This window comes from Megalobrama amblycephala, linkage group LG17 (assembly GCF_018812025.1).
Source record: "Megalobrama amblycephala isolate DHTTF-2021 linkage group LG17, ASM1881202v1, whole genome shotgun sequence".
Taxonomy (NCBI): Eukaryota; Metazoa; Chordata; class Actinopteri; order Cypriniformes; family Xenocyprididae; genus Megalobrama; species Megalobrama amblycephala.
The window spans coordinates 7,782,885-7,994,005 of NC_063060.1; the positions used below are offsets into that span (position 1 = coordinate 7,782,885).

Genomic DNA, 211,121 nt, shown 5'->3' on the forward strand with positions numbered 1-211,121 from the left:
TGCATACACATAAACTTTTAGTCCAAAAGTGCGCACATTTGGAGAAATGCACATTTACCTCATATTTCATTAGATATAAGCTGGCCAGGGTTTCATAATTACCGAGGACAGAAAATGTAGTTTGCCAGGGGGGTACGGGGGTATGCTCCCCCGAGAATTTCCCTGGTGTAGCCTACATATATGAATGTTTAAGATCACTGGTGTCAAAAGTATTCACATTCAATACTCAAGTAGAAGTATAGATACTAGGGTTTAAAAATACTTCTGTAGAAGTTGAAGTATCAACTCAAGCTTTTTACTCAAGTAAAAGTGTAAAAGTACTGGTTTCAAAACTACTTAAAGTATAAAAGTAAAAGTAATGTAAGGAAAAAAATGCCATTAAGGACAAAAGCTTAGGCCGCGCCACAGGGGTCTATTGTGCACTGCACCTCCTCAAAATGTCATCAATAACATTTATTGGAATGTAAATGTACATCCAAGCTTAACTGCAGGAATCTGTGAGGGCAACGGAAAGAAAAATGCGGGTAGTTTTGGTGTACCCAGGGCAGGCTTAGTAACAATCAGGGCTTGACATTAACACCCGCCAACCCGCCAAATGCGGGTAGATTTCAGCTGTTTCAGTTCACACCGCACCGACAAACACCAACAAACTCGTCTGTGGGAGTTTGTTGGATAGGTGTGATAACCCTGTTGGCGTTGGTTGGAGTCTGTTTTTACCAGACTGAACATGTTTAATCTGCATTTGTTTGGTCGTCTGAGCATCCAACAAACGGCAACAATCATGGCCGCCATATTGAAGGGTCGTTCCAAACCGAAGTGTTCAAAACTGGCCACTTTAAAGGGCCCTTCGGAATGAAGGATTTCGAAGGGTACAACTGATGGACACTTCGGGCCCCCATGATCCTTTGCACAGGGAAGTTGTTTGTTATCACAGAATGGGTACAGGAGGCTCGGAGTTCGATTTTACCTATAAATGAATGTATAGTATTTTTCTATAGGCTACTACTGTAATATTTATACGAGTTAGATTTAGTACATTATTATGGTCAAAACAACACTGTACTTCAACAAAAATACTTTACAGCTTTATCAGTCCATTCAAATACATAGACACAATATACATTATGGTGCGATAAACCAAAAATAAATAAATATATAGGCCTAAACTAACGTTAAACAAAGGGCGCAGCTTGCGCTATCCATCCCCCTTGACTGTCTCGTTAAGATGACGCAGAAGTGCGTTCTAAAAAAGGAGTATTTTTGACCCCTACACCCTTCATCCCTTCGAAGCTCTCCCTCCGGAGGGTAAACCCTTTGAAGGGATTAGGGCACAGGGATGAGCCCTTCCGAATGGAACGCAGGGCCTGGCGTAATCTAACCTGGCCACGAACCGTTGCCATGACGATGAGACAAGTCCCTGGCAAAGGCAACTGTTTGATCGCGCCCGCGCCTCACGCACACACAACAAAGCACTGGAAACGTGACATCGCAGCTTGTTCGTTATAAAAAATAAAATACAGTTAAAAAAAAAAACATATAAAATGTACAATAGTTCGTAGTGCAATCCGTGCCATTCAGCAAAGGCACTGCTCCACTTCACCGAAAGAGAGAGGTATAACACCATGAGAGCAACGCAGGTTTACCTTCAGTTTCGTTTTAAATTAATTCGTTTAGGCATGTTTAGCTACATGGTTGTATATGACTATGGGTCATATAAATAAAAAGGGTCGCGCTAAAAAAAAGAAAAAAAAAAAAAAGATTAAAAACCGGTGTATACGCTAATTTATTCAAACGTCTCTCTACCGAACTACCTAGCATAATTTGCAGAGGACGAAAAGAAAACAGCCGTTTGATAGCCTAAATGAGCCAGTAGTAGAGAAATAATAACTTTTAATAAATAATCTTTTTTGAGTAACGACCCCCAACACTGTCGTCCTTGCTGGAGTGTGACGTGATTTGTGATTTGACGTGATTTGTGTCATGTGCAGGTGTGATGGATCGCGTACAAACCAATAGGGTGTCAGAATGGTATAGCCTATGTTTATTCTCATCCAACCACAATCAAATTCACTCTATCCGGATGGTGCGACTTATCTGGGGTGCGTTTCCCAAAGCGAACTATGGTCGCAAGTTCCGTCGTTACCAATAGAGTTCAATGGGACTAACGACCATGGTTCACTAACGATGCTTTCGGGAAACTCACCCCTGGATAGTTGTTTTTTTGTTTTTTTCAAGCCGGAATGAAAACAAGCTGAAATGAAATAGGAGTAACGAGGCTATTTTTAAAATGTAAGGAGTAGAAAGTACAGATAATTGCGTGAAAATGTAAGGAGTAGAAGTAAAAAGTCGTCTGAAAAAATTATTACTCCAGTAAAGTATAGATATCCGAAATTTCTACTTACGTAAGGTAACGAAGTATTTGTACTTCGTTACTTGACACCTCTGTTTAAGATGTTTTAAGGCCAACAAATTGGATAACAATAAAACCATGTCAACAAATACATGCATGCACAGTTTTGAGGCAGCTTTAATCGCATGTTTGGTAATTTCATGACTTAACTTACAACAGAACAACGACGGTCATTGCTCGTAGTTTTGTTTGCGCTTTATTTAAGCTATAATAAAGTTATGAAGCGCGCGCCGGCGCATTTGCACATGCAATTCTTTAGTGCGCACCACCCTCGAGCACAGTAACGGCTGATTGGACAGTCGTGTTATTTTTTATGAGTTTTACCGAAATAGCCGGACAACATCACATCATATTTAACGGCTCTGATCTGACCGCAGTTCACTGTTGTTCAACTGAAGCTCCCTCGTCGTCACCTTTTCCGCGCTCGTTTGACTTGCGCCTGGCGCTGAGGCGAAGCCGGATATTTTATTTATTCCCACTGGGATAAAGGGGATAAAAATAATTCAGCAGAGGCTGGGATACATAGACCAGAAGGGGGAAAATCCTAGGCCTTTACACATTCTTCGCGCGATGGATTGTTGTTGTCGATTGATTTATTCTTTTTTGTCCTAAACTACAACGAGTAAGATCAAACCCGGCCCAGCAACCGATTCTAAAGATTCGATTGGGTCAGTCATTGCGCGTGATTGCCTACACAATGCTTAAATAATCGTCCTACCCTAAAACATACTCTGTGTCACGACTGGATCCATTTATTTATTCTGAACTTTATTTCTTTAAAGGTGATGTGATTGTGTTGACAAATGAAATCGGCTACGTGGCCGCGGTTTGTGTTAAAAAAGAGGAGTCGATTCCCCTTAATGGAATCGATTCCAACCTTTGGAATCGACTCTCGATTCCCAACGCCTCGGAATCGAGGAATCGATTCTTTTTGGAATCGATTCCCAGCCCTACTTCCAGCAGAGTGAGCAGGCGGACACGGAGTAAAAGGTAAGCCCTACAAGTCTGCTTTTATTCATCGTTTTTGCCCATGTGACACTAAATATCACTTGTGATGAGTAATGTTAGTGCAGTGTTTTTTTCTAAATGTATTTCATAAATAAATTACGTTTGGTTAATGTGCGCACGAGCGCTGTCCCCGTGAGGCGGTCTGAGGTAGCGTTAATGTTAAAATTATCTGAGACGCAGTTTTATATTTTTATTTTAGTTATTTTAAGTGTAACGTTCACTGTTTAATGCTATAAACGGCAGAATAATCACTTATATTCGTTAAACGGCAACTGTAGTAAAGTGTTTTTTAATTTTAGACCCTGCCTGGCCTCCTTGAAGCTCATATGAACCATATTGAAAATTCAATAAAATCTGTATAAAACGGTTAATCAGACACGGTTAATTACTTCACGATTTGATTACTTAAATTCTTTGTAATGACAGCCAGTGAAGCAGCCAAATCAATGATTTAGAGTTGTTTATAACAAAATATTCTCGTTTGTCGCCACTTACTGGTTTAACGTGAACGTTATGTGTGAGTCTATTCATTCTAATAAATCTAACATACTTTTTATTTTCAGCCAGCTGGAGGAGAGACGGCCTGTGCAGCAACAACAAGACAACAATGATTATAAGCAGGGGTGGGTATTAAATTAGTTTCTGACTTGTTCAGTACCAATAGATATAAGGTCCTGGACTAATAGTGCTGCTATCGGTATGTATGTAACGTTCAGTCATTAATTACCCTTTATATGCAACCACATATCATTCAGATAATCTCCAGGTTGACTGAACGGGTCCAGGATCAAGAGATCATTCATCATGCAGACCATGTTCCAGGAGAAGCAGCGTATACTGGGTGAACAACTATGCCTCATTTTTCCAATATCACTTAGGTAAGACTAAATGGATTTAAAGTGATTTCAATCATGGTCATTTGTTTCAGGTCTGCTTGATCATTTTGTTGTCCTGGATGTGAGAACATGGTCAAAAGGTGTGTCAATCAGCATCCAGCCATAAAAGCAGCCTTCTCGTTATAGGGTTAGTTCTCCCAAAAATGAAAATTCTGTCATTTATTACTTACCTTCATGTCGTTCCACACCCGTAAGACCTTTGTTAATCTTCAGAACACAATTTAAGATATTTTAGTTGAAATCCGATGGCTCAGTGAGGCCTCCATAGGGAGCAATGGACATTTCCTCTCTCAAGATCCATTAATGTACTAAAAACATATTTAAATCGGTTCATGTGAGTACAGTGGTTCAATATTAATATTATAAAGTGACAAGAATATTTTTGGAGCGCCAAAAAAACTAAATAACGACTTATTTAGTGATGGCCGATTTCAAAACAATGCTTCAGGAAGCATCGGAGCACAGATGAATCAGTGTGTCGAATCTGCTGTACGGAGCACCAAAGTCACGTGATGTCAGCCGTTGGCAGTTTGACACGCGATCTGAATCATGATTCAACACGCTGATTCATTTATGCTCCGATGCTTCATGAAGCAGTGTTTTGAAATTGGCCATCACTAAATAAATCGTTATTTTGTTTTTTTTTGGCGCTCCAAAAATATTCTTGTCGCTTTATAATATTAATATTGAACCACTGTACTCACATGAACTGATTTAAATATGTTTTTAGTACCTTTATGGATCTTGAGAGAGGAAGTGTCCATTGCTCCCTATGGAGGCCTCACTGAGCCATCGGATTTCAACTAAAATATCTTAAATTGTGTTCTGAAGATTAACAAAGGTCTTACGGGTGTGAAACGGCATGAGGGTAAGTAATAAATGACAGAATTTTCATTTTTGGGTGAACTAACCCTTTAAAAGGCTCAGGAGGACAAACAGGTAATTCACAGGGTTGAATTTCACAATTCAATTACTCACAGAGACAAGGAGATGTTAATAATTCTGAATTTGAGGGGTCAGCAATTTTACTATTTAATACATTTACACTTTTTATTTAATTCAGAATGAAATCATTGTGATTGATGAATCTGAATATAGGTGATGTGTACATTTATTTAGAAATTGGATTTGATATTTTAAAATGCACTGTCTGTCCAAAATTACAGACTTTCCCGCTGTTGGTGCATATTAACCATCATCCTGTCATTGTTTCTTTTCTATTTCAAAAAGCAGACTTTATATTTATCATTCCAGGTCCTGATTAGGAGACGCAGAGAACATGAAGCTATGTGCCGTGCTGCTTATATTTATCAAGCAGTAAAAATGCTCAAAACTAAACAGAAGCATTTTGAAATTTTATGACAACTGTCATTTATTACACTGCATTCATTCAACAACAATGGTTACACATGCTTTACACTTTCAAATTTCAGTTTTTAATCTGATCAAGTGTTTACATGTCCTATCGAACAGATTAGAAAAGGTTTAAACCACCCCTTACAATCAGAATGAAATTTTAAAATCTGATTTGGCAAATTTATTCTGAATGACATGGTTGCATGTGACTTAAAGGGATAGTTCACCCAAAAATGAAAATTCTGTCATCATTTACTCACCCTCAGCTTGTTCCAAAGCTGTATACATTTCTTTTGTTAAAAACCACCATTGACTTCCATAGTTTTTTTTTTTTTTTTTCTACTATGGAAGTCAATGTTGGCCCAAAGCAGCCTGGTAACAAACTTTCTTTAAAATATTTTATATAGCTTTGGAACAAGCTGAGGGTGAGTAAATGATGATAGAATTTTCATTTTTTGGTGAACTATCCCTTTAATTCGACTGTGCAACTAGTCCGATTACAAATTAATTATTAGGGTCCATATAAATGCAGCTATTGTATAGTCCCAAATGATACACAATCACATCACATAGGCTGCTTGGCAACCCTATAACTTTTTTAAATCTGAAGCTATAGCAGCAACATTAGCTGTGTTTACATGGGCTCTAATAATCAGACTTTAATCAGACTAGTAGCACAGATGGAATAAAAAGTCACATGTAACCACATTAGTTGAAATGAATTGGCCGGGTCCAATTGACATTTCATTCGGATTGAAAGGGCATGATTAAAGCTTTTTTAAAATCTGTTCGATTAAAACTGTTCGAATCAATTCGACTATCAAATACAATCCAAAATCTCCTTCCTCTCATCATCTCATCCGCAAGCTTGTTTTGGGTGTTGAAAGGGGCATTTTTACTGTTTGATAAATATAAACAGCATGGCATAAAGCTTAATGTGCTCATCGTCTCCTAATTAGGACCCATAATAGATAAATGTTAAGTCTGTTTTTTAAAAAAAAGAAAAGCTGTTTAGTGCAGTCGTGCAATGTACCAACTGCTTTGACATTATTATCGGGTTAACTAACTTGTATGCAAGGGCTCACAAACTACTGAGTGTTCGAACTTACAAAGTGTACGCCTGCCTAAAGGGTTAGTTCACACAAAAATTAAAAATAAAAATTACTCACCCTTATGTCATTCCGAACATGCAAGAATGTGTTGTTCATCTTCGAAACATAAGTGAAGATATTTTAATGAAATCTGAGAGTTATCTCCCTCAATTTACAGACCATGCAACTAACACTTTGATACTTCAAAAAGTTCATAAAGAGATTGTAAAAGTGATCCATATGAATGGAGCAGTTTAGTCCAAATTTGAACATGAACTTCAAAGAGACTTGTTCGCTTAATGCAATATACAGTTTGAGTTTAGACTTTTATTCACATATAAACATTAATTAGCGAACATAAATGGAAGCTCAACTGTACTTGTTTGTATATGCACTTGTGAATTAAATTTGTTCATTATATAAAGTGATCGAGTTTATTCAGAAAATTTGGACCAAACCTCTCAATATTCATTAGATTAGATTTACGATCTGTATGAACTTTTGTTTAAACATCAAAGTGGCAGTTGTGTAGACTGTCAATGGAGGGACAGAAAGCTTTCAGATTTCATTAAATTATCTTTATTTGTGTTTTGAAGATGAACGAAAGTCTTAACAGGTTTGGAACGACATGAATTCATGTCATGATAAAAACAAATAATGTTGTAACTCACAATATATACATGATATTTTAATGATTTCAAAATACTATCAAAAATTTAAAAAAAACTTCATAATCGCAATTCATTTAGGCTACATGAAATATGCCCTTACTGTATTTTTTCTTAAAATATTTTTTTCTTGCTTTCGTGTACAGAAAGATGTATTTTTGAGGAGGCTGCAACAACGACTAAAGCCAGGGACACACTTAACGACTGTAAGGCCGATTATAAATAAACTAATAAACTGATCTTGCCCAAACACGTCGAGTCAGAGCCAGTTGCATTCAGTCTGTTCATAATCTGTATTTAAATCCACTTCAGTCGAAGGAAACAGTTTTTAAGTGTGTTGATTTCAGTCTTAGAATGTTTCTTCTAGTCGTTCAGTGTGTCCCCAGCTTGAAGTAATCGTTAAAATGTAAGTTCTTTGAGAATTTGTGCACTGTTTATTATCTAAATGTAATAATGTACACTGCCAATCAAAGATATTGAGATTTGGAAGATGTTGCAAAATTTAATTTATTCCTTTGATGGAAAATTTTCGGCATCACTTTTCTAGTCTTCAGTGCCACTTGAACTTTGATCATTCTAATATGCTGAATTGATGCTCGGACATTTCTTTTGAAATGTGCTGCTTCATATTTTTGTGTTCTTGAGCATCAAATCAGCATATTAGAATGATTTCTGAAGGATCATGTGACACTGAAGACTGGAGTTAATGATGCTGAAAATTCAACTTTGATCACAGGAATAACTTACTTTTAAAAATAGATTAAAATAGAAAACAGTTAATAGTAAAACTATTTTAGAATATTATTATTTTACTGTATTTTTTCATCAAATGCTGCCTTGGTAAGTAGAAGAGACTGCTTTCAAAAGTAAAAATGCAACTTCTAACAATGTAATTCAACCTTTCAGCTGCCAGAGGAGGATGATGATGGCAGTGGTGACCGAGGTGACAGTGCAGCTCAGGATGAAGAAGAGGAGGAACATGTAAGTTAAACATGCTTTCCTCATACCTTTCTAACAAACAATAAACCTGACTACAATAACTACTATAATATATATATTTTTTTACTTCCAGTTTGTAAAAATCCAAAGTGAATATATAGAGACCATCCTCCTATCCTTGCCTCAGAAGAACCTGAGAAAGACCCTCTTCCTCTTCTCTCACAGCTCTCCATCATCTACCTCTACAACACTGTTGGCAAGAGTGTTATACACAGCTGAGGACACGGTAATGAGAGATCTCAAATTCTTCCTGAGAAAGTCCACATGTTCATTTTCTTGAACAAAAACTGTACATGTATTTTTGGGTGGGCCAAACTATTATTTGAAGAAATGCTAAAAATCTCTATATTGTTCTTTATACATATCTTAGTCTTTATGAATGTCATTTCCTGGATTATTTTTAGCTTTTGAGAAGCTCAAGGACTGTATATCTTTGGTAATTGTGATATTGTCTGGCAGTAAAGCACTATTAAAGCACATTACCTCAGTATCTTTGTAGCAGCTGCTTCATACAGGACACTTAGGAAATGGTTTAATATATATTTTTTGCAAATAAAGTAATAAAATATCGGCTGAATCTTTTTCATATCTTTGTCATTTTTGTGCCAAATTATGAATAGTAGTAATCATAAGAGTATCTATAAATATAATTGATAAAATCATTATTTAACTATACCCATCTAATGATAAAACACTGTCAATTAAAAGAATAAAACATATTAATCACTGGTTACATTTATTTATTGATTGTATTGTTTGATCTATGAATGTGTTCAATTTATGAATTCATGTGTTAACACTTTACATGGTTAAAACATGGTTACATGGTAATATTCAAATGTATTGGCTTAGTAATTGTACAAAGTAACAATGCTGATGATTTCATGGATGCAGTGTGTTTCAAGCCATTTTCTATCAGAATTTAATGAGGGTTTCTGTTGGTTTCCACTACATATTTTGATCTGCAAATGTATTAACCAAAGCAATACAATTCCCTATAACAATTAGAATTTATAAGGTTTTATAGCAGAGAATGAAGTGTTTAGTTCTGCATTGATTTCAAGGTCATGGACGGTGCACATTTCCATTCCCCGGAGTAAAGGTGAGAAGCAGATTTTAAGATAAAGGTCGAGGTTGTATTTTGGTCTTTAGGACGTACCTGTCACGTTCCAGCGACGTACCGCTATAACGTCGCCACAACGAATATGGGAATCACAAAGTTACGTCGCTGGAACGTTATTCGGGACGTCGTTGCAACTAATATGAGCCGATCCAGTTACGTTTTTACAACCTGCCAGTTTGGTCATTGAGACGTTACTGTCACGTTCCAGCGACGTACCGCCATAACGTCGCCACGACGAATATGGGAATCACAAAGTTACGTCCCTAGAACGTTATTTGGAACGTCGCTGCGACTAATATGAGCCGATCCAGTTACGTTTTTACAACGTGCCAGTTTGGTCGTTGAGACGTACTCCTCACGTTACAGAGACGTACCACTATAACGTCGCCACGACGAATATGGGAATCACAAAGTTACGTCCCTAGAACGTTATTTGGTACGTCGCTACAACGAATATGGTCCGGTCCAGTTACGTCGTCACAACGTAACTGTGTTAGCTGGGTTGCCGTCTCTTCTCTATCGTCATCGTGTTATACCCGCCAATAGCGAGCAAGGTGGATAAGCCTGTCATTGGTTCCCGCAAAAGTGTAACAGCGCAGCAGAAATGAATGCACGGGTTTCCAGACTGACTTGCCGAGTGAAATCAAATCGCCGGCAGATCAGGCTGGGTTTACCCAGACTAATCCCTGTGTGGAACAATCTAGGTTTTAATCAGCTATGACAAAATCACCCAAATTTATGGAGACTGCGCAAAAAAAAAGTTCATACCAGTATCTTACTCCTCTCTACTGCAGCTGATACAGCCACATGGTTTTTGTGCTCATCCATCATACACACCGGGTGTGTCTCATACATCCTGAAAAGTGAAGCTGCGGGCTCTTTGATTGCCCCCTGGTGGCTGGATGCAGTACAGGTTATAAACCCCGCCCGCTCAATGCAGACGAATGAGACTTCAGTGAAAACTTAAAAATAAATTCTGCTTCAAATAAAACTTTCTGAAAGATGGTTTTGGTCATTTAAGGTAATTGTTATCACGCTGATATATATTCAATTGTTCGTTTTTGTGATGATTTAGATTTTAGCTAGCAATTTGATGCTATAAAAACGGGGCGTGTCGTCATGATTCGAAGTTGATTGACAGCTTGTCTGAGGACTGTCGGAGCTTCGAGGGGATATTGAAGATGTATTAACTGTTAATTTTCGATTCCTTTGTTATTTAACACCAACAAAATGAGTTGTTCAGCAGTAAACTGTACTCAGACATCCCAACCTGCAAAAAGTAATTTCAGGGAGGTATCATCCAGCACTGATTAAAACAACAACAACAACCCAGCAAATGGGTTCATATATAAAACCCAGCAAGCTGTGTAAAAATAACCCAGCATGTGTTCTGTGCAATATTTACCCAGCGCTGGGTTGCCAAATAACTCAAATTAGGTAGTTTTTAACCCAGCATTTTTAGAGTGCACCAGAGTGCACATTACATTCATCTTTTTAACAAACTGGCTGTGCTTTACAGTGAGACTCAGGAGGTTCAGCTAATAGCCTATGTGCTGTTTTTGTCTGTTCATTTTCTGTTGCGTTGCAGTTTTGTTACCACAATTTAAGGCATGTGTAAATAAAAAAATAAAATAGCATTGTATTTATTATTTATTTATTTTGCATTGTCAAAATTCAATTAACAAAAGAAGTGGATAAACTATTAATGTAAAACAATATGATGTCAAACTGGATGATACAGCAACAAATTTTTTAGGACTTGACAATAAAAATGACCTTATCAGATGACAAAATATATTTCAGCAGTCTAGAGGTTCAAAGTTCAAACTGACCATTTCAATGTTTTATCTTCAGTAATCTATTTATGTAGTTTGCAGAAATTCTAGTACTAAATGGGTCATCTTGAGTTAATTTAGTAATGTATTTTTTTAATTATTTCAGTTCATTTCACAAATCAATTTATTATAGCATCACAGTACATGAGGTTCAGTTCTCTGATGTGTGGACAGCACTGAAGACAGTACAGCAGCACCCAGCAGTCTGTGCTCCTCAGGGAAATGTTAGACAGATCCATGAAGCTGTGAGTTTCCAGAACTTTCCTGACAAACCTCTCATCCTGCAGCTCATACAGACAGTGGAGAGCAAATAACTCAGATCCATACTTCCGTGTCAATGCTGGAATCCTTTTTATCAGCTTTTTCTTCAATTCTCTTTTCTTCAGTTTTATGTTGTGAGGAACAGTCCACTTGATCTTTTCAAAGAGTGAGCTGCTCACCTTCTCGTTAAAGAGACCACAAAGAAACATCATGACTGAATGGGTGGGATTTGATAGTCTACCTCTGAAAATTGGAGATGACCTGTAAATTATAGCTTCTGATTCCATCAAGTTAAACAGCTCACTGATTTTGCACCAGGAATCTTCTTCATCCAGCAAAATATAATAAAGAGCTGTGAAGAACTCCTGAAAGCTGATATGGATAAATTTGAAAAATGTATGTTTTTCTTTTCCTTTAAGATCATCTTTATACAAGAACAGAGCATTATCAGGATCTAAGCCAGCCTCAGCCATACTCTTTTCATCAAAAAAGACTTGCTGATTTTGTATTCCTCTTTCTGCCAGCTGACCCAGATTCCTCAGCATCTTGAGGACAGACTGACTCTGGTCATGATGCTCCAGTAGAGTGGACACAAAGTGCACATATATGGAGGTGGTTGTCTTTAGTTCTGCCATCACATGATCATCATCTGTAAAGTATTTCTTCAGACAAAAACCGACCATCCAACACAGCAAAGGCACAGAGCAGGTAGTCAGGAGGCTTTCATTTTTCTTCACACTCTCATATGTTTTCCAGAAGAGTAGCTCATCCTGAAAGAACTTGTGGAAGTACTCCTGCACCCCTCTCTCAGAGAAGCCCACAATCTCAGTGAAACGTTGAGGCCTTTTAAACAGATTGCTTAATTCAGCAGCAGCTGTATATCTAGTGGTGACAATCACTGATGACTCCAATAGCAAGAAATCCCTCAGTAGGAAATTAAGAATGTCCATAGTTGGGGGTTTCTGGTATGGATCAGTAGGCGATGATTTTTGAAAGTGTGGATTAAATGAGAACTCATCCATCCCATCAATGAGGAAGAGGACTTTCTCTGGTGTTAACTGTAGTGATTGTGAGATCTGATCTGATGTTAAACTGGAACTCCAACTCAAGAGATCAATCAAGCTCATCTCCTCAGAAATACACTTGAGCTCATCAAATTTCAGAAGAAAAACAGCATTAAAGTTTTCAGAGTAAAGTTCTCCAGAAGCCCAGTCCAACTTAATCTTCTTTAATATGAGGGATTTACCACTTCCAGAATCACCACTGAGAATCACAGTTTTCGGTGTGTTTCCATCACTGTCAGGACTGAACAGCTGGTCTATTCTGATGTTGTGATTCTTGTCATTTGATAACAGCTGACATGATGTTGTTGTTCCAGAAGCGTGAGCAGACCTCACATATTCATGACAGTATTTCTCAGCCTGCTCTTTGCTCCTCTGAATGATCACTGGTTCAATGTAGTGGGTGGCCAGTTGCACACGTTCATTAGATGGAACTTCATATTCTGACACAAACTTATATTTGTCAGTGACTGAAGGCTTGTACTCTCGTATCATGGGTATACGCACTACAGAAAACAGAAAACAAAAACTAGTTTCTTGTTCTTCCCTTCAAAGCTAAAATTACAAACAAGGACCTCCTGTAATCATGAAATGCATTAGGAGTTACACCAACACATGCTGAAATATTATCCCTTTAATACAAATATTAAAACCTAAGGATCTATTGGCATAGTCAGGGTTAAAAACATATGAACCTGTTTAAAATTGGATATTTATAGGTCATAGAGGACATGCATGTAAAATCCATGACTTTGGAAGCTGTTGTTGTGCAGCATCCCTGTCTGTTGTATGACATGTTGCAAATCCCTTTTTTACACCCCTGTTAATAAGCAAAATGCTCAATTAGTACAAAAGCACTAAAATAGGAACTTTTGACACTACAGTGGCATAACTAAATGAGATGCTGTAAATAACACTTTTATCATTTGTTAATCGTGGTATAGTTATAAGCATTAATAAAGGCTATGATGAACTGTACATCCCATAATCTCATTTCTGTTTTCATACAGTATTGCATTTTGCAAGATTCCTTTTGTAACAGTAAGTACCATTATGCACCAAAAATTTTATAGTAAGTAAAATTATCTTTTGCCATTTATTACCTAAATCACAATTCCCGTCCAAGTCGTCTGCGATTGTTGTCAGTTCAAGAATTATCATATCTACAATGCTGTTCGGGTCTTCAGGGACTGAGTCTGCAGAGAGTGACTGGAAACATGAAAAAAAATACTTCAGAGCTTTCTTTCTTTTCTAAATAAAGGTTTTTCAGAGATTAAAAGCATAGGGCTTGGGATGGTTCGTAAAAAGCACATTTATTATGTGTCTTTATACAGTGAGATTATCATTATTTAATATGAGCACAATACTCAGTTTCATCTGACAACATTCCTGACAACACTGAAAAGCTCTTTGGAGTCTTCTGAAACATATTCCTCTAGTGGCTCAAATTAATAATCAATTAACCATTAGAATAAGTTCTTTCACTGACTGACTGGCTGAAGTTTAGTCTGCAGCTCTTTTAGTAAAAGGTTTTATAACTCACCTTGCCAGAAACAGGGCTCATAACATAGTTACTCAACATCGTTTCTCTGATCTTCAAGGACATGTCTGTGTATTTTCTCTGTGTGGAACAATTTAAAATCACAGTGTTTTAAGTGGTGCACCAGTTTCTTTCTTTCTTTCTTTCTTTCTTTCTTTCTTTCTTTCTTTCTTTCTTTCTTTCTCTCTTTTTAATTATCAAAAGTTATTTGTAAACAATGGAATTCGAATAGGCCATGTACACACCGCATCTAAAAACATTTGTAATTACTCCAATTCTGTACACAAACCACATTAACATTAAATCTATGTAATACAGTACAGACTGAAATGAACTAAACTGAATTGAAATTAATGGTTAATCACATAATAAAACATAAAAAGTAAAAATAATATTTGGAATTTTCATCCAAAAGGAGGAAGCAATGCTAATATTATTTAATAATAGATTCACATAACATGCTTTTGGTCTGAAATATGCTTTTTACTTTGTGTCAATTAAAGAAATAAAGTATCAGTTTTTGTTCAGTGTTTGATGTCTATTATGCACATACAAAACACTTTTCATGTTGTTCTGATCATTTTTAAAATGACAGTAAATCATCAAATATTATGAGAAATCAACAATCAACATGTTTAGGTGTTAGCATTAGCAACCACATCTGCTTACCAGATTCTCACTCCTCTCTGCTGCAGCTGTTACAGTCTCATGATTTTTGTGCTCGTCCATCATACACAGATGACATATACACTGCTGGTCAGACCGACAAAAATATTCCAGTGGCTTATCATGTTGAGAGCAGATCATCTCCTGCGGGCGTCCAGTGGCCTCTGTTATTTCGTGTCTCTCATCTTGAAAAAAACTGTCATGTTCTTTGAGGTGATTTTGACAAAAAGAGATCTGACACACCAGACAAGACTTGATGGCTTTGTTTTGGTCTCCAGTACAGACATCACACTCCACATCTCCAGATTCAGTGTAACGGTGAACAGGCTGAGCAGCTTGTAGTTTTGTCTCCTTGAGTTTCTCCAGCACTTCAGCCAGCATGGTGTTTTTACCTAAAACAGGTCTTGGAGTGAAGGTCTGTTTGCATTGAGGGCAGCTGTAGACTCTCTTCTGATCACCCTGATCCCAGCAGCCTGTAATACAGCTCATACAGTAACTGTGTCCACAGGGAATGATCACTGGATCCTTCAGTAGATTTAGACAGATTGGACAGATGAACGGATCCTCAGGCACTGAAATACTGGCTTCTGCCATTTTTCTGTGAACACAAATGCACACAGCAAAACAAACAACTGTGTAACAGTCAACCATTCAAGCTAACACTGCTTTATTGTTAATTAAAGTAAAAATCCCAGTAAGACACTCACTGCTGGATGTTCAGTAATGGATCTCAAGAAATACCAGCTTCTGCCATTTCACATTTTACACAAAGAGACATAAAACAGCTCAACAACACTTGAGTTTCTCTCTCTACTGAGAAGTTGAAAATGTTTCCTGGTTCTCCGACGTGTGCAAAATGGGTGTGTCCAGTGACATGTTTAACTGGTTAATGCTGTATGTACTGGCCATCTGTAGCACAGGGAGTCTTCCTGATGGAGCGCTGTACATGAATATATATATATAAAAAATGAATGATAGTAAATGTGCATATAGCCCATGCCTCAGAGTTATGTTTGGTTTGTCTGTTTTAGTTTTGTTTGTTTTTGTCCCGGGCTGCCTGCTTTTTTGATTTCCTTGTCTGTTTATCTGGTTTTTCATTGAATGATTAAGTTGAAAGCCTGTTGCTCGTTTCTTTTATTGGTATGGTTTTGCATATTTTGAACAAACATTTGAATTCACTAAGATCAGTATTTTCTGTTGGGCTCTTGAATCTTGATGATTTAGTTTGTTTTTCTCTGGATGCTTTAATAGTATGTCAGAGGAAGCTGAGACAGAATAACTTCAGGTGATGTTGCCTGTTAATTCATGTCATTGTGGAGTGGTTCACTGTCTATATCTGAAGTCTCACTGATCATAAGTGTGCTACATGCCAGCACACAAAACTCATTCATGGCTCCCAGCATGCATTGAAGCATGAATAACTTATGCAGCTGAATTCTTTTAATAATTAGATTTGAATATTTTTTGATTGTCACCATTGTTGAGGTTTGCATAATGAGTGTTTGATGTCTAAGTGTGTCGCAACATTTAGTAGGTTGTAGGTTTTTCATCACACAGATCTCCTTAGTGCTGCAAGTGCTCTGTCTATCACAACAGCTGAAATTTTTACATAAAACTACAGAAAAGCAGTCATTTAATAGTCATTAAAACAAATACACCAGTCTGCTTTTTCAACTTTATCAAGCAATGCACAAATGTTCACTGAAAACACTTGCAAAAGTCAAGATTCAAGAGCAAAACTAAAGCAAACACCGATCAACATCATGGTGACATAACAAAACTTATTTTAACCAAACATCAACATTTAAACCTTTGTTTATCTCAGTAAGAACTTTTGTATGTTTAAAAGAAATAAATTCAACTGGTTAGCAATATTTGAAGCTGGTAAAGCTGTTTGTGGAGTTGTTTAATCGTCTTCTGCTGAAGGATTTAATGTTGTACTTCATATTAAGTTATCACCATTAACCGTGTTTCCATTGTCTGGCCTAAAACGGGCGTGCTAGTGCGTGCCAGGGCCAGTGACATTTCCACTGACACTTCCGGGGCTTGATCAGACCTCGTTGGGGCTTCCTCAGGGCCAATGGCCAGGGGTTTTTGGCCTGCCGAATACCTTGGTCCAAAGTGGGCCAACTTGAACTTGAGGAGGGGTTACGAACAAAGGCAGAGTTTATCTGAGTATGGAGATGGCAGCGCCACGGATGATTTTTGGGCTCTGTGCTACAGGTCCTAGGCAAAAAAGCCCTGACTCGGACTGGCCTGACAGTGGAAAAGTGGCTATTACCTGGGTTATGCGTCAAACGGCATCCAACGATGTCCTTAGCATTCAATGGACTCTCTTTTCTCATTTGGAAGACCTTGACTTTGCTGATGATCTGGTGTTAATATCAGCCACACACACTCACATTTAGGAAAAGTCAGATAGACTGAGCAGATATGCTAAACAGACCAGCTTACACATAAACGCAGGCCATGCATATCAATGCTCCTGTCTCTGATCCAGTTACAATTGAGGGAGAGCCAATCGAGGATGTGAATGATTTCACGTATCTTAGCAGCATTATTAGCACTGATAATGGAGCCCAAAAAGACATCAAGGCCCAAATAAATAAAGCAAGAGGAGCTTTTAGCAGGCTCAGAACCATCTGGAAGTCTAAACAGCTAAGCCTCAGAACAAAGATCAAGCTTTACAACAGCAATGTTAAATCAGCTCTAAATGTTGGAGAATAGTGAAAGTAGAGATGAGCAAGGTAGAGACCTTCCATAAGAGTTGCATAACTGCAACGTCTAATGGCCCAATACCATCTATAATGTCAACCTATACAAAAAGATAAAATCCAAGAACATATCTCAGGAGATCAAGATAAGATGGCTTGGACATGTACTAAGGATGTCTCAGGAAAGGATACCCAAAGTGGCTTTGTATTGGACACCTCCATTTTTGTTGTTTCTCTTTCCTTCAGTGATTCTACTTGTTAACAGCAGGTGTTTGAATGTACCCAAATACCCAGTATTTTAGAACAAACCATAATGTTTGCAAATATAAAAGTACTGCTTTGCAAGCTCTGTAAAAGATCATTTGATCAAGTTTTTTATTCATTATCTTTTTGTTAATATAAATATATTTATAATAATAAAAAAATAAAAATATGGAAGAAAAATAAAAGGTTTAATATCTATAGATGATTACATACTGTAAAAAAAATATTTTTGAAGCTGTAAATTAAAAAAGATTATTGGAGTACGTTTTACAAGCAAATACCTTACAGTCTTTCTTCTTCTCAATTTCATGTTAATTCAATGTGTTTCTTTTCATTTCTTTGTAATTCCTACACAATTTTTCTTCAATATATAAAATGTTGGGCTTTTGGCATTAAAACAGCATAAAATGTGTATGGCTTAAAAATGTTCACCTAAAAATTAAAACCAGGATGTTTTCTTCCATGGAACACAAAAGTAAAAAAAAAAAAAAAAAAAAAAAAAAAGGTCCCTTTTATACATTTGTAAAATGTATAAAAGTGTATGCTGTAGGACAAAGTCAACATGTTCTGATAAATTTCTCCTTTGGTTTCATGAAAGAAAAAAATAATATGGTTTTTCATTGGCATGAGAGTGAGTAAATTACAATTGTAATTTGTAAAATGTTCCTCTGCATTTATAAGATTGTTTTATGTTCAGGTGGCTTCATCTTCCCTCTTTTCTCCAGGTCATGTTTGTTTCCGTGTCTTGGTTGCAGGGGTCTTCTTCTTGCACTTTCATATCAAAAATACACTTGATTGTCATGCATTAATGTAAATTTCTGCACCACAATCTGTTGAGCATAAAAAGTGTGCTCACAAAGGTGGTTACTGTTTGATTTCAGAGCACAAGTGTTTGACATATATTTTAATACAGTAGATAACATGCAATTGACACTCACTGTTCAAATCATTTTAGCTGGCTGTCCTTCTGCTCGTCCACCTCATTTTTTTTTTTTAGTTGTCACACCACCTTTTACCATCAACCACAGGACAGGTTATATTAGACCACCTATACAGATAGGTTTGAGTTTATAATCTCAAAATAATGTAGATTCTCTTACCCAGGTCTTTGAAGAGGAATTTTTCATGATGTTTCAGCGCATAATAAAAGTCATTTTTCACTCTGTCTCCTCCAGAATGCAGTGCTTCAAACAGCTTTCTCATTTTGCCCTGGTTGGTTCCTTCTGCTCTGATCTCTAAATATGTTTCATCATGTATCATGTCTTTATTTTTTAACTCATCTGCTATTGCCATCACAACCTTAACCCTTTGAATAAGCGCTGCCCGGTTCCTATCCACAAACTGGGCCTCTGAAAAACAAATTATTAAATTAATCACAGTTTTACACAGTACTCAAACAAGCCAAAACATTTCAGATCAGAGTGACCAAATAGAGCCACCAGCAGAATGAAGTAGCTTGTGTTTAGTGACACATGAACATTCTAGAAAATTGCAGGAACAAGCAGCATCTGAGACTGGTGCCTACATCAGCCACGTCTCCAAACTTTACTTTCCACTGTCAATGAAAAATAATTTTCTGTCTAACCTAAATTGTTATGATCACTTACATTATATTTTTTGTTTGTTTTGTGTTGTTTTTAATTTAAACATCTTTAAAAACAAAACATTTATGTCAATTTACATACAAACTTAGTTGATCCCAATAGCTAAGGCACATTTGCTGAAAACATTTCTCCAAAACTATAAGGAAGCATGGATGACAGACAGACAGACAGATAGACAGACAGATAGATAGATAGATAGAGAGAGAGAGAGAGAGAGAGAGATGCAACCTTCGGATGGCTTCTGCTTCTCTTCTTCATGTTTGTTGTTGTTTATTTGTGAGGTTAACCTGTCAAACGAACACAGATAATCTATTAAGATTTTCAATGCTTTATTTTTGTCACATAAAAGTTGGGTTTCATTAAAAACAACAACAAGAACAACAACAGTGATTTAAGGTAAAGCATGATATAATTGGTCCAAGTTGCTGACCTGCTTGGCGATATAGACCTTAATACCTATTTTAGTGAAGCTGATGCTTAATAATATGATAATCATCTAGGACAGAGATATTTAAATTAGTTCTTATATCAGTTATATCTTACATTCTAGAACTAAACGGCAGCATTGCTGGCATCTTTTCCAAGATGAATGACATGATTTCATGATATGTAGCATAGCTTGGATAGCTGTCTAAATTAATTTGACTTTTGCAGTCACACCACTTGAATGCACTGTGTAACTCATATTATCCTGACTGCTTAAATTAGTATGTGTGATTTCAGAATATAGTTCCTCATGAATTATTTTATCTGCAATGCTCTTCACATTTTTAACCCTTTGAATGAGAGCTGATCTGTGTTCCTCATAATACTGAGCTTTATTAATCTCAGAATTCAGTTGTGGCTCAATTTGGACTTGCCTTTGAATTAACCTGTCGAATTTGGCTTTCCATATTGTGGAAATCCAAACGGATGTCTTGTCCTTCACTCTGACAAGATTCAAAGGTACATCACCATACTGACGTTGCATGATCTCGAAGAAGTTTGGATCAACATCTGTTCTAAATGAAATCCCCTCTTCAGGAAGCACAGAAGCACCAGGAACCTCAAGAATGTGCGCCGTTTTCATCTGAAATGGTCCGTTAGGTCTGGGATGAGAGATCCGATGATCAGATTTTTCATTCTGCTCAACATATTCTTTTGAACAAGTGTCATTCATTGGAAAAAAGTAGATATGAAGAATGAGAGGATCTTTACAGTGCATGTAGATAAGAAGGTCACAGTGTTCTTCCCACTGTGTGAACAGGCTTATAATTAGAGTTATAAGAGAGAAGGATGGTTGGAGTATTTTAGCATGATAACGGGTCAACTCTACAGATTGTAAAGATATTCCTTCATCTCTTTTGTTCAGGAGCTTCACAGTATCTGTGAGAGAGGGGTCAGACTCTGCTAAACAGGCGTAATGAGGCAGATGAGCCTCCTCCAGTTTCCCTGAGATCACGGTCACATCAATCACTGGACCAATTCGCTCACACTGAAGCCGCTCCAGCTCTGCACTGAGGAAACGTCCATCTACTGCACAGTACTGGAGAGTGACGTCACCAGAACAGACCCATCGCATTCTGGTCCTGCTGCACTCGAATCGACCCGCCTGAGTGCTGATCCTGAACTTTGACCCTCCTTCATCTGTACAGACTGACGGCTCCACCTGAACCCACTGATCACTATCAACAATGTGAACACAAGACTGACAGTGAAGATCCAGACCAGACTGTTCATAGTCAGAGATGTTCAGCCTAGAGAACAGAGATGATAATGATAAATGAGATGATGAATGTATAAATAAGAAAAATATAAAAACTTTTTTTGTAAAATTAAAATGATCTCACTCTTCCAGCTCCTCCAAAACCTTTGGTTTGAAGTGAATCTCCACTTTCTTATTACAGCTCTGACTCCAGTCCTCTTCTGTGCACTGGTCAGTGGGTTTACAGCACTTCCTCCTTAATAAACATGGAGGAAACCAGAATAAATAAAATTATGCAAAATATATCACCATTATGCTGGAGATTCTTTTTTAAGAGACCATGATATTGTTAGATGTGAACCACATTGGTGATTGTATTTCAAATTAAGCAATTGGGGACCGTAAAATGGAGAGTGGAATCTCATCCTTAACCTATAACAAGGAAAATTCACATTTATTTTACAAAAAAAACTTGATTAGCTTGATACCCTTTTAATGAAATAACAGATCAGAAATTATCAGATATCTGAAGATTCTTAACTTCTATCCTCATTAAGTAATTTATCATTTGTTTTGTGGTTTTAATCTAGTTAAAATGCATCTAGGCATTAGACTAAAAAAAAGCACATTGGGCACACATACCCTTCAATGGTCACAGTGCAGTGTGGATCCATCAGTGATTTTTGCAGTAACTCAAGTCCCTCTTTCAGCAGCAATCCAGTGACACTGACACTACAATATTAATGTTACATAAACATCAATAAGCAAAAAATCATAATAATGGGCTATTAATTTTTTGTACTGCTTTCATAGCAAAACTTTCAATTCTTTAACAAAATGACACATTCTGAAGAAAATAGCTGTCAGCGCTTCTTGAATATGGTGCAAAAGTTCCATAAAACCATCATAAAAATTGGTCCATATTTTGGCCTCTATATTGCAAATCATCTGAAGATATACAATAGCTTTGTGTGCGAGGAACAGACCAAAACTAAAGGTTGACGTGACTGCAGGGGTTCAACCTTAATGTTATGAAGCGATGAGAATACTTTTTGTGCGCAAAAACAAAAAATTAATGACTTTATTAAACAATTTCTTCTCTACCCTGTCAGTATTGGCTGGCTCCTGCATCAGGAGGATGTTGTTGAATAAAATCGTTATTTTTGTTTTGTTTTTGCACACAAAAAGTATTCTTGTCGCTTCATAACAGTAAGGTTGAACCACTGTAGTCACATCAACTTGTTTAATGATGTCTTTAGTACCTTTCTGGACCTTGAAAGTGGTGGTTAAATTGCTGTCAATGGAGGAGTCACATACCTCTTGGATTTCATCAAAAATATCTTAATTTGTGTTCTGAAGATGAACGAAAGTCTTGCAGGTGTGGAACGACATGAGGGTGAGTAATTAATGACAGAATTTTCATTTTTGGGTGAAATAACCCATTAAGCATCCAATAACTGTGTGGGACCACTGTGCCTGGTATCAGAGGACATGACAGAAATCACTTTCATGAACTAAAGCAAATGCTCTTACCTGAGCTCCTGTAGACTGGTGCAGGTCTGGACGAGGGAAATGATCCCAGAAGCCCAGCTCTCATTCAGACTGAACACCTTCAGATCCAACTTCTTCAAACCCACTGAGTGAAATGAAGACAGCAGCAAACTGATATGATCCTCAAGAGCTGAAGAGCTGCAAAAATTGCATGTGACCATTACATGTATGAATAACATTAAAGCTACTGATGAGATCATCAGCGTAATCGTAAAATTCTCATCTTACTCTTGTGCTAATTTTCCTGCATTGCTGATTCTCTGTAAGAAGAGTGTCCAGTCAGTGCTGGATATCTCTGAGTGTAAACATGTAAGACTGATGTTTAAGACTGCTGGAAATGATGCATGGACCCTTTTCACACTTCCGGGGTTCTCAGAAGCAGAAGTCATCATGGTTGGGTAAAGTTCTATAGCAGTAAAAGGGAGATGACAGCAAATATAATTGTTGTATTTGCATTTGCTCTAAAAGAAAAATCTAGGATAATGTTTCCACAACTTTACAACAGAGGGAAAAATTTTGACCCTCCCTCAGCAGTTGTAAACACCCTCACAGCAGTGTTATGGTAATAAGTTTTTTGTCATTTACTGCCAAGTAATATAACACAAAGTATTATATTATAAATGTGTATTTTTTTAAATTAAAATATTACTATTAAAAACTTTACTAGATTTGCGTTTTCGATAACTGTGAAAATAAGTCATCTCAGTCTGTGAAAAGGTTCTGTTCTTCTCTGAGGAGCTCAAAGTCAACCTGAAACAAAGAAAAACACAGATGAACATTTATTTAATGTTATTTAAGCACCACACTTACTATGAATTATATCTGTTTTCTACAACATACATTTTTCTATATAGGAATATATACTTATGCTATGAATTATTCTTGATAAGAAAGATTATAGTTTATGTGCAATATTTTCTTACAAGATTTCTCCAGGAGTGACTGACAGGTCAAGCGTCCATCTGGGACTCTCAGCGCTGTATTCATCCTCTTGAACTCTACCAAGTCATAGAACCAGATAACATTTCAACAATTCACTTAAATTCAATAATTTATTAGTTTTCTAAATATTTCAAATGGCTTTATTGGAATTAGGATGTTTGTTAAAATTACTTTAGTTTTTTCAAGAGTTTTGAATCAATCTGGATCAAATCTCCAACTTCTGGAAGGTTTTTCACTGACAACCTTGAAACAAAAACAAAAACAAAATTAATTTAGAAATTAAATCTTTTACTGAGTAATATATGATATAAATATGATAAATGGGTCAATGTCAAATAAGCATGTCCAAGATAAAGAAGAGGAGAAATCTATTTAAAATCTGGTTTAAACATTTTGTGCATAGAAATTTCATCTTTCTATTCGTTATGTTTTCACATGGTTTCAAAAATGTTGGCAAATTTTCTGATTTAATGACTCTAAAAATGTCAAGGAAAGGCAAAACATATTCTTGCAACTTGAGTACAATTGAGTGTGCATTTCGATACTGTATATCTACGTTTTTTTATTACTAATGTATGTTGTAATGTATAAATATTTTTACATTTCAGTGCTTTCTTTGCAAATGTTACAATTGTCATATTCATATTAAATTTAATATTTTCAATTCATAAATATGACATTTTAAAACAACTACAATCTAAACTAAGGGATGTCATCAGAGGCAAAATATCTGTCTCATATTTTAAGAAACCCACAGTTTTGTAGGTCTTGTATTATTATTATTATGTCTTGTCACTGACATAAAAGTAATTTAAGTAATAATATTCTGCATTTGTATTTTAGGAAGTTTCAATCAATAATTACATTTCAATCAACAAGTGTTTCTCCATGCATCACACTGACCTCAGGGTCTCACACATACAGAGTGCTGGCTGAAGAATCTTGAGTTTATCAGCTGTTAAATCACAGTACATGAGGTTCAGTTCTCTGATGTGTGGACAGCACTGAAGACAGTACAGCAGCACACAACAGTCTGTGCTCCTCAGGGAAATGTTAGACAGATCCATGGATACCCAATCTGCCAAAGTTCTCCTCATGAACACCTCATCATGGAGCTCATACAGACAGTGAAGAGCAAACAGTTCACATCCGTGCTGTTTTTTCATTGTCAAGATAATATCCTGTAAGTCTTTCTTCAGTTTGATTTTGTGAGGAACAGTCCACTTGATCTTTTCAAAGAGTGAGCTGTTCACCTTCTCATTTAAGAGGCCAAAGAGAAACATCATGACTGAAGGGATGGAATTTGATCTTCTTTCTGGAGATGGTACATCGATTATACCCTTATATTTCAGCTTGTTCAACAGTTCACTGACTTTTCCCCAGGACTCTTTTTCATCCAGTAAAACATAATAAAGACCTGTAAAAAACTCCTGAAAGGTTGGATGCATAAACCTGAACACTGGCTCCTGTCTGTTTATCTCTTTATCTTTACCCAAGAACAGACTAGTAGCGGGATCTAAGCCAGTGGCAGTCACACTCTTCTCTTCAAAAATACCTTCTCGCTTCTTCATCCCTTCCTCTGCCAGCTGACCCAGACTCCTCAGCATGGTGAGGACAGACTGACTCTGATCATGATGCTCCAGTAGAGTGGACACAAAGTGCACATATATGGAGGTGGTTGTCTTTAGTTCTGCCATCACATGCTCCCCACCTGTAAAGTGCTTCTTCAGACAAAAACAGATCATCCAACACAGCAAAGGCACAGAGCAGGTAGTCATGACGCCTTCATTTGTCTTCACACTCTCATATGTTTTATTAAAGAGTTGCTCATCCTGAAAGAACTTGTGGAAGTACTCCTGCACCCCTCTCTCAGAGAAGCCCACAATATCAGTGTAACGCTGAGGTCCCTCAATGAGATTCATCACAGTATCATCAGCTATAGATCTCATAGTTACAAGCATGAATGATTCTGGCAGCAAAACACCCCACAACAGACTCTTAAGAGTGTCCATAGGTGACGTTTTCTTGGATGGATTAGTGTGTAAAGCAACGAAATGAATGGGTGGATGAAATACATACTCATCCAATCCATCAATGAGGAAGAGGACTTTCTCTGGTGTTAACTGTAGTATCTGTGAGATGTGATCTGGTGTTAAACTGCAACTCCAGCTCAAGAGATCAATCAAGCTCATCTCCTCAGAAATACACTTCAGCTCTTCACACTTCAACAGAAAAACTACAGCAAAGTTTTCAGAGTAAAGTTCTCCAGAAGCCCAGTCCAACATGATCTTCTGTAACATGAAGGATTTACCTCTTCCAGAATCACCACTGAGAATCACAGTTTTCGGTGTGTTTCCATCACTGTCGGGACTGAACAGCTGGTCTATTCTGATGCTGTGATTCTTGTCATTTGATAACAGTTTATATGATGTATTTATTCCAGAAGCGTGAGCAGACTTCACATGTTCACGATAGTACTTCTCAATCTGCTCTTTGGTCTTCTGAATGATCACTGGTTCAGTGTAACGGGCAGCCAGTTCCACGCGTTCTTCAGATGGATGGTGATACTCTGTCACAAACTTAAATCTGTCAATGACTGAAGTCTTATACTGAAGAATCATGCCACTCCAATCTAAAAAAATAAAAAGTTGATTTTAATGGTTTAAAAAACACAACCACAGAACAGTACGTTCCAATAGTGTTTCAAAAGATTTCTGTTTCAAATAAATAATGTTTCTTGAACTTTCTATTCATCAAAACCCTTTCACACTTTCCATACTTTATTAAGGTCCCTTAATTGTACCGATGATTTAGTCCCTCGGGGTCAGATTGACCCCAAACTTTTACAGAGCGATTGCATAAGGAAATATACATTTTTTATATGATAAACTTTATATCATTTTTTTTTATTTACTTCTCATCTATACATTTATGCTGTTTTTGTGGATATATATATATATATATATATATATATTTTTTTTTTACCAATTTACTGCACAATTACTTAACCATGTCATAAATTGGCTCATGAAAATTTGATCTTTAATGAAAAAATCACTTTAATGATGAACTTAATTAAATCTAAATTGTATTTGGACATTGCTCTATGTGTTAGGGATAGAATACTACCATCTAGAGGTTTGTGGAAAAACTTTAGGAATTATAGTTAAAGAAAGAAAGTGCAATGACCACATATATCCAATAGAGGTCAATACTCAATAGGGACTCAATAGGGACTGTGGGTGTTTGTGTTTATGTGTGTGTATTTGTGTGAGATAGAATGTTTGTTCGACTTTGTATTTATGGTCAAGGACCAGACCTTTATTTACATGTATTTACATTTTTCATATTTAGGCCAGTTTTGTTGATTTTATTTGCCAATTTCTAAAAAATGCTCTCTGTTGCAGTCACACACACACACATGTGTGTGTTTGTATGTGTGTGTGTGTGTGTGTGTGTGTGTGTGTGTGTGTATGTGTGTGTGTGTGTATGAGTTAGAAAGTTCGTTTGACTTTATGTTTTACATGTAAAACACAAACCTTTATTTACCTTTATTTACATGTAAAATTTTTCAGATTTAAGCCAGTTTTTTTATTTTATTTGCCAATTTCTACAGAAATGCCCTCTGTTGCAGTCACACACGTGTGTGTGTGTGTGTCTGTGTGTGTTTATGTTTATGTGTGTGTATGTGTGTGTGTATGAGATAGAATGTTCGTTTCACTTTGTGTTTATGGTCAAGGACCAGACCTTTATTTACATGTAAAATTTTTCAGATTTAGGCCAGTTTTGTTGCCATTTATTTATTATTATTATATTTATTATTTGCCAGTTTCTATAAAAATGCTCTCTGTTGCAGTCACACACGTGTGTGTGTGTGTGTGTGTACTTTGTGTTTATGGTCTAGGACCAGACCTTTATGCAAATGTAGAACATTTCAGATTTATTCTGGATGTATTTTTTTTTATGTTTTTGACAAATAAAATGAAAAAAGTAGCTTTTTTCATTTTCCCATTCATTTTCAATGTGGGGTCAATCTGACCCTGAGGGTGATTTTTTTTTTTTTTTTTTTTTACACACCTTTAGAACAACCAAATCAAGCCCAGATTTTTTTGTGCACGTTTAGATTTAGATTATTTAGGAAAATTCACAGAGTTTCATGCCCTTGAGATGAAGGGAACACTTTTTAAAAACGGAAACTGTCAGCGGGGTCAGACTGACCCCAAGCACCCATCAAGGGTTAAAGGCCAGGGATAATGGTCACTGAAAATGGAGCTTTGCCATTACATAAAATATATATATTATATGTATACAGTATATACACCAATCAGGCATATTATATTGAATACAAATATATTGTATTCACATTTTTTACAAATGGCTTATCATAAAGCTTGCAAAATACCATTATGATATAGAAATGTCGGATATAATATAGAATTGAAACAAGAGGAAATAAGTTTGTTGGGAAGCATTGCAGAATTTAATTATGAGAGCCAACATCTGTCATGATCCTTGTCTGTGTTCCCTGTATCTCCTCTGTTTGTGCACCTCATGTTCCCCTGCTGCTCCCCTTGTTTGTTACCATGGACACTCATTGGACCACGCCCCCTTGTTAACTCGTTATCTTGATAAGCTTGTTTGTGTCTGTGTATATAGTATATACTATATAGTCCCTGTGTTTCACTCATTTGGTGTGAAGTTTTGTTTAGTGTTACTACTGTAATCCTGAGTGTTTTTTTGTTCCTCGTTTTTCCTGATTCCCTGCCTGTTTATTGGATTACTCTTTTGCCTTGCCCTCTTGTATCTGTTTGCTGGTGTTTGACGTCTGCCTGTACGACTACGCTCATCCTAATAAATCCAGTCACCGAGCCCGCTCCAGACTCTGAGCCCGCTTCAGTCACCAAGCCTGCGCCAGACTCAGCTCCAGTTGCAGAGCCCGCTCCACTCCACGAGCCCGCTCCATTCCACTATCCCACTTCATAATCCATTCCACTATCCCGCTTCAGAATCCACTCCAGGCCAAAGTGCAGACCCTCCCAAAGGAATTTCCGAGAATCTCTCTGAGGCATCCGAGCCGCCATGGCACCTAGAGTCCCTGGACCCGCACTGAAGACCTCCTTCCCAGCCTGCGCCACCCTGGCCGCTTGCTCCGCCCTGGCACCCTGCTAAGCTTCTGTTGGCAGGCCCTCTTCCACTCCATGGACCTGGCCCTCCACTCCGCCCCATTTTTCACCTCCACCCTGCCTCTCTGGATTTGGAGCATCTGGAAGCCACTCCTTAGGAGGGGGGCTATGTCATGATCCTTGTCTGTGTTCCCTGTGTCTCCTCTGTTTGTGCACCTCATGTTCCCCTGCTGCTCCCCTTGTTTGTTACCATGGACACTCATTGGACCACACCCCTTAATATAATATATAATATATAGTGTTTCACTCTATCGGTGCAAAGTTTTGTCTAGTGTTACTACTGCAATCCTGAGCGTTTCCTTGTTTCATGTTCCCTTGTTTTCTTGATTCCCTGCCTGTTTATTGGATTACTCTTGCCTTGCCCGCTTGTATCTGTTTGCTGGTGTTTGACCTCTGCCTGTACGACTACGTTCATCCTAATAAATCCTGCATTCAGATCCTCAGCCTTCGTGTCCCTGTGCAGTTCATGACATCTCTGTAGCCAGAATAAATAATGAAGATGAGAATGTTTAACTCATCTCTTGATATCAAATCTGGATGAAGTACCTTTTGGTAGGACACCTGAGCTATTGGTATTTGTGTTGTAAACATTTAAAAAATTAAAGAATGTTCTAACTTTATTGAAATCTAAAAATAAAAGTACCCCATCATCATCCTCCATTTCTTGTTTATACTCCAGCAAGTCCAGAACCAGTCGAATATTAATAAGTAAAGATCAGCCTAATGAAATCAGTTTGTGTCTCCCCAATAATTTTGAATAAATCAAGTTTCAAGTGATTATTATATATGTGGGTTAGTCATTTTATAGTCATTGTTTAGTAAAGTTATAGGTGGTAAGTTGTCCAGTCATTCCTGGTTTGGGAATAAGCATGATGAGGCCTTGTCTCATTGAACTAGGCAAAACCAGTTTTTAGTCATTTCCTGAAAACCTGCATTAAGAAATTCCCTTAATAAATCCCAAAAATTATGATAGAAGTTGGATGTAATACCATCTGGGCCAGGTGATTTATCTAATGACAGACACAACAGCAGAATCAAGCTCTTCAATTGTTAATTCTGCATTACATATAATTTCGAATTGTTCATCTATATGAGGGACATTTTTTTTTCAAAGAGGGAATAATATTGAAGAGAAGGATGAATATAAATCCTAAAAAAAGTTGGTGATTTCTTCAGCTATTAATTGTGTATTAGAACACCCCAAAGATTAAAGTTTTAACAGAGTTCCTTTTGCCATCCACTTAGCTCTTGATCTAATAAATGCCCCTTAATCTTGATCTATTATCCTCTGTTTAACTTAATTTGATAGAATATTCATTTATTTCTTTAATAACAGAGGTCTCTTCTAAAATATAAGATTTATCAAGCTGTTTACTATAAAAAAAATAAAAAATAGATATTTGGAGAAGTTTGTATTTAAAGAATTCCTATTTACTTGTCCAGGAAACCAAGCTGTCATAATCACCTGATGGAGTGCCCTTGACTACCACCAGAGGGCACGCTACCCTGGACATTAATCACTCTTAGGACTCCAATTCCCATAACCCTTTGTTGTCTATTATGTTGTTAGTGTCTGTCTATTTATACACAGTTTGGTTCTGTCTGTGTTATCAAGTTTTTGCTGATTGTTACCCTGCGCATATGAGCATTCTGGCTTCTTGTTTTTCTGTTTGGATTTTTGTCTTGTTTGGACTGATTTGTATGGATTTTGACCCTTGCTTGGCTGTAACTACGAGTTTGGATTTCCCTTAAATAAACTGCACTTGGATCTTTACATGCAAGTCTCAAAGCACCGTGACAAAAAACTGACCACGCTAGGTCGAGCAGTATGGTTATCCGGATCCATGGGCATAGGTTTGGTCTCAGCTTTGGTGGAATTCTTTTGTTGTAAGATACCAGTGATTTAATGGTGATTTCCTTTTTTATTAAAATACACACGTAACACAGTATGCATTCAACACATCATGTTTATATTTCAGAGCCATTTTTAAATATGAAGGAGACATGGTTTTGTGGATTAATGTGTTGAAATTTATGTTAATCTATGTGTTAGTTTGTCTGTATGAGACTAGCAGTAAGCTAGATCAACATTAGAATAAAATACAGATCATATTCTAACATTTTATCATTGTTGAACTATATAATATTGATTAGTATAACAAAAATAAAAAATAGTGCATTAGAATAAACTGGGAAGGGTCATAACACTTGCATATTGTTGTCCTAGATTTACTGCTTCTATTGTTCTCAATTGTAAGTCGCTTTGAATAAAAGTGTCTGCTAAATGAATAAATGTAATTGTAAATCTGTTGTGGTTTGATGCTGTCTTTCCTGCATACAAAATGGTTAATTAATTTTGTAGTCTATCCTATGGCTAGCAAGTTTAACCCTCCTACCAGGTAGTGTTATTGGATATTATCAATTAAATAATGATTCATTATATTTGAATAACCAACAGTGTTAACTTTTGCCTTTTTAACATTGCCAACACGTTTTTCCAGCACATGTGTCTAGCAATGTCAGTTCTTCATTAAACTGTGGGTGGTTTCCCTTTTATTTCTCTGCATGTAGGATAGGCTACACTCACAAATACATTACATAAACAGAATGTAGGAAATGAAAAATGTCTCAGATCCACCGTTTATGTTGACTGCAAGATTCAGTTAAGTTAAGGTACAGGCTAATTGACATTCAGTTACTTGCTAACGTAGCATTCTATCATCCTGGGTAACACATACTATCACCAGTTAATACTATTTTCCACAGAATCTGCATTTGAAAGCCTGGTCAGTCACTACTGCTAGTTTATTGTGTGGCTAGCTAGTTATTTTGCCTACTTACACTCTGACTCTGCTTTATGAAAAAGCTTCTTATGTCCCCTTTCTTCTTCTTGGGTGGGATCTACAAAGTACAAAAAGGGGCAAAAAAATGGAATATTAAAATGTTTTTACTCTGGCCTTTGTATGTGGCAGAGAGACAGCCCTGGTAACTTACCGTCGGCTTCCTCAACATGCGCGTGCACACACACACACACACCACCCGCTCGCTCGCTCGCTGCTAGTGCAAGCACAAAAGTAGTCCCGGCCCGCGCGTGTAGCCTGTCAGATACCCCGCCGCCAATCAAAATACGGCGTTTCTTGTACTGTCGTCGTCCTGGCTGTTAGAATCGATCCAAATAGCAGTGCAAAAATCCAAATAGCAGTTCAAAGGAGCTTGCTAAATATTGGTGGGGACAAATTTGTCATCTCAAAATATTGATAGGGACTAGTACCTAGCGTCCCCCCCTAAACCTACGCCCATGTCCGGATCGTTCCCCCAGCTTCTAAGCTTGAATGGAGGGCACGTCTTAAACTTGACGGCCCTACGCCAGCAGAGCATGGAGGTGGGTGAATTAGCTCAATCTTTTTGCAGTGGGGTTGAAGCGGAAGGACTCCAGGCTACAGCCTGTGAGTCCACTCCAGAACTCTCAGCCGAGATGGCTGCCACGCCTGAGCTTTCGGCCACAGCCATTTGGTGTGTGTGGGCTGCGCACACGTCAGCTCCAGCCCATAAGCCCACTCCAGTCCATGAGTTTACTCCAGAGTTTGCCTCTGTGCCTTGTGATCTATGAACTCCCTGTCTGCCTTGATACGACCATGGAAGTCATCTCTGAGTGCTCTGTCTGCCCTGATATGACCACAGAGCTGGTTCCTGAGTTTCCTGTTTGCCTCGACACGACCATAGAGGTCATTCCTGAACTGTCTGTCTGCCTTAATACAGCCAGAGAGATCATTCTAAACAGTGCCTTAGAGGGGGTTCCTGAGCTCCCTGACTGTCCCGTTATAGCCCTAGTGGCCAGCACTAACTTTTCTGTGCCTTTGACTGCCACCAGAGGGCAGTCTACTCTGGACATTAAAGGATTAGTTCACTTTTAAATAAACTTTTCCTGATAATTTACTCACCCCCATGTCATCCAATATGTCCATGTCTTTCTTTCTTCAGTCGAAAAGAAATTAAAGTTTTTGATGAAAACATTCCAGGATTTTTCTCCATATAGTAGACTTGAATGGGCACCAAACAGTTGAAGGTCAAAATTAGTTTCACTGCAGCTTCAAATTGTTCAACACGATCCCAGATGAGAAATAAGGGTCTTATCTAGAGAAACCATCGCTCATTGTTTAAACTAAGTTTAAAGTCAAAGTTTAAACTAATTGTTATATACTATTGAACTAGCATATTGCATATAAAAATTAGTTCAAACTTTGACCTGTGGAGGGCAGCATTACTCTTAGCAGTGTCTACACTGCTAGAATTCAAATAGAGAAGAAGAAGAAGAGAGCTAGTTCAAGGTGAGCATTTAAGGTTAAAACTTATATAATTTTCCATTTTTTTCAGAAAATGAGCAATGGTTTCACTAGATAAGACCCTTATTTCTCATCTGGGATCATGTTGAACAATTTGAAGCTGCAGTGAAACTAATTTTGAAGAAATTAAATATCCTGGAAACCTAAGAAAAATCCTGGAATGTTTTCATCAAAAACTTTAATTTCTTTTCGACTGAAGAAAGAAAGACATGAACATTTTGGATGACATGGGGGTGAGTAAATTATCAAGAAAAGTTTATTTAAAAGTGAACTAATCCTTTAATCACTCTTAGGACTCCAATTCCCATAGCCCTTTGTTCTGGACTCAACAGCTGTGTGCAATGACAAGATGATTCTATTATGATGTTAGTGTCTTTATATTTATACGCAGTTTGGTTGTCTGTGTTAACAAGTTTTTGCTGAATGTTACCCTGCAAATCTGAGCAATTTGACTTCTTGTTTCTCTGTTTGTTTGTTTGTTTTTTGTCTTGTTTCTTGTTTGTATGGATTTTGACCCTTGCCTGGCTGTAATTGGGAGTTTGGATTTCCCTTAAATAAACTGCACTTGGATATTTACTTGCAAGTCTCGGAGCACCGTGACAGCTATTATCATTAACAATTTTTGAAACAATATCTTTAACCAATTTTACAATCTTCATTTCCAAAAAGGTTAGACTTAAACATTTTATTTTTTTTTTATGATTCATCAAACACGATTGAACTGGTCTGTAAGGGGAGCTGATACTAGTATCAGTTGATACTAGATATAGTTTGATAAAGCAAAAAATGAGAAATTAACCAGAAGTCAATTCAGGACTTGCTAGAGACGTCAGGTTTAAACCAAGATAACTGTCTTAGATAGGGTGTTGACTCACGCCAGGGATCTAATTAACCTTTATTACACTTTCGTAATAATAAGTGAAGTTCACAACGTAATTTCAGGAGGAGTGAACCCATCTAATCTTTCAATTAGTGAAATTCAAACATAATTTCAAGAGGAGGGAACCCTAATCTTTCAATTAATGACCAGAGCATATAAGCAGCTACTCACCCTGCTCTGGCATCAGTTGTTTCGATATCCCTCCACCTCCCCAACTCCACCACATAACTTAGGCATCTCATCTCATCTATCATACTTCTCTTCCAGGCACTAGTAGTCCCTGGGGGGTATATCCAAGCTCGAGTTGAAGCTGCTTCCTCGAGCCCCTCCACAGCGGACAGTAAGCCAAATACGCTTAACCTTATTAGCTTAAAGATTTCATGAGGAAACAAACTCGTGAATGAATTATAATAATGGACATTATATTTACTTGGTGACCTATCTAACCACTCATCATACACCATATTAAAGTCACCCCCCAATATAACAAGATCAGTAGCATATTTTGTTTCTTCAAAAATTTCTTGAATGCAAAATAACCAATGTCTATCCAATGTTTCCCAGGAAAATTGTGCAACTATGGCATCATGGCATAACTCACTAAGTTAAAATTGGTTCACCCCACTGTTTAGACCAAAAAGTACAATCACTGTCTCTGTATCTCTGCATGGTGAACTGAACAATCATTTGACAGTGTCTTCCACTCTCCTTTATCCCAATCCGGTGAACTGAGTCAAAGACATCTTCCAGTTTCTGTGCCAGATGTGGGCTATGGTACCCAGAAGTTCACCCACCTCTATCCATGCATCCTCGTCAGCATGTTCTTTCATCCCTTTAATACAAAGATTCAATCTCTGCTTATAATGCTCAAGCTCTGACAATTTCAACCTTAACTCCTTATTAGACTTAATGAGAACTGCTAATTGCTTTTCAAAGATGATATTTTTGCTTCTATTCCATAATCTCTGCAGCATTAAACTCCACTGATTTGGAGATGGTCACAATCATAATGCTGTTTTGATTAATTGAAAATTAACATCTGCAGTGTCCCAACATACGTGCGTTGACGAACGCAGAAGTGCAGAGGAGAGAAGAGGAGCTTGAGTTTGTTGCCCAGCCCTATTTGTTTGAACCGCAAGAGGTGTCTACTCTCACCTAAGCTTACGCTACTCCTAAATCCTATTCCGGAATGGCAGAAGAGCAGCCGTTAACGGATGCCAGTGATTGTAATTTATAAAGTTATAAATATGGATATTTTTCTAACAAAAATGCATGACTTCACTTCAGAAGTCCTTTATTAACCCCCTTGAGTAATTTTGATTACTGTTATGATGGATGGATGGATGAGCTTTATCGGCTTTAAAATCTAGGGTACCATTCACTCCTATTATAAAGCTTGGAAGATCCAGGATATTTTTTTATATAACTCTGATGGTGTTTGGCTGAAAGAAGATAGTCATATACACCTAGGATGGCTTGTGGGCAAGTAAATTATGGAAGAATTTTCATTTTGGGGTAAACTAACCCTTTACAATAGCATAACAAAATGATAAAATCGCTGTTATGTCTGGCTGCCAAGGTGTCACTACACTGTAAAAAATGACTGTGATTTTAACAGTAAAAGACTGTAAAAATGCTGCGGTGAAAAACTGTCAATTGGTTTACAGAAAGTTCCCGTACTATATACGGTGAATAACTGTAATAGATCTAACGGTACATTTAATGTAATTTTACGGTAAAATACCGTTAAATTTACAGTTTTTGGAAGTGAAAAATAACAATTCATTGTAAAAATTTACAGTGAAAAACCGTAAATTGACATTCCCACAATTCCCTGCGTGACACTTCACATTTGATATATTTTCGTTGAAATAACTTCTTAGTATTTCTCATTTTTTCCTAATCAGTTATGTACATTAGGGTTTTATGTTACACCTAATGTTGTTAAATTAATGTTTATTGCATTTTTAAAATGTCATGTGTGTTACCATGATGGTGTTTAGTGTGTGTGTGAATGACACTGTGTGCACCTTCTATATGTTAGTGCTGTCCTCCTTAGCTTGTGATGAATTTTGATTCATCATGTGACTCTCATCACCACTGTGTTTGGTGATTGTCAGTGTATTATAAAGGTACAAAACAGATATTAGTACTTCATTAGGTTGGTAAATTAACATTAATATCAGTTAATGAAATATGTTATTTTACCGTAAATTTAACAGATTTTTTTTTTACGTTGCTACCGTATTTTTTACGGTAAAATTCTGGTAACCACAGCTGCCGGTTTTTTACCGTAAATTTTACTGGGATTTTTTTTACAGTGTAGAGTTTATAGGCCCCTATTAAAGGGGGGCCTTTTCTGACCCTTACATTCCCAACCTACCCCTCCATCCCCCTTTAGTACTGGGGAATGAGGATCAAGGAGTATGTGTTTCTTTCCTGACATCCTTTAGTGACACATGATCATTCTAGTAAATTTGAGTAATTGTTGTCTTCAAGCAACCATAAAACATAAAAGGATGACCACTTCTATTACATGTTTTTACACAACAAAATTACTTTCACAAAATGTTAAAGAAATAATGTTTACTAATTTTAATTGATTAAGGTAAACAAATACCCAAATATTTTTTTTAGCATTAATTATATACACATGTATCATCTGTACCTTTTTTTGACTTGTGCTTCTTTCCTTCATGGTTGTACTTGCTTCTTTCTGTGGACAACCTGCCAAGCCCACAAATTTGGTTAAAGTTTAATATATTTGCAGCTTTACCACAATTTGGTGCATGTGTTAAAAAAAAAAAAAAAACAGAAATAGCACTGTGTTATTTTTTGTAATGTCAAAATTCAGATAACAAAGTGCCTAAACCAGGGGTTTTCAAACCTGTCCAGGAGGACCCCCAGCCCTGCACATTCCCCCTTTTTTGACACATTCTCATTACTTTTTTGGACACTCTCCCTTATTTGTTATTTGTTGTCCTTATCAGGTGTGTTAGATGAGGAAGACGTACAAAATGTCTGGGGGTCCTCCAGGACAGGTTTGATAACCCCTGGCCTAAACCATAAATGTACCCAAGTCATGTCAAACTGGACGATACAAAATTAATTTATGACATGAGAATACAGAAATAAAGCCTGGACAGAATGTTTTATATATTCTCCTTATTAAATGATTTTATCTGACAACACATATTTTGCAGCAGTTTTATAAGATTAAGTGGTTACTGTTTGAGTGTTTTCTTTACCTTATAAGTCCCCCTGTAGTCAGCAATTTTATCCCTTAAAACTCATGTTTGATCACCAAAATTACATATTTAAATTACGTTAAATTAAATTACGTTTTTTTTTTTCCTGTGAACAAAAGGTAACACTTTACTTGAAGAGGTGTGCATAAGACTGACATGACACCTTCATAATCGTGACATGACACAGGTCATGAATATGAAGGAGGTTTTATGCATGTTTATGACAGCTGTCATTAAATGTCATTCGCTCAATTATGTCATTTTTAATGCAAAGATGACATTGTTTGAGATGTCTTTGTTATGACAACTTGACATTAAACCAATGCATCATAACCTGTCAGTGTCTTTGTCATGACAACTTGACATTGCCAAGACATCATAACCTGTCATAAACATGACAGCATATTAATTATCAAACTTAAAAAACTACTTAGCTTTATGGGTTAACATTACATTACATTATTTTGATAACACTTCAGTATAGAGAACACATATATAAACGATTAACTATGACTTTTCCCTCAATAAACTCCTAATTTACTGCTTCTAAATATAGTTTTTAAGTTCAGGTATTGGGTAGGATTAAGAATTTAGAATAAGGTCATGCAGAATAAGGCATTAATATGTGCTTAATAATTACTAATAAATAGTCAATATTCTAGTAATATGCATGCTAATGGTAATAAGTTAAAAGACCCTAAAATAAAGTGTTACCATTATTTTATAACAGTGTCATCTTTTTTAAGAAATTTGAAATTGTCTATTATCTGACCTTCTGTTGGAGGAAACTTAAAAAACAAACATGAAATGAAAAATATTCATGACGTTGTTATAGAATTATTTGTCAGAGTATTGTCACTTAATGACATTTTAATGACAAGTTCAATTTGTACCACTGTAGTTGAGGTCAAGATAAATATTCATGACACTATTATAATGGCCTGATGACAGCCAATGTCAAAACCAACCACATGACAGTTTAATGTAATGTTAACCCCTAAAGCTAAATGATGTCAAGTTGTCATGACAAAGACAGTGACAGGTTATGATGTATTGGTTTATTTCAAGTTGTCATAACTCGGACATCTCAAACAATGTCATCTTTGCATTAAAAATGACATAATTGAGCAAATGACATTTAATGACAGCTGTCATAAACATGCATAAAACCTCCTTCATATTCATGACCTGTGTCATGTCATGATTATGAAGGTGTCATGTTAGTCTTATGCACACCCCTTCAAGTAAAGTGTTATCGAACAAAAAATCGTAATGCCTTACAATAGCTTGAATGTAACTCTACACCCTTGCCTCAATATATACGGATATATGAATATGTTAACTCCACTCCATTCACTCGCACGAGCTTTGATGAGATCCACTCGGTCAACTTACTGAGGTAATTGCTGGACAATGATATCACTTTTTAAAACATCGGACACATAATGGTAATTAATATGATTAGCATTTTGCTATGTTTGCAATGTTAGCTTTGACTATGTTATCAAACAGCTAATGTGTTGCAAATGTTACACAAAAAAATGTTCACATTCATGAGACAGCTGCCTTCGAACAGTCAGTATCCTTAGAAACACTTTGAACAACTCAGAACATCAGTGGAGAAAGGAATGTAGTTCATCATAACATCGTAATATGCATAATACACCCGCCATAATGCTAAATCTACCCGATTTTTCAAATCAACAGAAAAATATACCGGAATAACCTTCTTTTGAGACGCCCTTGCGCGATCAGTTATGCTAAAGCCCGCTGGCACATTGACATGATTGGTTACAAGGTAGTTTGTGACGTCAGAAACACCAGCGTCAGAAACCAGTTTACTGCAGTTTTGTAGAGAAAATACTCAGCAATGGTGTTGACTTATGAATTTGCATATGGTTAAAAAACACCAAACAGACATATAAACAACATTAAAAACTTGATTTTCATCACAGGGGGACTTTAAATTATGAATTTAGTTTTCAAAAATACTGCCTATATTTTTCAATTACAGTTTTTTACAATCGCTAGGACCCATTGCTCAATCACTTTTTTTTTTTAAATTCTTCACACAGTAGGCACAACAGAAATTGTGGATCATTTATCACTGCTTTGGCACAAAATGCATTCAATGAATACATCTTTCAAATTACATTCTTTTCTCACTTGGCCAAAACTGTTTAATTGCAGGACATTTTGCACATGCTTAAATACTGTTTTCAAAACTTTTAAACTTAAGTTCAAAACAATAAAATAATATAAAACGTCTCAGGTTACGTATGTAACCATAGTTCCCTGAGAACAGGGAACGAGACTCTGCATTTGATCACGCTATGGGGAGAGAACGTCACTCGTGACAGGTGTTCGAAATGCCAAGAATCACAACACTCCAATCCTATTGGCCGGCGACAGCCTATGACATCATTACGGTGTGAACCGTGACGTATAAAGGGAGCGCCTGAGGAAGCAGTCAACACCTACTCGTCTTTGAGAGACTGTTCAGTAGGCAGCCCGAAGCATGGCAGGGCAACGCAGAGTCTCGTTCTCTGTTCTCAGGGAACTATGGTTACATAGGAAACTCAACTCTGCGTTTGATCACGCTATGGGGAATGATATATCCAGCCACCAAGGAGGCCATACTAATCTAGCAAAAGCCAAACATAGTCTGGGCCAGCCCTGTCTGATACACAGAATCTCCAAAGCGCATTCTTCAATGAAGAGAGCAGATAAGAGCAACTGCGAAAGAGCAGTAAGGGACTCAAACCCACGCGCAGAGATGGGCATCCTGGAGAGTGGAACTCAGCTGAGCGTTATAAACCCTCGTATTGAGGGGATTATAATCCACTCGTCCTAGGATCTACTCAGCGTCTGATAAAAGCACTGAGGAGGCTGTGCGCTAGAAAAACCCTGGTACAGGGGAGCACAAACCAGCCTAGGGCTATTCTGAAAGGGAGACTTCATAGAAGATAGAAATCTACAACCAATGACCAGCTTAAGCCGAGTTCAGACTGCACGATTTTAGCCCCGATTTTGGCTCGCCGACAGGTTTTGAGAAATAGCCGACAAATGCCCGAAATCACAGGCAAATCGGTGCTCGTTCACGCGAGTGACAATCACACAGTGTGAATGAGCAAAGACGTGATCTGAGAGAATCGTGAGATATTTGGCATGCTAAATATCTGGACCTGTCGGCGATTCAAAATCCTGCAGTGTGAAAAGTGTTCTGACTGAAAACTACATCGGCAATGACCGACAGCCAATGAGAGAGCGAGATACAGAGCAGCGGGGAGTTCGGGGAGGAGTTATAGACCACAATATCAGCAAGCATGGCTTCGTTTCAGATAAACATTACAATTTTATCATACAGAAGCAAAGCACAAACATTTGCTTGACCATCACAGCAGCACATTGAAAAGTTATGTATTTTGCCCCAACTGTCGTTGCAGAACACACAATCCTTGTTCTTCGCGTCTCCCCAAACATTTCCTTCTCCATATTCTTCTTTTCTTTATGTTGTTTTCGCTGCAAATCAGCGCACAGGCAATTTGTATTTCAAGCTTCTTGCAGGCTACTATTTTTAATAATAATCCCACCGTGTGTCTCAATCAGCTCCCTAGATCAGCAGTCAGGGCACTGATCAGGGTATCAGCCACATTCGCTTTCATTATATACTGATTCACGACCTAGGGAGCTAGGGAGCTGATTGAGACACAGGGCCAGTCTCACGTGAGAACTCTGGTCTTGCGCGCGTTGTTTCCTTGTCACATCTCGCGTGTGTTTGGTTGTGAAACGTAGTTTGCGTGCCAGACAGAGTTGTCGGCGATTCTTCCTATTGTAAAGTCATGCAGTGTGAAACCTTCTGTCGCCGATCCATCGTGCAGTATGAACATAGCAGCGACTGAATGCTGGCCAAGATAGTCATGCAGTGTGAAAAGAACAGTGACCCGACTACTTTGAAAATCGTGCAGTCTGAACTCGGCATTAGGGAGCTAAGCACAATTACGCAGTCAACCCAAAGGGAAGTACAAAGCTCAACCTAACAGACAGACCATACTGTAGGCACCAGAGGTCGCGTTAACCGAAAATTATCCATCATTGACGGAATTTTTTTAACATTGACGGAAAAATCTGAAGGCCGTCCGTCATGGTGACAGATTACACTCAGGGTGATCTACTGTAAATTGTAACTGTAATTCACACCCCTGTTCAGTTGGTGGCGAGTGCGCTCCAATGTAGCAGCAGAGCACTGGATCCAGAACAAAAATGAAACTGGCACAAAACTTTTGCTATGCGTTTGATAACGCACAGGCAAGTACCCAGAAGCTACAACGATATATGACGCCACATTAAAGAGCGCCAAAACGGTATTTATTGCTTGAATTTTTTAATGAAATGGACAGAATTTTAAATCTGAGACTTTGTTCCATATCAAAAGCAACTCAAAGCTTTCAGCCTATTGTGATTTATTGGATGGGAGGCACACTAGCTACTGTTTATTCGTCAACTGAAAAAGGCATATAGCCTGGGATTTACGAATCGATATTGGTCTTCTGAATGTGACCAAAACCGCGAGGAGACATTTTAATTGTTTATTAATAAAGTAATGTTTTCTGAATCAGTGTTGACGACAAAGATGAAGTTGACATTGACTCTCCTCATCTCCTCAAGGACGCGCTTAGAGAGAGAATGCACATTTCATTCGGTTTATTCTACATAAACAGAGTAGCCTTTTTCTTTTCGTTTTGAATTATTTAGTTTTCGTTAAAGTAGATATTTCATGCTTTCTATAGAGATATTTCTCATGTCTCTGAGGCAAGCAGCTGAGTTTCGGTTCATTCATGTAAGACGCGTTCCAGTTCACGCGCCAGTGATCGCGTCGGCGCCTCCATGTCATGATTATATTTTCTACTATATTTACTTCTTATTTATTACATCCAGGCAATTGGTTGATGAAACATTGATTACAATTAAAATACAATTTTTACAAAACGAAATTCACTTTAAAGAAAGGCTTTCTACAAAATAAAACTTTATGAAGTGGTCAAAATCATGTCTGACCCACTCCATGACTCCCGACATACTGCGCATCTTATGATGCATCTTACTCATGCTGTTACCGGTGCTGGTATATCAAACACATGACGAGGAAGAGTAACGTATAATAAGTCTTTACTAGATAATCCACAGGAAGAAACACAGAATCCAGAGTCGAGCATACACCAAACACATCCAAGTACAAACGAGACCCGACCAACTACTGAACACAGACAGGAACTTAAATACACTGACAGGGTTGCCAACTTTGGGACTTTGGCTGGAGTGAGACTTTGTAAAAAGTTTGCGCATGCGCGGAGAAAATGTTTGGTAACCCTAATTTTAAAAATCAATGTCAGTCCATGTTTACTTAGTATCATTGGGGTGAAATAATTTATTTTATTTTTTGTCAGTTTTGTTACCTGACAGGGGCGGAGCCAGACATTGTAAACATTAGGGGCTTAGCCCAAATCTATATTTGTCCAAAGACATTTCAGTTTTCTATTAATAGCTTTACTGACATGAAAGGAGCTTTTGTTGTCGTATTCTTGTTCAGAAAATGTACATTATTTGACACTGTAATTTGTAAAACTTTGTTGGATGTACCTCCGCTAGGGGGGTCCAATCCCCCCCCGGAAGAAAATTTTGTACATTTTAAGGTTAAATGCATCAATCTGGTGCACTCTGGAAACTCAAAATTAAGAGCTTCAACCCATGTACAGTGTGCAAATTGAACAAAGAAACAGCACTGACTTGTACCTGGACATTAAAAAGGGTTCAAACATTTTTTTTTTTTTTTACAATACTTTTGTACTCATTTCTTTTTAAAAGATATATCCTTGAGCTTTTATTTTGATCACCAGATCACCAGCTGATCGCGTGCGCAAATGCGCTCACTTCTCTTTAAAACACGCAGCACAGACAGACTGTATATATACTTAATCACTGTCTTTTGCTGTTTTATAAAGGCACAAAGCCATATCACAGTTTCGATTTTAGTTCATTGGCAAATGTAGTATGTTTTAAATTTTCAGTTCATTATGAAACGGTGGCGGCAGCAGAGGGTCAATAATGGAAAACACTGAATGAATGCATAACTTAGCTGATGTGCTAAAGTTGTCATATCAGTTGTTATATAACAAAACGTATATAACGTACTCGGTTACTTACGTAACCTCGGTTCCCTGAGAGATAAGAGAACGAGTATTGCGTTGCAAACGCTATGAGAAAACTCCTTTTCTCGAGAAAATAACAGCCATGGTGTGGAAAGCAGAAGCAGCCTGGCCAGCGGCAGAGTGTGCACGATCCGGCAGTGCTGAAGACGTTCTGCGCGGCTTTGATGGGTGCGCGGCCACAAATGGGCGGCGACCGCTTCTTCCAGTGGCAGGAGCTTCACATATCCTTTTTCCTCAGCGCCGTCAACAAATAGAGCGTTAACTGTAACGTTACGTACACACCGCCGCCGACTTGAGCTGCAAAGAAGCTCTGACCGCTTTGTCAAAGACGCTTGTCAGAAAGTACGGGAAAGTTTGACGCTTTGGCCGCTCTGTATATTGAGTGCGCGCGCGCGGCCGGGGTTTTCTTTTTCTCTCTCTCTCGCTCGCTCTCTCTCGCTCTCTCGGCGGGTGTTAATTTCGGACTCTACATGAGACTATTTTTATTGAACAATTTAGCTAGCCCACATCATAACGCACGTCAGACAACATCTGCAACTATAGTTGAAGTCTGTAACTTAGTCTCGGCACAAAGACTGATTAGGCAAGGCTACGTCTGTAGTGACAAGGCTCACCATTTTATTATTTGCTTACCTTGATTGTCTTCCAAACTTTCACACGTGCCGACTCCGACTCCGAACCTATGCTCCGAACTCTCTCTGAACTTCTCACACGCAACTGACGTATCTCAACACTGAGAGGAGGCGCAGAGGGACTGATGGGAGGCATCAATGAAGGGATGACAGGAACAGCTGGGGACTGGGGCAAAAACTGTGGAGCAAAGGAAGGTCCAAAACAAAAAACAGAGTCCAAGGTGTGCTGGAGAGGTAGTGGATGAGGGAGGTTGGGAGGGAATACAGGGCTGGACGGAACCAGCGGGGGGACGGACAGTTCAGGGCTGGATGGGACCAGCGGGGAGACAGACAGTTCAGGGCTGGACGGAACCAGCGGGGAGACAGGAACATAGACAGACTCAGGAGATAACAGAGGGGAAAACAAGACAACCTCTTCAACATCAAAAAAAATTCTCTCCAGTGCGGTGGCCGAACACTCACTCTCAGTGGTGGGGGGTTGGGCGGGGCTCGCTTCCATCCCGTCGAACTCCACTAAGACTCCCTCAGCGATGATTGAGGCAGCCGACTCACACACCTGGTCAGGCACGCGTTGCTCAGGCTCCATGGCGATGTTCAGCTCGGTTGCTCTTGTGTGCGCTGGCGTGTACGTCGCGGCGGAGTGGTTCTCATTGCCTGCGGTGGGCTCGGGCTGTTGATCCTTGCAGTCGGGATGTTGTTGGCTGGGCACTGGGTAGCTGGTGGGGCTGGTGTTGTCGTCGATGATGTTAACTGTGAGCAGCGAATCACAGGACACCAGCACCCACTCGACGTATTCCATGAAGCTCCCTCGAGGCCCCTCCCCGGACAGCAGCGCTTTGGTGGCGGTGTTGAGGCCGGCATACAAGAAGTTGCAAAGGCTGCTGTCCGGGTAATGTGTAGATGGTGCTAGGAGCAAAAAATCCTTCAAATGTGCCTCGAGGGAGCGGTCCTTCTGCTCAAGGCAGAGCAACAGAAATGCAGGTGAGTACATGGTGACGGGAATACAAAAAAAGTGAAACACGAAAAAACACTGACACGGAAATAACAAAACACTGACGACAAAATAACGCCGCAACTGTATTGGTCGGGTCTTCTGTTACCGGTGCTGGTATATCAAACACACGACGAGGAAGAGTAACGTATAATAAGTCTTTACTAGATAATCCACAGGGAGAAACACAGAATCCAGAGTCGAGCATACACCAAACACATCCAAGTACAAACGAGACCCGACCAACTACTGAACACAGACAGGAACTTAAATACACTGACACAAACAAGCTAAACAGGTTAACAAGGGGGCGCGGTCCAATGAGTGTCCATGGTGACTGAAAGTGGCGGGAAACAGAACAAAGGAACACGTGACAATGCAAACAAACAAACTAAAAGTCCATGTGACCGTAACACATGCTCTTCACTTTTCATAATCAAATAGATGAATGAATTTAAAATATAACATAGGACTATTTAAACATAAATATGAAACCACGTTTTCTTTAATAGCTACCAACACGTAGCCTATAGTACAGTACAGAGAAATTTCACGTGTGAATTACCCGTCATTTTAATTTCATATTTGAATTATAATAAAACATTTAATTGCTTTTATTTTTGTTCAAATGTGAGCAAAAATAAAAACAATTAAATGTGTTATTATAATTAAAAGATGAAAATTAAAATGACGGGTAATAATAGATTATGACGGATTTTTTACGACCCTGTCCGTCAAAACGCCGGACAAAGTTACAGTCTAACGCAACCTCTGGTAGGCACATAGTCATGGAGGCCGACCAGAAAGGGCCTACAACATAACTAAAGTTCTTACAAATGAACTAATTTTACAACAAGAACCCAATTTATATGGTGGTATTCAGGATGGCCCATAAGGCCATTCGACTGAAAACATAGCATGCTGAGTGCATGACCAACCAAGTAATTAGGTAGCTGTGAGTGCCCACGACACAGCCCGTCCAACTCAATCCAACGAGCAGTGTACTCGGTAAAAGCACCTTTCTACTCTTTAAGCAAGAGGAGTACAGCGTACGCCATCACGCGCTAAAGAAGGCCCCATGGGCCTATAACCTCAGCAGACACGTGGCATCAGCTCGTGGCAGTGTTATCAAGGTTCAGGCTAAACAGACCGACTACAAAGGAGGTCATCAGTCAGCCCGAGCCCTGGCCAGCCAGCGACACAAATCCCTTTTTACCATTTTCAGTAAAATTGTCAGAGAAACTACTCAAAAATGTACATGCCAGCAAAGGAGGCCCTTAAGACCCACACGCGGCGTCAGCTAGTGGCCACCAAAGTTCTAGGAGCAAAATAGAACCGAGTAACAAACAAGGTAGCTACTTAGCTCAACTAGAGCTAAAGGAAACCAGGCTCAAGGAAGCAAATGCATAAAACCAGACAAACAGTTGGTTTTAACACAAAAACTCACCTTGAGAGGCAAGCCATTCAGAAAATGTACTCAGTAAAGCACCTTTTAATCTCTAAGCGAGAGGAGTACAAAGCCAAACTCCAGCGTGATACATAGGCCTGCGAAGGCCAACAACCTGAACACACGCGGCGTCAGCTAGTGGCAATCATGACCCATCCATGGTGATGAGTCACATAGAAACCCACACAAAGCTGTGCCAACATGCAGACTGAAAGGAGGCCCTGGTGGGGCCTTCGACTTCCATGAACACATGGCATCAGCCAGTGGTAGCTTCATGACTAAGACCAGCCAGCAGGCCAAGTACTCGAGAAAACCCTTAGGTAAGAGAAGTACACACTGCGTCGCAGAACTCTGCGAGAGGCCTGACCTAGGTCCTACTCATACAGAGGTGGGCGTAGCCGATGGCGGCGTGAATCATAAGACAAGACTCAACCATGGAATGAGTCTAGATATAATCAACCCAGCTGGGCCAACACGGAGGCTACAAAGGCTACTACTTTAGCATTATGTGGCACCAGCCAGTGGTCATAAAAGGGCCAGCTCAAAAAAGGGCCAGCACTAAACCCTAAAGTTTACTGAGGGTAAATAGCTTACACAATCTGAGCTTAGGTGTACACATTCCAACAGGCAATGTACCCAGTACACATAATATGCTATCATGGTCTAAGGAAGGCCTGCAAGGCCTGCTACCTCAAACAACATGAGCATAAGCCTGAGGCAGTGCTAAGTGAGCACCAACCCAGCTAGGCCAACATAGAAAACTGAAAGGAGGCCTGGCAGGGCCTACTATTTTCAGCACCATGTGGATCCAGCCAGTGGTCTCCTAAAATACGTGAGCAAACTCGTGATCGTAAACCAACAGCGCCGAAAAACAAGCTGTATTAAGAAAGAGGCTACAATAAAGAGCCAACAATCTAACAGCAAATGCAAAACAGCTGCTGTGGTCATGATTGACTGGGAGCTAACAGAGATCATACTATTCTAACCAGAATAAGACTCTCTACACTCAGCCTGAGTGTGCAATCCAACAGGTGATGCACTCAGTGAAACACAAACCCTAATCGGGGAGTACAACAAAACACCACGTTCATAGATAGAGGTTAATCACAGCCTGCTATCAATGAAACAGGCACTAACCTGTGGCAGCACTAGAGTAAGCTCACATATAATGAAAGAATGTAGGGCTAAAGCTTAGAACCCAAAGCAAACGCAAATGCTTTGTAATACATGCCATCCAAACAGGATAAATGCTTTCACAAAACAGATCTGAGATCTTTATTGAACCCTTGAGGCCGAAAGCTAAAAACATTTAGCACCGTATGCTCAAACTTGAATATAATTCAAGGGGCTCATGTTAAGACATTATAAGCATGACAAAAGTTCTAAAAAGTGGGGCCTAGCAGCACTGCATAACTTATCTCCTCAAAGATAAGGGCCTACCACCTGGGAAAAACAGCACCAGAAAGGCTAATAACAGCCTATAACCTTAGCTGTTAACCTCAGCCATAGCACCTACATTTTCACATCGAAGGGGAAATGGGTATACGGCCAACAACTCCCTCAGGAGGAGGCCAGAACTAGGAACTATACAATCTCACAGGGATAGTAATAATAAGGGTGATGTATTTTGCAAACAAACACCTAAGCCTAGCTCTAGCCTAGCCACTAGCTAATGCCTACTGTGGCCAAGCAAAGCTTGGGCTTCATTTTGAATCCTTCAAATATGAGGAGAAGATGAAGCACTGCAAGCAAACAGTGTCAGGCAGCCGATAAGCCGTCCTGCACACAAATAACTGAAGCAATGAGTGCTAACTTAAACCAAACTAAAGTATTAGCTGAGAAGCTACTCTAACATAGGAGGCTACAAAATAGCAGCCATAAAGCGGCCTACAGTTATTTTGCCCAAAAGAACCCCTTCTAACTTTACTGACTATGTGCTCAGGAAAAACAAGGTCTACACTTTTTATAAACATAAAAAAATAGACCCAGTTTACCTTGCTGCGGCTCATAGAACGAAGATTTTCCCTCCTTATTTTAATGCATGAAGAAGGATGAAATCAAAAGTTCTTTTAAACCTAAAAGCACTTTCACTATCAAGCCAGAAGGCGGCCTTTAGAAAAAAAATATTATCAAAAGGCCAGCCGACAGCCTAACTGTAAAAGAAACACCTGAGCAAGTAGAAAGATCTCAAACTCAGCAGGCGGAGGAAGAAGGGGCGAGGGCAAAAAGCAATATTGCCCCCGCAACGAGAGGGAATCGATCACAGATGCTATTGGTGTACGTGATCAATCACCTCCTCAAACCTGCTTCTTCCTCCTCGAGTCCAGCCGTCTCTGCGCCTGCTCTGAAAAGAGGAGGTGCCTGAGCGGCCATACTGGACCTCTGGCCCTGTCTCAGAGCCTCAGCTCAAGATGGGCCAGCCTCCTGATAAACTACATGCTCAGTAAAACTATACAGGAAAACAAGGTTTTATTTTAAAAACATAAAAATAGACCCATCTCATATTCCTGAGGCTAAAAGACCGAAGATCCCAATACTCTTTTTTACATGAAAAAGGATAGAATCTAGGGTTCTTTTAATCCTAAAAGATCCTCTCATTATCAAACCGAAAAAGCGGGCCAACAAAAATAATTTGAGCATGGGAGGTGAAAGAAGAAGAGGAAAGGGTAGATATAAATCGCCCTTTAAATAGCTGGGGAATCGATTACAAACGCAACAGTGTTTACAATCGATCACCCATTACTCTCATTTCTTCCTCCTCCCGTCTGTCTGGCTCAGATCCAAATCTGAACGGCTAGGGGGTTTTCCATGCCCTCCCGATCTCAAACACGTGGATCAGGAGACAATGGAAAGTCTATGGGAGCTGCAACATTCATGGACAGAAAGGAACCGTTCGTCGAGCCGTCCGCACGCGGCCCCTTTCTTAACGCACTCTCACGGCAGCTGCAGCCCGCCGAAAAGCGCGTCCCAAAAACACAGCAGCTCCACATACCCAGCAGCCAGAGGAGCGCTCGCTATCGGACGTGGTGAGGTCAAACACGGACGTCACCGTCATCCAGCCACTCATCCTCGCTAGCCCCGGGGAAGCCAAGAGAGAATACAATTCTCTTAAACTTCCCAACAAGCTCACCTGCGAGCCCTATGATTGCAGCCGCCGTTTTGCCTCAGCACACACGGGGCTAGAATCACCAGGCACAGATGCAGACACCTCCTCCCTCGGGAAGAGTGTCAAACGAGAACGGAGCGTCCCGATAGGGGAGACGCTCACAGTGAACAATAGACAAACACACACAGATAATGCCCTCAAGCACATTCTATGCGTTCGCTCCTCTCCAGACAGAAAAACGCCAGAAACGTGAAAATCAAGTGTCAAACCCCTGGGACACAGATGAATACATTCTCCTGAACGTTTGCAGACATAAATAGAGTAATTCCCTACCGGTGTTATGAAACAATGGCATGAACAAGACAGTCCCGAAAAGACAAGAAGATGTTGACTGCTTCCTCAGGCGCTCCCTTTATATGTCACGGTTCACGCCGTAATGACGTCATAGGCTGTCACCGGCCAATAGGATTGGAGTGTTGGATTCTGAGACATGTATGAAGTGTTTTAGTAGATTTAGTGCATTTTGAATGTGAAACTAACTGCTGTGCCAAGAAGAAAGGAGAACTGTGTGAAGAGTTTTGAAAAAGTGATCCAAGTATTGAGAAAGTTCAGTTCATATATCGATTTATATTCTAGCATTAAACAGTAGCTTTTGCCATCTTTTTATGAATTACATGATAAAACATAGTGTGTCCTGGCTTTGTAATTTCAGGAATAAAGTTCTTCATGAATTATTATTTATTATAATATCTAAAGTGCTCTTCACATTTTTAACCCTTTGAATAAAAGCTAGTGTTTATTAAAAAAAATCAGCATTAACCTACCTGACCATTAAATCTCTCATTTCTTCTTTTTTCTGATTTATTTTGTCTTTCCAAATTATTGTTTTCCACATAAACATTTCATCCTGCTGTCTGATGAGAATCATCTGTATATCCCCATCTACATTTTGCTTGATCTTGAAGAGTTTTGGGTGAATATTACTTAAAAATGAAATCCCTTCTTCAGGAAGTACACTGGCACCGGATACTTTTAGAATGTGTAGTGTTTCCATTTTAATTTTCATGTTAGACCTGGAATGTTCAATCTCAAGGACATGAGGATTATTTGCGGTTTCTTCCTGCTTAATTTTTTCCTTTGAAAAAGTATCAAACAGTGGGAAAAAGTACACATGGAGAATGACAGGATCTTCATTTATTATGAAGATAAGAAGGTCTAAATGCTGTTCAACAGGAACGTCTTTATCTTTAATCACTGTGGAAGGCCAAAAGGATGGTTGGAGCATTCTGGCATGAAAACGAGTCAGCTCCACTGATTCCAAAGTTATTCCCTCATTTTCAACACTGAGGATCTTCACAACATCTTTGAGAGAGGGGTCAGACTCTGCTAAACAGTCATAATGAGGCAGATGGGCCTCCTCCAGTTTCCCTGAGATCATGGTCACATCAATCACTGGACTAATTCGCTCACACTGAAGCCTCTCCAGCTCTGCGCTGAGGAAACGTTCATCCACCTCACGGTACTGGAGAGTGACGTCACCAGCACAGACCCATCGCATTCTGGTCCTGCTGCACTCGAATCGACCCGCCTGAGTGCTGATCCTGAATTTTGACCCTCTTTCATCTGTAAAGACTGACGGCTCCACCTGAACCCACTGATCACTATCAACAATGTGAACACAAGACTGACACACTGGGAGCGGGTAAAGATTCAGTGCAGACGGTTCAAAGACATTCAGCCTAGAGAACAGAGATGTTAATGATAAGTGAGATGATAAATGTATAAAAGAGAAACATACTAAATGATAAGATGATCTCACTCTTTCAGCTCTTCCAAAACTTTTGGTTTGAAGTGAATCTTCACTTTCTCATTGCAGCTCTGACTCCAGTCCTGTTCTGTGCACTGGTCAGTGAGTTTACTGCACTTCCACCTTGATCAACATGGAGGAAACCAGAATAAATAAAGACACCAAATATGCTAAATATATCACCTCTCCACTTGAAGCATTTGTAGGTTTTGTCCATACGGTCACTCAGAAGACATAATGAAATGAAAAGTAAACTATGTTTGTTTTAGTATTCATAACGGTGACAGTATTTCAAAACCACCTCTATACATTCAGAATATTAAATATCTGGTATGTGGAACCTAACGTTTAAAGGGATTGTTCACCCAGTAATGAAAATTCTGTCATCATTTCCAAACCTGTAAGAATTTCTTTCTTCTGCTGAAAGAAGATATTTAGAAGAATATGAGTAACCAAACAGTTGAAGGGCCCCCATTGGCTTCCATAGTAGAAAAAACAAAACAAAAAAACACTCGTCTTACAGAGAATCAATAAGCCAGTTTGGAACAACTTAAGGGTGAGTAAATGATGACAGAATTTTCATTATTGGGTGAACTATGCCTTTAAACGTTAGGTTCCACATACCAGATATTTAATATTATGAATGTATAGAGGTGGTTTTGAAAATAAAAATAAAAATAAAAATAAAGACTCACTTTACTAGATAAATATGAACTTGAACAGATCAGAAATTCTATTTTCACTGGGCCTAATGAAAATTTTGTAGATTTATGCTCCATAATTTATTAGCACATTGTATAAATTAGTTTTATGGTTTTAATTTAGTTAAAATAAACAGTTTGAAGAGGGTCTTTTTATCTTTAGATAAGTATGTCAAATGCACAGCTATTGAGCGCACAGTACAAACCCTTCAATGATCACAATGCAGTGTGGATCCGTCAGTGATTTCTTTAGTGACATGAGCCCCTCCTCCAACAGCAATCCAGCACAGACACTGCAATATTGTTCATACACAAAAACGTCTTCACAATAACATACTTTCAAAAAGTGTTTTGTATAGTTCAGTCAACCTGCAGATGTAGAACTGCAGCTTATTGTTTTAAAGAGTTAGTTCACCCTTGGTTGACTGCAGATTCAAGCTTCCCCTTTGTGTGAGGAACAGAACGAAACTAAAGGATGTATTTGTTTCACCCCAATTATTGGTCCTTTCTGTTACACAAACTATATGTGTGCTCATGTTTTTTTGCAGCTTTATGTGTAGGTGATGCAGATTGATATTTCCTATCAAATGCAATTAAAGTGTTCACCATGCTCTCCCAGCTAATTAAGTGCCAGGACCTATATTTCAAATTAAGAATACCAAAGAGGTCTGCACTCTAAAAAAAACTTTAATTGAGATGCACAGGAGATAAGATGACACATGTTTCGGCTCTTCGCCTTCATCAGTGTAACAATTTCATTCACTCTCAATAGTAATATGGAAAATGCACTACAAATCCACAGGTGCTCACAATCATGATTAAAGCAATCAGACAATCAGTACACAGGTTTCAGTTTAAGTCCATAACAGGTCACAATTAAAGACAATACCAAGAGTAAATCACACATCTGACAAAAAACACAACAAGACACCAGGGGCCTGTACCATGAAGCCAGATTAGCTGGCTAGCCAGGTAAGTTTCAGATTAGTTTGCTCCAATCCTGGGTTTTAGGTACCATGAAAATGACTTGGCTTTTAGCGGTGTTCATCGCCATGGTAACTGACGCTCCACGGCTAACCTGCTCCGGGGCAGGTTATGTTCTGGATTAGAGATCTCAAACTGAAATTGGACCAATCAGATGTGAGAAAAGTGACACTGACACATCCAGCGCAGTAAAGTCACGCCCCCAGTTTCACTTTCTCCAAATTAAAGGTCACTATATAGTAAAAACAAATATTTAAAGATAAAATTGTCTGTCTTTAATGATAATTAGAATTATTTTATGATTTATATAATTAGAATATGATCTATATTATTATTAATCCATTTCACACAAGCAATTTTAGTTATTATTAAGCATTTAGTTTAAATGACTATTAATATATATAGATCATATAAGCTGTAGAATCAATAGATAACTCTTTAAAAATGACAACGTGACCTTACATGTATGAGTCTCTATTGCTATATATTAACAAGCAACTATAACTTCACAAGTTTCACTGATAGAGCAAGATAATTTCGTTTATCTGTCCTCTTTCATGGACAAGTATTTTTTTTTAGTGTAAATGCGTCTAAATTCTTAATTTTCTTTAATCTCTTAACCTTCAGCAAGAGTTTTGAATCACGCTGGCTCTCTCGCGAGAAGTGAATCAGAGTTTCTCTCTGTTGCAAGGCCTGTGATTGGCTGTTCACCACTGATGTCACTCATTCATGTGCACGCGCTCCACAAACTCAGGATCAAAGCCTGAGTTGACAGAGAAAGTTGATGATCAGCATCATGGTACCAACAAAGCTGGATTGGAGTGGTTTGGTTTTGTCAACTCGAAACTAATCCTATAACCCTGAGTTTGTTCAACTACCATCATGGTACAGGCCCCAGAATAGCTCAATAAATAAATAAATAAATAAATAAATAATTGGGAACACTAACACATCAGGCAACATAGCCATTCATAAACATTGTACCCAATGGGGAAAAAAAACAACAACAAAAAAAGAAAGATCATAACCTTCATTTAAACCTACAGGAGACATGGTTTTAAATTAAACATCCAAAAAGCTTCTCTTCTTAAGAGTTTATTATCAATGTCGCCACCACGACAGGAATTCTTTACTATCTCAATACCTATGCAAGTGAGTTGTTCAATACGGTGATTAAATTCAATGAAACGTCTGGCAATCGGAGAGGTTAAATCGTGTCTGCGAATAGCTGATTTATGTTCACTGACTCGATCCTGATGTTTTTCCAACATACCCTAATGGAAATGAACACAGGAGTAGGTAAATCACATTCTTACTTGAACATGTTATACATGATTTTATATGGAAAAGCATGTTTAACTTTTGCATTTCAGAATTGAAGTACACGATGTACAATTACGGCATGGAAAACACCCTTGTATGTATGCTTTTTTGTCATCATATATGACATCTGATCTAACTAACATGCAGTGTTGGGGTAGTTACTCAAAAAATGTAATTAGTTACTAGTTACTAGTTACTTCTGTAAATTGTAATGAGATTACTTTACTAGTTACTGCATTTGAAAAGTAACTTCATTACTTATTACTTTACTTTACTTTTTCTTAATTTACCATGTAGATACATGGACAAACATCATACCCCTATCATCACTTAACCTTTCTGCATAGAGTTTATTGTATAAATATTGAACCATATGAAAGAACAATAACCCAGTCTGCACAAAGAAATATGCCTCACCGTAAAATCCAGAAACAACAGGATAAAGAAGGCTATGTTGGGGTCATTTTAAAATGGTGTCAACACACAAGTTTCAAAACACAGGCTTTGAATCGGTAATTCAAAAGTGAAAGTATAATGCTCACGGCCACATGGGCATTCATAACGGCACCGCGCCAGTGGACACGCACGGTTATGAACGCCCGTGAATGCATTTTAATGATGGGTTCATTAATGATGAGTTTATTATTCTTCTTAATAAAAAACCCAACAACAAAACAATACAATCAATGACAAACTCGCTTAAATAGGCGCTCAGTCAAAGGTGAGGCGAAATGGGCAAAGTGAGGTGCGACTCTCGTTCAGCCCACTTTGAATTGAGCAGACGCGTTCAGTTCTGTAAAACTGAATGGTTACATGCAAAATAAAGAAATAAAATATTAAGTTTTGATGCCAAATTTACATTTTTTTTTATTTGATTATTATTTAGTCTATTTGTTTGATTTGTAATTATTTAATTATAATTTCATTAATTGCTTGTCATCAACTTGCAATTCCCTCGCGAACCCCCGTTTGGGAAACCCTGTTTTTTTAGAACATTATTTTACATTCATTCCTTGGCGACGCGTCATGCAGCCAAGCTACAGGTATCGCATTTATTTAGTTTTTCCTTTTTTATTTAAAATATTCACAAACTTGTTAACTAGGCTATACCATGAATTATATGATATTTTCCGATTGTCATATATGAGGAAGTGAATGTGTTTTGTTTAAACACCTTTATAATGATCATGTTAGTTGATAAAACAGAGGATCTGTCGGATTTACATTACATAAATTCATCAATTTTTAATAAGAGAGTAAACTTTAAAGGATTATCGCAGCTTCCATATAAGTGTATGGAATCAGCATTTAACAAACTATAAATGTCTTTTTTATGTATAGCCTAGTCCTCATTCAAACGTCTGAAACCACAAATAAACATGTGGTTGAAAAGTTAGTTGTGAAATATGAAAAGCTCAGAGCGCGTCAATCTCTGGCTCAGCGCCAGCAGCGGGAAAACAGGTTTGAATTTAGCATATTGAACGTTCTCATCACACCGGTGTTATTGTACACGTTAAAAAAAGTTAAAATCGATCGAGTGAAAGGGGACAAATTTAAACTGAGGGGGCAATATGCCCCCTTTTGCCCCCTCGTGGCGCCGGGCCTGCCGAAACCCCCTGTCTCCGTCTCCATCTCCATTTCCCGCTCCAGTAGCTACGTCAAATCGATCTCTATGGCAACGGCACACATACAGGCACACACATGCACGCACCACTTAAACAGACAGAACTTTACACACAGGCAAACACGGCTTGGGTAACGCAGGAAAGCGCGTTCCTATAGTCTAGTAAAGTAGTGTAGTTACCAATATTATTAGTGTAATGCGTTACTTTACTTGGTTACCCAAAAAAGTAATATCGTTACTGTAATCCGTTACTTTGTAACTCGTTACCCCCAACACTGCTAACATGTTTGACAAGTTTTGATGTCTCTTGTAAGTGAACATTGGAGGACGTTTAAAAACATCTTGTAATGACAGATCTGAAGCCAAAATGAACCAATATTTGTTAACAATGGATTTTATCTGGTAACTTTGTTTAGTATAAGTAAGAATATAATTTACTGAAAACGGCTTTTTTGTTTTCTTTGGTCGTTATTTGACTTCTTCTCGCTGATTTAAACCAAGTGCAATGGGTATCCTCTTGAACTAAAGTGATTGTAGATTGTACATCAAATTCTTCCTGTGAAGCGCAAATGCGTCTTAATCTATAAAGTTGGCTTAAAGGTAAACCTTTTTTCAACGGTAATGACTATTGGTGGAAAGTAAAGTATTCTTATCTGTTGGTTTTCAAAATACAGTGGTGGAGACAGTATTGTTGATTTTGGATATCAAAACATCTAAAAAATGAATAGAAAACAAATCTTTTTCCAAATCTTATCTCCTGTGCATCAAATGCAATGAAATTTAGATGTTATTAAGTTTGACTTAAGCATCCAATGTACCTGGCATCCATGACTTGGATATGACAGAATGCTTTCATGAACTAAAGCAAATGCTCTTACCTGAGCTCCTGTAGACTGGTGTATGTCTGAATGAAGGAAATGATCCCAGAAGCCCAGCTCTCATTCAGACTGAACACCTTCAGATCCAACTTCTTCAAAGCCACAGAGTGAAATGAAGACAGCAGCAAACTGACATGATCCTCAAGAGCTGAAGAGCTGCAAAAATATATTTGACCACAACATGTATGAGTAACAGTAAAGCTACCGATGAATTAAATAATCATGGCAGAAAGAATATTTTTCTTACTCTTCTGCTAATGTTCCTGTCTTATTGATTCTCTGTAAGAAGAGTGTCCAGTCAGTGCTGGCTATCTCTGAGTGTGAACATGTAAGACTGATGTTAACAATTGATGGAAGTGATGGATTCTTCTCTGAGGAGCTCAAAGACAACCTGAAACAAACAGAGACAAAGGAACATTTGATAACAACAGCATACACTCACTATAAAGGATATCTGCTGTGTTCTGAAACATAATTATTCTTTACAAGATTATATAATTCCTTTATAAATTATTCTTCAAAAGAAAGATTAGATTGTTTGTGCAATAGTTTCTTACAAGACATTTCCACGAGCGACTGTCATGTCAAGTGACCATCTGGGACTCTCAGCGCTGTTCTCATCCTCCTGAACTCTATGTCAGAAGAACAGATAACTATTTAAACAACTAATACCTTTTTATGTTCAAATGGCTGGTTTGATATTTCATATTGCTGTATTTGAAGAAGGATGTTGTCTTTTAAAATTACTTCAGCTCTCTCAAGATTTTTGATTCACCAAGAATCTGAAACAAATCTCCAACTTCTGACAGGTGCTCCATTGACAACCTAAACATGATATATGGGTGAATAACAGATATGAGTGTCCAGGATAAAGAGGAGCAACATATAGTTTAAAATGCATATGCACAAAAATTGTATCTTTCCATATTTTTTATTATTTTTAAAGTAAGACACATCAAATATCACAAAATATTAATAAATATGATTTTTTTAAACAATTGCAATCCAAACTAACCATGCCATTTCATACAATATCATCTTTCTAATATTGTAAGACATATTAATGTTGACACACAAACATGATGGTTAGTAGGAGTTCCTGTCTGCATGTTACTGAATGACTTTCATGTTGGTTGCAGCACCTGACTTTGTGAACGTTTGGTGAACATTTTTCAAATAATATTATTTTTCTTCTTCTTCTTCTTCTTATTATTATTATTATTATCATCATCATGTGTATATTTGTCACATCACTGGCCTATATACAACAGAAACACTCACAAGTATAAGTAATTTAAGTAAAAATATTTAGCAAAAGTAGAGTGTCAATGACGAATTAAGATTCAATCAAAGATTCAAAAGTGTTTCTCCATGCATCACACTGACCTCAGAGTCTCACACATACAGAGTGCTGGCTGAAGAATCTTGAGTTTATCGGCTGTTAAATCACAGTACATGAGGTTCAGTTCTCTGATGTGTGGACAGCACTGAAGACAGTACAGCAGCACACAACAGTCTGTGCTCCTCAGGGAAATGTTAGACAGATCCATGAATACCCAATCTGCCAAAGCTCTTCTCATGAACACCTCATCATGGAGCTCATACAGACAGTGAAGAGCAAACAGTTCACATCCGTGCTGTTTTTTCATTAAAAAGATACTATCCTGTAGGTCTTTCTTCAGTTTGATTTTGTGAGGAACAGTCCACTTGATCTTTTTAAAGAGTGAGCTGCTCACCTTCTCATTTAAAAGACCACAGAGAAACATCATGACTGAAGGGATGGGATTTGGTCTTCTTGATGGAGATGGTATGTTGATTATACCCTTACATTTCAGCTTGTTCAACAGGTCACTGACTTTTCCCAAGGACTTTTTTTCATCCAGTAAAACATAATAAAGACCTGTGAAAAACTCCTGAAAGGTCGGATGCATAAACTTGAACACTGGCTCCTGTCTGTTTTTTCTTTTCAAACTATCTTTACACAAGAACAGACTAGTAGCAGGATCTAAGCCAGTCGCAGTCACAGTCTTCTCTACAAAAATTCCTTCTTGCTTCTCCATCCCTTCCTCTGCCCGCTGACCCAGACTCCTCAGCATGGTGAGGACAGACTGACTCTGATCATGATGCTCCAGTAGAGTGGACACAAAGTGCACATATATGGAGGTGGTTGTCTTTAGTTCTGCCATCACATGCTTCCCACCTGTAAAGTCTTTCTTTAGACAAAAACAGATCATCCAACAAAGCAAAGGCACAGAGCAGGTAGTCATGAGGCCTTCATTTATCTTTCACACTCTCATATGTTTTCTTGAAGAGTAGCTCATCCTGAAAAAACTTGTGGAAGTACTCCTGCACCCCTCTCTCAGAGAAGCCCATGATCTCAGTGAAACGCTGAGGTCCTTTGAGGAGATTCATCACTGGATCAGCAGCTATAGATCTTGTAGTTACAAGCATGAATGATTCTGGCAGCAGAACACCCCTCAACACATTCTTAAGAGTGTCCATAGGTGACGTTTTCTTGGATGGATTAGTGTGTGAAGGAACGAAGTGAATAGGTGGATGAGATACATACTCATCCAATCCATCAATGAGGAAGAGGACTCTCTCTGGTGTTAACTGTAGTATCTGTGAGATCTGATATGGTGTTAAACCGCTACTCCAGCTCAAGAGGTCAATTAAGTTCATCTCCTTAAAAATACACTTCAACTCTTCACACTTCAACAGAAAAACTACAGCAAAGTTTTCAGAGTAAAGTTCTCCAGAAGCCCAGTCCAACATGATCTTCTGTAATGTGAAGGATTTACCTCTTCCAGAATCACCACTGAGAATCACAGTTTTCGGTGTGTTTCCATCACTGTCGGGACTGAACAGCTGGTCTATTCTGATGCTGTGATTCTTGTCATTTGATAACAATTGAGATGATGTTTTTGTTCCAGAAGTGTAAGCAGACTTCACATGTTCACGATAGTACTTCTCATTCTGCTCTTTGCTCCTCTGAATAATCACTGTTTCAGTGTAATGGGCGGCTAGTTCCACACGTTCATCAGAAGGAAGCTTATACTCAGGAACAAACCCACATTTATCAATAACTGAAGACTTGTATTGAAGAATCATGTCACTGCAATCTACAGAAAAATACAAATTATTGACTTTAATGGTTAAAAAAAAACATGCTCACAAAAGACTCAGTATTAAGTTCCACTCTCCATTGTCAATAGTGTAGTGATGTACTGTATAAAGCACAGCTCACACATAAGTCATTTCAAAACAAACATCTTTCCGTTCTTCAGTGTGGGGAATTCACGTGACCAACTTGAAAATGAGAGAAATCTGTGTGGGGAATATTTCTGTAATATATTCTGTTTTTAAAGTTGATATTGTGGCTTTATACAGTGGTGTGAAAAAGTGCTTGCCCCCTTCCTGATTTTTTTTATTTTTTTTATTGTTTGTCACACTTTAATGTTTCAGATCATCAAACTAATTTAAATATGAATCAAAGATAATACAAGTAAACACAACATGCAGTTTTTAAATGAAGATTTTTTATTATGAAGGGAAAACAAAATCCAAACCCACATGGCGAAAAAGTGCTTGTTAAAACATAACTTAACTGTGGTTTATCACACCCGAGTTCAGTTTCTCTAGCCACAACCAGGCCTGATTACTGCCACACCTGTTCGTAATCAAGAAATGACTTAAATAGGACCTTCCTGACAAAATGAAGTAGACCAAAAGATCCTCAAAAGCTACACATCATGTTGAGATCCAAAGAAATTCAGTAACAAATGAGTGTAACGGTGGCTGCCCAGATTAAATTCAAAGTATTAAAATTCATTAAATTGTTCGGGTGCCAGACAAGTCAAAACTTGTCAAGAAAAAAAAAAAAACAATTTCAGTTTCCCGGTAACAGCTCATAAACCACCGATACACCAAATGAATGCCATTCAATATCTGCAGTAATCACCGAATATGAGCTTAAATGACAGTCACAGAATGAAGGCTTTCAGGTCAAAAGAATGTTATTTAAGGAAACATGAAAATAACAAAACTGTTACACAATTCACTTATCAACAGCATTTGTGTATATATTTATATATTTTTTTCAGTGACAAACAACCAAAATACCAAAAACAACAAAACTAAATGAAAACACTGAAACTGAACAGTACCAGAGAAATAGCTGCTTAAGTTCAAACTTTCATTTGATTTCACAACTTAAAGAAACTTTGATTCACAATACATAAATGACGTTCGTCTGTTTTTTATAACCAGTTTTCATAGAAATTATTACATTTCAAACAAACAAACAAAAAAATATAGAAGAGGAAAAAAAGATACAAGATAGGGGAAAGAAAACAAACAAGCGATTATCTCTCTTGGTGTATGCATGTGTGAGTGTGTGTGTGTATGTGTTGCATTGCATGCTGCATAGCGGCCACACTACTGGATGTTCACACCCGTGGAAAAGGTTTGGAGATTTGGCGTGGGGTTAAAAGATGAAGTCAAGGCGAATACCTGTGGCAGGCGAGTCAGAAGTTGCACCCAAGTTACGTTGCACCCAGCAGACGAACCATGCAGAGCTCAAACATTCCGCCGTCACTCTGCGATTGCGCCTGGTTGCCAAGGAACAGGTTTGGAGTGGGGTTAGAAGATGATGGAGTCACTCAATGCAAATACCTGTGGCAGGCGAGTCAAACTGGAGGTAGCTGGAGATATGTTGCACCAGGCAGGTGAACCGTGCAGAGCTCAATTCCCCTCGTCACTTTGGGATTGCACCTGGTCAGCGCACAGAAAATCCAGCAACAACTAACAGCAGCAGGCCTTCAGGTAGCATGTGTCCCACTTCAGGTAGCATGTGTCTATCCTGCACGTTTCGTATCCTTTTCCTTCTTTTCTTTTTTTCTTCCGTTTCCCCCTCTCTTTTATACCACTTCCTCTTTACTTCCTGATTGTTAATTTCCGCCCATTTGGAAAAGTAATTTGTACACATTTTTACTTTTCTTTTCACAACACCATATGAGAAAGAAAGTAATTGAGATCTATCAGTCTGGAAAAGGTTAAAAAAGGCATTTCTAAAGCTTTGGGTCTCCAGCTAACCACAGTGAGAGCGATTATTCACAAATGGCGAAAACATGGAACAGTGGACAACCTTCCCGGGAGTGGCCGGCCAACCAAAATTACCCCAAGAGCATAGCGACGACTCATCCAAGAGGTCACAAAAGACCCCACAACAACATCCAAAGAACTGCAGGCCTCACTTGCCTCAGTTAAGGTCAGTGTTCATGACTCCACCATAAGAAAGAGACTGGGCAAAAATGGCCTGCATGGCAGAGTTCCAAGACGAAAACTGCAGCTGAGCAAAAAGAACATAAAGACTTGTCTCAGTTTTGCCAGAAATCATCTTGATGATCCCCAAGACTTTTGGGAAAATACTCTGTGGATTGACGAGACAAATGCTGAACCTTTTGGAAGGTGTGTGTCCCATTACGTCCGGCGTAAAAGTAACACAGCATTTAAGAAAAATAACATCATACCAACAGTAAAATATGGTGGTGGTAATGTGATGGTCTGGGGCTGTTTTGCTGCTTCAGGACCTGGAAGACTTGCTGTGATAAATGGAACCATGAATTCTGCTGTCTACCAAAAAATCCTGAAGGACAATGTCTGGCCATCTGTTCGTGACCTCAAGCTGAAGCGAACTTGGGTTCTGCAGCAGGACAATGATCCAAAACACACCAGCAAATCCACCTCTGAATGGCTGAAGAAAAACAAAATGAAGACTTTGGAGTGGCCTAGTCAAAGTCCTGACCTCAATCCTATTGAGATGCTGTGGCATCATTGTTCATGCTCGAAAACCCTCCAATGTGGCTGAATTACAACAATTCTGCAAAGATGAGTGGGTCAAAATTCCTCCACAGTGCTGTAACAGACTCATTGCAAGTTATCGCAAACACTTGATTGCAATTGTTGCTGCTAAGGGTGGCCGAACCAGTTATTAGGTTTAGGGGCAAGCACTTTTTCACACAGGGCCATGTGGGTTTGGATTTTGTTTTCCCTTCATAATAAAAACCTTCATTTAAAAACTGCATTTTGTGTTTACTTGTGTTATATTTGATTAATATTTAAATTAATCACTTTTTCACACCACTGTATGTGATTACATACTTGCACATGGCATTGTATTATTATCATTTTACCAAAATCAAGCTCAAATTGAGTTACTAAGTTTTTGACAGCGAATGTCGTGTTTTTTCTGACATTAGAATGGCTGCATCGGACATGTGCAGTAGTGCGTCACGTTACGTTTTCATCAACTTATACAGGTTATAAAATTTATTGTTTGTAGCTATGTGGGTGCTCAGTTTTTCTGTCATTTGGCCACAATATGTTATAAAAAGATGAAGTGCTTCACACATGATATTTAAAACAGTATTGTCTATGAATCGACGACAGTGCCAGACTAGATACTCTTCCCTGCTTTTCAAATACGTTACATGCATTAGCCTTAGTTTCTTAAGTAAAGAAAACACTGTACCTTTTCAAATAACCAGTTCTTTATTTACCTGTACATTGCATACCGAACAGTATATAATTTTTTTTTATCTCTAAAACACCACTATGTCCAACTGCCCTCCACATCCGGTTAGTGAGGTCTGAACGTGCTCTGACAATGGAAGCGATGTCACGCACTCACTGAAGCAAAGCGTAAGACATTACTTCTGTCATCAGAATGTGTTTTCTGACCTTATGTGGAGTGTAGTTGGACATAGTGGTGTTTTAGAGGTAAAAAATTATATAAATACTGTTTGGTTTCTTGCACAAACCGATCGTTTCGTGTCTTAGGACATCAATGTGTCGTCACGAGCCGCAGGGTTTAACCCTTTCGCACGTAAGTTTCAAATATTCTGGCTGACCCCCCAGCGTGAGTTTTTTAAGGCGACCGTTATTTAGAACGTAACACTTTATGGTTTCCATGGTGACGCGTCATTGCTTGTTACGTGACACACCGCAGCACTGTATGAATGATGATCTGCTTTCATTTAATTTTTCCTTTTTTATTCAAAATATTCACAAATTTGTTAACTATAGCATGAAATATCTAATATTCCGATTGTCAAATATGTGCAAGTGGATGTGTTTTGCTGTTTAAACAGCTTTATAACGATCGCGTTAGTTGAGCCATATGAGCGATGGGCGCCGTCATGTTAGTTTGCACCGCGCAGAGAATCGGATCTGTTGGATTTACAACCCGTGAATTTATCCACTTCTCCCGAAATACGTGAAAGTAAGTGTACCGGTGAACTGGGGAAGAACAGAGTAAGCTTTTAAGTTACTTTCACAATGTGTATCTGATATGAATTAAACGTGTTGTCAAGTTATAATGGAAAGGGTTGTTATTTCCGCTTCTATAGACATCATTGTGTATTTTACAAACTCTCATGTGTATTTAAATGTCTGAAACCTGAAATGAACATTATTTGGTTGAAAACACTGCATATATGTGATATATGAAAAGTGCTGCGCGCGTCCGTCTCTGGTTTAGCGCCAAAGCGCGCACGCACATTTGAATTTGGCAGTTGATCACGTAATGCACTGAATGTTCTAATCACACCGGTGTGATCGTACGCTCCTGGGGCCAGCCAAGACTGATCACACCGGTGTGATCGTACGTGTTAAAGGGTTAATTTGGATTTGTCTGTGCATGTTTTTTTACTCTTACAGATAAAGTTCCCACTGACGTGCAATATGTACGACTGACAGATTGCAGCGGTTGGAGTTAAAAATCATCATTCGTGTTCTACTGAAGAAACAAAGTCGCCCCCCACCCCACTTTTCATTACAGAAATGTACAAGCTGCAGTGTGACCACCACCCACCGATGCCGTTTTGTATGAAAGCAAGAAAGTAATAACCCATGGATTACCCATATTACAAAAAAGTTTGTTTAATTTGACAGCAAAAGGCAAAGCAGAGTGAATAGCTAAACATTTTGGCAAGTTCAAAAATAAAGCCACAAAGATCTACTCAAACCAAGGCAACTTATAAACCTCTTGCACTACAGGCTTGCATAAGTATACAAAGTTACTATTGTTAATGATGACAGCAGGGTAAACTCACTTTCAGGATCAGGAGGCTTGTGTTTCCTGCTGTAAAGACCTGTTAGAATCAACCACACGACAGATCATAAATTATACGGTCCACACCTGTAGTACTGCGCTTACAAACATCTTCGTAAATACCCAATGTTTGTTTAATTGTACAAAACAGAGATTTAGATTTGTTTCAAACTATTTGAGTTTGGCAAGTAGGCTATCAGATCGCATATCTTCTCTCACTTACCAAAGCTGGTCATCTTGTCTGTGTACAACAGACTTTGATCCGCGAATTAAGATAAGCCGTCCAGCCAAGTGCTTGCTTTTAACTATTAAAAGTCTACCGTGTCAAACACAAGATCGCAAAATTCAATCGGTTTCGAACAAATTTCATGTAAAGAAGGTTGCAGGGTTAAAAGGGAGAGAGAGAGAGAGAGAGAGAGGGAGGATTTCCGCCTTTGAAAACGACAGCAGTTTTCAAACGACACCTGATTGTGCTGTGTCATGTTTGAAGTGATTCGCTATTGAAGATCTGTTTAGCGTGCTCAGTCTCAGTCTAAAAAACTCGTCAATTTCAAAAAGATGTTTTATATATTCAATCAAATCGAAGGAGGCGGGATTTACTGTAGCCTACATATAAACCGAGCAGCACGGCAGTTTTGAACTGGCATAAAGTTGGTTTGACTTTAGACGTTTGATATTCGCAAATTTAGGGACCGTCTCTAAAGTTACATCCGAAATTGGTATACATGATTCTAACTTCAATAACATTTGAAGGGAATAATTTACAGTCATAAAACCAACTGTAAAGTGTTCATCTACATGTCAGCTCTGATGCACATCTTTTATATTTTTGATATTTATTAAAATAAACTGTCAAATCATGTGTAAAAATGGCTTTTTTCATTACTGTATATACGCTCATACATAAATATGCCATAATTTAAAGCTCAATAACATTTGAAGGAAATCATTTACAGTCATAAAACCAACTGTAAAGTGTTCATCTACATGTCAGCTATGATGCACATCTTTTATATTTTTGATATTTATTAAAATAAACTGTCAAATCATGTGTAAAAATGGCTTTTTCATTACTGTATATACGCTCATACATAAATATGCCATAATTTAAAGCTCAATAACATTTGAAGGGAATAATTTACAGTCATAAAACCAACTGTAAAGTGTTCATCTACATGTCAGCTATGATGCACACCTTTTATATTTGTCATATTTATTAAAATTAATTGTCAAGTCATGTGTAAAAATGGCTTTTTTCATTACTGTATATACGCTCATACATAAATTTACAGCTCAATAACATTAAAGTGATTTGACAGTTTATTTTAATAAATATTAAAAAATTAAAAGGTGTGCATCATAGCTGACATGTAGATGAACACTTTACAGTTGGTTTTATGACTGTAAATCATTCCCTTCAAATGTTATTGAGCTTTAAATTATGGCATATTTATGTATGAGCGTACAGTAGTGAAAAATAGCCATTTTTACACATGATTTGACAGTTTATTTTAATAAATATCAAAAATATAAAAAGGTGTGCATCAGAGCTGACATGTAGATGAACACTTTACAGTTGGTTTTATGACTGTAAATTATTCCCTTCAAATGTTATTGAAGTTAGAATCATGTATACCAATTTCGGACGTAACTTTAGAGACGGTCCCTAAATTTGCGAATATCAAACGTCTAACGTCAAACCAACTTTATGCCAGTCACTTACTGATGCTTGAAGAATGCGAGCCGAGGTAAGATAAGCAGCTGAACATGACGAGACAATAAAGCAATATTTGCCGACTGTTTATTATAATAATAATAAAAAATAATAGTCATAATAATAATAACAATAATAAACTGTTAAACTACGGACATTTATTTACAGGGATGCAAACTACTTCTTAACCTTTTTTTATTTTATATAAAACAAAAATAACTTTATTCAACAATTTCTCTTCCCTGTCAGACTGGTATGCCGTTGACGTCATGAACACGTCCGTGTTTACGTCCGAATGCCGGCTCCGTTTTGGCCGAGGCTTTAACGTGATCAGCATGACACATGCGTGTGATGCTGATGCAGAAGCGGCCAATAATGAGCCGCCATTCTGACATAGAACACAGAAGCGCTGCACTGTGTTCATGACGTCAACGGCATACCAGTCTGACAGGGAAGAGAAATTGTTGAATAAAGTTGTTATTTTTGTTTTGTTTTTGGACACAAAGTATTCTCGTCACTTCATAAAATTAAGGTTGAACCACTGTAGTCACGTGGACTATTTTAATGTCTTTACTACCTTTCTGGACCTCAAAAGGTGCAATGATGTTGCTGCCGATGTGTGGTTCAGTAACCCTTGGATTTTATCAAAAATATCTAAATTTTTGGTTCAGACAATGAATGAAGGTCATATGAGTTTGGAACAACATGAGGGTGAGTAATTAATGACAGAAATTTAATTTTTTGGTGAACTAACCCTTAAAACCATTGAAACTTAGTAGCAAAATTCTTTCTAACATTGTCATCATTTACTCACCCTTATGTCATTCCAAACCCATAAGATTTTGTTCATCTTAAGAACACAATTTATGGTATTTTTAATAAAACCTGAAACATTTCTGTCCCTCCATTAGGTAACTTCAACTTAAAGGTTTAAAAATGTCATAAAGGCAACTTAAAATAAATCCAAATGAATCAAGTGGTTTAATACAAGTCTTTTTAAGAGATAAGATGACTTTAAGCGACTTTAAGCGCCTCAGGTTTTTTTTTATATTTTTATTTCTGTTTTGAAGATTAACATAAGTCTTATGGGTTTGGAATGTTGGGAGTGTAAATAAGTAAATGACAATGTTAATTTTTTTAATTAACTAATCCTTTAATGTATACTCAACAACCACTTCACACATTCCTTCATGTGTCTGTCTCATTACAAGACTATATTGTTTAACATTATTGATGGTTATGTAATAAAAAATGTCATGTATGTGTTCTGTTGTTAGGACTTCGATGATGATCACTCATTCCTCCACCTTGACTTTGGGATCCTCCTTGTTGAGCATGAAGGTGCTGTGCTCCTATCTTCCCTTCATTTCAATCCAGCTTCAATAAAGATCATCATTGAGGGAGAAGTTGTGATGGAAGGCATTAAAGACTTGCCAAAAGCCATGTGCATTCTTTTTGGACTTGCATACGCACTGCATCTCAACTACCCCAAATCAATGAAGAACACATTCCAGTTCATCCAACAAGTTCTTCTCATGTTGGGCCACAGTGAACTAAAACCCAAGTTACAAACATTGAAAAATCAACTTACAATTTGATTTTCACAAAGGAATTGTGAGAATCTACCATCAGAAGCCATGGCTGTTTTTTTTGCACAATTTGAATCTTTGAACAGATTCTTGACCGGATTATCCAGTCACTGCAGTAAGTGCTCTAAAGTTTACCAGTGTTTTGTGCTAAAAGTGTACTGGATGTTTAAAATGGCATATTGTTCCTCTGATACAAGTTAAGCTGTCAATTCAAAAGTTGTTAACGGTGAGTGTGTGGTGCCTGAGTGTGCAGTATGTGAGTCAGCGTGGTCTTTTTCCTTCATTTTTAGTGTTAGTTTTAGAGGCTTGGCTCCAGTTTTAATGCTTATCCAGTTTAATGCCTATCTGCATATTTTTGAATACCGTGTGTTCGTCTTCCTTTTAAAACATTTACAATAACTACCATCAGGGCTAAGCTAGCATCAGAAACCATGCCTGTTTTTTGTTCTCAAGATGCACAATGTGAATCTTTGAACAGATTCTTGTTCGGATTGTCCAGTCCAGTATGTGCTCTAACATTTACCAGTGTTCTGCACTAAAAGTGTACTGTATGTTAAAACTGCATATTGTTGATCTATTGATACAAGTTAACAGTTGTCAACTCAAAAGTTGTCAACAGTGTGCAGGAATGTGTGCATGTGTTGTCTTTTCACTTTATTTTCATCCAGTTTAATGCTTGTCTGCATATTGTTGAATAATGTATGTTCCTCTGAACAATTTACAATTATTAACAAGCAAAAAGATTGGCAAGTTTGAGAAGTTGAGTACATTGCAGTGTTACCAGTTTTTTGTCAACAATAATAAAAAATAAAAAAACATTGAAATGTTGTTTAATTTCTTTCAATTAATACATAAAATTTCAATCTTAGTATAATTTAAATGATAAGATATTACTTAAATATAACATTTATTTCTACTTAAAATCATTTAACTTAATAGTTATTTTATAAAACGTATGCTCAAAAACATTAATAATGTGAACTAATGAATTTTAGTAAAGACTACTAATGTTAACTTGATTTGTCTACTGCATCGCTTAAGATTCTATGTTCATACAACTTAACCTGTTTAGTTTCTTCCTGTGTAAAAACTAAAATGGTTTAGTGCAATGGGTTTCCACGCATTTTTTCCAAATTTCTAGTAATGTCAACTAATCCGGGTTAAGAGTGTGTGTTTGTTTAGTTATGCGTTTGTCATGTCACACAGGTATATATGTACCAATAGCCAACAATACATTGTATGGGTCAAAACAATTTTTTCTTTAATGCCAAAAATCATTAGGATATTAAGTAAATATGTTCCATGAAGATATTTTGTAAATTTTCTACCGTAAATATATATAAAAAAATCTTTTTGTGAGTGGATATACATTAAGGACTTCATTTGGTCAACTTTAAGGCAATTTTCTCTATATATAAATATATATTTTTTATTTTGCACCTTCAGAATCCAGATTTTCAATTATTTGTATCTCGGCCAAATGTCCTATCCTAACAAACCATTACATCAATGGAAAGCTTTATATATATATATATATATATATATCACCTTTCAGATGATGTATAAATCTCAGTTTCAAAAAATTGACCCTTATGACTGGTTTTGTATTCCAGGGTCACACATAACAAATTGCCCACTGGCAACTATAGTTGCCGCTTGGACTTTTGACTAAGTATAAAAAAAAAAAAAAAACTATAGATCTCTTGTAAGATTTGTTTTGTTTGGATGATTCTAGAGACTCTCATGATATAAAATTATATAAAATTAAAATTTCTTATTAACATGAAAATTAATTTTCTTTGGGAGGGTTGACATGAAGTTGACATGAAGGAAGTGAATACCTTTTTTTTGTTCTTGAAGTCTTTTATTTGGTTGTTTGCTTGCATATCATTAACCATTAAATGTTTTTCTAGTATATGTGGAATTTATGTAATATTTCTTTGTGTTAAATTGTTAAAATGAGGGAACAGTTTGTTCATAATTTGACATTTCTGGTTACAAAATTACACAAGTGTTCTTAGAGATTTTTTTGTTTTTGTTTGTTTGTTTTAATCTTTGACCTTTCTGCCCTCAGCATGGAACTACAGACATGTTAGGAGACGAGGGTTTCTTTGACTTACTGAGTCGTTTCCAGAGCAACAGGATGGATGACTAGCGGTGTGTCATACAGGATGGGAGGAACCATCTCTCTGTCAATTTTAGCTCCTCCTCACCACCCACCACCCCTCCCACAACCATTAGGAAATGTTAAAAGTATGAGCAGGAAAAGTCAGCTGCAACTCCATGTCAGGAGCCGTTTCTCAGACTGTTGGCGAGTGCTCGGGGCAGGAGGTTGGACGAGCAGAGAGCAGGAACAGGAAACCTGCGCACCATATCCGAACACAGCAGCACTAGCAGCAGACAGATGATCCTCAGCCAGGTCATGGCCAGCACAGACGCCACCGAACCAGACGACCAGTTCTTTGACATGCTCGTCAAGTGTCAGGTGAGACAGTGTGTTTGTATTAACTAGAGATGGGTGTCTCATAGAAAAATAAATGAATAAGGGAAAAATTGCAGCTGTAGAAAAGGGAGTTCATTGGTTTAGTTAAGCCTTTCATCTCATTCTTTTTCCATCTCTCTCAGGGGTCCCGTCTGGACGATCAGCGGTGTACCCCTCCTCTGCCCTCCACCCGTGGCCCCACCGTCCCGGACAAAGTCTTCTTCAGCCTCATCATGCGTTTACAGGCCAAGAGGATGGACGAGCAGAGAGTCACGCTGCCCTCCTGCCGCTGATCAAACATGCACTCCCACTTCTGAACTTCATATGCAGAAATGAGCTCATTTTAAAGGGATAGTTCACCCAAAAATAAAAATTTGATGTTTATCTGCTTACCCCCAGGGTATCCAAGACGTAGGTGACTTTGTTTCTTTAGTAGAACACAAATGATGATTTTTAACTTCAACCATTGCAGTCTGTCAGTCATATAATGCATGCCAATGGTAACATAATCTAAGTGTAAAAAAAACATGCACAGATCTGTCAGTCTTATATATATTGCACGTCAGTGGGAACTTCAACTGTAAGAGTAAAAAAACATGCACAGACAAATCCAAATTAAACCCTGTGGCTCGTGACGACACATTGATGTCCTAAGACATGAAATTGGTTTGAAAACCGAAGAGTATTTATATCATTTTTTTACCTCTAATACACCACTATGTCTAACTGCCTTGAGCACGCGCACAGCATCCGGTGTGTGAGGTGTGTACGCACTCTGGCATAGTTTACGCAAGTGCCGGAATTGATCTCTCGCACATATACATCACTCATTATTTACACAGTGCACAAACATTGTAGGTACGACGGCTAATCAAAATGGTTATAGAGCTGTGACGGTCGGCATGACAACCGTACCACCGCGGCTGTGGAGTGTCACCGGCAGTAGTGTGACGTGTGTGTGTGTGTGTGTGTGTGTGTATATATATATATATATATATATATATATATAAAACCAACAACCTCCCCACCCCACCCCAAACCCCCAAGGAAACGTCCATCCACCTGATGGTACTGGAGAGTGACGTCACCAGAACAGACCCATCGCATTCTGGTCCTGCTGCACTCAAATCGACCCGCCTGAGTGCTGATCCTGAACTTTGACCCTCCTTCATCTGTACAGACTGACGGCTCCACCTGAACCCACTGATCACTATCAACAATGTGAACACAAGACTGACAGTGAAGATCCAGTCCAGACAGTTCAGAGTCAGAGATGTTCAGCCTAGAGAACAGAGAAGATAATGATAAATGAAATGACCAATGAAAGTTAAACATATACAAAGCTTTTTCAGAAAATAAAATGATCTCACTCTGTAAGGTCTACCAAATCATTTAAAGTGAGTCCCCACATTCTCATAGTTGTCACTTCAGTCCAGTTCTGTACAGAGGGCGGTGGGTATACTGCAAACCATGTTTTTGTTAGATTTGTACCAACATGGTGACTGTATTTCAAAATTGGCAATTGGTGACCCTAAAATAGGGACCCTAGAGACTGTGCATTGCAACTAATAAACAAACTGAAAAAAGTTCTGAACATATATAAACAACTTTAACTCTTCCATATATCTTCTTTGAATAATTATTGTCTCCCGGCAGAGATTTTTGTTCACGGATTGGTGAATCTGATCCAGAGGGGGAAACAAGAGACTGGAAACTCTACATGAAGAAAAAATACATTCACAAAGACAATCTGCTTAGAATACAAAATCAATAAGGGACAAATATGGACTCCAGGCAGGCCATTCAAGCACATCCACTCTACGGTGTAGTATCTAAGAAACCACTCTATTGTAGCACATGCAGAATGTGGCTTGACATTCTCTTGCTTTCATTTCATCTTGATGGCAGTATACGTCTCTGTACGATCCCAAAATATGTCTCCACATTAATGGTACCCTCACAGATACTCTGTTTTTACTGATGCACCCCCATACCATGACCAACATTTGCGCCTGTCGCTGATGAAAGTCTGGATGGTCCCCTTCGTCTTTGGGACTGAGAACTGTTTTTCCATTTTTCCCAAAAAACAAGCTGAATGATCATGGAATCATGGATTCATCGGACCACAGGACACATTTCCACTCTCTTTTGGACCTTCTGAAATGAGCTCAGGCCCAAAGAACTCAGGAGCATCTCTGCTTAGAATTGATGTAGCTTTGTTTTTGCCTAACAGAGATTCAAGATGCATTTCTTAATGCAGCAGCAAACTGTATAAAGTGATAACCATTTTCTAAAGTACTCCCGAGCCCATGTGGCTATATTTAACAGTGGCATGATGGTTTCTCATGCATTGTCATCTAAGAGCTCGAAAGTCACACAAATTCAAAGGAGGTCTCCTGCCTTGCCCTACTAAACTGGGATTTCTCTTGATTCCCTGAAACTTTTCACAAAGTTATGTATGCTAGATGGTGAAAGACCTAAATACTTTGCATCAAGATATGATTTTTGAATTGTTTGACAATTCTATCATGACATTTTTTCCTGCCGTTACCAGCAACCTTCGGGTTACAAGTCCAACTCTCTAGCCACAACTGCCCCAATTTTACACCCAATCACAATACCCTCACCTATTACCAATTCATCTGCTTATTGTGAACTTTTTCAAAACGGTTAATCTTGGGAATTCTATAATCTTTTTACTTTTATTTTGCCTCTGTTCCAACTTTTTTGGATTGTGTTGCAGCCATCAAAATTAAGATTTTTTTTATATTTACAAAATAAAATTAAGTTTGTAAATCTTTTTGTTGTACTGTTGTCATTAAAAAAAAAAATCAAGAGAATTAGGTCTCAGAAGGTTTGCTTTTTATGCATGTTGCTTTGCGTCAATAAAAGGATGCAAGTATAGTTTTTGTTTAATTTTTGGTGGTTGTTGTGCACATCTTAAAGGTGGAAAACATTTGTCTTGTTGTTTCACAGTGGATTTAAATGCACATAGTGGTAGCAGTTTTAGTTGCGAGTAGCCAGATTCTGTGCTATATAGCCTAACAGCATAGCAGCATACTACTCATATTAGGCTGAAATAGTAAGAGCACTAAGATAGCATGCTATTCTGAATTCAGCCATAGATTACACTTGCTTTACTTTCTGGAAATATTGTAGAAGATATTAGTTTTAATATGAAACAAGTTATCAAAAAAATAATGAGAAACAACATGGTTGTTCAGGTGCTAACACAACCATATCCACCTTCAGTTCATACCTCAATACTCTCTGCTGCAGCTGATACACTCTTGTTGTTTTTGTGCTCGTCCATCATATCCCCCTGGACCGGGATCATCTCCTGCAGTCGTCCAGTGACATTCATACCGTGTCTCTCATCTTGAAAGAAACAGTCATTTCTTTCTTTGAGTTTGAGTTCTTTGAGGTGATTTTGTAAGGGTTCAGACACACCAGACATGACTTGTCTGTGTCCTCAAAACAGACGCCACACTCCACAACTCCAGATGCAGCGTAACACTGAACAGGACGAGCAGTTTTTTGTTTTGTCTTCTTGAGGTCCTTCAACACTTTAGCCAGTATGTTTTATATATATCAGGTCTTGGGGTGAAGGACTTTCTTCGCTTTATACACAAAAACAGGTTTCGGTTTTTCCCTCTGCTGAGAAATTTAAATAGTTTCCCTGGTTCTGTATGTAAGAGACATGTGCACAAAAAAAGTGTCCAAGCCCTGAACGTTTGGACAGTTAGATTTAGCCGCTAACCCCTTCTGGAAGATGATGTACACCCTTTAGAACTTCCGCAATATAAGCCAGCTCAAAAACGTCCGGTGAGATGTCATTTGCTGGTGTGTTGAGCATCAGTACTGTAATACTTAGTTTATAATCAGAATATAGTCACTTAAATAGTCAGGCATAGCATTAATTTTTTGGGATATTCTATGTAGTGAAACTACATAGTGCATTACATGGTTTGAACAATACTGTTCCGCCCACGAGGGGGCGTTGTTGGGGAGTAGATGCAAGGCTAGTGAAGAGTCCACAGGTGTTTGTGTGCTATTTACTGACACTATAAACTAGAGAACACGACATGATGTCAGAGTAGGATACTCTAATATATGGAAGTAATTTAATGCCAAATGTTTTTGAAATAAAAAGCTTTTTGCACTAATTGAAAAAAAAATGCATTACATTAGCTGCACAGCAAATTCGGTGGTGTTAAAATCTCAGTGTAAGGTCTTATGGTGTTATAGTGTTCAAATAAAAGTGTACATTTACTGTAATAAACACCAGCTTGTGTGAATGGTGCCCCCAAGTGGTGCGATGTTTTGGTGTTGCGCTTCCAGACGCATGCCCAGTGTTAATTGTACATACGGGAACTTGAAGTAATTGAGACAACGCAGTCCGCATTTGACAATCTACCCTGTTTGGAAAAAATGGCGGCTCTTTCGGTGGAATCGTGCGATTGAAAGCAAAACACAAAGGTAAGATTTAGAATCTTCACTTTTAACATTTTGTTTTAATACAACTAACGTTACATATATTTAATTGATATGCAGAGTTAATTTTAACAAGTTCTGTTTCCGTGAAACGGAACGTAAACTAGCTTTAGTGAGTCACATTAATAGCCTGGCAGGCTGTATATTGTAATTAACGTTATATTTTTAGTGAAATCTGAAATTTCAAAACATCAGAACTGCGTTATTTATTGTATACATATGGCTTTATTTTTTGATCGGATTAATTGCATTTTATAGGAATTTTGGGCGCGAAGATCTACACTGGTTCGGTGCTTATTTTACATACGGGACATTTCAGTCGTCGTGTTGGTCATTTGAAACCGCGCTTGAAGCACAAGCACACAGTTCTGGTCTTTCCTCTATTCAGTACAAGATAAAACCACAGGTAAGACTTACAATTCTGATTATGTTTGTTTTAATCTAGTAAATGATGGACAATCTATTTTAGAAAGGAGTTTCATCAGTATAGTGCAGTGGTTCCCAAAGTCGGGGTCGCGACCCCCCGGTGGGTCGCGAGATAGTGAGGAAGGGGTCGCGAGATGATTTCCAGAAATCAAAAAAAAAAAAAATAATAATAATAATAAAATAAAAAATAATTAAACGATTAGAAATAGTATATTCTATCAATAATTGTCACAAAATACTAAAAATAGTAGTTAAATTAAAAACAAAAACCATGCAAATAAAAAAGCCATCAACCTTTCGATTTTCCTTTCGCTTGGCCGTGACTCCTGAGGTGATTATGACAGATTAATGACATAGTAGCAACAGCATCAGCTGCAGCAGGTCAGTTTACTGCAACATGTTAAACATTAAGACATGTGCACGTAATTCTTTAGGCTTTAAGCTTTGGATATTATTTTTGTCAAAATGAAACGTTGGTTAATATCGATCAAAAAAGAAAACGCAGGGAGGCAGCGGAGGAGAGCGGAGAAGCACGCGCTTCACATATGCCGCATTTGCAGTGCGCAACTGATCCATGGCTGTGTATCACAAACACAACATTTACTTATTTTTATTTCAAATCCAAAAGTTGTTACTGAATATGGCTTGTCAGCACAGCGATTCTCTTTGTATAGGCCTACACTATATTTCATAGATGTCACGTTTAAACGCACTATATTTAAACGTTTTATTCATTTCATTACTTTATATTTATCTGAAGTAATACTTTAGATTTATATATTGCTCACGCAAGTGGCAAAACATTTAAACGTAAGCTTTATGTTAAAATCAAAAACGTTAAAAAAAAAAAAAAAAAAAACTTAAAATAGACAAAAACAGGCGACTCTCGTCTTTTCTTTCCTTTTAAATCTTTTTACAATAAATCCCTCAGGTCATAAAGAACTGTTTTTCCACCTTCAGAGGCGAGTGCTATTGTTTATGTCTTCTTGTTCACCTAAATGCCTGGTAAGGTGTTATTTTCCTTGCTTTACCCGAGGCAGCCGTGTTTAAACTGTGTAACAGACTTCGAACTATATGAATCTATGATGAAATTACTAGTTTTTTCGCGTCAATACATGTTTATTTTAATGCGAACAGTGCGCTGTCGTTTTAATTCAGCGCTGTGCAGCACAGCAAAAATAGACTCGGCGCGTAAATGATCGCTGCACTGCTGCAGACGCACCGCTCCTGGAACGCACTGCCGGACCGCATCCGCGTGCAGTGTGAAATCCGTTAATATGGGCACAGAAAAAAATGCGCACTGCAGAGTATGTGTGAAACATGCGTTAGTGCGTGTTCGCCTTTGTGCACAACTCGTTAACCACCTCCGAGGATAGTGGGGGTCGCGAGTCACTGGCATCGTTATTTTGGGGGTCGTGGGCTGAAAAGTTTGGGAACCCCTGGTATAGTGTATTGTTGTCACCGCCATTTTAAAAACGTGAAATATTTCTAACGTGTTGCAAATTCTCCTCCCGAAAAATAATGTAGAACATTCGTTTATTGAATATATGTGGTGGGTGTGTAAAAGTATACTTGTTAAAAAGTTATTATAGAGGATACCCATTTCTGAAGCAGCGTAATTGAATGTTAAAGCTGTTTAAAACATTCTGCATTTTTCTACATTTTTAATTGTTAGTGAAAACAGATTATTTCATATGGTCGTAGGCTGTTTTTTAATCGAATAATTTCAATTTGTGTAGAAACTTTGGCGCAAAGATCTACGCTGGTTCGGTGCTTATTTTACATACGGGACATTTCCGTCATCATGTTGTTGGCCATTTGAAACACCGCGCTTGACACACAGTTATGGTCTTTTCTCAAATCAGTGCAAGATCAAGACACAGGTAAGACTTACAATCCTAATTATGTTTGTTTTGTTAAATAAAATTATGGTTTATACTGTTTCAAATTGAATATGTGAACTGTTGATTTTTACGAAGTTAAAATTTAAAAGACAATCAAATTTACGTTTTAAGTTTCCCCTAACTGTACTGAAATTGCACTGAAATGTGACTTAAAAACCATGTATTTTGTGTACCGTTACACCCCTAAGCATTAAGCACCACAGTAAGCATCATTTCTGCTTAAATTAATTTCTGATAAAAAGACAGTGCTCCACACATTTTTAATTTATATGCCTAGTTTAATATAGGAATGCTTTTTTAAATGTATCTTTTTGTTTTGAAGCAAAACATCAACAGTATGCTGTTTAAAGTGCAGTGCCAACATCACAGAAAGTACATAAAGCTTACTGGATCATCTTATGATTCTGTAATCAAGGATGGTAAGTGCTCCTGAATGGTGATATCTGGCTAATAATTGTAATATGGTTTGTATGCATTTCATTGTTAATAACAAATCTTTTAAGTCTTTCCCCACTTTGATGCTCAAGGATATTTTCTTTTAGGAATATATAATATGAAAGAACAATTGTAATGTAAAAGCAGAAACACTGCTTTTAAACAAAAAAAAAAAAACTTTTATTCTATATTCATTTCTTTTTGTCACCTCTTACACGTGGGTAGGTTAGGTTACTAAAAAGTAACTGCCCCAGATCAGATTCAGGAATTTTGTCAATTGCTGTACATTCTGTCAATTTCAAAATCACAGAAAAATCTGAATTTGATGGAAATGGTTAAGTTTTTTTTTTTTTTTTGTAGGGCAGCACGATATATCGCATGCGATTGTCACGCGCATTTCATCAGTAAAGCCGGTTCCCTGATTACTGCTAAATCGCCATCACCTGCTTTCAAATGGAGCGGCATTTAATAGACAGAGCCGTAGTTCACTGACAAGCTACGCAATATCACGTTCATTATCGAAGGCGATTCATCTGCGATATGAACGCGATATTGCGTGGCTTGTCAGTGATCTACGGCTCTGTCTATTAAATGCCGCTCCATTTGAAAGCAGGTGATGGCGATTTAGCAGTAATCAGGGAACCGGCTTTACTGACGAAATGCGCATGACAATCTCATGCGATATATCGTGCAGGCCTAATTTTTTGCATGATGGATGTTCTTTAATTTCCATTTTGTCTTTCCTGTCAAGCAGAAGTTTGACATCTCCACAGATCATAAGGTTTATTTAGCTGACGAGACTGGAACAGAAGTAGATGAAGATGTTTTTGCTGACATAATTGAGCAAAAGGCTGACACTCTGTAACGATTCGGGACTCATGGTAAGATCCAAATGCAGCATTTTATTAAAGTAAGCGTGGTCATACAGGCAGGGTCAATCAGGAGCAAACAGGTACAGCAGAGGGTTAGGCAGAATCGTAGTCAGGGCACAGGCAGTAGATCGAGGCAGGCGGATATCATTCACAGAACAGTATAACAGCAAGGGTCAGGACAGGCAGCAACGGGTCAATACACAGGAACAGGCAAGATCAAACACAGGCAGACAGGATACAAGGTACGCTCGGAATTGTCACTAGGAATCAAGACTTCGCGGTGAGGTGGTGTGTGTGTGTGAGTCCTTTATAGTCCTGGTAATGAGTATCAGCTGGGTGTGGTGATTAGTGTGGAGTGTGCATGGCATGGCTTGGACGGCCACGGCAGGTCAGGCGGCTCGGACAGCCACGGCAGGTCAGGTGGCTTGGCCAGCCACGGCAGGTCAGGCGTCTTGGGCAGCCACGGCAGGTCAGAGTCCATACATGGCCCTAGTGGCCTACAGTCCATGAATGGCCATAGTAGTTCAGGGGCCCTTAAAGGCCATGGTTGAGCAGGGTCCCCACCCACAAGCTCCCCACCCTCAGGTACACTGCCCCCCCCCAAAAAGTTCTTGGGGATTTCAGCGGGGCTCTTCGCAGGTTCGTGGGCAAGGAGTTCGGGTGGCGCCGGCAGGGCCAGGCGTGTGGGTGAAGCCGGCAGGGCAAGACGCCTGAGTGGTGCTGGCAGCGCAGGGAGCTTGGGTGGCGCTGGCAGGGCCAGGCGTGTGGGTGAAGCCGGCAGGGCGAGGAGCTCAGGTGGCGCCGGCAAGGCGAGGAGCCCAGGTGGCGCCGGCAGGGCGAGAAGCACAGGTGGCGCCGGCAGGGCAAGAAGCACAGGTGGCACCGGCAGAGCGAGGAGCTCAGTAGGCGCCAGCAGGGCAAGACGCTTAGGCGGTGCTGGTAGAGCATGACGCTTGGGCGGAGCAGGAGAGACCTCTGGAGTGGTCTCCAGGCCCACAGCGGCCTCTTGAAGGGCGTCTGCGTCTTGAGGAGAGGAGGACGTCTTCTTCTTCCTCCTCCTCCTCCTCCTCTGAGAGTGACTCTCAAGTTCACCAGCTGGAGCGGTCTCTGGAGCGGACTCAGTGGCTGGAACGCCCCCTACAACCTTCAGCACCGCAGGGGCGGCCATCTTGCCCGTGGGCACTGGCAAAGCAGCCATTTTGTCCATCGCGTCCAGAGCGCTTGAGTCCATAGCAACCGGTGAACTTGAGAGCGTTGAAACTGACGGACTTGAGAGCGTTGAAACTGACGGACTTCAGAACGTTGAAACTGACGGACTTGAGAGCGTTGAAACTGACGGACTTGAGAGCGTTGAAACTGACGGACTTGAGAGCGTTGAAACTGACGGACTTGAGAGCGTTGAAACTGACGGACTTGAGAGCGTTGAAACTGATGAACTTGAGAGCGTTGAAACTGATGAACTTGAAAGCGAAGCGGCCGCCGGGCTTGAGAGCGTAGCGGCCGGCGGGCTTGAGAGCGTAGCGGCCGACTGGTTTGAGAGCGAAGCGGCCGGCGAGGACTTGGGGATGCCAGCTGCTCGGACCGTAGTCAGTGGGGGATCAGCCATACTGGAACGCAACCCTCTCCGCTCCCGGACTGATCTAGAGACGTGACGTGACTCTGGGTGATCAGCAGCGACGTGACTTTGCTCTGAGCGATCAGCGGTGACGTGACGTTGCTCTGGGTGATCAGCGAAGGCGTGACGTTGCTCTGGGCGATCAGCGAAGGCGTGACGTTGCTCTGGGCGATCAGCGAAGGCGTGACGTTGCTCTGGGCGATCAGCGAAGGCGTGACGTTGCTCTGGGCGATCAGCGAAGGCGTGACGTTGCTCTGGGCGATCAGCGAAGGCGTGACGTTGCTCTGGGCGATCAGCGGAGACGTAGCGTTGCTCTGGGTGATCAGCGAAGACGTGACGTTGCTCTGGGCGATCAGCGAAGGCGTGACGTTGCTCTGGGCGATCAGTGGGGACATGAACTGTTGCTGTTGTGATGGTAGCCGCCATTTTGTGCGTGTTACCTGGCGCGGCGAAGTCTTCTGTAACGAAGGAACAGGCAAGATCAAACACAGGCAGACAGGATACAAGGTACGCTCGGAATTGTCACTAGGAATCAAGACTTCGCGGTGAGGTGGTGTGTGTGTGAGTCCTTTATAGTCCTGGTAATGAGTATCAGCTGGGTGTGGTGATTAGTGTGGAGTGTGCATGGCTGTATGTGGCAACAGGTGATTGGTGGAGTGAGTGCATGTGACTGACAGGGAGGATTATGGGAAATGGAGTCCGGAGTGAACAGGAACAGACTGTGATCGTGACACACTCTTTGGATGGTAGTTGATGCTGTGGCTGTAGCAGGTATGAAAAGATGTAATTATGTATATGTATATATATATGTGTGTATATTCTTTTGTTCTAATTTTCTACTTGACTTTAAGACTCTCCTGCATACACAAGCTATGCATCTTCAAATGAGACCGATACACCGTCACTTCATTCAGTTGCATCATCATCAGACACACAGCCATCAGACAGCGATGGTCCTTTCTTCCCACCTAAAATAGCTCGTTCTGATGACCATTTGCAAGAAGCTAAGGAGGTATGTGCTTTTGCTATATACGTGTCACTTGCCAATGAACTTGTGGGGTTGCAAGCTCGTCGCAATCCTACTAAAATGTCAATGTTGTTTTCTTAGATTGGCATGCCATATAATTATCACTTCTTTTCTTTTTCACTGTATACAACTTTAGGTGCTTCAAGACTTTGAGTTACTATTTGGAGTGGAGAATGCATCTAAACTTCTGGAGAAGTGGGACTCTACTCTGAAGCAAAAAGTCATTCAAGAATCCAAAAACCTCACCCATTCACTACTTTTGAGTTGTCTAATTCAGTCTGCAGAACACTGCAACACCAGTCAAGGAGGTACAGGCAGTTCATTATGAACTGCAAGGATAATCATTTTATCTGTATATAAAATAGCTTATGTATATTGGTATATGATTATATAGATTTGTTATGGTTTGCGTTTTCTTTTTTGAATTTAGACTTGGACAGTGATATGTTTTCCCTGTTATTGCTGGTCTATCTCCTGCCACCACCTTCTTGCGGAAATAAGAAGTTTGTCGAGATCAGTGTGCATGAAGCTTTGGATCATGTAGTAAGATTTTACAAGGTATGCTTACTCTTAATGTTATGTAGAACTGCATGTCATGCCAAGAATGTTTGTTAATGTGTAGTTTTTTTTTCTGTTTTCAGTCTTGTTACAGTTTTGAAGAAGTCCTTGGATCAACACAGCACAACCCTACATCTTGGCAGTTGGCACTTTGAAGAGTAGCATCCATGACTACTACATTTCTGTGGATGAGCGGCTCATTCCCTGCATGGCTAAGTCCTCTCTCTGTTTTGTTGAACATCTTCACTCATTTTAAGTCCAAGAGGGGCTTTGCAGGACAGTTTCCCCTTTGAATGTTGAAACCTTGTTTCTTTAAGCCTTTTGACCTTCAAACATCGTACACATTTCAGCAAAATGACCTTTTATATTGTTCCGTTACATGTTTTACTATAAAGCACTTTTTAGAGCTTTTCCCAGAGTGCTTCAGTGCTCAGGTCTTCGAATTTGTCTGTTCTTTGTAGTTTGTACTTTTATCATTTTAATACAACACACGTTTAAGTGTATATGTTGTCATTCAGTAATATGAAATTGCACAAATGACTGAAATTTATAGTTATACAAATTTAAATAGTTTTTTTTTTTTTTTTATGTATTTAATTGTTCTTTTAAAACTGCAAATTGACATTTTGACCTTAAAATATTGTACGAATTTCAGCAAAGTGACCTTTATATTGTTCCGTTACATGTTTTAAAGGGATAGTTCACCCAAAAAAGAAAATTTGATGTTTATCTTCTTGCCCCCAGCGCATCCAAGATGTAGGTGACTTTGTTTCTTCAGTAGAACACAGATGATGATTTTTAACTCCAACCACTGCCGTCTGTCAGTCAAATTATGCGATTGAATGGGAACACCAACAATAAGAGTCAAATAAACATGCACAGACAAATCCAAATTAAACCCTGCGGCTCGTGATGTCACATTGATGTCCTAAGACACGAAACGATCGGTTTGTGCGAGAAACCGAACAGTATTTATACCATTTTTTTACCTCTAAAACACCACTATGTCCAACTGCGTTCAGCATTCGCTTAGTGAGGTCTAATCGTGCTCTGACAACGGCAGTGATGTCTCGCGCATATACTTCAATGAGTGCTAGACATCACTGCCGTTGTCAGAGTGCGTTAAGTTGGACATAGTGGTGTTTTAGTGGGAAAATATGGTATAAATACTGTTCGGTTTCTCGCACAAACCGATCGTTTCGGTCTTAGGACATCAATGTGTCGTCACGAGCTGCAGGGTTTAATTTGGATTTGTCTGTGCATGTTTATTTGACTCTTATTGTTGGTGTTCCCATTCAATCGCATAATTTGACTGACAGACGGCAGTGGTTGGAGTTAAAAATCATCATTTGTGTTCTACTGAAGAAACAAAGTCATCTACATCTTGGATGCCCTGGGGTAAGCAGATAAACATCAAATTTTCATTTTTGGGTGAACTATCCCTTTAAAGCACTTTTTCCAGAATTTTTCCAGAGTGCTTCAGTGCTCAGGTCGAATTTGTCTATTCCTTGTAGATTGTACTTTTAATATTTTAATACAATGCAATACACGTATTTAAGTGTGTATATTGTCATTCAGTAATATGAAATTGCACAAATGACCGTAATTCATACATAAAAATCTAAGTGATTTATTCTTTTAATGCTGTTACACTGTTTTTATGCATGCTGTACTAATTGTGTTTGTAAACACAACATGAGTTGTATTTCTTTGTGGCCTGTTGAATCTGAGAAAATAAATCCCATTGGTTTGAAAGTTTTATTTTTTTGTTTGTTTGTTTTTTTGTTTTTTGTGATCTGTTTATATATATATATATATATATATATATATATATATATATATATATATATATATATATATATATATATATACAATGCAAAATGGTGAACATTTGGAAATTTAGAAATGTTCTTTAATTCGAGAGTGCTAAAAGCACAATTAATCTTTGTACACTTTCAGTGTAAAAAAAATAACCTTTTGAATTGGTGTATAATACACTCTTGCAGAGAGTAATACACAGTGTACACTAGAGTATATTGTACACTTTTGGTGTAAAACAATGTACACTGTCGAGGGGTATATATTCAACACTTTTGAAAGTGTTACTTAAACACCAGGCTGGTGGGACCTATATATACACCAGAGAAGTGTAAAATGTACACTTACGGAGTTAAATGAACACTGGGCAATTTGCTGTGTGTGTTTGCATTTAGATTAGGGCTGTCAATCGATTAAAAAATTTTAATCTAATTAATTACATACTCTGTCATTAATTAATCTAAATTAATTGCATACATAATTTTTGCTGTGAAAGTATTAAATATTTCAATTCATAATTAATCAATGCAGAGTTTTTCCCTGGTCAAAAATGGTCTTCGGTGGTGACAGACATGGTCATCCACACAAACAGTAAAAAGTGCCCTACCCACGAGATCTACGAGCCCGATACTGACAATAAAGTACCTGTCAGTCTCACTGTAATTCTTTCTTGCACTCTTTGCAAAAAAAAAAAAAAAAAAAAAAAAAAAAAAAAAAGATTTTATAGCTTTGTAAGAGAAGATGCTTTTTTGCTAAACCTGAAAAGTATTAAAAAGTAGCATTTAGAAGTTAAATTATATTATTAATTAATATTCTACCATATACAATTGAATGCACCTAGCTAACAACAACTTGCTTTGTTCTGGTTTCACCTCACTCCAGTCTAAACTAACTGATTTTATAGGTTTCTGGGAACCAAAAATTGTTAGCTGGGATATATACTACACATTGTCATTTAAACCTGAAAATACTGTGGATTATTAAGGCTAATTTTACTAACCACTCTTGCTAAATGGAGTAAGCACACTTATGTTCTCACTTCAGAGTTGTTTGAGTAAATGATTCATTATAGACCGTGTGGAAGAATCAGTTGTTGTCATGATTCATTAAAATGAATCTGTTCAAATGAGTCATTAGGTCGCGAATTGGACATTAGCGGACGTTGACGTGTTGCGTGCGAATCGCGACTGTTATTAGGATATCGCAAAAGATTTGTCAACACAGAAAACACTTCACCACTGGATAGGATTTTCTTTTTGTTTACTGAAAGTGTGATTTATGTCAGCTGCACGTGCAGGGCGCCTGAGAAGATGAGGTGACGTTCTTTTGAGCACTATTCACACCCAGCGGTTATTCAGGAAAAACATTCTCTGAATGCGCCTCGTGAAACATGGATTCGGTCTTAGGCTACGAACTTTTAGCATTGTGTCAGTTGATTTAGATTATTATGTGTGAGGTAGAGAGAGTGCAAAGACGGTGCTTACTTTGAAGACAGAGAGCTCGCGCGCACGAGAACGGCTCCAGGTTCAAATGTCAATAGAGTGCCCCAGGGATGACGCATTTTTGTAGGCAAAACCCGGAAGCGAGTTAGCATTTTAGGACTTCCGGTTCCAACGCCGTAAAGTCTATGGGTTTTTTGAGTGGGTTTTTGCTAAATCGCCTGAAATAAGGTCTGTGGTTAACAAAGCCTCTAAATACTTTCACGTTTTGATCTATGACACAAAACACACCAGTTATAACCCACTTGTGATTTTTTAAACTTTTACTGTGTCTTAAAATCGGCGGTTGCTAACAAATTGCTAAAAGGGACTACTTCCTTTGGCGGGGACTTTAGACGTCATCATGATAAACAGGACATTTGGACAGCATTTCTCATGAAAAAGTGGATAAGTATTCATACACAGAGCAGATCATAATCAGTGAGCATGTTTTTAAATAGAGTTGTTTTCTAAATAAAGTTTGAGGAAGCTTGGTGGTGACGACGTTGATCCGCGACCATGGTTTGCTGTAGTCCGTTTATAGCCTACTGTTAGCCTTTTATATCTGACGACTTTATTTAGGCTTCTATAAATGTTGTGTTAACTTGTAAAGATTATCTTGATAGACAAAACGTGTAAGTGTCATAACCCTTTGTTAAACACAGAGCTTATGTTCTGTGATTTTCCAAAAGTCTATGGGAAAAATGAATAGGCTTTCAGTCGAGGGAACCCGTGCGCCACTAACTTCCGGGTTGGCCTACAAAAACGCGTCATCCCTGGGGCACTCTATACGGAATAGATTAATCTGCGTTAATTTTTTTAACGCGTTATTTTTTCTCAGATTAATTAATCGAAATTAACGCGTTATTTTGACAGCCCTAATTTAGATGCATTGTATTTTTAAGGCTTGCATTTTTATGGGCTGAAATTCAACATGGTCGTATATTTAAGCTGTGAATATTTCAATTAAAAATATTTCACACACATTTTCATTATTAAAAATTCAATAATTTATTTTCACCTTTCAGATTTCACTTCCAAAATATTCATTCTGTTTAAAATACAACCTATAAAATTCAACTAGCAATTTTCTGTCCATTTTATTTCGCTTTTCAAATTCACTTCCACAAATTCAGTGGTTCAAATTCGGCAGAAAATTCAACATTTCACATCCGGGAGCTGCAGGAAAAGCAGTAGAGTACCGATGCATAATCTCCATCTGCTGTTAGTCGACCTCACCAGCAGGTGCCGCTAACGGCTGTTTACGAAGACTAGAGCAACAGCTATAAGTCATCATTCATTCATAAAAACGGATTTACAGAAATGGAGCAAGTGGTAAGTGAATGTGTGATGTTTATCACGGCCAGGATGAAGTATGTCATAGATATATACACTAGATGTCGCCTTGGCCGCCATCTTGGAACAGGGGAGCCTTCCTCTTTAATGCATCAGCGTCAATGTAGGCAAAGGTCTAACGGAAATAAAATCACCATAAATCGTCATGAATGCGATTTTCTAGGTTTTTTTGGGGGATTCGTTACAACGGTCAGACATGTATTTATCATTGAGTGCAGAGAAAATTTAAGGTTTTGATATTAAGATAATCTACTTTTTAAAAAATATAATGCATAGTGCTAGTAGGCCTAAGTTTATTAGTAGCATTCTTCCACTTGAGTAAACTTCAAATGAACTATCGCTACTTACATATAATTATTAAAGAATAAAATAGAAAAACAACATGAAAATCACCACTTGGGGAGATCTAGAACAAGAACCAGGTGGAGTTTGTAGAAAACAATTTGATTTCATATTTTTTATGAATTTTTAAAATCTGTCTGTATAGTGAGGTAGTCTATGACTTTGACATATAATTATTAAAGAATAAAACAGTAAAACAACATGATAGTCACCGCAGTTGTACTTAATTGGGAACATGTATAACAAGAATCAGGTTAAGTTTGCAGTAAACATTTTATTTATTTTTTATGAATTTTAAAAATATTTCTACCGACACTTTAACACCTACCACGCAACCTCATGTATACGCGCAATACATTTTAAGCATAGATGGCGTGACCGCATACAGGTCGCGGGGCAGGCGTGTTTATCCGTGGCAGGTCGCGGGGCAGGCGCATATAGCGGTGACAGGTCGAGTGGCAGCTGCCACTAGCGGTGACGGGTCGAGTGACAGGTCTCAGTGGCAGCTGCCCCTGCCACGCAAACTGTCAAAAACTAATGGGTAACTAGCATGGATTAGCTGCGGTCGTTAACCAAGGACTGAAACAAACCAACGTAACCAGAAATATAATTTCGTAACATTCAATATCATAAAACACATTCTCACTTGTGAAATGTAATCCCTTGCTGTCTGGTTTTTAGATTTCTTTTGTTTGAACATCCATACGCAGCACAAAAGTCCGGCATCGTCCATGAATTCAAAGTACAGGCGGAGATTGCAGCGTTACCTAGCTACTTCCTATGACCCTAAGACCCCTGTTCCAAGATGGCGGCGGTTTTGACGCATGCGTAGAACCCCAAGGCGACATCTAGTGTATATATCTATGGGGCTATATAAGCAGGCGTTTCACCATAGGATTTGAGGTCATTCGACTGAAGCGACGACACTGAAGCCGCAGCCTCGTGGCACGGCATGTATCGCAGTACTCGTTCCATATCTCAGGGAACCGAGGTTACGTTAGTAACCGAGTACGTTCCCTTTCGATACTTCACTCGTACTGCGTATGGGGAACGAATTCAACCGCGCCGTGCCACGGCAGGGAACGACTGGACTTGTCTTGGGAACCGATAGGGAACCAGCGGACAAGTGAGAAGGCCGAAGCCGCCGAACCCATGTTACACTTGCAACAAGGAGTTAACTCCTGGAATGGCATGAAGCGGAGCTCAGTAGAGGCCGCGGGATCATACCGACAGGACCCGAGCTTTGTAAGGTCGGGATATCCAAATTATAAAATCTTACAAAAGTGGACGAAAGACCAGCCAGCCGCCTCACAGATGTCTTTAATGGAAACTCCACTGGACCAGGCCCAAGAGGAAGACATTCCTCTAGTGGAGTGGGCTCTAACTCCTATGGGGCAGTTCTGGCCCATAGAGGAGTAACAAAGAGCAATAGCGTCGACTATCCAACGCGAAAGATGCTGCTTAGAGACTGCCATCCGCTTGGTGTGGCCTCCAAAGCAGACAAAGAGCTGATCAGATTGCCGGAAAGGCTGAGATCGCTCAGTGTAGGTCCTCAATGCCCTGACGGGGCAGAGTAATTCCAACTCTCATTCGTCCGATGAAGGAGGAAGCGCTGAGAGGGAAATGACCTGTGCTCTGAACGGAGTCGAGAGCACCTTAGGGACGTAGCCATGCCTATGGTTTTAGAACGACTTTGGAGTCGTTAGGCCCAAACTCGAAGCACGCAGGATTCACAGAGAGAGCCTGCAAGTCGCCAACACGCTTAACCGATGCTAGTGCAAGCAGCAGAGCGGTTTTGAGTGCCAGGGGCCTGAGGTCCAGCTGAACGCAGCGGCTCAAAGGGAGGCCCTTTGAGAGCCCTGAGGACCAGAGAGAGGTCCCAGGTAGGGACGGTGAGAGGGCGAGGAGGATTTAATTGCCTAGAACCTCTCAAGAAATGCACCATAAGGTTGTTTCGTCCCACTGACTGGCCAGCGATAGGAGCATGAAACGCTGCAATGGCTGCTTACGTAAACTTTGAGCGTTGAGGGGGCGCGACCCATATCCAAACGCTTCCTGGAGAAAAGACAGTATTGGTGATATGTCACACTCCACAGGGTCTATGTTGCGTGCAGAGCACCAGCCAACAAAGACAGACCATTTCGGGGTGTAAAGGCATCTTGTGGACGGCGCTCTTCGCATGAGAAATGGTATTTAGCACGTCCCCTGGGAGGTTAGCAGGCTCCCATCGAGGGACCAAAGGTGTAGAGCCCAAAGTTCTGGCTGAGGGTGCCAGATCGTCCTGTACGCCTGAGAGAGGAGGTCCCGTCTCAGGGGAATTGGCCACGTGGGCTTTCGTGGAAAGCCTGAACAGCTCCGAGGACCAAACTTGGCTCCTCCAGAGCGGGGCCACCAGGAGGACTCTGTGTTTGTCTTCCTCGACTCGCCTGATGACTTGAGGGATCAGAGCGATCGGGGGAAAAGCATACAGGAGAGCGCTGGGCCAGGCGTGGGCCAGCGCATCGTCCTCTTTCGAAAAATAAATTGGGCAGTGAGAGTTGTCTCTTCGAGGCGAAGAGGTCTACCTCTGCCTTCCCGAAGAACTCCCAAATTCTGAGAACTGTCTGTGGGTGGAGCATCCACTTGTCTGAGGGGACGTTGCTCCGAGATAGCATGTCTGCTCCCAAGTTCGTCCTCCCGGGTATATGAGTCGCCTTGAGCGACTGAAACCTCGGTAGTGCCAATTCCAGGAGACGTGTCACCAGAGCACATAAGTGGCTGGATGAAAGACCGCCCTGGTGATTTATGTAAGACACCACTGTCATGCTGTCCGACTGGACTAAGACGTGGCGTCCTGTCAGGTGTGCCTGGAATGCCTGAAGGGCTCGAATCACTGCCAGCATCTCGAGGCAGTTGATGTGCAGATGGCTCTCCTCGTGAGACCACGAGCCGAAGGCCGGCCTGCCCAGAGCACGGTCCTTCTGGACACCGCCTGTAGAGGTATTCCTTGACTGAACCAAGTGGGGTCGTCCAGGTTTTCAGAGCTGTCAAACAGGCTCGATTGACCCTGAGACGCAGGCGGCCGCACCGAAGGCTGAGCTGCAGAACCGGGAAGGCGGAAGCCATCAGCCCTAACATCCTCTGGAAAAACTTCAGAGGGAGACAGGCTTTGTTCCTGACTGAAGCTGCGAGCTGCTCTGGTGAGACTACAGCCGTCATACGGGCTGAGTCGAGAACTGCACCCAGGAACGTTATATGCTGGCTGGGGAGCAGTGAGCGCTTGGCAAAATTGACCCTGAGACCCAGGCACTCCAAGTGGCTGAGTATCACGGATCTGTGGTATTCTAGCTCAGCTCGAGATTGGGCTAGAATGAGCCAGTCGTCGAGATAATTGAGAACTCGGATTCCCATCTGTCTCAGAGGGGAAAGAGCCGCGTTCAATCACTTGGTAAAAGTGCGAGGAGCTAGGGACAGCCTGAACAGGAAGGACCGTGTACTGATAAGCCACTCCCTCGAATGCGAATCTCAAGAATCGCCTGTGGTGGGGGGCTATCTGGATGTGAAAGTATGCATCTTTCAGGTCCAGCAAACAGAACCAGTCCCCGGGGCAAATCTGCATGAGGATCTGTTTCAGCGTTAACATTTTGAACTTCCGTCTCATGAGGGAAAGTAGTACCTCAGAATTCTGAGGTCCAAGATCTTTTTTGGGGACAAGGAAGTAGCAGTTGTAAAAGCCTGACTCGCTCTCTGAGGGGGGCACTATTTCTATAGCCCCTTTCTCCAGCAGAGACATCACTTCTGATCAGAGGACATGAGCGTCGTCCGTGTTTATTGAAGTGGGAAGTACGCCGCCAAAGCGCAGGGGTCTGCCGAGCAAACTGGAGCGAGCAGCCTTGAGATATTATCCCCAGAACCCACTTTGACACTCCGGGGATGGCCTGCCAGGCCTCGGCCCGTAAAGCAAGGGATTGAATGGTGCCAGGCGGCGGACCGCCTAGAACAGGGTCCGTACGCCGGCGAGTGTGGGAGAGGAAAATTGCTCTTTCTTTGAGAATGTAAAATATTTATTGTGTTCGCCATAATAACAGCATTTTGAGTGGGCGCAACAGCAATGGACCCTGGTCGCAGAACACACAAACTGGTTCCCATGCCCGGAACTGAACGGGGCAGAGGGGAAAGAGAACGAGAGAGCTTTGGGGGCGGTCTGGCCTTGGCAGGACTTAACCCCTTCCTCTTTTCTCCCCTGGGATCAGGAAGACTTGGGAGGCCTCGGGTCCAGCTCTATCTTAGGCCGGGGGGCCTGCCGCTGCCTGTCCTGAGGAAGGAGGAGCGCCTAGTGGGTCGGGCTCGGCAGCGCTGTTCCTTCAGGGCTGGAGCTGCCTGGGTGGTAGAGGGAGCAGACTTGTTCTGCTGAGCCGGCGCAGTCCTGAGGCAGCTGGAAGCAGAGGTAGAGCTGGAGCGCTTTGGCAGGAAGTGTCGCATGGCCTGGGACGACTTCTGAGCTGCTGCGGTGAAACGCGGGGGAAAGCCCTCTAGGGGCCTGGCGACGTCCAATCTCATCCAATCTGCTACGCGTCGGCTCTTCAGGTGGGGCGGAGAGCTGGGAGAGGATGCCGGCATCCATCCCGTGAGCTGGTAATTGGGCATCCAACACCAGCCCATCCGGGAGAGACGCAGCTCGGCATCCATCCCGGGTCTCCAGCGATGGTAATTGGGCTCTCCTCAGCCGCCCATTCCTCCATCTCAGAAGCCACGAGACACAGAGTCATCGTCTCGCATCCTCGGAAACCGCAGAAAGAGACGAGGTTGCGCGGGAGGGACGCAGGTCTGGGGGACTTCGGGGGAAAGGGTGAGGCAAGCGGGAGCTGGGCTGGCTCATCCAACTCCAGGCGCTGGACTGCTCTACCCCGCGGTCTCTTCCTGGCTGGCTCGCGGGAGGAAGGAGATTATAGATGATAGATGCGCCGGATGGCGGCAGGAGACACGCTGGCAGGCGGCCGAAAGCGGGAAGCGGGCGGCTCAAGACGGTGCTCGAGGCAGCAGTCGATGAGGGCGCAAGCGCTTTCTAGTCCGGCGAGCTCAACAGTCCGCTGCGGGGGCCTCTTCAATGGCGGCGAGAGCGTCTTCCAGTCAGCTTCTTCCCAGGCGGCGAAGGCTTCAGCTGGAGATCAGCGAAGAGATGTGAAGTCGTGCTGAAGGAGAGAGAACTGAAATCCTATGGTAAAACGCCTGCTTATATAGCCCAAAACCCCACCCATTTCGGCGGGAATATTCGCGCGCTTTGTCGCCATAGGCCGCTCAGCTATGCCGCGCCGCCATTGGTTCAACAACTTGTCTATGAGTGAACCAATGACGGTGCAGTTACACTGCGTTATTGAGAAAGGCTTCAGTAACGGGGAAAAAGGAGACTTTCCCCATACGCAGTACAAGTGAAGTATCGAAAGGGAACAACGGAATTGCGCACTCAAGTTTATGGGTGCTGTAAATTTTACCTGCTACATGATGGCACTGTTTTCGACACTCTTGATGCTTTGAAACCTTTCCCGAAACATTTAGAGAAAAGCTTCAAAGATTTAAGAGGCTTAATTTCTCCATTCCCTACTCAATAGTTTTAGGCCTTTTTGCAAATGTTTCAGTCGAAATTTAGCTGTTTTAGAGAGCGTTTACTCATTTTGAGCCTGTTTTTAAACAATAACTTTCCTGTAACGTCATTTTTCATGTGTGTAAAAAACAACAAAAACCAAACTAGCCAACAGGTTTCTTTTTTCCCATATGCCCCACGCCCACCCATGGACGCACATACACACGTTTGACTTTACAACAGACAAACGCACACCTTTATTTATTCTCATTCTCTCTTGCTCTCTTATGAGTGTACGCAGATATGTTTTAATAATCAATTTAAAAATTAGCCCTATGTAAAAAATAAAAACGGCATTAATTAGCGCCCTCTCATGGTACGCACAGTGCATACAGCTGCAGGCGCCACTGTTACCATCAACCACAGGACAGGACAGGTTATATTAGACTACATACAGGTTTGAGTTTATAATCTCAAATTAATACCCACTGTAGATTCTCTTACCCAGGTCTTTGAAGAGGAATGGTTCATGATGTTCCAGCGCATAATAAAAGTAATTTTTCACTCTGTCTCCTCCAGAATGCAGTGCTTCAAAGAGCTCTCTCATTTTGCTCGGGTTGGTTTTTTCTGCTCTGATCTCTGAATATGTTTCATCATGTATCATGTCTTTATTTTTGAGCTCATCTGCTATTGCCATCACTGAAGAAACCCTTTGAATAAGCGCTGCCCGGTTCCTCTCCACAAACTGGGCCTCTGGACATAAAAGAAGGTATTAACCTCCAGCAATGTGTAGCTTAGGCTACGGTTGTTTTTAGCCAATCAGAGAAACAAGCCTATAGCCTATTTCAAAGTTTTCGTAACTCATTATTATAAAAAAAATAACAGATTAATTGTTTAATTGTACAAAATAGGGAATTAGATTTGTTTTGAAACTATTTGAATTTGATATCGGCTAAGTACAGATCGTGCCATGTCTTTCACTTACCAAAGCTGCTCATCTTGTTGAACAACAGACCTTGATCCGCGAATTAAAATATGCCGATTAGCCTCCCTATGGGTACTTAGGCTTTATAACTTTTGGATTTTTTTTTTTTTTTTTTTACTTTTTAAAACTGCTGTATCAAACACGCGTTCGCAAAATTCTATTTCAACTGAAGTTTCACATTTAAAAAAAAATAAAAATAAAAGAGGTGCAGGAGTCCCGGACGTGAAAAACGAAAGTATTTTTCAACATAAATGAACTTGGGCTGTGCGTAGGCCTATATACTATAAGACCATACAGCATCACGCTATTTGTACATATTAGTAGCCAACTTAGGCTACACTGTGTAGGCCTATACAGCCTAGCAATAAAATAAGAGATTGGATGGTCTTTTGGCGTTTGGTCTAGATTAGAATCATGCAATGTTTTTTTAAACTAGCCTAATCATTTACAGACATGTAGGCGGAGTTTCATTCACTTGTAAGCGTCAAGTGTCTGCATTTAGCTACAAAATATGACCTATAATATCCTAAATATTTCTCACCAGCACTTAAATTACATTTTCATTAAAATAGGCTATATTTTGGTCCTACAGGCTATAAAAAAATTATTTAGCTTTCTTTAGCCTGGTAGGCATACATACGCTTTTGATAGACTCAGACTCGTTTTTGTAACTTTTTGTAAAAAAAATAGCCCATCTCATTTGGAGTTCAGCGAGTGTTCATTTTAGACCTTGAGCGTGCACGATTAAAGCGTATTATATACAGTTTAATGCATAGATGCGGGAATCCTGCCCCTGAGGTGCCCCTGCCCTGTCACTCATCACTGATGTAGGCAGTGTTGCCAAGTTGCCAACTAATTGTCAGGGGAAGTTGCTAAAGGCAGGTCGATTTGTTGCTAAAAGTTGCTAAATGACGTTGTGATGTAATTTCGTGATGACGTCATTGTGTAATCATGACGCAAAAAATGCATTACTGCGTAGAATACACAATGAGATTAATCAAATCCGAGTGAAAAATATGATTTGAAATGTTAGTTTAGATTTGTTCGTAAAAAAAAATAGTATTAACATTTTATTTGTAAAAGTAATGTACAACATTCTTTATGTTCAGATAATTTTATCTTTAAATACAACATTGAATTATTGAAGTTATACATTTTTGAACAATTACATTTTGTGTATTTTCTCATCAAAACTACACATTCTGAGCAATTATAATTTTAAGCAGTGTATTGTTAGTGTGCTAGGGCACAGTGACTGTGTTAATGTGAGGGTTTAAATTAGGCATTACATTTTGTGTTTACAGGGTTACGGGTACAACTACCAGTACCTTTTCCATTTTTCGACATATTTTTTCTTACAGTGTAGGCTAGGCTACCTAACTGAACTACAATTCAATCATGACAACTCTCGGAGTGGATTAAATTCAACCAGCTTTTATTGGCATGGGGTATGAAGTATACATGGCTTGATTTTGGCGTACGAGATCTGCTACGCTGCTGCAGTTACTGCTGCTGCTGCTGTTGCTGCTGAGCAAATACAAATTGTTTAGCTTCATCAAATAAAACAACAAGGAAAAGGCTGCTGCAAGAATGGTAGAACCCCCGTAGCAGATCTCTACAGGTGGCGCTGGGGAGGAGGAGGGATAACAGCACTTCACATTGCGGAGCTTGTCGATTGCAGGCTAGGGTACGATATATATGGTTGTGTGGATATGGAATTACTTCTGATTGGCTGATGCCATGGCATAGAAAGAACCAATCAGCGCTCAGTTAGAGTTTCATGACTGAACTTTGTATTTATAGGAACAAATTAACATGCCATCATAAATGATCAATTATTATTGAACAATTGCAACTAGCAACTTAATTTACATATAATGTGTGTACTGTTAGGCCCCCACTCCATCTTTCTTCAGCTCTCTCCAGGATGATGTGCTGCTTGGCTGGCTAGCTATGGTTTCCTCTTTTTGTGTAATTTAGATATAAATATGTGCCTTTTTATTGTTTGAGGCACTTTACAAAAGTTGTTAAAAGTTGCCAAATAAATTGTAAAAATAGCTAAATTTGTTGCTAAGTGCTCTTTGAAAAAAAGTTGCTAGGGTTAGTCTGAGAAGTAGCTAAATCTAGCAACAAAATTGCTAAATTGGCAACAGACTGGGACACTTTTTGCCATTGAGATGAAGTGGGAAAAGTGTCTCAATCAACCTGAATTCACTCCAAGTAGCCTATATTGAACCCGTGTAAACGTTCACAGTTCAGTTGAATAATAAAGTAGGTGCTCTAAACGCTGCTGAACCTACTTTACAAAGCCTTCCGCTTAAGTAAGTGCGTGCAGTTTAACTTTAAAACAGGTGCGAGTGGGAGAATGGAAGAATTCTTTGAGAATTATCGACAGGTAGAAAAAATTTAATTTAAAATTCAAGTAAGATAAAGACGCTTATGTTAAACGTGTTTTAAAAAGTTTGGTTGAAAATAAACGTAGGCTATAGTTGTTATGAATAATTCACTGAAATTTAAATTATGAAACATAGAGGGCAGTGTCTTGCACTGCGATAAGGATGAAACTGTTGGCGCTTTCACGATAAAGTTCCAGGTTACTGTTTCACATTTTAATTATAACTGAATTTGATTATTTCGGTAAAGTAGGCTATGTTTTAATCCATAGTCGAAGCCAGAGGGCGCCCTCACGCAGAAAGTACAAGATAGACTCATAAAAGGTATTAGGGTGTTTAAATTCATTTTTTGACTGGTTTTATGTCAGGCGGTACAACCATAGACTCTGGGGTACAACCAAATTGTTGTATAGCTCCTGTAAGTTGTACCACCTGACATGGAAAGTGAACTAGCCTACACAAACTTGAAATTAGCAGTTTTTACCAGTATCTGAGAGAGATCTGCAAGCCTTTTTCATTCTCCTCTGGATGATGCATTGCCATGTTTACTGTTATTACCTTCTAATTTCATAATAAAAGAGCCATGTTTGCAGTTGTGAAATTTGAGAATAAAATTGCTGGACAAAAGGTTTCAAACTTAAAATGATGCCATAGTATTTCGTTTTTTTTTTTTTTTTTTTTTTTTTTAAACACCATTTAAAATAGTTTTCTTAGCCTTTTCATTTGTTTGGACAGTTGCACCACCTGTCATTTTGCGGGTTTAAGATAACAAAACATAAAATAATATATTATAAATACTAAAAATGAATTTTAACTAAATAGATTTTATAGAATAAAGTGATATATGTCATGAATTTATCAAATTATTTTAAAAGTAAATAATGCACTTGGACAGAAAAATATGCATGTAGATCATACACATTGGCCCTTGAACGTTAAACTTTGCATCTTTGTAAAGGGTGGCCCCATTGTGGCCCCTGCTTAAAAAAAAAAAATCCTATCCACCACTGTCTGTCTGTTATTTATTGAACTGCTGTATTAAATCAGTCACATTTGCAATTGTGCAGATGTTCGAAAAAATAGAACTCTTGTTTATTTTATAAATATAAATAACAGCAGGCTCCCTCATTAAATTATTTTTTAAAAAGATCTCATAATTTAGTGGAAAAATAACAGAAATTATTGTTCTTTGTAAAGAAATTATGAGAGTATGACAGTATTTGTAAACAGATGTTTCCAAAGTGCACATTACATTAATATTTTAATCAAACTGTCTGTGCTTTAGCCTATAATCAGACTCAAAAGGTTTTGTCTGTTCATTTTCTGTTGCGTTGTACCACAACGGACTTGTTGCCACAATTTGAGGCACGTTCAAAAAATAAAAATAAAAATAATAGAATAAAATAGCATTGTGTTTATTATTTATATATTTTGCAATGTCAAAATTCAGTTTACAAAAGAAGTGGATAAACTACTAATATAACTAAACAATATAATGTCAATCTAGATGATACAGCAACATTTATTTAGGACTCGGCTCAGCTATATAGAAATAAAATCTGTACAAAAAAAAAAAAAAAAAAAATCCATTTACCTTATTCAATGTCCTTATCAGATGACAAAATATATTTAAGCAGTCCAGAAGTTCAAACTGACCATTTCAATGTTTTCTTTATCTTCAATAATGAATTTATTTAGTTTTAACAAATACTTAAATAAATGAGTCATCTTGAGTTAATTTGGTAATGTTTTTTTTTTTCAATTAATATTTCAATTCAGTTCACAAATCAATTTATTATAGCATTAAACAGTGACAAGATTTTATCATTTAATTTCCTGGCTGTTCATTTATGCAGTTCCCCAACTCCAGCAATATATTCACCAAGACAATGATTAAGAATCTGAACGCATCAGTTCTTCAGAGAGGTAGGGCTCTTCTTCCTGAAGAATCAAGATGAATTGAGCTTTTGCAGTGACACCACTTGAATTCACTGTGTAACAGATCTTTCTCATACTATCCTGACTGCTTAAATTACAATGTGTGATTTCAGAATATAATTCCTCATGAATTATTCTCTGCTCACGCAGTTTATCTGCAATGCTCTTCACATTTTTAACCCTTTGAATTAGAGCCAATCTGTGTTTATCAAAAAATGTAGCTTTATCAATCTCAGAATTCAGTTGCGGCTCATCTTGTATTTTCTTTTGATTTAACTGTTCAAGTTCATCTTTCCATATTGTGGCAGTCCACACGGACTTCTTGTCCTCCTCTCTGATAAGATTCATTTGTACGTCACCATCCTGAAGCTGTTTGACCTTAAAGAAGTTTGGATCAACATCTGTTGTAAATGAAATCCCCTCTACAGGATGAACAGAAGCACCAGGAACCTCAAGAAGGTGTGGTGTTTTCATCCGAAATGGTCTGTTAGGTCTGGGATGGCTGATCAGATGGCTTGATTTTTCATTCTGCTCAACTTTCTCTTTTGAACAAGTGTCATTCACTGGAAAAAAGTAGATGTGAAGAATGAGAGGATCTTTACAGCGCATGTAGAGAAGAAGATTGCAGTGTGCTTCCCACTTCATGATCCAGCTTATAATTAGAGTTGTAAGAGAGAAGGATGGTTGGAGTATTTTAGCATGATAACGGGTCAACTCTACAGACTGTAAAGATATTCCTTCATCTCTTTTGCTGAGGAGCTTCACAGCATCTTTGAGAGTGGGGTGAGACTCTGCTAAACAGATGTAATGAGGCAGATGGGCCTCCTCCAGTTTCCCTGAGATCACGGTCACATCAATCACTGGACCAATTCGCTCACACTGAAGCCTCTCCAGCTCTGCACTGAGGAAATGTCCATTCACTGGACGGTACTGGAGAGTGACGTCACCAAAACAGACCCATCGCATTCTGGTCCTGCTGCACTCGAATCGACCCGCCTGAGTGCTGATCCTGAACTTTGACCCTCCTTCATCTGTACAGACTGACGGCTCCACCTGAACCCACTGATCTCTACCAACAATGTGAACACAAGTCTGACAGTGAAGATTCATCTCAGAAGGTTCAGCAGAGATGTTCAGCCTAAAGAACAGAGATGATAATGATAAAATGTGGAGAATTGTGGTAAACCTAATAGAGATATTAATTTACAATATAGGAACTATTGCTTAAACATGCATTGAGGAGAATATATCAATGCTTTTCTCCCCTCTTGATCACAACCCTTTTGCCTTATCTTTTTATTTCCTGTCAGTTGGTTTTGGTGTTTGTATTCCACTCATGTTTCACAATGCTTTGCTCAAGGTATAAGAAGGAAAGGTAACTGCTGATCTACCACTCGTGCACACTAGTGAGTAACTTCAGACTAGAAGAAAGGCTTTTACTCCTGCCTCTTCTGCACAGCAGTGATGGTTACAGCTAAGTTTTTCTACACAGTATGTTGTCCATTCTACTGTCTATATATTTAAACATGTAACTTAATAAATAACTTTGCCTGCAGACTTGGAGAATCTTTCCTTTTAACACTGATAAAGTTCAAAGCTGTATTTTTTTTAAAAGCTAAAGTGATTATTTAAGAATAATAACAACTTTAATGGAGTCAGAATAATTATACTGGAGTCAGATGACTGAATTATGCACATCATCCTTCAAAGGCTTTTTATTCCGATTATTGGTTCAAAATAGTGTAAACTTCCAGTCTTACAGTTTGATATCAAATGCAAACACAACTGTCCACTAAAGTGTGACTTAAGCATCTAACTTTTTAGGGCCACTGTACCTGGTATCACAACATGACAGAAATAAATTTCATAGATAACAGCAAATGCTCTTACCTGATCTCCTGTAGACTGGTGCAGGTCTGGATGAGGGAAATGATCCCAGAAGCCCAGCTCTCATTCAGACTGAACACCTTCAGATCCAACTTCTTCAAACCCACAGAGTGAAATGAAGACAGCAGCAAACTGACATGATCCTCAAGAGCTGAAGAGCTGCAAAAATATGTTCCACAACAAAATATTTCTACAAAAATATGACCACAACATGTTTTGTTGTTGTTGTTGTTTTATAACAGTAAAGCTACTGATGATATATGCCAAAATTAACATTTTCTTACTCTTCTGCTAGTTTTCCTGCTTTGCTGAGTGTCTGTAAGAAGAGTGTCCAGTCAGTGTTGGTTATCTCTGAGTGTGAACAAGTAAGACTGATGTTTAAGACTGCTGGAAATGATGGATTCTTCTCTGAGGAGCTCAAAGACAACCTGAAACAGACAGAGGAACATTTGATAACAGCAACATACACTCACTATGACGGATATCTTTTGTGTTCCATAACATAAATTATATAAGTATATATAATTATTCTTGATAAGAAAGATTATAATTTATGTGCAATATTTTCTTACAAGATTTCTCCAGAAGTCACTGACAGATCAAGCGTCCATCTGGGACTCTCAGTGCTGTATTCATCCTCTTGAACTCTACCAAGTCATAGGACCAGATAACTCTTCAAATTATTAAATTTAATAATTACAATTTAAAACATTTATTTATACATATGACTGTATTGGAATTATGTGTTTATTAAAATTACTTCAGTTCTTTCAAGATTTTTGATTCTCCAAGAATCTGGATCAAATCTCCAACTTCTGGAAGGTTTTTCACTGACAACCTTGAACCAAAAACAAAATTAATTTAGAATTTAAATGAATTTATGATATGATATATGATATTTAGGTCAATGTCAAATAAGATGTCCAAGATAAAGAAGAAATCTATTTAGTAGTAGATAGTTTAAAATACTTCTGCATAGAGATCTCATGTTGATTTCATATAATTTTTGAAAATTTCAGCAAATGTTCTTATTTAATGTAAAAAAAAAAAAAAAAGTCAATTAAAAAATCAAAACGGTGATATTTTGTTGCCACCATGTCACTGACCCATATACCACAAAAACACTTGCAAGTCACAATATAAGTAAAAATATTCTGCATTTGTATTTTAGGGAGTTTCACTAAATAATTACATTTCAATCTTCAAGAGTTTCTCCATGCATCACACTGACCTCAGAGTCTCACACATACAGAGTGCTGGCTGAAGAATCTTGAGTTTATCAGCTGTTAAATCACAGTACATGAGGTTCAGTTCTCTGATGTGTGGACAGCACTGAAGACAGTACAGCAGCACCCAACAGTCTGTGCTCCTCAGGGAAATGTTGGACAGATCCATGAAGCTGTGAGCTTCCAGAACTTTCCTTTCAAACCCCAGATTTTGGAGCTCATACAGACATTGGAGAACATATAGTTCACATCCATGCCATGTTGTCATTGTAAGAATTCTTTGCTTCAGTGTTTTCTTCAGTTTTCTTTTCCTCAGTTTTATGGTGTTAGAGACAGTTAATTTGATTTTTTTTAAAAGTGAGCTGATCACCTCCTCATTTAAGAGACCATAGAAGAACAGCAAAACTGATGGGATGGGATTTGATCTTCTTTCAAGAGATAGGCATTCAACTATAGCTGAGCCCATCAAGTTCAACAGCTCACTGACTTTCCACCAAGACACTTCTTCATCAAGCAGGACCCAAAGAGCAGCGAAAAACCACTGAAAGCTGAAGTGCATGAACTTGAAAACTGGTTCTGGTTTTTCTGTCCATTAACATAATCTTTATACAAGAACAGACACTTGGAGGCAACTAAGCCAGTCTCTGCCACATCCTTTTCATCAAAAAACACTTGCTGATTTTGTATTCCTCTTTGTGCCAGCTGACCCAGATTCCTCAGCGTGGTGAGGACATATTTACTCTGGCCATGATGCTCCAGTAGAGCGGACACAAAGTGCACATATATGGAGGTGGTTGTCTTTAGTTTTTTCACCATAACCTGACTATCAGTTGAGTATTTCTTCAGACAAAAACATACCATCCAACACAGCAAAGGCACAGAGCAGGTAGTCATGAGGCCTTCATTTGTCTTCACACTCTCATATGTTTTCTTAAAGAGTTGCTCATCCTGAAAGAACTTGTGGAAGTACTCCTGCACCCCTCTCTCAGAGAAACCCATGATCTCAGTGAAACGCCGAGGCCCCTCAATGAGATTCATGACTGTATCATCAGCTATAGATCTCATAGTTACAAGCATGAATGATTCTGGCAGCAGAACACCCCTCAACAGGTTCCTAAGAATGACCATAGATGATGCTCTCTTGGATGGATTACTGTGTGAAGGAACGAAATGAATGAGTGAACAAGACTCATACTCATCCATTCCATCAATGAGGAAGAGGACTTTCTCTGGTGTTAACTCTAGTATCTCTGAGATCTGATCTGATGTTAAACTGCTACTGCAGCTCAAGAGATCAATCAAGCTTTTCACATCAGAAACACACTTCAGCTCTTCACACTTCAACAGAAAAACTAGATCAAATATTTCAGAGTAAAGTTCTCCAGAAGCCCAGTCCAACATGATCTTCTGTAATGTGAAGGATTTACCTCTTCCAGAATCTCCACTGAGAATCACAGTTTTCGGTGTGTTTCCATCACTGTCAGGACTGAACAGCTGGTCTATTCTGATGCTGTGGTTCTTGTCATTTGATAACAGCTGAGATGATGTTTTTGCTCCAGAAGCTTGAGCAGACTTCATATATTCATGACAGTATTTCTCATTCTGCTCTTTGCTCCTCTGAATGATCACTGGTTCAGTGTAACGGTCAGCCAGTTCCACACGTTCATTAGATGGAGGGTTATATTCTGTCACAAAGTTGCATCTGTCAATAACTGTCTTCCTGTACTGAAGATTCATGCTGCTCCAATCTACATGAAAAAAAAATACAACAAGGAAAATAGGTGTGCTGAATGTTGTTACTGAAAACCCCTGTGGCGTATTAAGTAGAATGAGGAAGTTGTTGAGTGCATATCTTGCACAATCCCTTTCCATGCAACAATGCTAGACATGCTTTGTGAATAGAAAAATCTGATGCAACAACAACAGACCTAAAATGAAATGCTGTAACTGACACTTTCATGACTAGTTATTTGTGTAGTTATTTGTGAACTGTGCAGCCTTATTGTGTGTTTTAAAGGGTTAGTTCACCCAAAAATGAAAATTCTGTCATTTATTACTTACCCTCATGTCGTTCCACACATGTAAGACCTTCGTTAATCTTTGGAACACAAATTAGGATATTTTAGTTGAAATCCGATGGCTCCGTGAGGCCTCCATAGGGAGCAATGACATTTCCTCTCTCAAGATCCATTAATGTACTAAAAACATATTTAAATCAGTTCATGTGAGTACAGTGGTTCAATATTAATATTATAAAGCGACAAGAATATTTTTGGTGCGGCAAAAAAACAAAATAACAACTTATTTAGTAATGGCCGATTTCAAAACACTGCTTCAGGAAGCTTCGGAGCGTAATGAATCAGTGTATCGAATCATGATTCAGATCGCGGGTCAAACCCGCCAAACTGCTGAAATCACGTGACTTTGGCGCTCTGAACTGCAGATTCGACACGCTGATTCACAATGCTCCGATGTTTTCTGAAGCAGTGTTTTGAAATTGACCATCACTATATAAGTCATTATTTTGTTTTTTTTTGGCGCACCAAAAATATTCTCGTTGCTTTATAATATTAATATTGAACCACTGTACTCACATGAACCGATTTAAATATGTTTTTAGTGCCTTTATGGATCTTGAGAGAGGAAATGTCATTGCTCCGGATTTTCGGATTTCAACTAAAATATCTTAATTTGTGTTCCGAAGATTAACGAAGGTCTTACGGGTGTGGAACGGCATGAGGGCAAGTAATAAATGACAGAATTTTAATTTTTGGGTGAACTAACCCTTTAACATAGTATTGTACAATACAAGACTCCTTTCTAAATATATAAAAAAAAAACAATAACAACTTTACCCTTTCCATATATCTTCTCTATTTGCCATCTATCTAGTTTCTCTTTTGGCTGAGAGGAAGATGCTTGTGCATCAGAAGAGAGGGGATAATTGACAGTGGTGCTCGGTGAGTCTGGTCCAAAAGGGAAAATGAGAGGCCCAAAACACTACATGAAGAAAAAATACATTCACAAAGACAATCTGCTTCAGAGATACATTAATGCATACAATACAAACCATTTGGAATATCATACATTAAACATAAATTAACTATTATACTAAGTCCTTTCACTCAGTGAAAGGCAGCCTGTTTCCAGTGGGGTTCAAATGAACTAAAGTGGCCCAGCACTGGATTTCTCACTGACTGACTGGAGTAGTTCTTCAATGGTGCTTTCAGCTCTTTTCAAAACTCACCACGTCAGCTGAAGCTGCATAACAACGCATGACCCCCTTCTTTTTGTGCTGGATATCATGACGGAATTGTGTGGAACAATGTAGGTTATAATCAGCTATGACAAAGACATCCAAATTTATGGACAGTGAGCAAAAATAAATAAATAAATAAATAAATAAATAAATAAATAAATAAATAAATAAATAAATAATAATAATAATAATAATCAGCCATAGACTAAACTTCTAGAAATATTGTAGAAGATAATAGTTTTAATATGATAAAAGCGATCAAAAATGAATGAGAAACAACATGTTCAGGTGTTCAGATCATTATCCACATTCAGCACATACCAGTTTCTCACTCCTCTCTGCTGCAGCTGATACAGTCTCATGGTTTTTATGCTCATCCATTATACACAGATAACAGATATACTGCTGGTCAGTATGACAAAAATATTCCAGCGGTTTATCATGTTGAGAGCAGATCATCTCCTGCAGTCGTCCCGTGACATCTGTCATTCTGTGTCTTTGAAAGAAACGGTCATGTTCTTTGAGGTGATTTTGGCAAAAAGAGATCCGACACACCAGACAAAACTTGATGGCTTTGTTTTTATCCCAAGTACAGACGTCACACTCACACCAAACAGGGCGAGTAGCATGTAGTTTTGTCTTCTTGAGTTTCTCCAGCACTTCAGCCAGCATGGTGTTTTTACCTAAAACAGGTCTTGGAGTGAAGGTCTGTTTGCATTGAGGGCAGCTGTAAACTCCCTTCTGATCATCCTGATCCCAGCAGCCTGTAATACAGCTCATACAGTAACTGTGTCCACAGGGAAAGATCACTGGATCCTTCAGTAGATCCAGACAGACTGAACAGTTGAACTGATCCTCAAGCCATGACATACCGACGTCTGCCATTTTTCTGTGAACACAAATGCACACAGCAAAACAAACAACTGCCTAAACACTGTCAAAGTCAACCATTGCAGCTAAGCTTTATTCTTAAATACTTAGTAAATCCCGGTAAGGCACTCCCTGCAAAATGTGTTCAGTCTCTGGGTGTTTCCAGAAATGGTATTCTTAAGACGTGGGCAAAATGGGCGTGTCCAAAGACTGAAGGTTTGACTTCCGAAGATTGTCCCTACTAATAGATGCCATAACTACACAATTCTGCTATTGACAATTGATGATTTTGAATATGTGTGTGTGTGTGTGTGTGTGTGTGTGTGTTGACATAAAATAAATAAAATATGCTTAAAACCTTTCTCATGCTCCTTTTAATTACAGGCAGCGTGCGTGATCCTTTAAAGGGATAGTTCACCCAAATATGAAAATTTGTTGTTGATCTGCTTACCCCCAGGGCATCCAAGATGTAGGTGTCTTTGTTTCTTCAGTAGAACACAAATGATGATTTTTAACTCCAACTGTTGCCGTCTGTCAGTCGTATAATGCGTGTCAATAGTACAAAATCTATGAGAGTAAAAAAAAACATGCACAGATAAATCCAAATTAAACCCTGCGTGACAACACATTGATGTCCTAAGACACGAAACGATCGGTTTGTGTGAGAAACCGAACAGTATTTATATAATTTTTTACCTCTAATACACCACTATGTCCAACTGCCTTGAGCGCACATGAGGTGTGTATGTGCTCTGGCGTAGTTTAAACATGGTGCCTGTAGTACAACAGTTGTTACACAAATGGAAGTAAATCACTAAAAAACATGTTTTTATTACATCAAAACTTCATTTTATTTTGTTACTTTTCGTAAGGGCAGCTTTACAAATAAAACGGACACATATAAAGATCTTGTTCACATAGGCTACCTCAGTTGGATGTGGAAAAACCATTGGCACAGCTGATGGTTTCAGTCGTACGTGATCCTCTCCTGGGTATGTAAATTATCAGGGGAAAAATGATCGCTGCAGACCCTCAACAACTTTAGTACGTTAATGGGTGTGTTGATATCCAGCCGAAGAGCAATCAACCATAACTTCAGGCAAGCAGGCTCAGAAGTTGGAAATACGAAAGTCACCACTCCTGAATGAGTTCGCGCGAGAGAACGTAATCTTTTAGTTTTAAGTCAGTTTGAACAATCCGGATAAGCGCAAGTACCATTTTGATTAGCCGTCGCACCTACAATGTTTGTGCACTGTGTAAACAATGAGTGACATATACCCACAAAAAATCACTTCTGGCACTTTCGTAAACTACGCCAGAGCGCATACACACCTCACGCACCAGATGCCGAGAGCGCGCTCAAGGCAGATGGACATAGTGGTGTATAACGATCATTTCGTGTCTTAGGACATCAATGTGTCGTCATGAGCCGCAGAGTTTAATTTGGATTTGTCTGTGCATGTTTTTTTTGACTCTCATAGATTTTGTTACCATTGCCATGTATTATACGACTGACAGAAGGCAGTGGTTGGAGTTAAAAATCATCATTTGTGTTCTACTGAAGAAACAAAGTCACCTACATCTTGGATGCCCTGGGGGTAAGCAGATAAACATCAAATTTTCATTTTTGGGTGAACTATCCCTTTAAAACATACGTATAAAACAAAAAAATTTCCTAGATCGAGAGGTTGATGTACATTGTATCCCCCTCTTAATATAAACATTTTTACAATGTACATGAACTTCTGATCTTTTCAGCAATATAATAATGAAATATATAAAATATATAAATGCATTTCTCTCTGCACTTGTTGGTTTAAATTACATTCACCTATTTATTAAAGGGGTGGTTCACTGTTTAACATGTCTTAATGTTTCATTAAAAAAAAAAAAAAAAAAACACTATATTTTTCATATATTTTACGTTTATTCTAGACCAGTCTCTATTGTCATTTGAACCTGACATTATAATAAACACTAGACGCCCTATTGGCCTCTTTGGACTGTTGCTGTGATATGTCAATGAGTCATCTGATTTCATGGTTTATTTCACATGGTTTATAATGTACATAGTGTACAAAAAGTTCTAGTTACTTAAAATCTATAATAATTTTCACATTAAATGAAATAAAGTTTTCTTACTGTGTAAAAGACAATTTCTATCTTTAACCCAATTTTAGCTTTTCTTGAGCTTAGAATTGACCACCATTGATAAAATGAAACAAATCATCAAATACAAATCACACAGGCTGCTTTCTGTATTTTTATAACATTAAAATGATACAGATATTTACAGATAGATACTCCAAAACATACAACAACAAAGATAACTGATGGATCCATATTATATGATACAACTACAGTGCAATGATAAAGTGATAAAGATAAAGTGATAATAGTAAATAGTTTGTTATACACTATATATAAGAAATAGTTTATGTAGTATATAATATAATAATATAGTCAATAATAAAGTATATAATATTGTCAATAAACAAACAGTATACAGCCAATAAAATAGTAATGAACTACAATTATATAATAGTATAAGTACAATAATATAATATCATAATAATATATTGATAATAGCATATAGTATAATAATACTATAATAATAATAGCAATAGAATATGTAGTATCATTTACAGAATATAGACAATAATAACAGCATAACTATAATAGATTGATAATCTCAAGTGGTATAATATAATAGTATTGGTATTATAATAATAATAATAATAATAATAATAATAATAATAATAGCAAATACAATGTAATATCAATTGTAGAATAATATAGACAATAATAAAAATAGTTTGTGAAAGAATGTTTTAAAAACGTGCTGGGCTACTCCGCAGCAGTGCCAACCCGACCGGTCTAAAATAGTCAGAATATAAACACCTATTATAGGTGTACCGTAGTGATTCAGGATAAAACAAAAACACGGATTCATGATGTACTAGCTCGCAAAAAAGTTACATAGTGCCGCTTTAATCAGTGCACTTTTGCAATAAAAAAAAAATGCACTGATATGTAGCCTACCCTGTAAATATATTTAAAAAGGCTTTATATATTTGTACACTATTATTACAAAAAGTTGTGCAGTGTATGTTCTCACTAAATTGCTCCTAAACGTAAGATTGTTGTCTATCATAATAGTAAGTACCGTTCTAAAATACTTAAACTATAAATAATTTGTTATTGTTACCCTTTTATTCCCAAGACTTTACATATTGTTCCCCCATACTTACATGTACTTACTTTATAGGTACACTATAATTACCGGAAGTTACACTTTAAATACATTGTAATTATGCAGTACTTTCTGGGCTGTAATTTAAAGCGTTACCGATCTTTCTCATGCTTTCTTCTTTGGTTGAATTAGGATGTGTGATTTCAGAATATATTTCTTCATTAATTATTTGTTTCTGAAGCAGTTTGTCTGCAACTGCATTCACATTCTTAAAGGAATAGTTCACCCAAAAATGAAAATTTGATGTTTATCTGCTTACCCCCAGCGCATCCAAGATGTAGGTGTCTTTGTTTCTTCAGTAGAACACAATTTATGATTTTAACTGCAACCGCTGCCGTCTGTCAGTGGTATAATGCAAGTCAGCGGGAACTTGGAATATAAGAGTAAATAAAACAGGACAGACAAATCCAAATTAAACCCTGCGGCTCGTGACAACACATTGATGTCCTTAGACACGAAACGATCGGTTTGTGCGAGAAACCGAACAGTATTTATATCATTTTTTACCTCTAATACACCACTATGTCCAACTGCGTTCATCACTCGATTCGTGAGGTCTGATCGCGCTCTGACAACGGCAGTGATGTCTCGCGCATATACTTCAATATAAAAGTCGCACAATCCATGCAGACTCTTAGGAATATTATTGTCAGTCTCATATTAGCTATATGGAGTGCATAAAGGGACCTTTCTGCATTGTATTTATTCACTTTGTTCAGCCATGTCACTTACCCTGACTCAACAAAAACTTGAAACATTGAAAACACATTTTTAATTTAAAGAAGTTTACTTTGAGTAACATAGACAGAAGACATTTAGTAAAAATAAAGTTAAAGTTCAGTAAGATCAGCATGATAATTTCAAGCATAACAACATAGAATTCTATGCATTCGTAATTATGTAGTATCTGAGCTTTTAAAACATATGCTGAAGTTTTTGTAAAATGTTTTAATGAATCAGAAAACATAATTTTTTTTTCTCTGCTTTTTTTTGTATACCCTCATTTGCGTCCTGCTGGCTTCTTCACTTTCTTGGGTGCCGGGGGCTTCTTCACTTTGGGCACTGGGGGCTTCTTTATTTTGGGTACAGGGGGCTTATTTTTCTTGGGTGCAGGAGGCTTCTTCACTTTGGGTACAGGGGGCTTTTTTATTTTGGGTGCAGGGGGCTTCTTCTTTTTCTTGGGTGTCGGAGGCTTCTTCACTTTGGGTACAGGGGGCTTCTTCTCTTTCTTGAGTGCAGGGGGATTCTTTACTTTGGGTATAAGGGGCTTCTTCTCTTTCTTGGGAGCTGGGGAATTCTTCTCTTTGTTGGGTGCAGGGGGCTTGATGGGCTTCCATTCAGTTTTGGGTACAATGGAGTATCGGATATTTTCCATGTTATAAGAAGGTGGTCTCTCTAGCATCAGTAACATAAAGCACAAAGATGACATTTAAGTTGTGTCTGCACATAAATTACATCACAATTGTATGGTGTACAACCCAATTTCCAGAAAAGTTGTGACATTTTGTAATATATATTAAAGGATATAAAAGGAGCATCTCAGTCTTTGCAACAAAGATGGGTCATGGCTCACCACTTTGTGCCAAATTTCATGAGAGAATTGTCAAACAATTCAAAAGTTACATTTCTCAATGCAAGACTGCAACAATTTTAGGTTGTTCACTATCTAGCATACATAATATTGTGAATTGATTGAGGGAATCAAGAGAAATCTCAGTCTGTGTAAGGAAAGGCAGGAAACCTCTGTTGAATGTGTATGACCTTCTAGCCCTCAGATGGCACTGCAAGAGAAACCATGGTATATAGTCACATGGGCTCGGGAGTACTTTGGAAAACTGTTATCACTATACAGAAAATATTTTACAAAATAATACTTAAAAAAAAAACAGTGGGAATGTGTGCTGTGATCAGATAAGTCCAAGTTTCTACTTGTTTTTTGGAAAAAAAATGGAAAAACAGTTCTCAGTACCTAAGACGAAAGAGACCATCCAGACTTTATTCAGCAACAGCCAGGTGAAAAAGCAAATGTTGGTCATGGTATGGGTGTGCATCAGTACAAACAGCATATGTGTGAAGCAGAGGTTGCGTTAGTCATTTTGACGGACAGGGTCGTAAAAATTCCGTCATAATCTATTACTACCCGTCATTTTAATTTTCATATTTTAATTATAATAACACATTTAATTGCTTTTATTTTTGTTCACAAATAAAAGCAATTAAATGTGTTATTATAACATTTAAACAAAAATAAAAGCAATTAATTGTGTTATTATAATTAAAATATGAAAATTAAAATGACGGGTAATTCACACGTGAAATTTCTCTGTAACGTTACTGTTGTATAGGCTACGTGTTGGTAGCCATTAAAGAAAACGTAGTTTCATGTTTATGTTTAAATAGTCCTATGTTATATTTTAAATTCATCTATTTGATTATGAAAAGTTAACAGCATGAGTAAGATGCATCATGAGATGCGCAGTATATCCGGAGACATGGAGAGGGTCAGACATTGATTTTAAACACTTCATTAAGTTTTATTTTGTAGAAAGCCTTTCTTTAAAGTGAATTTCGTTTTGTAAAAATTGTATCTTAATTTTAATCAATGTTTCATTAACCAATTGCCTGGATGTAATAAATAAGAAGCAAATATAGCAGACAATATAATCATGACATGGAGGCGCGGGCGCGATCACTGGCGCGTGAACTGGAACGCGTCAGCTAAATGAACCGAAACTTAAAACCGAAAGCTTTAAATACCTACTTTAACGAAAACGAATTAATTCAAAACGAAAAGAAATGGGCTACTCTGATTATGTAGACTAAACCGAATGAAGTGCATTCTCTCTCTAGCGTATCCACGAGGAGATGATGAGAGTCAATATCAACTTCATCTTTGCAGCCGACATTGATTCAGAAGACATTACTTTATTAATAAACAATTAAAATGTCTACTTGCTGTTTTGCGATTATATCGATTCGTAAACCATATAGTCGATCTCTTGGTAGGCTATATGCTGTTTTCAGTTGTTGATTAAACAGTGCGCCTCCCATCCAATAAATCGCAATAGGCTTAATGCTTTGTGTTGCTTTTGATATGGAATAAAAGTCTCAGATTTCAAATTCTGTTCATTTCATTAAGAAATTCAAGCAATAAATACCGTTTTGGCGCTCTTTAATGTGGCGTGATAGAGAGTTGTAGCTTCTGGGTACTCGCCTGTGCGTTATCAGTATCAAACGCATAGCAAAAGATTCGTGCCAGTTTAATTTTTGTTCTGGATCCAGTGCTCTGCTGCGACATTGGAGCGCACTCGCCACCAACTGGACAGGGGTGTGAATTACAGTTACAATTTATAGTAGATCACCCTGAGTGTAATCTGTCACCGTGACGGACGGCCTTCAGATTTTTCCGTCATTGATAAAAAAATTCCGTCAATGACGGAAAATTTTCGGTTAACGCAACCTCTGGTGTGAAGGTACCATTGAGGTGGAGATGTATACTGGGATTGTACAGAGACATATACTGCCATCAAGATGACATCTTTCCTGGGAAGGAAGACAATGCCAGGCCTCATTTTGCATGTGCTACAACAGATTGGTGTTTAAGACACTATTCTACACCGTAGAATGGATGTGCTTGACTAGCCACCAGCAGCTGCAGATCTGTCTCTTATTGAAATGTATGGCCCGTCATGAAAAAGAGAATTAGACAATAATGACCATGTACTGTTCAGGTGAGATTAGGCAAAAATTCCACTTTCAAAACTGCAACAATTAGTATTCTCAGTTCCCAAATGATTAAAAATTGTAATTAAAAGGCAAGGTGATGTGACACAGTGGTAAACTTTTCATTTTGTGTTGCAGCCATCAAAATCTAAATTTGTTTACAAAATACAATTAAGTTGGTCAGTGAAAACATTGAAAATATTTTCTTTGAACTTTTGTCAGTTAAATAAAGTCTAAATAGAACTAACAAATCACAGATTCTTAATTTTATTGCATTTTACAAAATATCCCAACTTTTCTGGAAATAGGGTTGTAACATTACATATGAATGACATAATTAGTTTATTATTGTTTTGTCATTTATCAAGATTATAACAACAAAATTAAAGTACTAAACAAAATTAGTCTCAGCCTCAGACCCACAGACCTTCGGCTAAATGTGCATATGACACACAAAATTGGAAACACCTCAGGAGTTTCATTGGTTGGTTGAATTCTACAGGATTTCAGGTAGACGTGTGTGTTGCGTTCTTTAACGGTCCGCCTGGAAACAAAGCCGCCATGACCCCAAACCCCCTCATGGAAGAATTTAGCCCTTGAGTGTGCACTTACAATATAATGAACAACTAACCACTGGTTTGTCAAATGTAAAACTCTTAGACATATTTTAAAATGTCAATACCATGAACTTTACATCATGGTATAGACATTTTAAAATATGTCTAAGAGTTTTACATGCCCATTTGTTATTGTAGGGACATGAACTTTACATTTCATGCCCCTAAACATGACACTGAACAAAACAAACTGTAATGGTTGCTTTACATATCAGTCAGACGGGCTCTTGGGCGGTCCAAGCAAGAAAGCTGCCATGGAATCCAGACCTTCTACCGTCAGTCTGAAGGTCTGGCTACACGAGACTAAAACAAAATAAATTAGCAGAAAATGCAAAATCCCAATTTACCATTAACTATGTTGTACACAGTGGTGTATGCTGGTGCTGGTCTTTGTGCTGAGGTACTAGCATTGTTGAAATTAAGGTTGTCTTGTTCATTACTCCCAGTATTAACTCCTGTGGCAAAGAAGACACATGAACAGGTCTTGATGATGCCATCCTTGCACATGAAAAATACTTTTATGTACAGTTTATAAAAGAAAGCATTCATGTTACACATATGAATGTATTGTGAGCAAAATTATGAATACTGTTGGACTTGTTTAATGTGATAACTGTCAAGTATGAATAACAAAATGTTCACAAGCTTTTGTCATAATCATAAATGGAGTCTAAAATTGTTTGCCTTGCTTTCTAGCCTGACAAAAAAAAAATAATCAGATGTTTATATGGAATATCATGTACCATTTTTTCGCTTTTTGTTGTACTACATAAATCCAACATGGGATTTTTTATTTTCATGAGATGCATTTATCTGTCTAAAACACTAGCCCAGGACAGTTGTAATGTGCTACATAAGATTTTAGGCCTACAGACACATTTTGTACTGATTGCTTTCAAATATTTTAATGTATGCATATGCTTCAGCTTAGTATTTTTACATCATTTTCACAGTTGTGGCCAGAGGTGTAAAGTACTTGAGTAAATGTAATTAGTTACTGTACTTCAGTATCTTTTTGGCTACGTTTTGTAGTTGTACTGAGTATCAAAGATATTAGCAGCTTTTACTCTCTACTTGACTACATTTCTGAGCAAGTAAATGTACTTTTTACTCCACTACATTTGTGACGAGTAATGCAATTACAAATTACATTTTTCACGGCACCTAACTTTTTCTGCAGCAGTTTGTTTCTGCTATAAAGAAGCGATATCGCCATCTAAGGGCATTGACGGTACTATATCTTGTGCATTTTAACTTGACTCACCCAAAACTTGTCAACAAGGCTACTTTACGTGAATGTGAGTGCATTAGCAGGTAGTTTCTGATCGCAGATGTTTGATTTATTAGATGAGGAAATGACTGCAGCTGGTGATGAGGCTCAAACCAGCACATTTTGTAGACTTTGACTATTTAATTTTACTTAACATTGTTTTATTTATCCACTATATTGACAAGACCGTTTTGAAGGATCTTGGTTTACTTATAGCCTTTCTGTGCACTTGAGCTCAACTGAGACTTGAGAGTTTGTAGAAGTTTAAAAGGTTGTGTCGACCTTGATTTATTGCAATATTGAGGTGTTCAGTTTTATTTTGATTTTAGAAAATAAACTTGATTTCTCATCTTATAAATCAATTGTTTCTTATTTTCACTGGCAGTCTCTCAGGACTAGTGCATCTCTGAGCCTACATTCAGCATGAGTAAAATACTTAAGTACTGTTAAAATCAGATACTTTAAGACTTTTACTCAAGTCGTATTGGAATTGGTTATACTTGTAACTTGTAGTGGAGTCATTTTTGATGTAAGGTATCAGTACTTTTACTCAAGTATGGTTTTCAGGTACTCTTTGCACCTCTGGTTGTGGCAGATAGACATTGTCCCACTATCAGTACAGCATGGGATCGCAAATTATCATTATCATATGTAAATAAATTATGTTACCATGTTTCCCTGATTTGCTAACAAAAAATGTTTTTAAATGGCAAATCAATATTGGCACAGTTTAATAAGTTATTCACAAATAAAAAAGGAGGAAGAAAATGTCTACCAATAACTCACTTTTACATGGTACTGGGGATTCAGGATCAGCAAGCTTGCGTTTCCTGCAGACACCCCCTGTTAAAATGAACCACAGTACAGGTCAAAGATTACACATTTTACTGAATTATTGAGCTTATGAATCTCTTTCATAAATGACAACTGTTCTCTTACCCAGTTCTTTGAAGAGGGGTAGTTCGTGCTTTTCCAGCAATTCATAAAAGGCAATTTTGACCGTGTCGCCAGATTTCAATGATTCAAACAGCTTTCTCATTTTCCGCTGGTTGGTTACTTCTGCTCTGATCTCATCATATTTTTCTCCATGTAACATGTCCTTACTTTTTAACTCATCTGCTATTGGCATCACTGAAGTAACCCTTTCAATAAGCGCTGCTTCGTTCTTATCCACAAACTGGGCCTCTGGACATAAAATTAAATTCATAAAAGAAGGAATTAACCTATCAATTTGTATCTACGATTATTTGTAGCCAATACAGAGAAACAAGCCTATAGCCTATTTCAAAATTTCTCTGCTCTTTTATCATCCACAAACTTGGCCTCTGGTGAAAAATGAATACAATTTATTACACTACAACCTTTGCTGACATGAAAACATGCAGTTCTGTGATGTTGTTGTTTTTACATGTTTAATAAAAATTATAGTGTTAAAATAAATGATAAAATGTAAAACAATGTGTTACTGTAAACATATAGAATTCCAAACATACAATGGATAACCTATAAAATATGACTGAGATCACAAAAATACCAAAGACATGTACAGGACAGATTCCCACACACAGGCTCTTCTATTTAAATCTCTTTTTATGAAAATACTCTTTTGCAAACAGTCCACTTCTCAAACAAGCCAAACATTTGGAGCCACAAAACTGAACATCAGAGTGAAATAGCTTGTGTTTAGTGACACATAATTATTCTGGAAGCCTATATTGGAAGAACATGCAGCATCTGAGACTGGTGTCTATCAGCCATGTTGATGTGTCAAAATTTTCTTCCCTCTATTAATGAAAAATACCAAAATTGTTTTCTTCAGCAGTCCTAAAGCATTATTGACAAGCACTTCCATTAGCCAATAGTTTGTTTGTTTGTGTTGTCAAATTTCTTTAAAAAAAAAAAAAAAAAAAAAAAAAAAAAAACATTAATTTACATACAAATTTAGTTTATCTCAATAGATAGAGCTACCTTTGGATCGCTCCCGCTGCTCTCCTTCAAGGTTGTTCTCACTCATTTTGTGGATAACCCCAAAAACACGAACTCAGATGATAATCTAGGCTATTGTTTAAACCTGTTTTTTGTAAACCTGTCGATGCCGTTTAAAAGTTTCGTTTCACGTATAGGAAGTGGAGTTTAATCGAATAAAACGAAAGTGTTTTAAGGTAAAATACAATATGATTGGTCCAGGTGATCTGCGGAGAATGAGGACTCTTGCGGAACAAAAAAGGGCGTTATTTTGGGGCGAGAGGGAGTTTCTCGAGATCGCCTGCATATGAATGTAAGCAGATTTTTGTAAACTAGCAGTTGTTTAACGTTTCATTTGTGTGAATTTTCTGGCTGACTTACCCGTTGTAAACAGCTCCAATGAATCTACTCTCGCTCACAATCCACTCTATTAATAGATTACATTCGCTATTCTATTTGATAAATCTTTTTTGTCACTTGATTTGTTTTAGTTTTGTCATCAGGTTGTGGCTATAGTCAGTGTCTGTATGGTCAATAAAATGACCTTAAAGTAACATCTTCTTTACTTTCAATGACTTTCCAGATGTATTTAAATATAAAATCCTCTGTCATTCCCAACTTACCCAGAGGTCCCCAGCTTAAAAAATGGTCAATTGTAGGCTATACATTTTAAGTGGTCAAAACCCAAATGTGGGTCACTTTGCATACAGTTGATAGTTTTTTTTTCTTTTAAAGAGGAATATCTGAAGAACAAATAATGTTGAATGTAGAAATGGTGGTTGAGCCCTTTGATCCAGAAAGTGCCCTTTGCGTTCGCATCGCGGTGCCCCCGTGTTCTCTCCGGGACGCCGTAAGGCCATCTGTATTTTTTATTTTGTTCACTTCTGCAAAGGATTATAACCATTCACACACAGATACAGACATAGCTTGAGGTTAACCTTGCTCATAAGTATCTGCTGTAACATCAGACACCTTGTAACCTTCTAGAGATGAAATCAGAGTCCAGAATAATCAAATTTATTTTTCAGGTAAGAATGTTTAATGCCAATTAAGAAATAAAAAGAAAAGTTTAAACAAATTCACAAAGTTATCAATTTATCGAGGAGAACAGAATCCTTAACTGGAATGTAAAAACAGATGCACAATAATTATTTCATGTGTTGTGAAAGGAAATGAACAGTATAAAGGCAGCTCTAAATTACACAAAGGTGAGTAAATTGTGACATCATCACTGACGTATATTAATGGATGATTTTCAAAGTTTAATCTCAAATGTATTTACTTTGCAAGCACTTTGTAAAATCATTCCTTATTTCTTTTTTAAAATCATTTTTATTAATATAAAGACTTTATATATATATACCTAAAAAATTAAAGCTTGTATATGCCACTTTCTTCCATGTAAAAAAAGTCAAAGTTAACTTTAGCCTACATTTCAAATGTATAAAACAGCCTACAGATTCTGGTAAATTAAAAATATATGATTAACCTTTGTGTTTCATGAAAGAAAAAGAGTCAATTTTCATTGACAAGGTGGACAGTAGATGAGAATTAGAATTTTTGTTTGGGTGAACTGTTCCTTTAACTGCATTTTAACATTCTTTTATGTTCATGTGGCTGCATCTTCTCTCTTTTTCCATGTTAGGTCTGTAAAGTCTTGCACAGTGTTTAATGAGCATCAAGGACAGAATATCAGCAATCTGTAAAATAATAATAATAATAACAATTGCTTTGATCTCCAGCAAAATATTCTTAACAAAGGTTTTTTATTGTTTGATTTCAGAGCATAAGTGTTTGACATATAGGCCTATATTAATACAGTATAACATGTAATTGACACTTACTGTTCAGATCACTTTAGCGCATGCTCTCCTGCAGGTTCTGCTCACTGCTGTCCACCTCACATGTGTTTTCAGTTGTCACACGACCACCTGTTAACCACAGGACAGGTCATATACCTATACAGGTTTGAGTTTATAATCTCAAATTAATACCCACTGTAGATTCTCTTACCCAGGTCTTTGAAGAGGAATGGTTCATGATGTTTCAGCGCATAATAAAAGTCATTTTTCACTCTGTCTCCTCCAGAATGCAGTGCTTCAAACAGCTTTCTCATTTTGCCCTGGTTGGTTCCTTCTGCTTTGATCTCCGCATATTTTTCATCATGTATCATGTCTTTATTTTTTAGCTCATCTGCTATTGCCATCACTGAAGTAACCCTTTGAATAAGCGTTGCTTCGTTCTTAACAACAAAATTGGCCTCTGGACATGAAAGAAAAGAGGGAATTAACCTATAAGAATTTGTATCTTAGGCTACGGTTGTTTGTAGCCAATACAGAGAAACAAGCAGCCTACTTCAAAGTTTTCGTAACTCATTATTATAAAAAATAAACATGTTAATTGTTTAATTGTACAAAATATGGATTTAGATTTGTTTAAAACTATTTGAGTTTGGTAGGCTAAGTATCCGATCGCGCCGTGTCTTTCACTTACCAAATCTGCTCATCTTGTTGAACAACAGACCTTGATCCGCGAATTAAAATATGTCGATCAGCCTCCCTACTTAAGCTATAACTTTTTTTTTTTTTTTTTTTTTTTTACCTTTTAAAACTGCTGTATTGAACATGCGTTCGCAAAATTCTATTTCAACTGAACTAGTTTCACGTTAAAACAAAAGAGGTACAGGAGTCCCGGACGTGAAAAACGAAAGTACTTTTCAACATAAATAATTTGGGCTGGGCGTAGGCTAGCTCTAGACAACCCTATAGCCTACAGCATCACGCTATTTGTACATAGGCTATTATTAGTAGCCAACTTAGGCTACACTGTATACAGCCTAGCAATAAAATAAGAGATTGGATGATTTGCGTTTGGTCTAGATTAGAATCATACAATGAAATTAGCCTAATCATTTCCAGACACTTGTAAGCGTCAAGTGTCTGCATTTAGCTACAAAAAATAACCTACAATATCCTAAATATTTCTCACCAGCACTTAAATTACATTTTCATTAAAATAGGCTATATTTTGGTCCTACAGGCTATAAGAAATTATTTAGCTTTCTTTAGCCTGGTAAGCATACATACGCTTTTGATAGACTGAGAGTCAGACTCGTTTTTGTAACTTTTTGTAAAAAAAAAAAATAGCCCATCTCATTTGGAGTTCGGCGAGTGTTCATTTTGGACCTTGAGCGTACACGATTAAAGTATTAGGCTATATACAGTTTAATGCATAGATGCATGAATCCAGCCCCTGAAGTGCCCCTCTGCCCTGTCACTCATCGCTGATGTAGGCAGTGTTGCCAAGTTGCCAACTAATTGTAATGGGGAAGTTGCTAAAGGCAGGTCGATTTGTAGCTAAAAGTTGCTAAATGACGTTGTGATGTCATTTCGTAATGACGTCATTGTGTAACATGACGCAAAAAGTGCATTACTGCGTAGAATACACAATGAGATTAATCAAATCCGAGTGAAAAATATGATTTGAAATGTTAGTTTAGATTTGTTCATAAAAAATAATATTTTATTTGTGAAAGCAACATAAACAACATTCTTTATGATCAGATATAGTTTCAAGCAGTGTATTGCTAATGTGCTAAAAAAAATAGGTCACAGTGTACTGCAGGGGGGCAAAGTTTGGCATCGGGCCAAAAACATTTTCGCCACTAGATGGTGGGCCAGAACATAGTCAAAGGATAATTTAGGAAATTAATTGAAAAATGCAACTAGAATTGCCTATGAAGGACTGTCTTTTGTAACTGGTAAGCTGTTACTCTGTGTTAAATCAGGACAGTCATTAACAAAAAGCCACATTTGTGTGGCGGTGTCCAGGTTTTACACTGGATAAACTAATGTAACCTGGCAAGTATCCAAGTATCTTCATTAACCAACTTGCAACACAGACCGCCTTGCTAAAACACAAAAATGTGTAGCTCTCATGAATCCAAAATGACATTTCAAAATGTCTCACTTTCAAAATTTTATATGTTATCTATATTCTATTGTGAATAAAATATAAGTTTATGAGATTTGTAAATTATTGCATTCCTTTTTTATTCACAATTTGTACAGTGTACCAACTTTTTTGGAATCGGGTTTGTATACTATTATTTAATTGTACTATTCATTACTATTTTATTAGCTGTATATTGTTTGTTTATTGACAATATTATATACTTTAATATTGACTAAAAAGAGCCTCTCAGAGTGGCAGTGTCTCTCAGAAGTCAAGATGGGCAGAGGATCACCAATTCCCCCAATGCTGCGGCGAAAAATAGTGGAGCAATATCAGAGAAAAATTGCAAAGAGTTTGAAGTTATCATCTACAGTGCATAATATCATCCAAAGATTCAGAGAATCTGGAACAATCTCTGTGCATAAGGGTCAAGGCCGGAAAACCATACTGGATGCCCGTGATCTTCGGGCCCTTAGATGGCACTGCATCACATACAGGAATGCTACTGTAATGAGAGTCATATTGATGTCATTGACCAGAGTTAGGCTCGATGTCACCTCTTAGCTTGATCTCTTTGGGTTGGACAAAAGCACCAGGAACCTCAAGACTGTGTTACATCATCCGCAGTGGGGTTTCAGGTCTAGGACATTTGATTGGATGACTCGATTTTTCCTCCATCCTAATTTCTTTAAAAAGTGAATCTGATGGAAAATACACATGGAGAATGATGAGTTTTTTGTTTTTTTTTGTCATGAAGACCAGTAGATCACAGTGCACTTTCACTGGTATCCCTGGTATACCGTTTGAGAAAATTAAGGTTGGAGTACTTTGGCAAGAAAATGAGTCAACTCCACTGATTCAGAGGTTAATCCATAATCTTCAACACTAAAGACCTTCACAGTGTATTCACATAGTTCATCAAACACATTAGCATGTTTCAAACTTTGACAACCAGAAAGTGTTATAGACATTTTATCATTTTTTAAAAGTATCTATTTTTTCATATTTTAAAATTTAAACAATTTTGTGAAATGTTTTGATTGAAAAGTGTGCTTGTGCTATATACTTTAACATATATATTTAGGGTCACGGATGGCACAGAGACAAGAGGGTAAGATCCAATTGCAGCTTTAATGGGGCAATCCAAAAACGTAATCCAACAGGCAAGGGTCAAAATCCACAGAATCGGTCCACACAAAAACAAGAAAACAAACCAAACAAGAAAACAAGACTCCAAGAGTGCCTGTGACCATAGCTAAAGACTCGACAACAAATGACGAACACAACAGGGTATATTTTATATATATATATATCGTCCCCCTGGCGTCTAGGGGATATGGAGACGTAACACGAGAAAACTAATTAAAATGCTGTTAAAAGGAATGTACTCATTTATTAAGGAGATGTGATGTGTGCAATAAGGAAACAGGCAGAGAGAAAAACTGAATTTGTAGTTGCTTTTAGTAAGAAAAATAATTCAATATAAAACACCCAATAATACAATAAGCAGTGAACCAAACATGCATCCAAAAAACAAACGAATACCTATTTACAAATTATATACAAACAAAGAATAAACGATAACAAAGCGAGGGACAAGAGCGGTGCTAAAGTAAAGAAATCAATAAAACAAAACGAGATAACTAAACCCCAACAAATACTAAGCTAATCAAAAGAAAACAAGGAAAATAACATCTTCAGTGTAGGACACCGCTAACTACACTGTCTAGCAAACATAGGCTACGTTCACACTGCAGGCTGAAACGACCCAATTCCGATTTTTTTGCCCCTATGCGACCTGTATCTGATCTTTTCATGACAGTCTGAACGACACAGATCCGATCTTTTCAAATGTGACCCAGGCCACTTGGGTATGTGGTCCTGAATCCGATACGTATCCGATCTTTTGAAATGCGACCTCCGTCTGAACGGCCAGGCCACATGTATCCGACCCGTACGTCATTGATACGCTACAAACGTCATAATTGTGCGTTGAAGTAGGCCGGAACGAGAAGATAAACAACAACCATGGCGGACGATGCTGCTGAGACCAGTCAATGGAAGGGAAGCGAGGTCACAGATTTAATTAATATTTGGGGTGACAGCTCTATTCAGGCCAAACTCGAGGGCTCTTATCGGAACTGGGCGGTTTACGAAAACATTTCCAGCGAAATGGCCGAGCGTGGTTACAGACGATCCTGTTGATCAATGATCAATTGTGCTGGCTCCGTTGGGAAAATAACTTTAATATTGCAAAAAGAGCTCCGCTGTTGACTACACTGTTGTTGACATCCATGTTTAACGTTAGCTACTTCCGCAAACAACAAGTGACGTCGTTGACCGTTGCGTACTCTTCTGCGCATGCGGGTCACTTCTGGGTCACTTCACGTTCACACAGGAGATCACAAAAGGTCGCATTTAATTGAAAATGTGAACGGCCTTGCAAAAAAATCAAATTTTTTCAAAAAATCGGAATTGAGCATTAAGCCCTGCAGTGTGAACGTAGCCATAAATACATGAATTGGCACCTGCTCGTAACCTAGTGTGTTTAAACAACTTTACTCTACGTGCTGTGAGGTGTAAGTCACGTGACGTACTAACCTGGGGTGCGTTTCCCAAAGCGAACTATGGTCGTAAGTTCCGTCGTTACCAATAGAGTTCAATGGGACTTGCGACCATAGTTCACCAACGATGCTTTCGGGAAACGCACCCCTGGTCCCATCACTATGTATCGGAGAAGGACTTGAACAAACTCTGGTAAACCGAGAGTCGAGTCACACCATAAACTCAATGAGTAGATCATGAAGAGCAAAGTTTCAAAGGAAAACACAATCGACTCAAAATGCAACTAAGCAAAAGCAAAACAAGAACAGGCAAGAGCAAACGCAGGCGAGCAAACAAAAGGCAAGCGCTTCTCCCGCGCTCTGTTGCATCCGGGTCTTTATACGTGCCCACTAACGTCTGATTGGTTCTCGGGATGTCGCGTGGATCCGATGACTGGCAGCGACGTCATCCAATCACAGGATCTGTAACAGGTAAGAGTGAAAGAGAGGGAGAAAACAATACGGGACGTAACTATATTATATATATAGACACTGTAACGAGGTCAGATGTGGGAAGAAGGAGGCGGGAACCGGCGAACGTTCAACAAAAGTTTAATCTCCAAAATAAACAAACAAAACGAAAGTAATGCCGGCAGACCCTCGCGGACGTCTGCCGGCCACACAAACATAATAAAACATAACATAAAGTCCAGGCCTGGTCCTCTCTCGTCCTTCACTGTAGTCGCTCCTCCTTTTATGCTCCCGGAGCTCCTCCGTGAGGGACTCAAGGCCGGTGCGCCTCCCAGGTGAAGCTCATTAACACTCGCGCCACCGGCCTCGCGCCGTTCCCTCACGGCTCTCGCCCGCCCTGGTCGCCACATACCCCCATCGCCCCTCGCAGGCCGGGGGGTACTCCCGAGACTGCGCTCTACTCCCCCCCGGGGCCTGTCTCGGCGGCCGCAGCACCTGGGGGTAAGGACAGACGAGACGAGAGAAAGGAGACGGAAGCAAGGGGAGCGACAGGACGAGAGAGGGGAGAGAGGAAAAAGAAAGAGGGGAAAAAAAAATTCTGGGTCCGGTTCCCAGACACACTGCCGCTCGGTCCTCAGCCTGCCGAGAGGCTTTTCCTCGCGGTGCCACATGCGATGGCACTGGACGCTTGGTGGACGGCCCGATCCTCGACCGCCTCCTGGCGGCCGGCGATGGCTCCTCCGACTGAGGGCAGCCGGCAGCGAGTCCCCCGTCCCCTGCTCCTCCCCTTAATGGCGGACGGCAGCAGGCTCCGGCCCACGGCGAACGGCGGCGACTCCTCCGCTCCCTCCTGGACGGCAGCCACCCCACCTCGTCCCAGGAGCACGGCATCCGGGTCTCCGTCCCACCTTTCACTAGGCTCCAGCACCACCGCCTCGGGCAGCCTCTCGCGGTCTACACACACTCCCGCGCTGCCCGAACTCCGCAGCACCGCGATCCCCCTCAGCAGCGAGGGCTCTTCGACAGCATGTCCCTCCTTCCTCCCGGGTTTCGGCACCAATGTAACGAGGTCAGATGTGGGAAGAAGGAGGCGGGAACCGGCGAACGTTCAACAAAAGTTTAATCTCCAAAATAAACAAACAAAACGAAAGTAATGCCGGCAGACCCTCGCGGACGTCTGCCGGCCACACAAACATAATAAAACATAACATAAAGTCCAGGCCTGGTCCTCTCTCGTCCTTCACTGTAGTCGCTCCTCCTTTTATGCTCCCGGAGCTCCTCCGTGAGGGACTCAAGGCCGGTGCGCCTCCCAGGTGAAGCTCATTAACACTCGCGCCACCGGCCTCGCGCCGTTCCCTCACGGCTCTCGCCCGCCCTGGTCGCCACAGACACTAATAACATGAATGAAGACAGCTGGGTGCAATGAAGAGATAATGAGTCCGGGAAGTGGGTTATGGGAAATGTAGTCGGCAGTGGGGAGGCAATTGTCAGGGTTGGAGTGCCCTCTAGTGGCTAACTAGGGCACTCCAACTGGTGATCATGACAGTACCCCCTCTCTATGGAGCGGCTACCAGACGCTCCACCTGACAAAACATAAAACAAAAACTCTCAGGAGGGAGGTGGACTGGAGGAGGACCAGGGGGAGGAATGGTGGGCCAGGTCCAGAGTCCCCGACTGAAGGCCAGGGGGGAGCCGGAGGAACAGACCAGGTGGGTTGCAGCAGGTCTGGAGTCCGGGCTGAGTGCCAGGGCGGTGCTGGAGGAACTGACCAGGGGGGCTTCAGCAGGGCAGGCGGCCTGGGCGGCAGCGGCAGGGCAGACCAAGGGGGCTCGTTGACCGTATCAGGAAGGGCTGGCAGCGGGCTCGGGCTGGCAGACGGGTCCGTGGTCAAAAGACCTTAAGTGCATCTTCCAGGCATGCAGAACAGCCAAAACATAAAAAACGAAGACAGCCCTCTTGGCCATGCCAGGACTCACAGGGAGAGCATTAGGCTCTAATACCTCTGGGGTGGCCTCCGGGCCTACAGTGGGCTCTGGGAAGGCCTCTGGGCCTTGAGGGATGGAGGACGCCTTCTTCCTCCTCTTCCTCCGTTTACTTGGGTGAGGCGGTGGCTCTGTGCCTACCTCCTCTGTAGGCACTGCAGCAGGCTCACGGACTGGAACGGGCTCTGGAGCAGACTCCCGGACTGGAGCGGGCCCTGGAGAGGACTCACGGACTCTGGAGCGGGTTCACGGGCTGGAACGGGCTCTGGAGTGGACTGATGGGCTGGAGCAGATGCTGGAGGTATCCAAACCTGCCCATTCTTACGCAGATACAGGTAATGGGAGAAATTCCAGAAACGTAAACTCCTTACCAGCTCTATCTCCCACTGCGGCAGAGGGTCATCGAGACAATGATTAAAAATGTCTTTGAGGACCACATCAGGGTGATTAGGCCTCTCCGCCCGTGACCAGAACTTCTGGGTAAATGCCCGCACCCCCATTCCCCTCTGACGAAGCGTGGTCAGATCTCGAGGATGAGACCAACCCTCCCCAGCCCCAGCAGATGGCTGGATTCCTCTGCTGCTGGATCTAGACACGGTCGAGTCTTCTGTCACGGATGGCACAGAGAGTAATCCAACAGGCAAGGGTCAAAATCCACAGAATCGGTCCACACAAAAACAAGAAAACATAAACCAAACAAGACTCCAAGAATGCCTGTGACCATAGCTAAAGACTCGACAACAAATGACTAACACAACAGGGTGTAAGACAGACACTAATAACATGAGTGAAGACAGCTGGGTGCTGAAGAGATAATGAGTCCGGGAAGTGGGTTATAATTGTCCGGGTTGGAATGCCCTCTAGTGGCTAACTAGGGCACTCCAACTGGTGATCATGACATTTAGATACCAAGGTACATCACAAGTATTTCAGCACTAACAGTCTTTATCATGTCTGTGCTACAAATTTGCTCAATTTAAAAAGGTAAAAACCAGGAAAAGGTAAAAAATAAAACACTATATACCAATTCACAAAGTATGGACAATGACCCCTGTCTTCCTGATGACCTCAATGAATTTTTTTCTCGGTTTGAGGTTAAGAACATCAGAGCTGCACACATGCAGGAACAGTCTTCTGTTCAACAGGTACTGCAGTTGACAGTAGACAGCGTTAAGAGGGTCTTTACTAAGATCAACCCACAGAAGGCTGCTGGGCCTGACCAGATTCCAGGTTGTGTACTAAAAGGTGCTCAGAGCAATTAAAGGAGTTTTTTTTGTTATATATTTAACATCTCTTTCAGCCAGGCCAGTGTACCCACCTGTCTAAAAAGTGCCTTTATTATTCCACTGTAAGCTGTTGACGTGTGAAACACAATTTTGTTTCTATGCAACATATAGAAATGACAAATAAAGCATCAATCAATCAGTTATTAATGTGAAAGGAACCCTTCCCAGTGAAATGCAAAAACAAATGCATGTTAATTATTTCAACGTGTAGTTCATTCCCCGTGAAAGAAAACAAACAATATAAAGGCAGAATTTCAGAACAAACCACAAATATTAGCAAAATGTAAAAAAGTGCTACTTTGCAAGCACTGTAAGAAATTATTTGCAAGTGTATTATTCATCATCTTTTTCTTAATATAAATACATTTATAATAATAAAAAGATAAAAATATGGAACAAAAATAAAGGTTTAATATCTATGGATGATTACATACTGTAACACCTTACAGTCTTTCTGCTTCTCAATTCCATGTTAATTCAATGTGTTTCTTTTCATTTCTTTATTAGTGAAGTTTAGCAATTTTTGAGTAAAAGTAATTCCTACACAATTTTTTCTCAATGTATAAAATGTTGGACTTTTGGCATTAAAACAGCATAAAATGTGTATGGCTTAAAAATGTTCACCTAAAAATTAAAACCTGTAGGATGTTTTCTTCCATGGATCACAAAAGTAAAAAAGGTCACTTTTATACAAATGTGTAGAACAAAGTCTATCTGATAAATTTCTCCTTTTCATTGGCATGAGAGTGAGTACAATTGTAATTTTGAGGTAAAAGTTTCCTCTGCATTTGAAACATTGTTTTATGTTCAGGTGACTGCATCCTCTCTTTCTTTTTTCCAGGTCATGTCTGTTTCTTGGTTGCAGGGGTCTTCTTCCTGTACACTGTCATATCAAAAATACACTTGACTGAACAAATATTATTGTAAATTTTTGCACCAGAGTCTTGCATTTACTGTCTGTTGAGGATCAATGACAGAATATCATCAACCTATAAAAAATGAAACGTTTGCTCACAAAGGTGGTTATTGTTTGATTTCAGTGCTCCTCATCCACCTCATATTTGTTTTCACTTGTTACACCACCTATTACCATCAACAAAGGAAAGGTCATATTAGACCACCTATACAGATAGATTTGAGTTTATAATCTCAAATTAATACCCACTGTAGATTATCTTACCCAGGTCTTTGAAGAGGAATTGTTCATGATTTTTCAGTGCATAATAAAAGCCCTTTTTCACTCTGTCTCCTCCAGAATGCAGAGCTTCAAACAACTTTCTCATTTTGCCCTGGTTGGTTACTTCTGCTCTGATCTCTGAATATGTTTCATCATGTATCATGTCTTTATTTTTTAACTCATCTGCTATTGCCATCACAACCTTAACCCTTTGAATAAGCATTGCAGAGTTCCTATCCACAAACTGGGCCTCTGAAAAACAAATTATTAAATTAATCACAGTTTTACACAGTACTCAAACAAGCCAAAACAGTTCAGATTAGAGTGACTACCAGCAGCATTAGAGCCACCAGCAGAATGAAGTAAAATTGCAGGAACAAGCAGCATCTGAGACTGCCACATCTCTGTCTCCAAACTTTACTTCCCACTATCAATGAAAAATAACATTTCTTACTAACCTAAATTGTTATGATCACTTCCATTATATGTTTTCTTTGTTTGTTTTGTATTGTTTTTATTTTAAACATCTTAAAAACAAAACATTTATGTCAATTTACATACAAACTTAGGTGTTCCTAATAGCTAAGGCACATTTGCTGAAAACATTTCTCCAAAACTATAAGGAAGGATGAATGAATAGAGAGATAGACAGACAGATACAGATAGACAGACAGATAGATAGAGAGAGAGAGAAATGATTTGATCAAATCAATGTACACAGCCAGCCAATGTGCGGTTAAACTTGGAAACATAAGAACCAAATTTTTCCCCCAGGAGCGTAGTAGAGTGAGACAGGGCTGCAGTCTAAGCCCCACCCTTTTTAACATTTATATCAACCAATTGGCCACTATAATAGAAAACGCTCCCATTCAAGGTCTCACTCTACACGACACAGAAATAAAGTGTCTTCTCTGTGCAGATGACCTGGTGCTCCTGTCACCCACTAAAGAGGGGCTTCAGGACAGCCTGAATCTGCTGGAGGATTACAGTCAGTCAACCTCCAAAAACTAGAATCATGATGTTCCAGAAACGCTCCAGATTTTAGGGACCAACACACACATTCACACTATCAGACAGAACCACTGAAAGCGCAAAAACATACACTTACCTTGGCCTGAAAATAACTCCAACAGGTAACTTCACTTTGGCTGTGAATGAACTCAAAGAGAAATCTTAAAGGGCTTTCTATGCCATTAAAAGATCAATTGAAATTGACATCCCAATCCAAATTTGGCTCAAACTTTTGAAATCTATAATTGAGCCTATTGTTTTATATGGCAGTGAAGTGTGGGGTCCTTCTATTAAATTTGATTTCTTAACCCTTGTGCGGTCTTCGGGGGTCTTTTGAGACCCCAAACGACGTTTGCTCAAATTAAAAAAATGTTCTCTTTGTCCAAATGGCATGAGACTTTGTACGGTGGTTAACACTTTTAAGATCTACGAATAAAAAAAAAAAAATTGGAATGATATCTTGTTTTTATGTTAGTGTAAAAAAAAAAAGTTACGCTCGTGGCCTTCGGGGTCTCTGGAGACCCCAGGCAACAAAATGTAATTTTGTAACAATATAATATATATTTTTTTAAAAAACCAATGTAATTTTACTCTGTTTATTAATGTTTTTTCTCAACATTTGTGCAGTTTTTGGAGGATTTGTGATATCTTTTAAATTTATATAAATAAATAAATATTTTTTTAAATAGGTTTTTATGCATAAACAGCTTTTTATGTAAAATTCACTTTATAAAAGGCCCAGATTTCTAACTTTCATTCATGTGGATAACATGGATAATTTGACATGGTTTAATGTATGATTTTTGCCCATCTTTTGAAAAATGCAGTTTTAAAAGTAAAAAAACTATCACTTTTACCAGTAGATGGCTGCAGAGCTCCTCTATTTGCTATGTGCTATTTGAATGACTGAAAGACGTCTTTTCACAAGTTTTTTTCAGTTGGATTCGTATCTAAATGTTATGAAATCACAATTATAACAATAAAAAATTACTTTGTCAAAGTTTAGCATTTTTTGTACAGGGCAAAATCATTTTTTTCAATAATAATTTTATAATAAAAATAATAAAATAAATTATTTTTATTTTTGTGTGCGCACGTGTGTATGAACATGTCCATTTTGTATTGAGGATGTTTTTTGCCTTTTTGGAAGAGTGTCACTTAATTTCTGTCTATGTCTGTTGTGCGTTGTTTCTGATTTTGAGAATGGATTTTGTCCAATTTCTAAGAGGGGTCTCTGGAGATTACATTATTGATGACATTATTGAAAAACTGACTTTTTTTTTCAGTACAAAGAATGTTAAACTTTGACAAAAAGTCATTTTTATTGTTATAATTGTGATTTCATAACATTTAGATATGAATCCAACTGAAAAAAAAAACTTGTGAAAAGATGTCTTTCAGTCATTCAAATAGCACATGGCAAATAGTGGAGCTTTGCAGCCATCTACTGGTAAAAATGATAGTTTTTTTTACTTTTATAACTGCATTTTCCAAAAGATGGGCAAACATCTTACACTAAACCATGTCAAATTATCTATGTTATCCCCATTAATGAAAGTTAGAAATCTGGGACTTTTATGAAGTGAATTTTACATAAAAAGCTGCTTTTGCATAAAAACCTATTTAAAAAATATTTTTTAATTTATATAAATTTAAAAGATATAACAAATCCTCCAAAATCTGCACAGATGTTGAGTAAAAACATTAATAAACAGAGTAAAATTACATTGGTTTTTAAAAAATATATTATATTGTTACAAAATTATATTTTGTTGCCTGGGGTCTCCAGAGACCCCGAAGACCACGAGTGCAGCCCCCAAACGAAGACCGCACAAGGGTTAAATCGGGAAAAACATCCGATTAAAATTCTACATTTAGAATTCTGTAAAAGAATACATAAAGTCCAAAGAAAGACGCTAAACAATGGATGCAGGGCAGAATTAGGCCAATACCCTCTCCTTCTAAACATCCAAAAAAGAGCCATCAAATTCTGGAAACACCTAAAAACAAGCGACCCCAACACATACCATTACAAAGCCCTAAAACACCAACAGCTGAGCATAAGTAAGAGTCCCCTGTGCCAGCTGCTGAGACTGACTGACCTCACACCGGCAGAGATCTGCCAGCCTCAGGACTCACACACTTTCGGCTTACACAAATTATAAACACCGAAGAAGACAAATACATCACCATTGGACAAACACTATTAAAAACCAACACAAACTAGAATGTTATTCGGCACTAAATCGAGAATACACTATTGCAAACTACCTGAGCACAGTGAGTGATGTGAAACACTGACGATGTACAGACTCAGCAAGCACAGTCTGGCCATAGAGACAGGCCGGCGCAGACAGACCTGGCTCTCCCGTGAGGACAGACTCTGCTCGCACTGCATCCTTCCTCACAGAATGCCCAAAATACCAAGATATCAGAGACCACTACTACCCCAAAATTAATAAAATATTTCCCCAATTTAACACCTGTAGCCCAATTCAAAAACTACGTTACATTCTTGGCGAAGAAGCCAAATGTTCCAATATAGCTGCAAGATTTGTATCATCTTGCGCTGGTGATTCAGCCATTTTAGTGCTTTTAGACCTGACTGCTGCTTTTGACACAGTTGACCACACAATTCTTTTATCTCGTCTGGAAAACTGTGTGGGTGTCAGGGGGACAGCGCTCGAGTGGTTCAGGTCGTACCTGTCTGGGAGATGTTTTGCTGTCAGACTGGAGGACTCCACCTCGTCCACCGCCCCTTTGAACTGTGGAGATCAATTCTTGGGCCCATTCTCTTTGCTCTGTACCTTCTCCCACTCAGTGTGATTTTTAAAAGGCACGGTATCTCCTATCATTTTTATGCAGACGATTACCAAATATACCTGCCAAACTGACAAAAAATGACCACGCCCCCCTGACACCCCTACTCGAGTGTTTAAGTAACGTCAAGGCTTGGTTGGCTCAGTTTTTTTTAAATCTAAATGAGGGGAAGACAGAAATAATGCTTTTTGGTCCTATTAGTACTCTGGTCGACTTGGGCCCACTCAAAAACCAAGTGCATCCCACAGCCACCAGCCTTGGCGTCACTATAGACAGTGATTTTAAACTGGATAAACAAATTAACAGTGTTGTAAAATCGTAAGATCGTAAGATCATCTTCGTCTTTTATCTAAAATCAAACCTTTTTTATCCTTTAAACATTTTGAGCAAGTCATGCATGCTTTTATTTCATCACGTCTGGACTACTGTAATGCACTTTACACTGGAATATCCCAAAATGCACTTTCTCGCTTTCAGTTAGTCCAGAACTCTGCGGCACGGCTTTTAACAGGAACCAAAAAGCGCGAACACATCACCCCCATCCTCGCTGCACTGGCTTCCTGTTCGATTTAGAATTGATTTTAAGATTTTATTGTTTTTAAAAAACTCTGAATGGACTGGCCCCACAGTACATCACGGACCTCATCCAAATTTACACACCGGCGCGTTTGCTGAGGTCTGAGGGCCAGTTCCAGCTCATGCCTCCTAAGACCAGACTTAAAACCAGGGGGGACCGGGCCTTCTCTGTGGTCGGCCCCAGACTGTGGAACGCTCTGCCTTCCCAGGTCAGGACGGCCCCCACAGTTGAATGTTTTAAGTCTCGTCTTAAGACCCACTTTTATTCCTTGGCTTTTAACTCTGCGTGAGATGTGTGGTCCTGTGTCTTTTATTGCTTTGTTTCATTTTTTTATTGATTTTACTTATTTATTTATATGCCTTTTTATTGTATTGCTCTTATTCGATTTTACTAGTTTTTATTGTTTGAATAGAGCATATATTTATTTATTGTTTTTTTTTATTTTGTGCAGCACTTTGGAGACTGTTTGTTGTTTGTAAAATGTGCTATAGAAATAAAGTGGATTGGGTTGGATTGCCATCTCCTGAGGGACAACCAGAAATGAACAAACAGCCAGTAAACACACCCCCATCAGACCTACACACATGTATATAATGTATTTAATGTTCAAATTCTAAGTTCAGTTATTACATGATTTCTGTATTATAATCTTTATTTATTATTTTTTTATAATTATTTATTTTATTTTGTTGCTAAAATTATTTTTATTTAGAATATTATTTTTTTTACATAGGCTTTACTCAGATGTTCTGTTGTTCTAAATATTTTTCTATGTTGGTTAAATGCTTAGGCAATACAAAATGTATTTTTTTTGTCATGCCAATAAAGCTATTTGAATTGAAAAAAATTTAAAAATAAAAATTGAGAGAGAGAGAGAGAGAGAGATGGAACCTTTGGATGGCTTCTGCTTCTCTTCTTCATGGTTGTTTTTTATGTGTGTAGTTAACCTGTCAAATGTACACAGATAATCTATTAAGATTTTCAATGCAAATGTAGGTTTCATTCGGAAAAAACAATAACAGTGATTTAAGGTAATTCATGATATGATTGGTCCAAGTTGTTGACCTGCTTGGCGATATAGACCTTAATAACTGTTTTACTGAAGCTGATGCTTAATAATGTGATAATCATCTAGGACAGAAATATTTAAATTCAGTTCATATATCAGTATCTATACCCACATGGAAAGAACCTATATGTGGATATATGCGCATATATGAAACCTATATGCAGTGTATATGTACATATATGCTGCATATATGCACATATATGATAATATATATGCTGCATATATGCGCATATATACTGCATATATGCTATATATATGCTGCATATATGCGCATATATACTGCATATATGCTATATATATGCTGCATATATGCGTATATATACTGCATATATGTGTATATATGCCACATATAGGCAAAATTGAGGTGCATATATGTGCATATACAGGAAATATAGGTCTCCTGTATTGCTTCTTCATATCCATATATATGCCCTATACATACAAGATATGTCTTCTATATAGCTAATGGCAGGATCTGGTCATTTTGTAGCTCATATCTCATTTTTGACTGTCATACATGATGCCTAGCTCATATTTTCTATTATCAAGGCAAAAACTAAGAATTAACGAAAAAAATTATGCAAGAACTTATGTATGTGCGAATGTAGCAGTTATGTATTTAGACAATTATTTTGTGATTCCACTTGCCATGACCATATTTGGGGTTTCCTGCCGCCATGCTGACTTGGGGTGTTGACGCACTTTGCTGCTTCCCAGTCTGCATGAGACATCACAGCGGTAGGTCGCACAAAGTTTTTGCGGTGATTCAATTAAGGCCATGTTTCATGTAACAGCTGAATTCACATGATATATTTGTATGATTGTAATCCAAAACCCCTCTGTGATGTACATTCAGATGTTTCGTTGATTATTTTTCTTTACTTAAGTTACTTTTAATATCTCTCTTTCTCAGCGTTGTGCGTTGCTGCCGCATGCTGTTTGTATGCTGCACAAGTCCTCATATATTGCCATTTGTGTTATACAGAATAAAGTGAGGACCTGATGGCAAGATTTTTCGCAGTCTGTCTTTGATTACGACACAACGCAGAAAACACACCGCTACACGAACACGTGAAATTGGTCCCACATGGAAAAAACCTATATAAACATATATGTTTCAATATAGGTTTGATATAGGTTTTTAATATATGTGACATATATAAAATTGGCCGTTTTCCTATATTATGTGTACATATATGTGTGCATATATGTGTACATATATGTGTGCATATATGTACATATATGTACATATAATATAGGAAAACGGCCAATTTTATATATGTCACATATATGTAAAACCTATATCAAACCTATATTGAAACATATGTTTATATAGGTTTTTTCCATGTGGGTATCATCTATCTTACATTCTAGAACTAAACGGCAGCATTGTTGGCATCTTTTCCAAGATAAATTACATAATTTAATGATATGTAGCATAGCTTGGATAGCTGTCAAAATGAATGAATGCTCTTCACGTCTTTAACCCTTTCAATGTGAGCTGATCTGTGTTCCTCATAATACTGAGCTTTATTAACATCAGAATTCAGTTGTGGCTTATCTTGAACTTGCCTTTGATTTAACTGGTCAAGTTTGGCTTTCCATATTGTGGCAGTCCACACGGACTTCTTGTCCTCCTCTCTGATAAGATTCATTTGTACGTCACCATGCTGACGTTGCAAGATCTCAAAGAAGTTTGGATCAACATCTGTTGTAAATGAAATCCCCTCTACAGGATGGACAGAAGCACCAGGAACCTCAAGAAGGTGTGGTGTTTTCATCCGAAATGGTCTGTTAGGTCTGGGATGGCTGATCGGATGACTTGATTTTTCATTCTGTTTAACTTTTTCTTTTGAAAAAGTGTCATTCACTGGAAAAAAGTAGATGTGAAGAATGAGAGGATCTTTACAGCACATGTAGAGAAGAAGGTTACAGTGTTCTTCCCACTGTGTGAACAGGCTTATAATTAGAGTTATAAGAGAGAAGGATGGTTGGAGTATTTTAGCATGATAACGGGTCATCTCTACAGATTGTAAAGATATTCCTTCATCTCTTTTGTTGAGGAGCTTCACAGCATCTTTGAGAGAGGGGGCAGACTCTGCTAAACAGGCGTAATGAGGCAGATGGGCCTCCTCCAGTTTCCCTGAGATCACGCTCACATCAATCACTGGACCAATTCGCTCACACTGAAGCCTCTCCAGCTCTGCACTGAGGAAACGTCCATCCACCTGACGGTACTGGAGAATGACGTCACCAGAACAGACCCATCGCATTCTGGTCCTGCTGCACTCGAATCGACCCGCCTGAGTGCTGATCCTGAACTTTGACCCTCCTTCATCTGTACAGACTGACGGCTCCACCTGAACCCACTGATCACTATCAACAATGTGAACACAAGACTGACAGTGAAGATCCAGTCCAGACAGTTCAGAGTCAGAGATGTCCAGCCTAGAGAAAAGAGATGATAATGATAAAAGGAGATGATGAATGTATAAATAAGAAAAATATAAAAACTTTTTTTTTTTTTTTTTGTAAAATTAAAATGATCTCACTCTTTCAGCTCCTCTAAAACCTTTGGTTTGAAGTGAATCTCCACTTTCTTATTACAGCTCCGTCTCCAGTCCTCTTCTGTGCACTGGTCAGTGGGTTTACAGCACTTCCTCCTTGATAAACATGGAGGAAACCAGAATAAGTAAAATGATGCAAAATATATCACCATTATGCTGGAGATTATTTTTAAGAAACAATGATAATGATCTGTACCAAAATGGTGATTGTATTTAAAATTAAGCAATTGGTGACCCTAAAATGGAGACTAGCAGCTTTACATTACAGCTAATAAATAGATGATAACAAGGAAAATTCACATTTATTTTACAAAAAAAAAAAAAAAAATGAAATAATAGATCAGAAATTATCAGCTATTTTCAGCAATAAAAGTTCCGTAGTTTCTAAAATTCTTTCACTAAGTAATTTATCATTTGTATTGTGGGTTTTAATCTACTTTTAATCTAGGCATTAGACTAAAAAAGCACATTGAGCACACATACCCTTCAATGGTCACAGTGCAGTGTGGATCTGTCAGTGATTTTTGCAGAAACTCAAGTCCCTCTTTCAGCAGCAATCCAGTGACACTGACACTACAATATTAATGTTACATAAACATCAATAGTCAAAGAACCATCATAAGAACATGCTATTGTCGCATCACCATTTTTTTTTTGTATGTCATGTGGGTCTTAGTCCACTAGGTGGCAGTAGTGGTCGTTTCTTTCCCCCTTCTTCTTTGTCTGAGCAGGAACAGCCAGGTGCGAGTGCTCATCATCTGCTGATTGGTTCTCAATGAAAGGAATAGTGTATAATGCTTCCTTCATGTGCTATCAGAAATTTGATAATTCCCACTTTTGAAGTCGTGATTACAAACTCATCATATTCAAAATGGGAGGGCGTTCATGTGCAATTTTTACCAAGGAAACTCATATTTAAGATAAATCCGAGAGCATGTGAAGGCAGCATTAGTAATCCTGGCTGATCTCCAGAAAAAAAAAAAAGAGAGCTTGTTGGCTGTTGGTTTGCTTTGTTGCTGTTGATTTGTTTTACTGCCGCTGTGTGTTTGTGATTCATTACAAAGCTTACTTTATTTTGTTTGTCTGTTGTTATTCTATTGGGATCTGTTGTAAGACTTATTTTATTTATTTTTGTTAAAAGCTTGTATAAACAGTGTTGCGTTCATTCAGACACTTTTCTTGCTGAACCCCAGTAGTTGTTAAACTGTTAATATGTGTCTTTTGTAAATATTGTATATAGACAAAACTTGGAAGTTCAAGGGAGTGGGTGCCATTTTTATTTTATTTGGACGTTGTATGGTTCCCATTCAGTCAGTCACGTTCGACGTTACGTCGATACTGATGTAATGGGGTCTCGCCTGGGAGCCCAATCACCTCCAAGGGTACAAAACAAGCCAATGGGAATTGGCCTGTGAGATTTACATGCCGGGCCCCTCCCCCGGCATCCGGGTATAAATAGGGCCGGCATACTCACCTTCATTCATACTTTTGCTTCGGAGCCGATCGGCTGATCATCCTTTCACCTCTTCAAGAGTGAATTTCCTGAACTGAGAGAGCAAACAGCAATTTTAATTGCTAAGGACAAGTTCCTTCAACAGCAATTTTCATTGCTTTTTCCTGTTTCTCTCTGGTGGCTGCTCGAATCTCTCCAGCTGGTTGGGAAGGCACGCTCAGCGGTGGGTGTGACGGCGCGCTGCCCACAGGACGGTGCTGCACTCATCCCTGTGTGCTTCGGTTGGTGAGGTGCACTAAAAGAGCAAGCACGGGCGATCAGCGTCTTTTTCAAGATGTCTTTTCGTCCGTGTGTTTCTGGATGTGGTCGTTTCCTGACCTCCTCTGACGGCCACGATCGCTGTCTCACGTGTCTGGGGAAACAGCACGCTGAGTCAGCGCTCGTGGATGGTACATGCCCTCATTGCGAGGGCATGTCCATGTTGACATTGAGATCGCGACTCTCCTTCTTTAACACAGAAGTGAGGGTCCCCTCTGTCACTACCCCAGCGCCGGCGGCTGTAGCGGCCGCCGGTCCGGTTAGTGCTCTGGGAGATCTGAGGATCACAGTGGGAGCCACTTCGTCGGGTCCGCCCCCACGAACCTCCCTCTCCTCCCCAATGTCATGTGCCGTCGAGCGGCCGGCTGCTGCCGCGGGGCCCTCCTCGGGGGTGCCCCGCGTCACTTTCGGCGCTTCGGAGGAAGATCAGATGTCGATCGCTGCATCGGGGAGCGGGATCGCTGATTCGGAGGACGATGATGACTCCGAGCTTCCGCCCTCAGGGGTGGTAGCTCAGTCTGAGGCGGACTCTGAATTGGCGGCCATGCTTGCCCGGGCCGCCGCGGGCATCGGTCTCGTGTGGAACCCTCCACCGTGTCCCGAGCGCTCGCGGTTGGATGATTGGTTTCTGGGTTCGGGGCGCAGCTCCCAGCCGCGTCCCGCCCCAGTGCCTTTCTTCCCGGAGGTGCATGAGGAGCTCCAGAAGACGTGGATGGCCCCTTACACGGCCAGAAACCGTTCTTCTGCCTCCTCCACTCTCACTACCCTCGATGGTGGGGCTGCCAAAGGGTACGTGGAAATTCCACAGGCGGAGCGTGCGATTGCGGTGCACTTGTGCCCGCAGTCCGCGGCCACCTGGCGGAACCGTCCGCGTCTCCCGTCCAAGGCGAGTAAGACCACGGCCGCTCTCGCTGCCAAGGCTTACTCAGCCGCTGGACAGGCAGCTTCTGCCCTGAAGCTCTTAAGGAGCTGCACGAGGGTAGTTCTGAGCCAGGGCCGCTGCAAGAGCTGCGTACGGCGACTGACCTCGCCCTCCGGGCGACGAAAGTCACGGCGCGCGCCCTGGGTCAGGCGATGTCCACCCTAGTGGTCCAGGAACGGCATCTTTGTTTGGACCTGGCCGAGATGAGGGAAGCCGACAAAGTCAGCTTTCTCGACGCCCCCATCTCCCAGGCCGGCCTCTTCGGCGACACTGTCGAGGACTTCGCTCAGCAGTTCTCGGCAGTGCAAAAGCAGACGGAGGCCATCAATCACATCCTGCCCCGGCGTGATGATGCCACCCATCCGCCACGGGCTGTGCCTCCGTCTGCTCCTCGCCGAGGGCGTCCTCCTGCGGCTCAGGCTCCGGTGAGGTCGGATTCGTCCCACCCTCACCCAGCCACCCGCAGGAAAGCGACGCCCCCTGCCCAGACCGCCAAGCCTTCTTCTAAGACTCCACTCACAGCCTCAACTTCGGGACGCACTGCCTCCCGGGTTGGGCCACAGTGCTCCATGCTGCCCCCCCGTGAGTACTTCTGTTGTCCGGATGGTTCCACTCGTACGGAGCTTGGGGGCGTGGCTACGCCTTCCCAACCCGTCCCGTTGGCTCATTCGGACAATCAGACTCGGCTACGCGATTCAGTTCGCCAGGCGTCCCCCCAGGTTCAGCGGCGTTCTGTTCACCTCGGTGACAGGTCCCAACGCCTCTGTCCTGCGGGCCGAGATTGCGGTTCTTTTGGCGAAGGACGCAATAGAGCCTGTCCCTCAAGCCGAGATGAAGTCTGGGTTTTACAGCCCGTACTTCATAGTACCCAAAAAAGGCGGGGGGTTACGACCAATCCTGGACCTGCGTGTCTTGAATCGGGCCCTTCACAAGCTCCCGTTCAAGATGCTCACGGTGAAACGCATTCTCACGTGCGTCCACCCCCGGGATTGGTTTGCAGCAATAGACCTGAAGGACGCGTACTTTCATGTCTCGATCCTTCCTCGACACAGACCGTTTCTGCGGTTTGCGTTCGAGGGGCGGGCATATCAGTACAGGGTCCTACCCTTCGGGCTGTCCCTGTCTCCTCGCGTCTTTACCAAAGTCGCAGAGGGGGCCCTTGCCCCGCTCAGGGAAGTGGGCGTTCGCATCCTCAACTACCTCGACGACTGGCTCATTCTGGCCCAGTCCCGAGAGCAGTTGTGCGAACACAGGGACCTGGTGCTCAGTCACCTCAGCCAGTTGGGGCTTCGGGTCAACTGGGAAAAGTGCAAGCTCTGCCCCGTGCAGAGCATCTCTTTTCTCGGTGTGGAGCTGGACTCGGTCAACATGACAGCACGTCTCACCAACGAGCGTGCACAGTCAGTGCTGAACTGCCTGAACTCGTTCTCGCGGAAAACAGCGGTCCCACTGAAACAATTTCAGAGGCTCCTGGGGCATATGGCATCCGCAGCCGCGGTCACGCCGCTCGGATTGCTCCATATGAGACCGCTCCAGCACTGGCTTCACGACCGAGTCCCGAGGTGGGCATGGCACCGCGGCTCACTCCGTGTGGTCATCACTCCGGAGTGTCGCCGCACATTCAGCCCGTGGTCGGACCTTGCTTTTCTACGGGCCGGGGTGCCCCTAGTACAAGTGTCCAGGCATGTTGTTGTTACAACAGACGCCTCCACCACCGGCTGGGGTGCCATATGCAGTGGCCAGTCGGCGTCGGGCTCCTGGACAGGACCCCATCACCATTGGCACATCAACTGCCTCGAGTTGCTGGCAGTACTCCTTGCGCTGCGCCGGTTTCGACCGCTGTTGCAGGGCAAGCATGTACTGGTCCGGACGGACAACACATCGACTGTGGCGTACATCAACCATCAGGGTGGTCTACGCTCCCGTCGCATGTCGCAACTCGCCCGCCATCTCCTTCTGTGGAGTCAGCGCCGACTCAGGTCACTGCGCGCCTCCTACATCCCGGGCGAGCTCAATCGTGCGGCCGACGCGCTCTCACGACAGCTCACGCTCCCGGGGAATGGAGACTCCACCCCCAGGCGGTCCAGCTGATATGGAGCCGGTTCGGGGAAGCACAGGTGGACCTGTTCGCTTCTCGGGAATCCGCCCATTGCCAGTTGTTTTATTCGCTGACCGAGGGGACCCTCGGCACGGATGCACTGGCACACAGCTGGCCCCGGGGCCTACGCAAATATGCGTTTCCCCCAGTGAGCCTCCTTGCACAGACACTGTGCAAGGTCAGGGAGGACGAGGAGCGGGTCTTGCTAGTTGCGCCGTACTGGCCCAACCAGACCTGGTTCCCGGAACTCATGCTCCTTGCGACAGCCCATCCCTGGCGCATCCCCCTGAGGAAGGACCTCCTCTCTCAGGGGCAGGGCACCATATGGCACCCACGGCCCGATCTGTGGAACCTCCACGTGTGGTTCCTGGACGGGACGCGGCAGACTTAAGTGGCCTACCGCCCGCGGTAGTCGACACCATCACTTCGGCTAGAGCCCCTTCTACGAGGCGCGCCTATGCCATGAAGTGGAGTCTGTTCGTTGAGTGGTGTTCCTCCCGCCGGGAGGACCCCCGGAAATGCCCGGTCGGTGTTGTGCTTCCCTTCCTTCAAGAGGGTTTGGAACGGAGGCTGTCCCCTTCCACCCTGAAGGTCTATGTGGCCGCCATCGCAGCGCATCACGATGTGCTTGATGGCAAGTCACTAGGAAAGCACGACCTGATCATCAGGTTCCTCAGAGGCGCCAGGAGGTTAAATCCCCCTAGGCCTCGCCTCATTCCCTCCTGGGATCTCTCCATCGCCCTCTCGGGCCTTCGGAGAGCTCCCTTCGAGCCCCTCGAGTCAGCTGAGCTGAAACATCTGTCTCTTAAGACAGTGCTCCTGACCGCGCTCGCCTCCTTCAAGAGGGTTGGGGACCTGCAAGCATTTTCGGTCAGCGATTCGTGCCTGGAATTCGGGCCGGACTACTCTCAGGTTGTCCTGAGACCCCGGCCTGGATATGTGCCCAAGGTTCCCACCACTCCCTTCAGGGACCAGGTGGTGAACCTGCAAGCACTGCCCCGGAGGAGGCAGACCCAGCCCTTGCGTTGCTGTGTCCCGTTCGTGCCCTGCGCGTTTACGTGGACCGCACGCAGAGCTTCAGAAGCTCTGAGCAGCTCTTTGTCTGTTTTGGAGGTCAGCAGAAGGGAAAGGCTGTCTCCAAACAGAGGTTGGCCCACTGGATAGTGGATGCCATCGCCTTGGCATACCAGACCCAAGGCGAGCCGTGCCCCCTCGGGTTGCGAGCTCACTCCACTCGGGGTGTTATTTCTTCCTGGGCGTTGGCGCACGGCGCCTCTGTTGCAGACATCTGCAGAGCTGCGGGCTGGGCGTCACCAAATACATTCGCGAGGTATTAGAACCTCCGAGTGGAACCGGTGTCCACCCGTGTGCTTTCTACTCGTAGATAGCCATGGGTGTTCGCTTGCTGTGCCATTTCCCTCGGGAGAGGGAATGCGAGCACTTTTCCCGCTCCTCAGTTCAGTTCCCCGTAACGGCGAACCCTGTGGAGTTCCTCCTGCATCCTGCGGCGGCCAGACGTGGCGGAGGCGTCCGGCGCTAGGTCCAGTACTCGTGTGTATGCCCGGTTGGTCTGCCCTTGTACTGGGCTAGATGCCCATATGCTGTGATTCCCCTCGGGTAATCCCATATGTGTTTGTCCACGGTAAGGTTTCCCTGACGGTAAACCCGTGTCTTTCCCTGGGCGGCTTCGCTTTGCCCCGTCTCTGATTGCTAGTCGTTCCTCCCGGAAGGTAGGACCTACATCAGAGATCTTCCATATGCGTTACTGTTCTCTGACCAGTCCATATGTGTCTTCCACACGTTACCTCCCTTCGGGCAGGGTGTGGTCTCCGTAGCCTTCCCCTCCTCGGGGAACGCTTTCCTGGCGTTTTTGTCGTTGCTGAAAAACGAGGGATTGAGTTCCGAAGCACTCTTCCCCGTGGGGTAGGAACAGCAGCTTCGACTTCTCCACGGTAACGCCCTGTCCTCTCCATCCCACCGGTATGGAAGACATTCCTGGGCTTACTCTGGGCGCTGGAGGGTTGCGAGTATGGGCCGCATTTGCATTGGCACGCCTCAGCCTGCCAGCACCTGCCTCCCTAACACTCGTAACGTGGTTCAGTTGCTATGGCGTTTTCCACGGGACCCCATTACGTCAGTATCGACGTAACGTCGAACGTGACTGACTGAATGGGAACGTCTAGGTTACTAGTGTAACCCCCGTTCCCGGAAGGAGGGAACGGAGACGTTACGTTCCCCTGCCATAGCTCTGAGTCACCGCTGAGCGGCCAGATACCTATCTCGGCTCCTCAGCAAAAATATGAATGAAGGTGAGTATGCCGGCCCTATTTATACCCGGATGCCGGGGGAGGGGCCTGGCATGTAAATCTCACAGGCCAATTCCCATTGGCTTGTTTTGTACCCTTGGAGGTGATTGGGCTCCCAGACGAGACCCCATTACGTCAGTATCGACGTAACGTCTCCGTTCCCGCCTTCTGGGAACGGGGGTTACACTAGTAACCTAGACGTTTTCTCCTGTTTAAAGTAGAAAGGGAGTCAGGGAATTATTTGTTTATTTCCTTTTATTATCTTGAGGTAAGTGCAGATTGGTTCCCTAGAGGTACTTTGTTTGTTTGTTTTGTTGGTAACACTTTACAATAAGGTTCATTAGTTAAACATTAATGTATTAACTAACATGAACTAACTATGAGTAATAAATTTGTTACCATATTTACAAATCTTCATTAATGTTAATGAAAATACAGTTGTTCATTGTTTGTTCATGTGAATTCACAGTGCATTAACTAATGTTAACAAGATTTTAATAATGTATTGTGACGCGTGTCCCGGGCACTCATCAGCGTCGCCCTGGGAACAAAGAGGAATCACCTGTTCACCCTCATGACCAGCAGACCGGTCACAGGTGTTCCAAATCTGCTGCTCCCTATAAAAGCGGCACACACTGGCTGTATGGTGAGAACTACTCTCCAAGAGACGTGCAGCTAACCTTTGTCTGTTCTCCCTTTGCCAGAGTCAAGCGTGTGACCCGTCTGCCCAACCACAGGAGCACCCACGGCACTCCTTCTCACAGCCACGGAGATTGAAGGAACAGCACGTCACCTTACTGCACTACCTAAATTGGGTTTTCCTAATAAAATCCACCCTCCGGGGACTTTCACCGCAACCCACTTGTCGTGTGTTTCTTCACCCTGCCACAGTGGTGGAGAATGCGGGCAGCCCACTGAAGAAACACAGACACTTCACCGCAAAAAAAAAAAAAAAAAAAAAAAAAAAAAAAAAAAAAAAGAAAATCACTTTTTTCCTGTTTTTTTTTTCCCTCTCCCAGGCGGCTGCCCTCCCTCCCTCTTTCAGCATGGAAGAGCTGCTGAAGCATTTAACCGAGGTGAGCATCCGGCAGCAGCAAATCATGGAGCACATGGCTGCGCGGCAAGGGGAAACCGAACGGGAGCTCTCTGCGCTCCGTGGAGCCGCCGCCCAACAGGTTCCGTTGCCAGACCCCCGAGTACAGGCCACTCAACTCCTGCCTAAGATGACGGCGAACGACGACGTAGAGAACTTTCTACAAATGTTTGAAGCCATCGCCGCCCGGGAAGTCTGGCCACCTGAGGACTGGGCACGGATACTGGCTCCCCTGCTCACTGGCGAGGCACAGCGTGCATATTTCATGATGGACCCAACCCTGGCAGCGTCATATGATGAGCTCAAAAGAGAGATCTTGGGGCGCGTGGGCCTTTCCCCAATATGTGCGGCACAACGTTTCCACGATTGGGAATACCGAAGCCGGGTGCCGGCGCGTGCCCAAGCTGCCGAGCTCACACGTCTCGCTCACCACTGGTTGTTGTCCACCAACCCTACCGCGGCTCAGGTCGCCGAGCGGGTAATAATAGATAAACTCCTCCGTACCCTTCCCCGACCACTCAGGCAGGCGGCTGGCATGCGGAACCCCCAGAGCGTCACAGAGCTTGTCGAGGCCATCGAGCTGGCGGAGGCCGCCCAACACCGAGAGGCTGGGGAGAGGGCGCCGCCTTTTCCCCGGAGGGTGGTCCAGGAGCGACGCACGCCGGAGGGCGCCACGCGCGCAGTAAGCAGGCCGGCGGTTCCTGAGCCCCGCGACGAACCTATGCCTACGGAGCCCCCGCGAGCATGGCTGGCAGGCTGCGCAGTACACCGCGCCCCATCAAAAGCGGCGCCGCGAGCGGAGGTGAAGCTGAATGGCCGCCCCTTCCAAGCCCTCCTCGACTCTGGCAGTGCGGTCAGCCTAGTGCAACCTTCAGTTCTGCCGCCACGCACTGAGTCCAAGACCCTCCTTCCTATCACCTGTGTTCATGGCGACACTCACTACGTGCCCACACGACGGGTGAACATCTCGGCGTCGCAAGGGACTTGGCCAGTGGAGGTGGGCATCGTTAAGGAGCTCCCCGTGCCAGTGCTGCTCGGCCGAGATTGGCCAGGCTTTGAGCCGCTGCTCTCCGCCGCCACCCAGCCGGATAGACAAGCCGGGAACCGCCGCCGCCGACGACCGAAGCGGCCCTCTCCGCGCTGCCCTGCGCTGCTGACCTCTGACAGTGCACGAGATGGTGAGTCCACCCCCCGTAACTCTAATCTCTTCTATGATCTGTTCCAACAGGTGACGGGGGGGGCCGCGTTCGCCAAAGAACAGCTAGAAGACGATCGCCTCAAGCATTGTTGGGGCCAGGTGAGAGAGATAGATGGAAAAGAAGTACGGCCGCCTCCCCATCCGACCCCTCACTTCGTCGTCCGAAACGGCCTGCTATACTGCGTTGCGCCACGGAGGGGGGAGGAAAAACCACTCTTAGTAGTCCCGCGTACGAAAACGGCAGTGATCCTGGAACTTGCTCACGCTCACCCGATGGCTGGCCACCTGGGGGCTCAAAACACAGCGCAGAGAATCAGGGATCGTTTTCACTGGCCGGGACTGGAAGCTGAGGTGAAAAGATTTTGCCAGGCGTGTTCCACCTGCCAACGAACTTCGCCCCAAACTCCTCCCCCCAGTCCGCTCATACCGTTGCCCATCATTGAGGTGCCCTTCGAGCGAGTCGGGATGGATCTCGTAGGGCCGCTGCCGAAATCCGCCAGGGGGCACGAACACATCCTCGTCATCGTGGATTATGCCACCCGGTACCCCGAAGCCATCCCACTTCGCAAAGCCACGGCCAAAGCCATAGCTCAGGAGCTATTTCTCCTTTGCAGTCGGGTCGGCATACCTGCAGAGATACTGACTGACCAGGGCACGCCGTTCATGTCCCGGCTGATGGCCGAACTCTGCCGTCTCCTAAAGGTGAAACAGCTCCGAACTTCAGTCTACCACCCCCAAACGGACGGATTGGTCGAGCGGTTTAACCAGACGCTCAAACAGATGCTCCGCCGAGTGGCCGCCGAAGATCGGCGGGACTGGGACCAGATGATCCCGTATGTGCTATTCGGCATCCGAGAAGTGCCGCAGGCGTCCACTGGCTTCACCCCATTTGAGCTACTGTTCGGCCGCCAACCGCGAGGCCTCCTTGACGTGGCTAGAGAGGCCTGGGAACATCAGCCCACAACGGCTCACCGCTCGACCATTGAACACGTCCGTGCCATGAGGGAAAGGGTCGACAGAGTAATGCCGTTAGTCCGGGAGCACCTGACGAAAGCCCAGCAAGCCCAGCAGCGACACTTCAATCGGGCAGCCCAACCGCGGGAGTTCAACCCAGGCGACCACGTGATGGTTCTGGTACCCACCTCGGCCTGCAAATTCCTCGCTTCCTGGCAGGGACCATACACGGTGATCGAGAGGGTGGGTCCCGTCACCTACAGGGTCCGCCAACCTGGCCGTCGGAGAGAGGAGCAGCTGTATCATGTGAATCTCCTGAAGCGCTGGATCGGAACACGAGACCAGCTCTCTGCCCTTGCCAACGTGACCCCCGTGGTTGTTGATGTTAGCCCCCACCTCTCGGCTGCCCAGAAGACCGATCTGCAACATCTGGTCAGTCAGTTTTCTGATGTGTTCTGCCCCACGCCCGGGCAAACAACCATCCTACAGCATGACATCCGGACTCCACCAGGGGTAGTGGTGCGGCAGCGGCCCTATCGTGTGCCTGAGGCTCGGCGACACGCAATCGAAAAAGAGGTGCAGGAGATGTTGAAGTTGGGAGTTATTGAACCATCGCGCAGCCCCTGGTCCAGCCCAATCGTCATGGTCCCAAAGCCCGATGGCACTCTCCGGTTCTGTAATGACTTTCGCCGCCTAAACGAAGTCTCTGAGTTCGATGGCTACCCCATGCCCCGCGTCGATGAGTTACTGGACCGCTTAGGGAGAGCCCGGTTCATTTCCACCCTCGACTTAACAAAAGGGTACTGGCAGGTGCCATTGACCGAAGAGGCCAAAGCCAAGACCGCCTTCTCAACGCCCAGTGGCCACTGGCATTACCGGGTTCTCCCCTTCGGGCTGCACGGGGCTCCAGCTACATTCCAGCGACTCATGGACATCTTACTGCGGCCCCACCAGACTTACGCGGCGGCATACCTGGACGATGTCGTCATACACTCGGAGACTTGGGAGAGCCATCTCGAGCGGCTCCGGAGGGTGCTGTTGGAGCTACGACGGGCTGGACTGACTGCCAACCCCCGCAAATGCCACCTCGCCTTATCAGAAGCCCGGTACCTGGGATACCGGGTCGGTCGAGGGACTATCCGGCCACAAGAAGAAAAAGTAGCTGCAATCCTCTCAGCACCACAACCAACCTCTAAAACTCAGGTACGGGCATTCTTGGGGTTGGCAGGCTATTACCGCTGTTTTATTCCCAACTTCTCCTCCATAGCTGCACCCCTGACAGACCTAACTAGGAAGGGACAGCCAGAAGTAGTGCGCTGGGGACCAGAAGAGGATCGAGCGTTTCAGCAAGTAAAGACAGCGCTGACCACCGAGCCCGTGCTGCGGGCCCCCGACTTTAACTGTCCCTTCCTTTTGCAGACGGACGCCTCCGATGCCGGGATGGGAGCTGTCCTTTCCCAGGTTGTGGACGGGGAGGAACACCCAGTGGTATACATCAGCCGAAAGCTGACCCCTGCCGAACGACGTTACGCCACGGTAGAGAAGGAAGCGTTGGCCGTCAAGTGGGCTGTCCTGGAGCTCAGGTACTACCTGCTAGGACGCCACTTCACCCTCGTCACAGACCACGCCCCGTTACAGTGGATGGCCCGGGCAAAAGACACCAATGCCCGGGTGACTCGGTGGTTCCTGGCGCTCCAGGATTTCCACTTCACCGTACGACACCGGGCGGGGACGGCCAATGCCAACGCGGACGGACTCTCTCGAACGTGGGCAGCTTTCGCGGGTCTGTCAGGTATCACCTCCCACCCACCCTTGTTCTCCCCATTTTGCACAGGACCAGGACGACGCTTAGGGAGGGGGAGTGTGACGCGTGTCCCGGGCACTCATCAGCGTCGCCCTGGGAACAAAGAGGAATCACCTGTTCACCCTCATGACCAGCAGATCGGTCACAGGTGTTCCAAATCTGCTGCTCCCTATAAAAGCGGCACACACTGGCTGTATGGTGAGAACTACTCTCCAAGAGACGTGCAGCTAACCTTTGTCTGTTCTCCCTTTGCCAGAGTCAAGCGTGTGACCCGTCTGCCCAACCACAGGAGCACCCACGGCACTCCTTCTCACAGCCACGGAGATTGAAGGAACAGCACGTCACCTTACTGCACTACCTAAATTGGGTTTTCCTAATAAAATCCACCCTCCGGGGACTTTCACCGCAACCCACTTGTCGTGTGTTTCTTCACCCTGATATTGTGACGCGTGTCCCGGGCACTCATCAGCGTCGCCCTGGGAACAAAGAGGAATCACCTGTTCACCCTCATGACCAGCAGATCGGTCACAGGTGTTCCAAATCTGCTGCTCCCTATAAAAGCGGCACACACTGGCTGTATGGTGAGAACTACTCTCCAAGAGACGTGCAGCTAACCTTTGTCTGTTCTCCCTTTGCCAGAGTCAAGCGTGTGACCCGTCTGCCCAACCACAGGAGCACCCACGGCACTCCTTCTCACAGCCACGGAGATTGAAGGAACAGCACGTCACCTTACTGCACTACCTAAATTGGGTTTTCCTAATAAAATCCACCCTCCGGGGACTTTCACCGCAACCCACTTGTCGTGTGTTTCTTCACCCTGCCACAGTGGTGGAGAATGCGGGCAGCCCACTGAAGAAACACAGACACTTCACCGCAAAAAAAAAAAAAAAAAAAAAAAAAAAAAAAAAAAAAAAAAAAGAAAATCACTTTTTTCCTGTTTTTTTTTTCCCTCTCCCAGGCGGCTGCCCTCCCTCCCTCTTTCAGCATGGAAGAGCTGCTGAAGCATTTAACCGAGGTGAGCATCCGGCAGCAGCAAATCATGGAGCACATGGCTGCGCGGCAAGGGGAAACCGAACGGGAGCTCTCTGCGCTCCGTGGAGCCGCCGCCCAACAGGTTCCGTTGCCAGACCCCCGAGTACAGGCCACTCAACTCCTGCCTAAGATGACGGCGAACGACGACGTAGAGAACTTTCTACAAATGTTTGAAGCCATCGCCGCCCGGGAAGTCTGGCCACCTGAGGACTGGGCACGGATACTGGCTCCCCTGCTCACTGGCGAGGCACAGCGTGCATATTTCATGATGGACCCAACCCTGGCAGCGTCATATGATGAGCTCAAAAGAGAGATCTTGGGGCGCGTGGGCCTTTCCCCAATATGTGCGGCACAACGTTTCCACGATTGGGAATACCGAAGCCGGGTGCCGGCGCGTGCCCAAGCTGCCGAGCTCACACGTCTCGCTCACCACTGGTTGTTGTCCACCAACCCTACCGCGGCTCAGGTCGCCGAGCGGGTAATAATAGATAAACTCCTCCGTACCCTTCCCCGACCACTCAGGCAGGCGGCTGGCATGCGGAACCCCCAGAGCGTCACAGAGCTTGTCGAGGCCATCGAGCTGGCGGAGGCCGCCCAACACCGAGAGGCTGGGGAGAGGGCGCCGCCTTTTCCCCGGAGGGTGGTCCAGGAGCGACGCACGCCGGAGGGCGCCACGCGCGCAGTAAGCAGGCCGGCGGTTCCTGAGCCCCGCGACGAACCTATGCCTACGGAGCCCCCGCGAGCATGGCTGGCAGGCTGCGCAGTACACCGCGCCCCATCAAAAGCGGCGCCGCGAGCGGAGGTGAAGCTGAATGGCCGCCCCTTCCAAGCCCTCCTCGACTCTGGCAGTGCGGTCAGCCTAGTGCAACCTTCAGTTCTGCCGCCACGCACTGAGTCCAAGACCCTCCTTCCTATCACCTGTGTTCATGGCGACACTCACTACGTGCCCACACGACGGGTGAACATCTCGGCGTCGCAAGGGACTTGGCCAGTGGAGGTGGGCATCGTTAAGGAGCTCCCCGTGCCAGTGCTGCTCGGCCGAGATTGGCCAGGCTTTGAGCCGCTGCTCTCCGCCGCCACCCAGCCGGATAGACAAGCCGGGAACCGCCGCCGCCGACGACCGAAGCGGCCCTCTCCGCGCTGCCCTGCGCTGCTGACCTCTGACAGTGCACGAGATGGTGAGTCCACCCCCCGTAACTCTAATCTCTTCTATGATCTGTTCCAACAGGTGACGGGGGGGCCGCGTTCGCCAAAGAACAGCTAGAAGACGATCGCCTCAAGCATTGTTGGGGCCAGGTGAGAGAGATAGATGGAAAAGAAGTACGGCCGCCTCCCCATCCGACCCCTCACTTCGTCGTCCGAAACGGCCTGCTATACTGCGTTGCGCCACGGAGGGGGGAGGAAAAACCACTCTTAGTAGTCCCGCGTACGAAAACGGCAGTGATCCTGGAACTTGCTCACGCTCACCCGATGGCTGGCCACCTGGGGGCTCAAAACACAGCGCAGAGAATCAGGGATCGTTTTCACTGGCCGGGACTGGAAGCTGAGGTGAAAAGATTTTGCCAGGCGTGTTCCACCTGCCAACGAACTTCGCCCCAAACTCCTCCCCCCAGTCCGCTCATACCGTTGCCCATCATTGAGGTGCCCTTCGAGCGAGTCGGGATGGATCTCGTAGGGCCGCTGCCGAAATCCGCCAGGGGGCACGAACACATCCTCGTCATCGTGGATTATGCCACCCGGTACCCCGAAGCCATCCCACTTCGCAAAGCCACGGCCAAAGCCATAGCTCAGGAGCTATTTCTCCTTTGCAGTCGGGTCGGCATACCTGCAGAGATACTGACTGACCAGGGCACGCCGTTCATGTCCCGGCTGATGGCCGAACTCTGCCGTCTCCTAAAGGTGAAACAGCTCCGAACTTCAGTCTACCACCCCCAAACGGACGGATTGGTCGAGCGGTTTAACCAGACGCTCAAACAGATGCTCCGCCGAGTGGCCGCCGAAGATCGGCGGGACTGGGACCAGATGATCCCGTATGTGCTATTCGGCATCCGAGAAGTGCCGCAGGCGTCCACTGGCTTCACCCCATTTGAGCTACTGTTCGGCCGCCAACCGCGAGGCCTCCTTGACGTGGCTAGAGAGGCCTGGGAACATCAGCCCACAACGGCTCACCGCTCGACCATTGAACACGTCCGTGCCATGAGGGAAAGGGTCGACAGAGTAATGCCGTTAGTCCGGGAGCACCTGACGAAAGCCCAGCAAGCCCAGCAGCGACACTTCAATCGGGCAGCCCAACCGCGGGAGTTCAACCCAGGCGACCACGTGATGGTTCTGGTACCCACCTCGGCCTGCAAATTCCTCGCTTCCTGGCAGGGACCATACACGGTGATCGAGAGGGTGGGTCCCGTCACCTACAGGGTCCGCCAACCTGGCCGTCGGAGAGAGGAGCAGCTGTATCATGTGAATCTCCTGAAGCGCTGGATCGGAACACGAGACCAGCTCTCTGCCCTTGCCAACGTGACCCCCGTGGTTGTTGATGTTAGCCCCCACCTCTCGGCTGCCCAGAAGACCGATCTGCAACATCTGGTCAGTCAGTTTTCTGATGTGTTCTGCCCCACGCCCGGGCAAACAACCATCCTACAGCATGACATCCGGACTCCACCAGGGGTAGTGGTGCGGCAGCGGCCCTATCGTGTGCCTGAGGCTCGGCGACACGCAATCGAAAAAGAGGTGCAGGAGATGTTGAAGTTGGGAGTTATTGAACCATCGCGCAGCCCCTGGTCCAGCCCAATCGTCATGGTCCCAAAGCCCGATGGCACTCTCCGGTTCTGTAATGACTTTCGCCGCCTAAACGAAGTCTCTGAGTTCGATGGCTACCCCATGCCCCGCGTCGATGAGTTACTGGACCGCTTAGGGAGAGCCCGGTTCATTTCCACCCTCGACTTAACAAAAGGGTACTGGCAGGTGCCATTGACCGAAGAGGCCAAAGCCAAGACCGCCTTCTCAACGCCCAGTGGCCACTGGCATTACCGGGTTCTCCCCTTCGGGCTGCACGGGGCTCCAGCTACATTCCAGCGACTCATGGACATCTTACTGCGGCCCCACCAGACTTACGCGGCGGCATACCTGGACGATGTCGTCATACACTCGGAGACTTGGGAGAGCCATCTCGAGCGGCTCCGGAGGGTGCTGTTGGAGCTACGACGGGCTGGACTGACTGCCAACCCCCGCAAATGCCACCTCGCCTTATCAGAAGCCCGGTACCTGGGATACCGGGTCGGTCGAGGGACTATCCGGCCACAAGAAGAAAAAGTAGCTGCAATCCTCTCAGCACCACAACCAACCTCTAAAACTCAGGTACGGGCATTCTTGGGGTTGGCAGGCTATTACCGCTGTTTTATTCCCAACTTCTCCTCCATAGCTGCACCCCTGACAGACCTAACTAGGAAGGGACAGCCAGAAGTAGTGCGCTGGGGACCAGAAGAGGATCGAGCGTTTCAGCAAGTAAAGACAGCGCTGACCACCGAGCCCGTGCTGCGGGCCCCCGACTTTAACTGTCCCTTCCTTTTGCAGACGGACGCCTCCGATGCCGGGATGGGAGCTGTCCTTTCCCAGGTTGTGGACGGGGAGGAACACCCAGTGGTATACATCAGCCGAAAGCTGACCCCTGCCGAACGACGTTACGCCACGGTAGAGAAGGAAGCGTTGGCCGTCAAGTGGGCTGTCCTGGAGCTCAGGTACTACCTGCTAGGACGCCACTTCACCCTCGTCACAGACCACGCCCCGTTACAGTGGATGGCCCGGGCAAAAGACACCAATGCCCGGGTGACTCGGTGGTTCCTGGCGCTCCAGGATTTCCACTTCACCGTACGACACCGGGCGGGGACGGCCAATGCCAACGCGGACGGACTCTCTCGAACGTGGGCAGCTTTCGCGGGTCTGTCAGGTATCACCTCCCACCCACCCTTGTTCTCCCCATTTTGCACAGGACCAGGACGACGCTTAGGGAGGGGGAGTGTGACGCGTGTCCCGGGCACTCATCAGCGTCGCCCTGGGAACAAAGAGGAATCACCTGTTCACCCTCATGACCAGCAGACCGGTCACAGGTGTTCCAAATCTGCTGCTCCCTATAAAAGCGGCACACACTGGCTGTATGGTGAGAACTACTCTCCAAGAGACGTGCAGCTAACCTTTGTCTGTTCTCCCTTTGCCAGAGTCAAGCGTGTGACCCGTCTGCCCAACCACAGGAGCACCCACGGCACTCCTTCTCACAGCCACGGAGATTGAAGGAACAGCACGTCACCTTACTGCACTACCTAAATTGGGTTTTCCTAATAAAATCCACCCTCCGGGGACTTTCACCGCAACCCACTTGTCGTGTGTTTCTTCACCCTGCCACAGTATTGGTAAATGTTGAAATTAACATGAACAAAGATTAATACATTCTTTTCATTATTAGTTTGTTAACTAATGTAGTTAACTAATGAACCTTATTGTAAAGTGTTACCGTTTTGTTTGTTTGTTTTTTGGCTTTTCCCACTACTGAAGTTATATTACACTTCCTACACTTTTGGTACACCAATAAACCTTGTTGCACCACATTTCTTATGTTTTTGGCATGTAACTTATGGAACCAAACTTTGCCTATGCTAATGCTTTAGTTATCGTTAACTTTAATGTTGCTTCCCCTATCCTACTATTAAAATGTTTTGCACTGCTTTCATAGCAAAACACTGAATTCTTTTATTATATTTAGTAACAGATAGTTTAAACTATTATTTATGATAAATATATAATGTGTAATTGCAGCATATTGATTTGTAGTTTGACGTGTTTGATTCTCTGTTCAACAAAAAGAAAAATTCGCTTGCACTTTTTACATACATCTGTACAATTTGCTTTAAAAGGACACACATGCTTTCATCATATGATTTATCTATTTGTGTGTTCAAACATGTAACTGTCATGTTTGGTCTCATCTGACAGCTTATGAGCTGAATAGAATTGTGGTTAACCTAATAGAGATATTAATTTACAATATAGGGATATAGGCCTATATTAATGTTTTTCTCCCCTCTTGATCATCACCCATTTGCCTTATCTTATTTCCTGTCAGTTGGTTTTGGTGTTTGTATTCCACTCATGTTTCACAATGCTTTGCTCAACGTATAAGAAGGAAAGGTAACTGCTGATCTGGGAGAAAGGCTGCCAATCTACCACTCCCGCACACTAGTGAGTAACTTCATACTAGACGAAAGGCTTTTACCCTGCCTCTTCTGCACAGCAGTGCATTGATGGTTACAGCTAAGTTTTTCTACACACCGTATGTTGTTCCATTCTACTGCCTGCAAGTAACTTAATAAATAACTTTGCCTGCTTTAAAGACTTAACACTGATAAAGTTGAAAGCTGTATTTTTTTTTTTTTTTAAGCTAAAGTGATTATTGAAGAATCAAGACAACTTTAATGGAGTCAGAATAATTATACTGGAGTCAGATGACTGAATTATGCACATCATCCTTCAAATGCTTTTTGTTGCGTTTATTGGTTCAAAATAGCGTAAACTTCCAGTCTTACAGTTTGATATCAAATGCAAACACAACTGTCCACTACAGTGTGACTTAAGCATTTAACTTTTTAAGGGCTACTGTACCTGGTATCACAACATGACAGAAATCAATTTCATAGATAACAGCAAATGCTCTTACCTGATCTCCTGTAGACTGGTGCAGGTCTCAACGAGGGAAATGATCCCAGAAGCCCAGCTCTCATTCAGACTGAACACCTTCAGATCCAACTTCTTCAAACCCACAGAGTGAAATGAAGACAACAGCAAACTGACATGATCCTCAAGAGCTGAAATGCTGCAAAAAATATATTCCACAACAAAAAATACTCAAAAATGTGACCACAACATGTTTTTTTTTTTTTTTAAATAATAGTAAAGCTACTGATGAGATATATGCCAAAATGAACATTTTCTTACTCTTCTGCTAGTTTTCCTGCCTTGCTGAGTGTCTGTAAGAAGAGTGTCCAGTCAGTGTTGGATATCTCTGAGTGTGAACATGTAAGACTGATGTTTAAGACTGCTGGAAATGATGGATTCTTCTCTGAGGAGCTCAAAGACAACCTCAAACAGACAGAGACAGAGAGGAACATTTGATAACAGCACCTTTGTTATGAAGGTTATCTGTTGTGTTCCAAAACATAAATTATATAAGTATATAATTATTCTATGAATTATTCTTGATTAAGAAAATTATAGTTTATGTGCAATATTTTCTTACAAGATTTCTCCAGGAGTGACTGACAGATCAAGTGTCCATCTGGGACTTTCAGCGCTGTATTCATCCTCTTGAACTCTACCAAGTCAGAAGAACAGATAACTTTTTTAAACAATTTATTTAAATTAAATTATTTATTAGTTGTTAAAACATTTCATATGGCCGTATTGGAAGTATGTGTTTGTTAAAATTACTTCAGTTTTTTCAAGATTTTTGATTCAGCAAGAATTTGGATGAAATCTCCAACTTCTGGAAGGATTTTCACTGACAACCTTGAGTCAAAAACAAAAGTCATTTAGAATTTAAATGTTTTACTGAGTAAAACATTTAAGCCATGACATAAATATGATATTTGGGTCAATGTCAAATAAGCATGTCCAAGATAAAGGAGAAATCTCTTAAAAATCTAGTTTAAAATAATTCTACATACAGATCTCATCTTGTGTTGATTTCATTTGATTTTGAAAATTTCCTTTTTTTATTTAATGTAAAAAATGACAATGAAAAAATCAAAACCACAATTTTTCCAGTTTTAGTATTGTTGCTGTTGTTGTTATACCACTGACCCATATACCACAGAAACACTTGCAAGTCACAATATAAGTAAAAATAATAATTATTTGTATTTTTAGAAGAGTTTCAACCAATCATGAATTACATTACAATCAACAAGTGTTTCTCCATGCATCACACTGACCTCAGAGTCTCACACATACAGAGTGCTGGCTGAAGAATCTTGAGTTGATCAGCTGTTAAATCACAGTACATGAGGTTCAGTTCTCTGATGTGTGGACAGCACTGAAGACAGTACAGCAGCACCCAACAGTCTGTGCTCCTCAGGGAAATGTTGGACAGATCCATGGATACCCAATCTGCCAAAGCTCTCCTCACAAACACCTCATCATGGAGCTCATACAGACAGCGGAGAGCAAGTAACTTTTCATCATCCTGAAGAGTAAGGATTGTGCTCTCCATCTCTTTTCTTATGATGTAAGGAACAGTCCAGTTGCGCATTTTAAAGAGAGAACTGTTCGCGTCTTCATTAGAGAGACCACAGAGGAACAGCAGAACTGAAGAAATGGGATTTGATATTCTATCTTTCACACTCTCAGCAGCTAGAGTGTCTCTGATGTTCCTCTGGGACTCTTCTTCATTCAAAAACACATAATAAAGAGCAACGAAGAACTCCTGAAAGCTGAGGTGCATGAACTTGAGAACTGTTTTCCTTATATAGTCTCTATTCCAAAGTTCTTTATGCAAGAACTGGCTACTATAAGCCTCTAAGGTCTCAAACACAGTCTTCTCTTCAAAAAGGACTTCTTCATCCAGCATCCCTTCCTCTGCTAGCTGACCCAGACTCCTCAGCATGGTGAGGACAGACTGACTCTGGCCATGATGCTCCAGTAGAGTGGACACAATGTTCACATATATGGAGGTGGTTGTCTTTAGTTCTGCCATCACATGATCATCATCTGTAAAGTGTTTCTTCAGACAAAAACAGACCATCCAACACAGCAAAGGCACAGAGCAGATAGTCATGAGGCTTTCATTTATCTTCACGCTCTCATATGTTTTCCTGAGGAGTAGCTCGTCCTGAAAGAACTTGTGGAAGTACTCCTGCACCCCTCTCTCAGAGAAGCCCATGATCTCAGTGAAACGCTGAGGTCCCTTTAGGAGATTCATCACTGGATCAGCAGCTGTTCTGAAGGTAACCAGCAGGAAGGACTCAGATAGGATCTGTCCATTCAACAGACTCATAAGAGTGTCCATTGGTAGTGCTTCATGGGATGCAATAGTGGGTCGTGATGTATGAATGTGTGGATCAAATGAAAAGTCATTAATTCCATCAATGAGGAAGAGGACTTTCTCTGGTGTTAACTCTAATATCCCTGAGATCTGATCTGATGTTAAACTGCAACTCCAGCTCAGGAGCTTAAATAAGCTCATCTCATAAGAAATAAACTTCAGCTCTTCACAATTCAATAGAAAAACTACTTCAAACATTTCAGAGTAAAGTTCTCCAGAAGCCCAGTCCAACATGATCTTCTGTAACATGAAGGATTTACCTCTTCCAGAATCACCACTGAGAATAACAGTTTTCGGGGCGTTTCCATCACTGTCAGGACTGAACAGCTGGTCTATTCTGATGCTGTGATTCTTGTCATTTGATAACAGTTGAGATGAAGCATCCACAGACTTCACATGTTCACGATAGTATTTCTCAGCCTGCTCTTTGCTCTTCTGAATGATCACTGGTTCAGTGTAACGGGCGGCCATTTCCACACGTTCATCAGATGGAAGGTTATACTCTGTCACAAACTTATATTTCTCAATGACTGAAGACTTGTACTGAAGAATCTCAGGGTTGTGCTCTAAAGGAAACATAAAATAATCATTGATTTTCATGGCTGAAGATATTAATTTTTCTCAGTTGATTTGGCTCAATTCTCATATGAGACTTTTTTTTTTCAAAACAATCTCTGAACAATTAGTTTCTTGTTCACATCAGATTTGAATTTCTTATTGATTTAAGCAAATTGCATGTGTTACAGCACATGTGCAAAAGAGTAAGTACAATTGTCTACAATTTGCACAATATCTAAATGCACATGGCTTAATCAAAACTGATGAGTTGATTCTCAGTGAAACTGTCAAACTCTTCACAACTTATATATATATATATATATAGTTGCTGACAGCACAGTCACTACCATTTTTGAACATGGAGGAACATCACAACTCTGAACAACAGCAGCTTTATCAGTACTGTACAAATACATTTGTATTTATACAGTTCATTTACCTTTGTAGAAATGTGTAAACTGAAAATTTTTGTCATGGATGAGCAATAGGAAGATATGTAAGAAGATATGTGATAGGGAAAGACATAATAGTGTGTAAAAATGAACAAGCAACTGAGAATCTTCAGTTTACATGTAACACATTTCTGCAAAAATAAATGTACTGTAAAAATATAAATGTTCATTTTTTGTGTGTGTGTGTGTTTGTACTATATTGACTTTCCCTAGTCAATTTTACCTACTGTCTGAATCTGTACTTAAAATGATCAGTCTGATACACAGACAAAACATTCTTGTATTGTATAGAAAGCAATTAGTCAACAAAAACAAAAAGTAGAAAAAAACATGAAATTTGTATATAAATATTCCCATGGTGAAAAAAAAAATAAACTTTGATCAGTGTGACTCACACAATAACAAAAACACTTTATTTTGGTGCCATTGGCCAGTTTACTAGCACTGTCACGATCACCGTCTGTTCCTGCCAGTTCCCGGACTACATTTCCCATAATCCTCCCTGCCAGTCACATGCACACACTCCACTCCAATCATCATCTGCCACATACACCTGATGCTTGTTATCTGGACTATAAATGACTCACACACACACCTCCTGATCGTGAAGTCTTGTTTACCCTGTGTGACATTTCTGAGCGTTTCCCTGTGTTTATTCTGCCTGTTTATTGTTACCAATCCTGCCTGTTTCCTGTTTATTGACCCGTTGCTGCCTGTCCTGACCCTTGCTTTGTATACCGACCTATGAGTGATATCTGCCAGTCCTGACCTCTGCCTGTATCTGGATTACGTTTCTGTCTACCCTCTGCTGTACCTGTTTGCTCCTGTTTGACCCTGCTTGTATGACCACGCTCACCTTTAATAAAACGCTGCATTTGGATCCCCTGCCTGAGTCTCCCTTCATTACAAGCACAACAACTAGGTTTTGAAGCAATAATTAAATGTTTTGAAATGTTCCAGCAAACAGCTGTGACAATTGAACTTACAGTTTAGAGAATGTTAAAACTTCCAAAAAATGCCAAAGTGATTGAGAAAAACTGTAAGCTCAGAGAAGTGGTCCGTATTATCTTAATGCAACTTAATTCTTAATGCAAGCCATTCAGAACTGGTTTTTAAATTATTTTTAAATCACAATTGAATATTTCAACATGAATTGAGGTGGCATGAATTGCAGAGTTGCAATTCGAATTTGAATGTAAGAAAGAAAAAAGAAAATTTATATAAAAATTCAAAGAAATTCATAATGATTTCAACTGTAATTTTCAACTAGAAAAGCAAAAGTTGTCAAGACAAACTTTGAATGTTGGCTCAATTATGCCTTGTTTAAATGTTTTGAAAAAGGTTTAGAGAGACAAAAAAAAAATTAACTGACAGACCGACAGACAGAGAGATAGATATAATGACAGACAGATTTTTTTTGCAAATAACTGCCTTTTCTAATTGATATGGCGCATTGTCATGGCACATGATACTTTTAGATTATTTACCCAGGTAACAGAACAGGTGTGGTTCATACTTCCTCAGAGCAAAGTAAAAGGCAGATTTCACATCATCTCCTCCTTCATCCAGGGCTTTATAAAGCTCTGTCATTTGCTCCTGATTGGTCGGTGCTCTCCTGATCCATGCATATGTCTGATCATTGAGCTTGTGTTGTGCCGACAGCTCATCCACTATTGGCATCACTATTGCAGCCCTCCGGATGAGCTCAGACCTGTGATTAGCTAAAAACCTGTTATCTGGAAAATACGACATGAATGAATTATTATTACCTTGTTTTCTCCAAATGATTTAATGTTTAAGCATTTGTATGTACAATGGAGATCAGTAATGAAGCACTTACACTTCCTTTCCAGGAATGAAGTCATTTCCAAAAAACGACCATCATCATAAATATCATCATCATCAATATCATCATCATCTATTGTAGTAAGGAGAGAAGGAGAGAATATAGATATTTCAGGGTGTTAAGTATAACAAGTATGTGTTCTAAAAGGTTTATATGCACATTGCTTTCGATATTTTGTAAACTTCTGAATAGATTATTTTCTGTAACATCTTTACCTATTAAACAGAGATGAAATTCACACTCCTCCAGTGCAGAATAAAATGCAGATTTAACTTCATGTCCTCCTTCATCCAGTGCTACATAAAGCCTTCTCATTCTGTCCTGTTTGGTTCCTGCTCTCCTGATCTGTGAATATGTCTCCACATTGATCATGTTCATTGACAGTAGCTTGCGTGACACTGCCATCACCCTCTGAACCCTCTGGATGAGCTCAGACCTGTGCCTGTCCACATACCGGACCCCTGGAGAAGAAGACAAAGAAATTATTTCCATGTAGACATTCAAATTATTGGAAGTTTCAAGCATTTTCTAAACATTTACAACATAGATTTGTGATTAAAAGAATAGTTTGTGCAAAAAAAAAAAAAAAAAATATATATATATATATATATATTTCTGACATTTACATCATACCATTTTAAAGCCATAATTCTTCATGTGACTATCTAACAGGCTCAAAAAAAAGAAGAAGAAGAAGAAGAAGAAGAAGAAGAAAAGGGCTTTCTGAAGACAAACAAGTAACACAGACCACTTTTATGGTACTTTTATGGCTTTTGTAGTTTGGTACTGTGTAAACTGACAGAATCTTTATTTTTGGGGGAACTTTAATAATGGATTTTAAAAGTGGAATAATAAAACACTAAGCAAGAACAGGAAACAAAGATACAAATATTGCCAAAATTAAGCTGACACTCAGTCAGGGACAAAATGATGGTTCATAGTTACTGATAAATGTTGCCTATTGTATATTTGCCATAAATGTAGAATGTGTCTTTTTTAAGGAGGGAAATCATGTGAAATTCAAGTTGTATGACAAAATGTAGGACACACCTAAATTTTAAGTTTTAGTGAATAATAAAAAATATTGCAATGAAAATTTAAAATTTTGGAACAAACATATTGGTGATAAAAACATTTTGTTTTTAAATCTTGTTATATTTTGCTAAACAGATCATCAAACATCTGTTTGGTTAGCAACATTCTTCAAAATATCTTATTTTATCGTGTTCCACCGAAGAAAGAAAGTTATACAGGTTTTGAATTATGAGTAAATGGGGAAATGCTGAAAAAAGACATTGTCAATACAAACATTTTATGTTTTCAATTTTCATTTCATGCTAGGTTAATAGATTATCAAACATTTCTAAAAATTATTTCAAAAACATGGATTGTGAGCCTGCTATTTTTTTCTTTCTTTTAGTGTAGTCGTTCATAATGAATATGCCTACTGATAATGAATTTAGTCCATTCGCAGGAAATGGATTGAACAAAAGAGGCACAGTGAAATAGGTAACTTTATTAATAGGCTAATACAACTTATTAGTGTTTATAAAATAATTTCTTATTTTCATTTTGGTTAATACACTTCCACGGTTTATATTTATATTCTTTATATTTATATCAGTTTGAACTTCAATACAAAGTAAAAATTAAACACACAAGATGTGTGAGAACACTTTCAAACTCTGTAGACTGCAAACTTTCGACTCTTACCGTGATTTGACATCGTGTCTAACCAATGGAATTCCTTCATTTAAATCCAAAGGAACGTCATGTTGGAATAACGGTTTCTGTGAGTGTAATAAGGGTGTGTGACCATCATATTTTCCACCATCTGGTGGTGACGTGGTGGTTTAACCACAGGAATTTAGAAACATCCGGAATAATGCAGAAAAAACAGAGAAGTGACATTTCGAGCGGTCCTCACTTTTACTTTTAATTTATTGTTTTTATCTTTGTTTTTGTTAAAATATGGTTATCGTTTTCATTTTTGAAACAGATCATTTTAATGCATGACTCAGTACATCAGCACTAACAGTTTTTGTCTTACATTTACCTCAGTTAAAACTAGTCTTTGTCTTGCCAATGACTGTACATTGTAGGCTTCACAGTGTATTGAGAAATAACTGACAGATTCCAGCACGATCACATTATAATGCGTATCAATAGTACGAGTGTGTAATCTCATAGAATATATACGCCAAAATGAGTTTTGTCGTGCAAATGGTAGCCTACGCAGTTTTTCGCGTGCATATGATACGCACTTTATGGAGTGTATATGACACGCTCTTCGGTAGGAGGTGGGGGTGGCCTTAAAGTGCGTATCATATGCACGCGAAAAACGGCGTAGGCCTACCATATGCACGCCAAAATTCATTTTGTCATATTCTACGAGATTACACACTCGTACTATTGATACGCATTTTCGTGTGATCGGGCTCCTGATTCTGTCAAATGTAGGCTACTCATGTCCTAGTACTGGACAAGACTATTTTTCTTAACAAGAAGAACTATTCTTCTTTACATCCAATTAAAATAATAAAAAATAATAAAAAAGTACAAAAAAGACATTTCAAAATTAAATTTTAGTCAGAACAGTTGTACTGTTAGAGGGGCCAGTTACATTTAGACCTTATTGTTGACATATCATTTTCTGCACTGGGTATCGTTAAGGTTTTAACGGTATTACTACTCTTACCGATACTGCTTATCGATCCGGTGCTTTAACAGTATTCTTATTGGTACTTTTTGTTTATATATAATATAATATAATATAATATAATATAATATAATATAATATAATATAATATTATATATAAAAAGATCTGAATTAACTTTGCTTTATATTATATGTCCGGCATTTTTGGTCTTTTATTTAAGATACAGTAAGAACATGAACAAAGAAACAAATTAAAACAAACTGACAAATACAAATACAATAAAACAAAGATACAAATGAAATAAAGTGCTTCCATTTGTTCATGTGTTTAGGTAAGTAATAGGCCTAGCTTATAAAAGAAATCTAAGTAATGTAACCAAATGTAAAATAACACTGCATGGTTTTCACAGTAGCCTATAAATGAATAGATTGATGCCTATTAAAGCTAACTATATTCAGCTTAATAATTAGCTTAATATCACAGGCCTAAAGTGAAAGCAGACGTTTAGTTGTTTAGTTCTCTCCTCCCTCGTCACCATTAAACAGTGCTTTCATGTGAGCGGCTGCGCGCGCTGTAGCTCCTCTCTTCTGGATTACGAAAGCAAAAATGCATCATAGACAAATGTCCTAATATTATTGCATACAGACTCAGTTGGCGACTCTGGCAAGATAGAATTTGCAAGATAATGTCTTTATAGCAATAATAAATGAACGTGTATTTTCTTCATAATTTCTCCAGTACCGATAGCAGAACCGTTAACGTCAGAACTTATCAATACACTGGTCTTTCATAATTTAGCCTCAGGGCCAATATAATACCAGTTTTCGGTACCCATCCCTAGTTACATTTCTGTTCCGTGTTGCCATTGTCTACGGATGTAAAAAACGATCGCAAAAAAAAAAAAAAAAAATTAAATTAATTTAAAAATTATAAAGAATTATTAAAATTGTAAAAATTATTTCACACTCCACATTTAGGGGGCACACAAGGGGGTCCAAGCTTGTTGTCAATTAATTTCGAAAATTACCCACCTCTATCGAGATTTCTTGTACTGTATTTGCAAAACTACTGCGCTGGTGAGCATTGTAGTCGTTGTAGTCCAGAGCTGCGTTTGGAGTATTTACGACAGTGTGATTCACTGAAGGAACCTGTAGGGGGAGCTTCGCAAATCTTGCTGAGTTCCGCTTTAATGTTTTGCCTTACTTTTTGAGCGCTCGCACAGAAGCTATTGATGATCATGGGCTCTGCAGGTTATTTACCTCAACGAAACATCCTTTATGATATTAATCAGATATTTATACTTAATAAATTTAATATTACGAGTTTTATCTGCACAAAATGACGCAAATGCACAAGTGAAGCTTGAACTAAGTTATGTAATCAATGTTTAACTTCAGTAGACGCGCTCTTCCCACAACAACACGTTGAAACAACAACATAGCGAATTCACAACATTTTATTACAATAGTGTTCTTGTTATAATGTTAAGTAAATTACAGTCCCAGCAGTTATTAATGTTGTGCATTGGCTGCCAGTGGTGTGGTCCTTTCTGAATGAAGCCAATAATTCCGCCGATCTAACTCCTTTGGGATCAAATAAATTTGTAGTTCTGACAACTGTTAAAATGGCTAACAGCACCACATATCCCAGACATATTGTAAATTTGTTGTGAACCTTCTGAGAGTGTTTCGTTGGCATTGTTGTGGTAGTTGTGGCTGCTGTCACCATAGAATTCAACAGGGTGCGCAGCTGTGATCGGACACAAACATGGCGGCGATAAAATACAGTGACGTCACATGAAACCCATGGATAGGGCTATATAGAATTGCTAAATGTCCCGCTATGGATGCTGTATTGATAAAGGCCATCTGTATTTTTATTTTATTCACTTCTGCAAAAGATTATAACCATTCACACACAAATTCACACATAGCTTGAGGTTAACCTTGTTCATAAGTAAAAGGGAGTTCTACTTAGCTGCACAATCATGCAAATGAGGAGAAAGACAGAAATCTAAAGGTACTAGATTAAGAGCCTGCTGCCTTCATTCAGATCACAAGCCTTATGTTCTTACACTGAGCATTGATCTGCTGCATCAGACACCTTGTAACTTTCTAGAGATAAATAAAGAATAATCAAATATACTAATTTATTTGTCAGGTAAAAATGTTTAATGCCAGTTATAAAATAATAAATAAAAAGAACAGTGTAAACAAATTCACAACATTATCAATTTATTCGAGGAGAAGAGAATCCCACAGGAATGCAAAAACAGATACACAATAATTATTTCATGTGTTGTGAAAGGAACTGAACAGTATAAAGGCAGCCAAAGGCATAAATGCAGCTTTAAATGACATGAAGGCAATTAAATGACACTAAATTGTGACATCATTACTGATGCAAGTCAGTGGGTGATTTTTGAAGTTTAACCTCAATTTTATTTACTTTGCAAGCACTTACAATTCATTTTTATTATTATAAAGACTTTAATTTGAATATATTTATTAATATAAAAAAAATAAAATTCGAATAGGCCTAACTATGGATGATGTATAACATTTTGTCCTTATTAAAAGTGCTGAAAAATGTTCACCTAAAAAAATTAAAGCCTGTATGACATTTTCTTCCATGTAACCAAAGGTCAGATGTTCCAAAAGGTCAAACATTTACTTTCATACATTTCAAATGTTTCAAACACAGCCTACAAATTCTGGTATATTCACCCAAAAATTAAAATTCTGTCATTAATTACTGACCCTCATGTCGCTTCAAACCCGTAAGACTTTCGTTCATCTTCGGAACACAAATTAAGATATTTTTGATGAAACCTGAGAGCTCTCTGACCCCTCCATAGACAGCAATTTGATTACCACTTTCAAGGCTGTCTCAGTAATGTAAACAGCGTAAGAGACTGACATGGAAGAGAACAAATTGTTGAATAAAGTTGTTATTTTTGTTTTGTTTTTGCTCACAAAAAGTATTCTCAACGCTTCATAAAATTAAGGTTGAACCATGTAGTCACATGGACTATTTAAATGATGTCTTTATCTTTCTGGGCCTTGAAAGTGGTAATTAAATTGCTGTCTAGAGGAGTCAGAGAGTTCTCGGATTCATCAAAAATATTGCAATTTGTGTTCTGAGATGGCTTGGAAAGACATGAGGGTGAGTAATTAATTTAATTTTTGTGTGAACTAACCCTTTAAATGGTGACAATTTGATTTTGGGGTGGGGGGGGGGGGGGGTTCCTTTAACGGCATTTTAAACATTATTTCATGTTCATGTGGCTGCATCATCTCTCTTTTTTCCACATTAGGTCTGTAAAGTCTTGCACAGCACTGTTTGTTGAGCTTCAAGGACAGGATATCAGCAATCTGTAAATAAATAAATAAATAAAATAAAAAGTTTGCTTTGCTCTCCAGTGAGAATATTCCTAACAAAGGTGGTTATTATTTGATTTCAGTGTTTGACATATATATTACTACAGTGCATAACATGTAATTGACACTCACTGTTCAGGTCACTGCAGCTGCATGCTCTCCCGCAGGTTTAGGTCACGGTTGTTTTCAGTTGTCACTCCACCGCATCAACCACAGGACAGGTCATATACCATGATGTTTCAGCGCATAATAAAAGTCATTTTTCACTCTGTCTCCTCCAGAATGCAGCGCTTCAAACAGCTTTCTCAGTTTGCCCTGGTTGGTTACTTCTGCTCTGATCTCTGAATATGTTTCATCATGTATCATGTCTTTATTTTGTAGCTCATCTGCTATTGCCAACACTGAAGAAACCCTTTGAATAAGCACTGCCCGGTTCCTATCCACAAACTGAGCCGCTGGACATAAAAGAATGAATTAGGCAATAACATTCATTGTAGCTTACGGTTATTTGTAGCCAATAGGCTACATAGAAACAAGGCGATATTTCAAAGTTTTCGTAACTCATTATTATAAAAAATAAACAGACTGGTTAATTGTTTAATTGTACAAAATAGAGATTTAGATTTGTTTAAAAATGTAGTTGGTCAAGTAGCTAATGCCTAATCAGATTGCGCCTCTTCTCTCACTTACCGAAGCTGCTCATCGTGTTGAATAAACTTTCATCCGCGAATTAAAATATGCCGATCAACCAGGTGCCTCTTGATTTTTTTTTTTTTTTTTTTTTTGATCTGCCGTATCTAACACGCGTTTGCAAATCTACCTATTAATAGGCAGTAAAGCTATAGATCAGGGGTTCTCAACCTTTTGCAACTCATGGTCCAACAATGACCGTTTAAAAATATTCTGAGGACCACCTTTCCAAATATGATAGTATGAACACAGAATAACAGAAAATGTATGTAATAAGTAGAATTGTACAATACAAGACTCCTTTCTAAATATAAATAAACAATAATAACTCTACATGAAGGAATAATATATTCACAATGACAATATGCTTTAGAGATACATTAATACATACAATACTGTGGCGACCAGGGCGGGCGAGAGCCGTGAGGGAACGGCGCGAGGCCGGTGGCGCGAGAGTACTGGACGCACGAGGAACAACAGGGGCGTAAAACTGCCAGGGGCGTAAAACTGCTTGGGTCGTATATCTACCGGCTCCAGGTCTGCAGCCTCCCCCTACTCAGAGTTAACGAACTACACCTGGAAGGCGCACCGGCCTTGAGTCTCTCACGGAGGAGCTCCGGTGTTACAATATATTCGGTTCCTGAAATATTCTGTTCCACTGGGTGGCGCTTACGCGAATATTCATGATATCCTCATTTTGTGGGCGTGTCCTTGAGACAACGCGCAAGCGAACGGAACTGAAAATATTAGTAGACGCTTCTCAAATCGCATCGGTTTAATGGATTATTTCGAAAAGGTAATAAAATATTCCTTTGGAATATACCTTTGGAACTTTGATGACAGTCTTTATGCCAGCAGCTACTTAAATAATGTTATTTTTGTTCAAAATATTATAATTATGATAGGAAATTATAGTTTAGTTTTATTATATTTAAAGTTTGACAAGGCAGGATATTGCAGCACAAAACCCTGAAATGTGTCAAACATAACACATAGGCTACTCAAACAACCTTATGTAGGCCTACCTGATTTAAAACAATTTAAAAAGCAGTCAAATAAAATAATTCTGATAATAATAATATCATTTATTTCTGTGAGGTAATACAGCACAAATGCACAGAAAAAAATAAGCAGCTACTTTACAAGATGACATTATACTTGTTATTATCACCAATGTCGTATGGTTTTGTTTTGCATTTGTGATGTTTCCACATTATTCTCATCATCTTGTAAAGTCACTGTCTGTTTCAGATTGGATGTGAGAGCTGAAGTCTTGGATAGTTCTGGCAGTGTATGATCCGGACATAATGAAGGCTGTTCCCGAGTACCAAGGCCCTGTTTTAATATTTACCTCAGAACCTTTAGCATTTCTTCTTTTCACATATTTTTAGGGCCCAAGCGAAAATTCGCGCAGGGCCCTCTTGTTCTTCTAAGGATTATTAGGGCCCAAGCGAAAATTCGCGCAGGGCCCTCTTGTTCTTCTAAGGATTATTATTATTTTTTTTTTTTTTTTTTTTTTTTTTTTTTTTTCCGTCTTCCGGGGCTTTTTGGGGGCCTTAACATGCTCAAAAACTCTTGAAAATTGGCACACACATTGGAATCCGCGGCCATTAGGACGCCGGAGAGGCTGGTACCCGGGCGTGGCAGGGGGGCTCGACAGCGCCCCCTTGAAAAAAGTCTGAAAATTTGGTCCATATATTAAACACGCTTGCACGTATTAGTATGAAACTCAGTACACATATAGATCTCATCGGGCCGAACAACTTTCGTGCTCTAAGTTAAACACCACGCCAACAGGAAGTCAGCTATTAAGGGTTGTTTGAAAAACGCATGCTCTGGAATTTGATATACTCCTCCTAGACGATTAATCCGATCGCCACCAAACTCGGTCAGCATGAAGTCAAGACACTGATGATTAAAAATTGCCAGGGGATTTTTGATATCTCGAACGGTTTGGCCGTGGCGAGGCAACGAATTTATGGCGAGAAAAAGGAAACAGGAAATGTGTTATAACGTCTGCATACATATATTGATCTTTATGAAACTTCACGAGTGTGTTCGTTATAGGAGTCTGATCACATGGATGTGACTATTGTGAGTCAAAGTTATAGCGCCACCAACTGGCAGCAGGAAGTGTATCACTTTTTGAAATGTTTTGAGATCACCCTCTTATTTTTACCTGATTTGCTTCAAACTTCATCAGTGTAATGTCAATACACAGCAGATGTAGACCTATGACAGGATTTTGATATTTGAAATATTGTTGCCATGGCAACAGGTCAAACTGTAATAATATTCTTGAGTGTTTTTGAGGCTCTTAACATGCTTCAAATTGCATGAAACTCGACACACACATCAATATTGTCAACCAGTAGACATGGACAAAGCCATAGAAATGGGCGTGGTGGAGGGGCTCAGTAGCGCCACCTTTTGACAAAAGTGGGGGGGTTAGTTTTTCCTACAATCACCAAACTCGGTACACATATTGTTCTCATCAAGCCGGACAATTTTCTAATTTACATTCATTAGCTCCGACCAACAGGAAGTCAGCTATTTTGGTTTGAATGTTAATTTTTTGAAAAAACAGGCTATGAATTTTATACTACTGCTCCTACAGGGTTTATCCAATTTACACCAAACTTTTTTTAACTTGTTGCTAACACATTGAAGTTGTTTAATTGCAAACGGATTTTGGATATCTCAAACGGTTTGGCCGTGGCGAGGCAACGAATTTATGGCAAGAAAAGGGAAACAAAGTGTTATAACTTCTGCATACATTAATTGATTTTGATGAAACTTCGGCTTAGTCTTCGTTGTACAAGGCTGATCACATGGATGTGACTATTGTGATTCAAAGTAATAGCGCCACCAACTGGAAGCAGAAAATGTGTCACTTTCAGCATACATTGAGATCACCCTCTTATTTTTACCTGATTTGCTTCAAAATTCATCAGAATAATGTTAAAACTTGGCACATGTAATCCTTTGAAAATGGGCAGGGAGGAGGGGCTCTATAGTGGCACCTTGTAGTGCAGTAAATGTGGAGTGAATTTGACATAGTCCTTTGATGTTTAACCGTTTTAAGTGCCTATTGCCCGCTGTGCACAGTTGCCCTGAAGCCACCGGGGTGGCGGTGCCACCGGGCTTGGGCCCGCCATCGCTGCTCGCAGCTATATTTATTATTATTTTTTTTTTTTTTTTTTTTTTTTTTTTTTTCCGTCTTCCGGGGCTTTTTGGGGGCCTTAACATGCTCAAAAACTCTTGAAAATTGGCACACACATTGGAATCCGCGGCCATTAGGACGCCGGAGAGGCTGGTACCCGGGCGTGGCAGGGGGGCTCGACAGCGCCCCTTGAAAAAAGTCTGAAAATTTGGTCCATATATTAAACACGCTTGCACGTATTAGTATGAAACTCAGTACACATATAGACCTCATCGGGCCGAACAACTTTCGTGCTCTAAGTTAAACACCACGCCAACAGGAAGTCAGCTATTAAGGGTTGTTTGAAAAACGCATGCTCTGGAATTTGATATACTCCTCCTAGACGATTAATCCGATCGCCACCAAACTCGGTCAGCATGAAGTCAAGACACTGATGATTAAAAATTGCCAGGGGATTTTTGATATCTCGAACGGTTTGGCCGTGGCGAGGCAACGAATTTATGGCGAGAAAAAGGAAACAGGAAATGTGTTATAACGTCTGCATACATATATTGATCTTTATGAAACTTCACGAGTGTGTTCGTTATAGGAGTCTGATCACATGGATGTGACTATTGTGAGTCAAAGTTATAGCGCCACCAACTGGCAGCAGGAAGTGTATCACTTTTTGAAATGTTTTGAGATCACCCTCTTATTTTTACCTGATTTGCTTCAAACTTCATCAGTGTAATGTCAATACACAGCAGATGTAGACCTATGACAGGATTTTTGATATTTGAAATATTGTTGCCATGGCAACAGGTCAAACTGTAATAATATTCTTGAGTGTTTTTGAGGCTCTTAACATGCTTCAAATTGCATGAAACTCGACACACACATCAATATTGTCAACCAGTAGACATGGACAAAGCCATAGAAATGGGCGTGGTGGAGGGGCTCAGTAGCGCCACCTTTTGACAAAAGTGGGGGGGTTAGTTTTTCCTACAATCACCAAACTCGGTACACATATTGTTCTCATCAAGCCGGACAATTTTCTAATTTACATTCATTAGCTCCGACCAACAGGAAGTCAGCTATTTTGGTTTGAATGTTAATTTTTTGAAAAAACAGGCTATGAATTTTATACTACTGCTCCTACAGGGTTTATCCAATTTACACCAAACTTTTTTTAACTTGTTGCTAACACATTGAAGTTGTTTAATTGCAAACGGATTTTGGATATCTCAAACGGTTTGGCCGTGGCGAGGCAACGAATTTATGGCAAGAAAAGGGAAACAAAGTGTTATAACTTCTGCATACATTAATTGATTTTGATGAAACTTCGGCTTAGTCTTCGTTGTACAAGGCTGATCACATGGATGTGACTATTGTGATTCAAAGTAATAGCGCCACCAACTGGAAGCAGAAAATGTGTCACTTTCAGCATACATTGAGATCACCCTCTTATTTTTACCTGATTTGCTTCAAAATTCATCAGAATAATGTTAAAACTTGGCACATGTAATCCTTTGAAAATGGGCAGGGAGGAGGGGCTCTATAGTGGCACCTTGTAGTGCAGTAAATGTGGAGTGAATTTGACATAGTCCTTTGATGTTTAACCGTTTTAAGTGCCTATTGCCCGCTGTGCACAGTTGCCCTGAAGCCACCGGGGTGGCGGTGCCACCGGGCTTGGGCCCGCCATCGCTGCTCGCAGCTATATTTTTTAATTGTCTTTTCAATTTGAGTTACATTCATAGAGTATTTACTTCTGTACTTGTTATAACATTTAATGTAATTAGTATTTATATGATTTGTTGTTTAAAAAAAAAAAAACACCAAAAAAGAAAAGTCAATTTTCAGGATAATATTTTAAAGATTATTTTGTGCATTCCAAATAAGCTTTACAGATCTTTAGAAAGGGTTTTAACAATGTTTGTCATGTTTTTTTCAATTATTACACATGCACCTACAGTATAGGTCATCAGTTACAATAACTTAGAACACTAAAGAGACCTTTTTACTGAATAAAGATGACCAGGGTCTCTGATCACCTGTGTGGGCGTGCCTTAGTCCTGCTGCAGGAGATAAGAGGACTGCAGATGAGAACAGAGCAATAAACTGCAAGGTCAGTAATGTAAGATGCCTGAGACAGTGCTAAAGGGAGACAGAAAGACAGCTGATTGTCCTTTCAGTGCCAAACCACATGTAACCATAAGTCCCCCCAGTCATGTTTGAGAATGTGAAATGCCTTGATGGAAGAGTGGAGTAACATCTCACAGCAAGAGCTGCAAATCTGGTGCTGAGGATGAGATGCTCTAAAGCAGCTGGTGCCACTTCAGACTTTCAAATACTCTGTCCATCAAATGTCTGTGAAATTTGTTCAGTTTATGTCTCAGTTGTTGAATATTTTTGTTTGTACAAATATATTTTTTAAGAAATTTGCTGGGGGAAAAAAAGAAATTTGCTGAAAGTGAATAACTCAAAATGTTTGAAAAATTTTGTTGTTGCTTTGCAACAAAAATATGTGACAAATAACATCAAGTGTGCATTTACTTGTTTGACTTTAATGAAAATTTGTCATGATATCCAGTAAAATATGAGAAAACAGGAAATATTTGTAGTTTAGAGTTGATAAGGGTAGCCTTACTGTGGTGATAAACACTGAAAATATCAAAATAATCAAGAAATTAAGGATGACAGAATACACCAGTCTATAGCTTAATTTATTAGGTCACAGATACATTTGTAGAGGTTTATTTCAAGTTGTCAACACTATGCAGTAGTTAGTCACAGAATGACAACGAAGGAAGCAAACTAATCAAACTATTCAAAAATAAAAACACTAAACAGAAAACACATCAGTGTAAAACAAGGTTATTCGCTCATGTTTGCTCTGCTGTATCCTTCTGTTTATCTGAATGCCTGCACTCAATCAGGCAAAATAGCTCAGACGATTTATCATATTCTACAAACTATGTATTACTTTGAACATGTGAACTGTTGCTTAACACTGAATATTTTATTACCTTTTCGAAATAATCCATTAAACCGATTCGATTTGAGAAGCGTCTACTAATATTTTCAGTTCCATCCCACATGGAAAGAACCTATATGTGGATATATGCGCATATATGAAACCTATATGCAGTGTATATGTACATATATGCTGCATATATGCACATATATGATAATATATATGCTGCATATATGCTGCATATATGCACATATATGATAATATATATGCTGCATATATGCGCATATATACTGCATATATGCTATATATATGCTATATATATGCTGCATATATGCGCATATATACTGCATATATGCTATATATATGCTGCATATATGCGTATATATACTGCATATATGTGTATATATGCCACAAATAGGCAAAATTGAGGTGCATATATGTGCATATACAGGAAATATAGGTCTCCTGTATTGCTTCTTCATATCCATATATATGCCCTATACATACAAGATATGTCTTCTATATAGCTAATGGCAGGATCTGGTCATTTTGTAGCTCATATCTCATTTTTGACTGTCATACATGATGCCTAGCTCATATTTTCTATTATCAAGGCAAAAACTAAGAATTAACGAAAAAAATTATGCAAGAACTTATGTATGTGCGAATGTAGCAGTTATGTATTTAGACAATTATTTTGTGATTCCACTTGCCATGACCATATTTGGGGTTTCCTGCCGCCATGCTGACTTGGGGTGTTGACGCACTTTGCTGCTTCCCAGTCTGCATGAGACATCACAGCGGTAGGTCGCACAAAGTTTTTGCGGTGATTCAATTAAGGCCATGTTTCATGTAACAGCTGAATTCACATGATATATTTGTATGATTGTAATCCAAAACCCCTCTGTGATGTACATTCAGATGTTTCGTTGATTATTTTTCTTTACTTAAGTTACTTTTAATATCTCTCTTTCTCAGCGTTGTGCGTTGCTGCCGCATGCTGTTTGTATGTTGCACAAGTCCTCATATATTGCCATTTGTGTTATACAGAATAAAGTGAGGACCTGATGGCAAGATTTTTCGCAGTCTGTCTTTGATTACGACACAACGCAGAAAACACACCGCTACACGAACACGTGAAATTGGTCCCACATGGAAAAAACCTATATAAACATATATGTTTCAATATAGGTTTGATATAGGTTTTTAATATATGTGACATATATAAAATTGGCCGTTTTCCTATATTATGTGTACATATATGTGTGCATATATGTGTACATATATGTGTGCATATATGTGTACATATATGTGTGCATATATGTGTACATATATGTGTGCATATATGTACATATATGTACATATAATATAGGAAAACGGCCAATTTTATATATGTCACATATATGTAAAACCTATATCAAACCTATATTGAAACATATATGTTTATATAGGTTTTTTCCATGTGGGATTTGCTTTCGCGTTGTCTCAAGGACACGCCCACAAAATGAGGATATCATGAATATTCGCGTAAGCGCCACCCAGTGGAACAGAATATTTCAGGAACCGAATATATTGTAACACCGGGAGCATAAAAGGAGGAGCGACGACCGTGGAGGACGAGAGAGGACCAGGCCTGGACTTTATGTTATGTTTTATTATGTTTGTGTGGCCGGCAGACGTCCGCGAGGGTCTGTCGGCATTACTTTCGTGCGGGTTTGTACCTTGCTTATTTTGAATTAAACTTTTGTTGAACGTTCGTCGGTTCCCGCCTCCTTCTTCCCACATCTACTGACCTCGTTACAAATACATAAAAATATTTTGGAATATCATATATTAAATTTAACAATTACAATTAGTCCTTTTCACTCAGATCCTGGTACCTCAAAGGAACTAAAGTGGCCCAGCACTGGATTCCTCACTGACTGACTAAAATAGTTCTGTAACTGTTCTTTCAGCTCTTTTCAAAACTTACCAGGTCATACACAGAAGCTCCATGCAGCTCCTCAACCACTTTCTCTTTCTCTCAGATTCTCTCATGGAATCATCCCTGTGTGGAACAATGTAGGTTTTAATCAGCTATGACAAAATCACTCAAATGTATGGAGACTGCGCAAAAAAAAAAGAAGTTCATAGCAGTATCTTACTCCTCTCTGCTGCAGCTGATACAGCCACATGGTTTTTGTGCTCATCCATCACAGATAACACATATACTGCTGTTTAGTATGACAAAAATATTCCAGCGGTTTATCATGTTGAGGGCAGATCATCTCCTGCAGTCATGCCGTGACATCTGTCATACCGTGTCTCTTAAAGGGATAGTTCACCCAAAAATGAAAATTTGATGTTTATCTGCTTACCCCCAGAGCATCCAAGATGTAGGTGACTTTGTTTCTTCAGTAGAACACAAATGATGATTTTTAACTCCAACCATTGCCGTCTGTCAGTCAAATAATGCTAGTGGATGGGAACTTCTACTACAAGAGTAAATAAAACTTGCATAGACAAGTCCAAATTAAACCCTGCGGCTCGTGACAACACATTGATGTCCTAAGACACGAAACGATCGGTTTGTGCGATAAACCGAACATTTATATCATTTTTTAACTCTAATACACCACTATGTCCAACTGCATTCAGCATTCGCTTAGTGAGGTCTGATCGCGCTCTGACAACGACAGTGATGTCTCGCGCATATACTTCAATGAGAGCGAGACATCACTGCCGCTGTCAGAGCGCGATCAGACCTTACTAACGAGTGCTGAACGCGGTTGGACATAGTGGCATAAGCAGATAAACATCAAATTTTCATTTTTGGGTGAACTATCCCTTTAACTTAAAAGAAACTGTCATGTTCTTTGAGGTGATATATAGGCTATACAGGTCCTTCTAAAAAAATTAGCATATTGTGATAAAGTTCATTATTTTCCATAATGTAATGATAAAAATTAAACTTTCATATATTTTAGATTCATTGCACACCAACTGAAATATTTCAGGACTTTTATTGTTTTAATACTGATGATTTTGGCATACAGCTCATGAAAACCCAAAATTTCAAAAAATCTCAAAAAATTAGCATATCATGAAAAGGTTCTCTAAACGAGCTATTAACCTAATCATCTGAATCAACTAATTAACTCTAAACACCTGCAAAAGATTCCTGAGGCTTTTAAAAACTCCCAGCCTGGTTCATTACTCAAAACCGCAATCATGGGTAAGACTGCCGACCAGAAGGCCATCATTGACACCCTCAAGCGAGAGGGTAAGACACAGAAAGAAATTTCTGAACGAATAGGCTGTTCCCAGAGTGCTGTATCAAGGCACCTCAGTGGGAAGTCTGTGGGAAGGAAAAAGTGTGGCAAAAAACGCTGCACAACGAGAAGAGGTGACCGGACCCTGAGGAAGATTGTGGAGAAGGACCGATTCCAGACCTTGGGGGACCTGCGGAAGAAGTGGACTGAGTCTGGAGTAGAAACATTCCCCAGGTCAAGCCACTTTTGAACCAGAAACAGCGGCAGAAGCGCCTGACCTGGGCTACAGAGAAGCAGCACTGGACTGTTGCTCAGTGGTCCAAAGTACTTTTTTCGGATGAAAGCAAATTTTGCATGTCATTCGGAAATCAAGGTGCCAGAGTCTGGAGGAAGACTGGGGAGAAGGAAATGCCAAAATGCCTGAAGTCCAGTGTCAAGTACCCACAGTCAGTGATGGTCTGGGGTGCCATGTCAGCTGCTGGTGTTGGTCCACTGTGTTTTATCAAGGGCAGGGTCAATGCAGCTAGCTATCAGGAGATTTTGGAGCACTTCATGCTTCCATCTGCTGAAAAGCTTTATGGAGATGAAGATTTCGTTTTTCAGCACGACCTGGCACCTGCTCACAGTGCCAAAACCACTGGTAAATGGTTTAAGGACCATGGTATTACTGTGCTCAATTGGCCTGCCAACTCTCCTGACCTGAACCCCATAGAGAATCTGTGGGATATTGTGAAGAGAAAGTTGAGAGATGCAAGAGCCAACACTCTGGATGAGCTTAAGGCCGCTATCGAAGCATCCTGGGCCTCCATAACACCTCAGCAGTGCCACAGGCTGATTGCCTCCATGCCACGCCGCATTGAAGCAGTCATTTCTGCAAAAGGATTCCCGACCAAGTATTGAGTGCATAACTGAACATAATTATTTGAAGGTTGACTTTTTTTGTATTAAAAACACTTTTCTTTTATTGGTTGGATGAAATATGCTAATTTTTTGAGATAGGAATTTTGGGTTTTCATGAGCTGTATGCCAAAATCATCAGTATTAAAACAATAAAAGACCTGAAATATTTCAGTTGGTGTGCAATGAATCTAAAATATATGAAAGTTTAATTTTTATCATTACATTATGGAAAATAATGAACTTTATCACAATATGCTAATTTTTTGAGAAGGACCTGTATATAACCCTTTGACACGTGATTGTATGTTTAACCCTTTGACGCGTGATTGTACGCCTCAAAAGGTTAAATCGATTGCGTTTAGGGGTTGAAGAGGAACAAATTGAAACTAAGGGGCACATATCAGATCTGAGGGAGCAATGCCCTGGTTTTCCCCCTCATAAAAATAATCAGAACACCGGGTCCGTGTCACAACCTAAAACATTTACTGTCCCCCATTTTCACAGACATTAGTCCTAGACTAAAATGCATATTTGTGCTGTTTTATCTAAAAGCACTGACCCAGCACTGATTAAAAAAAAACAACAATCCAGCAAATGGGTTCATATATAAAACCCAGCATGTGTTCTGTGCAATATTTACCCAGCGCTGGGTTGCCAAATAACTCAAATTAGGTAGTTTTTAACCCAGCATTTTTAGAGTGCACCAGAGTGCACATTACATTCATCTTTTTAACAAACTGGCTGTGCTTTACAGTGAGCCTCAGGAGGTTCAGCTAATAGCCTATGTGCTGTTTTTGTCTGTTCATTTTCTGTTGCGTTGCAGTTTTGTTACCACAATTTAAGGCACGTGTAATAAAAAATAAAATAGCATTGTATTTATTATTTATTTATTTTGCATTGTCAAAATTCAATTAACAAAAGAAGTGGATAAACTATTAATGTAAAACAATATGATGTCAAACTGGATGATACAGCAACAAATTATTTAGGACTCGACAAGAAAAATGACCTTATCAGATGACAAAATATATTTCAGCAGTCTAGAAGTTCAAAGTTCAAACTGACCATTTCAATGTTTTATCTTCAATAATCTATTTATTTAGTTTGCAGAAATTCTAGTACTAAATGAGTCATCTTGAGTTAATTTAGTAAGGTATTTTTGTAATTAATATTTCAGTTCATTTCACAAATCAATTTATTATAGCATTAAACAGTTACATGATTTTATAATTTAATTTCCTGCCTGTTCATTTATGTAGTTTCCCAACTAAAGCAATATATTCACCAAGAGAATGATTAAGAATCTGAACGCACCAGTTCTTCAGAGAGGTAGGGCTCTTCTTCCTGAAGGATCAAGATGAATTGAGCTTTTGCAGTGACACCACTTGAATTCACTGTGTAACAGATCTTTCTCATACTATCCTGACTGCTTAAATTACAATGTGTGATTTCAGAATATAATTCCTCATGAATTATTCTCTGCTCACGCAGTTTATCTGCAATGCTCTTCACATTTTTAACCCTTTGAATGAGAGCCGATCTGTGTTTATCAAAAAATGTAGCTTTATCAATCTCAGAATTCAGTTGTGGCTTATCTTGGACTTGCCTTTGATTTAACTGTTCAAGTTCGTCTTTCCATATTGTGGCAGTCCACACGGACTTCTTGTCCTCCTCTCTGATAAGATTCATTTGTACGTCACCATCCTGAAGCTGTTTGACCTTAAAGAAGTTTGGATCAACATCTGTTGTAAATGAAATCCCCTCTACAGGATGGACAGAAGCACCAGGAACCTCAAGAAGGTGTGGCGTTTTCATCCGAAATGGTCTGTTAGGTCTGGGATGGCTGATCGGATAGCTTGATTTTTCATTCTGCTCAACTTTCTCTTTTGAACAAGTGTCATTCACTGGAAAAAAGTAGATGTGAAGAATGAGAGGATCTTTACAGCGCATGTAGAGGAGAAGATTGCAGTGTGCTTCCCACTTCATGATCCAGCTTATAATTAGAGTTGTAAGAGAGAAGGATGGTTGGAGTATTTTAGCATGATAACGGGTCAACTCTACAGACTGTAAAGATATTCCTTCATCTCTTTTGCTGACAAGCTTCACAGCATTGTTGAGAGAGGGGTCAGACTCTGCTAAACAGGCATAATGAGGCAGATGAGCCTCCTCCAGTTTCCCTGAGATCACGGTCACATCAATCACTGGACCAATTCGCTCACACTGAAGCCTCTCCAGCTCTGCACTGAGGAAATGTCCATCCACTGCACGGTACTGGAGAGTGACGTCACCAGAACAGACCCATCGCATTCTGGTCCTGCTGCACTCGAATCGACCCGCCTGAGTGCTGATCCTGAACTTTGACCCTCCTTCATCTGTACAGACTGACGGCTCCACCTGAACCCACTGATCACTATCAACAATGTGAACACAAGACTGACACACTGGAAGCAGGTGAAGATCCAGTCCAGAGGGTTCAGGAGCAGAGATGTTCAGCCTAAAGAACAGGGATGATAATGATAAATCAAATGACTAATGTATGAAAGATAAACATATAAACACTTTATTTAAAATAAAAGTGATCTCACTCTTTCAGCTTTTCCAAAACTTTTGGTTTGAAGTGAATCTCCACTTTCTCATTACAGCTCTGACTCCAGTCCTGTTCTGTGCACTGGTCAGTGAGTTTAATGCACTTCCTCCTTAAACATGGAGGAGAGTAGAATAGATAAAAAGATGCTAAATAAATTACAAATATGCTTTTCACTCTTGTTAGGAAACAAGAAACAAATAGATTTTACCAATATGGTGACTATATTTCAAAATTGGTAATTGGAGAAAAATCTTTAATATGAGGGGAAATACTGGTTTATTTTACAAACTAATTTTGTAGATGTTATACTCTATAATTATCAATTAATTGATCTACATTGTATAAGAAATTCACTTGTTTTGTGATTAAAATAAAATAAAGTGCTTCCTTATAAAAAAAATAAAGCACCCTTATGCTATTTATGATTAGATAAAGTCAATTGCACAAACCCTTCAATGGTCACAGTGCAGTGTGGATCCGTCAGTGATTTCTTCAGTAATACGAGTCCCTCCTCCAACAGCAATCCAGTGACACTGACACTACAATATTGCAGTTACACAAACAGTAATAAGCAAAAAAGTCCTCATAATACATTCAATACATGCTATAATTTAGTTTTAGGCTTTTTAAAGTACTATTTATGATGAAGAGATCTATAATGGCCACATAGTTTGTCCAATAATAATATTCTGTTCTGTCAGTCATGCAAATGCTCTTACCTGATCTCCTGTAGACTGGTACAGGTCTGAACGAGGGAAATGATCCCAGAAGCCCAGCTCTCATTCAGACTGAACACCTTCAGATACAACTTCTTCAAACCCACTGAGTGAAATGAAGACAGCAGCAAACTGACATGATCCTCAAGAGCTGAAGAGCTGCAAAAACATATCTGTTAAAAACATGTTTGAATAACTGTAAAGCTACTGATGAGATAAATGCAAAAAATAACATTTTCTTACTCTTCTGCTAGCTTTCCTGCCTTGCTGAGTGTCTGTGAGAAGAGCGTCCAGTCAGTGTTGGATATCTCTGAGCGTGAACAAGTAAGACTGATGTTTAAGACTGCTGGAAATGATGGATTCTTCTCTGAGGAGCTCAAAGACAACCTCAAACAGACAGAGACACAGGGGAAAATTTAATAACCGCACCGAACACTATATATTCTGAAATAAAAACTATACCATTTTGATAAGAAAGATTACAGATTATTGCAATAGTTTCTTACAAGACATCTCCATGAGTGACTGACAGGTCGAGTGACCATCTGAGACTCTCAGCGCTGTTCTCATCCTCTTGAACTCTGCCAAGTCAGAAGAACAGATAACTTGTTTAAACAACTAGTATTTATATTTAAAATGGCAATTACTTGTTTTTATATATTATGTGGCTGTATTGGAAGTAATTTACTTTAGCTCTCTCAAGATTTTTGATTCACCAAGAATCTGGATCAAATATCCAACTTCTGACAGATGCTCCACTGAAAATCTTAAGTCAAAAACAAAAATCATTTATGAATGAAATGCCATCAATCTATATAAAAATAAAAATAAATTTTCTTGAATACAAGTGTGTGTACACTTGAATCCTAGTCATTACTTAAAAAGCTATAAAATTACACAATTTATCTAAAATTGCAAGTACATGCAACAACAATAAAAATCATGCATCACACTGACCTCAGAGTCTCACACATACAGAGTGCTGGCTGAAGAATCTTGAGTTTATCAGCTGTTAAATCACAGTACATGAGGTTCAGTTCTCTGATGTGTGGACAGCACTGAAGACAGTACAGCAGCACCCAGCAGTCTGTGCTCCTCAGGGAAATGTTAGACAGATCCATGAAGCTGTGAGTTTCCAGAACTTTCCTGACAAACCTCTCATCCTGCAGCTCATACAGACAGTGGAGAGCAAATAACTCAGATCCATACTTCCGTGTCAATGCTGGAATCCTTTTTATCAGCTTTTTCTTCAATTCTCTTTTCTTCAGTTTTATGTTGTGAGGAACAGTCCACTTGATCTTTTCAAAGAGTGAGCTGCTCACCTTCTCGTTAAAGAGACCACAAAGAAACATCATGACTGAATGGGTGGGATTTGATAGTCTACCTCTGAAAATTGGAGATGACCTGTAAATTATAGCTTCTGATTCCATCAAGTTAAACAGCTCACTGATTTTGCACCAGGAATCTTCTTCATCCAGCAAAATATAATAAAGAGCTGTGAAGAACTCCTGAAAGCTGATATGGATAAATTTGAAAAATGTATGTTTTTCTTTTCCTTTAAGATCATCTTTATACAAGAACAGAGCATTATCAGGATCTAAGCCAGCCTCAGCCATACTCTTTTCATCAAAAAAGACTTGCTGATTTTGTATTCCTCTTTCTGCCAGCTGACCCAGATTCCTCAGCATCTTGAGGACAGACTGACTCTGGTCATGATGCTCCAGTAGAGTGGACACAAAGTGCACATATATGGAGGTGGTTGTCTTTAGTTCTGCCATCACATGATCATCATCTGTAAAGTATTTCTTCAGACAAAAACCGACCATCCAACACAGCAAAGGCACAGAGCAGGTAGTCAGGAGGCTTTCATTTTTCTTCACACTCTCATATGTTTTCCAGAAGAGTAGCTCATCCTGAAAGAACTTGTGGAAGTACTCCTGCACCCCTCTCTCAGAGAAGCCCACAATCTCAGTGAAACGTTGAGGCCTTTTAAACAGATTGCTTAATTCAGCAGCAGCTGTATATCTAGTGGTGACAATCACTGATGACTCCAATAGCAAGAAATCCCTCAGTAGGAAATTAAGAATGTCCATAGTTGGGGGTTTCTGGTATGGATCAGTAGGCGATGATTTTTGAAAGTGTGGATTAAATGAGAACTCATCCATCCCATCAATGAGGAAGAGGACTTTCTCTGGTGTTAACTGTAGTGATTGTGAGATCTGATCTGATGTTAAACTGGAACTCCAACTCAAGAGATCAATCAAGCTCATCTCCTCAGAAATACACTTGAGCTCATCAAATTTCAGAAGAAAAACAGCATTAAAGTTTTCAGAGTAAAGTTCTCCAGAAGCCCAGTCCAACTTAATCTTCTTTAATATGAGGGATTTACCACTTCCAGAATCACCACTGAGAATCACAGTTTTCGGTGTGTTTCCATCACTGTCAGGACTGAACAGCTGGTCTATTCTGATGTTGTGATTCTTGTCATTTGATAACAGCTGACATGATGTTGTTGTTCCAGAAGCGTGAGCAGACCTCACATATTCATGACAGTATTTCTCAGCCTGCTCTTTGCTCCTCTGAATGATCACTGGTTCAATGTAGTGGGTGGCCAGTTGCACACGTTCATTAGATGGAACTTCATATTCTGACACAAACTTATATTTGTCAGTGACTGAAGGCTTGTACTCTCGTATCATGGGTATACGCACTACAGAAAACAGAAAACAAAAACAAGTTTAAATGAACAAAAACTAGTTTCTTGTTCTTCCCTTCAAAGCTAAAATTACAAACAAGGACCTCCTGTAATCATGAAATGCATTAGGAGTTACACCAACACATGCTGAAATATTATCCCTTTAATACAAATATTAAAACCTAAGGATCTATTGGCATAGTCAGGGTTAAAAACATATGAACCTGTTTAAAATTGGATATTTATAGGTCATAGAGGACATGCATGTAAAATCCATGACTTTGGAAGCTGTTGTTGTGCAGCATCCCTGTCTGTTGTATGACATGTTGCAAATCCCTTTTTTACACCCCTGTTAATAAGCAAAATGCTCAATTAGTACAAAAGCACTAAAATAGGAACTTTTGACACTACAGTGGCATAACTAAATGAGATGCTGTAAATAACACTTTTATCATTTGTTAATCGTGGTATAGTTATAAGCATTAATAAAGGCTATGATGAACTGTGCATCCCATAATCTCATTTCTGTTTTCATACAGTATTGCATTTTGCAAGATTCCTTTTGTAACAGTAAGTACCATTATGCACCAAAAATTTTATAGTAAGTAAAATTATCTTTTCCATTTATTACCTAAATCACAATTCCCGTCCAAGTCGTCTGCGATTGTTGTCAGTTCAAGAATTATCATATCTACAATGCTGTTCGGGTCTTCAGGGACTGAGTCTGCAGAGAGTGACTGGAAACATGAAAAAAATACTTCAGAGCTTTCTTTCTTTTCTAAATAAAGGTTTTTCAGAGATTAAAAGCATAGAGCTTGGGATGGTTCGTAAAAAGCACATTTATTATGTGTCTTTATACAGTGAGATTATCATTATTTAATATGAGCACAATACTCAGTTTCATCTGACAACATTCCTGACAACACTGAAAAGCTCTTTGGAGTCTTCTGAAACATATTCCTCTAGTGGCTCAAATTAATAATCAATTAACCATTAGAATAAGTTCTTTCACTGACTGACTGGCTGAAGTTTAGTCTGCAGCTCTTTTAGTAAAAGGTTTTATAACTCACCTTGCCAGAAACAGGGCTCATAACATAGTTACTCAACATCGTTTCTCTGATCTTCAAGGACATGTCTGTGTATTTTCTCTGTGTGGAACAATTTAAAATCACAGTGTTTTAAGTGGTGCACCAGTTTCTTTCTTTCTTTCTTTCTTTCTTTCTTTCTTTCTTTCTTTCTTTCTTTCTTTCTCTCTTTTTAATTATCAAAAGTTATTTGTAAACAATGGAATTCGAATAGGCCATGTACACACCGCATCTAAAAACATTTGTAATTACTCCAATTCTGTACACAAACCACATTAACATTAAATCTATGTAATACAGTACAGACTGAAATGAACTAAACTGAATTGAAATTAATGGTTAATCACATAATAAAACATAAAAAGTAAAAATAATATTTGGAATTTTCATCCAAAAGGAGGAAGCAATGCTAATATTATTTAATAATAGATTCACATAACATGCTTTTGGTCTGAAATATGCTTTTTACTTTGTGTCAATTAAAGAAATAAAGTATCAGTTTTTGTTCAGTGTTTGATGTCTATTATGCACATACAAAACACTTTTCATGTTGTTCTGATCATTTTTAAAATGACAGTAAATCATCAAATATTATGAGAAATCAACAATCAACATGTTTAGGTGTTAGCATTAGCAACCACATCTGCTTACCAGATTCTCACTCCTCTCTGCTGCAGCTGTTACAGTCTCATGATTTTTGTGCTCGTCCATCATACACAGATGACATATACACTGCTGGTCAGACCGACAAAAATATTCCAGTGGCTTATCATGTTGAGAGCAGATCATCTCCTGCGGGCGTCCAGTGGCCTCTGTTATTTCGTGTCTCTCATCTTGAAAAAAACTGTCATGTTCTTTGAGGTGATTTTGACAAAAAGAGATCTGACACACCAGACAAGACTTGATGGCTTTGTTTTGGTCTCCAGTACAGACATCACACTCCACATCTCCAGATTCAGTGTAACGGTGAACAGGCTGAGCAGCTTGTAGTTTTGTCTGCTTGAGTTTCTCCAGCACTTCAGCCAGCATGGTGTTTTTACCTAAAACAGGTCTTGGAGTGAAGGTCTGTCTGCACTGAGGGCAGCTGTAGACTCTCTTCTGATCACCCTGATCCCAGCAGCCTGTAATACAGCTCATACAGTAACTGTGTCCACAGGGAATGATCACTGGATCCTTCAGTAGATTTAGACAGATTGGACAGATGAACGGATCCTCAGGCACTGAAATACTGGCTTCTGCCATTTTTCTGTGAACACAAATGCACACAGCAAAACAAACAACTGTGTAACAGTCAACCATTCAAGCTAACACTGCTTTATTGTTAATTAAAGTAAAAATCCCAGTAAGACACTCACTGCTGGATGTTCAGTAATGGATCTCAAGAAATACCAGCTTCTGCCATTTCACATTTTACACAAAGAGACATAAAACAGCTCAACAACACTTGAGTTTCTCTCTCTACTGAGAAGTTGAAAATGTTTCCTGGTTCTCCGACGTGTGCAAAATGGGTGTGTCCAGTGACATGTTTAACTGGTTAATGCTGTATGTACTGGCCATCTGTAGCACAGGGAGTCTTCCTGATGGAGCGCTGTACATGAATATATATATATAAAAAATGAATGATAGTAAATGTGCATATAGCCCATGCCTCAGAGTTATGTTTGGTTTGTCTGTTTTAGTTTTGTTTGTTTTTGTCCCGGGCTGCCTGCTTTTTTGATTTCCTTGTCTGTTTATCTGGTTTTTCATTGAATGATTAAGTTGAAAGCCTGTTGCTCGTTTCTTTTATTGGTATGGTTTTGCATATTTTGAACAAACATTTGAATTCACTAAGATCAGTATTTTCTGTTGGGCTCTTGAATCTTGATGATTTAGTTTGTTTTTCTCTGGATGCTTTAATAGTATGTCAGAGGAAGCTGAGACAGAATAACTTCAGGTGATGTTGCCTGTTAATTCATGTCATTGTGGAGTGGTTCACTGTCTATATCTGAAGTCTCACTGATCATAAGTGTGCTACATGCCAGCACACAAAACTCATTCATGGCTCCCAGCATGCATTGAAGCATGAATAACTTATGCAGCTGAATTCTTTTAATAATTAGATTTGAATATTTTTTGATTGTCACCATTGTTGAGGTTTGCATAATGAGTGTTTGATGTCTAAGTGTGTCGCAACATTTAGTAGGTTGTAGGTTTTTCATCACACAGATCTCCTTAGTGCTGCAAGTGCTCTGTCTATCACAACAGCTGAAATTTTTACATAAAACTACAGAAAAGCAGTCATTTAATAGTCATTAAAACAAATACACCAGTCTGCTTTTTCAACTTTATCAAGCAATGCACAAATGTTCACTGAAAACACTTGCAAAAGTCAAGATTCAAGAGCAAAACTAAAGCAAACACCGATCAACATCATGGTGACATAACAAAACTTATTTTAACCAAACATCAACATTTAAACCTTTGTTTATCTCAGTAAGAACTTTTGTATGTTTAAAATAAATAAATTCAACTGGTTAGCAATATTTGAAGCTGGTAAAGCTGTTTGTGGAGTTGTTTAATCGTCTTCTGCTGAAGGATTTAATGTTGTACTTCATATTAAGTTATCACCATTAACTGTGTTTCCATTGTCTGGCCTAAAACGGGCGTGCTAGTGCGTGCCAGGGCCAGTGACATTTCCACTGACACTTCCGGGGCTTGATCAGACCTCGTTGGGGCTTCCTCAGGGCCAATGGCCAGGGGTTTTTGGCCTGCCGAATAGCTTGGTCCAAAGTGGGCCAGCTTGAACTTGAGGAGGGGTTACGAACAAAGGCAGAGTTTATCTGAGTATGGAGATGGCAGCGCCACGGATGATTTTTGGGCTCTGTGCTACAGGTCCTAGGCAAAAAAGCCCTGACTCGGACTGGCCTGACAGTGGAAAAGTGGCTATTACCTGGGTTATGCGTCAAACGGCATCCAACGATGTCCTTAGCATTCAATGGACTCTCTTTTCTCATTTGGAAGACCTTGACTTTGCTGATGATCTGGTGTTAATATCAGCCACACACACTCACATTTAGGAAAAGTCAGATAGACTGAGCAGATATGCTAAACAGACCAGCTTACACATAAACGCAGGCCATGCATATCAATGCTCCTGTCTCTGATCCAGTTACAATTGAGGGAGAGCCAATCGAGGATGTGAATGATTTCACGTATCTTAGCAGCATTATTAGCACTGATAATGGAGCCCAAAAAGACATCAAGGCCCAAATAAATAAAGCAAGAGGAGCTTTTAGCAGGCTCAGAACCATCTGGAAGTCTAAACAGCTAAGCCTCAGAACAAAGATCAAGCTTTACAACAGCAATGTTAAATCAGCTCTAAATGTTGGAGAATAGTGAAAGTAGAGATGAGCAAGGTAGAGACCTTCCATAAGAGTTGCATAACTGCAACGTCTAATGGCCCAATACCATCTATAATGTCAACCTATACAAAAAGATAAAATCCAAGAACATATCTCAGGAGATCAAGATAAGATGGCTTGGACATGTACTAAGGATGTCTCAGGAAAGGATACCCAAAGTGGCTTTGTATTGGACACCTCCATTTTTGTTGTTTCTCTTTCCTTCAGTGATTCTACTTGTTAACAGCAGGTGTTTGAATGTACCCAAATACCCAGTATTTTAGAACAAACCATAATGTTTGCAAATATAAAAGTACTGCTTTGCAAGCTCTGTAAAAGATCATTTGATCAAGTTTTTTATTCATTATCTTTTTGTTAATATAAATATATTTATAATAATAAAAAAATAAAAATATGGAAGAAAAATAAAAGGTTTAATATCTATAGATGATTACATACTGTAAAAAAAATATTTTTGAAGCTGTAAATTAAAAAAGATTATTGGAGTACGTTTTACAAGCAAATACCTTACAGTCTTTCTTCTTCTCAATTTCATGTTAATTCAATGTGTTTCTTTTCATTTCTTTGTAATTCCTACACAATTTTTCTTCAATATATAAAATGTTGGGCTTTTGGCATTAAAACAGCATAAAATGTGTATGGCTTAAAAATGTTCACCTAAAAATTAAAACCAGGATGTTTTCTTCCATGGAACACAAAAGTAAAAAAAAAAAAAAAAAAAAAAAAAAAGGTCCCTTTTATACATTTGTAAAATGTATAAAAGTGTATGCTGTAGGACAAAGTCAACATGTTCTGATAAATTTCTCCTTTGGTTTCATGAAAGAAAAAAATAATATGGTTTTTCATTGGCATGAGAGTGAGTAAATTACAATTGTAATTTGTAAAATGTTCCTCTGCATTTATAAGATTGTTTTATGTTCAGGTGGCTTCATCTTCCCTCTTTTCTCCAGGTCATGTTTGTTTCCGTGTCTTGGTTGCAGGGGTCTTCTTCTTGCACTTTCATATCAAAAATACACTTGATTGTCATGCATTAATGTAAATTTCTGCACCACAATCTGTTGAGCATAAAAAGTGTGCTCACAAAGGTGGTTACTGTTTGATTTCAGAGCACAAGTGTTTGACATATATTTTAATACAGTAGATAACATGCAATTGACACTCACTGTTCAAATCATTTTAGCTGGCTGTCCTTCTGCTCGTCCACCTCATTTTTTTTTTTTAGTTGTCACACCACCTTTTACCATCAACCACAGGACAGGTTATATTAGACCACCTATACAGATAGGTTTGAGTTTATAATCTCAAAATAATGTAGATTCTCTTACCCAGGTCTTTGAAGAGGAATTTTTCATGATGTTTCAGCGCATAATAAAAGTCATTTTTCACTCTGTCTCCTCCAGAATGCAGTGCTTCAAACAGCTTTCTCATTTTGCCCTGGTTGGTTCCTTCTGCTCTGATCTCTAAATATGTTTCATCATGTATCATGTCTTTATTTTTTAACTCATCTGCTATTGCCATCACAACCTTAACCCTTTGAATAAGCGCTGCCCGGTTCCTATCCACAAACTGGGCCTCTGAAAAACAAATTATTAAATTAATCACAGTTTTACACAGTACTCAAACAAGCCAAAACATTTCAGATCAGAGTGACCAAATAGAGCCACCAGCAGAATGAAGTAGCTTGTGTTTAGTGACACATGAACATTCTAGAAAATTGCAGGAACAAGCAGCATCTGAGACTGGTGCCTACATCAGCCACGTCTCCAAACTTTACTTTCCACTATCAATGAAAAATAATTTTCTGTCTAACCTAAATTGTTATGATCACTTACATTATATTTTTTGTTTGTTTTGTGTTGTTTTTAATTTAAACATCTTTAAAAACAAAACATTTATGTCAATTTACATACAAACTTAGTTGATCCCAATAGCTAAGGCACATTTGCTGAAAACATTTCTCCAAAACTATAAGGAAGCATGGATGACAGACAGACAGACAGACAGACAGATAGATAGATAGATAGATAGATAGATAGATAGATAGAGAGAGAGAGAGAGAGAGATGCAACCTTCGGATGGCTTCTGCTTCTCTTCTTCATGTTTGTTGTTGTTTATTTGTGAGGTTAACCTGTCAAACGAACACAGATAATCTATTAAGATTTTCAATGCTTTATTTTTGTCACATAAAAGTTGGGTTTCATTAAAAACAACAACAAGAACAACAACAGTGATTTAAGGTAAAGCATGATATAATTGGTCCAAGTTGCTGACCTGCTTGGCGATATAGACCTTAATACCTATTTTAGTGAAGCTGATGCTTAATAATATGATAATCATCTAGGACAGAGATATTTAAATTAGTTCTTATATCAGTTATATCTTACATTCTAGAACTAAACGGCAGCATTGCTGGCATCTTTTCCAAGATGAATGACATGATTTCATGATATGTAGCATAGCTTGGATAGCTGTCTAAATTAATTTGACTTTTGCAGTCACACTACTTGAATGCACTGTGTAACTCATATTATCCTGACTGCTTAAATTAGTATGTGTGATTTCAGAATATAGTTCCTCATGAATTATTTTATCTGCAATGCTCTTCACATTTTTAACCCTTTGAATGAGAGCTGATCTGTGTTCCTCATAATACTGAGCTTTATTAATCTCAGAATTCAGTTGTGGCTCAATTTGGACTTGCCTTTGAATTAACCTGTCAAATTTGGCTTTCCATATTGTGGAAATCCAAACGGATGTATTGTCCTTCACTCTGACAAGATTCAAAGGTACATCACCATACTGACGTTGCATGATCTCGAAGAAGTTTGGATCAACATCTGTTCTAAATGAAATCCCCTCTTCAGGAAGCACAGAAGCACCAGGAACCTCAAGAATGTGCGCCGTTTTCATCTGAAATGGTCCGTTAGGTCTGGGATGAGAGATCCGATGATCAGATTTTTCATTCTGCTCAACATATTCTTTTGAACAAGTGTCATTCATTGGAAAAAAGTAGATATGAAGAATGAGAGGATCTTTACAGTGCATGTAGATAAGAAGGTCACAGTGTTCTTCCCACTGTGTGAACAGGCTTATAATTAGAGTTATAAGAGAGAAGGATGGTTGGAGTATTTTAGCATGATAACGGGTCAACTCTACAGATTGTAAAGATATTCCTTCATCTCTTTTGTTCAGGAGCTTCACAGTATCTGTGAGAGAGGGGTCAGACTCTGCTAAACAGGCGTAATGAGGCAGATGAGCCTCCTCCAGTTTCCCTGAGATCACGATCACATCAATCACTGGACCAATTCTCTCACACTGAAGCCTCTCCAGCTCTGCACTGAGGAAACGTCCATCTACTGCACAGTACTGGAGAGTGACGTCACCAGAACAGACCCATCGCATTCTGGTCCTGCTGCACTCGAATCGACCCGCCTGAGTGCTGATCCTGAACTTTGACCCTCCTTCATCTGTACAGACTGACGGCTCCACCTGAACCCACTGATCACTATCAACAATGTGAACACAAGACTGACAGTGAAGATCCAGACCAGACTGTTCATAGTCAGAGATGTTCAGCCTAGAGAACAGAGATGATAATGATAAATGAGATGATGAATGTATAAATAAGAAAAATATAAAAACTTTTTTTGTAAAATTAAAATGATCTCACTCTTCCAGCTCCTCCAAAACCTTTGGTTTGAAGTGAATCTCCACTTTCTTATTACAGCTCTGACTCCAGTCCTCTTCTGTGCATTGGTCAGTGGGTTTACAGCACTTCCTCCTTAATAAACATGGAGGAAACCAGAATAAATAAAATTATACAAAATATATCACCATTATGCTGGAGATTCTTTTTTAAGAGACCATGATATTGTTAGATCTGAACCACATTGGTGATTGTATTTCAAATTAAGCAATTGGGGACCGTAAAATGGAGAGTGGAATCTCATCCTTAACCTATAACAAGGAAAATTCACATTTATTTTACAAAAAAAACTTGATTAGCTTGATACCCTTTTAATGAAATAACAGATCAGAAATGATCAGATATCTGAAGATTCTTAACTTCTATCCTCATTAAGTAATTTATCATTTGTTTTGTGGTTTTAATCTAGTTAAAATGCATCTAGGCATTAGACTAAAAAAAAGCACATTGGGCACACATACCCTTCAATGGTCACAGTGCAGTGTGGATCCGTCAGTGATTTTTGCAGTAACTCAAGTCCCTCTTTCAGCAGCAATCCAGTGACACTGACACTACAATATTAATGTTACATAAACATCAATAAGCAAAAAATCATAATAATGGGCTATTAATTTTTTGTACTGCTTTCATAGCAAAACTTTCAATTCTTTAACAAAATGACACATTCTGAAGAAAATAGCTGTCAGCGCTTCTTGAATATGGTGCAAAAGTTCCATAAAACCATCATAAAAATTGGTCCATATTTTTGGCCTCTGTATTGCAAATCATCTGAAGATATACAATAGCTTTGTGTGCGAGGAACAGACCAAAACTAAAGGTTGACGTGACTGCAGGGGTTCAACCTTAATGTTATGAAGCGATGAGAATACTTTTTGTGCGCAAAAACAAAAAATTAATGACTTTATTAAACAATTTCTTCTCTACCCTGTCAGTATTGGCTGGCTCCTGCATCAGGAGGATGTTGTTGAATAAAATCGTTATTTTTGTTTTGTTTTTGCACACAAAAAGTATTCTTGTCGCTTCATAACAGTAAGGTTGAACCACTGTAGTCACATCAACTTGTTTAATGATGTCTTTAGTACCTTTCTGGACCTTGAAAGTGGTGGTTAAATTGCTGTCAATGGAGGAGTCACATACCTCTTGGATTTCATCAAAAATATCTTAATTTGTGTTCTGAAGATGAACGAAAGTCTTGCAGGTGTGGAACGACATGAGGGTGAGTAATTAATGACAGAATTTTCATTTTTGGGTGAAATAACCCATTAAGCATCCAATAACTGTGTGGGGCCACTGTACCTGGTATCAGAGGACATGACAGAAATCACTTTCATGAACTAAAGCAAATGCTCTTACCTGAGCTCCTGTAGACTGGTGCAGGTCTGGACGAGGGAAATGATCCCAGAAGCCCAGCTCTCATTCAGACTGAACACCTTCAGATCCAACTTCTTCAAACCCACTGAGTGAAATGAAGACAGCAGCAAACTGATATGATCCTCAAGAGCTGAAGAGCTGCAAAAATTGCATGTGACCATTACATGTATGAATAACATTAAAGCTACTGATGAGATCATCAGCGTAATCGTAAAATTCTCATCTTACTCTTGTGCTAATTTTCCTGCATTGCTGATTCTCTGTAAGAAGAGTGTCCAGTCAGTGCTGGATATCTCTGAGTGTGAACATGTAAGACTGATGTTTAAGACTGCTGGAAATGATGCATGGACCCTTTTCACACTTCCAGGGTTCTCAGAAGCGAACATCATCATGGTTGGGCCTATAGCTTTAAGTCCTATAGCAGTAAAAGGGAGATGACAGCAAATATAATTTTTGTATTTGCATTTGCTCTAAAAGAAAAATCTATGATAATGTTTCCACAACTTTACAACAGAGGGAAAAATTTTGACCATCACTCCCTCAGCAGTTGTAAACACCCTCACAGCAGTATTATGGTAATTAGGTTTTGTCATTTACTGCCAAGGTAATATAACACAAAGTATAGTATTATAAATATGCATTCTTTTTTTAAATTAAAATATTAAAATTAAAAACTTTACTAGTGAAACTGTGAAAATGCATCGTCTCAGTATGTGAAAAGGTTCTGTTCTTCTCTGAGGAACTCAAAGTCAACCTGGAACAAAGAAAAACACAGAGGAACATTTATTTAATGTTATTTAAGCACCACACTTACTATGAATTATATTTGTTTTCTACAACATACATTTTTCTATATAAGAATATATACTTATGCTATTAATTATTCTTGATAAGAAAGATTATATTTTATGTGCAATATTTTCTTACAAGATTTCTCCAGGAGTGACTGACAGGTCAAGTGTCCATCTGGGACTCTCAGCGCTGTATTCATCTTCTTGAACTCTACCAAGTCATAGAACCAGATAACTTTTCAAACAATTTATTTAAATTCAATAATTTATTAAAATGTATGACTCTATTGGAAGTATGTGTTTGTTAAAATTACTTCAGTTTTTTCAAGATTTTTGATTCACCAAGAATCTGGATGAAATCTCCAACTTCTGGAAGGTTTTTCACTGACAACCTTGAACCAAAGCCAAAATTCATTTAGAATTTAAATTAATAAAATATTTAAGCCATGACATAAATATTATATTTGGGTCAGTGTCAAATAAGCATTTCTGAGATAAAGGAGAAATTTCTAAAAAATCTAGTTTAAAATACTTCTACATAGAGATCTCATTTTATGTTGATATCATATGATTTTGAAAATTTCTTTTTTTTATTTAATGTAAAAAATGTCAATTAAAAAATCAAAACCGCAATATTTCCAGTTTTAGTATTGTTGCTGTTGTTGTTGTTGTCATGTCATATACCACATATACGACAGACACACTTGCAATATACTTGCAACAAGTCACAGTATAAGTAAAACTAATAATTATTTGTATTTTTAGAAGAGTTTCAATCAGTTATGAATTAAGTTTCAATCTTCAAGAGTTTCTCCATGCATCACACTGACCTCAGAGTCTCACACATACAGAGTGCTGGCTGAAGAATCTTGAGTTTATCAGCTGTTAAATCACAGTACATGAGGTTCAGTTCTCTGATGTGTGGACAGCACTGAAGACAGTACTGCAGCACCCAACAGTCTGTGCTCCTCAGGGAAATGTTGGACAGATCCATGAAGCTGTGAGCTTCCAGAACTTTCCTTTCAAACCCCACATTTTGGAGCTCATACAGACAGTGGAGAACATATAGTTCACATCTATGCCATGTTGTCATTGTAAGAATTCTTTGCTTCAGTGTTTTCTTCAGTGTTCTTTTCCTCAGTTTTATGGTGTTAGAGACAGTTAATTTGACTGTTTTAAAAAGTGAGCTGATCACCTCCTCATTTAAGAGACCATAGAAGAACAGCAAAACTGATGGGATGGGATTTGATCTTCTTTCAAGAGATAGGCATTCAACTATAGCTGAGCCCATCAAGTTCAACAGCTCACTGACTTTCCACCAAGACACTTCTTCATCAAGCAGGACCCAAAGAGCAGCGAAAAACCACTGAAAGCTGAAGTGCATGAACTTGACAACTGGTTCTGGTTTTCCATTAACATATTCTTTATACAAGAACAGACACTTGGTGGCAACTAAGCCAGTCTCTGCCACATCCTTTTTATTAAAAAAGACTTGCTGATTTTGTATTCCTCTCTCTGCCAGCTGACCCAGATTCCTCAGCATGGTGAGGACAGACTGACTCTGATCATGATGCTCCAGCAGAGCAGACACAAAGTGCACATATATGGAGGTGGTTGTCTGTAGTTTTTTCACCATAACCTGACTATCAGTTGAGTATTTCTTCAGACAAAAACAGACCATCCAACACAGCAAAGGCACAGAGCAAGCAGTCAGGAGGCCTTCATTTTTCTTCACACTCTCATATGTTTTCTTAAAGAGTTGCTCATCCTGAAAGAACTTGTGGAAGTACTCCTGCACCCCTCTCTCAGAGAAACCCATGATCTCAGTGAAACGCTGAGGTCCCTCAATGAGATTCATCACTGTATCATCAGCTATAGATCTCATAGTTACAAGCATGAATGATTCAGGTAGCAGAACACCCCTCAACAGGTTCCTAAGAATAACCATAGATGATGCTCTCTTGGATGGATTAGTGTGTGGTATGAAATGAATGCGTGAACAAGATACATACTCATCCATTCCATCAATGAGGAAGAGGACTTTCTCTGGTGTTAACTGCAATATCTTTGAAATCTGATCTGATGTTAAACTGCTACTGCAGCTCAAGAGATCAATCAAGCTTTTCACATCAGAAATACACTTCAACTCTTCACACTTCAACAGAAAAACTACATCAAAGTTTTCAGAGTAAAGTTCTCCAGAAGCCCAGTCCAACATGATCTTCTGTAACGTGAAGGATTTACCTCTTCCAGAATCACCACTGAGAATAACAGTTTTCGGTGTGTTTCCATCACTGTCAGGACTGAACAGCTGGTCTATTCTGATGCTGAGATTCTTGTCATTTGATAACAGTTGAGACAATGTTTTTGTTCCAGAAGCGTGAGCAGACTTCACATGTTCATGGTAGTATTTCTCATTCTGCTCTTTGCTCCTCTGAATGATCACTGGTTCAGTGTAACGGGCAGCCAGTTCCACACATTCATCAGATGGAGGGTTATACTCGGTCACAAACTTGCATCTGTCAATGACTGTCTTCCTGTACTGATTCTTGCTGCTCCAATCTACATAAAAAGAAATGCAACAGGGAAAATAGGTGTGCTGAATGCTGTTACTGGAAACCCCTGCAGCATATTAAGGAGAATGAGGAAGTTGTTGAGTACATATGTTGCACACCTTCTTTCCATGCAAGAATGCTAGACATGCTTTGTGAATAGAAATCTGATGCAACAACAATAGACCTAAAATGAAACCCTGTAACTGACACTTTCATGACTAATAATTTGTGTAGTTATTTGTGAACTGTGCAGCCTTATTGTGTGTTTTAAAGGTGCCAAAGAACATGTTTTTAAAAGATGTAATATAAGTCTAAGGTGTCCCCTGAATGTGTCTGTGAAGTTTCAGCTCAAAATACCCCTTAGATTTTTTTTTTAACTGCCTATTTTGGGGCATCATTATACTGTAAATGCGCCGAGTTCACCCGAATTCAGGGTGTGCGGCCCCTTTAATTCTCGTGCTCCACGCTCCAAGAGCTCGCGCTTGCCTTAAACAACATAAAAAAAGTTCACACAGCTAATATAACCGTCAAAATGGATCTTTACAAAGTGTTCGTCATGCAACATGTCTAATCGCGTAAGTATAGTATTTATTTGGATGTTTACATTTGATTCTGAATGAGTTTGAGGCTGTGCTCCGTGGCTAAAGCTAACATTACACACTGTTGGAGAGATTTATAAAGAATGAAGTTGTGTTTATGAATGATACAGACTGCAAGTGTTTAAAAAATGAAAATAATGACAGTCGTGTCTCCGTGAATACAGTAAGAAACGATGATAACTTTAACCACATTTAACAGTACATTAGCAACATGCTAACGAAACATTTAGAAAGACAATTTACAAACACCACTAAAAATATCACGATACCATGGATCATGTAAGTTATTATTGCTTCATCTGCCATTTTTCGCTATTGTTCTTGCTTGCTTACCTAGTCTGATGATTCAGCTGTGCACAGATCCAGACGTTAATACTGCCTGCCATTGTGAAATGCTTTGAACATGAGCTGGCATATGCAAATATTGGGGCGTACATATTAATGATCCCGACTGTTACGTAACAGTTGGTGTTATGTTGAGATTTGCCTGTTCTTTGGAGGTCTTTTAAACAAATTAGATTTATATAAGAAGGAGGAAACAATAGAGTTTGAGACTCACTATATGTCATTTCCATGTACTGAACTCTTGTTATTCAACTATGCCGAGGTAAATTCAATTTTTGAATCTAGGGCACCTTTAACATAGTATTGTACAATACAAGACTTATTTCTAAATATAAATAAACAATACAAACTTTACCCATTCCATATATCTTCTCTATTTGCCATCTATCTAGTTTCTCTTTTGGCTGAGAGGCAGATGCTTGTGCATCAGAAGAGAGGGGATAACTGACAGTGGTGCTCAGTGAGTCTGGTCCAAAAGAAAAAATGAGAGGCCGGAAACTCTACATGAAGAAAAAATACATTCACAAAGACAATCTGCTTCAGAGATACATTAATACATACAATTATTTTGGAATATCATATGTTACACATAAAATAACAATTATAGTAAGTCCTTTCACTCCATTGGAAAGAAAAGATCTTTCCAGTACCTCAGACAGCCTGTTACCAGTGGGGTTCAAATTAACTAAAGTGGCCCAGCACTGGATTCCTCACTGACTGACTGGAGCAGTTCTGCAACTATTCTTTCAGCTCTTTTCAAAACTCACCACGTCAGCTGCAGCTGGTTTAAAACGCATAACCCCCTTCTTTTTGTCCTGGATATCTTGGAATTGTCTCTGCGTGGAACAATGTAGGTTATAATCAGCTATGACAAAGTCACTGAAATTTATGGACAGTGAGCAAAAAAATATCCAGCCATAGCCTAAACTTTTTTACTTTCTAGAAATATTGCAGAGGATAATAGTTTCAATATCATAAAAGCGATAAAAAATGAATGAGAAACAAAATGTTCAGGTGTTCAGGTCATATCCACAAACAGTTCATACCAGTTTCTCACTCCTCTCTGCTGCAGCTGATACAATCTCATGGTTTTTGTGCTCGTCCATTATACACAGATAACAGATATACTGCTGGTCAGTATTACAAAAGTATTCCAGCGGTTTATCATGTTGAGAGCAGATCATCTCCTGCAGTTGCCCTGTGACATCTGTCTTACTGTGTCTTTGAAAGAAACAGTCATGTTCTTTGAGGTGATTTTGGCAAAAAGAGATCCGACACACCAGACAAGACTTGATGGCTTTGTTTGTATCCCAAGTACAGACATCACACTCACACCAAACAGGACGAGTAGTCTGTAGTTTTCTCTTTTTGAGTTCCTCAACTGGATCCTCAACCCATGAAATATTGTATTCTGCCATTTTTCTGTGAAAAAAAAAAAAAAAAAACAAAACAAAAAAACGCAGCAAAGACAGCCTAAACACGGTCACAGTCAACCACTGCAGCTGACACCAGTGAAAATCTCAGTAAGACACTCCCTGCAAAATGTGTTCAATCACTGAGTGTTTCCAGAAATGGTATTCTTAAGACGTGGGCAAAATGGGTGTGTTGTAAGACTCGATTTTCCTGCTAGACAAGAACTGAGATCATGTGCCCTGCAATAAAGCAGTAAAGCTTATCTGGAGAGAAGATCTCAAAGAAATAGCATAGGACAACACCTTGCCCTCACACAACACACACACACACACACACACACACACACACACACACACACACACACACACACACACACACACACACAAGCCCTCCTTCCCCCTGACTCAAGTCAATGATTCTCCAGGAAGGCATATTCTATGTATAAAGCAGTGGCGGCTACTGCTGTCAGAGAGGGGAAGCTCATTTTCGGCCTACATCATAAAATTGTCTATTTATTTAAAAGTAAATTCTGCCCTACGTTCCTTTTCAAGAAAATGGTCTGTGACCCTGTCGTACCAACTAGGAGTCTTTTCAAGTGACTTGACCAGTGTCCTCTCAATGGCCAGCAGAGCTAGGCTGCTTAAACTGCCTTGGCCCATTGTGTTTCGGGTGTAGGACTTGAGTCGCTTTAAACAGGAGAAGCTCCTTTCTACACCTGCAGATGTAGCTCCAATTGTTGCCACTAATGAGAACAGTTTGTAAAGCTGAGGCATTGCACTGTCCAACTCCATGTCTTTAAGGAACACCAAGTAATCACACAGCTTTCCCCTGTTACCCTGCAAGTCCTGATCTGAATACAGGACTTGAAGTTCTGACCTCAGTCTTCCTGAATCAAAGTGATGGCCATAACTTTTCAGGACACTTTGGAAGGCCTCCTCTGGAAATACCTGTCTCATGTCATCAAATTTCCCTGGATTGACTAATTCTAAGAAGAGCATGCTTTCCAAATTTGAAAAACGTTGAGGAATCTGCTCCAAGATGTTATCAAGGATGGCCATGTACAGATTTCTGTATCGCACTTGGGGATCCTGCAATTGGGTCAGACGGCGCTTTCTCATGGGCTCATCTCGTGGGTCTGATGTGAGATCTGCTGTTTTGGCATAAATGGCTTGGAAAGCCCCCTCTGACCTCTTCTCTTTGACAAATGCAAGAAGAGATTCAATTCTGTTCTTGCAGTAAAGAACATCCATCGCCCTCTGCTGGACAATATCAAAGACCACATCAGTCTCAGAGAAGATTTGTTCATATGTGTACAACATGAACACAAACTCAAAATCCTCCAGTTTCCTCACAAAGCCTTTGGCACAATCCAGTGTATCATCATCCATTGTTGTATCTGCAATGATGTTCTCAAATGTCTGCAGGAGGCCATCATAATTGTTTGCCACAGTGCTCACTATCCGTGATGTGAAATTCCATCGAGTAGGAGCGTTTCTGGGCAACCTTGAACAGCCTGCAGACTCCAGAAAAGATGTCCTCTTTGTGGATTTTGAAAGAAATGTGGCAAATCCAGAGAGTGATGCAAAAAAAATTCTGCACTCAGGCAAGCATTTAGCCCCCTGTGACAGCACCAGATTCAGTCGGTGTGCATAGCAATGCACAAACATTGCACTGGGGGCTATTGCTTTCACTTTGGCCTGCAGACCATTGAGATCTGAAGCCATGACAGCAGCCCCATCATAGGTCTGTGCCACAAGCTTGTCCTTAAAATTGTAGCCCTGCATGTTCTCATTTAATATTTCAAAAACGGACTGGGCATCTCGCCCCCCCGAAACATCAAAAAATCCAATAAAGCGCTCCTGAATTTTACCTGCACTATCCACATAGCGAACAATGACAGAGAGTTGGGCACGGCAGGATATATCAGTTGTTTCATCCACCTGCCATCCAAAAAAGGGAGCATCCTGAATTTCATCTCTGATCTGATCAGAAACGGTGGCTGCAAGAGCAGAGATCAAATCATTTTGAATAGTATGGGACATACCAGAAAACACAGTTGAGGACTCGAATTGTGTGGACAGGACAGAGTCATATTTAGCTAATGTTTCTGTGAACTCCCTGTAATTCCCCTAATTGGATGATTCACTACTCTCATCATGTCCCCTAAATGACAGCTCCTGCCGGCCAAGCAAGGATGTCACATCAATAAGGCGGTTTAGGAAGGCCCTGTTTTGTTTGACTATTTCATTATGTTTAGCCACTTGAATGCGAGCACCTTCATTTATTGCATGCTCAACCCTGATCCTGCCCATGCAACTTAATCTTGCACATGCACTCACATGTTCATTGCTCTTTTCATGTCTTTTATATGCCCTGTCAAAGTTAGACAGATCTCCAAACCCCACCTTTGACCAAACAACACATCCGTGAGATGGTTTCATCAAGAGGCATGGCCAGCAGTACATTTTATTTGTCACAGCACTTCCAGTCAGCCAGCTAACTTTGTCATACCAGGAGAGCTGAAAAGACCTGTTATTTTTCCCTATCTTTTGCACTAAATCAATCTTAGGTGTTGATCTGCCCTGCTGTTTAATTCTAAGTTTTTCCTCGTAAGGAACACTTTCAAATGGCTTCGCCAAAATCAGGTCGACAATATTAGCACCGTCTGCCATCGTGCGCAGTTTCACCCACGACGCTAGCCTAGCCTACTAACGTTATATGAATGAATGAATGAATGAAGGAATGAATGAATGAACGATCTAAAAAAAAATTATTAAACTCTGTAAAACTGAAACAAGGAATGTGGTATATAATTGTGTGAAATGTATGATGAAAATCAAGCAATTTCGCCAAGCAAATATCAAAGAAATAGGTTGCAGCAGTTTTTATTTCGACTGAACTTGAGAAATCCGCGATGGGACTGAGCGCGAATAGCTTCAGTGATTCCTTATAGTACAGAATCGCTGTCAGTCAAAAGGAGATGCAGTCTTTCGACAGACCCTCCAATCATCACGCAGAAGCTCGGAGTCCGGGCCAGCCCACTCCCCATTCACCCCCAGAGACGCTGAGTGTCCGTGGGCGGGACATAATCGCAGCGTTTATCCAATGACCGTCTAGTTTCGAAGCGCTGAAAAAAACCGTTCAAAGCAGCCCCATTGAAGTCAATGGACGCTGGGCTTCAATAGGGAAATGCACTGTGACGCTGCGGGAATGTATGAGAAGGAAATCGAGTCAGCCGACCTGCTATATGTAACTGATTCTGAACGAACTCGTCTTTGAGATGAACGTTTTCTAACGCATTTTTAGTCAATAAAATGTTAATACAATAGTACATATTTGACCATTAATTTTGTGACATTATAAGGGAAGCCGAGCTTCCCTTGCAGTCTTAAAGAAATCGCCACTGGTATAAAGTAACTTGTATATCTATTGTTTTTTTCCTTTCATGTTTGGTATCATTTTAAATGTCTCAGTGCGATTGGTAAACTGGTCTCAATTTCACAGCAGTCACTAGTATTATGAAGAAGACTGAAAACTAAGGAGAATTCTGTCCCCTTTTGGGTGGTGTCTCTTCTCCTCTTCCCCAACACAGGTGTTGGTGTAATAAAAATGTACAATCCTTTTGTTCTGGTCTTGGTATAAAAGGTAAAGTGCAAAGCAGTCATGCAGGATCTTCTGTAGCCAGAGGCCCCCATACAGTGATGGGTTTGTGTCTTAAAAACACTAATCCACCACTGTGTGTACAGGTGCTGGTCATATAATTAGAATATCGTGAAAAAGTTAATTTTTTTATTGTAAATTATTTTTAAAAATGAAACTTTCATATATTCTAGATTCCCTACATGTAAAGTAAAACATTTCAAAAGTTTTTTTTTTTTTTTTTTTTAAATTTGTTGATTAGAGCGTACAGCTCATGAAAGTCCAAAATCCTGTATCTCAAAATATTAGAATATTTTCTAAGATCAATCAAAAAATGGATTTTCAAAACAGAAAGGTTCAAGTTCTTTAAAGTATGTTCATTTGTACACTCAATACTTGGTTGGCAGCACATATTACAGCAAATGACTTGCTCCTAGCACAAATTACAGCATCAGTGAAGTGTGGCATGGAAGTGATCAGCCTGTGGCACTGCTGAGGCACTGTTGAGCCTTCAGATCATCTGTAGATTGTTGGATCGACTGTTTCTTATCTTTCTCTTGAAAATATCCCATAGATTCAGGTCAGCCATGTTGGCTGGCCAATAAAGCACAGTAATATCATGGTCAGCAAACCACTTGGAAGTGGTTTTTGCACTGTAGGCAGGTGCTAAAGTCTTGCTGGAAAAGGAAATCAGCATCTCCATAAAGCTTGTCAGCAGATGGAAGCATAAAGTGCTCCAAAATCTCCTGGAAGATGGCTGCATTGACTTTGCACTTGATCAAACACAATGGACCAACACCAGCAGATGTAACGGCCCCCCAAATCATTACTAACTTCAGAAACTTCCCACTAGACTTCAAGCAGCTTGGATTCTGTGCCTCTCCAGTCTTCCTTCAGACTCTGGGACCATGATTTCAACATGAAATGCAAAATTGACTTTAATCTGAAAAGAGGACTTTCGACCACTGTTCACTGTCCAGTTCTTTTTCTCCTTAGCCCAGGTAAGATGCTTCTGACGTTGTTTCTGTTTCAGAAGTGGCTTGGTAGTCCTTTTCCTGAAGATGTCTGAATGTGGTGACTCTTGATGCGCTGACTCGGCTTCATTCGACTCATTGTGAAGCTCTCCCAAGTGTTTGAATCGGCTTTACTTGACAGTATTCTCAAGCTTGCGGTCATCCCTGTTGCTTGTGCACCTTTGCCTACCCAATTTCTTAATTTTAATATGCTTTGATACATCACTCTGTAAACAGCCACCCCATTCAGTAATGGCCTTCTGTGACTTACTCTCTTTGTGGAGGGTGTCAACGATTGTCTCCTGGACCATTGCCAAGTAAGCAGTCTTCCCCATTAGTGTGGTTTCAAAGAACAAGAGATACCCGGAATTTATACTGTAGGGATGGTCATTTAATGAAACTCAAAAGTAAATATTCTAATATTTTGAGATACTGGATTTTGGACTTTCATGAGCTGTACGCTCTAATCAACAAATTTAAAAAAAAAAAAAAAAAAAAAAAAAAAAAAAAACACTTTTGAAATGTTTTACTTTACATGTAGGGAATCTAGTATAAATTAAAGTTTCATTTTTTAAAATAATTTACAATGAAAAAATGAACTTTTTCACGATATTCTAATTATATGACCAGCACCTGTATATGCAATTGTTAAACTCATAAAGTCATCTTTGAGCAACTGATGTTATGTATTTATTATTTCTGAATTGGCTTCTAATTGTCCAACTATTTAATTGGCATGATATATTTTTACTTGACAAATAAAATGTTATATTTGATGTACTCTGGATTCTCCTGATATCATTATTACCAGTAAATTATGGGAGGCTAATGCTACCGCAAATCTGTGTCGGGGGTAGAAAAAACTGAAGGCGCATGAATGAAGGAGCAGTAGGCACTTCATCTGAAGACGTATTGATTTCTGTTTACCGCTGATTTAGCAAGTTTCCGTTTCTGGGCCGATGCGGGCTTCCTTACAGTGTCCAAGGACTGAAGATTTGACTTGTTAATTTCAAAAGATTGTCCCTACTGGTAGATGCTGTAACTACACAATTCTGCAGCTAAATCGTTCTCTGTTGACAATTGGTGATTTTGAATACATATACAAACCCGATTCCAAAAAAGTTGGGACACTGTACAAATTGTGAATAAAAACAGAATGCAATGATGTGGAAGTTTCAAATTTCAATCTTTTATTCAGAATACAACATAGATGACATATCAAATGTTTAAACTGAGAAAATGTATCATTTTAAGGGAAAAATAAGTTGATTTTAAATTTCACGGCATCAACACATCTCAAAAAAGTTGGGACAAGGCCATGTTTACCACTGTGTGGCATCCCCTCTTCTTTTTATAACAGTCTGCAAACGTCTGGGGACTGAGGAGACAAGTTGCTCAAGTTTAGGAATAGGAATGTTGTCCCATTCTTGTCTAATACAGGCTTCTAGTTGCTCAACTGTCTTAGGTCTTCTTTGTCGCATCTTCTTCTTTATGATGCGCCAAATGTTTTCTATGGGTGAAAGATCTGGACTGCAGGCTGGCCATTTCAGTACCCGGATCCTTCTTCTACGCAGCCATGATGTTGTAATTGATGCAGTATGTGGTCTGGCATTGTCATGTTGGAAAATGCAAGGTCGTCCCTGAAAGAGACGACGTCTGGATGGGAGAAGTCGGGTAAACAAAATTCCCAACACTCATCCTGAGTGTGCGATCCAACAGGTGATGCACTCAGTGAAACCCAAACCGGGGAGTACAACAACAACACCGTATTCATATATAGAGGCCGAGGCTTTATGCCTGCTATCATAGAGAACAGGTGTAACCTGTGGCAGCACAAGCACGCTCACATAACACGCCTGCATAAACATATGAAGGGGAAATATGGGCAAAAAACGGCCAGCAACTTCCTCAGAAGGAGGCCAGAACTAGGAACTATACAACCACAGGGGGATAGTCATGACAGGGGGATGTAAACAAACATACACCTAACCTAGTTCTAGCCTAGCCGCTAGCTAAGGACTGTATGTAGACCACGCTACACTCGGGCTACAAATTCCCAAACACACGGAGAAAGCAGCGCGAGCGACAGCATTAGGTGGCCGAAAAACGTCTTGGGTTACGAGTGTAACCCTTGTTCCCCGAGTAAGGGAACGAGATGCTACGTCAGTGACGTGATGGGAATCCTCTGCATTTTTGTGTTCGTGAAGCACTATTGTATCTAACCAATGAGAGAACGTGACGTCAGAGGCGGGTGACGTCGCGGACCGGAACCTATAAAGCATGCCCAGAAACAAAGAACGCTAGCTTCTGTGATATGTCTGAAGTAAGCGCTCCAGGCATGCTGGAGGTACGGCAACGTGATGTAGCGTCTCGTTCCCTTACTCAGGGAACAAGGGTTACACTCATAACCCAAGACGTTCCCTTTCGTGGGAACTATCGACGCTACGTCAGTGACATGATGGGAACGCTGTCCCAACTACGCCGTGCCTCTGAGTGCCTGGCTACTATCTTGTAACACCAAAGCACCCGGAGTTCTACTCGCATTAAGATTATAAAATCTGATGAAGGTGTGCTGGGATGACCATCCAGCAGCGCCACAAATATCAACCAAGGAAACTCCTGACATATGAGCTCTTGAAGCAACCATACCTCTAGTTGAGTGTGCCCTGACATCCAAAGGACACGGGTGCCCTAGGGCTTTATAAGTCAATGTGATGGCCTCAACCACCCATTTACTCATCCTCTGCTTGGACGCTGGGCCCCCTTGACTCGGGGACCCGTAACATACAAATAGTTGGTCTGATTTTCTCCACAGGGCAGCTCTGTGAACATATGCATCCAATGCCCTCACAGGGCACAGCAGATTAAGTTTTTCCTGATCCGGTTTAGTGAACGGAGGGGGATAAAAAGCCTCCAAAACAATAGGACCTGGGACCCTAGTGGGGACCTTAGGTATGTAACCAGGCCTTGTATGTAGAAAAGCCTTAACCATGCCTGGTGCAAACTCTAAACATGATGGTAAAACCGAAAGAGCTTGAAGGTCACCTATTCTTTTCAAGGATGAAATGGCCAGTAAAAACACAGTCTTCAATGTGAGCATTTTATCTGACACATCTTCCAAAGGTTCAAAGGGCGCCTCAGCCAACTCTTGCAACACAATGGCTAAGTCCCAGGTCGGAGATTTTGGGCGTACTGAAGGCCTCAACCTCAGTGCGCCACGAAGGAAGCGAACAACTAAGGGGTCTCGATCTACCGAGACACCACCCATAGGAATATGATAGGCTGAAATAGCAGCAACATACACTTTTAATGTGGAATGAGTTAAGCCTTCTGAAAGCTTTTCTTGAAGGAAATGAAGCACACAGCTGATAGATGAATGGACTGGGTCCACCCAATGATGACTACACCATGTAGAGAACACCTTCCACTTATACATATAAAGCTTCCTTGCATAAGCATACAGGCGTCGCCTCAGCCACGTCTGTATCATGGCATCCAACCCCAGGGGAGCTGGATGCCTCAGAGAGTACCACAGAGGGCATTGAGTTGACTCCTCTGTGGCAAAGAGATCGACTTCCGCCCGACCGAATGTTTCCCATATAAGCTCCACTACCTCGGAGTGAAGCTTCCATTCCCCCGGACTCGCGCTCTGCCTCGACAGAGCGTCCGCCCCCATATTCAAATACCCCGGAATATACTCCGCCCTCAGCGAGAGTAATTTCCCTTGGGTCCACAGGAGGATGCGACTGACTAATTTGCATAGTGGACGAGACCGCAATCCCCCTTGGTGATTTATGTAGGAGACCATCGTAGTGTTGTCTGTCTGAATGAACACATGGTGGCCCCTCAGGTCGGGGAGGAAGTGCTTCAGAGCCTGAAACACTGCCAGCATCTCCAGCCAATTTATGTGCCATGAGACCTGGTGTACCTCCCAAAGACCTTGAGCTGAGCGACCACTCATGATCGCTCCCCAGCCCGTGAGGGACGCATCTGTCGTAAGCATTACGCAACGACATGAAGTTCCCAACACGGGTCCCTGGGACAGGAACCAAGGCTTTTTCCACATGACCAGAGCACGAAGGCACCGCCGCGTGACTTTGATCATGCGAAAAGGATTTCCCCTCGGAGAAAACCCCTTGGTCCTGAGCCACCACTGTAAGGGTCTCATGTGCAGAAGGCCAAAAGTAATAACGTTGGACGCAGCTGCCATCAGACCCAACAGTCTCTGAAACTGTTTTACAGTGAGTGACCGGCCTAACTTCACCCCATTCACGGCCCCGAGAATGGACGTCACACGAGCAGGAGACAATTGCGCCCGCATCGTGATCGAATCCCAGATTACCCCAAGATAGTTGGCAACCTGACTCAGAACCAGCACACTTTTCTTGGCATTGAGCCTCAGCCCAAGCTTCTTCATGTGCGACAGCACAACATCTCGATAAAAATCAACCAATCGTCGATATAGTTCAGCACGCGGATGCCCCGGAGTCTCAGAGGAGCCAAGGCTGCATCCACGCACTTCGTGAACGTGCGGGGTGATAATGATAGGCCGAAGGGAAGAACCTTGTATTGGTATGCTTCGCCCCCGAAACCAAACCTGAGGAACTTCCTGTGAGAAGGATGGATGGATATGTGAAAATATGCGTCCTTCAGATCTATCGCCACAAACCAGTCCTCGGATCTGATCTGTGGAATAATCTGTTTGAGTGTAAGCATTTTGAACTTCAACTTCTTTACAGATCGATTTAGTATATGTAAATCTATGATCGGACGCAACCCTCCATCCTTCTTTGGAACAAAGAAGTAGCGGCTGTAAAAGCCCGACATTTTGCTGGGAGAGGGAACCCGTTCTATAGCCCCTTTTTGTAAAAGCGCCGTAACCTCTTGTTCCATTACCAGAGACTGCTCTGGAGCTACCACTGTGTGAATCACTCCACTGAACCTGGGCGGACGAGAACCGAACTGAATTCTGTAACCCTGTTCTACCATGAGCAGCACCCATTTCGAAATATTCGGAAGACGTTTCCATTCCCCCAAAAATTCTACTAAGGGAACCAGCCTCTCGAGACTGGTCTCTGGTGTTTTTTGAGCACTTGGCTCGTTTATCTGACGCGGCGCACCGGCAGATAAGCGAATCACTTGCTGGCCGACCCTCCTCGAATGATCGACGGGGACTGCTGCGCCCTGTCGCACACTGGGTGGCAGGGTTGGCAGAACAGTCCCCTGAGGGCACCGATGGGGAACGATAGATATTAATCGTCGAACCCCTTCGGAGGGGACTGCCCTCAGAAACCCTGACCCATGAGCGTCAGGATTTCTTTTGGGAAGCCTTCCGGGAAATAATGACGGTCCTCAGATCCGCCCTACCCCCAGAAGGCTTCGGCTGTACAGCACGCACCGGTCCCCAAGCTTTCCGCGGGGGAGCACGGGCGGCCACACTAACCTTTTGCTGGGACCTGTGTCCCGAGGAGCCGGCTGTCGGCTGAGGCTGCTCCCGCCCAGAAGCCTCAGGGGGATGAGATTTTCGGGGGAGGAATCTCTGGAACGCCACTTTCTGTTTTTTCGCCTCCTCGAACCTGTCGACGACAGTTGTAACTGCGTCACCGAACAGGCCCTCGGAGGAAAGCGGCGCATCCATAAGGATATGTTTGTCCTTATCCTTAATATCTGCAAGATTGAGCCACAGATGTCTCTCCGTGGCCACCAGGGCTGCCATAGAGCGGCCTACTAACTTGGCCGTCTCCTTGGTGGCACGGAGAGATAAATCTGTGGCTTTTCTCAGCTCTTGAATTGTCTCGAAAGTAGCCTCCCCACTCTCGTCAATCTCCCCCAGCAGATCAGCTTGGTATGCCTGCAGTATGGACATTGTGTGCAGACATGCCGCAGCCTGACCCGCCGCCGAATAAGCCTTGCCCACCAGATTCGATGTTTGCTTTAGAGGTCTGGTGGGCAACGTCGGGGATTAAGGGACGATGCAGACTCAGGCGAGAGATAGCTCGCAAGCGTCTCCTCAACCTGAGGCATCGCCCCATAACCGTGTTGCTTCAGCTCAGTGATATTGCTGTACATTGTTGTCTGTGGGCTGAAGACACGGTACTGCACGGGTCTATTCCACGACCTCGACACCTCGGTGTGGAGGTCGGGAAAGAACGGCAGTCCCCGACGCTGGGGTAGTGACCTAGCTGGGAGGAAGCGTTCATCTAACTTGCTTTTAATTTTTGGAATGCTTTCCTCCACGGGCCAGCTTATTTTCAGTTTTTCTACTGCCCGGGTCACTACCTCCATAAGCTCCTCATGGGCTGGAGATGAGGATGACGGTCCCTCATCTCCACCCTCGACACCTTCAATATCAACCTCCTCGGAGGAAGATATATTCAGTGCTGGTGTCTCCCTTTGGGGGGAAGAAACCGCAGCGCGTGCTTCCACCACCAAAGGAGAGACACTAGATCTAGCAGGTAAGGGGAGCGATAGGGCAGAGCCCGTCTCTCCCCCCTCTACTAGATCCATTTGTGAACCCCACGAGTGCAGTCTCGCGGGGAACACTCGCCGCAGCGCCCTCCTCAAAGAGCGCTCGGCGTGAGCGCAGCGTCCTGAGAGTGAGCCTCTCACAGTGCATACAGACAGCCCCCTCGAGAGCTGCCTGTGCGTGCTCAACTCCCAGGCATTTCACACACATCTCGTGTGTATCCCCCGCCACGATGAATCGCGGGCAGGGAGGCACACACTTAGTGAAACGCTGGCTTTCCTTTTCTTCCGTCATTTTATACATATGTGTCTTATTTCACTTTCTTTGTGCTCTGGAAACTCTTGTCCTCAGACGAAGAGATCACTTTTGGCGAGATGGTAGACAAACAACAGTAAATAAGACAGACAAGATACAAATAGTGCTTACTGAAGACAACAGAAGCTAGCGTTCTTTGTTTCTGGGCATGCTTTATAGGTTCCGGTCCGCGACGTCACCCGCCTCTGACGTCACGTTCTCTCATTGGTTAGATACAATAGTGCTTCACGAACACAAAAATGCAGAGGATTCCCATCACGTCACTGACGTAGCGTCGATAGTTCCCACGAAAGGGAACCGGCCAACACATAACTGACAATAGCGAAAGCTAGTTCTAGCTATGCACAGTATCAGCCGAGAAACTACACCAACGCTAAACAAAGCGGCCATAAAGGGCCTGCCTGTAACAGTCAGCCTAACATACAGTAATTTGCCCAAATAACCCCTTAAAAACATGAACAGATGACAACTATATGCATGGGAAGCTATACAGGAAAAGCAAGGTCTATATTGAGAATGAAATATGGACATGGCTTACCTCCTGCGGCTCTTAGAACGCAGATTCCTCCCCGATTCGTCACACGGACGGGAAAATCCAAAGTCCCATAAGCCCAAAAGCACTTTCACTATCAAGCCAGATGGCGGGCCGTCAGGAATATATTCATCATAGGCCCACAACATCAGCCCGACTGTAAAGCCCGCAGCATATAGATGTCACAAACGCTACCGGGAGGCGAAGGAAGAGCGAGGGCGAGAAAAAGCCCTCGAGAGAGCGGAGATCAATTACCGGCGCTGCTGGTGCCGCTCCTCGATCACCTCCCTCAGATCTTGCTTCTTCCTTCTAGCATCTCGCCGTCTCTGCGACTTACTCCGAGGAGGAGGAGCGCGTCTTCGCCTCCCTGATCAAGATCCGTAAGCAGATCAGCCTGGTACGCCAGAAGCACCGTCATAGTGTGCAACGCCGCACCAGCCTGACCTGCAGCGGCGTAAGCCCTGCCATTCAAACATGACGTCACCTTCAGTGCTTTGGATGGCAGGGCCCTCGCCGGAGTTGCCGGGCCATGGGTAGAGAGAAAACGATCGTCTAACCTCCTGCGAGCGGGTTCCCTCCTCACGCGCTCCCAGGGCAGCTGCAGTCTGCTCGAAGCGCGTTCCATAACCTCCAGCAACTCCGAAAAACGCCGCGCAGGGAGGCCGAGCGGGAGCCGCGGGCTCGCCCGCTTCTCCCACCTCGGCCATCTTCTGCTCTCCGGGGCTTTGGACCAAGAGAGCACTCGCTCCTGGGTCCGAGGATGTTAAAGATAAAACATCGTCGTCATCCGCCAGAAGCGCGTCCTCGTCAGTCGCTTCAGCTTGAGAAAGATTGACACCCCTCTCAAATTCTTCAGCGAGCTCCACCTGCGAGCCCCGTGATTTCAACCGCCGCTGAGCCTCAGCACGAGCGGGGCCGGAACCACCAGGCAGCGGTGGTGTCACCTCTCCCCTCGAGAAGAAGGCGCTCACAGTTAGCACAGGCAGCACCCTCGAGTACTGACCGTGCGTGCTCCTCGTTCAAACAGAAAACACACAAGTTGTGTGTGTCCTCCGGTGTCAGAAACCTGGGACAAGGATCAGCACACTTCCTGAACGATTTAGCAGAATATTTTCTTTTG

At 40.3% G+C, this 211,121-nt stretch overlaps 11 protein-coding genes and 4 long non-coding RNA genes across 27 annotated transcripts; 3 read left to right on the forward strand and 12 right to left on the reverse strand.

The window, feature by feature from the left end:
• The first annotated feature begins 3,981 nt into the window (after nucleotides 1–3,981).
• Nucleotides 3,982–8,896, forward strand: LOC125251990. Of its 3 annotated transcripts, XR_007181105.1 has the most exons (5): nucleotides 3,982–4,041; nucleotides 4,174–4,259; nucleotides 4,347–4,394; nucleotides 8,336–8,410; nucleotides 8,502–8,896. It is a non-coding gene; the product is annotated as an uncharacterized LOC125251990 (long non-coding RNA). The 3 variants fall into 3 exon arrangements; XR_007181103.1 differs by lacking the exon at nucleotides 4,347–4,394 and having other exon boundaries at nucleotides 3,998–4,041; nucleotides 4,174–4,296; nucleotides 8,502–8,893; XR_007181104.1 differs by lacking the exons at nucleotides 3,982–4,041; nucleotides 4,174–4,259; nucleotides 4,347–4,394 and adding an exon at nucleotides 5,172–5,253 and having other exon boundaries at nucleotides 8,502–8,888.
• A 2,319-nt stretch (nucleotides 8,897–11,215) lies between these two features.
• Nucleotides 11,216–15,753, reverse strand: LOC125251186 (NACHT, LRR and PYD domains-containing protein 1 homolog). Of its 3 annotated transcripts, XM_048164148.1 has the most exons (5): nucleotides 15,622–15,753; nucleotides 14,918–15,512; nucleotides 14,252–14,329; nucleotides 13,812–13,917; nucleotides 11,216–13,214 (listed from the first exon to the last, which is right to left on the reverse strand). In XM_048164148.1, the coding sequence occupies exons 2-5, from the start codon at nucleotides 15,506–15,508 to the stop codon at nucleotides 11,506–11,508; spliced, it is 2,484 nt and encodes an 827-aa protein (XP_048020105.1). In that variant the 5' UTR covers nucleotides 15,509–15,512; nucleotides 15,622–15,753; the 3' UTR covers nucleotides 11,216–11,505. The 3 variants fall into 3 exon arrangements, with proteins under 3 accessions (XP_048020105.1, XP_048020104.1, XP_048020106.1); XM_048164147.1 differs by lacking the exon at nucleotides 15,622–15,753 and having other exon boundaries at nucleotides 14,918–15,565; XM_048164149.1 differs by lacking the exons at nucleotides 14,252–14,329; nucleotides 15,622–15,753 and having other exon boundaries at nucleotides 14,918–15,565.
• Nucleotides 15,622–104,649, reverse strand: LOC125251176. The gene is given in 24 exon segments (XM_048164125.1): nucleotides 15,622–18,901; nucleotides 18,993–19,241; nucleotides 19,725–19,783; nucleotides 20,357–21,232; nucleotides 21,326–21,436; nucleotides 21,823–21,912; nucleotides 22,714–22,869; nucleotides 22,960–23,137; nucleotides 23,396–23,481; nucleotides 23,655–23,729; nucleotides 23,845–23,916; nucleotides 24,577–26,305; nucleotides 36,748–36,806; nucleotides 50,537–51,451; nucleotides 51,532–51,642; nucleotides 52,427–52,513; nucleotides 100,019–100,174; nucleotides 100,300–100,443; nucleotides 100,588–100,662; nucleotides 100,776–100,853; nucleotides 101,247–101,820; nucleotides 101,823–102,989; nucleotides 104,097–104,241; nucleotides 104,489–104,649. Coding segments are annotated over 24 exon segments (7,251 nt in total). The 5' UTR covers nucleotides 104,519–104,649; the 3' UTR covers nucleotides 15,622–18,872.
• Nucleotides 59,170–65,791, reverse strand: LOC125251199 (NACHT, LRR and PYD domains-containing protein 1 homolog). The gene is made up of 3 exons (XM_048164172.1): nucleotides 65,366–65,791; nucleotides 65,144–65,182; nucleotides 59,170–60,151 (listed from the first exon to the last, which is right to left on the reverse strand). The coding sequence occupies exons 1-3, from the start codon at nucleotides 65,376–65,378 to the stop codon at nucleotides 59,304–59,306; spliced, it is 900 nt and encodes a 299-aa protein (XP_048020129.1). The 5' UTR covers nucleotides 65,379–65,791; the 3' UTR covers nucleotides 59,170–59,303.
• Nucleotides 66,879–71,337, forward strand: LOC125250097 (G-protein-signaling modulator 2-like). Its single transcript, XM_048162480.1, has 4 exons — nucleotides 66,879–66,890; nucleotides 68,134–68,382; nucleotides 70,700–70,930; nucleotides 71,071–71,337. Exons 1-4 carry the CDS (start codon nucleotides 66,879–66,881, stop codon nucleotides 71,218–71,220), a joined length of 642 nt encoding a protein of 213 aa, XP_048018437.1. The 3' UTR covers nucleotides 71,221–71,337.
• Nucleotides 75,280–78,256, forward strand: LOC125251211. The gene is made up of 4 exons (XR_007180941.1): nucleotides 75,280–75,406; nucleotides 75,680–75,827; nucleotides 77,587–77,730; nucleotides 78,074–78,256. It is a non-coding gene; the product is annotated as an uncharacterized LOC125251211 (long non-coding RNA).
• Nucleotides 104,650–104,662: 13 nt separating the features above from the next.
• On the reverse strand, nucleotides 104,663–105,828 carry LOC125251201 (E3 ubiquitin/ISG15 ligase TRIM25-like). Its single transcript, XM_048164174.1, has one exon. The coding sequence runs from the start codon at nucleotides 105,383–105,385 to the stop codon at nucleotides 104,801–104,803; it is 585 nt and encodes a 194-aa protein (XP_048020131.1). The 5' UTR covers nucleotides 105,386–105,828; the 3' UTR covers nucleotides 104,663–104,800.
• A 3,421-nt stretch (nucleotides 105,829–109,249) lies between these two features.
• On the reverse strand, nucleotides 109,250–116,495 carry LOC125251200 (proteoglycan 4-like). Its single transcript, XM_048164173.1, has 5 exons — nucleotides 116,202–116,495; nucleotides 115,173–115,418; nucleotides 115,020–115,076; nucleotides 113,311–113,418; nucleotides 109,250–110,018 (listed from the first exon to the last, which is right to left on the reverse strand). The coding sequence occupies exons 1-5, from the start codon at nucleotides 116,245–116,247 to the stop codon at nucleotides 109,624–109,626; spliced, it is 852 nt and encodes a 283-aa protein (XP_048020130.1). The 5' UTR covers nucleotides 116,248–116,495; the 3' UTR covers nucleotides 109,250–109,623.
• Nucleotides 116,496–117,223: 728 nt separating this feature from the next.
• On the reverse strand, nucleotides 117,224–118,930 carry LOC125251202 (NACHT, LRR and PYD domains-containing protein 1a allele 5-like). Its single transcript, XM_048164175.1, has 4 exons — nucleotides 118,692–118,930; nucleotides 118,212–118,460; nucleotides 118,043–118,129; nucleotides 117,224–117,898 (listed from the first exon to the last, which is right to left on the reverse strand). The coding sequence occupies exons 1-3, from the start codon at nucleotides 118,702–118,704 to the stop codon at nucleotides 118,056–118,058; spliced, it is 336 nt and encodes a 111-aa protein (XP_048020132.1). The 5' UTR covers nucleotides 118,705–118,930; the 3' UTR covers nucleotides 117,224–117,898; nucleotides 118,043–118,055.
• Nucleotides 118,931–126,226: 7,296 nt separating this feature from the next.
• Nucleotides 126,227–128,205, reverse strand: LOC125251212. The gene is made up of 3 exons (XR_007180942.1): nucleotides 127,615–128,205; nucleotides 127,450–127,517; nucleotides 126,227–127,317 (listed from the first exon to the last, which is right to left on the reverse strand). It is a non-coding gene; the product is annotated as an uncharacterized LOC125251212 (long non-coding RNA).
• Nucleotides 128,206–134,493: 6,288 nt separating this feature from the next.
• Nucleotides 134,494–137,563, reverse strand: LOC125250907 (NACHT, LRR and PYD domains-containing protein 1 homolog). Its single transcript, XM_048163740.1, has 4 exons — nucleotides 137,517–137,563; nucleotides 136,139–136,228; nucleotides 135,641–135,751; nucleotides 134,494–135,536 (listed from the first exon to the last, which is right to left on the reverse strand). Exons 1-4 carry the CDS (start codon nucleotides 137,561–137,563, stop codon nucleotides 134,543–134,545), a joined length of 1,242 nt encoding a protein of 413 aa, XP_048019697.1. The 3' UTR covers nucleotides 134,494–134,542.
• An 18,214-nt stretch (nucleotides 137,564–155,777) lies between these two features.
• Nucleotides 155,778–159,837, reverse strand: LOC125251188 (NACHT, LRR and PYD domains-containing protein 1 homolog). The gene is made up of 3 exons (XM_048164153.1): nucleotides 159,770–159,837; nucleotides 159,417–159,665; nucleotides 155,778–157,485 (listed from the first exon to the last, which is right to left on the reverse strand). The coding sequence occupies exons 1-3, from the start codon at nucleotides 159,792–159,794 to the stop codon at nucleotides 155,801–155,803; spliced, it is 1,959 nt and encodes a 652-aa protein (XP_048020110.1). The 5' UTR covers nucleotides 159,795–159,837; the 3' UTR covers nucleotides 155,778–155,800.
• A 4,815-nt stretch (nucleotides 159,838–164,652) lies between these two features.
• On the reverse strand, nucleotides 164,653–167,119 carry LOC125251210. Its single transcript, XR_007180940.1, has 3 exons — nucleotides 166,897–167,119; nucleotides 165,948–166,270; nucleotides 164,653–165,809 (listed from the first exon to the last, which is right to left on the reverse strand). It is a non-coding gene; the product is annotated as an uncharacterized LOC125251210 (long non-coding RNA).
• Nucleotides 167,120–177,112: 9,993 nt separating this feature from the next.
• LOC125251178 (NACHT, LRR and PYD domains-containing protein 1 homolog) lies at nucleotides 177,113–185,342 on the reverse strand. Of its 4 annotated transcripts, XM_048164130.1 has the most exons (12): nucleotides 185,211–185,342; nucleotides 184,507–185,101; nucleotides 183,841–183,918; nucleotides 183,402–183,507; nucleotides 181,033–182,785; nucleotides 180,764–180,841; nucleotides 180,582–180,656; nucleotides 180,319–180,462; nucleotides 180,079–180,234; nucleotides 179,809–179,898; nucleotides 179,358–179,468; nucleotides 177,678–179,266 (listed from the first exon to the last, which is right to left on the reverse strand). In XM_048164130.1, exons 2-12 carry the CDS (start codon nucleotides 185,095–185,097, stop codon nucleotides 178,069–178,071), a joined length of 4,380 nt encoding a protein of 1,459 aa, XP_048020087.1. In that variant the 5' UTR covers nucleotides 185,098–185,101; nucleotides 185,211–185,342; the 3' UTR covers nucleotides 177,678–178,068. The 4 variants fall into 4 exon arrangements, with proteins under 4 accessions (XP_048020089.1, XP_048020087.1, XP_048020086.1 ...); XM_048164132.1 differs by lacking the exons at nucleotides 184,507–185,101; nucleotides 185,211–185,342 and adding an exon at nucleotides 182,995–183,119 and having other exon boundaries at nucleotides 177,113–179,266; nucleotides 183,841–183,865; XM_048164129.1 differs by lacking the exon at nucleotides 185,211–185,342 and having other exon boundaries at nucleotides 184,507–185,154.
• Nucleotides 185,211–198,176, reverse strand: LOC125251181 (NACHT, LRR and PYD domains-containing protein 1 homolog). Of its 6 annotated transcripts, none has more exons than XM_048164137.1 (16): nucleotides 197,670–198,176; nucleotides 197,391–197,459; nucleotides 196,979–197,123; nucleotides 193,955–195,686; nucleotides 193,439–193,516; nucleotides 193,261–193,335; nucleotides 193,014–193,087; nucleotides 192,562–192,748; nucleotides 192,316–192,471; nucleotides 191,424–191,513; nucleotides 190,927–191,037; nucleotides 189,958–190,833; nucleotides 189,326–189,384; nucleotides 188,582–188,830; nucleotides 188,420–188,490; nucleotides 185,211–188,252 (listed from the first exon to the last, which is right to left on the reverse strand). In XM_048164137.1, exons 1-15 carry the CDS (start codon nucleotides 198,039–198,041, stop codon nucleotides 188,462–188,464), a joined length of 4,302 nt encoding a protein of 1,433 aa, XP_048020094.1. In that variant the 5' UTR covers nucleotides 198,042–198,176; the 3' UTR covers nucleotides 185,211–188,252; nucleotides 188,420–188,461. The 6 variants fall into 6 exon arrangements, with proteins under 6 accessions (XP_048020094.1, XP_048020093.1, XP_048020092.1 ...); XM_048164136.1 differs by having other exon boundaries at nucleotides 185,211–188,311; XM_048164135.1 differs by having other exon boundaries at nucleotides 185,211–188,490.
• Between the last annotated feature and the right edge of the window lie 12,945 nt (nucleotides 198,177–211,121).

Excerpts from the sequence above, each read along its gene's own strand:
- LOC125251200 (XM_048164173.1), bottom strand. The coding sequence starts at position 116,247 with ATGAGTGAGAACAACCTTGAAGGAGAGCAGCGGGAGCGATCCAAAG. Across the intron at positions 115,077-115,172 it reads ACCCCTCTTCAAAGAACTGG|GGGGTGTCTGCAGGAAACGC; the intron begins GTAAGAGAACAG and ends TCATTTTAACAG. Across the intron at positions 113,419-115,019 it reads ATCCCCAGTACCATGTAAAA|GAGTTAATACTGGGAGTAAT; the intron begins GTGAGTTATTGG and ends TCTTTGCCACAG.
- LOC125250907 (XM_048163740.1), bottom strand. The coding sequence starts at position 137,563 with ATGTACCATCCACGAGCGCTGACTCAGCGTGCTGTTTCCCCAGACAC. Across the intron at positions 136,229-137,516 it reads CGTGCTGTTTCCCCAGACAC|TGTCAGTGTCACTGGATTGC; the intron begins GTGAGACAGCGA and ends TTAATATTGTAG. Across the intron at positions 135,537-135,640 it reads GTTTTAGAGGAGCTGAAAGA|GCTGGACATCTCTGACTCTG; the intron begins GTGAGATCATTT and ends TCTTTTCTCTAG.
- LOC125251186 (XM_048164147.1), bottom strand. The coding sequence starts at position 15,565 with ATGGTTGACTGTTACACAGTTGTTTGTTTTGCTGTGTGCATTTGTGTT. Across the intron at positions 13,918-14,251 it reads TGAGCCCTGTTTCTGGCAAG|TCACTCTCTGCAGACTCAGT; the intron begins GTGAGTTATAAA and ends TCATGTTTCCAG. Across the intron at positions 13,215-13,811 it reads GGACGGGAATTGTGATTTAG|TGCGTATACCCATGATACGA; the intron begins GTAATAAATGGC and ends TGTTTTCTGTAG.
- LOC125251181 (XM_048164137.1), bottom strand. The coding sequence starts at position 198,041 with ATGGCAGAATACAATATTTCATGGGTTGAGGATCCAGTTGAGGAACTC. Across the intron at positions 195,687-196,978 it reads AGAGAAGATATATGGAATGG|ATTGGAGCAGCAAGAATCAG; the intron begins GTAAAGTTTGTA and ends CTTTTTATGTAG. Across the intron at positions 193,088-193,260 it reads GTCACTCCTGGAGAAATCTT|GTTGACTTTGAGTTCCTCAG; the intron begins GTAAGAAAATAT and ends TCTTTGTTCCAG.
- LOC125251202 (XM_048164175.1), bottom strand. Across the intron at positions 118,130-118,211 it reads ATTCCTCTTCAAAGACCTGG|GTGGTCGTGTGACAACTGAA; the intron begins GTAAGAGAATCT and ends TGTGGTTAACAG.
- LOC125251178 (XM_048164129.1), bottom strand. The coding sequence starts at position 185,154 with ATGGTTGACTGTTACACAGTTGTTTGTTTTGCTGTGTGCATTTGTGTT. Across the intron at positions 180,657-180,763 it reads AAAATCTTGAGAGAGCTAAA|AGTTCAAGAGGATGAGAACA; the intron begins GTAAATTACTTC and ends CTGACTTGGCAG. Across the intron at positions 179,469-179,808 it reads TGCACTGTGACCATTGAAGG|GAGGAAGTGCATTAAACTCA; the intron begins GTTTGTGCAATT and ends TCCATGTTTAAG.
- LOC125250097 (XM_048162480.1), top strand. Across the intron at positions 68,383-70,699 it reads CATTCCAGTTCATCCAACAA|TATGAGCAGGAAAAGTCAGC; the intron begins GTTCTTCTCATG and ends AAATGTTAAAAG. Across the intron at positions 70,931-71,070 it reads ACATGCTCGTCAAGTGTCAG|GGGTCCCGTCTGGACGATCA; the intron begins GTGAGACAGTGT and ends CATCTCTCTCAG.
- LOC125251201 (XM_048164174.1), bottom strand. The coding sequence starts at position 105,385 with ATGGCAGACGTCGGTATGTCATGGCTTGAGGATCAGTTCAACTGTTCA.
- LOC125251188 (XM_048164153.1), bottom strand. The coding sequence starts at position 159,794 with ATGACTTCATTCCTGGAAAGGAAGT. Across the intron at positions 159,666-159,769 it reads TTCATTCCTGGAAAGGAAGT|ATAACAGGTTTTTAGCTAAT; the intron begins GTAAGTGCTTCA and ends CGTATTTTCCAG. Across the intron at positions 157,486-159,416 it reads ACACCTGTTCTGTTACCTGG|AGCACAACCCTGAGATTCTT; the intron begins GTAAATAATCTA and ends TGTTTCCTTTAG.
- LOC125251199 (XM_048164172.1), bottom strand. Across the intron at positions 60,152-65,143 it reads CAAGCCTCCTGATCCTGAAA|ATTGCAGTGACATGATTCTT; the intron begins GTGAGTTTACCC and ends ATTTTTCTGTAG.